The 228943-nt window shown below is 41.3% G+C and overlaps 1 protein-coding gene and 1 non-coding gene across 6 annotated transcripts; one reads left to right on the top strand and one right to left on the bottom strand.

The window, feature by feature from the left end:
• The first annotated feature begins 44002 nt into the window (after window positions 1-44002).
• CUL2 (cullin 2) lies at window positions 44003-204856 on the top strand. 5 transcript variants are annotated; one of them, XM_059655987.1, is made up of 21 exons: window positions 44003-44168; window positions 86340-86480; window positions 92174-92276; window positions 96617-96711; window positions 101852-101957; window positions 107737-107819; window positions 148911-149007; window positions 149105-149215; window positions 153326-153488; window positions 157000-157124; window positions 160579-160686; window positions 162067-162126; window positions 162962-163090; window positions 163198-163284; window positions 164923-165075; window positions 165553-165630; window positions 179211-179277; window positions 198796-198998; window positions 201311-201412; window positions 202821-202937; window positions 204267-204856. In XM_059655987.1, exons 2-21 carry the CDS (start codon window positions 86362-86364, stop codon window positions 204396-204398), a joined length of 2238 nt encoding a protein of 745 aa, XP_059511970.1. In that variant the 5' UTR covers window positions 44003-44168; window positions 86340-86361; the 3' UTR covers window positions 204399-204856. The 5 variants fall into 5 exon arrangements, with proteins under 5 accessions (XP_059511970.1, XP_059511963.1, XP_059511987.1 ...); XM_059655980.1 differs by lacking the exon at window positions 44003-44168 and adding an exon at window positions 44233-44419; XM_059655995.1 differs by lacking the exon at window positions 44003-44168 and adding an exon at window positions 44574-44707.
• LOC132224211 (U6 spliceosomal RNA) lies at window positions 162401-162503 on the bottom strand. The gene has a single exon (XR_009450625.1). It is a non-coding gene; the product is annotated as a U6 spliceosomal RNA (small nuclear RNA).
• Window positions 204857-228943: the final 24087 nt, after the last annotated feature.

Here is a 228943-nt window from a genome sequence, read left to right as displayed (position 1 = left end):
TTAGAAGCTGCCGATAAACTTAATGAGATCTACACGAAAACTAATAAGACCCTCGATGTTATATTGGGGAACCAACTAGAAATTAAGCACACACGGACTGAAATAACGAATATTATACAGACGCCCGACAGCAGACCAGAGGAGCGCAAGAATCAAGTCAATGATTTGAAATGTGAGGAAGCAAAAAACATCCAACCGGAAAAGCAAATTGAAAAAAGAATCCAAAAATGCGAGGATAGTGTAAGGAGCCTCTGGGACAGCTTCAAGCGTACCAACATCAGAATTATAGGGGTGCCAGAAGATGAGAGAGAGCAAGATATTGAAAACCTATTTGAAGAAATAATGACAGAAAACTTCCCCCACCTGGTGAAAGAAATGGACTTACAGGTCCAAGAAGCGCGGAGAACCCCAAACAAAAGGAATCCAAGGAGGACCACACCAAGACACATCATAATTAAAATGCCAAGAGCAAAAGATAAAGAGAGAATCTTAAAAACAGCAAGAGAAAGAAACTCAGTTACCTACAAGGGAATACCCATACGACTGTCAGCTGATTTCTCAACAGAAACTTTGCAGGCCAGAAGGGAGTGGCAAGAAATATTCAAAGTGATGAATACCAAGAACCTACAACCAAGATTACTTTATCCAGCAAAGCTATCATTCAGAATTGAAGGTCAGATAAAGAGCTTCACCGATAAGGAAAAGCTAAAGGAGTTCATCACCACCAAACCAGGATTATATGAAATGCTGAAAGGTATCCTTTAAGAAGAGGAAGAGGAAGAAAAAGGTAAAGATACAAATTATGAACAACAAATATGCATCTATCAACAAGTGAATCTAAGAATCAAGTGAATAAATAATCTGATGAACAGAATGAACTGTTGATTATAATAGAATCAGGGACATAGAAAGGGAATGGACTGACTATTCTTGGGGGGGAAAGGGGTGTGGGAGATGTGGGAAGAGACTGGACAAAAATCGTGCACCTATGGATGAGGACAGTGGGTGGGGAGTGAGGGCGGAGGGTGGGGCGGGAACTGGGAGGAGGGGAGTTATTGGGGGAAAAAAAAAGGAACAAATGTAATAATCTGAACAATAAAGATTTAATTAAAAAAATATATATATATATATATAATTTCAGCATATAAAGAACAAACAAAATGTAAGATTTTAAAATGTGTCACATGGCTTATTGCAAGGGGTATGTGTGTTGAGCATTGAAAATAATTCATCAACTCCCAAAATGTGAAACACAAATACCTAGAGTATCACTGGCAGATGCCCCCCAACAGGGAATCACTCTTGGCTTGCCTGGTGTCCCTGATTGGACACCTGCTACCCCTGAGAGTTTCCTGTTTGAATTTGGTTCTGAATCTTTGCAAGTTCCTTTTTGAAGCAGACTGAAATTTCTATAACATTCATTTTAACAAAATATGTGTATATAAATAGAACATAGTTGTTATTAATTTTTATTTGACAAAGCTTCTCACATAATTTCAAATATATTAAATCAGCCTAATTTAGTTTAAAAAGATTTCTTTTAAGAAGAGAGAATAAGCTCTAGCTGGTTTGGCTTGGTGGATTGAGCGTCAACTTGCGGATTGAGGGGTCCTGGGTTCGATTCCAGTCAAGAATACATGCCTGGATTGTAGGCTCCATCCCCGGTGGGGAGCGTGCAAGAGGCAGCTGATCAATGATTCTCTCATCATTGATGTTTCTATCTCTCTCTTCCTCTCCCTTCCTCTCTGAAATTAATAAAAAAAAAAAAAACAGGAGAGAGAATAAATCCTTGAGTTATCCGAGGGTCCATTGGGATGACTCAGAGTCATCTCTCGGTTAAAAAGTCTTAAAATTTAAACTTTGGAAATATTGTCAAATATACTTGACCAAAGATTATGTCAGAAGCTCTTTGCAAATCTAGGCAAAAACATATTTTATAGTAATAACTCTAAATTAATCAAATTTAAATCTGTTTAATATTAAAAATTTTATCAAGACCACAGAATTCTGCTTAATTTACATAAGTATTTAATCTTTTTTTTTTTTAGGCCAATAAGAGATTATATCCTAGTAATGCCATCTGGAGGCTGAAAATTTACCACACATAGTACACAGACAAAAACATACCATATAAAGACCATACACATAAAGACCATAGCATAATTTGAATTACTAATTTTGCAGAGAAAACGCATGAATTTTTTTCCTCAAAAATGAATTTCCATGCCTCATGTATTCTATTTTCACAACATATAATTTCTCCCAACTTAATTTGAACTTTTAACTCTTAGAAGCCTCAATTTCCAATAATAACCAAAATAAAATAAGTGACCAGTATTCCTTAGATTGACATTTATGAACACATTTTATTTTATTTATTTTTTTTAATATATTTTATTGATTTTTTTCAGAGAGCAAGGGAGAGGGATAGAGAGTTAGGAACATCAATGAGAGAGAAACATCGATGAGAGAGAAACATCGATCAGCTGCCTTCTGCACACCCCCTACTGGGGATGTGCCCACAACCAAGGTACATACCCTTGACCAGAATCCAACCTGGGAACCTTCAGTCCGCAGGCCAACTCTCTATCCACTGAGCCAAACCAGTTAGGGCTATGAACACATTTTAAACACACTCTCACTTTCAAGAAACACACCTTTAAGCACCAGACATTCTATCAAAAGCTCAAATCCATTTTACAGACTTTTGGCAATAAAGACAAAAGCAGGTGAATTTAAAGACTTATTTAAGCAAGCAATGTTTTAGTATTTCATTTTATTTTAAAATATCTAGAAATTCAAGAACCTTAATTAGAATTTACTAATTTATAAAAGAATACTGGAAATAAGTTAAAAGTGATTTGTTTAGGTGGCTATCTTCCAGAGATTTGCATTTTTAAAATGGCCCAGACCAGAGTACCTGGTATTCACATCTCAAAGGTCCTGAGACTTTGGTTTTGGAAAGCCAATTACAGCGTTTTGAGCTGAATAGGGGATTTCGGGGAATGTAAAAGGAGGATTCAGTGGGCTTTGATATTCTGAGTCACACACCTCTGACCCTGTAAAAACTGGACAGTACTTTTTAATTGTAAAACAAGGACAGTACTTTTTAATTCCTCAAAGATTGGCAGATGTTGGCAAAGGACTAACAAATTCACCCATTTTGAAATGTTTCTTTCTATTTGAGTATATTTTTCTCTGAGGCTTTGTAGCAATTACAGAGAGATCTAGTTTACAGGTAGCATATAACTGAATGCCATTTCTGACTCAGAACAGCTTGCCTGTATGGAAAAGACATACTGATCTAAGAAAGCCTTATTCTCCATTCACTTTCCTGGGAATGTGAAAATGAGGTTAGATACAGGGTAGCACCACACTTAATGGTGCCATTAATTAGCCAAAACTCTCCATTTTCCACTTTAGTGGGGCCAAGCTATCTTGTAAAAGATTAGCCTTTTTTCTTGAGGGACTCTGAGTCAAATTTCTCCCAGTTTAAGAGTTTGTACTCCAAAAGAAAAGAAGACTCTCAAGGCCCTGAGGCCTGGTTTCCCATCTACAGAGGCATATGTAGCAAGCCAAGAGTTAGGCATCTCTACAACTCTCTGGGATGTTTGGGCCATTCTGAATAGGGCAGGTCCTCCGTTAAGACTTCTCAGGCTCTCATGAAAGTTAATAATGAAGAAAAGATGGTTAGCAAACATTTGGTTAAGCTCAAGATTAGTTTCCTCTTGGGAGGTGCCTTTAAAATCATTTTCCTTATTTTGGTTTAGTATCTGGTTCATTTATTATTATTATTATTATTATTATTATTATTATTATTATTATTTTAAATCTTTATTGTTCATATTATTACAGTTGTTCCTCTTTTTTCCTCCCCATAGCTCCCCTCCACACAGTTCCCACCCCACCCTCTGCCCTTACCCCCACCCCCACTGTCCTAATCCATAGGTATATGATTTTTGTCCAGTCTCTTCCTGCACTCCCCTAACCTCTTTCGCCCCCGAGAATCAGTCCACTCCCTTTCTATGCCCCTGATTCTATTATACTCACCAGTTTATTCTGTTCATCAGATTATTTATTCACTTGATTTTTAGATTCACATGTTGATAGATATGTATTTGTTGTTCATAATTTTTATCTTTACCTTTCTCTTCTTCTTCCCCTTCTTAAAGGATACCTTTCAGCATTTCATATAATACTGGTTTGGTGGTGATGAACTCCTTTAGCTTTTTCTTATCTGTGAAGCTCTTTACCTTTATCTCCATACCTCTGCACCTTCAATTCTGAATGACAGCTTTGCTGGCTAAAGTAATCTTAGTTATAGGTTCTTGCTATTCATCACTTGGAATATTTCTTGTCACTCCCTTCTGGTCTGTAAAGTTTCTGTTGAGAAATCAGCTGACAGTTGTATGGGTACTCCCTTGTAGGTAACTGACTGTCTTTCTCTTGCTGCTTTTAAGATTCTCTCTTTGTCTTTTGTTCTTGGCATTTTAATTATGATGTGTCTTGGTGTGGTCCTCTTTGGATTCCTTTTGTTTGGGGTTCTCTGCACTTCCTGGACTTGTAAGTCTATTTCTTTCACCAGGTAGGGGAAGTTTTCTGTCATTATTTCTTCAAATAGGTTTTCAATATCTTGCTCTCTCTCTTCTTCTGGCACCCCCATAATTCGGATGTTGGTACACTTGAAGTTGTCCCAGAGGCTCCTTACACTGTCTTCATATTTTTGTATTCTTTTTTCTATTTGCTCTTCTGGTTGGGTGTTTTTTGCTTCTTCGTATTTCAAATCTTTGACTTGATTCTTGCAATCCTCTAGTCTGCTGTTGGAAATCTGTATAATATTCTTTATTTCAGTCAGTGTATGCTTAATTTTTAGTTGGTCCTTTTTCATATCCTCGAGGGTCTCACTAGATTTCTTGAGGGTCTCACTAAATTTATCGGCGGTCTCACTAGACTTATTGAGGGTCTTACTAAATTTATCGGCGGTTTCTAGAAAATTCTTGAAAAACCTTTAAAGTGTGGTTTGGAACTCTATATCCAGTAGTTTGCTTTCCTCCATTTCTGTCATTTCGGACCTGTTTCTTTGTCTCCGCATTTTTTATGCTTCCCTGTGTTGATAGAGTGGCTTTGTGTGCTAGGTGTCCTATAGGGCCCAGTGGCTCAGCCTCCCCAATTACCTGAGGTGGACACTCTTGGTGCACCCCTTTGTGGGCTTTGTGCACAGTCTTGTTGTAGTAAAGCCTTGATTGTTGTAGCTATCACTGGGAGGAATTGACCTCCAGGCCAATTGGCTGTGAGAATCAGCTATGTCTGCAGTGGGAGAACTTCTGTGCTGGAGACACCCTCTGGAGCATGACTTGCTTCAGTGGGGCTTTGGTGCTCACTGAGTCTGCCCCCTGAGTGTGTCCCTTATGGATCTGAGGAGTTGTAATCTGGAAGGTCCCACTCTGACCACTGGGTCCACTGGCTCTTGGATTTCTAAGGAGATGCTAATTTAGCCTCTGCCTGAGGCTACCCAGCAGGAGCCCAGCTGTGAAGCAATGCAAGCTGGTGTGGGGCCTTGGGCCTTCTTTTGGATGTTCTGGGCCTCTCTGACCCAGCTGCAGTTTGTCAGGTAATTTTCAGATTGCAAAGGGCCAGCTCTCTCATATGTAAAAGCCTCTGGGCACAGCTTGGGTGGGGTGAGGTCTCAGGGAATCAACAGGGCAGAGCAAACAGCTATGGCTGCTCCTCAGTCCTGTCCTAAGAGGCCCCACTTCTCAGTGTCCCGCAGTAATTGCTGCAAGCACCTCTGAGAGAAAGCTGCCCTCGAGTTCCAACCGATGCCAGACAGTCCAGTTTCTCCGTGTATGAGTCTGGGTCCCCAGAGATTTGTCCAGAACTAGAGTTCAGAGCAGTCAGGAGCTTAAGACTCCCTCCCGATTGAAAAAGCCAACCGTGTCCTCAGTTGCCAACCCTTTCCATGTGTGCCTCCATACCTCTGCACTTTACTTCTGCACCTCCTCTGAGTCTCAGTGTGCTTTTCTCTTTCCTTCTAGTTGTAGAATTTCCACTTAGCCAGCCTTCCTGTGGTTCTGGATGATGTCTGTTTTGTCTTTTAGTTGTATTTTTGAAGTGGTTGTGTGAGCAGCAACTTCAGGTGTTTACCTATGCCGCCATCTTGGTTTCTCCCCTGGTTCATTTAATTCTTAAATACGTATTACCCTTCTAGGAAAAAAAATGTGGGCGTCACTGATTGTAAAAAGCTCTCCCTATCAGGTGAATTGGGGCCGATTTGACCAGTAAAATATATGTTTCCCCTTAACATCCCCTAGTTGAAAGGGGACAGGTTCTGATTTTAAAACAGCCACTGGTTGCTTAGATACCCCTACCATTTGTATAGAAGCTTTACTCGGAGGGAGAGGGAAACTAAGATAGGTAAGGTTAATAACAAATAAAGTAGTCCCAGTATCTATAAGGGCCTTAGTAACTTCCTCTTTTATGATAATTTCAGTTTCTCCTAAAAATATTAGTAAGGAGAAGGGGAAATTCCCTTTCATAGTCTTGGAGCAGCCCTATGTTTGCTTCTGTTTTCTCTTTGTAAATCACACTTCAGGTTTTCTTTTTAAACAATCTTTCTTATGGTAACCTGTCTTTTTACAGCAAAAGACTCCTCTACAGTTTCACAGAAGACCTTATTTAGTAATTCTGTTGCCTTGCTCTCAGAAACCAGTAGGTGTATTAATTGGAATAGGTTAGAATAGCCAGGATTACATGTTCTAACAGTTAAATTTTTCTGAATCCATCAGGGTTCCAGATATAGTCGGGAACAATTGCTAGTCCCTCTCTAGCTGAGACTAGCTTTTCCCAAAGGGAGCTCTTAGAATTTCTATCCTCATTTTCCCTCTAGTCAGTGGTAGTAGAGGAAACAGAAGGGGAAGGAAGAAGGGAGAGGAAAGTGAGATGGTTAACTTGAAATGCAGGCAGATAGGACAGGGGTCCAGTGGGAAACAAAGACAGGTGGAACATAGGCAGGGGCAGACACGGAAGTTTGAGCCAGCCTTATCACAGGAACCAACCATGAAGAAATAATAGAATGTTTCTGGACTCAAGCGGGAGGCATGGGAAACCAAGGGAGGACCTGCAACAGTAAGTAAGGTGTACTGGCACACAGAAACAGAGAAAATTCAACATAGGAACAGAGAAAGAACACAGAAACAGGGAAAGTTCAGGTCTGTTGCTGGGCAAGAACAATTGAGGGAATCAAACAAGTGACGACGCAGATAGATGTAGAGTAGGCTTGTAGCAAATATATACCCCTAGACTACAAGGCTTTAACGGGAAGCCCATTATTAGATCCTCCTCCAGTGAGGGAAGTCTGAGTCTGCTGGTAATACATTTCCCACACTTTCGCCTAAATCATCTGGTCCCTGGAGCTCATTCTTCCTGTTGTCGCAAGACACAACCCCAGGAAAAACCCTCAGCTCACTATTCCAGTTATCAAAAGGGCAAGTCCAGACAACGAAGCTCAGAAAGGAAGGGAGAATGGGATGTAGGCATTTATTAGCTTCAGAATAGTTTCAACAGGAAATTAACATTTCTTATTAATTTCCCTTTTTTTTGGAAGAATTTTTTTTCTATGCTTCTTAGAAGGCTCTAATTTCCAAGTCAAGATATGTTTCCAATATAGTCATTCAGTTTAATTTTAGAGCCAGCATTTTCTAATTTTTGCATGCAAAATATTAATTTAGGTCCCAAAAATATTAATTTAGGTAACTGCATTTTGGCCATTCTTAAGTTTATATTTTCTGATTAAATCTTCCCATTTCTGTAAAACACTTGCAAGTAAAGGCATCCTATCAGGAGTATTAAATGAGGGCTGCGTTTTGGGAGTTTATGGCCTTAGAGCAGTGATAGCAAACCTATGACACGCGTGTCAGAGGTGACACGTGAACTCATTTTTTTGGTTGATTTTTCTTTGTTAAATGGCATTTAAATACATAAAATAAATATCAAAAATATAAGTCTTTGTGTTACTATGGTTGCAAGTATGAAAAAATTTCTATATGTGACACGGCACCAGAGTTAAGTTAGGGTTTTTCAAAATGCTAACACGCTGAACTCAAAAGGTTCACTATCACTGCCTTAGAGGCACAATTTTTCGTGTTAATTTTTAAATTTATTTTTGGATATCTGTAGTCTGAGCAAATTTTCTAGGGATGTTATGTAGTTGGTCAAGTGTGCTGCTTATGGATTGAGCTGCACGACGCTCTCACCCTTTGAGTCAAAATTCAATCCTGTTATGTGCCTCTTTTCTCTCATGGCTGTCTAAAACAACCAGAAGGGGTCCTGACTGATTTGGCTCAGCGGATAGAGCGTCGGCCTGCGGACTGAAGGGTCCCAGGTTCGATTCCTGGCAAGGGCATGTACATCCCCAGTAGGGGGTGTGCAGGAGGCAGCTGATTCATGTTTCTCTCTCATCGATGCTTCTCCCTTCCTCTCTATAAAAAATCAATAAAACATATTTTTAAATAAATAAATAATAAAACAACCAGAAGGGCTCAGGGCACTGATTTAATAGACCTTAAGGGCACTCCTCCAGATGAGCCAGTCCATTAATTACAGTTGAGTTGGAATTTCCCTATGGGCCTCCTACAGTTGTGAGGAATGATCTCGTGACACCTCCATAAAGATTCTTAGTCACCTAAGAACACCTGGGAATTGGGCTGGATGTTGTCCCCCCTTATTTTCAGAGCTGAATGAGTTCAGCTCTCATTTATACTGTGAAGTATTTTTGCTCAGACTCTCAGAAAGCAATTCCAATTGAAAAGCCAAAATCAAAACCAGCCACCCATTTTTTTTCTCCAGTCTCACCTTATAGCCTAGGTTCTGTCAACCCTTAACCTTAGTTCCACCTCAAGGATCTTAAAGTACGGCTCACATAAAGTCAGACCCTCTACCAAAAGCAAGGAAGGATCTGGATCCAAGAGACAACTCACCCAAGTTCACCCAATAGGCAGGGTACCGGCGGGCTCAATGGGTTCCTTGCTGGATTCTAGCACCATGTCTGGGTCTGCAGGGTGGTTCTGGGTGAGCTTCTTTGGAATCCTGCCGACTACACCAAGTAATGTTAATGTAAAAACATTCAAATCTGTAAAGAATTTTTGTGAGTTTATTTGAGCCAAACTGACAATAATTGCTGGGAAGCAGAATCTCAATGGATTGGGATAATACTCCAGAGAATGTGGTTTTTCACCTATTTTTATACATTACAATCAAATAAGAAGATGTAAGTGGGTTACATGAAATCCATTGGTGATAGATTAGAGAGGTGGGAGAAAGCAAAGTGGTGGGGGCGGGGGGACCTCTGGAATTGGATAAAATGTAAAATGATAGAGAAGAGAACCAAGATGGCAGCATAGGTAAACAACTGTACTTGCTGCCTTTCACAACCACATCAAAATTATAACTAAAAGACAGAACAACTATCATCCAGAACCGTGGGAAAGCTGGCTGAGTGGAAGTACTATAATCAGAGAGGTAAAGAAGAAAGCTCATTGAGACTGGTAGGAGGTGCAGAGGCACGGAACGGGCTGGCGCCCAGGTGCACTGCTTTTTTAATTGGGACAGAGATACAAGCTCTCGCTTACTTTGAACTCCAGTTCCGGACAAGACTCTGGGAGACCCAGACATATATGGGAAGAAACTGGACTATCTGGCATTGGGGCAGGAACACAAGGGCAGCTTTCTTTCAGATGGAGGTGCTTGCAACAGTCATTGTTTCTGTGCTGGGACCTCTCTGGTGCAGGGCTGACTGGCAGCCATTGCTATTTGTCCCGCCCTGATGATTCCCTGAGACCCTGCGCCACCCAATTTACAACCCCACCCAAGCTGTGTGAAGTGGCTTTTGCATATGAATGGCCTATCCTTTCTCAGCCTAAAACCTGACAAACAGGCAGCAGCTGGGTCAGGGAGCCCCAAAGCTATCAAAAGAAGGCCCAAGGCCGACACCAGCAGCCTGCAATGCTTCCTAGCTGGGCCTCGTCTGGGCACTTGCAAAGCTGATACAAAGAGGAGAACTCTGCAGATCTCTCTGTAGCTTCTACTGGGTGGCCCCAGGTAGTGGCTGACTTTGCAACTCCTTGGAGATCCAAGAGCCAGTTTACCCAGTGGTCAATGTGAGACCATACCAGATTACAACTCTTCATATCCATAAGTGACTCACTCAAGGGGCAGACTCGGTGAGCACAAAAGCCCCACTGAAGCAAGTCCTTATCTATAAGGGTGTCTCCTGCACAGCAGCTCTTCCATTGTAGAAACAGCTGATCCTCACAGCCAATTGGCCTGGAGGTCAATTCCTCCCAGTGATACCAACAGCAATCAAGGCTTAACTACAAGACTGTACACACAGCCCATAAAGGGGTGCATCAGGAGTGTCCATCTCAGGTGACTGGAGAGGCGGACCCACTGGGCCCTTTAAGATACCTACCACACAAGGCCACTCTATCAACTCAAGGAGACTTAACAGCTACCCAATGCATAGAAACAAACACAGGGAAACAGCCAAAATGTGGAGAAAACAAAACATGTCACAAATAAAAGAAATGGAAGAAAGAAAAACACTGAATATAGAGTTCAAAACCACAGTTATAAGGTTATTCAAGAACCTTCTAGAAACTCCAAGGAACTTAGTGAGGGCTTCAAGGATCTTAGTGAGAATGCTAAAAAAATGGAAAAGGACCCATCAGAAATTAAGCATACATTGACTGAAATAAAGAATAATATACAGGGATTCAACAGTAGACTAGAGGATCCCAAGAATCAAGTCAAAGGTTTGAAATACAGAGAAGCAAAAAATACCCAACCAGAAGAGCAAAAAGAAAAAAAGATAACAAAAATATGAATATAGTGTAAGGAGCCTCTGGGACAACTTCAAGTGTACCAACATTCAAATTATGGGGGTGCCAGAAGAAAAGAGAGAGCAAGATATTGAAAACCTATTTGAAGAAATAATGACAGAAAACTTCCCCCACCTGGTGAAAAAAATAGACTTACAAGTCCAGGAAGTGCAGAGAACCCCAAACAAGAGGAATCCAAAGAGGACCACACCAAGACACATCATAATTAAAATGCCAAGAGCAAAAGACAAAGAGAGAATCTTAAAAGCAGCAAGAGAAAAAAACTTAGTTACCTACAAGGGAGTACCCATACAACTGTCAGCTGATTTCTCAACAGAAACTATGCAGGCCAGAAGGGAGTGACAAGAAATATTTCAAGTGATGAATAGCAAGAACCTACAACCAAGATTACTTCATCCAGAAAAGCTATCATTCAGAATTGAAGGTCAGATAAAGAGCTTCACAGATAAGAAAAAGCTAAAGGAGTTCATCACCACCAAACCAGTATTATATGAAATGCTGAAGGGTATTCTTTAAGAAGAGGAAGAAGAAGAAAAAGGTAAAGATAAAAATTATGAACAACAAAGTGACAACAAATACATATCTATCAACAAGTGAATCTAAAAATCAAGTGAATAAAAAATCTGACAAACAGAATAAACTGGTGAATAGAATAGAATCAGGGTCATGGAGAGGGAGTGGACTGACAATTCTTGGGGGGAAGGGGTTTTGGGGGGCATGGGAAGAGATAGGACAAAGATCTTACACATATGGAAGAGGACAGTGGCGGGGGGGTGAGGGATAAGGGCAGGAGGTGGGGTGGGAACCAGGTGGAGGGGAGCTATGGGGAGGAAGGGGTGAAAGAAACATCCATAATAATCTGAACAATAAAGATTTTTTTAAAAAATGTAACATGATAGACACACATTTCCTTTACTTAAGTTGGTGCAGGATACTCAACAGTCAACAATTAACATGATAACCATAACAATGAAGGAAGTCCTGGTACCCAGTTGCATTTGGTTGTGCCTGGAGGTGTCTGGAAAAAAGGGAAGTTATTAGTTACCCTGACATTTCACAAGGATGTTATTTTAGATGCAAAAAAACAATAGGCTCAGTTAAGGTAAAGATTGATCTTTTTCAGGGAAGATACTGGCCTAGGACATGACTACCCACTATAAACTGCTTTTAGTTAAAGTTTTAATTTTAGACCATTCTTGGTGGTAACTTTAGGTCAGTGATGGCGGACCTATGACATGAACTCATTTTGGGTGACACGCATGGACAGAGACAAAAAATTGCATAATTCAAGTATTTGTCGCTCGCATCGGCCAGAGTTGGGCATCACTCGAGTAATATTATTACTCATGTTACTCATGATCAATAATGCAATTCTAAAACCGGATGTAAACATATACATCGGTGTTGCGTAGCAAAGATACATAGTGAAAACATCCAATATACATTGTTCCAATATTGACATTAATATAAAAAGGTTAAGAATTGCACTATAAAGAGATTAATCTTTACTCATGACATTTTATTTTTACTCGAGTGACAAAATGCCCAATTCTGGAAACGGCCTCGTTATTGTCAACATGTTCCTCGGGTAAGCTTCCCGTGTGTTCGGGTGCATTCGGCAAACGGACGCATTTGATCGCCATGTTCATAGGAGACAGGAGTGGGAGGGTTAGAAGAAAAAGATATACAGTGCAACAGTGCTCGGTGAGACATTCTGCGTGTCGGATAATTGATTACAGCACCATATATTTGTTGGTTATACATACTATCTTTGAATTGTTTTGCACCAGGAGTCAGTGCAACAACACTGCAAAAAGTTAATAGGTAAGAAACCTATCAACCTTTTATAAAAAAAACGCCGTGATTTATATTTATTTATTTTCGCAGCCTTGTGATGGAGAATCAAAAAAATAACAAAGCAAGGTTGAATGATAAAGGAAGTGGAAGTAGCAGTAGCCAACCCTTTCAAGACATATGGACCGAGATGTACAGGATTGTCAACAGAAACAACAGATCGTTGTGCATACTGTGTAATGAAACGGCAGTAAGCAGAATGTGGAATGTAAAGAGACATTTTGAAACTAATCATTGTCAGCTCTTGAAAAGAAGTATCGATGAAAGGAAGGAATACATTTCTAGGCAGCTACACCTCTATAAAAGTCAATCAAATTCCATCACTAAATTTGTAAGATGCTCTACAAATTTAACATCAGCAAGTTACTGTATTGCTCACTCCATAGCTTAGCATGGAAAAGCCCTCAGTGACGGAGAATTTATTAAGGAAACATTTCTAAGATGTGCACCAGCTCTATTTCACGATATGAAAAATAAAGATGATATTATTAAAAGAATTTCTGAGTTACCACTCAGTAGAAATACTATCAAAGACAGAATAACAGATCTTAACAAAAACGTACAACATCAATTAAAAAAAGACTTATATGGTTGTAAATATTTTTTGATTTCTCTTGATGAAACTACTGATGTCACATCAAATGCTCGGTTGGCCATTATTGCTAGATATTCTGGTGGTCTCACAATGAGAGAAGAGTTGATAAAGTTAGAATCAGTGCCAATAAGTACATCAGGAAACGAAATATGTAAGGTTGTTATAAAAACATTCAGTGACCTAAACATTGATATCTCTAAAATTGTGTCAGTCACGACAGTTGGGGCACCAAATATGGTGGGAAAAAATGTGGGATTCCTGAAATTGTTTATGGAAGCTATTAGACATCCACTTGTACCTTTTCATTGCATTATTCATCAGGAGGTGTTGTGTGCCAAATCGGGATTCTCAGAATTGAATGATTTAATGTCAGTTGTAACAAAAATTGTGAATTTTATAGCTTCTCGACCCCTTCACAAGCGAGAATTTTCTGCACTTTTACAGGAAGTTGATTCAACCTATAGTGGACTACTGATGTTCAATAATGTGAGATGGCTGAGTCGAGGTAAAGTACTTGAACGATTGGTGGAGTGCTTTGAAGAAATTACGGTATTTATTGAGAATAAGAATCTGGCAAACTTTTCTCAGATCAATGATCATAAGTGGTCAGCAATTTGATGTTTTTTACAGATCTCTCTGTTCATATGAATGAACTGAACTTAAAATTACAAGGTTTTGGCAAAAGTATTGACGTTATGTTTGGATACATCAAATCTTTTGAAAGTAAACTTAAAATTTTCAAGCGAGATATTGAAACTAAAACTTATAAGTATTTTCCTTGGATAAAAAAGTATTTTGAGAAGGCCACTACAACGAGTGTAATGGAGTCCATACTTATGTACCAGAATATAGTAAACTCATTATTTGAACAGCTCAGCGAAAGATTCGACCCATTTAGAAGCCTAGAACAGACCATTAAAATAATTAAGTATCCGGATGTAGTTGTTTACAGTACTTTGGAATTAAAGGATTTGCAATGGATGCAAATTGATGGTTTAGAGATGCAACTTGCAGATTTTCAAGGTAGCATTTGGACTCATGTGTTTGTCGACTTAAGGTTGAAACTTGAAAATCTGGAACGAAATCGTTTGAATAATGAAGAAGAGTGCAACTACAAACAAGACATTTTGAGTGCTTGGAACAGAGTACCTGACACGTTTAGCGACATAAAAAATCTAGCGATGGCTTTGCTAACAATTTTTTCATCAACATATTTTTGTGAGACTTTGTTCTCAGCATTAAATAATATTAAAATGAACAAAAGAAACCGGCTAACAGATGAAATTAATGGTGCCTGCTTGGCCTTGAAGTGCACCAAGTATGAACCTGCAATCGAAGAATTAGCAGACAAACTTCAGCACCAAAAAGTCACTAATTTCTAGTTTTTGTACCATTTGATTATCATTGTTTTTATTATTATATTTTCCTAATGTACATTGTTTTTCTGTTTTTGTTCATTTTATACATAATTTTTGGTTGATTTTTCTTTCTTAAATGGCATTTAAATATATAAAATAAATATCAAAAATATAAATCTTGTTTTTACTATGGTTGCAAATATATATATATAAAAAAAAACTATGAATATTTCTATCTGTGACACGGCACCAGAGTTAAGTTAGGGTTTTTCAAAATTTTGACACGCCGAGCTCAAAAGGTTCGCCATCACTGCTTTAGGTCTTTGAGTTTGCAAAACCACCATGCATGCCTTCCCTGAACTAATTAGGTTAAGATGTAGTCTCCCTCTCCTTCCACAATCTTCATAAATTGACCTCCTCTTTTTTTGTAGGTTATAGTGCCATCATGTGGTTACTCTTTTCCTGAAATAAAATGTAACATTTGTGTAATAGAGACTAGAACACTATGATTGAGAAACCCAACCATTCCATACACAGGCATGACAACTTCTAATTTAGTATTGGTTTCTAAGACTGGCTGTGTATAGCTTCACTTGGAGACTTCTGAATCTGAATTGTTAACATGCAAAATTTGGAACCATTCACTTATGCAATGTTTTGTTTTACTTATGTTTATTAGTTTATTATAAAGGATACAGAAGAAGAGATATATAAGTCTGGAAGGGTCCCAAGTGTAGGAGCTTTTGTCCCTTAGAGTTGTGATGTGCCATTTTCCCAGCACATGGATATGTTCACCTACCTGGAAGCTCTCATAGTTTACAGATTGTTATGGAGGCTGTATCATGTAGACAAACTCTAACCCCTTACCTCCCTGGAAGCTAAAAGTTCCAAGCTTCTAATCATGCTTTGGTGACCAGCCCTCATCATGAAGCTATACAAGAGGTCAATAAGAGATACCTTATTAGACCAAAAGATGCTCCTATCACTCAGGAAATTACAAGAGTCTAAGAAACTGTGTGTCAGGAACCAGAAGCAGAGACAAGATATGTATATACTAGTGGCCCGGTGCACGAAATTCATACACGGGGGGGGGGGGGAGTGATGTCCCTCAGCCCAACCTGCACCCTCTCCAATCTGGGACCCCTCGGGGGATGTCTGACTGCCGGTTTAGGCCTGATCTAGCCTAAACCGGCAGTCGGACATCCCTCTCACAATCCAGGACCGCTGGCTCCTAACCGCTTACCTGCCTGCCTGTGTGATCTCCCCTAACCACTCTGCCTGCTAGCCTACTTGCCCTACTCATCTTTATTTTTCATATCCTGAAATAGAGCTGGTGCACATCTTAGAAATGTTTCCTTAATAAATTCTTCGTCACTGAGGGCTTTTCCATGCTGAGCTATGGAGTGAGCAATACAGTAACTTGCTGATGTTAAATTTGTAGAGCATCTTACAAATTTAGTGATGGAATTTGATTGACTTTTATAGAGGTGTTGCTGCCTAGAAATGTATTTCTTCCTTTCATCGATACTTTTTTTCAAGAGCTGACAATGTTTAGTTTCAAAATGTCTCTATACATTCCACGTTCTGCTTACTGCCGTTTCATTACACAGTATGCACAACGATCTGTTGTTTCTGTTGACAATCCTGTACATCTCGGTCCATATGTCTTGAAAGGGTTGGCTACTGCTACTTCCACTTCCTTTATCATTCAACCTTGCTTTGTTATTTTTTTGATTCTCCATCACAAGGCTGCGAAAATAAATATAAATCACGGTGTTTTTTTTTATAAAAGGTTGATAGGTTTCTTACCTATTAACTTTTTGCAGTGTTGTTGCACTGACTCCTGGTGCAAAACAATTCAAAGATAGTATGTATAACCAACAAATATATGGTGCTGTAATCAATTATCCGACACGCAGAATGTCTCACCGAGCACTGTTGCACTGTATATCTTTTTCTTCTAACCCTCCCACTCCTGTCTCCTATGAACATGGCGATCAAGTGCATCCATTTGCCGAATGCACCCGAACACACGGGAAGCTTACCCGAGGAACATGTTGACAATAACGAGGCCGTTTCCAGAATTGGGCATTTTGTCACTCGAGTAAAAATAAAATGTCATGAGTAAAGATTAATCTCTTTATAGTGCAATTCTTAACCTTTTTATATTAACGTCAATATTGGAACAATGTATCTTGGATGTTTTCACTATGTATCTTTGCTATGCAACACCGATGTACATGTTTACATCCGGTTTTAGAATTGCATTATTGATCATGAGTAACATGAGTAATAATATTACTCGAGTGATGCCCAACTCTGGCCGATGCGAGCGACAAATATTTGAATTATGCAATTTTTTGTCTCTGTCCATGCGTGTCACCCAAAATGAGTTCATGTGTCACCTCAGACACGCGTGTCATAGGTTCACAATCACTGATCTAGGGATTAGAAAGTCCTGAAGAAAAACTGGTCAGATTCAAATGAAAAACATTTCCAATCAGAAAATCCATTTAATAATTGATTCCAAAGCTTACATCCAACATTATGAACATCAGCTGCTCAGTAAGAAAATGAAACTAGAGAGACAAACATGTCTATCATGGATATACACAAACCCACCTGGCCCAGTAATTTCTTATCTATTCAAATCATTCGTTCATGCAATTAGTATTCTTTGAATGTCCAATTAGAAATATTTCAGCCTTCTTATATTCTCTAGTGTTTTGTACACAGTAGTTGCTCAACAGTTTTTCAGTCAGTGTCAGCAAATAATTCCCTATGAGTCTCTCATATTTCTGCAAATTTTTCAGACAGGCACTGATTACTTTTGTTACAGAATATTTTTTCAATAATATTATATAAGGAGAAACCAAGATGGTGACATAGGTAAATACCTGAATTTGCTGTCTCACACAACCACTTCAAAAATACAACTAAAAGACAAAACAGACATCATCCAGAACCACAGGAAGGCTGGCTGAGTGGAAATTCTACAACTAGAAGGAAAGAGAAAAGCACACGGAGACTCAGAGGAGGTGCGGAAGTAAAGTGCAGAGGTACAGAGGTGCATGCGGAAAGGGCTGGCAACTGAGGACGCAGTTGTCTTTTTCAATCAGGAGGAAGACACAAGCTCCCGACAGCTCTGAACTCCAGTTCTGGATGAGTCTCTGGGAATCCAGACTCATATGGGTAGAAACTGGACTGTCTGGCATCGGTTGGAACTCGAGGGCAGCTTTCTCTCAGAGGTGCTTGCAGCAATTACCTCTGAGAGACACTGAGACCCGGGGCCTCTTAGGGCAGAGCTGAGGAGCAGCTATAGCTGTTTGCTCTGCCCTGTTGATTCCCTGAGACACCACCCCACCCAAGCTGTGCCCAGAGGCTTTTGCATATGAATGACTTGGCCCTTTGCAATCTAAAATTACCTAACAAACTGCAGCTGGGTCAGAGAGGCCCAGAACATCCAAAAGAAGGCCCAAGGCCCCACACCAGCTTGCATTCTTCACAGATGGGCCTCATCTGGGCATCTCCAAATCCCAAACAAAGAAGAGGAATCTGCTTATCTCTCCGTAGCTCTTGCTGGGTAGCCTCAGGCAGAGGCTAAATTAGCACCTCCTTAGAGATCCAAGTGCCAGAGTACCCAGTGGTCAGAGTGGGACCATCCAGATTACAACTCCTTAGATCCGTAAGAGACACACTCAGGGGGCAGACTCAGTGAGCACCAAAGCCCCACTGAAGCAAGTCTTGCCCCAGAAGGATGTTTTCAGCCCAGAAGTTCTCCCACTGTAGACACAGCTGATTCTCACAGCCAATTGGCCTGGAGATCAATTCCTACCAGTGATACCAACAACAATCAAGACTTAACTACAACAAGACTGTGCACACAGCCCACAAAGCGGTGCATCAAGAGTGTCCACCTCAGGTAATTGAGGTGGCTGAGCCACTGGGCCCTATAGGACACCTAGCACACAAAGCCACCCTATCAGCACAGGGAAGCATAAAAAAATGCAGAGACAAAGAAACAGGCCAGAAATGACAGAAATGGAGGAAAGAAAACTACTGGATATAGAGTTCAAAACCATAGTTATGAGGTTTTTCAAGAATTTTCTAGAAACCACCGAAAATTTACTAAGACCCTCAATAAGTCTAGTGAGACGCTCAAGGATATGAAAAAGGACCAACTAAAAATTAAGCATACACTGACTGAAATAAAGAACAATATACAGAGATCCAACAGCAGACTAGAGGATCGCAAGAATCAAGTCAAAGATTTGAAATACGAAGAAGTAAAAAACACCCAACAGGAAAAGGAAAAAGAAAAATGAATACAAAAATATGGAGATAGTGTAAGGAGCCTCTGGGACAACTTCAAGTGTACCAATATCCAAATTATGGGGGTGCCAGAAAAAGAGAGAGAGCAAGATATTGAAAACCTATTTGAAGAAATAATGACAGAAAACTTCACCTACCTGGTGAATGAAATAAACTTACAAGTCTATGAAATGCAGAGAACCCAAAACAAAAGGAATCCAAAGAGGACCACACCAAGACACATCATAATTAAAATGCCAAGAGCACCCAAACTGGTTTGGCTCAGTGGATAGAGCGTCGGCCTGCGGACTGGAGGGTCCCAGGTTCGATTCCGGTCAAGGGCATGTACCTTGGTTGCTGGCACATCTCCAGTAGGAGGTGTGCAGGAGGCAACTGATTGATGTTTCTCTCTCATCAATGTTTCTAACTCTCTGTCCCTCTCCCTTCCTCTCTGTAAAAAAAATCAATAAAATATATTTTTTAAAAAATGCCAAGAGCAAAAGACAAAGAATCTTAAAAGCAACAAGAGAAAAACAGTTAGTTACTTACAAGGGAGTACCCATACAACTGTCAGCTGATTTCTCAACAGAAACTATGCAGGCCAGAAGGGAGTGGCAAGAAATATTCCAAGTGATGAATAGCAAGAACCTACAACCAAGATTACTTTATCCTGCAAAGCTATCATTCAGAATTGAAGGTCAGAGAAAGAGCTCCACAGATAAGAAAAAGCTAAAGGAGTTCATCATCACCAAACCAGTATTATATGAAATGCTGAAAGGTATTCTTTAAGAAGAGGAAGAAGAAGAAGAAGGTAAAGATACAAATTATGAACAACAAAGTGACAACAAATACATATCTATCAACAAGTGAATCTAAAAATCAAGTGAATAAAAAATCTGACGAACAGAATAAACTGGTGAATATAATAGAATCAGGGGCATAGAAAGGGAGTGGACTGACAATTCTCGGGGGAAAGTGGTATGGGGGGTGCGGGAAGAGACTGGACAAAAATCGCCCACCTATGGATGAGGACAGTATAGAGGGGTAATGGCAGAGAGTGGTTTGGGAACCGGGTGGAGGGGAGCTATGGGAGGAAAAAAGAGGAACAACTGTAATAATCTGAACAATAAATATTTAAGAAAAAGAATATTATATAACAAGGAACTAATTGGAAGGCAGCTGATTATTAGAGTTGAGGTTCCTGAGCTCAGGGTTCTTCAGCTGCAACACAAACCCATAGCATGCTCAACAATCACCTTGGCTGTTCCATTTCACCCCTGTGACACTTGGGGGCTGTGGCAAGGGAAACCAGTGTGAGCATGAAGCTGGTGCTTCCTGCTGTGCAAAGTCTTTTGTCTCCAACCTGGAAGTTTCATGTTTTCTACCAGTATTTATGAAAGTGTGGCAACTTGTCTGCTTGCAAGTAGTGTCAATTCTCAAACCCTTCACAGTTTACATTTGTTAAGGTAAGTTACAGGTCAATAGGTAAGTTACAGTATGAAAAGAAAGTTGCTCATACAGAGTATGAGTATCAGTACTAGCTCGGCTTGGTGGTAGTGATTGGGAGAATAGAGTCTGTAGGATGAGTAGGACTTTTACTCATAGAGAAGAATAAAGATATTTCTAATAGAGGAACAGTGTACATGAAGGCAAAGAGTTATTAAGAGACCTGATTTGCCTAGAGACAGTAGAAAGTTTGGTGTAACAGAATGATTTTGTGAATACTGAGGATAATATTGGAAAGTATTAGCCCATTAAAGGAGAGAATGTTCAAAACTATAAAACATAGCTATAAATTGCAATTTTCTCACCTTATTTTCAAACAAATTAATTATCTCAGAAGTAAACATGTCTTTGAGCATACTTGACTATTGTGGACAAATTTCAAGTTCAAGTAGTATTATTATCCTATATAATAAAAGCCTAATATTCTAAGTGTCTTGTCATCTGGTCGGCTGTTCAACCAATCAAAGGGTAATATGCTAATGATATTCTAAGACTTCTCAACCTCTCACTATGAGGTGCACTGACCACCAGGGGGCAGACCCTGTGACCAGCAGGTTAGCTTGCTCCTGGGGTCTGGCCAATCAGGACTGAGCGAGACAGGCTAACACACCCTGGAGCCCTCCTTCAGTCCCTCCCTGGCTGGTCAACCTCCTGCATCCCTCCCTGGCCCGAATTGTGCACTGGTGGGGTCCCTCAGCTTGGCCTGCATCCTCTTGCAATCTGGGACCCCTCAGGGGATGTTGGAGAGCTGGTTTTGGCCTGATCCTGCAGGCCAGGCTGAGGGTCCCCACTGGTGCACAAATTCATGCACAAGGCCTCTAGTTTTTTAACAAAGGAAATTGTTTGAATGTATAAGTATGTTTACTTTTTTTTAAAACCTTGTAAGACATGCTAAAGAAGTTAATGGATTTGGGGATCACAAAATAATAGATTTTTGTCTGTATGTCTTTTTAAAAATTTTATTTTATTGCCCTAACCGGTTTGGCTCAGTGGATAGAGTGTCGGCCTGAGGACTGAAGGGTCCCAGGTTTGATTCCGGTCAAGGGCATGTACCTTGACTGCGGGCACATCCCCAGTGGGAGGTGTGCAGGAGGCAGCTGATTGATGTTTCTTTCTCATCGATGTTTCTAACTCTCTATCCCTCTCCCTTCCTCTCTGTAAAAAATCAATAAATTATTTCTAAAAATTTTTATTTTATTGATTTGAGAGGGAGAGAGAGATACATTGATTTGTTGTTTCACTTATTTATGCATTCATTAATTGATTCTTGTATGTGCCTGACTGGCAATTGAACCCACAACCTTAGCATATTAGGACAATGCTCTAACCAATTGAGCTACCCAGCTACGGCTGTATACCTCTTCTTAATACATATAAGTTATTGTTCATCATGTATACATATTTCTAATATGTTCCAAAAATGTCTGAAAAATGTCTATTCTAAGATCAAGTGCTGTAGCTTAAGTTGTTTTTCTTTTAAATATCAGTTTTCACCTTTTTATTTTATAGTATTCTTTACCAGCACAGATAGGTAAAGCCTATAAATAGAATTGTACATGTGGAATCTGGAAATAAACTTAAGATTCTTCTATACTATTATTCTTCTGCAAGCTTGATGTAATTGTTCTACCACTAAAGGTAAAAATTGTTGTCTTAATTAATAAAAACCATTAGGCTAATAGACATAAATTTTAATTTTCCATTTTGCTTCCTTAAAATTTTTGCATAATTTTTGCCTTATATTTTTCAAAAGAGAATCTACATAAGATAGCATCTGAATTAGAATTGAATTATTTATTAACTGTTAAAAGTATAGAAATAATCATTTTATAGTATTCCTTTAGAAATGTCTCAATTTCCAGGCACTCTTACCTGAGTTTAAGTTCTCTAAATCCTTAATTTCATAGAGGGACCCGAGACTTCCCTGAAGGTTATGAAATTTTTCCAGATGAAAGATTGGAAACCCTGTGTTATGAATATGTTTCCTGCTTTCCCACTGCCCTGGAGCCCTCTTCTGTTTTTCTTCCTCCTTCTTACTACCAGGTACCCACTCACAGATATAGTCATTTCTCTTTCTCCCAATCTTTAGTAGGGTTGATTGGTTAGAAATGGCCAGGAAAAAGGGTGAAAAACTTAAATGAGAATGAACATGGATGAGAGCCCATGATGACATGGAAAGAAAACAAAGTGATATGAACAATAGGAAAGACTGTTGGGTGCTGGAACTCTTCTTAATCCTAATCCTAATCGTGGTGGCCACAATTTTACTGTATGGTCATTTAAAATAAAAGTAAAGCCCTGACCGGTTTGGCTCGGTGGATAGAGTGTTGGCCTGTGGACTAAAGGGTCCCAGGTTCAATTCCGGTCAAGGACATGCACCTTGGTTGCGGGCATATCCCCAGTACAAGGTGTGCAGGAGGCAGCTGATCAATGTTTCTCTATCATCGATGTTTCTGACTCTCTATCCCTCTCTCTTCCTCTCTGTAAAAAATCAATAAAATATATTTTTTAAAAATAATAAATAAATAAATAAGTAAATACAGAAAACAAAGTGTAAACCAGTGCATGGGATCATGCCTCCAGTTTTTTCTATCTTCCACAACAGTTATATGGGAAAGTGATAAGGATCTAGGCCAGTGATAGGCAAACTCATTAGTCAACAGAGCCAAATATCAACAGTACAACTATTGAAATTTCTTTTGAGAGCCAAATTTTTTAAACTTAAACTATATATAGGTAGGTACATTGTTATTAACTTAATTAGGGTACTCCTAAGGCTTAGGAAGAGCCACACTCAAGGGGCCAAAGAGCCGCATGTGGCTCGCAAGCCGCAGTTTGCCGACCACGGATCTAGGCTATGAGTGAGTAACTTATTACAAATAGGGAAGGTTAAAGACCCACCAAATTTACACATATGCTGATTTCTAAGACTACATATTGTGAATGCTTCACTTTGTTTTTTCTTCTGTGTCCCCCCTGACTCCCCTCACTAGCAAAAGACACCTTTTTGAAAGCAAGAGGTTGGTAACAATTTTTTCAGTTTGGTGTGAAACATGAAAATTTATATTATTGACACACAGCCAGTTGGCCTGGAGGTCAAATCCCCCCCAGTAGTACCTACAACAATCAAGGCTTAACTACAACAAGACTGCGCACAAAGACCACAAGGGGGTGCACCAAGAAAGCATAAAAAATGCGGAGACAAAGAAACAGGGCACAAATGACAGAAATGGAGGATATAGAGTTCAAAACCACACTTTTTTTTTTTTAAATTAAATCTTTATTGTTCAGATTATTACATTTGTTCCTCTTTTTTTCCCCCCCATAACTCCCCTCCTCCCAGTTCCCGCCCCACCCTCCGCCCTCACTCCCCACCCACTGTCCTCATCCATAGGTGCACGATTTTTGTCCAGTCTCTTCCCACATCTCCCACACCCCTTTCCCCCCCAAGAATAGTCAGTCCATTCCCTTTCTATGACCCTGATTCTATTATAATCATCAGTTCATTCTGTTCATCAGATTATTTATTCACTTGATTCTTAGATTCACTTGTTGATAGATGCATATTTGTTGTTCATAATTTGTATCTTTACCTTTTTCTTCCTCTTCCTCTTCTTAAAGGATACCTTTCAGCATTTCATATAATCCTGGTTTGGTGGTGATGAACTCCTTTAGCTTTTCCTTATCTGTGAAGCTCTTTATCTGACCTTCAATTCTGAATGATAGCTTTTCTGGATAAAGTAATCTTGGTTGTAGGTTCTTGGTATTCATCACTTTGAATATTTCTTGCCACTCCCTTCTGGCCTGCAAAGTTTCTGTTGAGAAATCAGCTGACAGTCGTATAGGTATTCCCTTGTAGGTAACTGAGTTTCTTTCTCTTGCTGTTTTTAAGATTCTCTCTTTATCTTTTGCTCTTGGCATTTTAATTATGATGTGTCTTGGTGTGGTCCTCTTTGGATTCCTTTTGTTTGGGGTTCTCCGCGCTTCTTGGACCTGTAAGTCCATTTCTTTCACCAGGTGGGGGAAGTTTTCTGTCATTATTTCTTCAAATAGGTTTTCAATATCTTGCTCTCTCTCATCTTCTGGCACCCCTATAATTCTGATGTTGGTACGCTTGAAGCTGTCCCAGAGGCTCCTTACACTATCCTCGCATTTTTGGATTCTTTTTTCATTTTGCTTTTCCGGTTGGATGTTTTTTGCTTCCTCGCATTTCAAATCATTGACTTGATTCTTGCGCTCCTCTGGTCTGCTGTGGGGCGTCTGTATAATATTCGTTATTTCAGTCCGTGTATGCTTAATTTCTAGTTGGTTCCCCAATATAAGATCGAGGGTCTTATTAGTTTTCGTGTAGATCTCATTAAGTTTATCGGCAGCTTCTAAACAGTTCTTGAGAGACCTTAAAAGTGTGGTTCTGAACTCTATATCTTCCATTGACAATTTTGTCCTGTTTCTTTGTCTCCGCATTTTGTTATGCTTCCTTGGTGCACCCCCTAGTGGTCTTTGTTCGCAGTCTTATAGTTAAATCTTGATTGTTGTAGCTAATTCCAGGGAGGGTTTGACCTCCAGGCCAAGTGGCTATGAGAATCAGCTGTGTCAGCAGTGAGAGAACTTCTGTCCTCTAGGGAGGTGCTAATCTATCCTTTGCCTGAGGCTATCCGGCAAATGCCTCTGTGCAGGGCTTGGGCAGGGCGGGTCGAACAGGATCAACAGGGTGGGCCGGAGAGAGCAGTTATGGCGGCTCTCAGTCCTGTCCCCAGGGGCTCTGCCTCTCTGAGTCCTAGCACCCGCTGCAAAGCTGGGAGAGAAAGCTGCACTCGCTCTGACCGAAGCCAGACAGTCCCGCTTCTCCCGTTTGAATCTGGGTCCCTAAAGACTCGCCCGGATCTGGAGCTCAGAGTCTGTGACTCCCTCCCGATTGAAAACAACAACCGCGCCCTCCGCCGCCAGCCTGCTCCGCGCACTCCGCACCTCAGAATTTGACTTCAGCACTGCGCCTCCTCTGAGTGTCCGTGTGCGTTTCTCTTTCGTCCTAGTTGTAGGACTTCCACTCAGCCAGCGTTCCTGTGGTTCTGGGTGATGTCCCTTCCGTTTTTTGGTTTCACTTTTGAAGTAGTTGTTCAAAGCAGCAAACTCCGGCGTTAACCTATGCCGCCATCTTGGTTCTCCCAAAACCACACTTTTAAGGTCTCTCAAGAACTGTCTAGAAGCTGCCGATAAATTTAGTAAGGCCCTCGAAAAGACTGGTGAGACCACCGATAAATATAGTGAGATCCTCAAGAAATCTAATGAGGAGTTCATCACCACCAAACCAGGATTATATGAAATGCTGAAAGGTATCCTTTAAGAAGAGGAAGAGGAAGAAAAAGGTAAAGATACAAATTATGAACAACAAATATGCATCTATCAACAAGTGAATCTAAGAATCAAGTGAATAAATAATCTGATGAACAGAATGAACTGGTGATTATAATAGAATCAGGGACATAGAAAGGGAATGGACTGACTATTCTTGGGGGGGAAAGGGGTGTGGGAGATGTGGGAAGAGACTGGACAAAAATCGTGCACCTATGGATGAGGACAGTGGGTGGGGAGTGAGGGCGGAGGGTGGGGCGGGAACTGGGAGGAGGGGAGTTATGGGGGGGGGAAGAGGAACAAATGTAATAATCTGAACAATAAAGATTTAATTTAAAAAAAAAAAGAAATCTAATGAGACGCTCGATGTTGTGATAAAGAAGCAACTAGAAATTAAGCATACACTGACTGAAATAAAGAATATTATACAGACTCCCAACAGCAGACCAGAGAATCACAAGAATCAAGTCAAAGATTTGAAACACAAAGAAGCAAAAATCACCCAACCGGAAAAGCAAAATGAAAAAAAAATCCGAAAATACGAAGATAGTGTAAGGAGCCTCTGGGACAGCTTCAAGCGTACCAACATCAGAATTATAGGGGTGCCAGAAGATGAGAGAGAGCAAGATATTGAAAACCTATTTGAAGAAATAATGACAGAAAACTTCCCCTTTCTGGTGAAAAAAATAGACTTACAAGTCCAGGAAGCACAGAGAACCCCAAACAAAAGGAATCCAAAGAGGACCACACCAAAACACATCATAATTAAAATGCCAAAAGCAAAAGACAAAGAGAGAATCTTAAAAGCAGCAAGAGAAACAAAGTCAGTTACCTACAAGGGAGTACCCATACAACTGTCAGCTGATTTCTCAACAGAAACTATGCAGGCCAGAAGGGAGTGGCAAGAAATATTCCAACTGATGAATAGCAAGAACCTACAACCAAGATTACTTTATCCAGCAAAGCTATCATTCAGAATTGAAGGTCAGAGAAAGAGCTTCACAGATAAGAAAAAGCTAAAGGAGTTCATCACCACCAAACCAGTATTATATGAAATGCTGAAAGGTATCCTTTAAGAAGAGGAAGAAGAAGAAAAAGGTAAAGATACAAATTATGAACAACAAATACGCATCTATCAACAAGTGAATCTAAGAATCAAGTGAATAAATAATCTGATGAGGGAGAACCAAGATGGCGGCATAGGTTAACGCCGGAGTTTGCTGCTTTGAACAACTACTTCAAAAGTGAAACCAAAAAACGGAAGGGACATCACCCAGAACCACAGGAACGCTGGCTGAGTGGAAGTCCTACAACTAGGAGGAAAGAGAAACGCATACGGACACTCAGAGGAGGCACAGTGCTGAAGTCAAATTCTGAGGTGCGGAGTGGTCGGAGCAGGCTGGCGGCGGAGGGCGCGGTTGTTGTTTTCAATCGGGAGGGAGTCGCAGACTCTGAGCACCAGATCCGGGCGAGTCTTTAGGGACCCAGACTCAAACGGGAGAAGCGGGACTGTCTGGCTTCGGTCAGAGCGAGTGCAGCTTTCTCTCCCAGCTTTGCAGCGGGTGCTGGGACTCAGAGAGGCAGAGCCCCTTGGGACAGGACTGAGAGCCGCCATAACTGCTCTCTCCGGCCCACCCTGTTGATCCTGTGCGACCCGCCCCGCCCAAGCCCTGCACAGAGGCATTTGCCGGATAGCCTCAGGCAAAGGCTAGATTAGCACCTCCCTAGAGGACAGAAGTTCTCTCACTGCTGACACAGCTGATTCTCATAGCCACTTGGCCTGGAGGTCAAACCCTCCCTGGAATTAGCTACAACAATCAAGATTTATCTATAAGACTGCGAACAAAGACCACTAGGGGGTGCACCAAGGAAGCATAACAAAATGCGGAGACAAAGAAACAGGACAAAATTGTCAATGGAAGATATAGAGTTCAGAACCACACTTTTAAGGTCTCTCAAGAACTGTTTAGAAGCTGCCGATAAACTTAATGAGATCTACACGAAAACTAATAAGACCCTCGATCTTATATTGGGGAACCAACTAGAAATTAAGCACACACAGACTGAAATAACGAATATTATACAGACGCCCCACAGCAGACCAGAGGAGCGCAAGAATCAAGTCAATGATTTGAAATGCGAGGAAGCAAAAAACATCCAACCGGAAAAGCAAAATGAAAAAAGAATCCAAAAATGCGAGGATAGTGTAAGGAGCCTCTGGGACAGCTTCAAGCGTACCAACATCAGAATTATAGGGGTGCCAGAAGATGAGAGAGAGCAAGATATTGAAAACCTATTTGAAGAAATAATGACAGAAAACTTCCCCCACCTGGTGAAAGAAATGGACTTACAGGTCCAAGAAGCTCGGAGAACCCCAAACAAAAGGAATCCAAAGAGGACCACACCAAGACACATCATAATTAAAATGCCAAGAGCAAAAGACAAAGAGAGAATCTTAAAAGCAGCAAGAGAAAGAAACTCAGTTACCTACAAGGGAATACCCATACGACTGTCAGCTGATTTCTCAACAGAAACTTTGCAGGCCAGAAGGGAGTGGCAAGAAATATTCAAAGTGATGAATACCAAGAACCTACAACCAAGATTACTTTATCCAGCAAAGCTATCATTCAGAATTGAAGGTCAGATAAAGAGCTTCACAGATAAGGAAAAGCTAAAGGAGTTCATCACCACCAAACCAGTATTATATGAAATGCTGAAAGGTATCCTTTAAGAAGAGGAAGAGGAAGAAAAAGGTAAAGATACAAATTATGAACAACAAATATGCATCTATCAACAAGTGAATCTAAGAATCAAGTGAATAAATAATCTGATGAACAGAATGAACTGTTGATTATAATAGAATCAGGGACATAGAAAGGGAATGGACTGACTATTCTTGGGGGGGAAAGGGGTGTGGGAGATGTGGGAAGAGACTGGACAAAAATCGTGCACCTATGGATGAGGACAGTGGGTGGGGAGTGAGGGCGGAGGGTGGGGCGGGAACTGGGAGGAGGGGAGTTACGGGGGGAAAAAAAAGGAACAAATGTAATAATCTGAACAATAAAGATTTAATTAAAAAAAATAATAATCTGATGAACAAAAACATTTATTTTATTAAGAATTAAACCATTGTACAATTCTTACTATATTATTAGTCTTATTTGCTCTCCCACAGATATCTGAGTAAACCCTAAGGCATTGATACCCAATTAATCTCTTAACCTTGCATATGGAAATATGCTATTTTAGAAATTTATTTGCATAATCTTGCATATTCCTATTTCCAACATTGATGTTGAGCATACTTAAACACTTAAGACCCATTTGGCACTTTTGGTCAACTACCTTCCTTTGCCCAGAGACTATGTTTTTTAGCCCATTTATCCTTGTTCTAAATTAGCTTCCTTCCAGACTTGTTACATTTGATTTGCTCTGCTTTCTTTGTCTCTTTCTTCTTAAATGGGATGACCTACATTACTTATTTTTATTAAGTTACAAGTTCTTCATCTCTATCATCACATTTACCAGGGTGGATCATGATTCATGTTCTAACCCCAGTGACACACATACTTTTAATATGACGTAACAGTTAAAATATCTTCTCTCCTTCTTTCCTTGTCACGTATTATTTACTGCATTCCTTTTCTCAGATTCACTCTCTAGTCCCAGTTCTGAGAAATCACCTTCTAAATGAACTCTCAAATGATATAAGTATTGGTATTTCTTTAAGATCAGCTCTCAATACAGCCTTAATCTTATTAAATTACCTGTCTGAATGTGACTGCAAAGAAACGTAAAGGATTCATAGATAATATTTTTTTATGTAAAAGAGAATATATTTTCTTTTCTTTCTTATTGCCCAAGTCCACACTTCATTGCCATTTCCTTAACTTTTTTCTGATGTTCTCTTCCTGACCCATTTGCCACCCAGGATTCCACATTGTTTCTTCCTCAAGTCTGCTCAGGCTCCTTTGGGCTATGACAGTTTCTCAGAGGACCCTGGCTTTGATGACCTCGACTTTTTTTCAGGATGCGGCAAGGCCTGTTTAGAAAATCTCTCTCTTGGATTGCCTGCTGTTTCTCTCTGAACACCCTGGTTACTGCCTCTCTACCCTCACAGTCCAGTGCCATCAGCCTCCTGGGCCCTAGGCTCAGCAAGTCACATTTTCAGCATCTGGGTTTCTGCTTAGAAAGTTACAGTTCTATTCCTGACCTGAAGTGACAGCCACAGTGAAAAAAGAAAAGGACAGTGTCCTGAGAGAACACATATGTGGAGCGCTTCCGAGGAGCGGGCACCCGCGTGGCTGCATGCCCGCTGTGCCCACCTTCTCACTAGGCTGACCTCTGTGGAGGAGATCCTGTGGGAAACAGGCCACAGCCAAGCAGGTGAGCGAGGAAAGGCTTTCTCAGGATAGGGGATATGGGGTTGAGGGAGGACGGGGGAGACAGCCTGCTCAGCCTTGGCACCAGGGGCGGCTCCGGCCAGCCCTGCTCACACGTCGTGCTGGCTCCACCTTGGCCCTGAGTGGAGCTGTTCTAAGCGTGTGCCCACTGTCCCCTGGAGCACACTGCGTCGCCTCGCGGGCCGGGGGTGCTCTGCGTGGGGCGGACGGACAGCGGTGGTGCGGAGGCCTGCTGGCTGCGCCAGCTGTCTTGGCACTGGCTTCCTCTTAGCCTCTGCTCCATGGCCCTCAAAAGCAGCTGTTCGCTTGGCTGAAACTCTATAAATAGTAAGCTGCAAGGGATTTTAACCAGCCGTTTCCATGGCAATCTGGCTTCTTGACGGCTTGTCTTCTTCTGGGCAAGGCTTGCCAGGATGTTCGGATGCTCGGGAAAACGTGAGTGACGAGCTCGTTGTCCCTGCGCTGACAGTTCAGACAGAAGGCCTCCCCAGTTCCATCTGCGAGGGCACAGTGCAGGGGTCACCTTCACTGTCCACCCACTGTGAGCAGCTGATCCTGATGGAAGCTGCACATCTCACTTCCCCACGGAGCTCCTCAAAAATGGGCGTCCTGTCCAGGCTGGTGATCTGGATGTCTGGGCCAGTGGGATTTGAATATGTGAGCGCTGATCTTGGTGGGCCCTTTCCAGAGCAGCGTCACAGTCGAGCTCTGAGGACTAGGTGTCCCAACTCAGTCCCCAGAGAGAGGCAGGAGCAAGGCAGGAAAAGCAGGAAGGAAAAGGAGGAGGATCTGGACCTGGGAAGGAACCGAGGGTGCAGCCCAGGGCAGAAAAAGGGTGTGGGAAGGAGGGGAGAAGTGGAAGAGGAGGGAGAGGAAGGGGGAAGGGCAAAGAAATGCGGAGAGGAGAGGAAAAGAGGGGATGGGGAAGGGGAGGAAGGAGTAGAGGTCTGGAAGGGAATGAAAGCCGTTTTCTTTTTAAATAGTTTTGAACCAGAATTTTCTAGGAGAGTAAATGTGGGAAGAGCTCAGGAGATTTATCTCAGTGCAGTGGGGGATGCAATGGTGTGAGCACACTCCGCCTATACAAGCTTCCTCGGCACACCGGGAAGTGGCAGCGCCCTCCTGCGTAAGCCCCTTAGAGCCCCCTACATAGTACCCTAACTTTCCTACCATTGGTTGCCCTAAGGATGTTGTAAACTTCTGATTGGTCTGGAATGTTATATATGTCCCTGTACTTAAACAATAAACTTGAGCCTGCGTCTTGAACCTGTCTCGGGAGTCGGGCATGCTTCTATAGGACTCCGTCTGCCTCACCCCCGCGGGACCCCCTGCCTCAAGTAAAGACTGTTCATTTGGTTCCACCTTCCCATACAGAAAATCTTAGGGGCTCCTTGCTTTTCTGATTAGAGACCTTGTACTTTTGTTTTTCTTTAAGTGTACAGTTGGGTGATTAAAAAAAAAATTACTGACTATTTTTTAGAATAGCTTAGGATTTACACAGAAATTGAACAGTTAATAAGGAGTTCCCATATACCTTCTTTCACTGTACCCCCCTGTTTTCCATATTACATCTCACATTAATATGGAAATTTGTTACAATTAATGAATCTATTTTGATATTGTTAATTAAAATCTAAAGGTTCAGATTTCCTTGTGTTTTGTTTTGTTTTACCTAACGTCCTTTTTCTCTTCTAGGATCCTATCCAGTATATCACATTACATTCACTACTCATGTCTCTTCTTGTGACCATTTCTCAGACATGTTTTTTATAACCTTGATAGTTTGAGAAGTACTGGTCAGGTATTTTGTACAATGCCCCTCTATTGGAATTTGTATGATGTTTTTCTCATTATTAAATTAGAATATATGGGTTTGAAGTAGGAAGATCACAGAGGTAAAGTGCCATTCTCATCGCATCACATCAAGGGACCTGATTATCAACAATGAGTTATCATTGTTAATGCTGATCATAATCATCTAGCTGAGGTAGTATTTGTCAGGTTTCAGCATGGTAAAGTTACCCTTTTATTTATTTATTTATTATTAATTTTTTAAATAATTCTTTATTGTTGAAAGTATTACATATTTCCCCTTTTTAGCCCCATTAACCCTCTCCAGTTCACCCCTGTTCCCTGCCCCCAGGCCCTCACCGCTCCATTGTCTGTGGGCCATGCATATATGCATGCAAGATTCTTGGTTGATTACTTCCCACCCACCCATCCTCTCCCACCTTATTTATGAGATTCCACATTCTGTTCCATGCTTCCATGTCTCTGGATCCATTCCATTCATCAGTTTATTTTGTTAATTAGATTCTACATATGAGTGAGATCATGTGATACTTGTCCTTCTCTGACTGACTTCTTTCACTTAGCATGATTCCCTCCAGGTCCTTCCATGCTTTTTTACTGCTGCATAGTATTCCATGGTATAAATGTGCCGCAGCTTTTTTATCCACTCATCTACTGATGGGCACTTGGGCTGTTTCCAGATCTTAGCCATTGTAAATTGTGCTGCTATGAACATAGGGGTGCATTTATTCTTTCTGATTGGTGTTTTGGTTTTCTTAGGATATATTCCTAGAAGTGAGATCACTGGGTCAAATGGAAGTTCCATATTTAATTTTTTGAGGAAACTTCATACTATTTTCCATAATGGCTGCAGCAGTCTGCCTTGCCATTAGCAGGCTTCCCTTTATTCCACATCCTCTCCAACACTTGCCATTTGTTGATTTGTTGATGGTAGCCATTTTGCCAGGTTAGAGGTGATACCTCATTGTCATTTTAATTTGTATCTCTCTGATAATCAGTGACTGAGCATTTTTTCATATGTCTCTTGGCCATCTATATGTCCTCTTTGGAGAAGTGTCTATTTAGGTCCGTTGCCCATTTGTTAATTGGGTTGTTTGTCTTCCTTTGTTAAATTGTATGAGTTCCTTATATATTTTAGATATTAACCCTTCATCAGATGTATCATTGCCAAATATGTTCTCCTATACATTGGGTTCCCTTTTTGTTTTGTTGATGGTTTCTTTTGATGTGCAGAAGCATTTTGTTTTGATGTAGTTTCATTTGTTTATTTTCTCCTTAGTTTCCTTTGCCTTAGGAGATGTATCCATAAACATATTGCTACAAGAGATGTCTAAGATTTTGCTGCCTATGGTTTCTTCTAGGATTTTTATGGTTCCAAGACTTACATTTAAGTCTTTTACCCATTTTTTAGTTTATTCTTGTGTATGGTATAAGTTGGTGGTCTAGTTTCATTTTTTTGCATGTATCTGTCTAAATTTCCCAACACCATTTATTGAAGAGATTGTCTTGACTCCATTGTCAAATATTAATTGAGTGTAATGACTTGGGTCAATTTCTGGGATCTCTGTTCTGTTCCTTTGATCTGTATGCCTGTTCTTGTGCTAGTACTAGGCTGTTTTGATTACAGTGGCTTTGTAGTATAACTTGAAATCTGGTATTATGATTCCTCCAACTTTGTTTTTCTTTTTCAAGATTGCTACAGCTATTTGGGGTCTTTTTTGAGTCCATATAAATTTTGGTGTATTTGTTCTAGATCTGTGAAATATGTTGTTGGTATTTTAATAGGAATTGCAATGAATCTATAGATTGCCTTGGGTAGTATGGACATTTTAGTGATTTTGATTCAACCAATCCATGAGCACGGTATATTTTTCCACTTGTTTATATCTTTTTTCAACATTCTGTAGTTTTCCAAATACAGGTCTTTTGCCTCCTTTGTTAAGTTTATTTCTAAGTATCTTAAATTTTTTGTTGCAACGGTAAATGGGATTGTTTAGTTTCTCTTTCTGAGAATTCATTATTGATTATAAAAAAAAGTCACTGATTTTTGGGTGTTGATTTTGTATCCTGCTACATTGCTAAATTTATTTATTAAATCTAGTAGTTTTTTGGTGGTCTTTAGGGTTTTCTATGTACCATATCATGTCACCTGTGATAAGTAAAAGATTTACTTCCTCCTCTCCAATTTAGATGCCGTTTATTTCTTCTTCTTGTTTGATCGCTGTGGCTAGGACTTCCAGTACTATGTTTAATAAGAGTGATGAAAGTCGACATCCCTGTCTTGTTCCTGTTCTTAGGGTAAATGGTTTTAGTGTTTGCCGGTTGTATATGATGTTCGCTGTGTGTTTGTCATATATGGACTTTATTATATTGAGTTATTGTGAAGTTACCCTTTTAAAATTCCTTTTTGCCCTGGCCACATAGCTCAGTTTATTAGAGCATCGTCCCAGTATGCCCACATTTTGGGTTTGCCCTCGCATCAGGACACCTACAAGAAGCAACCAATGAATGCATAAAGAAGTGGAACAGCAAGTCGATGTCTTCCTCTCTCTCTCTCTCTCTCTCTCTCTCTCTCTCTCTCTCGCTCTCTGTCTGTCTCTCTCCTCTCCCAAATCAATAAAACAAAATTCCCACCTTGTCCAGTGTGGCTCAGTTGGTTGGGCATCATTCCATGCACCAAAAGGTTGCTATGTCAGGTCACATGCCAGGGTTGCAGGCTCAATCCTCAGTGTGGAAAGTACAGGAGGCAGCCAATCGATATTATACTGCCACATTGATGTCTCTCTCTCGCTCTCTCTCTCGCTCCCCTCTCCCTTGCTCTCTTTCTAAAAATCAATAAACTATTTTTTAAAAATTCCCTCTCCATATTATATTCTTTGGAAGGAAGTCACTCTTCCTGGTCTGCACTTGAGGGAAGAGTTATGCCACCCTCCTCCTTTGGGGTGAAGTATCTACATAATTTATTTGGAATTCTCCTGCATATGACTGTTCTCCCCCATTTATTAGTTTATTCAATCATCTATATTAGTGAGTGTCCATGCATATTTATTTTATTTTTGGGGTTATAATCCTCAACTACATTATTTTCTTGCTCAAATTTTCTAGCGTTGGCCATTGGGAGTTCTTTCAGTTGATTCCTGTGCCCTTAGATGTTTTTATTATTGAACATTTCCTTACTTTCTTACATTGCAACATGCTCCAGGATCATCATGTGTATTCCTGCTGCAATCCTACAGTCAGTTGTTCTTCCAAAGAGGAGCCTTTCACTTTTATAAGCATGAAACTGCCACCTCAAAGATGAAAACTGTTCTTCAATCTCTCTCTCTTTTTTTTTTAGTTCACTAGGAACAAAAGGTGGAACAATGTTTATTAAATGGCATAACCAGGAAATGCAAAGTCCCAGTAAAAATTTAAGAAATGATGATTCTGGAGAGAGAAACCAAGATGGTGGCATAGGTAAACACCTGAAATTGCTGCCTTGCACAACCACTTCAAAAATACAACTAAAAGACAAAACAGACATCATCCAGAACCACAGGAAGGCTGGCTGAGTGGAAATTCTACAACTAGAAGGAAATAGAAAAGCACACTGAGACTCAGAGGAGGTGCGGAAGTAAAGAGCAGAGGTACGGAGGCGTGCACGGAAAGAGCTGGCAACTGAGGACGTGGTTGTCTTTTTCAATCAGGAGAAAGACACACACTCCAGCTCTGAACTCCAGTTCCGGGTGAGTCTCTGGGGACCCAGACTCATATGGGGAGAAACTGGACTGTCTGGTATTGGTTGGAACTCGAGGGTGGCTTTCTCTCAGAGGTGCTTGCAGCAATTACCTCTGAGAGACACTGAGACCCGGGGCCTCTTAGGGCAGAGCTGAGGAGCAGCTATAGCTGTTTGCTCTGCCCTGTTGATTCCCTGAGACACCACCCCACCCAAGCTGTGCCCAGAGGCTTTTGCATATGAATGACCTGGCCCTTTGCAATCTAAAATTACCTAACAAACTGCAGCTGGGTCTGAGAGACCCAGAACATCCAAAAGAAGGCCCAAGCCTCACAGCTGCTTGCACTCTTCACAGCTGGGCCTCATCTGGGCATCTCCAAATCCCAAACAAAGAAGAGGAATCTGCATATCTCTCCATAGCTCCTGCTGGGTAGCCTCAGGCAGAGGCTAAATTAGCACCTCCTTAGAGTTCCAAGTGTGGGGGGTGGGGGGACGACAACTGTAATAACCTGAACAATAAAGATTTAATTAAAAAAAGAAATCAATGGAATAATAACCAGGATATCAATAAAGAAAACAAAAAAGCAAAAAAAAAAAAAAAAAAGAAATGATGATTCTGATTTACTGTATAGAATATAAAAATGTGATAAATTATTTAAAATCGTAACTGTTCCAGAAAAAGTAGGGCTCTTTGGGTTTCATGTCTATAAAGAAAGTGTATGAAGACATAAAATTATTCTGCTTGGGCTCCTCAAATAGTAGGTTCAGGTAGATTATAAAATGAACTTGGAAAATTTTGAAAGAGAAAACTATATACACTCACAAGTAGAAAATGAATAGAAATGGACATACTTTGCTTACTGATTTATGTAATGGTGTTTAGAGATATTCTACCTAAAATAGTTTTCATTAATTTTCCTTCTTAAACATTAATATATAAATTATTTGCCTAAGAGTTATTTAATTGTGCTGATAAAGATCAAGAACTGGCTAAAAAATAGCATATCTATTTTAAAAACAGCATATCTACAATAGGATCTAACTTGTATATTTAATCATATTCATAGTAAACTAGGGGCCCAGTGCAAGAATGTGTGCACCTTGAAAGGAACTGTGGGCAGCGAGGCTGCGGTGGACACAGGGGTGGGTCTCGGCCCATCCTCAGCATCCCTGCCCAGCCCCACTTTCCTGTCTGCCAGCAGCCCCGCTCCCGCCGCTGCAGCTCCCATAAGCTGATGGCACCAGCCCCGCTCGCACCTGCTGATATCGCTGAGCAATTGGGACCAGAGCCAGGCACCAGCAGTGGGTGCAAGCAGCGACTCTGGCCCCATCTGCGGGTGTGAGTGGAGCCAGTGCCAGCAGTGGGTGCAAGTGGTGGGCAGGACTGTGCTGCGCAGAAGCAAAGAATTTTCAGTAACCACCAGAGGCTTACCCCGATGACAGCAACCGGCACCCCGCCTTGGTCTTGTGCCCCTGCTCACCTGCTCCACCATCCCGCGTGGCCGACATCCACCATGTTCTGCACTCTGCCACCTGCTGCTGATGCCCGCCATGTTTCGCATGTGCCCCCTGGTGGTTAGCGCATGTCATGCGACCGGTTGTTCGGTTGGTCCACTGTTCGGTCTATTTGCATATTAGTCTTTTATTATATAGGCTATCTTAAGGAATAGTTATCAACCTTAACATGGCTGCCTATTTCTGTAATATTGGCAGTTTTTCACAAAAAAAAACTTTTATTACTATTGAAATTAAAAAAATAAAGGAATTTGCCCTAGCCAGTTTACTCAGTGGTTGGAACTTTGGCCCACGGACTGAAGGGTCCTGGGTTCAATTCCAGTCAAGGGCACATACCTCATACCTCCTTTATAGGCTTGATCCCCCACCCTGGTCCAGGGGCCTGTGGGAGGCAACCAATCCATGTGTCTCTCAAATCAATATTTCTGTCTGTCTGTCCCTCTCCCTTCTATTCTGTGTAAAAATCAATGGGTGGTGGACACAGACAATAGGGTGCTGAAGGCCTGGGGGGAAGAAGGCGTGCTAGAGGGGGTTAATGGGGTAAATAAGGGGACATAGTAATACTTTCAACAGTAAAGAATTATTTTAAAAAAACAATCAATGGAAGGGCCTGGCCCTAATGGCTCAGTGGTTGAGTGATGACCTATGAACCAGAAGGTCATGGGTTTGATTCCCGATCGGGGCACACGCCCAGGTTACAGGCTCAATCCCAGTGAGAGATGTGCAAGAGGCACTGGATCAGTGATTCTCTCTCATCATTGTTGTTTCTATCTCTCTCTCCCTCCCCCTTCTCTGAAATCAATAAAAATACATTTAAAAAATCAATGGAAAAAATATCCTCAGGTGATGATTAACAACAACAACAAAGGAATTCAATAAACATTATACAAAGCTCAAGCATGCCCTAACCGGTTTGGCTCAGTGGATAGAGCGTCAGCCTGTGGACTGAAGAGTCCGGGTTCGATTCTGGTCAAGGGCACATGCCCAGGTTGTGGGCTCGATCCCCAGTAAGGGGCATGCAGGAGGCAGCTGATCAATGATTCGCTCTCATCATTGATGTTTCTATCTCTCCCTCTCCCTTCCTCTTTGAAATCAATAAAAATATATTAAAACAAAAAAGAATATAACATGCACAAAAAATAAAAAGCCTCAACATATCTAGTCTTTGTTCAAAAGTAAAACAAGGAAAGAATTTATAGATGAACTAGGATTTGAGGTTTAGTTTGGAGGTGAAGACCACCCATTGTTTGAAGTGGTGGCTTGAAAGGTTGGCTAAAGGATACCTTTTTTATTTCTCCAGAAGGAAAAATTAAACTCAATTTAATATTAGGGGCTTGGATGCTGTAACTTTCTTTTTTAAAAATATATTTTTATTGATTTCAGAGAGGAAGGGAGAGGGAGGGAGAGAGAAACATCATCAATGAGGGAGAATCATGGATTGGCCGCCTCCTGCACTCCCCCTAGTGGGGATAAAGCCTGTGACCCAGGCATGTGTCCTTGACTGGAATCAAACCTGGGACCCTTTGATCCACAGGCCCATGCTTTATGCACTGAGCCAAACCGGCCAGGGCACTTTTTTTGAAATGTAATTTTCCTATCGTCTTGGTTGAATAAGCTATGAGAGGATGAGAGAGATCTCTGAAATTTAGAAATAGAAGGATGTTGTAGTGATTCATGTTTCACACTCTTTATGCTAGTTCATATCTCTCGCTAGAGTTTATTTATTTATTTTTAAAAGTGTATTTATTGATTTGAGAGAGAGAGAGAAACATTGATGTGTTGTTCCACCCATCCATGGACTTATTATGGGTTGCTTCTTGTGTGTACCCTGATGGGATGGAACCAGCAACCTTGATGTATTGGAGGATTCTCTAACCAATTGAGCTACCCGACCAGGGCTCTAGCTAGAGTTTAAAAGGAAGTGGTGAGTGCAGAGGCGGTTTATGAGTCACAGCAATGGTTCTCAGACTTTTTGGTCTCTGGAACATTTTATACTCTTGAAAATTATTAAGGTACTCAAAGTGCTTGTGTTTATGTGGGTTATATCTATCAATAGTTACCAATTTAGAATTAAAAAGAAATTTAAAAATTATTTATTTAAAAATAATAAACCTAAGCACATGTTAACATAAATTGAATGTTTCTATGAAAAGTAACTGTATTTTCCAAAATAAAAATTTTAGTGAGAAGAATGACATTGTTTTCCATTTTTTATATCTCTTTCATACCTGGCTTAATAGAAGACAGCTAGGTTCTCTACAGTTGAAATATATGAAGAAAATAGGAGTTCTTAGGAAGATAATTTGATAGTCTTTTTGGATAAATGTGAATATTCCTTTCTGACACTACAGAAAACTTGACAAGTGGTAATTTCTTACAGGTTAATTGTAATGAGGAATCTAAAACCACATCAAAGAACCTTTGTATTCTGCTTTTTATGTGTGAAAGATTAAAGTTGGTGATGCTACAGTGGCAGGCTAAATAGCCATCTCAGTCAGTGATTTTCAAAAAATAGAATTTATTTAGGGAAAATGGGACAGGGCCTGGGATATCCAAAGGGAAGGGCTACACCGAGAAAAGGGGGCCTTGGAGACAGGTTCAGGGGGTTAGCCATGGATGAGCTGCCATTGCCCATTGGTCCTCTAGCTGCAAGTCTCATGGAGTCCCTCAGAGGTTATAGGATATGTGCTTGTGGGGGAAATAAAGAGAAAAGAAAATGGCAGGGGCGTGCTCCTTGGAGGAGAGTGGCACTGGGTCCTTTGTCCTGAGTATATTTATATTTCTCTTGCAGGTGAAAATCTTAGGGAAGGTCTCAGGAGAGTGGCTCAGTAGAATACTCATCAGCTTTCCAGGTGTGCTCTTTCAGGGTCATGGTCTCCACTGATTGGTGGGTGTCAGAACAGGGGCTTATTAGTCAATGTAGCTGCTCCTTAGGCAGCCACTGCATCTCTTGTCTGGTTTTGCTGCTTTTCTGGGCCTGGAGCTGAGATAAACTGAGGCCTAGATCTTTAGGGAAGAAAAGGTCAGGGGGTTAAAACTGTCTGACCAGCGATTTGAAAGATCCAGGGTCCAAACCGCATGACCAGTGATATGCTGGGGAGGTTAGGTTACTCTGGGGGTGAGGTTCTTGTTTTCCCAGATTTGCCAGCTGGGCATCGGGAGCTTTCTGCCTTGCTGAGTCTTTACCTGGCCCATTGTCCTTGCTCTGCTCATGTCTAACAATGTGTGCACACACAAATACACATGTATGTGCACACATACCTATGTACCCATTGGTCTATCTTGCAAGTTGGGTGAATCTTTTATCCACACATGATTTTGTAATATCCTGCATTGGTCATTTGGAAAACGTTGGTTCATTGTGTCATGTAGATGATCCATATGTTGACATACCTCATAAAATATCAAAATGCCATATTCATTAATTCCACTGCAGTTTCCTTAGAAAAGTCTTTAAGCTGTCAAATTCATGGTGGTGAGCACAACTTTTGCAAATTTGCAAATTTCACTTGAACGCTAAATTATATCACTGGTAACAAATACTGTCAGGTGTTCTTGAAGTGTTAGGCTCATTTTGGAGAAATGTTGCTTAATTCCTAAGTCAAAGTAACATTAGTTTGTCAATTGTTCTTTCAAGGAAAAATGATGTTCCATGAAAAAAGCAGATAGTTCAGCTTACAACTCAGTCACACAGGTGTCTTTCTTCCTGTCATCTTAGCATATGTATTTCCCATTACTTCTCACAGACTATTAGAAAGATGTGTACACAGGGTTGACACCTATAAAATTAATACTTTTTACTACCTCATCAAGGATATTCCTAAATTAATTTTTTAAAACTGTCTTTGGCAAAGTTGTATAAATGGCATGCCTATCTCTAGTTTTCTCTTTCCTCCTTTCCTGTTAAGTAATAACCTGGTTATCACAATGACCAATAGGACAGTTTTGTGTCACACTCTTGATTCCTGATAATGCATTGTCAGCAATATTACTATTGTTTTGTACATCATGAGTACAAATGTGACCCCCCCCAAAAAAATAAGACAAAAGACACATATTATTATGAATATTATTTTTAGCCTCTGGACCCCGTAAGGCTTGCAGATTTCCAGAGGCCTGGGAACCACCCTTTAATTGAAGAATTAATAGAAGGAGAACATGTGAGAAAAAGGTCATGTAATGGAAATGTGGGTTAGATGAACAGAGCAAGGACGATGGGCCAGGTACAGAAGGTCACCAGGATAGAAAGCCCCAGGTGCCTACCAACGAACAATTGTAATTTAGGACCTCACCCCCAGGGTGACCTTTCTTCCCCTAGCACAGGGGTCCTCAAACTATGGCCCGCGGGCCACATGCAAATACAAATATTGTATTTGTTCTCGTTTTGTTTTTTTACTTCAAAATAAGATATGTGCAGTGTGCACAGGAATTTGTTCATAGTGTTTTTTTAAACTATAGTCCTGCCCTCCAACGGTCTGAGGGACAGTGAACTGGCCCCCTGTTTAAAAAGTTTGAGGACCCCTGTCCAGCATATCCATGGTCATGCGGCTGGACCCCTTGAGCTTTTCTCCCTAGAGATAACATCTAGGCCTCAGTTGTATTTCAGCTTTAGATCCACAAAAGCAGCAAAACAAGACTAGTGACCCCATGGCTGACCTCAGGACCAGTTGCATTGAGTAATGACTCCCTGCCTTGGAGCCCACCAATCAATCAGTGGAGACCTAGAACCTGGAAGAATACACCTGGAAAGCTGCTGAATATTCTATTAAGATCTTCCCCTGAGCGCTCCCCTAAGATCTCCGTCCTCAAAACACTTAGGATGGAGGACTCATTCAGCTCTCCCTCTCAGAAGCATGCCTGTGCCTTTCCCGCCCCCCCCCCCCCCCCACTTCCTCCAGGCTTGTTACTCACTCCCAAGCTCCAAGGGCCCTTCCTTTGCCTCTAAAACTTGTTTTCTCAGCCCATCTCTTCTACGAATTACCTTTTCCACCTCTGTGCTTTTATAAATAGAGGCCTAGTGCATGAAATTCATGCACTGGGGGTAGGGGGAGCATCCCTCAGCCTGGCCTTCATGCACCCTCTTGCAGGCTGGGACCCCTTGCTCCTTACTGCCTGCCTGCTCACTGCTCCTTACTGCTCAGCTTGCTGCTCTTTAGTGCTGCTGCGGAGGCGGGAGAGGCTCCCGACACTGCCGCTGTGCTCTCCAGCCATGAGCCCTGCATTGAGTGTCTGCCTCCTGGTGGTCAGTGAGCGTCATAGCGACTGGTTGTTCCGCCGGTCGTTCCGCTGTTCGGTCGATTTGCATATTAGGCTTTTATTATATAGGATGTTCTTTTACTGTTGGAGTCTTGGCTCTGAATTCTTCCCTAACCAAGGTTACCAAAATTGCTGAACCCAGGTCCAGTCTGATCCCATGGGTAACACTCAGTGCTGTTCCAGCTGCCTACAACAGAACAAACAGTTGAATTGACTTCAGTATACAATAATTTTATTAAAACAAAGGATACAGATTTCAAGTGCCAGGAGAAGCAGATACGGAGAAAGACCAGTGGGGTTTATCGGGTCAAGAGACAGGATTTTAAATGGGCCTTGAAGGATTGGTACAAATTGTTTGAAGAAAGGGTTGGAAAGGAAAGGTTTGCTCAAAACATGCAAATGAAGAACTAACCAAGGCTCTGACAAGACTGACCACTGAGATCTTGTGGATATGAAAGGCAAGTAAAGAATAACACCAGGCTTTTGTTCCATTGTGGTCCTCTATATAGGAGGTGATCAGTAAATCTATGTTGTCAGTATTACCCTTTAAAATTGTGACGGAGCCCTGCCGGTGTGGCTCAGTGGTTGAGTGTTGATCTATGAACCAGGAGGGCATGGTTCAATTCCCCAGGTTGCACGCTCAATCACTGGTGTGGGGTGTGCAGAAGGCAGCGATCAATAATTCTCTCTCATCATTGATGTTTCTATTTCTCTCTCCCTCTCCCTACCTCTCTGAAATAAATAAAAATATATTAAAGTAAAATAAAGTTGTGAGGGAGGCCTGGCCAGGTAGCTCAGTTGGTTACAGCCTCTTCCCAATACACAGAGGCTGTGGTTTGACCAGCATCAGGGCACATACCAAATCGCCTAAGGAATGCATGAGTGGGTGGAACAACAAGTCAATGTTTCTCTCTCCTTCCCTCCTTTCTTCTGCCTCTAAAATCAATGAATTAAAAAAATTGTGAGGGAGGAAAGTCCTTTACATTGATAGGATGGTAATGATGGAGAGGTCAAGACTCAGAATTTGTCTGTAAATGAAAATCCACTAGAAATGGAGTATGTCAGAGAGAAAAGTAGTTTTGCTAATGTATTCCTGATTATTTGAAGAGCCCAGGAGAGCACTTCTCCAGCCTTTTGGCTGAAATCAAGTGAAAAGCCCGTGGAAACGTGTAGCAAGAAAATGGGGGTGTCCGAGAATATTTACACAGGTCTGAAAGAACTCAAAAGAAAACACTTGTGTTGAAAACACCTTTCCAACATATTATTAACATGTCAGACCCAAACTCGGTGGGTTCTGAGTCTCTTGAGCTCAGTGAACGGAACGTCTCAGTCCCTTCAGACTGGGACTGCCAGGCCTTTCGCGATTGCACTAAAACGGGCTCCCTGCGCTTGCCGTAACGCGGACTCTACCATTGCGCTCCGAGGGGGGATTTGGCGGCAGCGGAAGAGGGCGACCAGAGGGTGTGTATGGGAAAAGCCGGGCCCTCGGGAGGACAGTCGTTTCACGGATCCCTAACCAGCCCTTCCTTCTCCCCTTCACCCCTCCCTTACGCCCCAGTCCGGCCCGGGCTTCTCTGTCTCTCCGCGCGGTGACAGGTGAGCGTGGGGCGCGCGGGTTCCCAGGTTTCGCAGCGCACCCCCTACGTCTCCGGGGCGGGTGGCGGCGGCCGGCCGGGGAGGCGGCCTCGCACAGTAATGGCAGCTCTGTGAGCTGGGGAACGCGAGTGACAGCCGCCGCCGCCGCCGCCGCCGCCGCCGCCCACTCTCCTCGCCGGGGCTTCGTCCTTCATTTCTTCGGGCTGCCTCCCTTCCCCTTGCCCCTGCCTCTTGTCCCGCTTCTGCAGAAGGTAACCCCGCTGAGGGCCCGGAAGCCGGCTGCAGACGCCGGGAAACTTCCCTTCCTGGCTTATGGGTGGCGGGGATGGGGCGGAGGAAAGGAGTTGGGGGCAAGAAGGGGGGAGGGGAGGGGAGGGGGCGGGAAGCGGGTAGCCTGGGAAGATGGTGTCTTGTAAGTGTTTCCGGCTTCCCCGAGTGCTGTCCCCTATTCCGGCCACCCCCTGGACTGGGTCCCTGGCCTCCACAACCTGGCCTTGGCCGCCCCTCCCTTGGCCCCATTTTCCTCGGAAGGAAGGAAGGTGAGAGTGCGTGTACTCATGTGCTTATTTGCATGCTCACAGGGATACACAATTCTGTGTTTGGGGGTGGGGGACGGCGTCAGCCTCTGGCATCCTTACCACGAGTATTTTCACTTTTGTTTCCGCAGACAACGAGGATTGATAGCTATGGGGAGGAGTAGCCTACGTTAGCCTGCGTACATGCTAGCCTGTCTTAACAATTAGGGTCTGGTGAAATAAGCTCCTCAGGCTCTCTGCAGAGCACTTACACACTAGGAGGTGTGGACCTTCCCTACACTCCACAAATACTGCACGTGCATGTAAACAAAACATCTGTGAATTGCACACTGATTATTGTTAAATCTTCTCCTTTCCCCCACGGATTACTATTACCATTGAAGGACCGTACTTTGGAAGTTTAAAATTTGAAGATAATAAGATATAAACTGTTAACATTAGCTGTAGAATCTTTATCCTCTCTACCCTGTGATTTTCCGTTTTATAAGTGTGAAGTTAGTTTACCCATGTCTTTTATGCTCACCAGCCTATCACTAAATTAAATGTTGTGGATCTTCTCTAAAATCAATTTTGCCTTATTTATCAGTTAAATATTTATTAAGCTCCTGGTTCTTTTGCCAAGCATAAGACTCTGAAATTTCTGCTCTCCTGGAGTTTCAGTTTTGGTGGTGGGATGGGAGAGGTAGCCAATGAATGAGACAGGAATAATTTCAGAAAATCATGTGTTATAAAGGAAATAAAATAGGGAGTTGTGGTAGTGACTGGGAGACTATTTCCGATGCTGTGGTCAGGAAAGCCCTATCTGAGATGGCATTTGGCCCGATACCAGAAAAGTGAGAGGGATTTAGCCTTTGGAAATATGACTGAAGTGTTCCTGTCTGAGGGAACAACAAATGGAAATGCCCAGATGTAGTATCAAGCTTGGGTTAAGCAACCTGAAAGAAGCTCAGGTAAGGCTTGTGTGAAAGGTAAGAAGTAAGGTGAAAGCCTAGGGTCAGATCTTGTGGGGTCTTATTGCCCAAAGGCCTTTGGCTTTTATGTTTAAAGGACATTGAAAAACTATTGGAATTTTTGCAAAGCTGGGAGTGATAGGGCTTGATTTACAATCTGACTGGAGGAGATGGGATGAGAGGAAAAAGGAAGCAGGAAAACAGTGAAAAGACTGTGGCAGACTGAGTAGAGTAGTGTTAGAGACAAGTAAAAGAGGTTTTGAGGTACATTTTGGAGTTAAAGGTATTGAATTTGTGGTTTGGATGGAAGTGCATTTGGTTGGGAGTGGTGCTTTCTGGGTTTTGGGCTTTAACTGGAGGGTGGCAATGCCATGTATAGAGATGGGGAAGAGGTGAGGGAAGCAGGTTATATGGGGATAAGGTAGGATTGGACATGCTAAATAGAAACTATTATATGTTCAAGTAGAGATTAGAAGCAGGCGTTTAGATAGACAAATCTGGAATTTAGTGGAGAGGTTAAGGAGTTGTTTATTCAACAAATATTTTCCAAGCACCAGCTATGGACCAAGCAGTGGGGATATAGTAGTGAGAAAGTAGATAAAAATCTCTGTCTTCATGGGACTTAAATTTTGATGAGGAGAGAAAGAGATGGGGAGTCATCAGCATTTATCTGTTGGGTTATTTATGCTTTGAATAAAAACTACATGAGTCAAAATTTAAAATGTTTAATGGAAAAAAATGTTTAATGGAGTATAGAATGAAAATCTCTATTTTTTTTGTCTTCCATTACCAGTTTTGCTTGGAGCCAAACAATATAAATGTTTTCTTTTTTTAAAAATATATTTTATTGATTTTTTACAGAGAGGAAGGGAGAGAGATAGAGAGTTAGAAACATCGATGAGAGAGAAACATCGATCAGCTGCCTCCTGCACATCTCCCACTGGGGATGTGCCCGCAACCCAGGTACATGCCCTTGACCAGAATCGAACCTGGGACCTTTCAGTCCGCAGGCCGACGCTCTATCCACTGAGCCAAACCGGTTTCGGCTATAAATGTTTTCTTACATGTGCTTCCAAAGATGTATTTTATGCACATATAAGCAAATGTGTACATATTCTCCCTACTTTGCAAAATTGGTAGCATACTTCACCTGCTTTGACACCTTGCATTTTTTTAGAGTATTAAATAGTATTAAAGTTATGAAACAGGATGGGACCACCCAAGGAAACATGTAGAAAGCAGAGGAGAAAGTCATGCGGCATGGCAACATTTTCCAAGTTGGTCTTTGCCCTCTGAGTTTTGGACCTACAGTGTGGAGTTGTTTAAAGAGCTTTTTGTGACATGTTTTATAAAAGTTCGCATTGTTTCTTTTGTGCCCCTTTCTTATCTGCCTGTTTTCTTAAAAAAATTTTTTTTTTTAAAATTGATTTCAGAGAGAGGAAGGGGGAGGGAGAGAAAAATAGAAACATCAATGATGAGAAGGAATCACTGATCTGCTGTCTCCAGCACACCCCCTACTGGGGATGGAGCCCACAACCCAGTACTGTCCTGATGGGAAATCAAACCATGACCTCCTGGTTTATGGGTTGACACTCAGCCACTGAGCCATACCACAGAGCTGCCTGTCCTCTTTATATGCTGGAAAAGTATTTCAGTATTATTGAAAGCACTTTTCATGTATGTATTATCAAAGTAAATTGATGAGAGGATCAGGCCTTGAATCTTAATATTTTGAAGACTTTTTACTGGCTAATGTTAAATCTTGGAAAAACAAGCAGAAATTTGGAATGTTACTATGAGATTTATAATAGGTTATTGATCTTTGAGATATATGACTAAATTCTCTCTCAGTAATAAGTTAATCACAGTATCTGTTCATAGTGATCTGGCTCCTTGCCTGGGTTTGAATCGTAACAGTCATGGTTTTATTACATTGCAGATGTTGGCATAATCTTTGTATTACTATCTTCAATATATAGATTCATCATATGTTACTACTTTGAATTGTAAAGGCCTATTGGAGATACTGGACCCATGCAGTTCTTTTGATTCTTAAAAGTTTTTTTTTTTTTTTTTTTGAAGTACAGACTAAGTTTTTAATCCATATTCTTAATACCAGTTTGGGTAACAGCAAAATGAGAAGCCTACATACTCAACAATTTTTTTTTTAATTCTTAAAAGTTTTGAAATGTGTAGTGTTAAGAGCATGATGTTAGCATCTGCAAGAATATTTGGGGTGTAGTTGAACCCTGTTAATTGAGTCATCTGGAGGAGGGGAGATGGAATATTTTCTGTAAGTTGCTTTAAGCATTATTACTTCGAAGAATTAAAAATCTGGACTCATATTGGGTTTTCTATTGAATTTATAATGCTTTCTATATTGGATGGCATTTTGATTTTCAGTTAGCTGTATTTAGCCAGATGCTTTCTATATAAATTGACATACCTATTTATTTTCTGAGATTGTTCTTGGTTTAAGAACTGTTAGTTTGATTTTTGTGGTTAATTTTATTGTTACCTCTCTTTAATTCTTTTTTGCCTGAGATTAAAGTAAGCAGCAGGTTTCTACGTTGGAGAAATATAATCTTTGATAGGAAAGATTTAATAGTACTTTCTGAAGCATTAGACATTAATTATTACATATAAGACCACTGTGTGAAATATGTGAGGAGTTTGTTAAGCTTATTTAAACTCTGTAAATGTATAGGGTTAATGTCCTATTTGAAGATTTAGTTATCCAAAGGATTTTCATTTATATACTTCAACATTATAAATGATGTTACTGTTGCTATTTAATCATTAGATTATAGTCTCTGTGTGTCTCAGAATTTTTCATCAATCAAGTTGATAGTTTATCATTTTAGAGGTCTGGAATATAGGAAATAGTGTCTATTAACTCAGTGACTTAAATCTTGTTTTAATGTAGGTTGCTTTTCAAATAATGAAATGTTGGGTTTACTCTGTATAAATAATTCTTGGATTTCTCAACTTTGTTTTAATTCAGTTGAAGGGGGAAAAGTACTGGATACTTAAAAACATTAATACTTTTTTTTGGAAATAATTTTGGACTTACAGAGAAGTTGCAAAAAATGGTATAGAGAGCTCAGGTATACCCTTCACCCAGCTTTCCCTAATGTTAATTTATATAACCAGAACACAATGATCAAAACCAGGAAATTAACATTGGTACAATACTATTAACTAAATTACAGACCTTATTTGAATCTCACCAGTTTTTCCACTAATGTCCTTTTTCTGTTTCAGGATTCGATCTGAGGTCAGACATGGCATTTAGTTGTGTCTCCCTAGTCTCTTCTGATCGTGACACTCTTTTCTTACCATTCATGACCTTCACACTTGTAATGAGTGTAATTGGTTATTTTTCAGAATATCTCTCAATTTGAGTTTGTCTGATATTTTCTCATTATTAGGTTGAGGGTATACATTTTTGGGAAAATGCTACAGAAGTGATGTTGTGTCCTGATCAGTGCATCATTATCACAGGATATAAGATGTCAGTAAACCAGTTTAGAGATGATGTTAGCTCTCATTTGGTTAAGGTTGTGTCTGTTAAATTTCCCTACTTGTAAAGTTACTATCTTTCTCTTTATAAATACTATCTTGGGGAGATTCTTTGAAACTGCAGATATCTTGTTCTCAAAACTTTTGCATTTTCTCCGCTGCAACCCTGGAATCAATCATTCCTCCAAGGGTCTTAAGTATTTTCCTTATTTTCTGTACTTAGAATATAACTTGTTCTAAACCTGTTCATTAAAAAACTAATTATAGTATATTATCTTACCTGAAATTTAGGCTCCGGTATTACATTTTATTGGTAATTTTTTGAATGGCCACATATATATTTAAATATATTTTTATTGATTTCAGAGAGGAAGGGAGAGGAGAGAGAGATAGAAACATCAGTGATGAGAGAGAATCATCAATCGGCTGCCTTGATTTTCTTAATTGCTTCTTTATTCTCATCTTTACATTAGGTTACCTAGCTGTTCTCTTAGAACTGCTAACTGATTTTAAAACTGTTGATGTCAAATTATTAGTATTTATTACCTTTTATGGGCATGGTAAGGCTGAGCTATTATTATTATTACTAGAGGCCCGGTGCACGAAATTTGTGCACTCGGGGCGGGGGTCCTCAACCCAGTCTGTGCCCTCTAGCAGTCCAGGAGCCCTCGGTGGATGTCCAACTGATGGCTTAGGCCTGCTCCCCGCGGGAGAGGCTCCTGCCACCACTGCTGCACTTGCCAGCAGTGAGGCTGGCTCAGGGCTTCTGGCTGAGCGACGTTCCCCACTGTGGGAGTGCACTGACCACCAGGGGCAGCTCCTGTGTTGAGCATCTACCCCCTGGTGGTCACTGTGTGTCATAGTGACCAATCATTTTGCTGCCTGATTGGTCAATTTGCATATTAGCCTTTTATTATATAGGATTACATATTACTTTAATGTCTTATTTCCCAATATATGACAGTCACTTTTTAAAGTATGTTTAGGCTGCTTGGCTGGTGTTTCTCAGAGGTTGAGCATCAACCTATGAACCAGGAAGTCACGGTTCGATTCCTTGTTAGGGCACATGCCCAAGTTGCAGGCTAGATCCCCAGTGTAGAGTATGCAGGAGAAAGTCAGTCAGTGATTCTCATCATTGATGTTTCTATCTTTCTCTCCCTCTCCCTTCCTCTCTAAAATTAACAATAAAAATATATTAAAGTATGTTTAGGCTAAAAATTTACAGTCTTTTGATATTACCCAAACAATTTAAATATTCGTAGAAAAAGTAAACACCTACTTTTTCAATAGTTTATCAGTATTACTACTGAGTCCACAAACTATGAGAATAACAAAGACCTACTCTTTTAATTCCTCTTAAATTCCAATTATTGAATCATAAATGGTACTCCATTTGAGATGATATTTTTTGCAGAATATTTGGTGAATTATATTGAATTGTTTGTATGATTTCTTCAGAGTTCTTAATCAGGATAAATTCTCTTTCATTTTTCAGGGTTACTGAGCTGTAGAATTAGATCTTGATGGCAGTATTTATCTTCAGATGGTAATATGACATAATGGAGATTAGCATGGACTCTGAAAGTTGAGGAACACAAGCTCAAATAATAAGCAACGTTCAGTGCTAGAAAACAATTATATTTAACTCCACCTGTGCATGAAACGTATAGAGATCAAACTTGTTTACATATGTAACACCCAATATAAAATGTAGAATCTTTTTCAAGATTTTAGAAGTTTCTTTCATCCCCCTTTCTGACTACTACCCTCAGAATTTCTTAATTTTCTGTTCTTTATAATCATTGATAGTACCATCAGTTCATGAAATTCATATCAGTGGATTTATATGATGTATTCTCATTTGTGTCTCACTTCTTTTGCTCAACATGAAATCTATGAAATTAACCCATATTATTCTTCATATCAGGATTTTATTCCTTTTTTGTAGGTGTGTAGTATTCTATTACTTGAATTTACTACCAGTCTTCCATTTTCCTGTAGGCAGATTTGTAAGTTGTTACTAATTTAAAAATATTATGAATAAAGGTACGCTAAACATCCTTTCACATATGATTTTGAGGACCTATATGCTCATGCCTTTTGGATATATAAAAGCAGTAAATTTAATCAATCATGCTGTAGGCATATGTTTAGTTTTAGTAGATACAGTTCAGCATCCTTTTTTCTAAGTTATACAACCACCTGCAGTGAATGAGAGTTCCAGATCCTGCAGATACTTGCCACTAATTAATATTATAAACCTATTTAATTTTAGCTATCCTAGTAAGTAACGGAGGAATAAATTTGAGTTTACCTGGATAGATGATATTGAATATATTTCATCTATTTTTTGAGATTTGGATATTATTCTTTATCAATTCTTGTTTACATTTGTGTTTTCTCTTTCCTGAGGTGCCTTGATTTTCCCTATATTGATGAAGGATATTTTCATTGGAAATAGGACTCCGTTGACAGTTCTTTTATTTTTACATTTTATGGTTTCTAATGGAAAACCTATTGTCATGAGAATTACTTTTTTCTTATAGATAAAGTGTTATTTGTCATTCAGAACTTTCAAGATTTTTTTCTTTGTTTTTATTTTTCAGAAGTTTGACTATGATGTGGGTGTTGATATCTTTGGGTTTCTCTCATTTTGTATTTGATCACCTTAAAATTGAGGATTTCTGTCTTTTGACCAATTGGAAGAATTTTCAGCCATTATTTCTTCAAGTACTCTTTCAGCTCCATCTCCTTTAATTTCTTCCTGGACTCCAAATGTTACAGTTTTATTTATTTATTTTTGTTGTTGTTATGACTCCACTGGTTTCTGTGGTTCTGATCTTTTTCTGTTGTTGTTTTCAAGCCCATGTTCTCCCTATTCTCCCTATTCTCATTGGATATTTTTATTGTTATATTTTCTAGTTCCCTGAGTGTTTCCTCTGTTCCATCCATTCTGCTTTGAGCCTATTCATTGAGTTATTATATTCTTCTGTACTATAATTTTCATTTGCTTCTTTATAGCTTCATTTTCTTTGCTGAGACTTTCTGTTTACTTGCCATAACTTTCTTTTTTTCCCATTTAAGGATGTTCAGAATCAGTCATGTAAAGATTGTTTTGATGGCTGCTTTAAACTTATTATCAATTAAATCTGTCATCTCTACTATCTCAGTGTTAGTATCTGTTATCTTTTTTATTCAGTTTTAGATCTTTCTGCTTCTTTGTATGAATAATTTGATAATTGAAACCTAGAAATTTTGAGCATTATGAAACTCTGGAACTTTTTCAACCCTGTTTCATCTGGGTTTGCTTTGATACAGTTCTGGTAAGGGAAGGGTGAGATGCCACCTCATTATTTCAAGGAGAGAGTAGAAATCCAGGTTCCCCAGTTGGCTCAAGGTTTGTAGGTGTGTGTGTCGGGGGAGGGGATGGGTATTCATTATTGTTATGAGATGGTGGGAATTCTGGCTCCCTGCTATTCTTCTGCCAATATCTCCCCATGTGGAGGGAGAGGTCTGCCTTGTTTCTATTTCTTACAGTTTCCACTTACATGATCCGGGACTGACTCCTGCCTGGGACTGGCTCCCACCTGGGACTGACTCTCGCCTGGCACGGCTGGGACTGGGACAGACTCCCCCCGGACTGCTGCCCGTACTAACTCCCACCTGGCGCAGCCGGGACTAGGACTGATTCCCGCCCGGGACTGACTCCTGCCCGGGGACTGACTCCTGCCCAGGACTGAGACTGGCTCCCGCCCAGGACTGGTTCCCACCCAGCGCAGCTGGGACCCGGGACTGACTCCTGCCTGGGACTGGCTCCTGCCCGGACCTGGACTGAGTCTCGCCTGGCTCGGCTGACCTATAGCCACGACAACCCAGCACTGACTTCCAGTCTGGTCGAGCTTTGGTGGTAACAGTTGTTACACCCTGGCTCTTTATTATAGAGACTAGGGGCCCGGTGCACGAAATTCGTGCACTGTGTGTGTGTGTGTGTGTGTGTGTGTGTGTGTGTGTGAGGGGGGGTGTCCCTCAGCCCAGCCTGCCCCCTCTCACATACTGGGAGCCCTCAGGCGTTGACCCCCATCACCCTCCAATCACAGGATCGGCCCCTTGCCCAGGCCTGACGCCTCTGGCCTAGGCGTCCGGCCCGGGAAGCGGGGACCTGCAGTGGCAGCGGGGGCGGAGGGGCCGCGATCCGGTAGGCTCCACCCCTGCCTCTGCAGGATGCCTCTGGCTCCACCCCTACTTCCTGCTGTCACTGGCCAGGGCGGAAAAGGCACCTGATTCTCCGCCTTTGCCCTGCCCCCCAGCTCTTAGCTCCCCCCTGGGTTTCCGATCACTGTCAGTGGCAGGGGGCTTCTTCCTGCTTTCCCTTTCGCCTCCCTGCATTGTGCCTACATATGCAAATTAACCGCCATCTTGTTGGCAGTTAACTGCCAATCTTAGTTGGCAGTTAATTTGCATATAGCCCTGATTAGCCAATGAAAAGGGTATCGTCGTATGCCAATTACCATTTTTCTCTTTTATTAGTGTAGATTAGAGGCCCGGTGCATGAAAATTCATGCATTGGAGGGGGGCGTCCCTCAGCCTGGCCTGCCCTCTCTCACAGTCTGGGAGCCCTCAGGGACGGGAGGCAACTGGGCAATCAGGGGAAGGCGATGCCCCGTCACACCTCTGCTGCTGCCACTGCTGGTAGCTCAAGCCTTGGCCAGCCCTGGTTACCTGAGCCTCAGGCAGCCCTAGGTGGCTGGGGTCTGAGGGGACTGGGGACTCTGGAGGCAGCCGCGTGTCTGCCACCCTGGGGGCGCTGAGGGGACTGGGTGCTGCCATCTTTGAAGGCAGGGCAGTCAATTAGCATTTTCCCTCCTTATTGGCAGTGAGTGTTGCCATCTTTGAGGGCGGGGCAGCAATTAGCATATTCCCTCCTTACTGGCTGTGGGTGCTGCCATCTTTGAGGGTGGGACGGTCAATTAGCATATTCCCTTCATCTTTGAGGGTGGGACGGTCAATTAGCATATTCCCGCCTCATTGTCTGTGGGCGCCACCATCTTTGCAATGGGGTGAGGGTCAGTTAGCATATTTCTCTTTATTAGATAGGATTATTTTGTTAATCCTTAACCAAGGATATTTTTTCCATTGATTTTTAGAGAGAGTAAGAGGGAGGGGGAGAGAGGGGGGGAACATTAATATGAGAGGAACACATCAATTAGTTGCCTCCACATGCATGTCGAGTGGGACTAGGGATCGAATCTGCAGTCCAAGTATGTGCCCTTGACTGGGAATCGAACCCGAGACCCTTCGATGTGCAGGCTGACGCTCTAACCATTGAGTCATGCTAGCCAAGACAAGTTTTATTTTTATTTTAAAATATGTTTTTATTGATTTCAGAGAGTAAGGGAGAGGGAGAGATAGGTAGAAACATCAGTGATGAGAGAGAATCATCAATTGGCTGCTTTCTACATGCCACTGACTGGTGATCGAGCTCGCAAACTTGGCATGCGCCCTGACAAGGAATTGAACCTTGACCTCGTGGTTCATAATTCGATGTTCAACCACACAGCCACACTGGCTGGGCAAGTTTTATTTTTTTATTAAACAAAATATTCGATACATACTAGATTGTAAGTTAAAGTGTTTGAAGAATTTTAAGGTCATGATATAATTAGATTTGTATTTGGAAAACTTACATTGGCCATAGGATATGGAATGTACCAAGGGGGCAAAAAGGGATACAGGCAGATCATTTAGGAGGTTATTGGGTGGTAGTTGGGTCAGAGGTTGTGGTTTGGATTAGGGTGATGTCAGTGGGAATGGGAAGAAATGGATGTGTTCAAGAAATGGTTAGGCCAGGGGTGGGCAAACTTTTTGACTCAAGGGCCACAATGGGTTCTTAAACTGGACCGGAGGGCCGGAACAAAAGCATGGATGGAGTGTTTGTGTGAACTAATATAAATTCAAAGTAAACATCATTACATAAAGGGTACGGTCTTTTTTTTTTTTTAGTTTTATTCATTTCACATGGGCCGGATCCGGCCCACGGGCCGTAGTTTGCCCACGGCTGGGTTAGGCCCTGGCCCGTGTAGTTTCGTTGATTGGAGCGTTGTCCCATACACTAAAAGGCTGGTTGGATTCCCAGTCAGGGCATATACCTAGGTTGTGAATTTGGTACCTGGTTGGGCTGCCTATGAGAGCCAACCAATTAATGTTTCTCACGTCAATATGTCTCCTTTCCTCTCTCTAAAAATCAATAAACATATCCTTAGGTGAGGTTAAAAAAAGAAGAAATGGTTTGAACATAGAGTTGGCAGAAATTGATTGATTGGATTAATTTGTAGAGGAGAGTAGGAAATCCAGAATAATTATAAAATTAAATTTCTAGCTTGAGTGAGGTGGATGACAATGTCATTACTGATATGTGGCATACTGGAAAAGGATGGACATATTGCATTTTGAGGGGTTACGTTTGTTGAGGTATCACATAGAGTGAAATTCACCCTAAAAAAGATACAGTTCTTTGAATTTTGACAAAAAAGTTTTTTAAAAACATCTTCAACTGAGGATATGTTTTTTAAAAATTGATTTTAGGGAAAGAGGAAGGGAGAGGAAGATTGAGAGAGAAACATCATTGTGAGAAAGAAACATCAAGCGGTTACCTCCTATATGCACCCAGACTGGGATTGAACCTGCGACCTTTAGATATAAAGAATGACCCTCCAACTGAGCTACCTGTCCAGGGCTTGTCAAAAGTCTCTGATGGCTTGTAGACCATTCTGAGCCTCTGACAACCAATGATCTGATGTATATTCCTATATTTTTGCCTTTTACAAAGTCAGATAAGTTGAATAATACAACATGTAGCCTAATGAGTCTGTTTTCTTTCACTTAGCATAATGATTTTGAGACTCATCTATTGTTGTCTATGCATAGGTAATTTGTTCCATTTTATTGCTGAATAATAGTATACCATTGTGTGAATACACTACATTTTGATTTTCTAGTCACTAGTTGATGGACATTTGGATTGTTTCCACTTTTTGGCAGCTATGAGTAAAGGTGCTCTAAAGATTTGTGTTTAGGTTTTTTTGTAAGTATATGTTATTTTTCATGTATAAATACACAAATGGGATTGCTGGGTCACATGGAAAGTGTATGTTTAACTGTAATAGAAACTGCCTAGGTGGTTATTTTAAATTTCTACCTGCAGCAAAGGAGAGTTTCAGCTGTTCATGTCCTCATCAGCATTTGATACTGTTAGTTTTTTTGAGCCTTTCTAACAACTGTGTAGTGGTATTTTGTTGAGGTTTTAATATTCATTTCCCTAATGATTAATGATATTGGGCATCTTTTATGTGCTTAATTTTCCATCAGTATATCTGAACTCTTGTCTTTTGGCCATTTGTTAGTTTGGTTGTGTGTTTTCTTATTATTGAGCTTTGAGAGTTTTTTATATATTTTGAGTAACTTTTCTCCCAGCCTGTGGCTTATGTTTCATTTTCTTTTTTATTGAGATACTAGAGGCCTGGGGCATGGATTCGTGCATATTGCCATGAATCCATGCACTGGATTCGTGTTTGTGTATATTGCCAGATGATCACCACAATATGTCTACTTAATATCCATCACCATATATAGTTATACATTTTTTCTTATAATGAAAAACTTAAAATTTATTTTCTTAACAACTTCCAGATGTGCAATATAGTACCATTGATTATAGTTACCATACTGTACATTACATCCCTATGACTTATTTTATAACTGGAAGTTTATACTTTTTATCATCCTTCACTCATTTTGCCAACCCACCAATCTTTATCTGTGAGTTTGGTCTTTGTTTTATTTTCTATTTTAGCATTGTTTTTTCTGTTTGTGAAAAATGCCTTTGGAGTTTTGATAGGGAGTGTATTGAATCTTTAGATTGCTTTGGCTAGTATGGACATTTAAAAATAATAATTTTAATGCATGAACATGGCATATCTTTCCATTTGTGTCTTCAATTTTTTATTAGTGTTTTATAATTTTATGTGCTGATCTCTCACTTTCTTGCTTAAATATATTGCTAGGTTTTTTGTTTTGTTTGTTTTTTAAATACACTTTTATTGATTTCAGAGAGGAAGGAAGAGAGAGAGAGAGAGATAGAAACATCAATAATGAGAGAGAATCATTGATTGGCTGTCTCCTGCTCACCCCCCACTGGGAATCGAGCCCGCAATCTGGGCATGTGCCCTGGACTGGAATTGAACCCGGGACCCTTCTGCCTGCAGGCTGATGCTCTATCCACTGAGCAAAACCAGCTAGGGCTATTCCTAAGTTAAAAAATTTTTTTTGATGTAATTGTAAATGGGATTGTTTTCTTAATTTCTCTTTCTGATAGTTCATTATTAATGTATAAAAACATGACTATTTTTTGCATATTGATTTTGTATTGTGCAACTTTAATTTGATTCTAACAGTTTTTTGGTCGAGTTTTTAGGATTTTTTTTGGTATGTAATATGTCATCTATAAAGTGACAATTTTACTTTTCTCTCTTCTGATTTTGATACCTTTTATTTATTTACTAGTAGCCCTGTGCATGAATCTGTGCGCCAGGAGATCTCTACAGGATCTGGCTGCTCCGCGCCTGCTGCCCGGTGGCTCTCCATGGCCCAGAGGCCCATCCGTCGCCGGGGCTACAATGCAAGCGTTCCGTGCCTCATCCTGGCCAGAGTCCCATCCGCGGCCAGGCGCGGAATGCTTGCCTCATCTCTAGGGCGACGATGCAGGCGTCTCCTCTCCCCGCCCATTCCGTCCCCCCCACCCCCCCTGCGCTGTTCCATACCTGCTTCGCAGAGGCCCTCTGCAGCCAGGGTGGAATGCTTGCCTTGTCGCCACGGCGACGAAGCAAGCATTCCGTCAGGCTGCTCATGCTGCCCGCTCTCAGTGGCTGCCCCCGCAGGACTGGGGGACTCCAATGGGGCTGAAGGACTGGGCGCCACCATCTTGTGGCTATGGGCGCCACCATCTTTGTGATGGAGTGATGGTTATTTTGCATATTACCCTTTTATTAGATAGATAGGATTTTTCTTGTCTAATTGCTCTGGCTAGGGATTCCAATATTATGTTGAATAGTAGTGACAAGAGTATAGGATATTAATTTGATTTATCACATATGGCCTTATTATGTAGAGTTTATTCCCTCTATATCCACTTTGTTCAGCGTTTTTACAGTAAAAGAAAATTGAGTTTGTCATGCTTGTTCTGCATCTATTGAGATGATCATTTGATTGTTATCCTTCCTTTTGTTAATGGTATATTATATTGATTGATTTGTGCATGTTGAACCATTATACCCCTGGAATAAATCCCACTTGATGATGGTTAATGATCCTTTTAATGTATTGTATCTGGTTTGCTAATATTTTGTTGAAGATTTTTGGGTCTGTCCTCATTGGGGATATTGGCCTATCATTGTCTGTTCTTGTGGCATGCTTCCATGGTTTTGGCATCAGGGTAGTGCTGGCCTTATAAAAGGAATATGGAAGTATTCCTGCCTCTTCTGTTTTCTGGAAGAGTTTGACGAGGATTGGTATTAATTCTTATTTGAATGGTTGGCAGAATTCACCAGTGAAGCCATCTGGTCCTGAACTTATTTGTTGGGAGATTTTTGATGTAATCTCTTTAGTAATCAGTCTGTTCATATTTTCTGTTTTGTGGTTGTTGTTTTTTTTTTTTATGAGTCAGTCTTGGTTGGTTGTTTCTAAGAATTTATTCATTTCTTCTATGTTGTTAAAATTGTTGCATATAATTATTCATGGTAGCCTTCTATGATCCTTTGTATTTCTGTGCTGTCAGTTATAATGTCTCCTTCATTTCTGATTTTATTGTTTGAGTTCTTGCTTTTTTGTTCATGGTAAGTCTAACAAAAGGTTTGTCAATTTTATTTTTTTCAAAAAGCCAGCTCTTAGTTTCACTGATCTTTTCTATTGTCTTTTTTTAAAAATAAATCTTTATTGTTCAGATTATTACAGTTGTTCCTCTTTTTTCCCCCCATAACTACCCTCCACCCAGTTCCCACCCCACCCTCTGCCCTTACCCGCCCCCACTGTCCTCATCCATAGGTGTAAGATTTTTGTCCACTCTCTTCCCCCACCCACCAAACCCCTTTCCCCCCTTGAGAATTGTCAGTCCACTCCCTTTCTATGCCCCTGATTCTATTATATTCACCAGTTCACTCTGTTCATCAGATTTTTTATTCACTTGATTTTTAGATTCACTTGTTGATAGATATGTATTTGTTGTCACTTTGTTGTTCATAATTTGTATCTTTACCTTTTTCTTCTTCTTCCTCTTCTTAAAGGATACCTTTCAGCATTTCATATAATACTGGTTTGGTGGTGATGAACTCCTTTAGCTTTTTCTTATCTGTGAAGCTCTTTATCTGACCTTCAATTCTGAATGATAGCTTTGCTGGATAAAGTAATCTTGGTTGTAGGTTCTTGCTATTCATCACTTGGAATATTTCTTGCCACTCGCTTCTGGCCTGCATAGTTTCTGTTGAGAAATCAGCTGACAGTCGTCTGTGTACTCCCTTGTAGGTAACTGACTTTTTTTCTCTTGCTGCTTTTAAGATTCTCCCTTTGTCTTTGCCCCTGGCATTTTAATTATGATGTGTCTTGGTGTGGTCCTCTTTGGATTCCTTTTGTTTGGGGTTCTCTGTGCTTCCTGGACTTGTAAGTCTATTTCTTTCACCAGGTAGGGGAAGTTTTTGTCATAATTTCTTCAAATAGGTTTTCAATATCTTGCTCTCTCTCTTCTTCTGGCACCCCTATAATTCAGATGTTGGTATGCTTGAAGTTGTCCCAGAGGCTACTTACACTGTCTTGATATTTTTGGATTTTTTTTTCTTTTTGCTTTTCCAGTTGGGTATTTTTTGCTTCTTCATATTTCAGATCTTTGACTTGATTCTTGTGATCCTCTTGTCTGCTGTTGGATCTCTGAATAATATTCTTTATTTCAGTCAGTGTATGCTTAATTTCTGGTTGGTCCTTTTTCATATCCCTGAGGGTCTCACTAAATTTATCGGCGGATTCTAGAAGATTCTTGAGTAACCTTATAACCGTGGTTTTGAACTCTATATCCAGTAGTTTGCTTTCCTCCATTTCTTTCATTTGTGACTTGTTTTTTTGTCTCCGCATTTTGGCTGCTTCCCTGTGTTGATAGAGTGGCTTTGTGTGCTAGGTGTCCTATAGGGCCCAGTGGCTCAGCCTCCCCAATTATCTGAGGTGGACACTCTTGGTGCACCCCTTTGTGGGCTTTGTGCACAGTCTTGTTGTAGTCTTCTTGTAGTTAAGCCTTGATTTTTGTAGTTATCACTGGGAGGAATTGACCTCCAGGCCAATTGGCTGTGAGAATCAGCTGTGTCTACCGTGGGAGAACTTCTGTGCTAAAGACACCCTTCTGGGGCAAGACTTACTTTGGTGGGGCTTTGGTGCTCACTGAGTCTGCCCCCTGAGTGTGTCCCTTATGGATCTGAGGAGTTGTAATCTGGATGGTCCCACTCTGACCACTAGGTACACGGGCTCTTGGATCTCTAAGGAGGTGCTAATTTAGCCTCTTCCTGAGGCTACCCAGCAGGAGCTACAGAGAGATCTGCAGATTCCTCTTCCTTGTTTGGGGTTTGGAGGTGCTCAGATGAGGCCCAGCTGTGAAGAATGCAAGCTGCTGTGGTCCTTGAGCCTTCTTTTGGATGTTCTGGTTCTCTCTGACCCAGCTGCAGTTTGTTAGGTAATTTTAGATTGCAAAAGGCCATGTCATTCATATGCAAAAGCCTCTGCACACAGCTTCGGTGGGGTGGGGTCTCAGAGAATCAACAGGGCAGAGCAAACAGCTATGGCTGGTCCTCAGTCCTGCCCTAAGAGGCCCCCGGGTCTCAGTGTCCCTCTGTAATCCCTGCAAACACCTCTGAGAAAGCTGCCCTTGAGTTCTGCCTGCTGCCAGACAGTCCAGTTTCTCCCCGTATGAGTCTGGGTCCCCAGAGACTCGCTCGGAACTGGAACCAGGGCTGTCGGGAGCTTGAGACTCCCTCCCGATTAAAAAGACACCAGCGCCCTCAGTTGCCAGCCCTTTCCACGCACCTCCGTACCTCTGCTCTTTACTTCCGCACCTCCTGAGTCTCAGTGTGCTTTTCTTTTTCCTTCTAGTTGTAGAATTTCCACTCAACCAGCCAGCCTTCCTGTGGTTCTGGGTGATGTCTGTTTTGTCTTTAGTTGTATTTTTGAAGTGGTTGTGTGAGGCAGCAATTTCAGGTGTTTACCTATGCCGCCATCTTGGTTTCTTTTCCTCTATTGTCTTTTAAGTCTATTTCATTTATTTCTACTCTGGTCTTTGTTATTTCATTTTTTGTATTAACTTTGGATTTATAGTTGTTTGAGGTTTGAAGTTAGGTTGTTTATTTGAAATTTTTTGTTTCTTGATGTGGACATTTCTTCCCTCTTAGCACTGATCTTGCTGCAACCCATAAGTTTTGGTATGTTGGATTTCTATTTTCATTTGTCACAAGGTAGTTGAACATTTTTTCATTTCTTTTTTAACCCATTGGTCGCTTAGTAGCTTAATGTTTAACTTCCACTTACGTGGGTGTGAAAAAGTAGGTTTACAGTTGTTCCTATGGAAAAAGAAATGCAGGTTGGGATTATTACAATAGCTTTATTTTATTTTTAAAATATGCTTTTATTGATTTTTAGAGAAAGAGGAAGGGAGAAGGAGAGAGAGATAGAAACATTGATCGGCCGCCTCCTGCACGCCCCCCTGCTGGGGATCGAGCCTGCAACCCAGGCATGTGCCCTGACCTGGAATCAAATCAGTCATCTCTTGGTTCGTGGGTTGATGCTCATCCACTGAGCCACACTGGCCAGGACTACAATAGCTTTATTAACGCAAAAGAATAAACTTGGTTTCACATGCTCAAAACTGTAAACCTACTTTTGCCAGCCCTGTATTTGTGACTGAGTTTTCTTCTTGTAATTCATTTCTCGTTTATACTAATGGTTAGAGAAGATGCTTGATATGATTTCAATTTTCTCAAGTTTTATTAAGACTTGTTTTGTGGCCTAATATATATTCTATCCTGGAGAATGCTCTGTGTGCATTTGAGAAGAATATGTATTTTGTCGCTTTTGGGTGGAATTTCCCATGTATATCTGTTAAGTTTATCTGATCTAACCTGTTGTTTAAGGCTGATGCTTCCTTATGATTTTCTGTCTGGATGATCTATCCATTGATGCATAGGGTGTATTAGAGTCCCTTCCTATTATTGTATTGCTCTTTATTTCTTCTTTTAGATCTGTTAATAATTGGTTTTATATATTTAGACATTTCTATGCTGGATGAATAAATAATTACAAATATGATATTCTCTTCTTGGAGTGACCCTTTTATCAAGTTCCTTTCTTTGTCTCTTATTACAATCTTTGTTTTAAGTTTACTTTTTTTCTGGTACAGGTATCGCTGCCACAATTTTCTTTTGGTTTCTATTTGCATGGAATATCTTTTTCTTCCCTTCACTTTCAGTCTGTATGTGTCTTTAGATTTGAACTGAGTCTCTCGTAGGCCGTGTATAGATGAGTCTTGTTGGTTTGTTTAATCCATTCAGCCATTCTATATCTTTTTTAAGATACGTTTTTATTGATTTTTAGAGAGAGAAAGGGAGAGAGAAATATCGATTGGCTGCTTTCTGTATGCCCCCCACCAGGGATGTGCACTAACTGGAGATTGAATCGGTGACCTTTAGGTTCATGGATGGATGCTCAACCATTGAGCCACGTCAGCTGGGTCCATGCTATATCTTTTGATTGGAGAATTTAGTTAATTTACATTGAAAGAATTATTGATAGGTATGTAGTTACTGCAATTTTGTTTATTGTTTTCTGGCTGTTTTATAGTTCTTGTTTGTTTCTTCTTTTCCTTTGTGGTTTGGTGATTTTCTTTAGTGGTATGCTTAGAGTACTTTCTCTTTATCTCTTGTGTATTGCATGTTTTTGCTTTGTGGTTACCTTAAGGCAGTGATGGCGAACCTTTTGAGCTTGGCGTGTCAGCATTTTGAAAAACCCTAACTTAACTCTGGTGCTGTGTCACATATAGAAATTTTTTGATATTTGCAACCATAGTAAAGCAAAGATTTATATTTTTGATATTTATTTTATATATTTAAATGCCATTTAACAAAGAAAAATCAACCCAAAAAATGAGTTCGCATGTCACCTCTGACACGCATGTCATAGGTTCGCCATCACTGCCTTAAGGCTTACATATAACAACTTGTATTTATAATAGTCTATTTTAAGTTGATAACAATTTAAGACTGAATGCATTCTAATGCTCTACATTTTAACCTTCCCTCCCTATGTGTTATGCTTTTGATGTCACATTTTATGTATCCTTTAACAAATTATTATAGCTATAGTTTTACTACTTTTGCCTTTTAGTCTTCATACTAGTTAGCTTTATGATAACCCAGTACTTTTACTATATATTTATTATTTCTTCTCAGTATTATTCCAATATCAGAGTTTTTAATTTTGATGAAGTCCAATTTTTTTATCATTCTATTTTATGGGTCAGGCTTTTTATGCTTTAGCTAGAAAATCATTGCTTAATTCTTTGTTTAGACTGTAATGTAATCTACCTAAATTATCCCCAAATTTTTCACCAGAGCTGCTACTATCGTTGGCCAAACGTACCAAGTAGTGGCGAGGTGAGGTGCGAAGAGTTCAGACAAATTATGGCCCATGGGGCCAAATCCTCTTTGTAAATAAAGTTTCATTGGAATACAACCATGCTTATTGTCTTTGGCTGCTTTGGTGCTACAGTGGCAGAATTGAGTAGTTATAACTGAGACTGAATGGCTTTCAAAGCTTAAAATATTTACTATCTAGGGCAGGGGTGGGCAAACTTTTTGACTCGAGGGCCACAGTGGGTTCTTAAACTGGACCGGAGGGCCGGAACAAAAGCATGGATGGAGAGTTTGTGTGAACTAATATAAATTCAAAGTAAACATCATTACATAAAAGGGTATGGTCTTTTTTTTTTTTTAGTTTTACTCATTTCAAACGGGCTGGATCCGGCCCCGGGCTGTAGTTTGCCCAAGGCTAATCTAGGGGGAAGTAGGAGAGGATATGGGGGGATAAATGGTGATAGAAGGAAACTTGACTTGGGGTGGTGAACACACAATACAATATACAGATTATGTATTATAGAATAGTACACCTAAAACCTATATGATTTTGTTAACCAGTGCTCCCCTCCCCCCAGTAAATTATTAAAATTGTTTTTAAAAACTTACTATCTAGCCCAGCTGGCGTGGGTCAGTGGTTGAGCCTCGAACCAGGAAGTCATAGTTTGATTCCCCATCAGGGCACATCCCCAGGTTGCAGGCTTGATCCCCAGTAGGAGGCGAAGAGGAGGCAGCTGATCAATGATTCTCTCTCATTGATGTTTCTATCTCACTCTCACTCTCCCTCTCCCTTTCTCTCTGAAATCAATAAAAATATATTTTTATAAAGAACTTACTAAATTTATAGGAAAAGTTTTTTGACCTCTGAAACAGTCTGTTAGTTCCCTTCTCCCCCTTCCTTTACTTGGAGATAACCCTCCTGTGAGTCCTTTGTTCTGTGTTTATCTGGACAGGTTGTCTTAAAAATCTGCATAGCTGCTGTTCTGGAAAAATTCCTGTGGCTCTCCCTGTTTCTGGGGTTCCAAATCTTTCTTGGTTTGTTCCATTCCCATATGATAGACAAATATATTCTGTTCTGTTTTCTGGAGAGTAAAAAAGGCTGCATTGGAAAATTATTTGCTGTCACTCTTGGTAGAGAATCTAGGTGATTAGTTATTTTCCCTGAGAATTTTATTTTTTTATTTTTTGAAAATATATTTTATTGATTTTTTACAGAGAGGAAGGGAGAGGGATAGAGAGTTTGAAACATGGATCAGCTGCCTCCCGCACACCCTCCTCTGGGGTTGTGCCCGCAACCAAGGCACATGCCCCCAACCGGAATCGAACCTGGGACCCTTCAGTCCCCAGGCCGACGCTCTATCCATTGAGCCAAACTGGTCAGAGCATCCCTGAGAATTTTAAAGGAATTGCTTTATATTACCTTCCAGCTTCCAGTGTTGCTATTGCGAAATCAAAATACTTGATAATTTCTAGTCTGTTGTAACCTGTTTTTCTTTTCTGGAAACTTTTGGAAATTTGTATCCCGAGTGTTTTAATATGTCAAAGAGAAGTGCCTTGTTATTTATTTTTAAAATAATAACTTTTGGGTATTGAATAGGCTTTTCCCGCCTTACTGCTGGTGGGAATGCAGACTGGTCCAGCCACTATGGAAGACAGTATGGAGTTTCCTCAAAAAACTACAAATGGAACTCCCATTTGACCCTGTGATCCCACTTCGAGGAATATATCCCAGGATACCAAAAACACCAATCAGAAAGGATATATGCACCCCTATGTTCATAGCAGCACAATTCACCATAGCTAAGATCTGGAAACAGCCTAAGTGCCCATCTGTAGATGAATGGATTAGAAAACTGTGGTACATCTACATGATGGAATACTATGCTGCTATAAAAAAGAAGGAACTCTTACCATTTGCAACAGCATGGATGGAACTGGAGAGCATTATGCTAAGTGAAATAAGCCAGTCAATGAAGGAAAAATACCACATGATGTCACTCATTTCTGGATAATAAAGACCATTATAAACTTATGAACAAAAATAGATACAGAGGCAGAGCTGCCTCGAACAGACTGTCAAACTACAGCAGGAAGGCCGGGGAGGGTGGGAGGGCAGGAGCGGGGTGGGTAAGAGATCAAGCAAAGGACTTGTATGCATGCATATAAGCATAACCAATGGACATAAGACACTGGGGGGTAGGGGAGGCCAGGGGATTGTCAAGGGCGGGGGGGAAAAAAAAGGAGACATATGTAATACTTTTTGTAATACTTTAAGCAATAAAAAAAAAAAGCCTCAAAAAAAATAAAAATAAAAATAAAAATTTTTTATTAAAAGTATTACATAGCCCTAGCCGGTTTGGCTCAGTGGATAGAGCATCAGACTGCGGATCAAAGGGTCCTGGGTTCGATTCCATTTAAGGGCAGGTACCTTGGTTGTGGGATCCTCCCCAGCCTGGGCCCTGGTTGGGGCTCGTGCAGGAGGTAACCAATCGATATGCTTCTCTCACATTAATGGTTCTCTTTGTCTTTCCGTCTCTTCTACTCTCCTTAAAAATCAATGGAAAAATATCCTTGGGTGAGACCCACTCCACCCTGTGCTCATCCCATCCCCAGGCCTTGCCTGCACTATTGTCTGCCCATGGGCTATGCATATATGTGCATAAGTTAATTGGGTAACCTTTTCTCACCTCCCTGCCTTCCCTCTGAAATATGTCAATCTGTTGCATGCTTGAATGTCTGGATCATTTTTGTTTATCAGTTTATTTTGTTCGTTAGATTCCACATATAAGTAAGATCATGTGGTACTTGTCTTTCTCTGACTGGCTTATTTCACTCGGCATAATACTCTCCAGGCCCCTCCATGCTGTATCAAATGGTAAGAGATCCTTCTTTTTCTTTTTTTTTTTTAACAAAAAATATGTTTTTATTTGATTTCAAAAAGGAAGGGAGAGGGAGGGAGAGATAGAAAATAGAAACATCAATGATGAGAGACAATCATTGATCTACTGCGTCCCTGTAGCGAGTGAGCTTTGACCGGGCATCAAACCATGACCTCCTGGTAAAGAGTTAATGCTCAACCACTGAGCAACACTGGCTGGGTGTTCCTTCTTTTTCACAGCTGCTTAAGTATTCCATTTGTAAGTGTACTATAGTTTTTTTTTTAAAAAATCTTTATTGTTCAGATTATTACAGTTGTTCCTCTTTTTTCCCCCCATTGCTCCCCTCCACCCGGTTCCCACCCCACCACATGTACTTACCCCTGATCCCCATTGTCCTCATCCATAGGTGTAAGATTTTTGTCCACTCTCTTCGCGTATTCCCCATGCTCCCTTTCCCCTGAGAATTGTCAGTCCACTCCCTTTCTATGCCCCTAATTCTATTATATTCACCAGTTTATTCTGTTTTTCAGATTTTTTATTCACTTGATTTTTAGATTCACTTGTTGATAGATATGTATTTGTTGCTACTTTGTTGTTCATAATTTTTATCTTTAACTTTTTTCTTCCTCTTCTTAGAGAATACCCGTCAGCATTTCATATAATACTGGTTTGGTGGTGATGAACTCCTTTAGTTTTTACTTGTCTGTGAAGCTCTTTATCTGACCTTCAATTCTGAATGATAGCTTTGCTTGGTAGAGTAATCTTGGTTGTAGGTTCTTGCTATTCATCACTTGGAATATTTCTTGCCACTCCCTTCTGGCCTGCATAGTTTCTGTTGAGAAATCAGCTGACAGCCGTATGGGTACTCCCTTATAGGTAACTGTTTTTCTCTTGCTGCTTTTAAGATTCTCTCTTTGTCTTTTGATGTGGTCCGTTTTGGATTCCTTTTGTTTGGGGTTCTCTGTGCTTCCTGGACTTGTAAGTCTATTTCTTTCACCAGGTAGGGGAAGTTTTTATCATAATTTCTTCAAATAGGTTTTCAATATCTTGCTCTCTTCTCCTGGCACCCCCATAATTCGGATGTTGGTACCCTTGAAGTTGTCCCAGAGGCTTCTTACACTGTCTTGATATTTTTGGATTCTTTTTGCTTTTCCAGTTGGGTGTTTTTTGCTTCTTCATATTTCAAATCTTTGACTTGATTCTTGGGATACTCTCCTCTGCTGTTGGATCTCTGTATATTATTCTTTATTTCTGTCAGTGTATACTTAATTTCTGATTGGTCCTTTTTCATGTTTTTGAGGGTCTCACTACATTTCTCGGAGATTTCTAGAAGATTCTTGAGTAACCTTATAACCGTGGTTTTGAACTCTATATCCAGTAGTTTGCTTTTCTCCATTTCTTTCATTTGTGACTTGTTTCTTTGTCTCCACATTTTGGCTGCTTCCCTGTTTTTGTTTCTATGTACTGGGTAGCTATTAAGTCTCTTTGAATTGATAGAGTGGCCTTGTGTGGTTGATGTCCTGTAGGGCCCAGTGGCTCAGCCTCCCCAGTCACCTAAGGTGGACGCTCTTGGTGCACCCATTTGTGGGCTGTTTGCACAGTCTTGTAGTTAAGCCTTGATTGCTGTTGGTATCACTGGGAGGAATTGACCTCCAGTCCAGTTGGCTGTGATGAGCAGCTGTTTCTACACTGGAAGATCCGTTGTGCAGGAGACAGACTTATGGGGCAGGACTTGCTTCGATGGGGCTTTGGTGCTCACTGAGTCTGCCCCTTGAGTGTGTCTCTTATGGATATGCAGAGTTGTAATCCGTTATGATCTCATCTTGACCACTGGGTACACTGGCTGTTGGATCTCCAAGGAAGTGCAAGGTTAGCTACTGCCTGGGGCCTCCCAGCAAGAGCTACAGAGACATCTGCAGATTCCTTCTCTTTGTATGGGGTTTGGAAGTGCCCAGACGAGGCCTAGCTGTGAAGCAAGGCCTCTGCTGCTGCCAGGTAGTGGGCCTTCTTTTGGAATCTCTGGGGCTCTCTGACCCAGCTGCAGTTTGTTTTAGGGGAAAGGACAGGCCATTCATATGCAAAAGCCGATGTGCACAGCTTGGGTGGGGTTGTAAATTGGGTGGGCGGTGTCTCTGGGAATCACCAGGGTGGAGCAAACAGCAGTGGCTGCCCTGGTTCTCTGTGTCCCGCGCACCTGTGCAGGAACAATGGTCGCTGTGAGCACCTCCAAGAGTAAGCCACCCTCGCATTCCTGTCCCAATGCCAGACAATCCAGTTTTTCCCTGTATGTGTCTGGGTCCCCCAGAGTCTCGCCCGGAACTGGAGTTCAGAGCAAGCAGGAGCTTGTATCTCCTTCCAGGTTTAAAGAACAGCACATCCAGGTGCCAGCACTTTCCGCACCTCCGCACCTCTTACTAGTCTCAATGTGCCTTCTTCACCCCTCTAGTTGTGGAATTTCCACTCAGCCAGCTTTCCCGTGGTTCTGGGTGGTAGTTGTTCTGCCGTTTAGTTGTAATTTTGATGTGGTTGTGAGAGGCAGCAAGTATAAGTGATTACCTATGCCGCCATCTTGATTTCTCTCTGTACTATAGTTTTTTAACCCATTCATCTACTGATGGGCACTTGGGCTGTTTCCAGATCTTACCTATTCAAAATCAGCAGTCACCAACTGGTGGTCCTTGAGGTCCAAAAGGTTGGCGACCGCTGTTCTAAATAACTTTTTTTTTAAAAAAAATATTTTTATTGATTTCAGAGAGCAAGGGAGAGAGATAGAGAGACAGAAACACCAGTGATGAGAGAGAATCACCAATCAGCCATATTCTGCACACTCCCTACTGAGAATCGAGCCCGCAACCCAGGCATGTGCCCTTGGCCGGGATCGAACCTGGGACCCTTCAGTCCACTGGCCAATGCTTTATCCACTGAGCCAAACCAGTCATGCTCATTTTTATTTAATTGGGTCCTCTCTCTTTTTTCTTGATGAGTCTGGCTAAAGATTCATTAGTTTTGTTTATCTTTTCAAAGAACCAGCTCTTGGTTTCATTGATCGTATACATATTTTTTAGTTTCTGTGTCATTTATTTCCACTCTGATCTTTATTATTTCTCTTCTTTTTCTTACTCTGGGCTTTTCTTGTCCTGTTTCTAATTGTTTTAGTTATAGGATTAGATTGTTAAATTGTGCTTTTTCTTGAGGTAGGCTTGTTGTGGTATGAACCTCTGTCTCGGGACTGCTTTCACTGTGTTCCAAATATTTTGGGTTGTTGTGTATTCATTTGCATTTGTTTCCAGGAAGTTTTTTATTTCTTCTTTAATCTCATTGTAACCCATTCATTGTTTAATAACATGCTATTTGACTTCCACGTGTTCGAATATTTTGAAGTATTTTTATTGTAGTTATTTCTAATTTCACATCATTGTGATCTGAGAAGATGCTTGATGTGATTTCAGTCTTCTTGAATTTGTAGACTTAGACTTATGTGTGGTCTGTCTTTGATACTGTCCCATGTGTTCTTGAGAAAAATTGATATTCTCCAGCTTTGTTGGACAATGTATCTGTAAATGTCAATTAAATCCATTTTATCTAGTGTGTCATTTAGGGTCTTGTTTCCTTGTTGATTTTTTTTGTCTAGAAATTTATCCATTGATGTCAGTGGGGTGTTAAAATCCCCTACTATGACTGTATTGCAGTTGATCTCTCCCTTAAAATCCTCCTGAAGCCTCTTTATATATTTGGTTGCTCCTGTATTGGGTACATATATGTTTACCAGGTTTATATCTTCTTGTTGTATTGGTCCCTTTAGTATTATGAAGTAGCCTTCATTGTCTCTTGTTATGGCTGTCTATTTTTCAGGTATGAGTATTCCTACCCCAGGTTTTTTTTTTGTTTTTTTTTTTTTATTCCATTTCCATTTGCAATGAAATATTGTTTTCTATCCCTTTACTTTCAGTCTGTGAATGTTCTGTTTTGAGCTGGATCTCTTGTAGACAGCATATATACTAGTATGTGGGTTATGTTTTCTTATCCATTTAGCTATCCTATATGTTTTGGTGGTAGCTTTTAAGCCATTTACAATTAGGACTATCTACATATATAAAAGCCTAAGCAACCAGCTGGCTGACCAGCTGGTAGCTATGATGCGCACAGACCACCAGGGGGCAGATGCTCAACATAGGAGCGGAAACCAGACATGGAAACATGGAACAGACTGATGAATCTCAGAGTGAAAGGGGGAGAGGGTAGGGCAGGAAGAGAATAACCAAAGATCTTATATGCATACTAGCGGCCGATGCACGGATTTGTGTACTGGTGGGGTCCCTTGGCCAGGTGTGTGGGGATCAGACTGAAACCAGCAGTCTGACAATCCCCTGAAGGGCCCTGGATTGTGAGAGGGTGCAGGCCAGGCCTCTAGTCTTACCTAATAATAGACAAACATGCAAATTGACCATACCTTCGCTACGTCCACCAGCCAATTGGATGAGTATGCAAATTAACCAAACAAAGATGGCGGTTAATTTGCATACATAGGCACCCAGTGGCAATTGGAGCCTGCAATCAGAGCTGAGGGATTCCCTGCCCAGGCCTAATGCCTTGAGGAGTTAGGCCTGGGCAGGGGCAGAGTGGGCGATTGTGGGAACTGGGGGTCCCCTGCCCAGGTCTAATGACTCAGCCAGAGGCGTTAGGCCTGGGCAGGCACCGAGCTGGCAATTGGTGTGAACTACTGAGGAAACACCTTTTCTGACTGCTCATTGGCTAAGCTCCCTGTATGCCACTGGTAATATTCTTAGTAACTTGGGTAATAAGAATCCAATAAGGTGATCTTGGGTTTTTCCACCTCACTCCTGGAGAAAAAAAAGGTCCACTGCTGGAGGGCTAAGAAATGTCATATCCTGCCCTAGCTGGTTTTGCTCAGTGGATAATGCCTCAGCTTGTGGACCACAGGGTCTGGGTTCAATTCTGACCAAGGGCATGTACCTAGGTTGCAGGCTTCTCCCTGGCCCGGTCCCAGGTCAGGGCTCATGCAGGAGGCAACCAATCAAAGTGTTCCTCTCACTTTGATGTTTCTCTCTGTCTTTCCCTTTCTCTTCCACATTCTCTAAAAATCAATGGAAACATATCCTTAGGTGAGGATAAAAAAAGAAAGAAAGAAATGTCATATCCTATGAAAAACACATCTTGAAAATGCCTAAAGAAAGTTGTCATTTTTTCATGATGAAGGGACTGGAGTCCGTGTTGATGAAAACACCTGCGTGGCTGCGGTTACTGGCAGTGGCTGCAACAGCGGGGTGATGGGGCTGGTGCCTTCCCCTGATCAGCCTGGTCACCTCCCACAAAGGGAGGCCAGACTGCGGCTTAGGCCCGCTCCCAAGGGGAGCAGGGAGCGGGCTTAAGCTGTCAGTAGGACATCCCTGAGGGCTTCCAGTATGTGATAGGGGGCAGGCTGGGCTGTGGGACCCCCCCCCTCCAGTGCACAAATTTTTGTGCACCAGGCCTCTAGTTTATATATATATAAAAGGCTAAGCAACCGGCTGACCAGCTGACTGTGCACCGGGCCTCTAGTCTATAAATATAAAAGGTTAAGCCTGGCTGACTAGCCGACTGGCTTGTAGGTATGATATGCACTGATCACCAGGGGCAGATGCTCAGCGCAGGAGCTGCCAAGCGACAGCAACTTTGCAGATTGCCTCTTGCACTTTGGGACCCCTCAGGGGATGTCAGACTGCGGTTTTGGCCTGATCCCCGCAGGCCAGGCTAAGGGACCCCACCTCCTGGAGGGAACCCGCTCACTCCGCAGATGCCTTTCAAGCCCCGGTGCCACCCTAGGTGGGGCTGGCCAGGGAGGAACCACAGGAGGTTGGCTCGAGGGTGTGTCCAGCCCGTCTTGCCCAGTCCTGCCCTGCCGGCCACCTTCTAATTTCCTTTCACTGTGCACGAATACATGCACCAGGCCTCTAGTTTTTAATAGATACTTATATGTTGCCATTTTTATTCTTTGTGCCTGTGTTCCCCGCCTTCTCTCTCCGTTTCTTCTTACAACAGTCCCTTTAGCATTTCTTACAGTGCTGGTTTGGTGGTGATAATCTCTTTTAGCCCTTTTTTTTTCTTCTCCATAGCTTCTTATTTCACTGCTGGATAGAGTGGTCTTGGATTCAATCCCTTTGTTTTCATTACCTTGTATACTTCATGCCAGTCCTTTCTGGCCTGAAGTGTTTCTATTGATAAATAAGCTGACAGTCAGATGTGAGTTCCCTTGTAGGTAAGTTTCTGTTTCTCTCTTCCAGTCTTTAAGATTCTTTCTTTGTCTCTTCTGTTTATCATTTAAATTATAATGTGTTTTGGTGTGGGTCTTTTTGAATTCATTTTGATTGGGACTCTGTGTTTCCTGAATTTGAGTGACTTTTTCCTTCACATGTTTAGGAAAGTTTTTTGTTGTTATTTTTTCAAACAGGTTCTCTATTCTTTGCTCAGATTTTTCTTCTTCTGGAACCCCTATTATTCAGATGTTGTTACCTTCCATGGTTTCTCAAAGATCTCTTAAACTCCCCTCCTGCTTTTTAATTGTTTTTCCAGGTGCTGTTCTGAATGGGTTTATTTTTCTAACTGTTTTCTATTTGCTGATTCAGTTTTCTGCTTCTTCTAGCCTACTATTGATTCCTTCCAGGGTATTTTTATTTTAGCTATATCATTCTTCATTTCTGCTTGATTCTTATTCATGGTTTCTACCTCCCCCCCCTTTTTTTTATGCTGATATAGTTCTCATTAAGTTGCCTAATATTCTCATTAAATTGCTTCTATTTTTCATTAAGTTGTTTGAGTACCCTTATAACCATTACTTTGAATTCTTTATCTGACAAAATGCTTCCTTCCATTTCATTTAGTTCCTTTTCTGGTGATTTCTCCTTTTCTTTCATTTGGGGGTTGTTTCTGTGTCTCCTCATTTTCACTGTCCCTTCATATTTGTTTCTATGTATTAGATCAGCTGTTAATACCCCTCAGTCTTCGTACAGTGGTCTTATGTTCTGTTGTACCCAGTGGTGCAGTCTCTTAGATCTAATGAACTTGGTGCTCTAGGAATGACCCTTGTTTGAGTTATTTGGGTTCTCAGGTTGTAACTGGGTCATGATGTTGTTGTCCCATTTTTTGATGAAATCTGTTCTCAGCTTGGCTGACTGTGAGGCTCACCTCTTACCACTTAGTGCAAGCTCTTGTGGAGATGCTTGCAGAACAAAACTAAATACAACAAAACAAAACACGAAACAAAATAGAAATGTTCACATAACCCCTACAACAGCATCAAAAGCAACTACAAAATAATAATTAGGAAAGAGGAGAGCAAGAATGATAGAAAAAAAAGAAAATGAGAAAAAAGAAACGGAAGAAAAAGGATTATGAAAGGGCAGAGGTGTAATAAAGTAAATAAGACTAGCCCTAGCTGGTTTGGCTCAGTGGATAGAGCGTCGGCCTGTGGACTGAAGGGTCCCAGGTTCGATTCTGGTCAAGGGCATGTACATTGGTTGCGGGCACATCCCCAGTGGGAGGTGTGCAGGAGGCAGCTGATAGGTGTTTCTAACTCTATCCCTCTCCCTTCCTCTCTGTAAAAAATCATTAAAAAATATATAAAAAAAATAAATAAGACTAAAGAATAGAGGAAGGAAGACTATAAAAGAAATAAGGAAGAAAAAGTTTTAAAAAGGAATACAGAGGAGAAATAAGATTGACACAAAATAAGAAAATGAAAAAAACATGAGAAAGCAGGAGGAAAAGTAAAAAAATTGAGTAGGAAAAGGGAAGAGAAAAATTAGATATATGAAAGAAACAATAGAGACTAAAGTAATAAATAATTAGACGCAGAAGATAAAAGACAAAAAAGGAAAGAAAAGGGGCAAAAAAATAGTGAAGTGACGTTTGTCTCAGTAGAGTTTAGTGCCTACTCCTCTTCTGATGACTGTGGGTGGCTGTTCTGTTTACCAGTTCTGGGCTTCCTGCAAGGTACTTAGGTTTTAACCACTGTCAGAAACTGTCCTTCTTTGGCTTTCAGCAACCTTTGTAAAGCTCCAAGCAATCCAGTTTTGGTCTGTGTCCACAACTTGACTGCGCACGGGAGGGGCCAAGCTGCCCTTAAAGCAGGTTTGTTAGCAGCATGGGACACAGGGCTGGGTCAGCAAACTTCCCTAGGTCCTCCAGGCTCTGCCTTCTGCCTTTGTCTGCTAGCCAGCTGCCAATATTAATCACTCACAAGTCTGTTTCAGAAAGGGCTTTAGGGGGAATTGGGAGTACAGACTTCTGGGTCTCCTGTGTGAGGGAGGTACTGTTCAGATTTCAGGGAAACTGGTACGTGTATTTCCCTGTCCTAGAGCTACTCCTTTCAGAGTGTCTCAGAGTATTATTACTCTGCCCTTGGCTAGTGGAGATCCCTGTCAGCAGTCCAATGGAATCAGCTGGAAACCTGGAGTTCTTATCAGTTCTCCTGTGAGGGGGAAGCACCAATCAGGTTCCCAAAAAGGGGTGGATGGCCCCAACCCAAGTCCAGTTACTGATGCTTCCTTAGACTCTTCAAACCTGTAGACTTGGCCTCTGTTGCCATCTCCTCTGCAAAAGTGGTGATGCAGGGTGTGGCAGTCAGGGCTTCTGAGGTTGTGGTGGGCTGTATCACCTAGGGTGGTTTTTTTCCCCCTGAGCTGTGACTTCTGGAAGGGGCTAGCATCTCTCAAGAAAAATGGCCGTTTTGGTTTTGGGGGTATGTGACTGAATGCAGGACTCCCAGCTGCCTCTTTTCCATATCTCCCCCTAATGCTTCCCACCCCAGCACCTTGAGTCTGCACCACTATCCCTCAAGCAAAGGCCAGGATGAGTAGCTGTTAATGAAACTCCTGCTGTGCTCAGGGTTTAAGAAAAATAAAACACAAACAAACAGAAAAACCACGAAGGCTTTCTCTCAAATGAGCTCTGGTCTACTAAGCCCAGCCTGGTTTCTGGGCCTCCATCTTCTCAGAAATAACCCTCTCAATAGCGGAGCAATCCCTCCTTACTCTCGACCTGCTGCCCTGTGAAAGCTTGTCAGCCCCTCTCATGACCTCTCCCTTCCTACCAAGTCTCCAGGTATTTTCTGTCCTTCCTTGATATAAATCTCCTCAACTGGACCTCAGTAAGTAATTTCAGGTGAATGCTCCCCAATTTAGTTTTATTTCCAGTCTGGCCCTGGGAGGAGGTGCAAGAAAGACCTGTCTATTCAGCTGCCATTTTCTCTCCCCACCTCAAATAGGCCTTTTTAAAGAACATGTCTTTATTGATTTTTTTTTTCTTTTAGAGAGAGAGGAAAGGAGAGGGAGAGAGAGAAACATCAGTTGACTACCTCCTGCATGCCCCCTACTAGGGATTGAGCCTGCAAGTGGAGCCTGATTTAGAATCGAACCCGTGACCTTCTGGTGTACAGGAGACGCTCAACCAACTGAGGCACCCTATCCAGGGCTGAGTAGGTCCTTTTTAATTGGCAAAGTCAAGTTCTTCAGTTCTGGGATATGTGGATGAAAAAGGAGTTCTGTGGGAAGTAATCTCACAGGGTAATCTGATCACAAATTCCTAACTGGAGGTCATGATGGGTATACATGCCCCAGGAATATTATTTCTTTAGTAAAAAGCTTTATCTTTACCTTAAGCAAGCCCTAACCATTGTTTCTGTGCATTTAGACTCACACATGTTTAACATACCCTTTCTTATAACACAGGCAGGGTGAAGGTGGGGAATGTTGGTCAGCAGGCAGTGTAAGGTCATCAAAATAATTTGGTTTATCCCTGCCAAGGCATAGGGTGAGTTAATTAAATGGTTGACCAAATATAGCAGGCTAATTTTTAAGTTGGTAATTTTGTATGGCCTTTGAATGAAACAAATATCCAAATGGCCCTTGGTAGAAAAAAGGTTCCTCACCCCTGTTCTAAAGCATGTCCACCCTCAAAAGAACACTTAATTTTTTTTTTATATATTATTGATTTTTTACAGAGAGGAAGGGAGAGGGATAGGGAGTTAGAAACATCGATGAGAGAGAAACATTGATCAGCTGCCTCCTGCACACTCCCCACTGGGGATGTGCCCGCAACCAAGGTACATGCCCTTGAATGGAGTCGAACCCGGGACACTTGAGTCCGCAGGCCAATGCTCTATCCACTGAGCTAAACCAGTCAGGGCAACACTTAATTTTTTTAATAATTAAAAAATGTCAATTACAGTTGACATACAATGTTATATTAGTTTCAGGTATACAACATTGTGATTAGACATTTATAGAACTTATGTGGGATCACCCCAATAAGTCTAGCACCCATCTGACACAATACATAGTTATTACAGTATTATTTTTATTACAGTACTAGAGGCCCGGTGCACAAAAATTTGTGGACTCGGGGGGGAAGGGGGGTTCCTCAGCCCGGCCTGTGCTCTCTCGCAGTCTGGGACCCCTCAGGAGATAACGACCTGCTGGCTTAGGCCTGCTCCCGGGTGGCAGAGGGCAGGCCCAATCCCTAGGTGCAGGCCCTGGTCAGGCTCAGAGCAGGGCTGATTGGGGAGTTGGGGTGCCGCCCCTGTCATGCACAGAGCAGGGCGGATTGGGAGGTTTTTTTTTTTTTTTAATTAAATCTTTATTGTTCAGATTATTACATTTGTTCCTCTTCCCCTCCCCCCCCCCATAACTCCCCTCCTCCCAGTTCCCGCCCCACCCTCCGCCCTCACTCCCCACCCACTGTCCTCATCCATAGGTGCACTATTTTTGTCCAGTCCCTTCCCGCATCTCCCACACCCCTTTCCCCCCCAAGAATAGTCAGTCCATTCCCTGTCTATGTCCCTGATTCTATTATAATCACCAGTTCATTCTGTTCATCAGATTATTTATTCACTTGATTCTTAGATTCACTTGTTGATAGATGCATATTTGTTGTTTATAATTTGTATCTTTACCTTTTTCTTCCTCTTCCTCTTCTTAAAGGATACCTTTCAGCATTTCATATAATCCTGGTTTGGTGGTGATGAACTCCTTTAGCTTTTCCTTATCTGTGAAGCTCTTTATCTGACCTTCAATTCTGAATGATAGCTTTTCTGGATAAAGTAATCTTGGTTGTAGGTTCTTGGTATTCATCACTTTGAATATTTCTTGCCACTCCCTTCTGGCCTGCAAAGTTTCTGTTGAGAAATCAGCTGACAGTCGTATGGGTATTCCCTTGTAGGTAACTGGGTTTCTTTCTCTTGCTGCTTTTAAGATTCTCTCTTTGTCTTTTGCTCTTGGCATTTTAATTATGATGTGTCTTGGTGTGGTCCTCTTTGGATTCCTTTTGTTTGGGGTTCTCTGCGCTTCCTGGACTTGTAAGTCTATTTCTTTCACCAGGTGGGGGATGTTTTCCGTCATTATTTCTTCAAATAGGTTTTCAATATCTTGCTCTCTCTCTTCTTCTGGCACCCCTATAATTCTGATGTTGGTACGCTTGAAGTTGTCCCAGAGGCTCCTTACACTATCTTTGTATTTTCGGATTCTTTTTTCATTTTGCTTTTGGGTGGGTGTTTTTTGCTTCTGGTTGGGTGTTTTTTGCTTCTTCGCATTTCAGATCTTTGACTTGATTCTTAAGCTCCTCTGGTGTTCTGTTGGGTGTCTGTATAATATTCTTTATTTCAGTCAGTGTATGCTTAATTTCTAGTTGGTTCTTTATCACAACATTGAGGGTCTCATTAGATTTCTTGTAGATCTCATTAAGTTTATCGGGAGTTTCTAGAAAATTATTGAAAGACCTTAAAAGTGTGGTTTTGAGCTCTATATCCTCCATTTCTGTCATGTTTCTTTGTCTCCGCATTTTTTATGCTTTCTTGGTGCACCCCCTTGTGGTCTTTGTGCGCAGTCTTGTTGTAGTTAAGCCTTGATTGTTGTCGGTAATACTGGGGGTGATTTGACCTCCAGGCCAACTGGCTATGAGAATCAGCTGTGTCTGCAGTGGATCTCCAGGGTGGTGCTAATTTTGCCTTTGCCTGAGACTATCCCGCAAATGCCTCTGTGCAGGGCTTGGGCGGGGCGGTTCCCAGGGGATCAACAGGGCAGGCTGAGCGAGCAGTTATGGGTGCTCTCAGTCCCGTCCCCAGGGGCTCTGCCTCTCAGAGTCCCAGCAACTGCTGCAAACCTCGGAGAGAAAGCTGCCTTTGAGTTCCAACTGAAGCCAGACAGTCCCGCTTCTCCCGTTTGAGTCTGGGTCCCTAGAGACTCGCCCGGATCTGGAGTTCAGAATCTGAGACTCCCTCCCGATTGAAACAGACAACCGCGCCCTCAGCCGCCAGCCTGCTCCGCATGCACTCTGCACCTTAGTATTTGATTTCAGCACTGCGCCTCCGCTTTGTCTCGGTGTGCTATTCTCTTTCCTCCTAGTTGTAGAACTTCCACTTATCCAGCCTTCCTGTGGTTCTGGATGATGTCCGTTCCATCTTTTAGTTGTGTTTTTGAAGTGGTTGTTGGAGGCAGCAAACTGTGGCTTTAACCTATGCCGCCATCTTGGTTTCCTCTCCTATACAAATTCTTTAAAGTCAAATATCCCACCAGTATTTTTTTATTTGTTTTAATCCTACCAGCATTTTAAAAATGTTAAATCTGCCCAGCCAACATGGCTAAGTGGTTGAGCGTTGGTCTATGAACCAGGAGGTCACACACAGTTCAACTCCCAATCAGGCACATACCTGGGTTGTGGGCTCTATACCATGTGGGGCTGTGTAGGAGGCATCCGATCGATGATTGTCTCTCATCATTGATGTTTCTATCTCTCTCTTGCTCTCCCTTCCTCTCTGAAATCAATAAAAATATATTTTAAAAATAAAAGTGTTAAATCTAGATCCAAATAAGATCAATCACAGTGTGGTTCATTCATGTCCCTTTTAGTCTATTTTAGGACAGTTCCCCTTTCATATGTCTTTCCTCTCTACTTTTCTCCTCTCTCTGTCTCTTATGTGTGTGCATAGTTTATTGAAGGAATTTGATAATCCAGGAGTTTCCTACAGACTGGATTTTGTTGACTTGCAGGTTGAGCATTAGTAATACTTGTATATATACACACACATATGGACATATATTGTGTATATATACATATATATGTAATGAAAGGTATACAGAAGGAATTTAATAAATGGTATTTAACAATGCATTTTCCTCTCAGCAGCAAATATGTATAGCAAATGTAACTTTGTCAAAATCTTTACAAGAAAACCTTGTGAAAAGAGCTTACTAATCCATTTTTTAAAACCACTTAACTCAAAATTACTGATATTAAATGAGAAATTTTAATTGTGGGGAAGTCATCATTTGTCATGTTAAACATAGTAGAATGGATCCAGACACAGGCAAATGAAATACTACTAAGATTAAAGAAATCCTATGTATTAATATGGAATACTTCAACCAGGGTACTGTTAAGTGACTATACTATTGAGTAGTATAATACCATTTATGTAAAACAGATGAAAAATATCATGTGTATGTGATTTGTATAAAAGGGGGGAATAACAAATCATATATGTGTAAATTATACCCAGAGACATCTATATTACCTCTGGGGGGAGCTGGTGACTAGATCATAGGAGTCAAAGGGACACTGAAATTTCAGAATTTGCAATTATGTAAATGTACCTATTCTTCTCTCCCTTATTAAATTGCACTAAAGTTTTTGATAGAATTTTGATTTCACTTTTTATGTGTACCCATCTTTATTGAGATCTACTTCACATACCATCAGGTGTACCCATTTGAAGTGTACAGTTCAGTAGTTTTTAGTACATTTACAGAATTGTGCAACCATCATGACAATCAATTTTAGAATATTTTTATCACCTAATTTAGCAGTTACTTTCTATGTCTTCCCAAGTCTCCTAGCTCTTGGCAACCACTAAAACCCTTTCTATCTCTACAGATTGATCTATTCTGCATATTTCATATAAATTTAATCAAACAGTATGTGTTCTTTTGTGACCAACTTTATTCTCCAAGTATAATGTTTTTGAGGTTCATCCATGTCGTAGATGTCACCTTGTATTGTGGAATAGTAATCATTTGTATGGGTATACTACATTTTATTTATTTATTTTTATTATTTTAAATATATATATTTTATCGATTTTTTACAGAGAGGAAGAGAGTGGGATTAAGAGTTAGAAACATCAATGAGAAACATTGATCAGCTGTCTCCTGCACACCCCCTACTGGGGATGTGGCCGCAACTAAGGTACATGCCCATGACCAGAATCGAACCTGGGACCCTTCAATCTGCAGGCTGATGCTGTATCCACTGAGCCAAACCAGTTAGGGCTATACTACATTTTATTTATCCATTTATCAATTGATAGACATTTGAGTTATTTCTACTTTCTGGCCTTTACGAGTAATGATGGTTTGAATATTTGTTTATAAGTTTTTGTGTGGACATGTTTTCTCTTGAGTATATACCTAGGAGCTGAATTATTGGGTCACATGGTAACTCTTTATATAAATCACTTTTGTAATTATTTAATTTACTACTATTGACAGTTTAGAAATGGCGCTCTAGTGAGAAAATCTAATCTACAAATTGTTTTCCAATAAAGGAAAAAGTTTAAAATATTATAGTTAATATTGGCATGTTATCTGAAAACGTAATTAAACATGAATTTTTATTTTGCCTTTTAAAAATATTTAGAGCCTGTGATTTATTTTTAGGACCCATAACATTCATGATCCCTAGGCAGAGTACCTATGTGTCAAAGAGTTAAAAATCCCAACCTTGCACTAGTGGAAGACTCAGAAGAAAGCTAGAGGAGATTGTGGTAATGCGAGATTTGAACTTTGCCAGATACTCAATGGGGCATAATTTAACTAAAAATGGATGGAAGTGGTCCTGGCAAGACATCAGGAATAGGACCATGATGTCCCTAGTTAGGTACAGGAATGAACAAACATATATATATATATATATATATATATATATATATATATATATATATATATATATATATATATATGAGGCCCAATGCATAAAGATTCGTGCAAGAATGGGCCTTCCTTCCCCTGCCTGCCAGCACTGCCTTTGCTCCGGCCCAGAGCCGCCTTTCTGCCTTCGTTCAGGCACGGAGCCACCTTTCTGTCTTCCCACACTGCCCAGAGGCCCGGAGTGGCTGGGGTGTCCTGCCCCACCCCCGCCACTCAGTGCCTGCGTATGCAAATTAACCCACCATATTTGTTGGGTTAATTTGCATATGCACTCCTGATTGGCTGGTGGGCGTTGTGAAGGTATGGTCAATTTGCATCTTTCTCTTTTATTAGTGTAGATGAATTGTCTGATAGCTTAAGAGGCAGAGAAGAATAGTGCAGTGTCATGGTCCTTTTTTTTAGCTTTTCTCTTGCACATCCTTACATAAATTCTCCATGAATAAATTATCACTTAAACAATTTAAATAAAATGAACTTACATTTTTTTGTTATTTGTGCTTTCTTATTGGGCAAGCAGGCAATTTCAGCATACTTTTTGTCACTGGTTTATTATTTTTTTAATTTTTTAAAATATATTTTTATTGATTTCAGAGTGGAAGGGAGGGATATAAACATCAGTGATGAGAGAGTATCATTGATCAGCTGCTTCTTGCATGCCCCCTACTGGGGATGAGCCTGCAACTTGACTGGAATTGAACCAGGACCCTTCAATCTGCAGGCAACGCTCTATCCGCTGAGCCAAACCGTCTAGGGTGGTTTGTTAGTTTTTAATGTGCTTCACTAGGCTTATGCTTCTCTCATCTTGGCTTTCATATAGTTTCATTCATTTAAGAATGGATTATCACTATACTTGTATCCATTCTACCATAAATCTGTTGGTCTCTGTAGAGAAGTCTGTGATAATGATTCTGTCAAAACTTCATAAGGCTAAAAGACAATCTCTGCAACCATTAAAATAATTTTAAGCAGTGTGTATAATATCTCATATTTATAAGGTGAGAAAAGTAATGTGAAGGGGACATTGCCAACTTTTTGGTATACAGTTATAAAATAGTCCCTACCCTTAAGAAACATTCAGATAATTACAGTAGAGGTAAGCATGGAGTTCTCATGTAATGTGTAAAATACGGTACCTTACCTAGATTGAGTGGACTCAGTTTAGGTTTCAAAGCAGATACACTGGACCAAGGCTTTAATGTCAGTAAGAGTTAGTTGAATGGGTGGAAGGTGGAAGTAGGAAATAAAATAATTTTAGGTGTAGAAAACAGGTAAAGGCAGGGTGTGTGAATCAGTTCATTGACCTCTAAGCAGAAGTTACTGGACTATGTTGTTGAGAAGTGTCCCATAAGAAGAAGCTGGAGAAGTGCTTTAGTCTAAGTTCAAATCATGGAAGTTTGGTGTGCCATGTTGACATTAAACTGAATGCTGTACATAGTGGAAAGTATTAAAAAAAAGGTCACATGCTCAACTTTTTGGTTTAGGTAGGTTATTTTTGTCTTTAAGTGCCTGATTTGGTATTTTAATCTTTTTGAAGGTCAAAAACTTTGTTTATTGACTACTATATCCTCAGAACCTAGAATAGTGCCTGGCAAATATTTAAGTATTCCCTAAAAATGTTAGTAAGGCTGTATAGTTGCATATAGCAGTTTGAGAGCTTGGGCTCCAGCACAGGTCTGAATCTTGATGCCACCATTAAGTAGCTCTGTGACCTTGAGCATGTTTCTTAACCACTCTGACTTAGTCTCCTTTTTTTTAAAAAAAAATATTTTATTGATTTTTTACAGAGAGGAAGGGAGAGAGATAGAAACATCGATGAGAGAGAAACATCGATCAGCTGCCTCCTGCACACTTCCCACTGGGGATGTGCCCGCAACCCAGATACATGCCCTTGACTGGAATTGAACCCGGGGCCCTTGAGTCCGCAGGCTGATGCTCTATCCACTGAGCCAAACCGGTTTCGGCATGACTTAGTCGTCTTATCTAGGAAATGTAAAGAGTAGGATCTACCTAATCAGATTAAATGAGTTTATATAAAGCACTTAGAATAGTGCTTGGCTCATAGTAAGCACTATATAAATATTAACAGTTATTATTTCTTTTATGAATGAACTAGAGGCCTGGTGCACAAAAATTTGTGCACTCAGGAGGGTCCCTCAGCCCGGTCTGTGCCCTTTCGCAGTCTAGGAATCCTCGGGGAATGACCACCTGCTGGCTTAGGCCCGCTCCCTGGGGGATTGGGCCCAAGCTGGCAGTCAGACATTCCTCTGGCAGCCCGGGAGCCGTCAGGGGATGTCCACTTGCCAGCGGCGAGCAGGCCTAGCTGCAGTCGGACATCCTTAGGGCTGCTGAGGAGGCAGGAGAGGCTCCCACCACCACCGCTGTACTGGCAGCCGTCAGCCTGGCTTGTGTCTGAGCAGAGCTTCCCCTATGGGAGCAAATTGACCACCAGGAGGCAGCTCCTGCATTGAGCATCTGCCTCCTGGTGCTCAGTGTGTGTTATAGTGACCAGTGATTCCCAGTCCCTCTGCTTTTAGGGTCAATTTGCATACTACCCTTTTATTACATAGGATAGAGGCCTGGTGCATGGGTGGGGACCGGCTGGTTTGCCCTGAAGGGTGTCCCAGATCAGGGTGGGGGTCTCGCTGGGGTGCCTGGCCAGCCTGGGTGAGGGGCTGATGGCTGTTTTCAGGCTGGCCAAGCCCCCCAGCAGGGACCCTCACCCCATGAGGGTGTGGCCATCCTGGGTGAGGGGCTGATGGCTGTTTGCAGGCTGGCCACAGCCCCCAGCCACCCAAGCTCCCGGTGGAGGCTGGCTGGAAGGAGGTATCTGGGATTTATTTGTCTTCTATAATTGAAACTTTTTGCCTCTGTGGAGGCCACAGTTGGCCAGAGCAGGCAGGAAGCTTGGCTTCCTCCATTGCCAGGGCAACCAAGCCTCCTGCTTGCTCCAGCTCCGTGGCTGCCAGCCGCCATCTTGGTTGGGTTAATTTGCATATAGCCGCTCTGATTGGCTGGTGGGCGTGGCTTGGGCGTAGCGAAGATACGGTCAGTTAGCATCTTTGTCTTTTATTAGTGTAGAAGATTCATACAAACTAGAGCTGCTAAGAGCTTGATCCCAGAGCATATGTAGAGTTACATAGTGAGGAATGGAGCTAAGAAATATTCAGGAGCACAGTTGAATAGGATGTGGTAAATAAGGATGAGAAGGAGTTATGGTTAATTCCCTGATGTAAAGCTAGAGCTTTAGGTTTTCTCTTCTCTCCAGGGTTCCTGTCTTCTCTACAACCCCCAGCACACACACAAAGAGTTAAATGATGACTGATTTATTCTAGTTAGTACAGGAAATTTAAGGCCAGGAGGTGAAGTCTCTGGTATGTTGAGGAAAGCATTGATCAATTGTGACACACCCTTTTTGGGGTTTTTGTTTGGCTTTTCTCTGATTCCTTTTCTTTCTCTTTCTTGAAGTCTATTTCTTGGGCTTCTTTTGAGTTCTTTTCTTCACAGGACAGAAACATAAGAAGGTCCTAGGACCACCTTCAGCTATTTGACTTTCTTGTCTCCTTTTTCTCTTTATGCCCCCTTGCAAACCCCATTATTTTCCTATCCTCTTTTTGCCACAGTGGGAAACCAGAGAACAGATGTTGTGTTCCTTGTTTGACCTGGCTACAGACTAACTTGGTGTTTCAAAATCCCCAGTATTAAGGGAAAACTAAGTAAGTTTTCCTTAGTACCAGAAATTATTCTCTTGTGCACTTAAATTTAACTTTAAAAGGTTTCTCTTTTAATTCTGTTCTCTGGTGTGATAGTGAGAAGGATTTGAATCTAGCTTTTGAAGCAAGTTCCTGTAACCTTGGGACCTTTTTGTTTCAGAAACCAGCTAACTCATAGAATACAGTTTGTCTGCTAGGCAAAAGAAGTCTTTTAGTTCACTATTAGGCTGGTCAAGTTCACCTGAGCCAAGGGTTCCAAGCTAGAGTTGTGCTGTTCATTGGAGTAGTGGGGCTGGAATATCCTGAGAATCTGAGAAGGAGCAACCCTGCTCTTCCTTTGAAGTCTTTACCTTAATGGCTCATGTAAATTGTGCATTCTACTCTAGAATTCATCTTTCTTTGTTTTACTAGACATTTTCATTTCCTTCCTAATATTTTACCTAAACTGATGCTCCGAGAAGATAATTCCTTCCATTTTCTTATGTGTTCTCCTGGCCCCCTGCACACCACCTCATTTTTTCAGCTTAAGGATTTGGAGCCAAAACCTTTTTATTAAGTGTCTCTTGCATATTTCTCGTGGTGGCATATGGCCTTTGGCTAACTGGGTTACAGCTTCTTTGCCTTAACACATTAAATGATGCTTCTAAATCCTGATTATAAATAATTTGTACTAAAAGCTTTTCCATTGTAAAGAATGCAAATATTCTGTGTAATTCCTTGTCTGGATAGTCATAAGAAGGTAGTAGCCAATGTTTATTGAGTTCTTCGTATGTGCCAGTTTCTGTTCTCACCCCTTTAATCTATCATGCTATTTAATTATGCAGTGCTTTAAAAGTAAATAACTGATCTTGTAGAACTCATGCTAGCATTACTATTGTTTATAATTAACAGATTTCAACACTAAACTTGCACAATGTCTTTGAAACCAAGAGTTGTAGATTTTGATGAAACATGGAACAAACTTTTAACGACAATCAAAGCTGTTGTCATGTTGGAATACGTCGAAAGAGCAACATGGAATGATCGCTTCTCGTATCCTTTCAGCGGCATTGATACATGGTCTTCTATTGATAAGGATATTGTATTGATATATGTCAATGAACATGATAAATGTTCTAAAATTGATGCACTTATTCAAAAGTGAGAACAGGTTGAAACTTATATAAATGGAAGAACATTCCAGTGTTTTTGTATTATTGTATACATTTCCAAGTTCATCACCTATATGTGGCAGTCATTAATCTTTGATAACCTTTCATTCAGGTATTACTTTAGGGAATCCATTTGTGAATAAAATAAACTACTTTCTGTTCATTCTGCTAAGGGAAAGAAACAATAAACATTAAAAAACTAATGTCAGTGCTTCTAATAACAGGGAGTGATAAATACTGTGGAGAAAGTAAAGCAGGATAAGGGCCATCAATTCCAATGGAGACTGCAGCCAAGAAATGAAGAGAAAGCTGAGACTCAGAAGGGCAGCAATGAAAGAATTAGGAAAGATCACCAAGAGCAAAAATGTGTCATTAGAGACAAGGCTAAGATCATCCACCCTCGTATTTCCAATTACTGTGTACTAATGCAAAAGCTGGGCAATGAAGAAGGCTGATGGGAAAAAAATGGATTCACATGAAATATGGTGTTGGAGGATAGCTATATGGATATCCTGAATTAGAAGAAAGACAAGAGGGTCCTAGAGCAAATTAAGCCTGAAATATCTCTGGAGTAAAAATGACAAAAATGAAAATGTCCTACTTCAGGCATTTCATGAAAAGTCAGGGTTCTTTGGGAAAGCTAATAATGTTGGGAAAAGTGAAAGCCAGCAGGAAAAGGGAAAGACGAAATGTGAGATGGATTGACTCCATAAAAGAAGCCACAGGCATGAGTCTACAGGAGCTGGGTGGGGGATATCACTCATTCATGGGGTGGTAGGAGTCAAAGCCGACTCAACAACACAACAGGGGTGTGGAGAATGGTTGAAGTACCTATGTGAGTGGCTCTTTTGGAAGGGATGTCAAGGAAGGCCTCTTTGAGGAGGATGATAATGGACTAGAGACTGGAACAAAGTGAGGGAGCAAGTCCTATAGATATCTGAGGGGAGGGAGTGAATGGTAAGTTCAATGACTGAGACAGAAACATGTTTTTTTATTGCATTGTCTATATCTGAATTAGGAGTTGCATATGAAGAAACAAATATGAGGTTTCCCAGTCTAAAACCTGGTGTCCTGCATTTCTACATGATGGCAATCCTTAAAAAAAAAAAAATATATATATATATATATATATATAAGTATATTTATTTGTATAATGTAATTTAAAAAATATCACGTATATAAGAACAACACTGCAAACCTCGGGTGTAAACTCTGGCACCAAGAAAAAGCCCCAAATATTAAAATATTTTAGCTTCTTGCTATTTGGGAGGTTAAGGGATCTCTGGGAATCCTTTGCCATAGGTAACGGACAGAGTTGTGGACAGCCATCTTAGCAACACTGCCTAGTGTCTGCCAGGGTCCATGGTGGTGTGAGCATGGGGACATTGAAACATGTATACTGTCAGACTCCTGAGCCACCTCAGTCTTTTACCACAGGAAATACCACATGTGTCACATCTCAGGGTGAAAAAGGGGTCAGGGTAAGAGGCCTGGATCTTGGGTCCAAATAGTTTGGCAGTATCCTAGGTCCCTCAAGGAGGACTTGAGGACTGGATGGACATTGTAGGATTAGAGATTCTTTCCGAAAAAAAAACAAGGTGAGATGTATTTAGAATGTGTGTGGAGGTTCAGAGTTTTTTCAGACTCTGTGCTGCCATCTTCTGGGGCAAAAGAATGGGTACTTTTTTTTTAAAATATTTTATTGATTTTTTACAGAGAGGAAGGGAGAGGGATAGAGAGTTAGAAACATTGATGAGAGAGAAACATCAATCAGCTGCCTTCTGCACACCCCCAACTGGGGATGTGCCCGCCAACCAAGGTACATGCCCTTGACCGGAATTGAACCTGGGACCTTTCAGATTGCAGGCCGACGCTCTATCCACGGAGCCAAACCGGTTAGGGCAGGATGGGTACTTTTAAGGCTATTTTAACTAAAATAATGAGCAGAGAGAGAAGAGAAGAAATTGGTGATTACAAGAAAAGAGAAAATGAGTAAAAGATAGAAAAGAATAGATGTGTTCTTTATTATTGTACAAAATATACAATTTAATTAGTTTGTTTGTAAATGGCTTTGAAATGGCTGACTTACCTGGAAAGTACTCTTTTAGTCAGTTATTATTTCTAAGATGTTAATTGTTTGATACATCTAAGATGGTCCAGTTATTCATGACCTGATCATGGATCTTCTCTTCTTCCCCTTAAAATAAAAAAATCTGCAAAAATAGTAAATTTAAAAGTGTAATTTCTCACTTTAATTTGTAATTAAGAAAATAAAGGGCTGTGTTACTAATTGTTCCAAAGTAGAATTCCCTCCACTTCCCTGTTATTTTGCCAAAAAATATGTGGTTGACTTTAGGTAGAATTTTAAAGGCCATAAAACCTTACTATATTTTGAAAGTGAAAAATGCTCCTTGAATATTGTGTACTACCATATGTATTAGTACTTGGGGGAGTGTGAAATATAATACATATGTGGCAAAGTTTGTAAGATATACATGTAGAGTTCAATAAATAATTATAACATCTGTATAATCACCACACAGGTTGGTTAAGAACTAGAACACTGTCAGCATCCATCAACCCCACATCACCACATGTCCCTCTCAGTTCATGAGCCCTTCCTTTCTCTTGGAGGTACTAGTATCCAACTTTTGCATCTAATGTTTCCTGTTTTTCTAAAAACAGTATAACTATTTATATACACAACCTTAAACAATATTGGTTAATTCTGTTTTTGAACTTTTTATAAATAGAATCGTACTATATACATTTGTCTTTTTTTTCAACATTTGTGTGTAATTAATTTTTTACAAATGATCTTATAAAATATGCATTATTAGTTCAATTTTGCAGTTAAGAATATTGTGGCCCAAGATGGGTCAGATGATTTGCTGATATTGTATGATAGAATGCTGGGGTAAAAATGCCAAAGTCTTCTGTACTCTTGCAGTAGGCATTAAGGAAGCTTGACTGCCAGTCGAAGTTAGGAAAGGTTTTCTCCGTAGTCATCTCTGGTTGGTGCACCAGCAACACTTTTATTCATGCTTCTAAATTAAGTCAGACCAATATCTGATGTTGATTCTAATTCATGATTTTACATATTCATTTTTACATGTGGCATTTTTATTCTTCAGAAATGTCAATAAACATCTCTTTTATTATAAATAAATTCTTTTTTGTTCATTGTCTTACCATTTTCAATTTTAAGATAATTTTTACTTTTATTGCCATTTCAAAACTCATTGTGATTCACTGCACAGTAGAATTAATAGAGTTAAAACTCAAAATTAAGCCAAGTATAGGAAGCACCTTTTAATGGAGAAAATGAATTAAAATAAATAATTTTGCTCCTGGCCAACACTATCTTGGTTGTAACAGTTCAGAGCTTTTGCTCTGGAACAGTTTTGTTTCTGAATGAGAATTTTTAAGTGAAAATTTAATAAACAGGAATTTTTACATTTCTGAAGAGATTTAAGGAAAAGATGACTTTGGGGAAGAGAGTGTTAAAATCTGGCCTCCAGATATTTCCCATTTTTTGTCTTTTAAAATATGCTTTTATTGATTTTTTTTTTCTTTTTTAGAAAAAGAGGAAGGGAGAGGAAGGGAGAAACATCCATGAGAGAGAAACATCAGTGTGGATTGGCAGCCTCAAAGTGTCTTGAAAAATGCTCTTCTTGGGTGTTCTTCCTAAGGCCTACACATTTCCATGGTGATTGGATATTTGAATAAGTTAGAGAAAAAGAACATATTTAGGAATATCTTTTAGGCAGTTGTATAAAATTATAAAGTGGTTAACTGAGACCCCAAACTGTGGTGAGTGAAATACTAATTTAAAAAGTTTATAAAGAAGGTGAGTCCATTAAAAAATCTGGCATAGTGATACTACATTATATGGATATTCTTGCTTCACTATGTTTGTTTTTTTAATATAAAGAAAATTTTAGCCCTAGCCAGGAAGGTCAGTTGCTTAGAGCAGCAGTTGCCAACAGGTGGTCCGCGGACCACTGGTGGTCCGTGAGGTCCAAAAGGTTGACGACCACTGGCTTAGAGCATTCTCCTGATATGCCAAGGTTGCAGGTTCGATCACTGGTCTGGTCAGGGCACAATAAGAATCAACTAATGAATGCATAAATAAATGGAACAACAAATCAATGTCTCTCCCTCCGTCTCTGAAATCAATAAAACATTTAAAAAAGAAAAATTTTATTTTTTATTTAATAGAATAATATATTGAAGAAATGTATACATATACACATAAAGATAGCTTATTTGTTACTAATATTAAAAACAAAAGGATTTAGAAGGACCATGGGAAAGTCTGACTGATATCTACTAGACTTCCATGTGAAGAGGGCTCATGTGAGGAGGGCTGCTTGCTCTTTCCAGAGTAATGAGACTAGTTAATGGCTGACCATGTGTGACTTGATCCCTATTTTCTTTGCATCACCAAGAGTTGACTAAGTGCCTGTTACATGCCACGAACTATGCCCGGGGGCTGGGAATATAGAGATGATTAAGAATAGACTAGTGTGGATAACAAAGGTATAAATTTTATTGTATAAAAATAAGTTTTCTAGAAGAAGAATATATAAAATGTTATGGGGATTATAGATGGGAAGAACCTACATTCTATCTCTGATATATTTTTAAAGTACATATTTTTATTTTGTCATATTTCCTGATTCTATGTTTAATAGAAATATTTGACTCCATCCCAAATAACCTTATTTTCAGATATTATCTGCATCTCTAATTAGGCTGGTCTCAGATTGCTTCATGTGTGTTTTTTCCACATTTGGTGCTTTAACATACATGAGCTTACTTGGGTCTTACAAGGATCCTATAGAGATGTCAGGATGTTATCTTTATCTTAGAGATGAGGAAATAGCCTAGAGAGGTTGAGAGACTTGGTCAAGATCACTGGCTAGTAAATGCCTCAAGCAGATACCATTTTCTCTGACTCCTGATAAAAACCTCTACAGCATACCACCTGTGATACCTAGCAAGGTACTTAGTGTGTTCAAAAACTTAATTGATATTACTGTTCATACTATAATTCTTCTAATAGATTAAATGTTAAAGGACAGTGGATAGGTTGAAGAATATTCTGATGAGTACTGTGATGTGGGAAAATATGTCAAGTGAGTCATTTTTGTAACTTGTTTTTCAGAATTGCTTAGAGTCCATATCTGTCTCTTATGATATTCTGTAGCCCTTTGTTGGTATTATGTTTATGTCCTTTTTTACATAAACCCTATTTTGTAGGTGTCTGGGTAACTTGACTTCCCAGAATTCCCCTCTGAATTTTAATGTCTCTGAGAGGAACAGTTTTCTTTACAATACCATCAAATAATCCTCCATAAATATTTGTTGAATGAGTAAGTGAACATATCTGCTAATGCTTTTAAAGTAAGCATGGTTATATATTATACCTTTATTCTATATCTATGTCTATATAACCTTAAACCACAAAAATGAAATGACTTTTCATTTTTTAATGTGAAGCTTGAGTTAAAGCTCATTTGTTGTAAAGAATATTTCCAATGAATGTGAAAACCTTAACAGTTTAACTAGAGATATCTATGCTTTATGTGTGGCCTATCCTGAACCCCTTGGAGAAAGACTTTATACAGAAACTAAGATTTTTTTGGAAAATCACGTACGGCATTTGCACAAGGTAAGGAATGATACATACATGATATAAATATGTTTGTAGCTGCATAGTTACTTGCTTAGTTCACTGTTTTGCAGTGCAGAACTAATATCAAATTAAGGTTTATTTGTTTTGTTTCCTAAATAGCATTTTTCTAATTATATATATTTAAGATCTATTTGTCAAGAACTGTGCATTTCCCACAAGGGAAATTAGTGTAGTTGCTCAAGATCATGTAAGTAGTAAGTGAAAGAGCAGGGTTTGTTCACCTTTAAAATGTGCTCCTATGTTCTCTGGATAGAACCAAATTTTCTCTTACTGTTGCTTCCCACCTCTTGGTAAATCTGTCTTTATTATTATCTGTCAACTTGTTAGCTGCCGCTTCATATCCTGTTTAAAATCTTACAAAAACCTAAAATTAAAAAGGGAAATGGTCAATTTAAAAGCATCATAGAAATTTTTTTTGACCAATTTATTTGGTTAGTATGTCAGGTATATAAGGGTAACATCACAGACTTGGTCTGTGCAAAAATGAATTTGCAGTATCTGACTTACCTACTGATCTTGTCAGGAGCTGAGTGAGGTCATTTATTACCTGAGCTAGCTATTTGACTCTTACCTTTTAGTAGCTGTGTGACCATGGGCAACTCACATAACCTACTTCAAGTTTCTTTATAAAATGGAGATAAAATAACACAGTCTAAAGTCTAACCCTGCACAAGGCTTGGAGCAGATCGTTTTTAAAGTGTACATAACTCATAAGTAGAGTCCAGTTGATCATATGATAGTTTCCTTTAAAACATTCAGAGGAAATGCTCTATTTTCTTTTGTGTATGACAGATAACAGTTTTCTTAATATGTACATCTACTAGTTCATAAAAGCGATGTTGATAACAAGTACTTCAAATCAGTCTTAAAATGTTTCCTATGTTAAGTTAGTTTTAAAATTAAAGTTCTGCTAGGGTGAGCATAATTAAGAACTGTTTAAGGCAGTTATAAATTTTGTAATTTTATATTTTAGCATAGGTTGTAAGTGATTTTCTTTAAACTATGAAGTAATTTTATTATTTTTTTAAAATATATTTTTATTGATTTCAGACAGGAAGGGAGAGGGAGAGACAGAAACATCAATGATGAGAGAGAATCATCGATCTGCTGCTTCCTGCATGCCCCCCCACTGGGGATCGAGCCCACAACCCTGGCATGTGCCCTTGATCGGAATCGAACCTGGGACCCGTCAGTCCGCAGGCCAATGCTCTATCCACTGAGCCAAACCAGCCAGGGCAAACTATGAAGTAATTTTAAATTTTTGGAAAAGTTGCAAAAATAATAGAGCTTATTCTCATATACTTTTTATCCAGCTTCTTAATGATAATGTCGTGCATAATAGTGGTATGGTATTAAAACTAAGAAGTGAACATTGGTATAGTTGTGTGATTAAAAATTGTATTTTGAAGTAGTTTTATGAAAGTTTATAATACTTATATTAATTATACACTATATGTTCTCAGATCCAGTGACAAAAAAAGAAGTTGGCTAATGTGTAGATGATAAAATAAATTGTTAATATAGCCAACAAAATCAGTTTCACCTCTGAGAAAAAAATTTGATTTGATTCGGGGGAGGGAACTTTTTAAATTAATAAAGTCTTACCATTACAAATAATTTAGGACATACAGATAAGCAATCAAGAAGAAAGTAAAACCCTAGCCGGCTTGGCTCAGTGGATAAAGCGTCAGCTTGTGGACCAATGGGTCCCAGGTTCGATTCCGGCCAAGGGCACATGCCTGGTTTGCGGGCTCGATTCCCAGTAGGGAGCGTGCAGGAGGCAGCTGATCAATGATTCTCTCTCATCATTGATATTTCTATCTCTCTCCTCCCTTCCTCTCTGAAATCAATAAAGAAATATATTTAAAAAAAAAAAAGAAGAAAGTAAATACCACCATAACATACCTCCAGAATTAATCATTGTTAATAGTTTCCATATATCTTTATTAAAATATATCTCTTTTGGTACATACTAATATACATGTAATTTGATTTAATAATTACTGTAATGCATATTTTTGCTTTGTGTAGACTTCTGTTTTTTATTAGAAAGTGGAGTCATGTTATACATTTTATAATCTGCTTTTTGTTTTTAATATTGTAAGTTCCTCTTTATTTGTCATTAAATAGACTTTGTAATCCTGGCAATGATGATAAAATTTTTCATGGTATGGAGATACTATGATTTGTTTCAGTATTTCCATATTGCTGGCCATATAGATTATTTCCAACTAGTAGCCTGGTGCATGAAATCCATGCACATTAAAAGGGAATTAATTGCCCTAACCAGTTTGGCTTAGTGGGTAGAGCATCAGCCTGCAGACTCAAGGGTCCTAGGTTCGATTCCGGTCAAGGGCATGTACCTTGGTTGCGGGCACATCCCCAGTGGGTAGTGTGTAGGAGGCGGCTGATCGATGTTTCTCTCTCATCGATGTTTCTCTCTATTCCTCTCCCTTCCTCTCTGTAAAAAATCAATAAAATATATTTTTTTTAAAAAGGGAATTAATTAGCAAACTGGCCACCTGTCGATTTCCGTGAGGAAAGGGGCTCCCTCCTCCCTCCTGTCAGGGTCTGGGGTGCAGGAGAATGGGGTTCCTGGCTGGCAGGCCACTGACAGCAAGCTATCCAACAGCAGATTCTGTGAAGAATGAGGCTCCCTCCTTTCTACTGTCAGGGTCTGGTTTGAAGGTCGGCCACGCCCCCTGTTGGGCCAGACCCAGAGTTCTACCACACCGTGGCCTCCACCTCAGCAACCCAGGACTGACTGCTGCTGGGTGCTCCTGGTGCTCTGAGGGTGGGTTCTTCCCTCAGGCCACATGGGAAACAGCTAGGGAGAGTGCAGCCCTTAGCAAAGTGACCCTGGATTCAGTGGGTCCACGCTCCGATGGTGGGTTCCTGCCTCAAACCCCGCCCTCACCGGAAACAGCTCAGGGGAGGGTGCAGCCGTTGCCAAGACAACACCTGCAGGACTGACTTCCTTCTGCTTGGTTGCGGTGGTTCAGGTCGTGATGAACACCACCCATGGTTTTTATATAAGTAGATTATATAATTTGTTGTTATCCACAATACTTCTGTGAACATTGTTGTGGCTAAATAATTTTTGTGTAACTAAGTTTCTTGTGGGATAAATTCTAGACCTTGAATTACTAAGTCGTGAGTCATGAAAATTTTTTAGTGTTTAGACATATTAGTAACAGATGGTTCTTGGATTTATATTCCATCAAACCAGTAATAGCATTATCAAACCAGCAATACCTATTCACCACGATGATTAATAGTTGCTATTTTTAATTTATTAACCAATATGATAAGCAAAAGAGTACAATTTATAGGTTATTTCTATTGTTCTGAGCCTTGTGTTAAAATTTCAAGTATAAAGTCATTTCATTAGATAATTAAATGAAAGTTGAGGTCATGATTTGTTAAGGTCATATGGACAGTTAATGAAAGAACTATAAAAGAAGAACCTAAGACCCCCTGAATATCAGTCCAATGTATTTTTTTAAAAGTATGTTTTTACTGATTTCAGAGAGGAAGGTAGAGGGAGGGAGAGAGAGGAAAACATTAATAATGAGAGGGAATCATTGTTCGGCTGCATCCCGAATGCCTCCACCTGCACCCTGGGCATGTGCCCTGACCAGGAATTAAATCATGACTTCATAGGTCAGTGCACAACCATTGAGCAACACTGGCCAAGCAGTCCAATGTATTTTTATTGTTAGACTAGATTTTCTTTAAAAATAACTTTAAAATATTGGACCTCAGATTCAAGTTTGATTTTCATTTTTCCAAAAAATAATATGTTTCTCTGAAGTAAATGAAATAAAAAAAAAACTTTCTTGGGGAATGTGGAAAAGTGTCAATTTTCATAAATAGTCTTATTCACAAAAGTGAATAATTTGAAGTGATATAATTATATCAGTCTGATTTACTTATATACTAACAGGTTGGTCACATGTTACGGATTTGAGGAAATACATAGAGACATGACAATAGAATTATATTCTATATGAACTGATCTTAATATATTCTAGTTCAAAGAAAATATCAAATCATTACATCTTGTCCTTTGATCTTAGAGAATGAAACAGTTACTCTCCAGTATGAAGCTTCACTTTCATATCTAAGACTCACATGTTTTTCTAGTTGTTTCATTGATACTAAAGGTAGTTAAATCAGAATGGAACTTATAAGTGTAATTTATAATGCTTAAACTATGTCCGTTATTTTAAAATATTTACTTTTGACAAATTTTATAGCTTACAAATGAAAATGGTAAGTGCTTTCCAAGTGAAAAATTTTTCTTCTTTATATAGAGAGTTCTGGAGTCTGAAGAACAAGTACTTGTTATGTATCATAGGTATTGGGAGGAATATAGCAAGGGTGCAGACTATATGGACTGCTTGTATAGGTAAGTATTCTTTTAAACTCTGACAGTCTCAACAGTATTGCTTGCATTTATAATTGAAGAGTTTTTAAAGATATTTTTTAACTTTATTTTTATTGTTGACAGATACACCATTTTCCTTCCCTTTGCCTACCTCCACAATTCTCATCCCTCTTCCCTCTCTCTCTTACCACTGTTGTCTGTGTCTATAGGTTATGCACATAATGCTTTTTGGCTATTCCCTTCACCTTCTTTCATCCAGTACACACCTCCCCTGTCCCCTCTGACAGCTGTCAGACTATTCCATGTATCCTTGTCTCTGCTTCTACTTTGTTCATTAAATTCCACATATTATTGAGATCATATGGTATTTGTCTTTCTCTGACTGGCTTATTTCACTTAGCATAATACTCTCCAGGTCCATTCATGCTGTTACAAAAGGTAAGAAAGATTTCCTTTTTTAAAATGGTGATGTAGTAGTATTCATTTGTGTAAATGTACCACAACTACTTATTTGTTTACTTATTTATGTATTTTTATTGCTCTTGGAGGGAGAGAGGGACGGAGGTAGGGACGGAGGGAAAAAGAGAGAGAGAGAAAGAAAATAATGATCAGACACCACCTATATGTACCCTGATTGAGGATCAAACCTGCAACCTGGGTATGTGCCCTGACTAGGAATCAAACTCGCCACTTTGTGGTGTACGGGATGATGCTCTATTCAACTGAGCCTCATTGGCCAGGGCATACCACAGCTTTAAAAAAAAAAAATTTATATATATATCTCGATCGATTTCAGCAAAGAGGGGAGAGGGAAAGATAGAAACATCAATGATGAGAGAGAATCATTGATCAGCTGCCTCCTGCATGCCCCCTACTGGGATTGAGTAACCCAGGCATGTACCCTGACTGAGAATTGAACCGTGGTCTCCTGGTTCACAGGTCGATGCTCAACCACCCAGCCATGCTGGCCAGGCACCATAGCTTTTTTTTTTTTTTTTTAAATATATTTTATTGATTTTTTTACAGAGAGGAAGGGAGAGAGGTAGAGAGCTAGAAACATCGATCAGCTGCCTCCTGCACACCCCCTACTGGGGATGTGCCCGCAACCAAGGTACATGCCCTTGACCGGAATTGAACCTGGGACCTTTCAGTCCGCAGGCCGACGCTCTATCCACTGAGCCAAACCGGTTATGGCCTTAGCTTTTTTATATACTCATCTACTGATGTGCACTTGGGCTCTTTCCAGATTTTGGCTATCCTATATAATAAAAGGCTAATATGCAAATTGTCCCCTTGGGAGTTTGACCAACTGGGAGTTGGACTGCTTCCTGTGACGTGTGCTGACCACCAGGGGGTGGTACGGAATGAAGGCCCCAGCTGGCAGCCTGGGGAAGGAAGGCCCTGACCAGCCCTTATGGTTGGCCAGGCCTAAGGACCCTACTAATGCACGAATTTCATGCACCGGGCCTCTAGTTGTAAATAATGCTGCTGTGAACATAGAGGTGAACATATTCTTTTGAATTGATATTTCGGGATCTGTAGGATACATTCCTAGAAGTGGGATTGCTGGGTCAAAACACAGTTGCATTTTTTATTTTTTGAGAAAACTCCAAGCTGTTTTCCACAGTGGCGTCACCAATCTGCATTCCCACCAGCAATATAATAGGGTTCCCTTTTTTCCACATCCTCTCCAACATTGTCATTTGTTGATTTGTTGATGGTAGCCATTCTGACACGTGTGAGGTGATACCCCATTGTTGTTTTAATTTGCATCTCTCTGATGATCAGTGACTTGGAGCATTTTTTCATCTGTCTCTTGGCCATCTGTATGTCCACTTTGGAGAAGTGCCTATTTAGGTCGTCCTTTGTCCATTTTTTAATTGGATTGCTTCCTTTTGTTCAGTTGTATGAGTTCCTGCCCTAGCTGGTTTGGGTCAGTGGATAGAGCATGGGTCTGTGGACTAAGGGGTTCTGGGTTCAATTCTGATCAGGGGTACATGCCCAGGTGGCCAGCTCAATCCCCAGTAGGAGGAGTGAAGGAGGCAGCCGATCAATGGTTCTCTCTCATCATTGATGTTTCTACCTCTCTCTCCGTCTCTGAAATAAATAAAAATATATTTAGAAAAAAGTTGCATGAGTTTCTTATATATTTTGGATATTAACCCTTCATCAGATGTATCATTGCCAAATATGTTCTCCCATACAGTGGGCCTCCCTTTTCATTCTCTTGATGGTTTCTTTTGCTGTGCAGAAGCTTTTTAGTTTGATGTAGTCTCTTTTGTTTGTTTTCTCCTTAGTTTCCTTTGCCCTAGGAGATGTATCCATAAACATAATGCTACGAGAGATGCCTGAGATTTTGCTGCCTATAGTTTCTTCTAGGATTTTTATGGTTTCCCGACTTAGAATTTAAGTCTTTTATCCATTTTGAGTTTATTCTTGTGTTTGGTGTAAGTTGGTTGTCTAGTTTTATTTTTTTGCATATATCTCTCCAATTTTCCCAACACCATTTAATAGACTGTCTTGAGTCCATTGTATGTTCTTGCCTCCTTTGTCAAATATTAATTGAATGTAATGGCTTGGGTTGATTTCTGTCTTCTCTGTTCTGTTCCATAGATATATATGCCTGTTCTTGTGCCAGTATCAGGCTGTTTTGATTATGGTGCTATAATTTGATATCTGGTATTGTGATTCTTCCAACATTTTTCTTATTTTTCAAGATTGCTATGGATATTTGGGATCTTCTTTGGTTCCATATAAATTTTTGAGTATTTGTTCTAGGTCTGTGAAATATGCTGTTTAATAGGGATTATATTAGATCTGTATATTGCCTTGGGTACTGTGGACATTTTACTGATGTTGATTCTACCAATCCATGGCATATTCTTCCACTTGTTTATATCTTCCTCCATCTCTTTTTTCAACGTCCTGTAGTTTTTCGAATACAAATCTTTTGCCTCTTTGGTTAAGTCTATTCCTAAGTATCTTCATTTCTTTGTTGCAGTGGTAAATGGGATTGTTTGTTTAGTTTCCTTTTCTGAGAATTCATTATTGGTGTAAAAAAAAGCCAGGGGGGAGGGGCGGGAGGGAAGTCATCGATATTTGGGTATTGATTTTTGTATCCTGCTACATTTCCAAATTCTTTTATTAACTCTAGTAGTTTTTGTGGTGGAGTCTTTAGGGTTTTCTGTGTACAATATCATGTCGTCTGAGAATAATGAGAGTTTTACTTGCTCCTTTCCAATTTGGGATGCTTTTTATTTCTTCTTGTCTGAATGCTGTGGCTAGGACTTCCAGTTCTATGTTGAATAAGGGTGGTGAAAGGGGACATCCCTGTCTTGTTCCTGTTCTTAGGGGAAATGGTTTTAGTTTTTGCCATTGAGTAAGATGTTGGCTGTACGTTTTACTATATATGGCCTATATTATATACCGATATGCTCCCTCTGTTCCCATTTTGCTGAGAGTTTTTATCAAAAATGGCCATTTAATTTTGTAGAATGCTCTTTGTGCGTCTTTTGATATGATCCTGTGATTTTTGTCTTTCAATTTGTTTATGTGATGTATTCTTGATCTCTTTGGTAACTCATTCATTGTTTAATAACATGTTATTTAGCCTCCATGTGTTTAAATGTTTTTTGGTGTTTATACTGTAGTTGACTTCTAATTTCATTCCACTGTGATCTGAGAAGATGCTTGATATTTCAATCTTCCTGAACATGTAGAGACTTGTTTTGTGTTCTAACATGTGTTCTATCTTTGTGAATGATCCATGTACACTTGAGAAGAATGTATATTATGCAGCTTGGCATAAAATATTCTATAAATGTCAGTTAAATCCATCTGGTACAGCATGTCATTTAGATTCACTGTTTTCTTATTAAATTTTTGTCTGGAAGATCTATCTAGTGAGGTCAGCGGGGTGTTAAAGTCCCCTACAATGACTGTATTGTTGTTGATCTCTCCCTTCAAGTCCTATAGAAGTGTTATATATGTGTGTGTGTGTGTGTGTGTGTGTGTGTATGTGTATATATATATATATATATATATATATATATATATATATATATATATATATATATATATACGCTCCTATATTGGGTGCATATATGTTTACCAGAGTTATATTCTCATGTTGCATCTATGCTTTTAGTGTTATTAGAGACCTTTGTTGTCTCTTGTGATGGCCTTCTTTTTGAAATCTTATCTTGACTTACTGAGAAGAATCTTGAAATGATCTAATGAGATTGTTGAAGGGTTGTCTGTTGGATAGACCTATTTGGCTATAAGGCTTTTGGTGTTTTTATAAACACTTGATTATTTTTCCTTCCTTCCTTCCTTCCTTCCTTCCTTCCTTCCTTCCTTCCTTCCTTCCTTCCTTCCTTCCTCCCTCCCTCCCTCCCTCCCTCCCTCCCTCCCTCCCTCCCTCCCTCCCTCCCTTCCTCCCTCCCTCCCTCCTCTCCTTTCCTTCTTTCCTTTGTTTATTGATTTTAGAGATAAGAAGAGAGAGATGTGAGAGAGGAAGAAACATCGATGCCTCCCATATGTTCCCCGATCAGGGATTGAACCTATAACTAGGTATAGGCCCTAACCAGAAATTGAAACTATAACCTTTTGGTGTACAGGATGATGCTCCAACCAACTGAGTCACCTGGCAAGGGCCCCTTGAATTTTTAAATTGAAACTGTGATTTTAGGTGTCTTTTTTTTTATTCTGCTCTAAAGGTCTTATTCTTTGTCTCTTAAGTCCTTACATAGAAAGTTGGGTAATAATTTTTATTTATTTTTATTTATTTATTTATTTTTAAAATATATTTTATTGATTTTTTTACAGAGAAGAAGGGAGAGGGATAGAGAGTTAGAAACATCGATGAGAGAGATCGATCAGCTGCCTCCTGCACGCCCCCGACTGGGGATGTGCCCGCAACCAGGGTACATGCCCTTGACCGGAATCGAACCCTGGACCCTTGAGTCCGCAGGCCGATGCTCTATCCACTGAGCCAAACCGGTTCGGCTAATTTTTAATTTTTATTTAATTTCTTTTGGGCATATTACTCAACTATTCTGTAGTTGATTTATAACCCTAAAATTATTGTTCCAAAGTTGCAAATTATTTGTTTTCCTACCTATTTGACATACTTTTCAATGATATTACATTTGTTTTTCAGGTATCTCAACACCCAGTTTATTAAAAAAAATAAATTGACAGAAGCTGACCTTCAGTATGGCTATGGTGGTGTAGATATGAATGAACCTCTTATGGAAATAGGAGAGGTAGGAAATTCTTTAAATTATTGTCAAGCATAAGAATGTTTTTATTTATTTAAAAACATTTGGTTCACTGTCCTTTTTTAAAGGACACTGAGTTAACGAGGTCAAAATTTAAAACATCCTAAATTTTAAGTAAATAAAATACTGTAATGATTTTCTAAGAAACTTCAAATAGATGAGAAGAACAGAAAAGACATGATAAGTATTTTAATAATTACATTGATGATAGGTTTGTAGTTCCATTATGTGACAAAGTTCATGAAAAGTGTTTCGAAAATGTTGAGATTCCTGTAGTAAAAAGTACAAAGGACGTGGATTTAAAAGGGATCCTAAAGGAGAATAAATACAAATTTATGCATATAACAAATTTATTTTAAATTTTAAAAGTAATTAAATTCGAAGTAAAACAGTTATATATGCAGCTCAAGTAGTTTACTCAAATTTAAATGTGGAGAATTATATAATGCATGTGCTGATTGTGAAAGAAACACTCTAGTATAATGTTTGCTTTTCCAAGTAATACGTATTTGTTGAGTAGCCAGACATTGCAGATGCAGTGGTGAACAGACAGAAGGTCCCTGTCCTCATGGGAAGCAGATGCCAAAGAAGTAAAGAAATTAATGTTAAATTGTGATGAGTGTTAATGAAGGAAGTAAACATAAGATGTAGCATTATTAGAGATTTAAATTAGAATCATCCTTTTAAGAAATTTCTTGGAAATTAGTTTGAAAGTATTCCTTGCACTCATGCTAATAAGGGTAACTAATGGATAGACAGTGTAAATTTCCAATGTGGAAGAATATATCCAGTATGATTTTGTTATAAAATTAGGCAAATGAATAAAATAATAGTAGAAAATTGTTCATAGGACCTTTAATAAGGGTAACATGGTGTATTTAATAGGAATAAAACTGAAGGGGAAAAAAGGATATTGTGAAGCACATCAGTGAGAAATACCAAAATCTTAACAATGGTTGCTTTAATTAGTAGTTTTATAAGTGAATATTTTACTTAATGATTATTTCTTATTAACACCATCAAGCCTGCTCCTTTTCCAAGAAGAAATCACTATACACAGTTTGATTTATATCTTTTCTGAATTTTACCTGTGTATTTGCATATAAATTTCATGCATGCATGCATAATAGTTTTTATTTTATTTTTTAAACAATGTCATACCTTATCTAAAGTCCTCCAACTTTTTTAACATGTCTAGGAGTTCTTTTCACATAAGTTAATTTTTGTGTGAGAGCTTAATATTCTACATTAGGCAAATAATAATTTATTAATTATTAAATAATTTATCGTTTCAGTTTTTTGTTATTACAAACAATACTATAGCGAACATCGTTGTTTATTTATTAAATATTTTTTGAATCCCTCTGTGTGACAGGCACTGTTCTGTATTTTAGGAATACACTAGTGAACAAAGTGACAAAAACATTACACTCATGGAATTACAGTTATGTATGTATCTCTTTATATAGAAGCAGAAAATTTCATAGAGTGGGTACCTGGAACTTGATTTTCTGGGTTAAAGCTTGCTCTGCCAATTTTCCTTTCAAAGGGCTTTACCAATTTGCCCTTCCACCACAGCTCAGATTTAAGTGTGGAGAATTGTATAATGCTTATGCTGATTGTGAAAGAAATACTCTAGTACAATGTTTGCTTTAAAACATTTGCTATAAAAATCTCATTTTCTTATGTATTATCTTCTATTTTTACTTTTTCATGCTATTTAAAAAGGAAAAAAAAAGAAGGCAAAACTTAAAGGATGTTCCTTGTAAGAAGACAGATGCTTTTATTTATTTGAAATGGAATTACCAATGGATCTGAGTAGAGTTACTCCAGAGAAACAGAATATAGAGGCAAAAAACAGACATATCTCTGTGGGTGCAGTTCAGTTAGAAATGAGCAATTAGTTTTGATTCTGGAATAATTTTTACTATGTATGGAAAAATTATCTGGAGTTTAAAGGCTTAAATGTGAAAGGGAAAACTTGAAAACTTTTGGGAGACAATATAGAAGACCTTATGATCTTAAGACCATACCTTTATGACCTTAGGGTAGGGAAGGAGTCCTTAAAAGACACAAAAAATACAAATGATAAAGGAAAAGATTGATAACTTGAGTACATTATAATATACTAGAGGCCCAGTGCACGAAATTTGTGCATGGGGGTGGGTCCCTCAGCTGGGCCTGCACCCTCTTCAATCCGGGACCCCTTGGGGAATGTCCGACTGCCTCTTGCAATCCATGACCACTGGCTCCTAACCGCTCGCCTGCCTGCCTGCCTGCCTGCCTGCCTGATCGCTCCTAACCACCTCTGCCTGCCTGACCACCCCTAACTACTTCTCTGCTGGCCTGATTGCCCCTAACTGCCTCTGCCTCACCCCGCACCCGGGACCCAGGATCCTATCCTCTGGCTGGTTGCAGGCATCCGGGACCCAGCTTCCCTCCCTCTGGCGGGCGGCAGGCACCCAGGACCTGGACTGGCTTTGCCCGGGCCAGCTGCAGCCTCAGGGGACCATGGGTGGGCAGTTTCGCCTGGGCTGCAGCTGCAGATGCCTGGGACTGTGGGGCGGGCGGCTTGACCTTCTCCTGGTCCGCAGGTGCAGGTGCTGGCGCCCAGGACCGTGGGGCGGGCAGTTTGTCCCTCTCCCGGGCCGCAGGTGCAGACACAGCCGCTGGCGCCTGGGACCACGGGGCAGGCAGCTTGTCCTTTTCCTGAGCCACAGGCGCAGGTGCTGGCGCCTGGGACCGTGGGGCGTGTGGATTGTCCCTCTCCTGGGCCTCAGGCTCAGGTGCAGCTGCTGATACCCGGGACCACTGGGCGGGTGGCTTGTCCCTCTCCCAGGCCGCAGCCTGGCTGGTCCCCATTCCTCTCTCTGGAGCTCATTTGTGCCTGACTGGTCCCCATTCCTCTCTCCCTAGTGTTGAGTGTCTGAGCCATTATGGTGTGAGGGTGTGATGGCCATTTGCATATTAGCTCCTTATTATATAGGGTTTTTACTAAAAAACTAAAGAAATTAAAAAGTCAAGTCACAAACTATGACAAACTACAATATGTAAAACTGTCAAGGGATTAACTTCTATAATATATAAAGAACTCATAGGTTTCATTAAGAGTGAGATAAACATTAATGAGATAATGGGCAACAGGCTGGCAGGGGTGTTAGTGAGGAACGACCAAATGACTGAACAGGAGGCTGCGTGGGGCGACTGGGCTGGCCCAGGGGTTAGTGAGGGACAACCAAACAACTGAACAGCAGGCTGCATGGGGTGACCACGCCAGCAGGGGGGCAGTTGGGGGAGACCAGGCCAGCGGGGGGGGGGGGGTCAGTAAAGGGCAACCAGGCTGGCAGAGGGGGGAAGTTGGGGGCAACCAGATCGGCAAGGGGGCCAGTAAGGGGTGATCAGGCAGGAAGGCAGAGGTGGTTAGGGGTGACCAGGCTGGCAGAGGGGGACAGTAAGGGGCAACCAGGCTGTCGGGGGAGGCAGTTGGGGGCGACCAGGCCTGCAGAGGGGGAAGTTAGGGGCTATCAGGCCGGCAGGCAGAGGCAGTTTGGGGTGATCAGGCTGGCAGAGGGGCAGGTAAGGGTGATCAGGCAGGCAGGCAGAGGTGGTTAGGGGTGATCAGGCTGGCAGGGGGGACAGTTAAGGGTGATCAGGCAGGCAGGTAGGTGAGCAGTTAGGAGCCATCACAATCCCAGATTGTGAGAGGGGTGTCCAACTGCCGGTTTACGCTTGATCCCTGGGATTGGCCCTAAACCGGCAGTCAGACATCCCCCGAGCGGTCCCAGATTGGAGAGGGTGTAGGCTGGGCTCAGGGGACCCCCGGCCTGTGCACGAATTTCATGCACCAGGCCGCTAGTCTACAATAATAAAAGCAAAATATGCTAATTATATTGGATGTCCTTCTGGACGACCTTTTGGATGAAGCCGGTGCTATGAGGGAAGCCTGGGTCCCGGGTGCCTGCTGGCAGCTGGAGGGAAGCCCAGGTCCTGGGTGCCAGAGGGAAGCCCGAGCTCCAGGTACCAGAGGGAAGCAGGTGCCAGCAGCCAGGGGAAGGAAGGCCTACTCTTGCGTGAATTTTGTGCATCAGGCCTCTAGTGTGAGTATTGGAAAACCATTTGGCTTGACTGAGTAAAGCTGTATATGTCCCTAACCCTATAGTGCAGCATCTCCAATCATAGGTGTATATCCGAGAACTTTTTGCTTATGTTCACCAGAAAATATCCTATATAATAAAGAGGGAATATGCAAATTTACCATCACTCTGCCACAAAGATGGTGGCACCCACAGTGGAGGTGGGGGTTTCCGTAACACAAGATGGCTTCATCCACAGAGAAGGCGGGGTTTTCGTAACAAGATGGTTGCATCCACAACGGAGGCTGAGTTCCTGTAACGAGCCTTGATGAGCAATCTGCAGGGACCTGAGGCTGCACCCCCAACCCCATGGAGCTTGACAGGGGACTTCAGGCTGTGTCCCCCACCTGGCAGGGCTTGACGGGGACCTCAGGCCGTGCCCCCAGCCCTGGCGCCAGGCCGGGGGACCTCAGGCCATGTTCCCCACCCTGGCACTGGGCCAGGGCACCTGAGGCTGCGCTCCCCGCCCAGCGGGGCTTGATAAGGGTGGAACTGGCTGGGTCTGGGTCTAGCTCAATTTGGGCGGGGGGGGGGGGGCGGCCGGGGCTGGGTCTTGCGCGATTTTGAGGCACATGTGGGTGGGCGGGGACTTGATTCTGGGTCCCATGGTGTGTCCCAGACTCTTGACAGGAGGAAGATTTTTATATACACTTTACTAATTTTCTTTCATCTCTGACACTTCTATTATAGAGAAAGGGCAAATAATATTAAAATATTTCTTCTTATTAATCCCCTTTTAATGTGAATGAGTTTCGTGCACCGTGCCACTAGTATACAAGAATAGCAGCATTTTTCTCAAATAGCAAAACTGGAATCACAAACATATGTCATGAGCAATAAAAAGGAAAAATATACCATGGTGTATTTATGCAATAGGATACTATGTAGCAATGTCAATGATTGAACTATATAGCTGTGTCTTTCAATTTAGATGGATTTCAGTAATAGTTAAAAATTTTAAAAACCATACATAGAAAGTATACAGTGTGATTTCGTTAGCAAGGTCAGAAATGGTCAACTTCAAAAATACTATATAGGGCTACTTACACATTTGGTCCAATTGTAATCAAGGGAATGATTTAACACAAGATTCAGTTTTAGTATATGTGCTGCCGAAGCGAGCACAACACAAGATTCAGGATAGGAAAAACGTCTGCGGGGGAAGTAGGAGTACATTTGGGGCAATGGTAATGGTGAAGTCGTATTTCATAACCTGGGTGGTAAATACAGGTTTATTTTATTTTATTATCCTTTAAGTTGACTTATCCTTTTATGTTTGGGAAATTACATTATTTTATTCAGTGTAACTCCTTTGGTTGTTACAATCTTGGCATCTATAGCCCCTTTATAATACTGAGCATTTAATAATCAAATAAGCTTTTATAAACATCAATTATTTCTGTAAAATTTCCAGCTAATCAAAAAAACCTTTATTCTGTTCTTTGTACAAGTCTGATATGTCATTTAAAATTAGACATTAATTTTCCTTATGTTTATTAAATTTTCATTTGAATTTTGAAATATTAATTATAAATACTTCTTTTGCTAGATATTTTTTATAAGTCTTACACAAATGTTACAAAGAAATACTAAGTAATTCAGCCTTTGATGGTTTTTATTTTTTCTGGCAGCTAGCATTGGATATGTGGAGGAAATTAATGGTTGAACCGCTTCAGACCATCCTTATCCGAATGCTGCTCCGAGAAATCAAAAAGTGAGTTCTGACATTTACCTTCTTGAGTCAGTTCTAATTTGCTGTTTGATATTTTTTAAAAGTTGCTTGGCTCTTGACAAGACATAGGTCTCATTTTATTGTAATGAGCCTCACTTTTCATCTTAATGCCAATGCTTAAAATTGTTGTTAATTTTTGGGGCAAGTCTTTGGTCTTTACTTATAGCGTAAACATGCTTAGTAAAATAAATAAGTCCCTGAGGGAAGTAAATCCCTTACTGCTTTTCAGTTCTGAAACCTCTTGGGCTTTACAGGGAGTGCTGAGTTGTTTGAATGTATTATTTCAGTTTAAAGCCTGATGAGGATAACCTATTCAAGAAAGCAGATTATTCTAGTTAGTTGCTTATCTCTTAGCCTCAGTGTTAAACCTGTAACTTGCCTGTTACTGTCTGGCAGATTTATGGGAAAAATAGCTTCCCATTCTTCTCATGGCCCAGAGTGATTGACTCTTTACCTAACTGCTATGTGAATTGAGTTTGGGACAAAGTTTTTCTATGGAGTTCAGAATTGCATATCCTTGGGTCAGCTCTGGCTTAAAATATTCTTACTAATCTTTGGAAAATCAGAAAAACTAAATCCACTTTGGAGAAGCAAAAGCACTAAAAGTCAGTTATGCAGATGTGTATATAATACATTTCAGGTTACTGGAACTAATGTTTATAGGAATTACTTAGACCAGTGAATTGCAGTGTGATAATGACCACTCTATTGGAATCTTCTTTCTTTTTTGTTTCTCTCTTTTTTTAAAAATTTAATTTTTAAATTTTTTTAATTAAATTATAGTTTATAGTCTATTATTTTGTATTAGTTTCAGGTCTATGCATAATGGTTAGGCAATCATATATTTTTTACAGAGTTCCCCTGATATTTCCAGTACTCACCTGGCACCATACATAGTTATTACAATATTATTGACTATACTAGAAGCCCGTTGCACAAAAGTCGTGCCTGAGTAGGGTCCCTAGGCCTGGCTGGCGATCAGGGCCGATCTGTGGGGCCACCAGTGATCGGAGTACCCCTGCTGGCACCTGCCCCCTTCCCCCACCACCAACAGTCACCTCCCTCTGTGGGAGGCGACTGGGGGGGTGACTGGGGGGCAGTGCCGGCCCTCTCGCCAGCTGGCCCCTCCTGCCTGCCTGCTTGCCGGCTGCCGCCAGTCCCCTCTTGGCTGGCTTGGGGCCTGCGGGCTGGGGGCAGTTCCTGTGTAGAGCGTCTGCCCCCTGGTGGTCAGTGTGTGTCATAGCAACCAGTCATTCCGCTGTTCGGTCAATTTGCCTATTAGGCTTTTATTATATAGGACTAGAGGCCTGGTGCACGAATTCATGCACCAGTGGGATCCCTCGGCCTTGCCTGCGTGATCAGGCCAAAACTGGCTCTCCGACATCCCCCGAGAGGTCCCAGATTGCGAGAGGGCACAGGCCAGGCCAAGGCACCCCAACAGTGCACGATCAGGGCTAGAGAGGGACATGGGAGTTTGGCCAGCCAGGGAGGGACTGTGGGAAGGCTCCAGGGCATGTCCGGCCTGTCTTGCTCGGTCCCAATCAGCCAGACCACAGCAGCAAGCTAACCTACCGGTCAGAGTGTCTCCCCCCTGGTGGTCAGTGCATGTCAGAGCCACTGGTTGACCAGTTGACTGCTCCTTGATGGTCAGTGCATGTTATAGCTACTGGTCGACTGCCCCCTGTTAGTCAGTGCACGTCATAGCGAGCGGCTGAGCAGCCTTAGCATATCAGCGTATTACGCTTTGAGTGGTTGAACGGACGATTGGACATTAGCATATTACTTTTATTATATAGGATTCCCTATGCTGTACTTTACATGCCTGTGACTATTTTTTAACAGCCAATCTGTACTTGTTAATCCCTTCATCTTTTTTATCCATCCCCCAAACCCCTCTCCTTCTGGCAACCATCAGTCTGCTCTTTGTATCTGTGAGTCTGTTTCTATTTTTTTGTTGTTTATATTGTTTTCTAGTGAATCTGCTTTCTTTAAGAGGAACCAAATGTAGAGTTTTTCATGTGAGAGGCTCCTAGTAAGAAATAAGGGATTAATAAAAAGCAAGCCACAAAAAGAATAAGACAATATTTTAAAATTTAATGTTAATAACAAATACTAAGTAAATGGCAGCAATTAGTAAATTGGTTTTCAAAAATTGTTACTTAACCTTTTAGTGATTCCATTGTTTCCGAACACAGCGAGAATCAGAAAAAGGCAGCAGTGAAGCAATGGAGTGGAACATCTTTACTTCTCTTTTCACTGCTAAACTATGATTAAAAGAACACTCCCAACAAGATTTGTAGGTTCTAATATTTCTTTTGCTAAGAAATGACTAATGCTTTTCTGGACTTGGAATTCAGCTATTTTACATAAAAAGTATAATGAAAAGATTGTTATTTTCTAAATGTACTTTTATGAAATGTCTCTTTTAATATAATAGTATTTCACTCTAGTAAATTTTTCATAGTTGTGATTGTTAGCCTGTTAGAAATTAATTTTTTTTTCATTAACCCCCAGGTATGTCTAAAGCTTTTTTAAAAATACTTCTTTATTGTTGAAAGTATTACATATGTTGCCTTATTCTCCGCATTCACCCCTCCAGCCTGCCTCCGCCCCAGGCCCTCGCCACCCCATTGTCTGTGGCATGGTCCATGCCTATATGCATGCAAGATTCTTGGTTGATTACTTCCCACCCATCCACCCTCCCCCGATTCCACACTCTGTTTCATGCTTCCATGTCTCTGGATCCACTCCATTCATCACTTTATTTTGCTACTTAGATTCCACATAAGAGCGAGATCATGTGATATTTGTCTTTCTCTGACTGACTTATATCACCTAGCATGATATCTCCAGGTCCCTCCATGTTGTCTCAAAGGGTAAGAGATTCTTCTTTCTTATTGCTGCATAGTATTCCATGATATAAATGTACCACAGCTTATTTATCCACTCATCTACTGATGGGCACTTGGGCTCTTTGCAGATCTTAGCTATTGTAAATTGTGCTGCTATGAACATAGGGTGCATACATTCTTTCTGATTAGTATTTCAGGTTTCCATTTTTAAATTAGATTGTTTGTCTTCCTTTTGTTAAGTTGCATGAGTTCCTTATATATTTTGGATATTAACCTTTATCAGATGTATCATTGCCAAATATGTCCTCCCATGCAGAGGGTTCCCTTTTTGTTTTGTGGATGGTTTCTTTTGCTATGCAGAAGCTTTTTATTTTGATGTAGTTCCATTTGTTTATTTTCTCCTTAGTTTCCTCCCCCCCCCCTCTTTATTTATTAAGGCATTAAAAGCGTGTCCTTACCATCTCCTTGTGCCCCCACTCCCCTGCTCATACCCTCACCCCCCTGGTGTTTGTGTCCATTGGTTATGCTTATGTGCATGCATACAAGTCCTTTTGTTGCTCTCCCCCCTTACCCCCACCCTCCCCTACCATCCCTCTGAGGTTTGATGGTCTGATCAGTGCTTCTCTGTCTCTGTTTTTGCTCATCAGTTTATGTTGTTCATTATATTCCACAAATGAGTGAGATCATGTGATACTTAACTTTCTCTGACTGGCTTATTTCGCTTAGCATAATGCTCTGCAGGTTCATCCATGCTATTGCAAATGGTGAGTTCTTTGTTTTTTACAGCAGCATAGTATTCCGCTCTATAGATGTACCACATTTTTTAAATCCACTCATCTGCTGATGGGCACTTAGGCTGTTTCCAAATCTTAGCTATTATAAATTGTGTTGCTATGAACATAGTGGTGCATATATCCTTTCTGATTGGTGTTTCTGATTTCTTGGGATATAGTCCTAGAAGTGGGATTACTGGGTCAAATGGGAGTTTATTTTTAATTTTTTGAGGAAACTCCATACTGTTCTCCACAGTGGCTGCACCAGTCTACATTCCCACCAACAGTGCAGGAGGGTTCATTTTTCTCCACATCCTCTCCAGCACTTGTCATTTGTTTGCTTTGCTGATGATAGCCATTCTGACAGGTGTGAGATGATACCTCATTGTATACATGCCCTTGACTGGAATAAAACCTGGGACCCTTCAATCCTCAGGCCGACACTCTATCCATTGAGCCAAATGTATGTTGTCTTTCAAGTCTGCCGTTGATTATTCAGGAAGTTTTTCTGTATTTTAGTAGTAATTTCAGTTGTTTCTGGGAGCTTGTCTATGCATCATCCACTTATTCTGCTGCCATTTTTTTCATTTAGAAATTAATTTGATGAAAAATTAAAGAAAATCTAGCTCGGCCGGTGTGGGTCAATGGTTGAGTATTGACCTATTAACCAGGAGGTCATAGGTTGATTGCTGGTCAGGGTACATGTCTGGGTTGCTGGCTCAATCCCCAGTAGGGAACATGCATCTGGCAGCCCATTGATGATTCTCTCTTATCATTGACTAGAGGCACAGCACACAAAATCGTGCGGGTAGGGTCCCTAGTGCCTAGCCTCTTGCAATCAGGGCCATCTTCTGTCCGTTCGCCAGTCCCCAGGCCAAACGCCTCATCTGCTGCCAGGCTGTCAGGCCGTTGGGGTCACTAGCTCATCTCCGGCTGCTCAGGAGCTCAGGCCTAAGGGAAAGCAGGCACCGGCGACTTCACCTCCAATGCGTGTGCACCAGGCTGGCCGCTGATGGAATGCGCTGCTCACTCGGGGCCGCCGCTGCTGCCGTCACCACTGCTGCTGGGGCTTGAAGCGCTGACAGAAGCTGTGGGGTGTGCCCGTGACCCACTCACCCCGGCGTGAGCAGCTCCAAGTGGCTCCGAGCGGGCAGCGTGTTCCATCAGTGGCCGGCTCGGCGCACACGCATAGAGGTGAATTCACCAGTGCCTGCTTTCCCACAGACCTGAATCCCTGAGCAGCCGAGAATGAGCTGGTGATCCCAATGACCTGACAGCCAGCTCGGTCCTCCCGCCACCCTCCCCGATTCCCCCGTTCAGCATCACTGATCCATTGGAGCTTGCGGGCCAGGGGCAGAGACCAATAGGTCAGCTATTCTGCCCGCTTGCCAGTCCCCAGTCTCACCCTACCCTGCTTGCAGGCTGGGGAGTGGGACCGAAAGGTGCTCAATGCACCTCATGGTGACTGGTTGTTTGGTCATCACGATCATCACAGACACTGGTTTTTTATATATATACTAGGGGCCCGGTGCATGAAATTCATGCACTGGGTGTGTGTGTGGGGGGGGAGTGTCCCTCAGCCCAGCCTGCCCCCTCTCACATACTGGGAGCCCTCAGGCGTTGACCCCCATCACCCTCCAATCGCAGGATCAGCCCCTTGCCCAGGCCTGACGCCTCTGGCCTAGGCGTCCGGCCCAGGCAGCGGGGACCCACAGCTGCAGCGGCCCCATGATCGTGGGCTTCGCTTTAGGCCCAGGCAAGGGACCCCTAGCTCCCGGGACTGCCAGCTTCGACCCGTGCTCAGCTCCCATCGCTGGCTCCACCCCTACTTCCTGCTATCACTGGCCAGGGCGGAAAAGGCACCTGATTCTCCGATCATGGCTGGGGGTCAGGGCAAAGGCGGCCCTGCCCCCCAGCTCTTAGCTCCCCCCTGGGTTTCCAATCACTGTCAGTGGCAGGGGGCTTCTTCCTGTTTTCCCTTTCGCCTCCCTGCATTGTGCCTACATATGCAAATTAACCGCCATCTTGTTGGCAGTTAACTGCCAATCTTAGTTGGCAGTTAATTTGCATATAGCCCTGATTAGACAATGAAAAGTGTAACTCGTACGCCAATTACCATTTTTCTCTTTTATTAGTGTTGATAGATGTTTCTATCTCTCTCCTGACCTGTCTGAATTAAGAAAAAAATGTGTAAGAAAAATAATAGAACTATATACTACACTAGAGGCCTGGTGCACAAAAATATGTGCACTCGGGGGGAAGGGGGAGTCCCTCAGCCCAGCCTGTGCTCTTTCGCAGTCTGGGACCCCTCGGGAGATAACGACCTGCTGGCTTAGGCCTGCTCCCGGGTGGCAGAGGGCAGACCCAATCCCTAGGTGCAGCCCCTGGTCGGGCTCAGAGCAGGGGCGATTGGGGAGTTGGGGCGCCGCCCCGTCATGCACAGAGCAGGGCGGATCGGGAGGTTGCGATGCCACCCCCAGTCACACTCAGGGTAGGGCTGATTGGGGGGTTGGGGCACCGACTCCGTCACACTCAAGGCAGGGTTGATGGGGAGGTTGCGGCACCACCCCCTGTCACGCACAGAGCAGGGCCAATCGGGGTTGGGGCGCTGCCCCCGTCACTCACAGAGCAGGGCCCATCAGGAGGGTTGGGGCTCCGTACCCTGTCACTCACAGAGTTGGGCCGATAGGGGAGTTGGGCACCGCCCCCTGTCACACACAGAGCAGGGGGTTGGGGCACCGCACCCTGTCACACTCAGGGTAGGGCCGATGGGGAGGTTATGGCTCTACCCCGTCACACACAGAGCAGGGCCCGTGGCGGGGGGGGTGGGTTGGGGCGCTGCACCCTGTCACACACAGAGCAGGGGCCGAACAGGGGGTTGGGGCACCGCAGCCTGTCACACACAGAGCTGCAGGGCAATCGGGGTTGGGGAGCTTCCCCCTATCAGGCACAGAGCAGGGCTGATCAGGGGGTTGGGGCGCATTCCCCTGTCACGAACAGAGCAGGGCCGATAGGGAGGTTGTGGCCCCGCCCCCTGTCACACACAGAGCTGCAGGGCAATCATGGAGTTTGGGCGCTGCCCCCTGTCACGCTGATCCCGGTGCTGGGAGGCCTCGCGGCTCTACTGATCCTGGTGCTGGGAGGCATATTACCCTTTTACTATATAGGATAGAGGCCTGGTGCATGGGTGGGGGCTGGCTGGTTTGCCCTGAAGGGTGTCCTGGATCAGGGTGGGGGTCCTCACTGGGGCACCTGGCCAGTCTGGTTGAGGGGCTGAGGGCTGTTTTCAGGCTGGCGGGTGACTGAAGCTCCCAACCGCTCCTTTTTTTTTTTTTTTTTTTTTATTCTGGGCCAGCTTTAGCTCTGAGGCTCCAGCTCTTAGGCCTCCACTGCTGAAAGCAGGTTTCTGGCCTTTGTTTACCTTCTGTATTTGAAACAATGTTGCTATCCTGCTGTCTGAAGCCCGGCGACTAAAGCAGGTTTCTGGGGTTTTGTCTAGCTTCCATATTTGTAACATAGTTGCTTAGAGTTGCAGCTCAGAGGCCGGCAGTGGCAGTCGGGGAACATTGGAGTCCTCCGTCACTGAAGCAAGCAAGCCTTATGTTCGCTTCCAGCTGCCTGGCTGCCAGCCGCCATCTTGGCTGGCAGTTAATTTGCATATCGCCCTGATTAGCCAATGGGAAGGGTAGCGGTTGTACGCTAATTACCATGTTTCTCTTTTATTAGATAGGATTAATTCTGGAAAAGACAGAGATAATATGGTAAGAGATGTCAGACCAAGCTGACTTAGTTGTGTTGTTATAATCGACTTCCATTAAAGTATTGTTTGACATGCTTTACTAATATTCTATTTCTCATTCTGTTAGTGTAGTCTAGTAGATTGACATTATTACACATTTTACAGCTAAGGAAACTTAAGGCTTAATAATAATAAAAATTACACCAGGGAACTATGTTTCGAGCATTTTTCTAAGAGCTTTACATGCATTATCCCATATAATCCTCACAAATAGCAATATTAAAATATTTCCTCTTATTAATCCCCTTTTAATGTGCATGAATTTTGTGCACCTGGCCACTAGTTTAAGATAAATCAGATCTAGCTGTTGATAGTGCTATTATTTCAGCCTGAGGGACCCCCCCTCCCCGCCCTGTGCACAAATTTCGTGCACCGGTCTACTAGTATTTTATTATTGCTATTTGCCCTTTCTCTATAATAGAAGTGTCAGAGATGAAAGGAAATTAGTAAAATATATATGAAAATCTCCCTCCTGTCAGAGTCTGGGACGCACCGCGGGACCCAGTGCACCTTGAAATCACGTGATACCCAGACCTGGCCAGCCCCACCCCTGTCAAGCCCTGCCAGGCAGGTGGTGCAGCCTCAGGTCTCCTGGCCTGGTGTTGGGGCGGAGGCTGCAGCCTCAGGTACCCTGGCCTGGCCACAGGTCCCCCAGTGCTGGGGCGGAAGGTGTGGCCTCAGGTACCCCAGCCCAGCCTCAGGTCCCCCGGCCCCGGCACGACGGCGTGAAGGTGTGACTACCATTTTCATATTAGCTCTTTTTTATATAGGATTATTAAAAATAGTTTGCTTAAGTTTATCTCATGATGCTGCTTCTAACAAGGATTTTTTTTTAATTGTACCTATAACTTCTTTGTGGAAAAAGCTCCACCAGACTTAGAGAATAAAGTCTTTTCCGATCTATCAGAGGGAATTTATTGCAAATTTTATTTCCTGTTAACTTATTTATAATTCATTTACCCATACTCATTCCTGAGTTCCTAAATATTTTGTATAAGTGTCTAAATAACATTACTATGCACTAGTGGTTTCTCAGATCTGGCCGCTGTTACTCAAGCTTGCATGGGGAATATTTCAAAGCATTATATTTCTATAAATCATATATGCTGGTTGCAGAAAAGTAAAAATATACAGAAATTTTAAAAAAATAACTAAAAGGTCTTTTACTTTTCTCCCAGTACCTTCACGTCTGTTGTTCAAAGGAAATCACTATTAAAGATTTTAAGTGTTTATTCCAACAAATTTTCTATGTATTTAATACATTGTTTGCGGGTAGTTTTTATCGCGCGCTAACAGGTGGCGCGGGCCATTTTTGCTAATTTTTTGCGCAAATGGCAACGTTCAGTAAAATTAAGATAACTTCAGTTTACGTATTTATACGTTACCCGCATTCTACCGCTAGTCTATAAAGAACGTATTAATACGTGTCCCGCGCTCTACTACACTGTTAGAACGTATAAATACGTAAAACGTGTAAACACGTTTCCCGCATACAATGTGTTAAGATTGTATGTTTGCACATACATGTATGTACATACACATATCTGTATACATATACTAGAGGCCTAGTGTACGAAATTCGTGCTTGGGCAGGGTCCCTAAGCCTGGCTGGCGAACAGGGCCGATCAGGTTCCCCACCTCTTGCCTCCCTGCCTCCTCCTTCCCTCACCGCCCACGTGCTATCACCTCGAAGTTCCCTGCCTCCCACTTCCTCCTTCCCTTGCCGCCTTTGCGCTGCCACCGCATGGTTCTTTGCCTCCCTGCCTCTTCCTTCCCTTACTGCCCACGCACTGCCACCATGCAGTTTCCCACCTACCCGCTTCCCCCCTCCTCCTTCTCTTGCCACCCGTGTCCGTCACCACCCACCCCCAGTTCCCTGTCCCAGCCTAGGGCCCAGCCCTGATCAGGTGGTCAGGACCTGCTGATCGGGATGGAGGGAATGGGAGTTTGGCTGGCAGGCCCTGATCAGGCGATTGGGGCCTGCTGGCTGGGGGGTGGGACACGGGGAGGACCCCAAGAGGTTGGCTGCCGGCCCCCCTGGGAAAGGGGCTGTGTCCGCCATCACCCACCCCCAGTTCCCTGTGCCAGCCCAGGGGCCTGGCCCCGATCTGGCGATCTGCCGGCCATTGGGAAACACTGGGAGGTAGGTTGGCCGGCAGGCCCCATGGTGATCGGGGCCTCCGGGATGGAGACAGCTCCTGCATCGAGCATCTGCTCCCTGGTGGTCAGTGTGCGACATAGTGACCAGTCTTTCTGGTCATTCCGTTGTAACAGTTGCTTAGGCTTTTATGTATATAGCTATTACGTACACTCTTACAGATACATATATATGTAGATTTTATGTCTATAGAGATATTATGTACACTCTTACACATACATGCATACATACATACATACATTTGGGGATCTTTTTGAAAGCCTAGATGTCTAGGTTACTAGGGGAACCTCTATATTCACATAGCTCCTAGATTATATTTATGCCTGTAGTCCAGATCACCAATTATGAAGTACTGTTCTACACTTGCTAAGCAGTTTTCCCTGCACTTATTCTATCAAGCTTTTATTGGAGTGTTTCCTGTTTTACATTTAGATTTTTTGATTACATAAATATTAAGAAGACTTAAAAATATATTCTTGTCCTTGCAAGGTGGCTCGGTTGGTTGGAGTGTCATCCCATATACCAAAAGGTTGTGGATTCAATTCCCAGTCAGGGTACATCCCTAGGTTATGGTTGGTATGCATGTGGGTTTCTCTTTCTCTCTCTACCTCTCCCCCTCTTTCCCTCTCTCTGTCCCCCTTTCTCTCTAAAAATCAATAAAAACATATCCTCAAGTGAGGACTAAAACATACTTAGTCTTAAAAGTTACAGTTCAGTGGTTGATGTGAGACGACAAAGTGGTAGTTCCTTTATGGTGGTAAAACAGTGTTATATCTTGGTGGTGTTGACATGAATCTAGACCTGTGATAAAATTGCATAGAACTACGCACACTCAAATGAACACAAGTGATTGTATATAAAAATTGGTGAGCCCTGACTGATGTTGTGAAATGGTTAAAGCGTTGGCCCATCCACAAACGGGTTGAGAGTTCCACTCCCGGTTAAGGGCATGCACCTGGGTTGCAGGTTCATACCTGCCCGGTCAGGGTGCGTGGGGGAGGCAACCAATCAATGTGTCTCTCTCCCATTGATATTTCTTTCTCTACCTCCCTCTCCCCTTCTTTCTTTCCTCTATCCATTCCTCCCTTCCACTCTCTAAAAATAAGTGGAAAAAATATTCTGTGTTGAGGATTAACAAAAAAACCCAAACAAACCAAAAAACTGGAAAAATCTGAATAAGTCTATATATTGTACCAATGTTCATTTCTTGGGGTTTTTTTTTCTTTCTTTCTTTTTGGTCTTGGTCTTACATTGTACCACACTTACGTAAAATGTTACCATTGCACTGGAGCCCGGCCTACATGTCTCAGTGGTTGAGAATCAACCTATGAACCAGAAGGCCACGGCGTGATTCCTGGTTAGGGCACATGCCCGTATTGCAGGCTTCATCCCCAGTGTGGGGCATGCAGGAGGCAGCTGATCAACGATTCTCTCATCATTGATGTTTCTTTCTATCTCTCCCTCTTCCTTTCTCTCTGAAATAAATAAATGTATTTTTAAAATGTTACTATTGAAGAAACTGGGTGAAGCATACACAGGGTTGCTCTAGATTTTTGCAATTTTACTGTGAGTCTGTAATTATTTCAAAGTATAAAAATGATTTTTAAAAGTTTAAACAACTCATAAAATGTGGCTATTTCAATATTCTTTTACCTAAACTTCCTTTTCTCTCCTTATAACTACTGATAATAGTTTGGTTGTACTTTAATATTTGTTTATTTAAGTATAGTGGCTTTCATCCTTTGGGGCGGGGGGATCTCTATGTTCCTTTAGGAAGATGATAGAGCATAAAAATACTTGTTAAAGTTTTTATTCATTCTTAAACTATAACTCAGTAGCAAGACACTCATGACTTAAGCACACTCTTTTTGTTTGCATGTGAACATCATAAACAATGGCAAGAGTTAAATGACAAATGAAAAAAATATTTGTAACTTCACAGAGCCATATTTTAAATTCTTTACTTTCCCCGCTTATCTAATATCATACAGATACCAAAGTTCCCTAGAAGTATGGCTCCATTTCAGGCTCTTTTCTGTTCAGTTTGTTAGTTTATCAATCATCACTATGTTTATTATTATCCTATATAATAAAAGCCCTGTGACCAAAACGGTAGAACGACCAGAACGACCAGAGACCAGAACGACCAGAGACCAGAACGATCGCGGCTCCTCACCCCAGCCTGTCCCGCCCCCCAGCGGGTACCCCCACCACGATCGGGGGTGGGGTTGGCCGGCAAACTGCACCTCATCCCGGCTGGCCCTGCCCCCAGCGGGGACCCCCATCCCAATGATGGGACGTGGCCAGCTGGCAAACTGCCCGTGGCCCCTCACCCCAGCTGGCCCTGCCCCCCAGCAGGGAACCCCACCCTGATCCAGGGTCCCAATCAGGACAGGCTGACCGGCCCCCACCTGTGCAGCAGGCCTCTATCTAATCTAATAAAAGAGAAACATGCAAATTGACTGCACCTCTGCCATGCCCCAAGTCATGCCCACCAGCCAATTAGAGTGACTGTATGCAAATTACCCCAACCAAGATGGCGCCGGCAGCCACGGAGCTGGAGCAAGCAGGAGGCTTGGTTGTCCCGGTGATGGCGGAAGCCAAGCTTCCTGCCTGCCCTGGCCAGCTGTGGCCTCCGCTCAAGGCAACAAAGTTTCAATTCTAGAAGATAAATAAATCCCAGATGGCTGATGGCTCACCCCTCACCCAGACTGGCCAGTCACCCCACCAGGACCCTCCTCCCTGAAGGGGGTATGGCCAGCCTGAAAATGGACCTCAGCCCCTCACCCAGGTTGGCCAGGCACTCCAGAGGGGACCCCCACCCTGAAGGGGGTGTGGCTAGGCTGAAAACGGCCCTCAGCCCCTTACCCAGGCTGGCGAGGCACCCCAGCAGGTCCCCTAACCTGATCCGGGGCACCCTTCAGGGCAAACCAGCTGGCCCCCACCCATGCACCAGGCCTCTATCCTATATAATAAAAAAGTAATATGCAAATTGACCCTAACAGCAGAGCGACTGGGAATCACTGGTCACTATGACACACACTGACCACCAGGGGGCAGATGCTCAATGCAGGAGCTGCCCCCTGGTGGTCAGTGCACTCCCATAGGGGGAGCTCTGCTCAGCCACAAGCCAGGCTGACGGCTGCCAGTACAGTGGTGGTGGTGGAAGCCTCTCCCGCCTCCTCAGCAGCGCTAAGGTTGTCCGACTGCAGCTTAGGCCTGGCAACTGGACATCCCCCGAGGGCTCCCGGGCTGCCAGAGGGATGTCTGACTGCCACCTTAGGCCCAGTCTCCCGGTGAGCGGGCCTAAGCCAGCAGGTGGTCCCAGAGGGGTCCCAGACTGAGAGAGGGTACAGGCCTGGCTGAGTGACCCCCCCGAGTGCACAAATTTTTGTGCACGGGGCCTCTAGTCCTATATAATGAAAGGGTAATATGAAAATTTACCCTAATGGCGGAATGACCAGAACGACCGCTCGACCAGTCACTATGAAGTGCACTGACTACCTCTTGGTCTTTTCCCCAGCCGGCAGGCTCCAATTGCCCAGTGGCTAATGGGGAACCAGGAGTGGGTGGTGGGGAACGTAGGTGGCACCAGGCCAAGGCCCCTGCTCCACCAGTCGCCTCATGCACAGAAGGCAACCCATGGTGGGGGTGGGGCTGGCAAGCGGGTGGGAATGGCTGACCTCTCACTCCCTTTCCCTGGCTGTCAGGCTCCAATCGCCCGATGGTGGACAGGGAACCGGGGTTCGGGGCCAGTGAATGGGCGGAATGGCTAACCTCTCAGTTCCTTTCCCCGCCCGGCAGGCTGCAATCACCTGAATGCGAATTGGGAAACGGGGATGGGTGGCGGTGGGGAGCAGGGCCAGCTGCAGGCAGCCAGGGAAGATGGCCCTGATTGCAGGCCAGGCCTAGGGACTGTACCCACCCACAAATTTCGTGTGTTGAGCCTCTAGTACAGTGATGGCAAACCTATGACACCCGTATCAGAGGTGACACCCGAACTCATTGTTTTGGTTGATTTTTCTCTGTTAAATGGCATTTAAATATATAAAATAAATATAAGTCTTTGTTTTACTATGATTGTAAATATCAAAAAATTTCTATATGTGACACGGCACCAGAGTTAAGTTAGGGTTTTTCAAAATGCTGACACGCCAAGCTCAAAGGTTCGCCATCACTGCTCTAGTACCTTACTAGTAATAAGCCTTGCTATCTGGTAAGACAAGATTGCCCTCCATAAGCCAAAAGTGTTCTGAGTGTTCTTTTGCACTTTTTACATATATAGTCACCTTTTTAGAGGTGATTGTAAATTACCTTAAAAATTTTTTTTTCCTGTGGGTTTGAAATGGAATTGAATCTTTAAATTAGTTTGGAGAGAATTTATATCTTCACAGTATTAAATCTTTCTATCCAGGAACCTAGTATATCTATCTGTTTATTGTGCCTTCTTTAATTTCTCAGAAAGTTTTTATAACTTTATCTATAAAGGTCCTGAAGGCTTTTGTTAGATTTGTTTAGAGATACTTGGTATTCTTTGATGTTATTCCAAAAGTTTTATCTCTTTTATTTGTTTTCTGCTAGTTTTAGAACTACAACTGACTCGTGTATAAATCTGGTATTCAGCAACCTTGTGATATTCTATAATTTCTAATAATTTATGCACATTTTTGTGCTTTCTGTGTAAGCTTGAATAATCTGTGTGTGTGCACGTGCACATCTGTACACACATCTCATTTTCTAAGACCCCAAAGCAATATTGAAGAGAAGTGTTGGGTAATGAGAATCTTTGTCTCATTCTGATTTTATTTTATTTTTATTTTGTTCAAATTATAAGAGAAAGTTTATTTAGAACATTACAGAGATAGTTGAAGTGAGCCAGCTGGGTTGCATAGGCTCAGGAAACAAGGTACAGAGGCAAATGAAAAGCCCTTGGTTCTTAGGAGAGAGAAAGCCAAAGGCAACATTTCTTAGAGAGAGAAGAGGAGAAAGGAAAAGGCACAGGAGTACTGAGACGAAGAGCATGGTCATTTTTTATTTTAAAGTTTACATGTATAACATTTTTCCATTTAAGGTGATGATTTTGCTAGTTTTTAAATAGATATTCTTTATCAGAATGATGAAATTAATTAGAATTGGTGTTGAATTTTTATTTTATATCTTTTAATAAATCTTCATTGTTCAGATTATTACAGTTCCTCTTTTTTCTCCCCATAGCTCCCCTCCCCCTGGTTCCCACCCCACACCCTTAAACCCCCCCACCACTGTCCTCGTCCATAGGTGTAAGATTTTTGTCCAGTCTCTTCTTGCAACCCTCACACCCCTTTCCCCCGAGAATTGTCAGTCCACTCCCTTTCTATGCCCCTGATTCTGTTGTATTCACCAGTTTATTCTGTTCATCAGATTTTTTATTCACTTGATTTTTAGATTCACTTATTGATAGATATGTATTTATTGTCACTTTGTTGTTCATAATTTTTATCTTTACCTTTTTCTTCTTCTTCCTCTTCTTAAAGGATACCCTTCAGCATTTCATATAATACTGGTTTGGTGGTGATGAACTCCTTTAGCTTTTTCTTGTCTGTGAAACTCTTTATCTGATCTTCAATTCTGAATGATAGCTTTGCTTGGTAGAGTAATTTTGGTTGTAGGTAATGCTATTCATCACTTTGAATATTTCTTGCCACACCCTTCTGGCTTCCATAGTTTCTGTTGAGAAATCAGCTGACAGTTTTATGGGTACTCCTTTGTAGGTAACTGTTTTTCTCTTGCTGCTTTTAAGATTCTCTCTTTGTCTTTTGCTCTTGGCATTTTAATTATGATATGTCTTGGTGTGGTCCTCTTTGGATTCCTTTTGTTTGGGGTTCTCTGCACTTCCTGGACTTGTAAGTCTATTTTTTTCACCAGGTAGGGGAAGTTTTCTGTCATTATTTCTTCAAATAGGTTTTCAGTATCTTGCTCTCTCTTCTTCTTCTGGCACCCTCATAATTCAGATGTTGAAGTTGTCCCAGAGGGTCCTTACACTATCTTCATATTTTTGGATTCTTTTTTCTTTTTGCTTTTCTGGTTGGGTGTTTTTTGCTTCTTTGTATTTCAAATCTTTGACTTGATTCTTGGGATTCTCTAGTCTGCTGTTGTATCTCTGTATATTATTCTTTATTTCAGTCAGTGTATGCTTAATTTCTAGTTGGTCCTTTTTCATATCCTTGAGGGTCTCATTATATTTCTCAGAGATTTCTAGAAGATTCTTGAGTAATCTTAAAACCGTGGTTTTGAACTCTATATCCAGTAGTTTGCTTTCCTCCATTTCTGTCATTTGTGACCTGTTTCTTTGTCTCTGCATTTTGGTTGCTTTCCTTTGTTGATAGAGTGGCCTTGTGTGCTAGGTGTCCTATAGGGCCCAGTGGCTCAGCCTCCCCAATTACCTGAGGTGGACACTCTTGGTGCACCCCTTTGTGGGCTGTGTGCACAGTCTTGTTGTAGTTAAGCTTTGATTGCTGTTGGTATCACTGGGAGGAATTGACCTCTAGGCCAATTGGCTGTGAGGACCAGCTGTGTCTACAATGGGAGAACTGCTGTGCTAGAGATACCCTTATGGGGCGGGACTTGCTTTAGTGGGGCTTTGGTGCTCACTGAGTATTCCCTTTGAGTGTGTCTCTTATGGATGTGAGGAGTTGCAATTTATATCGTCTCACACTGACCACTGGGTATACTGTCTCTTGGATCCCCAAGGATGTGCAAAGCCAGCCACTGCCTGAGACCACCCAGCAGGAGCTACAGAGAGATCTGCAGATTTATCCTCTTTGTTTGGAGTTTGGAAGTGCCCAGATGAGGCCCGGCTGTGAAGCAATATAGGCTGCTATTGCAGGGTCTTAGGCCTTTTGGAAGCTTTGTAGTCCTCTGACCCAGGTGCAGTTTGTTAGGTTTTAGGTTGCAAAAGGCCAGGCCATTCATATGCAAAGTCCTCTGTGCACAGCTTGGGTGGGGTTGTAAATTGGGTGGTGCGGGGTCTCAGTGAATCACCAGGGCAGAACAAACAGCAATGGTTGCTAGTCAGCCCTTCCCTGGAGAGGTCCCAGGGTCTCTGTGTCCCGCAGCCCTGTGCAGGAACGATGATCACTGCGAACACCTCTGAGAGAAAGCTTCCCTTGCATTCCAGCCAGATGCCAGACAGTCCACTTTCTCCTCATATGAATCTGGGTCCCCAGAGTCTCGCCTGGAACTGGAGTTCAGAGCAATCGGGAGCTTGTATCTCCCTCCACAGTGCACCCAGTTGCCAGCCTGTCATGCGCGCGACTCTGTACCTCCGTACTTCTGTACCTCCTCACCGCCTACCAGTTTCAGTGCACTTTTTTCTTTCCTTCTAGTTGTATAACTTCCACTCAACCAGCTTTCCTGTGGTTCTGTATGATATTTGTTCTGTATTTTAGTTGGAGTTTTGATGTGGTTGTGAGAGGCAGCAAGTACAGGTGCTTACCTATGCTGCCATCTTGGTTCTGGTGTTGAATATTTAGAAAATGACTTATATTGCTATTGAGTGATTGTTTTTTCCCCTCTTAGTCAATATGGTCAATTATGTTTGCAGGTATTGTAATATTAGATTATCTTTTTTTTAAATTACATTTCATTGATTTTTTACAGAGAGGAAGAGAGAGGAATAGGGAGTTAGAAACATCGATCAGCTGCCTCCCGCACACTCCCCACTGGGGACATGCCCGCAACCAAGGCACATGCCCTTGGCCAGAATCGAACCTGGGACCCTTGAGTACGCAGGCCGACTCTCTATCCACTGAGCCAAACCGGTTAGGGTTATATTAGATTATCTTTACATACTTGAGATAAAACCCAGTTTGGTTTCTATTTTTTAATTTATTTACGCGGTTTCTTATAAGAAATTCAGAACACCAGTTTGTGAGGATAAAGCCCATTGGTGAGAGAAAACAGAGTGGTGGTAGCCCTGGAGCTGAGGAACAGCTTTTATTTTTGGCAGAATTTATGAGTCCACAGCCTTCTGGTTAACCTTGTGCTGTTCTGTCACCTCATATTTCTCTTTCTCTGTGTCAAAGATCTCGCCCTCCTGGTGTCTGGGCTTGCACAGCTTCTTCTTGAATTAAGCATCAGTGAGATGTTTGGGGATTTTCACATCACTGATATCAATTTTGGTGGAGGTGATGATGACACATTTCTGGTGTGTTTTACGCAGAGGAACTCAATTAAGGGACAGAGGTCCAGTCACAAGTAGCAAGCCACTGCTAAGCTGCTTCAGGAAAACCACCCTCTTGCCTCTGTGGTGCCTGGTGAGAATGATCACAATCATCCCAGGAGTGATGCTGGCCCACAATTTCCTCACATGCTGACTGAAGGGTTTCTTGCCATGGCTCAACAGCTTTCGAGGCACATCTTCAGTAGGATTATATTTAGGAATTTTGCGTAGTGTAACCACTCGTGTACCACTATTCTTGTCGCCACCAACTGGTTTTGTGACAGTAGCAAGAACTTTCTTCTTTTTTTTTCAATCCTGGGTTTAGCTGCCGAGTACTTCCTCTTATACATGGCCTTTCGGGGATACATAGCCAACCGGGAATATCTGCCAATTCCTCTGATGAGGATGAGGTTTCAGCGGCAGTGGGGCTTCCCCTTCTTAGGCGCCTTAACCTTGCTGCCAGCATCAGTCTTCTTGGCTTCAGGTTTCTTCAGCTTAGTATCAGGTTTCTTCTCCTTAGTATCAGGCTTCTTCTCTTAGCCAGGTTGGTGTTTGTCTATTATAATTTTTACCCACTGTTGCATTTTATTGGCAAATATCATATATAATAAAAGGGTAATATGCAAATAGACCAACGGTAGAACAACCGAACAACCAATCAAAGCATAATATGCTAATGATATGCTAAGGCTGCTCAACCGCTCGTTATGACGTGCACTGACCACCAGGGGGCAGATGCTCCGACCAGTAGGTTAGCCTGCTGCTCGGGTCCGGCCGATCAGGATTGAGCGAGATGGGCTGGACATGCCCTGGAGCCCTCCCGCAGTCCCTCCCCAGCCCGATTGTGCACCGGTGGTGTCCCTCAGCCTGGCCTGCACCCTCTCACAATCCGGGAAGCCTTGAGGGATGTTGGAGAACCGGTTTCAGCCCGATCCCGCAGGCCACTCCCCTTGGGAAGGTGCCAGACGCAGGGCTCATAGCTGGAGAGCACTGCTGCGACAGTGCGAGCCTCTCCTGATCGGGATTGATTGGGCACAAGCCTGCAGCAGGCACAGTGGGGCAGGGATGAGTGGGAGTGGCAGGTAGTAGCTGCAGGCGGTGTTGGACTGTGGATTTTGGCCCACTCCCTGCAGGCCACCCAGAGATATCCCACCCATGCACGAATTCGTGCACCAGGCTTCTGGTTTTATTTACAGTTATGCACCTCTATTTATGAATAGGAGAGCCTGTAATATTCTTTTTCATAATGTCTTTGAGTTTGGTATCAGGCTTATAATTATAGGCCAGTGGTTGGCAAACCGCGGCTCGCGAGCCACATGTGGCTCTTTGGCCCCATGGCATGGGCCATGAAGTTTCAATCACACTGTACGTGCTTGCTCACATGTGGTATTTTGTGGAAGAGCCACACTCAAGGGGCCAGTTTGCCGACCACTGTTATAGGCTGTATTAGGGCCTGTTTTCTCTTTTTCTTTTAAATAAAAGACTTTGTATGAAATTTGAATGATCAATTTTTTTATGTTTAGTAAAATCCCCTTCCAAACCACCTGGACCTAGGGGTTCTTTGTAAGAAGGTTAAAAAAAAATTAGTATCTTTAACACTGCTGCAGGTTTTTCAATAGTGTTAAGACTAGTCAAATTTATATTTCTTCTTAAATCTGTTGTGAATTATTTTTTCAAAATTGTTGGAAAGTCATTTTCTACTTGAAGTAACTTTAGATTTATAGAAGAATTGCAAAACTAGTACAGAGGGTCTCTGCACTCCTTCACTCTGCTTCTCTACTATCACCATCTTATAACCCAAGGTATGTTTGTGAACATTAGTGTAATACAATGAACTAAATGACAGACTTGCATTTTCCCAGATTTTTCTCTGATGTAATTATTTTGTCCCAGGAATCAGTCCAAGTCACTACATTGCATTTAACTGTCCTGTGTGTCTTGTCTCTTCTACTCTGTGAGAATTTATTTTTTTCTTCTTTTTTTAAGTTATAGTTGATATTCAATATTATTTTATACTAGAGGCCTAGTGCATGAAAATCATGCACTTGTGGGGGGCGTATCTCAGCCCAGCCTGCACCCTCTAGTAGTTCAGGAGCCCTCAGGGGATGTCTGACTGATGGAAGGCCATCAGTCGGACATCCTTAGTATTGCTGTGGAGGTGGGAGAGGCTCTTGCCACCACTGCTGCACTCACCAGCTGTGAGCCTGGCTCAGGGCTTCTGGTTGAGTGGCACTCCCCCCGTGGGAGTGCACTGACCACCAGGGGACAGCTCCTGGGTTGAGCGTCTGTCCCTGGTGGTCAGTGTGTGTCATAATGACCAGTCATTCCGCCGTCGGATTTGCATATTAGGCTTTTATTATATAGGATTAGTTTAGGTATATAGCATAGTAGTTAGACATTTCATATACTTTACAAAGTGATCCTCTGATAAGTCTAATACCTACCTGGCATCATACATAGTTATTACAATATTATTGACTATTTTCCTTTAACTGTACTTTACATACCTATGACTGCTTTGTAATTGTCAATTTGTAGTACTTAATACCTTCCTCCCCTGTTTTTCCTTTTTATTGAATTTATTATTGGGGTGACACAGGTTAACAAAATTATATAGGTTTCAGGTGCACAATTCTACCATGTACCATCTGTACACTGTATTTTATTGTGTGTTCACCACCTCAAGTCAAGTCTCTGAATCCCTGCCCTTTTTCACTTACGCCCTAACCCCCTTCCATCTGGCAATGATCAGTTTGTTCTCTGTGTCTATGATTCTGTTTCTGTTCTGTTAGTTTATTTTGTTCTTTAAATTCCACATATATGTGGAATCACATGGTATTTTTCTTTTTTTGTCTGACTTATCTCACTTAGTATAAATACCCTCTAGGTCCATCCATATTGTTTCAAATGTTAAGATTTCCTTTTTTTATGGCCAAGTAGTATTTCCTACCACAACTTCTTTTTTAAAAAAATATATTTTGATTTTTTACAGAGAGGAAGGGAGAGGGATAGAGAGTTAGAAACATTGATGAGAGAGAAACATCGATCAGCTGCCTCCCGCACACCCCCTACTCAGGATGTGCCCGCAACCAAGGTACATGCCTTTGACCGGAATAGAACCTGGGACCCTTCAGTTCGCAGGCTGATGCTCTATCCACTGAGCCAAACTGGTCAGGGCCTACCACAACTTCTTATTCAGTCATCCATTGATGGGCAGTTAGGTTGCTTCCATATCTTGGCTATCTACACTAATAAAAGAGAAAAATGGTAATTGGCGTACGACGATACCCTTTTCATTGGCTAATCAGGGCTATATGCAAATTAACTGCCAACTAAGATTGGCAGTTAACTACCAACTAAGATTGGCAGTTAACTGCCAACAAGATGGCGGTTAATTTGCATATGTAGGCACAATGCAGGGAGGCGAAAGGGAAAGCAGGAAGAAGCCCCCTGACACTGACAGTGATCCGAAACCCAGCGGGGACCTAAGAGCTGGGGGGCAGGGCAAAGGCGGCCCTGGTGCCGCCTTTGCCCTGCCCCCCAGCCATGATCGGAGAATCAGGTGCCTTTTCCGCCCTGGCCAGTGATAGCAGGAAGTAGGGGTGGAGCCAGCGATGGGAGCTGGGCACGGTCGAAGCTGGCAGTCCCAGGAGCTAGGGGCTCCTTGCCTGGGCCTAAAGCGGAGCCCACGATCGCGGGGCCGCTGCAGCTGTGGGTCCCCGCTGCCCAGGCCGACTCCTCAGTCAGAGGCATCCTGCAGGAGCAGGGGCGGAGCCCGTGCGATCGCGGCGCCCCCCGCTGCCACTGCAGGTTCCCGCTGCTCGGGCCGGACGCCTAGGCCAGAGGCGTCAGGCCTGGGCAAGGGGCCGATCCTGCGATTGGAGGGTGATGGGGGTCAACGCCTGAGGGCTCCCAGTATGTGAGAGGGGGCAGGCTGGGCTGAGGGACACTCCCCCCCACACACACACCCAGTGCACGAATTTCGTGCACCGGGCCCCTAGTTGTAAATAATCTGATTCCATGTGTACTTGAAAAGAATGTATATTCTACCCTGGCCAGGTAGCTCAGTTGGTTAGAGCATTGTCTTGATACACCAAGGTTCTGTGTTTGATCCCCGTCAGGGCACTTAAAGAATCAACCAATGCATGCATAAATAAGTGGAATAACAAATCACTTTTTCTCTGCCTTCCTCTCTCTCTCTCTCTAAAAATCAATAAATACAATTAAAAAAATTTTTTTTTAATTTTAAAAAATAGACTTTAAAACAATGGCTATTACAAAAAAAATCATTAAAAATTTTTAAAAATAGACTTTAAAACAATGGCTATATCTTGTGCTGCTTTGGCATGAAGTACTTTAAAAATATCAATTAAATTAATCTTGTCTAATGTCATTTAAGGACACTCTTTCCTTGTTGATTTCATGTCTGAAAATTCTATCCAGTCATGACAATAGGGTGTTAAAGTCCCCTATTATGACTGTAGTACTGTCAATCCCTCCCTTTATGTACTTCAATATTTGCTTTATATATTTAGGTGCTCCTATGTTGGGTACATAAATGTTTATCCTATCTAATAAAAGAGAAACATGGTAATTAGCATACGTCCGCTACCCTTCCCACTGACTAATCAGGGCGATATGCAAATTAACTGCCAGCCAAGATGGCGGCCGGCAGCCAGGCAGCTTGAAGGGAACATGAGGCTTGCTTGCTTCAGTGATGGAGGAAACCAACGTTCCCTGCCTGCCTTGCCGGCCTCTGAGCTTGCAGTTTGAAACATTGTTACAAATATAGAAGCTAAACAAAACCCCAGAAACCTACTTTCAGCCCACCGGGATCTCAGAGCTGGAGTTGATACAGTGTTTCGATTATAGAACCCAAACAAACCAGATACCTGCTTTCAGCAGGAGAGGCCTAAGAGCTGGAGACAAGCCTCAGAGCTAAAGCTGGCCCAGAATAAAAAAAAAAGAAAAAAAGGAGCGGTTGGGAGCTTCAGTCACCCGCCAGCCTGAAAACAGCCTTCAGCCCCTCACCCAGACTGGCCAGGCACCCCAGTGGGGACCCCTACCCTGAAGGGTGTGTGACCAGCTGCAAACAGCCATCATCCCCTCACCCTGGCTGGCCAGGCACCCCAGTGGGGACCCCCACCCTGATCCAGGACACCCTTCAGGGCAAAACAGCCGGCCCCCACCCGTGCACCAGGCCTCAATCCTATATAGTAAAAGGGTAATATGCCTCCCAGCACCAGGATCAGCATGACAGGGGGCAGCGCCCAAACCCCTTGATCGCCCTGTGGCTCTGTGTGTGACAGGGGGCGGGGCCACAACCTCCCTATCGGCCCTGCTCTGTTCGTGACAGGGGAAGGCGCCCCAACCCATGATCAGCCCTGCTCTGTGCCTGATAGGGGGGAGCTCCCCAACCCCCTGATCGCCCTGCGGCTCTGTGTGTGACAGGGTGTGGTGCCCAACCCCCTGATCGGCCCTGCTCTGTGTGTGACAGGGTGCGGCACCCCAACACCCACCCCCCCATGGGCCCTGCTCTGTGTGTGAGGGGGTAGAGCCATAACCTCCCCATCGGCCCTGCCCTGAGAGTGAGAGTGGCGGCGCCCCAAACCCCTGATCGGCCCTGCTCTGTGGGTGATAGAGGGTGGCGCCCCAACCCCCCCTCCACGGGCTCTGCTCTGTGTGTGATGGGGTAGAGCCATAACCTCCCCATTGGCCCTGCCCTGAGTGTGACAGTGGCGACACCCCAACCCCCTGATCGGCCCTGCTCTGTGGGTGATAGAGGGCGGCGCCCCAACCCCCTGATCCTCCCTGCTCTGTGCATGACAGGGGGGAGCTCCCCAACCCCCTGATGGGCCCTGCCTTGAATGTGGCAGGGGGCGGTTCCCCAACTCCCCAATCGGCCCTACCCTGAACATGACTGAGGGTGGCATCACAACCTCCCGATCTGCTCTGCTCTGTGCATGACAGGGGGCGGCGCCCCAAATCCCCAATCAGCCCTGCTCTGAGCCTGACCAGGGGCTGCACCTAGGGATTGGGCCTGCCCTCTGCCACCCGGGAGCAGGCCTAAGCCAGCAGGTCGTTATCTCCTGAGGGGTTCCAGACTGCGAGAGGGCACAGGCCGGGCTGAGGGACCCCCCTCCACCCTGAGTGCACAAATTTTTGTGCACTGGGCCTCTAGTAAGTTCCATAATATCCATTATGAACTGTCCTTTTTTTAACTCTTGTTATAGCCATTGTTTTAAAGTTTGTTTTGTCTGATATAAGTATTGCCACCCCATCCTTTTTGCTTCCATTTGCATGAAATATCTTTTCCATCCATTTACTTTGTCTGTGTATGTCTTTAGATCTGAAGTTGAATCTCTTATAGACAGCATATGTAAGCATCTTGTTTTCTTAACCATTCCGCCACTTGTGTCTTTGGTTGGAGGTACATAGTTATTGCCAGTTTATTATTGATATTTATGTGTTTATTCTCCTCTCCCCCACCCCCCTATTTCTTAAAGACATCCTTAACATTTCCTGTAATACTGGTTGGTAGTGATAAACATCTTTAGCTTTTTATTTTTCTTCTGGGAAGTTCTTTGTCTCCTCTTTCATTTTAAATTATAGTCTTGCTGGGTAGAATAGTCTTGGTTGTAGTTCCTTTCCTTTCATTACTTTGAATATTTCCTGCCAGTTCCTTCTGGCTTAAAGTTTCCGTTTAGAAATCAGCTGACAGACAATCTTATGGTAGCTCCCTTGTAGACAAGTAACTGCTTTTTTCTTGCTGCTTTGAAAATTCTCTCTGTCTTTAAGTTTTGGCATTTTAATTGTGATGTGTCTTGGTGTGGGCCTCTTTGGGTTCATCTTGTTTGGGACTCTCTGTGCTTTCTGGACTTGCATATCTATTTCCTTCATCAGGTTAGGAAAGTTTTTGGTCATTATTTATTCAAATATTTTTCTCCCTGACCTCTGCCCCCAAATTAATTTTTAGAGAGAGTAGAAAGAAGGTATGGAGGGAGTGAGGCAAGAGAGAGAGAGAGAGAGAGAGAGAGAGAGAGAGAGAGAGAGAGAGAAACAGAAACATTGACATGAGAGAAACACATTAATTGGTTGCCTCTGGGGAATGGAACCTGCAACCTAGGTACATACCCTTGACTGGAAATCAAACCCATGACTCTTTGGTATATGGGCTAACACTTTAACCACTGAGCCACTCCAGCCAGGGCTCACATATTTTTCATCCCCTTGCTTTCTCTTCACCTTCTGGTACCCCTCTGATGTGGATATTCTTATGCTGGATGTTGTCCCAGAAGTCCCTTAAACTATTCTCATTTATTTGGATACTTTTTCTTTTTGCTCTTCTGATTGGATGTTTTCTGCTACCTCGTCTTCCAAATATGGATTCAGTCCTTCGCTTCATCTAATCTGCTGTTGATACCTTCTAATATATTCATTTCAGTAATTGTGTTCTTTAAGTTTCCATGTTTTTTTATGCTTATTACCTATTTGTTAAATTTAACACCAAGTGCCCTGACCATCCTTTATAACCACAGTTTTGAACTCTTATCTGTTAGATTGCTTGCCTCTGTTTCATTTTTTTGTTTCTGGAGTTTTCTCCTATTCTTTCATTTAGGACATGTTTTTTTGTCTTTTCATTTTGGCTGCCTCTCTGTGTTTGTTTTGTAATTAAGTAGATCTGCTATATTTCCTGGTCTTGGTAGTGGCCTTATTTAGTAGGTGTCCTGAGGGGCCCAGTGGCACAGTCCACCTGGTGCTTTATGAGTGTCCCTTATGTGGGTTGTGTGTGCCTTCCTATTGTAGTGGAGCCTTATCAGCATGTCAGTGAGTGGGATTTACCCTCAGGCTGACTGACTGGCTGTGAATACTGGCAGTGCATGACCACAACCTAGGACAGTGATGGCGAACCTATGACACGCATGTCAGAGGTGACATGCGAACTCATTTTTTTGGTTGATTTTTCTTTGTTAAATGGCATTTAAATATATAAAATAAATACCAAAAATATAAATCTTTGTTTTACTATGGTTGCAAATATCAAAAAATTTCTATATGTGACACGGCACCAGAGTTAAGTTAGGGTTTTTCAAAATGCTGACACTCCGAGCTCAAAAGGTTTGCCATCACTGACCTAGGAGCTGTTATTAAGGGGATTACTCAATAGAGTGGGATTTGTTCCAGCAGGCTCTGGTGCCTTTCAAGACCCTTCTTTGCGTGTGTTGCTTGTGGAGTTATTCAGATGGTGCTCTGTTGTGGTATGAAGTCAACCACTGGATGTGTTGGTTCTGGCTCCTCTGGTGCAGGCCAAGGTCACCACTGCCTATGATTGCCCCTGCACTACCTGGTAGAAGCTATAAAGTTATCTGTGGTTGATAGCTGCCTGTGCTACAAAACCAAGGCCGGGTGCCACTTGTACTGGAGTTGAGACTATTCAGTAAAGGACACCCGAGGCCTGCCACTGCCTGCAGGTTGTCTACTAGGTGTACCGGTTAATAATGGTGGATTTTGTTATCAAAGAAAACATGATAATTTCAAGAGAAAGATAAAAAATGCTTTATTCAAAGTAATGTCCATCACTAGCTACATACACATTTCCCCCATATTTCAGGTAATTTGTGGAAACCCTCCCAATAGAACTTTTCTTGTTTTGAGGCAAACCATTCAGGGACCCGATTTTCCACTTCTTCGTATGTTTTGAAGTGCTGCACATAAAGTGCGTGTGCCATAGATTGGAACAAGTGGTAATTTGACAAGGTCTGGTGAAGATGGCGGGCGGGTTAATACTTCCCAGGCAATATCTTTTAATGTGTCTTTAACTGGTTTTGAAGTGTGTGATGGTGCATTATCATGAAGCAAAATTACTTTGCCGTGTCTTCTGGCCCATTCTGGTTGTTTCACAATCAAAGTGTGGTTCAAATTGATTATTTGTTGTTGGTAGAGATCAGTATTAACGGATTCACCTGGTTTTAGAAGCTCATAATACAACACACCTTCCTGGTCCCACCAAACACAGAGCATTGTCTTCTTTCCAAAGTGATTTGGCCTTGCAGTCGATGTTAATGGTTGACCTGGATCAACCCATGATTTTGTGCATTTCGGATTATCAAAATAAATCCACTTTTCATCGCCAGTCACAATTCGATGCAAAAAAGACTTCCTTTTTTGCTGTTGAAGCAATATTTTACTGCTGACTTTTCGGTTTTCCATTTGTCTTTCCTTCAGTGGATGTGGTACCCATTTTCCTTCCTTTAAAATCTTTCCCATTGCTTGTAAAAAATTGGAAGTTGTTTGCTGAGCAACGTTTAATCTTTCTGCAAGTTGTTTTTGAGTTTGATACGCATCTTTATCCAATCATGCTTGTAATTGTTGGTCTTCAAATTTTTTTGGTTGACCTGGACATTCTTTGTCTTTCACATCAAATTCATCACTTTTAAAGCATTTAAACCAGCGTTCACAAGTATCTTGAGATGGAGAATGTTCACCATAAGCTTCCTGAAGTATACGATAACTTTTTCTGCAAAATAAAGTAATGAATTAAAAATTCCCACAAATGCTCTTTTTTTGGGCACGAAATTCGACATTTTTAAGCATAAAAATATCTATGATGTTAATACCTTCAGCAAATTTGACATATGAAGTTTTGAAGCTTGCTGCCAATACAACAAAATAGCATACATATCAAATTGCATATTATCCACATATGTGTAACTCCATCTATTGAAAGAAATCCGCATTATTAACTGGTACACCTAGTAGCCTCAGGTTGTGAGTTAGATGAGGCTGGTCTCAGAATCACCAGGATGGGCCGAATGGTGTTCATCAGACTAATATGGATTCTGATTTGGCCATGTGGCAGGAGGGCTCAATACAGAAATGACATGTTTGTCCCTATAGCTATCACCCTGAAGCCACACAATTTAGTCTTCCTCTTTATCTGGCACCTCCTGAGCCCCATCCTCCTTTTGCCACAGCCCCGGGTAAGTGCCTGTGAGGGAGTGAGCTCTTTAAGAGGATGCCTGGTTTTCCAGTAGCCTTCCATCTCACCTGGATGAACAGAATCCCTGCTGATTTTCTTAGCCTGATATTGTGGGGGCTCCTGACACTGTCGCTCTGGGCTGGAGAGCTTGGTGTGGGGCTGGCTCTCCAGGAGGGACCTCTGCAGCTGAGATACCCTCTGGATTCTCAACCACCATATTCTCAACTACCATATGTGGATGTGGGACCAGCCCATTTTGCATATCTGTGCTTATGACCAGTTTGAAGATAGCCTTTTTCTTTTTTAGTCTTTCCTTGGTCTTATGACCTTGACACTTCTTTTTTTTGGAGAAAAGAAAGTAATAATTTATTGATTGCAGCAAAAACACACTTAGGGCATTGAAATAAGAAAGGGCATAGAAGAATCAACAGGAGAGCCTAGGCTGGGATGGTTTGGCTCACAAGAAAAAGGGCCTTGGAGACAGGTTTAGGGGGTTATCCTGGGACAAACTGCTGCTGCCCATTGTTCCCCTGGTTGTATGTCTCATGGGATCCCTTAGAGGTTAGGGGACATGTACCAGTGGGAGAAGGAAAGGGGGAAGGGAATGACATGGGCATGCTCCCTGAGGGAGAGCGCTGACCGTGACACTTTTTGAAAAGAGTAGTGGCCAGGTATTTTTTATAATGTTTCTCAATTTTGGTTTGTCTGATATTTTCTTATGATTAGACATAGATAATGGATTTTTGGGAAGAATACCACAGATTATGTGCCCTTCTCATATATCAAGGACTAAAGCTTATCAACATGTCTTTTTACTCATAATGTTAAGATTGATTACTTAATGTATTGTGTGTTTTTTTAACCCCCATCTGGAATAATGTCTTTATTCTTAATATGGCTTATTTTCATCTTTCTTTTCTAGATCACTTTTTTTTTTTTAGAGGTTTATGTATTTTGGTGGATTTTTGCAAAGAACCAACTTTGTCTTAGTTGACTTTCCCCATTATATCTTTCATTATTTGGCTCTTGTTTTTCTTTTCATTCCTTGTTCTGGGAGACAAGAATGTTTTTTGATTGGGCTGGAATGGGTGCAGAATCTTTGGGGAGGGAAAAACTTTAAAATTTTTAACCAAGTTACTCTTTTTTGCTGACATATTTATTCTCAGACTTAAGGTATGATTATATAGTGTGGAGGTTGAGACAGCATTTTGAAGGTGATTCTGTATCTTTCTTTCTCTTACAATGACTAGAAATCCTGATATTTAAAAAAATATTTCCTATGTGATAATTTCAGTTAAAGGAAATAAAGAAATTAGCAATTAGTACATTGTAGGGCTGTGAGAGCTCCATTAATAATTTTTAAAAACATTTAAGAGCCCTGGCCGGTTTGGCTCAGTGGATAGAACGTTGGCCTGCGGACTGAAGGGTCCCAGGTTCGATTCCAGTCAAGGGCATGTACCTTGGTTGCAGGCACATCCCCAGTAGGGGGTGTGCAGGAGGCAGCTTATCAATGTTTTTCTCTCATCCAATGTTTCTAACTCTCTATCCCTCTCCCTTCCTCTCTGTAAAAAATCAATAAAATATATTTTAAAAAAACAAAAGAAAAAAAACAAAAAACATTTAAGAATAACAATAAGGGCTTTAGCTGGATAGCTCAGTTAGTTAGAGCATCATCCCAATAATTAAGGTTGCATGCAGTTTTGATCCCCAGTCAGGGCACATACAAGAATCAACCAATGAATGCATAAATAAAGTAGAACAACAAATCAGTGTTTCTCTCTCTCCCTTCCTTGCTCTCTGTAAAAGTCAAACAAAAATTAAATAAAGAAAAAGAATAGCAATAAGAAACAATAGTTGAATAACTCTGCCAGTATTTCCCACTCCAAGTAATGAAGTTTTTTTTTTTTAATCCTTACCCAGGATATTTTTTCCATTGATTTTTTTTCTTTTCTTTCTTTCTTTTTGTTAGAGAGCGTGGGGGTAGGGGGCAGGGAGGAGATGGGGAGAGAGAGAGAGAAACATCGATGGGAGAGGTATATTGATTGGTTGCCTCCTGCAGGTGCCCCGACTGGGGCTAGAGATCCAGCCTGCAACCAAGGTATGTCCCCTTGACCCACCACCCTAAGGTCCACGGGCCCACGGTCTAACCACTTCCAAACCGCCAGGGCACAACATTTTTTTAAAAAGAGAGCAATTAGGAGTAAGAAGCAAAATACTATAGTGGGATAATTTGTTCCTCAGGGAATATCATTACACACTCCTGTGATATGGCTGCTAGCTATTTTTCATTTGATGCCAAAAGGATTTTGTCCCCATTGTAAATCAGGTTACTAAATGAGAATGTTAAAAAGCTTGTCAACTCAACCTTTTGACAGTTGCTAATGGATACAGTCAACATAACTATTCTTCAAATCTGCAATATATTTGACAGGTTTTTTGGTAGGAACAAGTTTTTTATACCCTTAAGGGTTATGCAATTTTACTTTCCCAGGACTGATTGCAGACTCTTGACACAGTATTCATAGATGTATTCTGTTTTCTCTGACATGTTTATATATTTATTACTATTTATTAATTATTAAGACATTAGGTTTCATTGGGGAAAATATAATCTTAGGTAATAATAAAATCTAACTTAATAGTCTTTATTTTTTTGTATTTCTCAGCTTCTGATAGTTATGTTTTGAAATCTCCTAGCTTTTCTAGCTTATATTTAGATTTTTTGATTTTCTTTAAGAAATTCTTAGTTTTTGTTTTATACTTTTGAGCCTCTGTTGCTAGTTGAATAAGTATTATGATTATTTTGGTCATGGTTAATTATTTTTCTCATTTTATATATAACTATCCATCTTGTTCTCTCTTTCCTTATTCTGTCACGTATTAATATTGTTGTACAAATTTTCCGTTGGACGTTTGGGGATTTTTTTGGTGTATGTTATTTAACTTTACTAGTGTAAAATAAAATACAGATATAGAAAACCTTACAACAAGTTGTGTAGCTTAATGAATTTATTATAAAGTGAATACTGTTGTTACTAGCACCCAAATCAAGAAATAGAATTATGCCAGCCACTCCTAAAACACATGTGTCCCACACCCTCTCTCCAAAAATTGCCAATATTCTGACTTTTAGGGTAATTACTTTCCTCTATTTCTGTATGGTTTTATCACTGTTGTGTGCATTTATAGACTCTATAGTTTAGTCTTCTTCATTCTAAAATAACTTATCCCTGGCCAGGTGGCTCAGTTGGTTGGAACTTCATCCCATACATCAACATGTTGTGGGTTCAATTCCCAGTCAGGGTACATACCTAGGTTGTGGGTTTAATCCCCTGTTGGGAGGCAGCCGATCAATATTTCTCTCTCACATCAATGGTTTTTCCTTCCCTGTTTCTCTCTCTCCCTTCCTCTTTATAAAAATTAATAACACCATAACCTTGGGTGAGAAATAAAAAAACACACAAAACTTTACATGTACGTCTTTTAAATCTTTTAATCAAAGTTTCCCTCTCCATTTTTTCCCCTCGTAATTTATTTGTTGATGAAACCTGGCCATTGGATCTTTAGATTTTCCCATGGTCTGGGTTTTACTGATTGCACACATGAGGTACAATTTTAAATATGTTTTATTGTCCTCTATATTTATTGCAGATTGGCAGTCCAGAGCTTACTCAGACTCAGGTTGGTTTCCTCTGGCAAAAGTATAGATTTTTTAAAAATAATGACTGTTTTTTTCGAATTATAGTAGCCACTAATGGTAAATACTAATATTTTTTAGCTTACTGAGATTGAAAACATTTTTTAATTGATTTTAGAGAGAAGAAGGTGGAGAGAGAGGAAGGGAGGGAAGGAGGGAGAAAGGAGAGAGAGAAAGAGATTTGTTTTTCCACTTATTTATGCATGCATTGGTTGATTCTTTTATGTGCCCTGAATGTGGCTCTAACCCATGGAAGATCTATCCATTGAAGTTACTGGGGTGTTAAAGTCCCCTAGTATGACTGTATTGTTGTTCTCTAGAAGTTTTTTTTATATATATTTAGGTGTTCCTGTATTGGGTGTATATATGTTTACCAGTGTTATATCCTCTTGTTGGATGGATCTCTTTAGAATTATGTAGTGACCTTTGTGGTCTCTTGTTTTGGCCTTTATGTTGAAATCTATTTTGTCAGATATGGGTATCGCTACCCCAGCTTTGTTTTTCATTTCCATTTGCATGGAAATTTTTTTTCCATCCCTTCACTCTCATCCTATGTGAATCTTTTGTTTTCAGGTGAGTCTCTTGTAAGACAGCATATAGTTGAGTATGTTTTTGTATCCATTTAGCTACCTTATGTCTTTGATTGGAGGATTTAATGCATTTCCATTAAAGGTTATTATTGATAGATTCTTACTTATTGCCATTTTTATTCTGTATGCCTATGTTTCTTTCTATATTTCTTCTCATTACAGCAGTTCCTTTAGCATTTATTGTAGTGCTGGTTTGGTGGTAATAAAATCCTTTAGCCTTTTTTTGTCTGGGAAGCTTTTTATTTGACCATCTATTTTGAATGATAGTCTTGCTGGATATAGTAATCTTGGTTTTAGATCCTTGCTTTCCATTACCTTGAGTACTTCATGCCATTGCCTTCTGGCCTGTAGAGTTTCTGATGAGAAATCAGCCTACAGCCTTATGGGAGCTCCTTTGTAGGTAACAAATTGCTTTTCTCTTGCTGCCTCTAAGATTCTCTCTGTCTTTAATTTGGGGCATTTTAATTTTGATGTGTCTGGGTGTGGACTTACTTGGGTTCTTCATGCTTGGGACTCTCTGTACTTTCTGGACTCATGTGACTTTTTCCTTCACCAGGTTAGGGAAATTTTCTGCCATTGTTTCTGTAAACATGTTTTCTATCCCTTACTCATGTTCTCCTTTTGGCACACCTATTCGAATATTGTTATGTTTCATGATGTCCCACAGCTCCCTTAAGCTGTCCTCCTGTTTTTCAATTTCTTTTTCTTTTTGAGTGATTGTTTTCTACCCTATCTTCTAATTCAGTGGTCGGCAAACTGTGGCCCCTTGAGTGTGGCTCTTCCACAAAATACCACATGCGGGCACGCACGTACAGTGCGATTGAAACTTCGTGGCCGCACTCAAGTGGTCAGCCGCAGTTTGCTGACCACTGTTCTAATTCACTGATCCAGTCCTTGGCTTTCCTGCATCAGCTTTGTATTCCTTCCAATGTGTTCTTTTTTTTTTTTTAATTAAATCTTTATTGTTCAGATTATTACATTTGCTCCTCTTTTTTCCCCCCATAACTCCCCTCCTCCCTGTTCCCGCCCCACCCTCTGCCCTCACTCCCCACCCACTGTCCTCATCCATAGGTGCACGATTTTTGTCCAGTCTCTTCGCGAATCTCCCACACCCCTTTCCCCCCCCAAGAATAGTCAGTCCATTCCCTTTCTATGTCCCTGATTCTATTATGATCACCAGATTATTTATTCACTTGATTCTTAGATTCACTTGTTGATAGATGCATGTTTGTTGTTCATAATTTGTATCTTTACCTTTTTCTTCTTCTTCCTCTTCTTAAAGGATACCTTTCAGCATTTCATATAATACTGGTTTGTTGGTGATGAACTCCTTTAGCTTTTCCTTATCTGTGAAGCTCTATATCTGACCTTCAGTTCTGAATGATAGCTTTGCTGGATAAAGTAATCTTGGTTGTAGGTTCTTGGTATTCATCACTTTGAATATTTCTTGCCATTCCCTTCTGGCCTGCAAAGTTTCTATTGAGAAATCAGCTGACAGTCCTATGGGTATTCCCTTGTAGGTAACTGAGTTTCTTTCTCTTGCTGCTTTTAAGATTCTCTCTTTGTCTTTTGCTCTTGGCATTTTAATTATGATGTGTCTTGGTGTGGTCCTCTTTGGATTCCTTTTGTTTGGAGTTCTCTGCGCTTCCTGGACCTGTAAGTCTATTTCTTTCACCAGGTAGGGGAAGTTTTCTGTCATTATTTCTTCAAATAGGTTTTCAATATCTTGCTCTCTCTCATCTTCTGGCACCCCTGTAATTCTGATGTTGGTACGCTTGAAGCTGTGCCAGAGGCTCCTTACACTATCTTCGTATTTTCGGATTCTTTTTTCATTTTGCTTTTCCAGTTGGGTGTTTTTTGCTTCTTCGCGTTTTGAATCTTTGACTTGATTCTTGCGCTCCTCTGGTCTGCTGTTGGGAGTCTGTATAGTATTCGTTATTTCAGTCCGTGTATGCTTAATTTCTAGTTGGTTCTTTATCATAACATCGAGGGTCTCATTAGATTTCTTGAGGATCTCACTACATTTATCGGCGGCTTCTAGACAGTTCTTAGGAGACCTTAAAAGTGTGGTTCTGAACTCAACATCCTCCATTGACAGTTTCGTCCTGTTTCTTTGCGGAGGCATTTTTTATGCTTTCTTGGTGCACCCCCCAGTGGTCTTTGTGCGCAGTCTTGTTGTAGTTAAGCCTTGATTGTTGTCGGCAATACCAGGGGTGATTTGACCTCCAGGCTAACTGGCTATGAGAGTCCGCTGTGTCTGCAGTGGGAGAGCTTCTGTGCTAGATCACTAGGGCGGTGCTAATCTAGCGTTTGCCTGAGGCTATCTGGCAAATGGCTCTGCGCAGGGCTTGGGCGGGGCGGGTCCCCGGGGATCTACAGGGCAGGCCGGAGCGAGCAGTTATGGCTGCTCTCAGTTCCGTCCCTAGGGGCTCTGCCTCACAGAGTCCCAGCAACCGCTGCAAACCTCGGAGAGAAAGCTGCCTTCGAGTTCTGACCTAAGCCAGACAGTCCCGCTTCTCCCGTTTGAGTCTGGGTCCCTAGAGCCTCACCCGGATCTGGAGCTCAGAGTCTAAAACTCCCTCCCGATTGATATCAACAACTGTGCCCTCTGCCTCCAGCCTGCTCCGCATGCACTCCGCACCTTAGTATTTCACTTCAGCATTGCGCCTCCTCTGAGTCTGGGTATGATATTCTCTTTCCTCCTAGTTGTAGAATTTCCACTCAGCCAGCCTTCCTGTGGTTCTGGATGATGTCCGTTCCGTCTTTTAGTTGTTTTTTTGAAGTGGTTGTTCGAGGCAGCAATCTCCAGCGTTAACCTATGCCGCCATCTTGGTTTTCTCCCCAATGTGTTCTTTATTAGTGCTATGTCATTGTTCATAGTTACTATATCTTTTCTCATGTTGTTGAGCCTCTTTGCCATTCTTATTCTGAACTCTTTATCTGATAAATTTCTTATCTCCATTTCATTTATCTCTGTTTCTGGAAAATTCTCTTGTTCTTTTGTTTGGGGATTTTTTTCTCTCTCCCCATTTTGGCTACCTGTTTGGGTTTGTACTTATGTGTTAGGTAGATCTGCTATGTCTCCCAGTCTAGTGCAGGACAGTGTCAAATGTTGTTTCTGACTAATTATATTAGACAAAGATACAAAGCCTCCAGAGACTCACCTCTGTCTGTAGATTGATCGGATTCAGTCTTGAGTAGCCTCGGGCAATTGTCCACAGGTGGGGGGAGTGATTTTTCAACTGGGTGGGGCAGTTGCTTCTGCCTGAAAGTGAATTGTTATTCTCAGTCTCTTAAAGGCCCACAGAAACCCCAGATGGTAGGCCAGGAGTTTTCCAATAGTGTGGGTCAATTGCCCCCCCCCCCCCCAGGCCTAAATAGCAAAGGTGTGCCTGAGAAAGATGTCTTCTGCAGTGTGAGGGAACGACTGACTAAGCAATGGAAAATGTTGTGACAGTTCTGCAAGGACTAACCTTAGAGCCCCTAACCCTGGCGTCTGCTCACACAGCTCCAGTCCACTCTTCCCTTTCTCACAAGGTGAGTGGCTACACATGAAATTTTGTGCATTGGCCCTTTATGAGGGTGCATGCATTTTCAGCCATCTTTCCCTGGCAGACAGTAACCCTGCTGCCTTTCACAGCCATATGTTATGTGGACACTTCTGATGCTCTGTGCTGGGGGCCCAGCTTGGGGTTTAGATCCCAGAGTTCTTAGTGGTCATCCCCAACAACTGAGATATCTCTCTGGCACTTCAGCTGCTGTCTGTGGGAGCTTGGCCAGCCCTTTTGCACCTCTGCCCTTCCAACCAGTCTGTATGTGGTCTCCACTTTCCATCCTTGGTTATCAGGGTTATCTCTAGGTAGTCTTCAGTTGATTATTTAGGATGGCTTTTTTTGTATTTTAGTTGTAAATCCAGTTTGGTCCTGGGAGCGTGTCTATTGTACATAATTCTTTTTAAACTACTATATACTATTTGGTATGGTTCTACCTCATGTTATTAAATGCTCCTAGTTATATATATTTGGTTGTTTCCAGTTTTTTCACTAATGCAACTCTTGTTTCTATTGTGCACATATACAATTGTTTGTCTAAAATCATAGAGTTTGTGTATTTAGACTTTTCCCAGTTTGCCCTGTAAAGTACCTGTTTTTCCAAAAGTAGAGTCTGAGAAGATCTGTTTCCTCTACCACTCACCAATGCTTGATATTTTTAAACTAGAGGCCTGGTGCATGAAATTCGTGCAAGTGGGGGTTGTCCCTCAGCCAGGCCTGTACTCTCTCCAATCCAGAACATCCCTCTTGAATTCGGGACCTCTGGCTCCTAACTGCTCACCTGCCTGCCTGCCTGATCGCCCCTAACTGCCTCTGCTTGCCAGTCTGATCACCTTCTAACTGGTCCCCTGCCGGCCTGGTTGCCTCCTAACTGCTGCTCTGCCAGCCTGGTCACCCCTTAACTGCTGCTCTGCCGGCCTGATCATCCCCTAACTGCCTCTGCTTGCTAGTCTGATCACCCCCTAACTGGTCCCCTGCAGGCCTGGTTGCCTCCTAACTGCCCCCCTGCTGGCCTGGTCGCCTCTTAACTGCCGCTCTGCTGGCCTGGTTGCCCCCTAACTGCAGCTCTGCTGGCCTGGTCACCCCCTAACTGCCCCCCTGCTGGCCTGGTCGCCCCCTAACTGCCCCCCTGCTGGCCTGGCCACCCCTAACCGCCTCTGCCTCGGCCCCTGCCACCGTGGCTTTGTCTGGAAGGACATCCAGAAGGATGACCGGGATATGTCTGGTCTAATTAGCATATTACCCTTTTATTATTATAGATCTTGTTAATCTGAGGGTAAAATGTGTCCTTGATTTTCTAGTGCCTTTTTGAGGTGGCAGTGGGGAGAACCTAGGTGGTGTTCTCAGGTGAGTGCTGCAGCAGTCATCTGGGTATAGAGGTTTCCCTTGCTCACCTCCTCAGGCAGGACATTTACTGCTCCAGTGGGACAGACACAGAGTTGCTCTTGTTGCCTGGCTCCAGAGACTGGTTTGTTCTCCCGATGACCTTGTTGGTTTTGTCTGCCTCTGTGCTGCATCCAGCATTCAGTGTATGCCACTTTTTGCCTGTCTTCCTTCACTTTCTCTCTCCTTATAGAAATTCTTTGTCTTTTGCATTTCGTTCTGTAGTTTTATTTTTCTATGCTACCCAGTCTTCTTGCTATCTTTTTTCACTTTCTACAGGTCCAAGGACTACTGGCCAACAATGGAATACTTTAAAAGTGCAACTCCTGTCATTTCTCTGATATAGGTGGGAGCAGGAGGCTGCACTTAGTTTGCTGGAACTCTATTCTCATTTTAAACATGGTGTAAATGAAGGTTTTACTAAAAGATTAATTTGCCCCTTGTCACATATTGATATTGGGACTTTTGAGAATTCCAGTTTACTAGTAACTTTTAATGGCACTCACAAATCTGGCCAGCTATCTTGAGTTAAATGCTCAATTAGTTGGTTTTAAAAGCCTTGATTTAGAAAAAAAGAATAAACAAAGAAAGAAAGAAAAAAAAGATTTAAAAATGACAATCATCCCTGGCCAGTGTGGTTCAGTTGGTTAGGTGTCATTCCATGCTCTGAGAGGCCACCAGTTTGATTCCTGGTCATGGCACATGCCCAGGTTGTGAGCTAGATTCTCTAGTAGGGGGCGTGCAGGAGGCAGCCAATGTTTCTCTTCCTCTTCTTTCCTCTTCCTTCCCCTCTCTCTCTAAAATCAATAAAAACATTTTAAAAATCACAATCAGTGCTTTATTGAACTCTTAGCTTTATTATCTTCTCTAATATATTGAAAATGCTTTTAGTTTGCTCTTGTCAGTATTTACAGCACTCACTAATGTTTATTGATTGTTTACTCATGTATCAGGTACTTTGCTATGTGCTTTCTTGGCTTATACTTAGTCTTTACCACATCCTCATGAAGTAGGGAATTATATTATCCACACTTTGCAAACAGGAAATCTGAGTACTAAGAGTTTAAGTATCTGCCCAAAGTGTATATATTATCACAGCCAGAACTCAAACCCAGGAAGTCTGATTCCAAAATTCTGATCTTAAGGTCTAAATTTGCTACTAGTCCCCATTATCCCAGATGGGTTGTTTTATTCTCTTGGGAATTTCATTATGATTATTGTGGGCATTTTCCACATACTAGGTGTACTGTTTGATAATGTGGATTTTTTTCAATAGATGGAGTTACACATATGTTGATATATATGCGATTTGATATGTATGCTATTTTGTTGTATTGACAACAAGCTTCAAAATTTCATGTCAAATTTTCTGAAGGTGTTAACATCATAGATATTTTTATGCTTAAAAGTGTCGAATTTCATGCAAAAAAAAGAGCATTTGTGGGAAGTTTTAATTTTTTATTTTGAAGAAAAGTGCTGCTGAAAGTTATCGTCTACTTCGGGAAGCTTATGGTGAACGTGCTCCATCTCAAGATACTTGTGAACACTAGTTTAAACACTTTAAAAGTGATGATTTCAATGTGAAATTGAAAGATAAAGACTGTCCAGGTCAATTTGAACCACACTTTGATCGTACAACGACCAGAATGGGCCAGAAGCAACGGCAAAGTTGCTTCATGATAGTGCACTATCACACACTTCAAAACCAGTTAAAGACACATTAAAAGATCTTGCCTGTGAAGTATTAACCCACCCGCCGTATTCACCAGACCTTGCTCCTTCAGATTACCACTTGTTCCGATCTATGGCACACGCACTTTCTGAGCAGCACTTCAAAATGTATGAAGAAGTGGAAAATTAGTCCCTGAATGGTTTGAGGCAAAGTTCTTTTGGGGCGGTATCCACGATTACCTGAAAGATGGGGGAAATGTGTAGCTAGCGATGGACATTACTTTGAATAAAGCACTTTTGATGTTTCTCTTGAAATTATCCTATTTTCTTTGATTATAAAGTCCGCATTATTAACCGGTACACCTAGTAGTCCTTTTAAGATCAAATAATACGTTTCATTTCTAAAAATTCCTTTTTAAAAAAAATTGATTTCAGAGAGAGAAACAGCAATTTGTTATTCACTTATCTTTGCATTCATTGGTTGATTCTTGTATGTCCCCTGACCGGGGATTGAACTCACAACCTTGGTGTATCCGGATGATGCTCTTAACTGAGCTATCTAGCCAGGGTTAAGGTTTGGGGATGAAAGGACATTGGGGAGATAAGGGCACATTTGTATTATCTTAATCAATAAAGGGGGGAAAAATTCTTCATTTTCTTTTTTCAAGGCTCATCTCTTGGGACCACTGTTCTTAGATGAGACCGGATTTTATTTAGATGACCAATTTAGTCACCATGATTTCACTGTTTGTTTTCATTATCTGTCAGCCTAATAGAAATGAAGTATACACTATTTATAATGATTGAGTTCAGATATTATTCTTATAGGGAGGACAACTTAGTTATTAAGCACTAGGAATATCAATGTTTTTTCTAGGCATTACCTTATCTGAATCCAGCTTATCTGGGCCTTTTGGGATCAGAATCAAATGTCAAGAGTGCTGAGAATAGCAGCAGTGGAAGTTTTCCTGGTGCTGAACAGGGACAATAGGATTTGGTCATGAAAAGAATTTTAGGTAACCTGATTTTCCAAATATTCAGATATTTCTCATTCTTGGCTGATTTTCATTTTGGTCCTAGGCAAAGTTAAAAGGAAAATAAAGGTGATGTGTTCTAAATAGTGAGATAGGTTCGTTAGATCATATTTCACCAGGTTTTTCATTTGGCCTTAAGAGGGAACTAACAAAGGTGAGCAGAGGAAATAAGCTCATTGTATCACCTTATTGTTCTTATTAGTAATAAAAAAATGTAGACTTTGTATCTAAGATTCTATGACTGACAGAATTACTGTAGCCATTAATTCATGTACAAAAACTTTCCCCAGAATATCCAGATAATTAGAGGAAGGGTAAAAGAGGATTAGAGGGATGCAGAGGCAGGGAGGGACACTAATATATAAAGGTAATTGCCTTAATACTTTTCTTAAATGTTAGAAAATCTTTATATACTAGTACAAAGAACAAAAAGCGTTTACTAGGGAATTATAGTAATATATTTTCTGCAGCTCTCTTTGTAAACTAATTATTAATAAAAAAAAATTTTAAAGCAAGGTGGAAGATTGCCAGGAGAAAGGTAAACCTTTGACTTAAACTGAGCATTAGTACTAGAATTAGAAACTCCTCTCTTAGGGCCAGACTATTTTACTGTGGCTTTAGGCAAACATTTTTCCTATTTCATTTCCCTATTTCAGTATTAGAAAGGCTAATATTCACCTACATTTTTAAAATCATGATTAAGACTTCCATCGCAATACTGCCTTAAGTAGGAACCCATCAAATGTCAGAGGAGTAATTGAGATGATTTTAGATCTCTATGCAAATGTAAAGGAATATAGAACTACTAAATATCTCATTGAACTTCTACATCGATAAATTCCTTTGTGCTTGAATGGGAATCAACTCAGCAACTCTTGCAGATCTCTTAGAGAGAAAATAATTATTAGCCATTTCAGTTAGTGAGTAATATATTCTATAGAGTGTACCTCTGAGGGATGCACCATCAAATTACTATAGGCATACTTGATGGTTCAAAGACTTAATTTCTCAGACCAAATCTTATAATTGTGTTTATGGCGAGTGACGTTCAAATTTCTTGACCACCAATATTAAAGTCTTGAATTGATGGGCTCATGTCTACTCTAAAATTAGAGTATAATTTTAGTATCAACAGAATATGCTTAATTTTACAAACAAGGCTTTTATTTATTGAAATGACATCTAATATGTTCACTAAATATCAAATATTAATTCAGCTGTTAAATGAAAAAATTAAAATTTTAAGAATTATGCATACATTGACCATTAAAATGCTTTACAATTTGATTCAACTAATAGAATAAGCAGTCATGTTTTGTCATACTTTGGTATTTCCATAGATAACTTGTGTTCTCATAATATTTTGTGTTATACACCTTCTTTTAGTGACCGTGGTGGAGAAGACCCAAACCAGAAAGTAATCCATGGGGTTATTAACTCCTTTGTTCATGTTGAACAGTATAAGAAAAAATTCCCCTTAAAGGTAAAAAGTCTCCTTTAAAAACTTGAGTAATCAGACCTTTAATTTCTTAAATTGCTTATTTTCGTTTTTTCAATATGATTTTAATTGATTTATTTAGTTTTATCAGGAAATCTTTGAGTCCCCCTTTCTGACTGAAACAGGAGAGTATTACAAACAAGAAGCTTCAAATTTATTACAAGAATCAAACTGCTCACAATATATGGAAAAGGTAAGAAAGAAATGTATGTTAAATACATAATTTCTTATATATCAGGCATGGTTTTATTTAACAGTTTTTTTGTTAATATATTTTTTGGGTTAAAAAGTTTCTGTTTGGCCTTTGCTCTGAGTTATAGTCAATGTACAATACCTATGATGAGTCATTTTTCTTGCTGTAGTGTATTCCCTGAGGAAAAGTGCTATTCTGATTTTTGTCATGATTGATACTTTTTGATAAATCCTGATTGCTTGATTTGCTTGTCTTTAAAATTAACATGTATTTACGTTCTTGGCAAAATCTATATTTTATGCTTAGTGGATATGTTTAGGGAATAATATAGACACTAGGTATTTAGGTCTTTATCTTCTTCATTTAAAATAGAAGGAAAAATATAATTCTGTAGATACTTGGATAGATCACTCTTCTGTTCTGTTAAGTTTTTAATGAAAAAATTTTAATTTTTCCACAAGAAATATTTATTTTTTAAATTGATTTCAGAAAGGAAGGGAGAGGAAGAGAGAGATAGAATTATCATTGATGAGAGAGAATCACTAATCAGCTGCCTCTTGCATGTCCCCCATTGGGAATCGAGCCCACACCCTGGTATGTGCCCTAACCGGGAATCAAACCATGACCTCTTGGTTCATGGGTTGACACTCAACCACTGAGCCACACTCCACAAGAAATTTTAATCATTAAACCAACACACACTGATGACCATATTTAAAATTCTATGTGTACTTTCTCAGTAAAAGAATTAGTCATAGTATAAATTCAGTCATCACACAAGATATATTTAGAAATTTTAATGAGGGTTTTTTTTTCATCTGCAGTGTTGGATTTCAAGCATTTCATTATAGGATGATTTTTTGTTTAAGCAAGAAAGATAAATATAAGTAGAATAGCTATAGTATGTACATACGTCATAGTATAGAACATAGGTCAAGAAATATCATTACTTACTGATAATCTGCTATGTATTTCACAAAGCCCAGGGCTAGAAGTCTGAGCTGTTTAGTCTCTTCCTGCTTTTGTCACTCATTAGTTCTGGGACCTTGATTAAGTAATCCGGAACCTTGAGTAGTCATCTGGGACATTTTCCTCCATCTGTTACATGCAGGTTACACAGTGGTCCTCAGCTCTTAGCCTTCTTTGCATCTGAGACTCTTGTTTAAGGATCTAGATCCAATCTTGAAAAGTGCTCACAGGTTTAAGTGGTGCATACACCTCATTATATCTGGCTCTCAAAAAAGAGGCAATTGGCAAAAATATTGTATGGTTCCACTTAGATGAAATATCTAGACTAGGCAAATTCTTAGAGACAGAAAGTAGATTAGAAGTTTTTAGAAGATGAGGCTAGGGAGTTATTGCTTAATGTTTATAGAGTTTGTTTGGTGTGATGAAAGAGTTTTGGAAATTGTACATTGTGAATATAATTAATGCCACTGAATTATATATTTAAAAATGGTTAAAATGGCAAATTTTATGTTATATACATTTTATCACAATTATAAATACACTAATAATGTAATATAACGAAAACTATTGAATTCACCCTTGCATGGATGAATCATATGATATGTAAATTATATCTCAAACTGTTAAAAGGAAGGCCATTGGAAACTGTGTTGGGAAAATAGCATTTATAAGAGTAATTCACTTAACAGACTAAATAATGTAGCCTTCCTACTTCCCTTTCTGTGTCTTTCCTTTTAATTTTGGCCTTTCCCTCCAGCTGTAGTGGTTTTATAGCTATTGAAGCCCTGAATCCAGACACTCCAACCTTGTCTGTTTTCTCTTGATATGCACCTCAGCCCTAGCCCCACCCAGTTATCATGGTTTTTCTTTTTCTCCTCCTTCCTCACCTCCCTCAGACCCACACTCTAATTACTGTTGCATTTAGTTAGACCATAAACATATCAAAGTCACTTATAGTATAGTATAAATGACTACTACACATAATACTTTTAAGAAATTTTTATTTTAATTTAACTTATTGGGTGTGTTTGCCTGTCTTCACATGGCCATCTTCCCTCTGTGTAAGAACTTATTTTTTAACTTTTTAAAATATACTTTTATTAGAGAGAAAGGGAGAAGGAGAGAGAGATAGAAACATCAATGATGAGAGAGAATCATTGATCAGCTGCCTCCTGCATACCCCCTACTGGGGATCAAGCTGGCAACCTGGGCATATACCCTGAATGGGAATCATAGGTTGATGCTCAACCACTGAGCCATGCCGGTCGGGCAGAACTATTTTTATTTTAAAAGAAAAACACGATGACCAAAATGACTTTCTTAGTTGATGAAATACTCTAGACCCCACCTTTGGTTTCTACAACTTTGCCCTGAACTCCTGTCTCCACACAACATGGTAGCACAGTAGGAAAGATAGGACTGTGTCTCTCAGTCTTGAGCCTCACTTTCATCGAAAGATATCTGAGAGGTATCCAGGAATGTGTTATTTCCCCTCTCAACATAATTTTTTCTCTCAACATCACCTTCTTATGCCCAGGTAAACTCAAGCAGTACTTCCCAAAGGCTTAAATGCACATAGTTCCCTGGGACCAGTTCAGAAACTCTAGTTCCATAGCTTTACATTACAGAATACTTTACTTTTTTCTGTTTTGTTAATCCTCACGTGAAGATATTTTTTCCATTGATTTTTATTTTTTTTATTTATTTTATATATATATATATATATATATATATATATATATATATATATATTATTGATTTTTTACAGAGAGGAAGGGAGAGAGATAGAGAGTTAGAAACATCGATGAGAGAGAAACATCGATCAGCTGCCTCCTGCACATCTCCTACTGGGGATGTGCCCGCAATCCAGGTACATGCCCTTGACCGGAATCGAACCTGGGACCCTTCAATCCACAGGCCGATGCTCTATCCACTGAGCCAAACCGGTTTCGGCATTTTCCATTGATTTTTAGAGAGAGTATAAGAGAGGGAGAGATGGAGAGAGAGAGAGAGAGAGAGAGAGAGGGAAACATCAATGTGAGAAAGACACATCAGTTGGTTGCCTCCCATACAGGGGTAGAACCTGAAACCCAGGTAATATGTCCATGACTGAGAATCAAACCCAAGATCCTTCAGTGCATGGGCTGACACACTAACCCAGTGATGGCGAACCTTTTGAGCTCGGCATGTCAGCATTTTGAAAAACCCTAACTTAACTCTGGTGCCGTGTCACATACAGAAATTTTTTGATATTTGCAACCATAGTAAAACAAAGACTTATATTTTTGATATTTATTTTATATATTTAAATGCCATTTAACAAAGAAAAATCAACCAAAAAAAATGAGTTCGCATGTCACCTCTGACACGTGTCATAGGTTCGCCATCAATGCTCTAACCATTGAACAGTGCCAGTCAGGGCCAGAATAGTTTCAAATTTAAACATTTGCGTATGCATATTCTGTGCTGGCATGATTTTCATTGCAAATGTAGTTTTGTTTTGAGGTCGAAATTAGCCCAATTCTCTGGCTGTTATCTTTATTAGTTCTTGTTAATGTTAACCAGTGTATTGTTTGTAGCTCAGTGCTTTTTATGTAGGAAAAACTTTAATAAAAGTCTTGATTGACATGTTTAACTATGCCTAAATATATTTTGACTTTCAAAAATTTTAATGAAATCTTTACTGTGCTAGTTAACTATGATATTCATACCATTTATGAGGAACCAACATAAAATAATTAATCTACTTGATCCAGTTAATGTGACTTATTTTTAGATTAATAATTAGATATTTATAAAGTGGCCACCTGTTTGGGTTTTTAATAATCTTTACTCCCTTTTCCTGTTGCATGTTAGGTTGTCAATATAATAGGATGATCGGGATCAGTAAATGAAGACAAAATGTAGACTACATAACTTTAGTTCTTTTTCATAAGACTGTGGTGAAATATAGGTGACAGCTAGTAGCTTAAATAAAATTTGAAATGATTTATGTAATGTGGGTTTAAATTGGTTATGTAATCCTTATTCATTACTTGACCATGTTTAGCTGAGCCATTAAATTAGGCTACCTAAGCTACTTACTGATATTACAATTTTTTTCTCCTGGTAGTTTATGACTATAACAATATATTTCTAAAGGTTCTAGGTAGATTAAAAGATGAAGAAATTCGATGTCGAAAATACTTGCACCCAAGTTCATATACTAAAGTGATTCATGAATGTCAGCAACGAATGGTAGCAGACCACTTACAGTTCTTACATGCCGAATGTCATAATATCATTCGACAAGAGAAAAAAAATGGTAAGTGACACGAAATATAAATGTAAGTTAAAATAGAATTATAAACCACTTTTTACATAGTCAAGTTAACTTAGATTTCAAGTATATTATAGTTATAATCTCTAAAATATTTGGTATGCCTTATTAATAATTTATTTTAAAGGACTATTTTGGAAAAGTATATTCACAAAGGGCATTCTAAACTAAAAGAAAAACCTGAGAAAATAGGTTTGCACATTTTTATGTATCATAAGGGCTAATTTCCTTAATACATTAAGAATTTTAATAACAGTAGGAAAAAGGCAAAGAATATAAAAGGGAATTATAAATGAATTTTAAATATATAGAGGTGCACAATCTCACCCAAAATAGGTGGTAGACAAAATAAAAATATAGCAGTTCTCTCTATGGAGCATGCCAGCACCTTTTCCCAGGTGCGTTTTCCTCACCTCTCTCTTTCTCCTTAAGCTCCAAGGGCCCTTTTTTGCTTCTGTAACTTGTTTTGTAAGCCCATTTCTTCTACCTCTCTAACTTTCTGAATGAACTTTCTCTTGTGGTTTCTATTAAATAAATAATTAAAAATGAAAATACTTGATTTAAGACAAAAGGGGCACTGCAGACTATTGGGTGAAAGATAATAGTCTTTTCAACCCGTAATGCTGAGTCCACTGGATATTTATTTAGAAAAATGTGAAATTTGATCTTTACCCCAGACACCATGTACAAAATCAAGTTATTGTAAGCTTTTTTTAATCCTCACCCAACGAGTGAGGATATTTTTTCCATAGATAACTAGAAAGAGTAGAAGGAAGGAGGGAAGTGGAGAAAGAGAGAGAGAAACATCGATATGTAAGAGAGACACATTGATTGGTTGCCTCTCACACGAGTCAGGAATTGAACCTGGAGCCCAGGTACATGCTCTTGACCTGGAATGGAACCCTTGAAACTCCGGAGTGCAGGCCGACACTTTAACCACTGATCTACACTGGCCAGGGTCATTGTAGGCTTTTGATCTAAATGTAAAACAGTAATAATTTTAGAAGATAACATAGGAGAATAACTTCATGACCTTGAAATAGGGAAAGATATTTTAAGTAAAATACAAAAAGCACTAACCACAAGGAAAGATTGATCAAGTGGACTGCCTTAAAATTAAGAACTCTGGATCATCAAAAGATAGTCATAGGGCAAATATATATAATATAAATTATATAATAAATATAATTCCATTGTATATATGTACTACATCTTCTTATTTGAAACTACAAAAGGTTTATGTCCAAATATAAAATGGCCAACAAATTTGAACAGGCACAGGAGAGTAGAGGATATCCAAATGGCCAATAAACATAAAAAGGCACTTAATTTCATTAAAATAGGAGAATGCAAATTAAAACCACACTAAGCTATCAATACTTACATTTTGATAGAAAATTTAAAAATTACAAATAATAAGTGTTGGACCCTGGTCCGTGTGGCTCAGTTTGTTGGGCATCATCCTATGCACTGAAAGGTTGTCAGTTGGATTCCCAGTCAGGGCACATGCAGGGGTTTTGGGCTTGATCCCCAGTAGGGGCTGTGCAGGAGCAGGCAGTTGGTGTTCACTCTAACATCGATGTTTCTCTCTTTCCCTATCCCTTCCTCTCTTTCTAAAAATCTAAAATAGTAATAAGTGTTGGGAAGCATGTGGAATAGTGGGAACTTGTTATACACTGGGCTGATAATATAAATTGATGCAACCACTTTGAAACTGGCATTAACTGCTAAAGTTGAATATATGAAAGCCATCCCTTTCCTATACATATAATTCCCCGGCAAAAGAGTATGCACATATATACAAAAACTAGGGGCCCGGTGCACGAAATTCGTGCACTGGGTGTGTGTGTGGGGGGGGGGTGAGTGTCCCTCAGCCCAGCCTGCCCCCTCTCACATACTGGGAGCCCTCAGGCGTTGACCCCCATCACCCTCCAATCGCAGGATCGGCCCCTTGCCCAGGCCTGACGCCTCTGGCTGAGGCGTCCGGCCCGGGCAGCGGGGACCCGCAGCTGCAGCGGCCCCACGATCATGGGCTCTGCTTTAGGCCCAGGCAAGGGACCCCTAGCTCCTGGGACTGCCAGCTTCGACCATGCCCAGCTCCCATCGCTGGCTCCACCCCTACTTCCTGCTATCACTGGCCAGGGCGGCAAAGGCACCTGATTCTCCGATCATGCCCCCCAGCTCTTAGCTCCCCCCTGGGTTTCTGATCACTGTCAGTGTCAGGGGGCTTCTTCCTGCTTTCCCTTTCGCCTCCCTGCATTGTGCCTACATATGCAAATTAACCGCCATCTTGTTGGCAGTTAACTGCCAATCTTAGTTGGCAGTTAATTTGCATATAGCCCTGATTAGCCAATGAAAAGGGTAGCTCGTACGCCAATTACCATTTTTCTCTTTTATTAGTGTTGATGTTCATAGGAGCATTTTTTGTAATAGCCAAATGGAACAACTCAAATGTCCAATAATAATAGAATGGATGAAGTACAGTATATTCATACAATGGGATATAACAGAAGAGTGAAAATGAACAAATTACATTTACATAAAGCAATATACATATAAACATGTTGAACAAAAGAAGTAAACATGAAAGAATTGTATTGATTCCATTTTTATAGATAGTTCAAAACAGGCAAAAGTAATCTTTGGTTTAGTACTTATGATAGTGATTACCTTTGCAGAAGAGCAAGAAGAGTAATGATTGGGAAGAGGTGTGAAGGGGACTTCTAGGTGTAGGTAATGTCTGTTTTTTACCCTGGGTAGTGATTACTTGAAGGGGTGTGTTTGTGTTCACTTGTGATAATTTATTGAGATACGCACTTTTGGTTTATACGCTTTTCTGTATGTATATTACATACTTGAATAAAAAAGTTTAAAATAAAGCCTTTACACTGAGACATTATTTTTCACTTCTCATTGGCAAAGATCAAAATGCTTGATAATACATTGTTGGCAAGGGAGCTTCCTGCTGTTGGGAGCTCTGTTTAGAAGGATCCTTCTAGAAGATAAAGCTTTGACACAGCAATACCACTTCTAGGGATTTATACCATAGATGTTATTGTCCATATACAGGACTATTATTTGTAACATTGTAGTATGAAGAGATTGGAAACAACCAAATTTCCATCAATTGTTAAGTAATTTGATATATAATGGAGTGCTGTACAGTTGTAAAATATGAAGAAATGCTCAGTGTACTGATACAAAAAAGATCTCTGAGTGAAAATGTGTTCTGCAATTGCAAATAATACACAAAATACACTACACTCTTTTATAAAAGGGGCAGAGGGAAGAATATATGTATTTGCCTGAATGTGCATGCAAGAGCTTTGAAAGAACACAATATTGTTTTCCCATGGGAAGGAGGACTGGGTGGTTGGGAGACAGGAGTGGGGGACTTTCTCTGCATACTCTTTTTATAATTCTGCATTTTGGGCCATATATTACCTAATATTTAAAAAATATGTGGAAATCTAATACAAATTTTTTTCCCCCTCAGACATGGCAAATATGTATGTCTTACTCCGTGCTGTGTCCACTGGTTTACCTCATATGATACAGGAGCTGCAAAATCATGTCCATGATGAGGGCCTTAGAGCGACCAGTAATCTTACTCAGGAAAATGTGAGTTATATAAGGAAATGGAAAATTTTCTGTTAATCAGATTATCACGCATTTAGGTTTTTTGTTTTTACTTTACTGTCTTAAACAATGAAAGAAAAGTTTTACCATGCCAATAGATTAAACATCTTTATTAAAATGTTTCAAGCGTAAAGCTTATTGGACACATTTTGGAGTAATCAAATTATTAGAAAATCATTGAATGAGATAAGCTTTTTCTTAGTTATACTGATATGTTCACTTAGCAATCTTAAATAATTGTATTTCTATATAACTGGCACTAATAGTTGTAGTGGTAATGGAATTAATCAATGGTAATATGGAGAACTCACAATTTGCTTTCTTTATATATACTCTGAGTTTGGTAGCCCAGGAAGCAAATTTAGATTAAAATGATCTTCCCTAAATATATGCTTCCTACCCAACGGTAACCATCATGTCCCTAATACCCACTTTTCTTAAGAGTTCTCTGACAATCAAATGACTATTTACAAAAAGGCATCTTTCCTATCATTGTATTCCTATCATCAAATCTTTGTTGGACCATCTTGTTTTTACTAGTGATGTTTGATGATTAGATAGATATGACATGAAATATTCTTTTTCCTAAGTAGAGCTATTTACTTGTCATCTATAATGCAGTAATCTATAATAGACAACATTATTCAGATGCTCATCACTTTAGTTGTAGATTTATTTGTCTTTGGCAAATCTTAGATTTTATGTCCTACCACAATAATACATAAGTTTTCTATTTTTTAAAAAAACTATTAATTGCCCTATCTGGTTTGACTCAGTGGATAGAGCATTGGCCTGCGGACTGAGGGGTCCCAGGTTCGATTCCGGTCAAGGGCACATGCCCAGGTTGCGGGCTCGATCCCCAGTAGGGGGCATGCAGGAGGCAGCCGATCAATGATTCTCTCTCATCATTGATGTTTCTAGCTCTCTCTCCCACTCCCTTTCTCTCTGAAATAAATAAAAATATATTTTAAAAAATAAAAATAAACTCTTAGTTGTTATATTTTTATGTTTGTTAATCTGTGTTTTTTTATTGGGTTTATTAATTTATTTTATTAGTTTTACAGATTCAGGGTATCAACACTAATAAAAGAGAAAAATGGTAATTGGCGTACGAGCTACCCTTTTCATTGGCTAATCAGGGCTATATGCAAATTAACTGCCAACTAAGATTGGCAGTTAACTGCCAACAAGATGGCGGTTAATTTGCATATGTAGGCACAATGCAGGGAGGTGAAAGGGAAAGCAGGAAGAAGCCCCCTGCCACTGACAGTGATCGGAAACCCAGGGGGGAGCTAAGAGCTGGGGGGCAGGGCAAAGGCGGCCCTGGGGCCGCCTTTGCCCTGCCCCCCAGCCATGATCCGAGAATCAGGTGCCTTTGCCGCCCTGGCCAGTGATAGCAGGAAGTAGGGGTGGAGCCAGCGATGGGAGCTGGGCATGGTCGAAGCTGGCAGTCCCGGGAGCTAGGGGTCCCTTGCCTGGGCCTAAAGCGGAGCCCACGATCGCGGGTCCGCTGCAGCTGCGGGTCCCCGCTACCCGGGGTGGAGCCTGCAACCGCGGGGAGCGGGGGATCCCCTGCCCAGGCCTGACACCTCTGCCGGAGGCCTCAGGCCTGGTCAAGGGGCCGATCCGGTGATTGGTGATCGGAGGGTGATGAGGGTCAACTCCTCTGCCGAGGCATCAGGCCTGAGTGGGGGGCGGAGCCGGGGATTGGGGGGATATGATGGTCCCCTTGCCCAGGCCTGAAGCCTGGGTCAGAGGCGTCAGGCTTGGGCGGGGGGTGGAGCAAGCGATCAGAGGGAGATGGGGCTCCCCTGCCCAGGCATGATTCCTGGGCCAGAAGCCTCAGGCCTGGGCAGGGGCCAGAGCCAGTGATCGGGGGGGAGATGGGGGTCCCCTGTCCAAGCCTGACACCTCTGGCGGAGGCGTCAGGCCTGGGCAAGGGGCCGATCCTGCGATTGGAGGGTGATGGGGGTCAACGCCTGAGGGCTCCCAGTATGTGAGAGGGGGCAGGCTGGGCTGAGGGACACTCCCCCCCACACTCACCCAGTGCACGAATTTCGTGCACGGGGCCCCTAGTTAAATAATATTAGACATAGAGGCATAGAGTTTACTGTCAAGGACTGGGAGATAGAAATAAAAGAGAATGAATTTGTAATAGACACATAATTTAGCTGACTTAGTTAAGTCTTAAGTACTATATAATTATCCCCATTAAGAGTGAAATCTCGCCGAAACCGGTTTGGCTCAGTGGATAGAGCATCGGCCTGCGGACTGAAAGGTCCCAGGTTCGATTCCGGTCAGGGCATGTACCTGGGTTGCGGGCATATCCCCAGTAGGAGATGTGCAGGAGGCAGCTGATCGATGTTTCTCTCTCATCGATGTTTCTAACTCTCTATCTCTCTCCCTTCCTCTCTGTAAAAAATCAATAAAATATATTTAAAGAAGAAAAAAAAAAGAGTGAAATCTCACACTCTAACCAGTTGCTTAGTGGTTAGAGCATTGACCCAGGGACTGAAGGGTTATGGGTTCGATTCTAGTCAAGGGCACGTATCCTGGTTGCAGGCTCGATCACCACCCTAGGCAGGGCACAGGTAGGAGGCAACCAATCAATGTGTCTCTCTCACTTCGATGTTTCTCTCTCTGTGTCTCTACCTCTCCCTTCCACTCTCTCTAAAAATCAATGGAAAAATATCCTTGGGTAAGGATTAACAAAAGGAAAAATAAAAAGAGTGAAAGCTAAGTATGTCTTCATGCTGAGATGTGGGGGATTGCCCAACTTCAGGGGTCTCAATTTTCACAGATACTTGCTTTTGAGCTCTGCTCTCTCTTTCAGCCTTCAGTGGCTTTGAAGGCAGTTTTTGTTTATATAATCCTCTTTGAAAGTGATAGGCTTAGTGGTTCAGAGACTGTATCTTGTTACCCTTAAGAAACAGTATTCCAACATCGGAGAGAAGTGTGTTTTCAGTGAGTTCTTCTGGCAGAGGAATTATAGTCCTGCATTGCTGGTGTTGAATGACAGCTAATTTCAACATTAAAGTTTTAGATTTTTAAGACAGTTTCCAAAAAATATTTTTTTAAAATTTATTTTAGAGAGGAAGGGATAAGGGAGGGAGAGAGAAACATTAATGATGAGAGAGACTCATCAGCTGCCTACTACACGCCCCACACTGGGGATTGAGCCTGCAGCCCAGGCATGTGTCGTGACCAGGAATCGAACTGTGACCTTCTGGTCCATAGGTTAGTACTCAACCACTGAACCACACTGACTAGGCAAGACAGTTTTAGCTAAAAATACTTTTTTGAGAAAGTGTGTGCTTGCATAACATGAATTTTCTTGGGAAAAACTTTACTCTTAATTAAATGACTATTTAATAACTCTAATTATATCTTTGAACTTCTTAAAATGTATTTTGAACTTTGTATTTTATATTTCTAGATGCCAACACTATTTGTGGAGTCAGTTTTGGAAGTACATGGTAAATTTGTTCAGCTTATCAACACAGTTTTGAATGGTGATCAGCACTTCATGAGTGCATTGGATAAGGTAACTTTAATAATAACTATATCTACAGATACTTCTCAACTTATGTTGGTGTTATGTCCTGGTAAACCCATCATAAGTTAGAAATATTTTAAATCAAAATTCATTTAATACACCTAACCTACTGAACATCTTACCTTAGCTGAACCTACCTTAAACATTCTCAGGACACTCTCATTAGTTATAGTTGGGCAAAGTCATGTAACACATTAAATACATAGTAGAGTATCATTATTTATCCTTGTGATGACACACCTAACTGGAAACTGTGGCTCACTGCCACTCCCCAGCATTAGGAGAGAATATTGTACCACATATCACCAATCTTGGAAAAGATCAAAATTCAAAATACAGTTTATTGAATACATATCGCTTTCTCACATATTAAAGTAAAAAAAATCGTAAAATCATATTAAGTCAGGGAATGTCTGTATAAATACAGTTGACCCTGGGATAATTCAGAAGATAGGGCCCTGATACCCCTCCCCTTTAGTTGAAAATCCACATACAACTTTTGACTTCCCCAAAACTTCACTACTAATGGCCTACTGATATTACCAGAAGCCTTACTGATAGCATAAACAGTCATTTAATGCATATTTTGTATATTTAGTATAACTACATTATCACAATAAAGTAAGTTAGAGAATAAAGAAATGTTATTAAGAAAATCTTATGGAAGAGAAAATACATTTACAGTATTTGTATCAAAAATCTGGGTGTAAGTGGACTCGTGTTTTTTAACGGTTAATTGGAATTCTATTTCTATATTCATTCTTTAGGGCGGTTTCAGGATTGAGGCTTCTAATTACAAGCTTTCTAATCTTGATATGGAGATTAATTAATTTAAATGTGAAAATCAAAATTATAACATAACTTTCAAATTAACAACAAATGGTTTAATTGAATATTCAAATTATATGGAGATTGAATTTCTCATGATTATGAGAACAATGATTCTAAGGGGAATTGTTAGTAAACATTATAACATGTTCTGAAAAAACATGTATAATTTTAGTGCTGATTTTTATTTGAATAAATAATATTTCAAAGAAATAAGTATATTTTACAAATTTTTGAATACTTTAAAGGAAAATTGCTGATATGGTTATTTTAAGATCTTTTAAAAAAAATGTAGTCTTATTTTATCTGTGTTCAGATATCAGTAATGAGTTATAAAGAATAGCTTTCAGTAGGAATGGGATATATAATTGGTCTATAACTACCATGAGGCATACAGTTAGAGGAGTTTACCCTGTGTTCAAAATGAAAACAAAATTAACAGTTTATGACCAAAATGCTGTGTTTTGTGTGGGGTAATAATTTATGGATGTGCAGATTATACCCTATTACTAGTTAATTACTGGCTTGTTTTCTATTTAGGCTCTTACGTCAGTTGTAAATTACAGAGAACCCAAGTCTGTTTGCAAAGCTCCTGAATTGGTAAGTTTGATGATTACTTAAAAAAAATCTTATGGACATCAATATTAGAAAATGAAAACTGAGAAGAATGTTAAATTAATTTGTATTTGTAGCATGTTTCAGAAAAAGGTCCATGAAACTAAATTATTAAAAGTAAACATTATCTACATCATATATAATTTGGCATTTATTTAAGGAATACAGTTGGACCTATGTACTATAGCCTTTTCTTGAGAAATAACTGAAGGAAAAAAAATACTTTATTTAATAAAGTTTGGTGTTTTTTGTTTATTTTTTTAATATGAAACGCTTCGCTAATTTGTGTGCATCTTTATGCAGAGTCCATGCTAATCTTCTCTGTCGTTCCAATTTTTGTAAGGCTTCTAAAACCCAAGCAGTACAGTTTGGGTTTTAAAGTATGTCTTCTGTGAAATAATTTGCATTACTTCTAATAGAGATTTTATTTTATCTGAAATTGAAAGGAAATTTGATGATAACTAAAGAAAACTTAATTATAAAGTTGTGGTAAGAATAAAAAAAGTAATTGTTTAATGTCGAAAATTATAGAACTACTCAAAATGCACCTAGGTGTTCTTTTGAAACTTCTGTTGTTTATGTCAGTGTTTTATTGTTCACTGTGTTGATTAGATTTTTGAATTATTTATAGTTTTTTAAAAAATTTGCCTTATGACATAGTTTAAATTCTTTAGTGCATGTTCATAATTTTAAAAACATAAGCTTTAGGATGGCAGAGACCTTATCCATTGATATTTTGTACTATTGTCCTTTGCCTTTTTTGAGGCATATGTATGTATAGAAGGGCCTTTATAAGATATACTGTCAATTTCTATTTGAGCTTGCTAAGTACTGTGACAACTTACTAAAGAAATCAGCAAAGGGGATGACTGAGAATGAAGTGGAAGACAAACTTACCAGCTTCATTACTGTTTTCAAATATATCGATGATAAGGACGTTTTTCAAAAGGTAAGTTGTGAATAGAAAAGTTTTATTTGGTTTAGTCAGATTTTATTTATTTTTGAAATTTAAGTCATCAGAAAGGAATTAACCTTTAGAAATATATCTTAATATAGTTCTACGCAAGAATGCTGGCGAAACGTTTAATTCACGGGTTATCTATGTCTATGGATTCTGAAGAAGCCATGATCAATAAATTAAAGGTAATGTGAGCCTTTGATCTGAGAATGTCATAGAAATTATTCTGCTAGCACAAAAAGATGTTCATTGTAGCAATTAGATATAACAACAGGAAATAATCAGCCAGTGACTGGTTAAATGTATAATGGTATATCTATATGATGGGATATGCAAATACTGTATTAAAGGACAGATCTCTCTATATACAAGGTATCCCCTAAAAATGTATACACACTTAGAATATAATTATAAAGGCAGTGTTTATGAAAATATATTTTACTAGAGGCCCAGTGCACAAAATTTTGTGCACTCGGGGTGGGGGCCCTCAGCCCGACCTGTGCCCTCTCGCAGTCTGGGACCCCTCAGGGGATGACCACCTGCTGGCTTAGGCCCACTCCCCGGGGGTTTGGCCTAAGCTGGCAGTCAGACATCCCTCTGGCAACCCTGGAGCCCTCAGGGGATGTCCACTTGCCAGCGGGGAGCAGGCCTAAGCTGCAGTTGGACATCCTTAGCGCTGCTGAGGAGGCAGGAGAGGCTCCCACCACCACCGCTGACTGGCAGCCGTCAGCCTGGCTTGTTGCTAAGCAGAGCTCCCCCTGTGGGAGCACACTGACCACCAGGGGGCAGCTCCTGCATTGAGCGTCTGCCCCCTGGTGGTCAGTGTGTGTCATAGTGACTAGTGATTCCCAGTCATTCTGCTGTTAGGGTCAATTTGCATATTACCTTTTTATTATATAGGAGTGCCTGGCCAGCCTGGGTGAGGGGCTGATGGCTGTTTGCAGGCTGGCCACAGCCCCTTCAATGTGGGGGTCCCCACTGGGGTGCCTAGCCATTCTGGGTGAGGGGCTGAGGGCCATTTGTAGGCTGGCCACAGCCCCTTCAGGGTTGGGGGTTCTGCTGGGGTGCCTGACCAGTCTGGGTGAGGGTCTGAGGGCCATTTTCAGGCTGGCCACGTCCCCCAGCCACCCAAGCTCCCAGTGGAGGTTGGCTGGAAGCAGGTATCTGGGATTTATTTATCTTCTATAATTGAAACTTTGTTGCCATGAGCGGAGGCCACAGCCGGCTCAGGGCAGGCGGGAAGCTTGGCTTCCTCCATCGCCTGGGCAACCAAGCCTCCTGCTTGCTCCAGCTCTTTGGCTGCTGGCCACCATCTTGGTTGGGTTAATTTGCATATAGTCACTCTGATTGGCTGGTGGGCGTGGCTTGGGGTGTAGCAAAGGTACAGTCAATGAGCATCTTTGTCTTTTATTAGTGTAGATTTTCATTTAACAGCTGTCAGCTATTAAAGTGTGTATACATTTTTTGGGACACTCTGTATATTGATATAGACTTATCCACAAGATAAACAGTATTAACTTAACAAAAGATTTGTATTATTTATAAATGAATGCACCTGAAATATTTATTTAAGTACAAGTTTTGTAGTGCAGTTGAATTTTAGTTTATTTTTGCATAATTTTAGCTTACACCTTGATGGAGTAAGTAGTAGCTCAGACATATTTATGCTAAAATATTCAGCTGTTGATAATTTTCCTGAAGAGTAGACTTGAATATAATATGCAGACCCTTGACCATAGAACTAGCAATAGTAACATGTTCTCATTAATTAATATGGTTTATTATTATTCTTTTTAAATCATTTTTTAAAACTGTTTTTACAGCAAGCATGTGGTTATGAGTTTACCAGCAAGCTACATCGGATGTATACAGATATGAGTGTCAGTGCTGATCTCAACAATAAGTTCAACAATTTTATCAAAAATCAAGACACAGTAATAGATTTGGGAATTAGTTTTCAAATATATGTTCTACAGGTATGAATATGTGTTTTATTATAGGCATTTACTACTCTTTTCAAATAGCCTGATCTACCTTTCCAGGGGAGTTCTGCTCTTCCCGGCTGCAAAGCCTCTCACCAGCTGAGCAATTTCGCCAATTCGGTGTGGGTGTTACTAGTTTCAGCTGTTCATTCCATTTGCTCCGGGACACGACCTGGGACGCGTCTGCCTATATCGCCGCCATCTTGGTTCCAGTCCCTCAAATAGCCTGATCTAAACAATTAACAAATAGAGGCCTCATTGCATTTTCTTTAATCAATGGATTGTATCTTCTAACGTTATATGTTATATTGATTTGGAATGAAATATGCCAAGATAGTAATGCTAATGGGTTTTATCAACATTTTGAGAAAGGAAAAAAGAGGTGCTTTAGTTTAAATCATTTTATAAATATTTATTAACAAGTTAGATGCTTGTCTGTTTAACTTTTTTATTTTACTTATTTTCTTCTAGGCTGGCGCATGGCCTCTTACTCAGGCTCCTTCATCTACATTTGCGATTCCCCAGGAATTGGAAAAAAGTGTACAGATGGTAAGTTTGCAGGATATATATTAGAAGACCTAAAGAATTTTAATAATTGTCTCCATGTTATATCACTTTGAATATTTTCCAAACTCTTATTTGCTTGTGATATAAAAATATATTCAGAAATCATAGTTATGTACTTTGTAGGAAGAATGTAAATTATTATAGTTACTAATATTAAAACTCAAATGCTAAGGTTGTCATAGAGTTCTTTGTCAAAACATGACTCTTACTCATAGTTAAACCTATTATCAGCTCTTAAGCAGTTTTAAATTACAAAAACTTTTGATATTAGAAGAAAGTATAGAATTTAATACTTAAAACACTCATTTTCTAATTTTTATTTGAATTTAGAGCCATTTTTATACTTCATTTATCCCTTGTAGTAGTTATTTTTATATCTGGGAAAAAATTTTTTCTAACTAAATTTATTGGGGTGACATTGGTCAGCATGAACATACAGGTTTCAGGTGTGAGTTTCTATGTTACAAGATGTGTATATTGCACCTGGTGCCCATGGTCAGATCTTCTCCTGTCACCATATATTAGGACTCTCTTCTACCCACAATCCCTTCCCTCTGGCAACCACCACATTGCTGTTTTTGTTCATGAGTTTCAGTTTTATATCCTACATATGAATGAAATCATATGGTTTGTAGCCTTTTTTTTTGAAACATATTTTATTGATTTTTTACAGAGAGGAAGGGAGAGGGATAGAGAGTTAGAAACATCAATGAGAGAGAAACATCGATCAGCTGCCTCCTGCACACCCCCTACTGGGGATGTGCCTGCAACCAAGTACATGCCCTTTACCGCAATCAGACCTGGGACCCTTTAGTCCGCAGGCCGACGCTCTATCCACTGAGCCAAACTGGTTAGGGCAGTTCGTAGCTTTTTTTGACTGACTTATTTCACTTAGCATAATGTTCTCAAGGCCCATCCACATTATTGCCAATGGCACTATTTCATCTTTTCTTATGGCTTAATAGAATTCCATTGTATATTTGTACTACATCTTCTTTATCCAGTCCTCTGTCGCAGGACAATATGGTTGTTTCCATGTCTTGGCCACCGTGAATAATGCTGCAATGAGCATAGGGGTGCATATATCTTTGCGAACACATGATTTTGAGGTTTTCAGGTATATACTCAGGAGAAGGATTGCTGGGTCATATGGTAGCTCTACTCTTAATTTTTTTTTAATATATATATTTTTTTATTTCAGAGAGGAATGGAGAGGGAGAGAGAGATAGAAACATCAATGATGAGAGAGAATCACCGATTGGCTGCCTCCTGCACGCCCCCTACTGGGGACCGAGCCCACAACCCGGGCATGTGCCCCCGACCGTAATCGAACCTGAGACCCTTCAGTCCATAGGCCAACTATCCACTGAGCCAAACCGGCCAGGGCTCTACTCTTAATTCTTTGAGGAATCGCCAGACTGTTTCCCATAGTAGTTGTACCAGTCTACATTCCCACCAGCAGTGGATGAGGGTTCCCTTTTTTCCACAACCTCTCAAACACTTGTTATTGCTTGTATTGTTGATAATGGCCACTCTAACAGGTGTGAGGTGGTGTCTGTCTCATAGTTTTGATTTGCATTTCCCTAATTGCCAGTGAGATTGAACATCTTTTCATTTATCTATTGGCTGTTCCTGTGTCTTCTTGGGAAAGGTGTATTTTCAGGTCCTCTGCCCACTCTTTGATTGGGTTGTTTGTTTGGGGTTGAGTTTTATGAGTTCTTTATATATTTTGGGAATTAAACCTTTCTTGGGGCTACTGTTTGCAAATATTATCTCCCATCTGGTTGGCTGCCTCTTTGTTTTGCTGTGTAGAGCTTTTTAGTTTGATATAGTCCCATTCATTTATTTTTGCCTTTACTCCCTTTCCTTTGGGGTCAGGTTCATAAAATATTCTCTATGAACAAGGTCCATAAGTTTGTTACCTATATTTTCTTTTATATAACTTATTGTTTTGGGTCTTATATTTAAGTCTTTGATCCATTTTGAATTAATGTTTGTACAAGGGACAAACTGTAATCCAGCTTCATTCATTTGCATGTGGCTTTTCAGTTTTTCTGGCACCATTTATTGAAGAGACTGTCTTTACTCCATTGTGTGTTTCTGGTTCTTTTGTCAAAATAGCTGGGCTCTCTACTCTGTTCCATTGATCTGTGTGTCTCTTTCTCTGCCAATACCATGCTGTTTTGATTATCGTAGCTCTGTAGTATAATTTGAAGTCAGTTAGCATGATACCTCCAGCTTCATTCTTTTTTCTCAGGATTGCTTTGGCTATTCAGGGTCTTTTGTGGTTTCATACAGATCTGACTTCTTGTTCTGTTTCTTTGAAAAATTATATTGGGGATCTTGATGGGGATTGCATTAAATCTGTATGTTGCTCTGGGTAATATGGCCATTTTAACTATGTTGATTCTTCCAAATCCATGAACACGGGATATTTTTTCATTTTATTGTGTCTTTTTCAATCTCTTTTAATAATGCTTTGTAATTTTCAGCATATAGGTCTTTCACATTCTTTGTTAAGTTTATTGCTGGTATTTTATTCTTTTCGTCGCAATTGCAAAAGGAATTTTTTTGTGTGTTTTTTTTTCTTCACTTTTTCTGAAGTTTTATGTTTAGTATACAGGAAGACAATGGATTTTTGCATATTGAATTTGTATCCTGCAACGTGACTGTATTTGCTTATTGTTTCTAATAGTTTTTTGGTGGGATCTTTAGAGTTTTCTATATACTGAATCATATCATCCACAAAAACTGATAGTTTTACATCTTTCTTCCCTGTTTGGATGCCATTTTTTTCTTTCTCTTGCCTTGTTGCTCTGGCTAGGACTGCCAGCACTGTGTTGAATAAGAGTGGTGAGAGTGAACATCCTTGTCTTGTTCCTGATCTTAAGAAGCAAAGCTTTCAATTTTTCACCAGTAACTATGATATTAGCTGAGGGTTTATCATATATGACCTTTATTCTGTTGAGGTACATTCTTTCTATTCCTTTTTTATTGAGTGTTTTAATCATAAATGGTGTTATATTTTATCAAATGCTTTTCCTGCATCAGTTGATAAGATCATATGATTTTTATCCTTTCTTTTGTTGATGTAGTGTATTACATTGATTGATTTGCATATGTTGAACCATCCTGTGCCCTTGGAATGAGCCCCACTTGGTCATGATGTATTATTTTTTATGTACTACTAGAGGCTCGGTGCATGAAAAATCATGCACTGGAGGGGGAGTCCCTGAGCCCAGCCCCCCCCCCCTCACAGTCCAGAAGCCCTCAGGGGCGGGAGGCGACCCGACGATCAGGGGAAGGCTATGCCCCATCACATCTCTGCTGCTGCCACTGCTGGCAGTGCAAGCCTTGGCTGGCCCTGGTTACCTGAGCCTCGGGTGGCCCTGAGAGGCTGGGCAGCCGCCATCCGAAGCTTGCCTGTGCCTCGGGCTGGTGCTGGGTGGCGGAGGGGTCTCCGGAGGCAGGCACATGGGGGCAGGCCTTGCCATGCGCCTGCCACCCTGGCAGAGCTGAGAGGACTGAGCACTGCCATCTTTGAGGATGGGACTGTCAATTAGCATATTCCCTCCTTATTGGCTGTGGGCACCATCATCTTTGTGATGGTGTGAGGGTCAATTAGCATATCCCCTTTTTATTAGATAGGATTATATTTGATTTGCTAGTATTATGTTTAGGAGTTTTGCATCTGTATTTATCAGAGATATTGGACTGTAGTTTTCTTTATTTGCAATTTCTTTGCTAGGTTTTGATATCAGGATTATATTGCTCTCATAGAATATGTTAGGAAGTATTGCCTCTTGATCAATTTTTGGAAGAGTTCAAGAAGGAGAGGTTTTAAGTGTTCTTTGAACATTTGGTAGAATTTACTGGTAAAGCCATCTGGTCCTTGACTTTTATTTTTGGGGAGGTTTTTGATGGTTATTTCAATTTCCTCAATACTGATTGGTCCATTTAGATTTTTCAGTTCTTCATGATTTAGTCCAGAATGGTTATATATTTCTAGAAACTTATACATTTCTTCTAGATTATTGAATTTGGAGGCATACAGTGTTTCATAATATTCTAGTACAGTGATGGCGAACCTATGACACGCATGTCAGAGGTGACACGCGAACTCATTTTTTTGGTTGATGTTTCTTTGTTAAATGGCATATAAATATATAAAATAAATATCAAAAATATAAGTCTTTGTTTTACTATGGTTGCAGATATCAAAAAATTTCTATATGTGACACGGCACCAGAGTTAAGTTAGGGTTTTTCAAAATGCTGACACACCGAGCTCAAAAGGTTCAAGAACTAGGTGTTTGTTGTATCAAATTTTTGTGTAGTCTTTTTTTCTCTATTTCATTCAATTCTGCTCTAATTTTTATTATTGTCTTTCTTCTACTGACTTTGGGTTGCTTTTGTTCTTTTTTTCCTAGTTCTTTAAGATGTGATGTTAGATTTTTTACTTGGGATTTCTTTTGTTTCTTGAGTTAGGCCTGTAATGATATAAGCTTCCTTCTTATTACTGCTTCTGCTGCATCCCAGAAGTTTTGATCTGTTGTATTGTGATTTTCATTTGTCTCTATATATCTTTTGATCTCATCTTTTATTTCCTCTTTGACACAGAGATTTTTTAGTAGTATATTGTTTGATCTCCAAGTATTTGTGAGTTTCTTTACTATCTTTTTGCAATTGATTTCTAATTTCAAGGCATCGTGGGTGGAGAATATGCTTGGTATAATTTCAGTCTTTCTGAATTTGTTAATGTTAGTTTGGTGACCCAACATATGGTCTATCCTTGAGAATGTTCCATGTGCACTGGAAAAGAATGTGTAATCTGATGTTCTGGGATAAAAGGTTCTGCAAATGTCAATTATGTCCATTTGGTCTAGTGTTTCATTTAAGGCTGATATTTCTTTATTGATTTTCAGTTTGGTTCATCTGTCTAGAACTGTCAGTCGAGTATTAAGGTCTCCAACTATGATTGTGTTTGGATCTGTTTTTCTCTTTAGTTCTGTGAATAGTAGTTTTATATATCTGAGTGCTCCCTGATTTTGTGCATATATATTAATAAGTGTTATATTTTCTTGATGTAGTGTTCCCTTTATCATTATAAAGTGTCCATCTTTGTTTCTTCTTATCTTTGTTATCTTCAAATATATTTTTTCAGATAAAAGTATGCCTACACCTGCTTTTCTGTGGATGTTATTTGCGTGGAGAATCATTTTCCACTTTTTACTTTGAATCTACCTTTGCCTTTGCAGCTTAGTTGTATCTCTTGTAGGCAACATATTGTTGGGTTTTGTTTCTTTGATCCACTCTGCTATTCAGTGCCTCTTTATTGGTGAACTTGACCATTTACATTTATGATAATTATTGATGTGTGAGCACTTCCTACAGCCATTTTATCTTTTGTTTTCTGGTAGCTCTGGGTCTCCATTGGTTCTTTTCCTTTGTGTTTCTGTCTGTTGTTTTTGTTTGGTGGTATTCCAGACTTCTTCCCTGTTTCCTCTTTTTTTAAGCTATTTGTCCTGATTTGGGAGTTTGTGTGTGTGGTTACCATTAGGTTTATAAAAGACTAGAGGCCCAGTGCATGAATTTGTGCATGGGTGGGGTCCCGCCAGCCTGGCCTCAATCGGGGTGGATCGGGGCTGGGTCTGTTCGGAGGAGGAGATGAGGGGACATTGGCTGGCCAGCCCCGATTGGGGCCCAATCAGGGCCAGGTCGGCTTGGGGGCAGGGCCGTGGGTGATTTGGCGGCAGGGCTGGCCATGGGGAGGGGCTGTGGGTGGTGGACTGCCCCCAAATGGGGAGGGGGTGCCAATTGGGGGCCAGCTGCCTGGGGGAGGGGCCATGGGTGATTAGCCAGCCAGCCCTGCCACCTATTGGGGTGGGGAAGGCAATCAGGGGCTGGGTCAGCCAGGGGGAGGGGCTGCGGGCCGATCAGGGTTGTGGAGGTCTGCCGCGGGAAGGGGCTGCAGAAGGTTGGCTCGCCAGCCCTAGCCCTATTGGGGTGGGGGATGCGATAAGGGGCAGGGCTGCATGAGGGAAGGGCTGCAGAAGTTTGGCAGGCCCTCCCCATATTTGGGTTGGGGGGGCAATCAGGGTCGGAGCCAGCTTGGTGGAGGGCCTACGGCCCAATCAGGGTGGTGGGGGCTCATAGGGGTTGGGGCCTGCTGGGGAAAGAGACTGCAGGAGGTTGGCTGGCCGGCCCTGCCCCCTATTGGGGTGGTGGATGTGATTAGGGGCGGAGCAGGCCTAGGGTGAGAGAATCCATCAGGGCCGGCCAGCTGGGGGGAGGGGCTGTGGGTGATTGGTTGGCGGGCCCGCCCCCATTGAGGTTGGGGAGCCAATTCTGGGTGGGGCCAGCCGTGGGAATAAATCCCACGTGGTCATGGTGTATGATCTTTTTTTTTTTTTTTTTTTTTTTAAATATATTTTATTGATTTTTTACAGAGAGGAAGGGAGAGAGATAGATAGTTAGAAACATCGATGGGAGAGAAACATCGATCAGCTGCCTCCTGCACATCTCCTACTGGGGATGTGCCCGCAACCCAGGTACATGCCCTTGACCGGAATCGAACCTGGGACCTTTCAGTCCGCAGGCCGACGCTCTATCCACTGAGCCAAACCGGTTTCGGCTGATCTTTCTAATGTAATGCTGGATCCAACTTGCTAGAATCTTGTTGAGGATTTTAGCATCTATGTTCATCAAGGATATTGGCCTGTAGATCTCTTTTTTTGTGGTGTCTTTATCTGGTTTTGGAATTAGGGTAATGCTGGCTTCATAGAAAGAGCTTGGAAGTATGCGTTCCTCTTGAATTTTTTGGAATAGTCTGAGGAGGATAGGTTTTAGTTCTTCTTTGAATGCTTGGTAGAACTCCCCTGTGAAGCCATCTGGAAGATTTATGATTACTCCTTCAATTTCTTTGGTGGTTATCAGCCTATTCAGGTTTTTTTTTTTATCCTGATCAAGTTTTGGAAGCTTGTATTTTTCTAAAAATATGCCCATTTTGTCTATTTTGTCCATTTTGTTGGAATAAGAATTGTTCATAGTATTTTTTCATAGTCGTTTGTATTTCTGTGGGATCGGTTGTTACTTCACATCTTTCTGATTTTGTTTATTTGGGTCTTCTCTCTTTGCTTCTTGGTGAACCTGACTAGAGGTTCATCAATCTTGTTTATCTTTTCAAAGAACCAGCTCTTGGTTTTGTTGATCTTTTGTATTTTTTTTGGTCTCTATGTCATTTATTTCTGCTCTGATCTTTTTTATTTCCTTCCTTCTACTTACGCTGGGCTTTTCCTGTTGCTCTCTTTTTAACTCTTTGAGTTGTAGGGTTAGATAATTTATTACCATTTTTTTCCTTGTTTTTTGAGGTAGGCCTGCAGAGCTATGAACTTCCCTCTCAAGTCTGTCATGGGAAAACACAATACACAGGGCACCAAACACAAATGTATTCACGATACCAATAACCCCAAATAAAGGTGACCACCAGAAAAAGAGTTTTAGGGGAGAGAAAAGAGTGCAAAAATGATACTGAGAAAAGGAAAAAAATGTAAGAGAGAAAAGAAAGAGAAGAAAAAAGAAGGGGGAAATATATATGTCTATGGGGAGAAAACTCCAAAAAAACGAACAACTAATCCAAAAAATGCAAACAACAAACAGAGTAGAATGCAAACAACAAACACCCAAATAACAAATACCCAGATGAATCTGAAGAGGCAGAGCTTATTTCCAGAAGGTAAGGTCAAGGAATTGAATGAATGGGGAAATGGCCACGATTCAGTATAGAGGAGGTAGAAAGAGAATGAGTGTATAAGAAGAAAAGTAATAAAACATTTTTTTAAAACAGAAAAATATATATATTAAAATGTATATATATTTTAAAAAATGTATATAAAAGAAAAATTTCCCTTTATTTTATCTATCTGTGTATTCATCTATTTTTGGAAAAGAAGAATAGAGAGTAAATAGGCCTGAGTTGGTGATTGAAACTTATTAAGATATTAGTAGAAGAAGAGAACAAGCGAGGAGAGGAAAAACAGAAGAAAGAAAATAAAAAGAAAAAAAGAAACTAACAAGCAATCAAACAAACAACAACCACAAGACAAAATAAGAAAAAGGAAAAAAAAAAGTAAGAAAAAAATTTGGCTAGTAAAGAAAGAGAAGAGAGAAGTGTGCATGGACATGGAGCAGGGGAGAGGAAATTAGATATATGAGTAAGATCAATTTTTAACAGGGAGTCAAAAGAAAGGCTAGAGAAAAACTAAAGCAGGAACAGGATAAGAGAAACAGGGCAAAAAGGGAAAAGTGAGGAAGAGAGTGTAGGCATAAAAGAAAAATTGAGATAGAGTAAAATAATGCCAGAAGAAGAAAAAAAAAAAGAATGTAGAACACTGTCCTAGCTGGTTTGACTCAGTGGGTAGAGTGTCATCCTGGGACTGAAGGCTCCCAGGTTTGATTCTGGTCAAGGGCACATGCCCAGGTTGTGGGCTCGATCCTCAGTGGGGGACATGCAGGAGGCAGTCTATCAATGATTCTCTTTCATCGTTGATGTTTCTATTTCTTTCTCCGTCTCCCTTCCTTTCTGAAATCAATAAAAATATATATTTTTTAAAAAATCTAGAACACTAATCCAAATATAAAATAAATGAAATGAAACTTTAAAAGGTAAAATAATAGTAATAATAAAATCTACACTAATAAAAGAGAAAAATGGTAATTGGTGTACGACGATACCCTTTTCATTGGTTAATCAGGGCTATATGCAAATTAACTGCCAACTAAGATTGGCAGTTAACTGCCAACAAGATGGCGGTTAATTTGCATATGTAGGCACAATGCAGGGAGGCGAAAGGGAAAGCAGGAAGAAGGCCCCTGCCACTGACAGTGATCCGAAACCCAGGGGGGAGCTAAGAGCTGGGGGGCAGGCGCCTTTTCCGCCCTGGCCAGTGATAGCAGGAAGTAGGGGTGGAGCCAGCGATGGGAGCTGGGCACGGTTGAAGCTGGCAGGCCCAGGAGCTAGGGGCCCCTTGCCTGGGCCTAAAGCGGGTCCCCGCTGCCCGAGCCAGACGCCTAGGCCAGAGGCATCCTGCGGGGCAGGGGCGGAGCCCGCGTGATCGCGGCGCCCCCCCGCTGCCACTGCAGGTCCCCGCTGCCCGGGCCAGACGCCTAGGCCAGAGGCATCATGCCTGGGCTGGGGGCAGAACCAGTGATGGGGGGAAATGAGGGTCCCCTGCCCAGGCCTGACGCCTCTGTCAGAGGCCGATCCTGTGATTGGAGGGTGATGGGGGAACGCCTGAGGGTTCCCAGTATGTGAGAGGGGGCAGGCTGGGCTAAGGGACACTCCCCCCCGCCCCACACCCAGTGCACGAATTTCGTGCACCGGGCCCCTAGTAAGAATATAACAATACAAAAAGTAAAAGTGAGAAGAAAGAAAAAAATTGTAGTTAAATTAAGTAAAAGATAAAAGCCTGGCACGTCTGTTTCCTGTCATTTAGTCAGCACAGCGTTGAAGTTCCCTGCAGTCCACCGCTCCTCTGTGTCATAAGCCACAACCTTGTGTTCAGGCAAGCAGGGTCTCTCTGCTTACTTTGTTTCTCTGCCTGCCTTCAGTTGTATTTACACAAGAGTCAATTTCTGACACATCCCCTGGGTGGCGGTGTTTCTGGATTAGTTTCCAGGACCAAATGGCTCCTTGACCCAGTGGTTAGAGTTAGAGTCCAGGGGTGGGCAAACTTTTTGACTCGAGGGCCACAATGGGTTCTTAAACTGGACCAGAGGGCCAGAACAAAAGCATGGATGGAGTGTTTGTGTGAGCTAATATAAATTCAAAGTAAACATCATTACATAAAAGGGTACGGTCTTTTTTTCTTTAGTTTTATTCATTTCAAACGGGCCGGATCCGGCCCGCGGTCCGTAGTTTGCCCACGGCTGAGTTAGACTCTTCTTTTCCTGTTGCAATTAATACTGGGTTGAAGGGACGGACAGATCCAGAGGTGCTTTCCTGCTCATCTCTCCTTATTCTGATCCCCAGTTTCCTCAAAAACAACCTTCCCCTGCAGTCTCAGTGAGTGTTTTTAATCGGAAGATCCTATGTACTGGGCTTAGCAAGCAAGGAAGTAAAAAAGACAAAGCAACTACACCGCCTCGCGTTCGCCCACCCCCCCACCCCCCCCCCCCCGGCACCGCGCAGCCGTTATAGAACTTCAGGCTGCCTTTCTGGGCACAGTCTCCCACAGCTGTGGGCTTAGATCTAGAGATCCCCTCTGCCAGCAGCCCTGTGGACCCCTTTCCACATTCGAGGGCTACACTGACCCTAAGGGGTGCGGATTTGTTGGGGCGCAGTCTCCCTCTGAGACTAGTCCCTGCTGTGCATATTTCTCCCTCCAGCCTGGATCCCACATCTCACCTCTCTCCAGGCGATCTCTGATCTTTTCATCCACAGATTGCCTCACCAGCTGTTTAATTCGCCAATTCCAAGTGGGTGTTATTCAATTCAGCTGTTCCATCTCAGCGGTTCTCAACCTGTGGGTCGCACACAATGAAAATACATCCTGCATATCAGATATTTACATTACAATTCATAACAATAGCAAAATTACAGTTATGAAGTAGCAACGAAAATAATCTGCTCTGTGAGAAGGCGCAGGACCCGACCGTGTATTCAGCCGCCACCTTGTCTCCTCTGGACAAACTTTAGATGCCCATGGCCAGAGAGGCCAGAGTCTCAGTGTTTGTCACTTCACAGCTAAGGCAGCTGGTCCCTGGGCATTGTGGCTGTAGGTCCCAGGATGTATCTGAGGTCTCCCTGGTTGAAGCTAAGGCTGGGCTTCCAATCACAGCTGCTCTCCCCTTCAAGATCACGCTGTCTGTGCAGCAGAGCTGGCTGCTCCAGGAGAGATTTCAGTAGTAGTAGATGCTGCCCGGCCAGGGATCCTGATCCGCCAGTCCCCAACAGTTATATAGAATATAACTGTTCGTCACTCACAAATACAGACACTCCCTGCACATCCACGCACCCTCCTTTTGCTCTCTCACACACTATCTTGCAGCCTGCCATCCCGTCAGCTGCCATTTGGATCTCAGCTTTTGTCTTTTAATACCAAATAAATTCATAATATTCTCATTTGGAGCTGAATCTTTTTGTTATGATTAGCTATTCAGATATTTAAGTATAAAGAAATGGGTTTTTTTGGGCATAACGATATCATCAATAAAACTTTACTGGTAGTACCAGTTGCTAGGAGTAAAAATAGGTAAAAGTAAAAAAAGGTAAAACGTGTCTTCAGAGCTTTGAATATATACACTTTGAATATATAAAGCTAGTTTGCAGTTAAATAATTTGTAAAGGGTATTTTAAACTTTTCTCAGTTTCAGAAATGTTTTCATTTGCTTTTGTCCACTAATTCATTATAAATGTTTAATAATCCTATATAACTCTAATATGCAAATCAACCAAACATCGGGATGACCGGTCGCTATGATGCGCACTGACCACCAGAGGGCAGACACTCAATGCAGGAGCTTCCCCCAGCCCACAGGCCCCGACCTGCAGTGGCGGCGGGGAGCAGGGCCAGCAAGTGGGCAGCACCAGGCCAGCCAAGGCGGGTGCCAGCGGGGGTCACCCCGCCAGTCACCCTGCAGATTGGCCCTGATCGCCGGCCAGGCATAGGGACCTTACCTGTGTATGAATTTTGTGCCCCAGGCCTCTAGTTAAATTATAAGCTGTATAACAGTAATTAAATTTTATCAACACCCTTGGAGATTATTAATTAGTTAAAGCATACTTCTGAGATCCTTTTGTGACATATTTTTATTTTCTCTTTATCTACATTAGAACCAGGAAGAAAATCTTAAGTATTCCAAGTGCTAGTCATTTCCTATTTATCATGCAAAGTGTTTGATGGATTTGCTTATAGAGGAGAATGATGCACTCTTGAAGGGAAAACATGCTTAACAAGTTTGAGTTTCCTAGGAATAAGCCAAGTTGGAATAAACTGCTGAAAGAATTTATTAATTTCCTTGGCTGAGAGTGATCAGTTTTGTTGTAATGAGTGGGCATAGTGCAGCTGACAGGTCAGATGTTATTAATTGCTTTATTTAAACTTCGTTTTGAAAGTACAAATGGTAAAGTTTGATATACAAATAAAAGCTTTAGATATCCTAGATAATAAAAGGCTAATATGCAAATTGTCTCCTCGACCGGGAGTTTGACCAAGGGGCAGGGCCGCTGGCCAACCTCCTGCGTTCCCTCCCCCCGGCTGGTGCAGCCTCAGTTGGCCCCTATTGGGGTGGGCCAGCTGGACCCCACCTGTGCACGAATTTGTGCACCAGGCCTCTAATATTACATATGACATAATGACACATCATTCTAAAATGTCTGTCCACACTCTGGCCAGTGTGGCTCAGTTGGTTGGGTGTTGTCCAGAGCACTGAAAGGTTACTGATTTGATTCTCAGTCAGGGCACATCCCCGAGTTGTGGGCTTGATCCCCGGTAGGGGGTTTGCAAGAGGCAGCCAATTGATGTTTCTCTCTCTCCTGCTCCCTCTCTCTGTTAAAATCAATAAAAAATCTTAGTAAAAGTCTGTCCACAATTCTGAATTGTGACATTTGTGTATTCAGTTTTGCAGTAAAGTTGACTTTTTATTTTTTTAATGTTTCAGTTTTCTCACTATATTATGTAATATCTCATTAAAAGATAATAACTGTGTCCTGGCTGGGTAGCTCAGTTGGTTAGATTGTTGACCTGTTATGCCAAGATGGCAGATTCATTCCCTGGTCAGATGAATGCATAAATAAATGGAACAACAAATTGATGTTTTTCTCTCTCTTTCCCTCATTCTCTCCCTCCCTTCCTCTCAAAAGAATATAAAATAATAATAAATAAATAAAAGATATGATCTGTTTTTTGGACTGGTGTCCCACTATTGCACATTCAGTCCAACAAATGAATTTTTTAAAAGTTACAATAATTTAAAAAAAAAAGTTACAATAATAGAGTATTAAAGTTAATTTTTTATAATAATATGAACAAGAGAAAATACAAAGACAAGTACTCTGAAATTTTGCTTGTATTAGTATTCAACTGGATGTGGAAGTTAAATATTGGATGTCACTTTATAGGTAACCTCTCCTTCAGCAAAGGTATATACATTGACAAATAGATGAGAAATAAAAGTATGACTTGTATTTTTATATTGAAATTTATGATAGTGTTTTCGGTTTGTAATTAATATTTATAAAGTCTGAATTGATAACTTTAAAAAATGATATTGAATCACCATGTTATTTCTGATTTTATAGAAAAAGTCAAATTTGCAGGGCTGCATTTTAGTAGAAAGTATCCTGGACAAGGTTGTAAGAGAAAAGAGCTGGAGTAATTTTCATATGTTGTTTAGAGACTTGCACAGATGTGTTTTTCTCATGTGTAAAACAAGTAGATATACCTGATGGGGTGTAATGTCTTTTTATAACACGAACTTTTTAAAAACTTTTTTTAATGTAGTAATAGCCAGGTAAGTTGTTACAGTAGCGGAAAATAATTTGACTTTTTTAATTTTTTACAGTTTGAATTATTTTACAGCCAGCATTTCAGTGGGAGGAAACTTACATGGTTACATTACCTCTGCACAGGTAAAATGAACTTAATTTTATCTAATTTAATGAAATTTATCTGCTCTGATTATGGTAATAATTTAGAAAGAGATTTTCTATAGCCTAATTGTCAATTGCTGTTTTTCCCTCCTAATAATGGTTTTTAACCTTTTCTTCTCTACCTTCCTTTCTGGTTACCATTAAAGCAACTAATAATGAAATTCAAGTGCAGCACTTTTTTCTTTTTTAATTGATTTCAGAGAGGAAGGGAGAGGGAAAGATAGAAACATTAATGATGAAAGTGAATCATTGATCGGCTGCCTCCTGCACACCCCACATTGGGGATTGAGCCCATAACCTGGGCATGTGCCCTGACTGTGAATGGAACTCCAACCTCCTGGTTCATAGGACAACGCTCAACACCAAGCCACACCAACCGGGCTGGTGCAGCACTTTTTAATAGTATTTTATAGTTATGCTACTTATAATAATACTGTTTATTTTTTAAATTTCTCAATTTTATTATGGTTTACTACATTTCTGTAATGAACCACTTTTTATAGACATTAGCATTTTATTTAGAAACCCAGATTTGATGAACCAGATACTTCAGAAAAACCTATTCTCCCTAAATATGCCAGACACAAACACATATTATATTAACCATTATATTAAATATCATATTAATTTTTATAGCATCATAAGGAAATGCAACCATTTGATTTTTATTTGTGGTACTATTAGTGAATTTCAATAGTAAATGCTTTTTCCAGAAAGTCCAGGTTATTTTCCAGTAGTTTCCAGTTTTAGAATGGTTTAATCAGAATCTAATCGTTTCCTTTGCTGCTTTCTGGAACATTGGGGGCAGGGGGATCACTGTTCATTTTTTATTCTTGTTATTTATTAACAGTTATAATTAATAGTGACTTATTATTTTAAGTAAGGGTAATAATATCTGAATGATTGTACACTGTGTGCAATTGCTCTAAGTTACCTGAAGATGTTAGCCTAAGCAAACACTGACATTTGCTTATGCTTTGAAAAATGCAGTATATCAGCTTTTCCTTTGTATAAGAAGGAAAGGGTGTGTATGTTAATATGTCTTAGAAATGGTACAAGAAAAAAAAAGAAGACACTGTACAAGAAAGTATCTCTTAGAAATGGTAGAAGAAAATCTGACCAGTCACCATAACCTTTATTAGGAAAGTCTTTCTGTTCATTCACCTAAGAATAATTACATGTAAGTAATTTCTCTTAAGTGCCATTTATTTGACTAATTGACATTTTTAGTATATGATATCTTTTTATGTTAGTAATAGTAGGTTATAATAATTAATACATGGTAATACATATTTATCAAGTTTATCTTTATGAAACAACTAGGGCATTTTAATTTTTCAATAGTTTGTGAAATAGAGATATTTATTGATATTTTAAATAAGTGGTAACAGTCATTAGCCTTTAATTTTACATCTGTTGTGAATATTTTCTATTCTCATTTAGTAACTATAATTGGTTTTAAGGGAAAAATGGTGGTTTAGATAATTTAAAAAGCAAATATATCTTAATGTATTTAAATTTAATTTATTTTTAATTCTCCTTCATATCTATCTTGGGGAATTTAAACTCTTAATTATTCTCATTACCTTAGCAATATCAAACTGTCTCCTAAAGTAATTTTAATGAGAAGTGCACTGTTTTGGTGTTAGGCAACTTGTTGTATACAAAAAGAAAGAAAAACCCATGTACATAGTTTTTTGTGTTTAGAATTTGGACTGACAACGGTTATCAAGTAATTAACTATAGTACAATGTTTTGAATGTTGTAATGGAGAGACAGACCCAGGGTATTACATATCGCACAGAATGATGATAGTAAACACCTACTGGGTAGATAAGATCTAAACTTGGTTTTCAACAATGAATATGACTTAGCCAAAATTGAGGCATAGAGGAGTATTGAGTGTATTACCAACAGAGGTAAAAAATTTTAAAAATTAAGCAATCTATTGCCCTGGCCGGATAGCTCAGTTGGTTGGAGCATTGTTCTGTTACACCAAGATTGCGGGTTTGATCCCTGGTCAGGGCACATTCAGGAATCAACCAATGAGTGCTTGGATAGGTGGAACAACAAATCAGTGTTTCTCCCTTCTTCTCTCTCTCTAAGACCAATAATTTTTTAAAAAGTAATTTACAACAGTGATTTTCAGTCTTGTTTGTCTTATGGCACACATAAGTTAATTTAAAATTCTGCAGTACACCAAAAATACAGTTTTAGCCAGTCAGGCAAAAAAAAAAATAGGTGTAATTTTGATTCATTCGCTCTGGATGGCTACTGTGTTGGCTATTGTCATTATTTTTCATTTGACAATCTAAGGGAAAAGAGGTTCATGCCCATGACTAAAAAATCAGCTATTTCATGTTTTAAAACTATGCACATAGTGAAATCAGAGGAATGGCAGTGTGAGACAGATCCTTATCCTCTCCCTCTGAAATTTCAACAAGTTAACCAATTAGAACTCAACAAAGTAATCCTGCTCAACACAGCCGCATGCCTGAGAGACCTATGCATTGAAATACCTAAAGGAGGACAACCAGGAATAAATGAGGGGATGAGAAGGAAAGTGCAGATGCAGCTCTGCAGCTGGGAACTGGCAACTGGTGCATCTGGGAGGGGGTAGAAAGCCAGTGGTAGCAGGTACCTCCTTCAGCATGGAGGAACAGAGAGCTCTAGGGGAGGGGGCGAGGGACAGTCTAGCAAGGTGAGTGGTGAGAGAGCAGACAGTGTCTGACAAAGCACAGTGTTCTGTGCTGCAGCTTTCCACTGTCAGGCCTGGCGTGGTATTTCAGACAAAGAAATGGAACCACAGAGCCCTTTGGCCGCTAGGACTCCCAAAACTCACCACCCATTGTCATTTGAGTTGGGTTCCTGAGCATATCTGTAAATCAAGAGCTGTTGCAGTAGAACCACTGCAGTAGGTCCTCGGGTTACGTCAGAGATCCGTTTCTACAGCGCAGCCTAACGCGATTTTCGCCGTAAGTTGGAACCCACCTACATAAGGACCTATGTTACTCACGAGTACATACACAGCAGTAATGAAGTGAAACAGTAAAAAAAATTTAAAAGAAAGATAACAATTCCTGATCTTTACTTGTAAATAAATAATAAAAAACATAAAGCACATGTACATACGCCGAAAGGACAGAACTTTTTTTTTTTATAAATGGGAAATGGCGACGTAACCACGAAATGATGTACGTCGTAACCCAAGGAATGTCTGTATTTCCCTTTGACTGATCCCCAAGAGCAGGGGTTCTCAAACTTTTTAAACAGGGGGCCAGTTTACTGTCCCTCAGACTGTTGGAGGGCCGGACTATAGTTTAAAAAAAACTATAAACAAATTCCTATGCACACTACACATCTTATTTTGGAAGGCAGCTATGCTCACCACTATACCACCAAAGCAACCTCACATATCTTATTTTGAAGTAAAAAAACAAAATGGGAACAAATACAATATTTGTATTTGCATGTGGCCCGGGGGCCGTAGTTTGAGGACCCCTGCCCAAGAAGGACCTTAGGGTGGAACCCCTTGGAGGTCAAAAATTGCCATTATGGTGATGAATACCAAGAACCTACAACCAAGATTGCTTTACCCAGCAAAGCTATCATTCAGAATTGAAGGTCAGATAAAGAGCTTCACAGATAAGAAAAAGCTAAAGGTGTTTATCACTACCAAACCAGTATTATACGAAATGCCGAAAGGTTTCCTTTAAGAAGAGGAAGAAGAAGAAAAAGGTAAAGATACAAATTATGAACAACAAATACACATCTATCAACAAGTGAATCTAAAAATCAAGTGAATAAATAATCTGATGAACAGAATAAACTGGTGAATATAATAGAATCAGGGGCATAGAAAGGGAGTGGACTGACAATTTTCAGGGGGAAAGGGGTGTGGGGGGTTCAGGAAGAGACTGGACAAAAATCGTACACCTATGGATGAGGACAGTGGCGGGGGGGGGGACCGTGTGGAGGGGAGCTATGGGGGGGAAAAAGAGGAACAACTGTAATAATCGGAACAATAAAGATTTAATTTTAAAAAAATTGCCATTATGGTGGGGAGCAAAACAAACTCTACCCCCAAGAAGCGCTACTGTACTCTTATGGAAGCCAGGGAGGTTCAAGACAGGGAGATTACAGAGGTAAAAAAAAATCTTGCAAATCAGTGCCATCCACTGGAAAATAGTAGAAAGACCTCTTCAGAGATAAATGCACAGGCAAAGGAGGACAGCAAATAACATGGATAAGCACAGTAATGAGGATGACCAGAATGAAAATGAAAAATCACCAGAAGGCAAGCTGGAACACATGGAAATACATGACATAAATGACATTTCAAGATTGCATATCTGAAAATACTCAAAAGAGGTGTGAGAAAATACAGATAGGCAATACAATGCACTCAGAAAACAAATGTACCAAATGAGTACTTTACAGAAGAAATTGAAACTTTAAAAAAGAACAAATCAGAAATCCTAGAAATGAAATGTGAAATTAAGGATATTAAGAGTGAACTACTGGCCTGATGTGTGTGTGTTTCAGTGTTTGAGTATTGACCTATGAACCAGGAGGTCACAGTTCGATTCCCAGATGAGGCACATGTGCTCAGTCCTCAGTGTGGGTGGTACAGGAGGCAGCTGATTGATGATTCATATTCTCTCTCTCTCTCTCTCTCTCTCTCTCTCTCTCTCTCTCTCTCTCTCTGTATTTAAGAGTGAACTATTGAGCATAGAAAACAGAGACAACCAGATAAAGGAAAGAATGAGTGATATCAAAGATAGGAATCTAGAAATGATGCAGAAGGAAGAAGAGAGAGACCTGAGTATAAAGAAAAATAATAAAAGAGCTCTAAAAGAACTACCTGACTCCATCAGAAAAAGCAATATTTGAATTATAGATATTGCGGAAGAGAAGGAGAGGGAGCATGGAATGGAGAGTCTATTCGAACAAATAGTGGATGAGAACTTCCCAAACATATGGAAAGAATGATACACAACACCTACTTACCTCAATCCAAAGAGGCCCTCTCCAAGGCACTTGGTATTAAAGCTGTCAAAAATTAATGGCAAAGAAAAAATTCTCAAAGCAGCCAGGGAAAAGAAGGAAGTGACCTACAGAGGAAAACCCATCAGAATTTCATCCAACTTCTCAGCAGGACCTCTACAAGCGAGAAGAGAGTGGAACCAAATATTCATACATCTGAAAGAGAGACATTACCAGCCATCCTATCTAATAAAAGAGAAAATGGTAATTGGCGTACGACGATACCCTTTTCATTGGCTAATCAGGGCTATATGCAAATTAACTGCCAACTAAGATTGGCAGTTAACTGCCAACAAGATGGTGGCTAATTTGCATATGTAGGCACAATGCAGGGAGGCGAAAGGGAAAGCAGGAAGAAGCCCCCTGCCACTGACAGTGATCGGAAACCCAGGGGGGAGCTAAGAGCTGGGGGGCAGGGCAAAGGCGGCCCTGGGGCCGCCTTTGCCCTGCCCCCCAGTAATGATCGGAGAATCAGGTGCCTTTGCCGCCCTGGCCAGTGATAGCAGGAAGTAGGGGTGGAGCCAGCGATGGGAGCTGGGCACGGTCGAAGCTGGCAGTCCCAGGAGCTAGGGGTCCCTTGCCTGGGCCTAAAGCGGAGCCCACGATCGCGGGGCCGCTGCAGCTGCGGGTCCCCGCTGCCCGGGCCAGACGCCTAGGCCAGAGGCGTTAGGCCTGGGCAGGGGCGGAGCCTGCAACCACGGGGAGCTGGGGGTCCCCTGCCCAGGCCTCACACCTCTGCCAGAGGCCTCAGGCCTGGTCAAGGGGCCGATCCGGTGATTGGTGATCGGAGGGTGATGAGGGTCAACTCCTCTGGCCGAGGCATCAGGCCTGGGTGGGGGGCGGAGCCGGGGATTGGGGGGATATGATGGTCCCCTTGCCCAGGCCTGAAGCCTGGGTCAGAGGCGTCAGGCTTGGGCGGGGGGTGGAGCAAGCGATCAGAGGGAGATGGGGGTCCCCTGCCCAGGCATGATTCCTGGGCCAGAGGCCTCAGGCCTGGGCAGGGGCCAGAGCCAGTGATCAGGGGATGATGGGGGTCCCCTGTCCAAGCCTGACACCTCTGGCGGAGGCGTCAGGCCTGGGCAAGGGGCCGATCCTGCGATTGGAGGGTGTTGGGGGTCAATGCCTGAGGGCTCCCAGTATGTGAGAGGGGGCAGGCTGGGCTGAGGGACACTCCCCCCCACACACACACACCCAGTGCACGAATTTCGTGCACCGGGCCCCTAGTGAATACTATATCCAGCAAAATTATTCACTAAATATGAAGGAGAAATAAAAACATTCCCAGACATACAGGAGCTGAGAGAGTTTATCACCAGGAAACCTCCATTGCAGGAAATACACAAGGGAGTTATTCTACCAGAAACAAAGAACATAAGGTCACAACACTATGAGTAAGATCATCAAAAAACTTACAGCATAAGCAGGGATAATTTGCAACAATAAATTGGAGGGGCTGTGTTGGTAAAAGAGAATGAAGATCAGATGCACTCAAAAGAAAAAGAAAAACTATGGTATATATGCAAGTCTATCTTTTTTAAACCTAATGGTAGCCACACACACAAATTCCCAAACCAGGACACATAGCTTACAAAAAGAGGAAACAGAGGAAAGAAGTCTGGAATACCACCAAACAAAAACAACAGACATAAACACAATGGAAAAGAACCAATGGAGGCCCAGAGCTACCAGAAAACAAAAGATAAAATGGCTGTAGGAAGTGCTTATCCTCCTATCTAATAAAAGAGAAACATGGTAATTAGCTGTAACTTCGCTACCCTTCTCATTGGCTAATCAGGGAGATATGCAAATTAACTGCCAGCCAAGATGGTGGCCGGCAGCCAGGCAGCTTAAAGCGAACATGCGCCTTGCTTGCTTCAGTGTCAGTGACGGAGGACTCCATTGTTCCCCGCCTGCCGCTGCCGGCCTCTGAGCTTGCAGTTTGAAACATTGTTACAAATATAGAAGCTAAACAAAACCCCAGAAACCTTTCAACCGGCCAGGATCTCAGACCTGGAGTTGAAACAGTGTTTCGATTATAGAACCCAAACAAACCAGAAACGTGCTTTCAGCAGTGGAGGCCTAAGAGCTGGAGCCAAGCCTCAGAGCTAAAGCTGGCCCAGAATTAAAAAGAAAAAGAAAAAAAGGAGTGGTTGTGAGCTTCAGTCACCCACTAGCCTGAAAACAGCCCTCAGCCCCTCACCCAGACAGGCTAGGCACCCCAGTGGAGACCCCCATCCTGAAGGGTGTGTGACCAGCTGCAAACACCCATCATCCCTGCATCCAGGCTGGCCAGGCACCCCAGTGGGGACCCCCACCCTGATCCAGGACACCCCTCAGGGCAAACCAGCCAGCCCCCACCCGTGCGCCAGGCCTCTATCCTATATAGTAAAAGGGTAATATGCCTCCTAGCACTGGGATCAGCATGAAAGGGGACAGCGCCCAAACCCCCTGATCGCCCTGCGGCTCTGTGTGTGACAGGGGGCGGGGCCACCACCTCCCTATCCACCCTGCTCTGTTCGTGACAGGGGAAGGCGCCCCAACCCCCTGATCAGCCCTGCTGTGTGCCTGATGGGGGGAGCTCCCCAACCCCTTGATTGCCCTGCGGCTCTGTGTGTGACAGGATGCGGCTCCCCAACCCCCTGATCCACCCTGCTCTGTGTGTGACAGGGTGCAGTGCCCCAATCCCCCCCTCCCCCCCGTGGGCCCTGCTCTGTGTGTGACAGGGTAGAGCCATATCCTCCCCATCAGCCCTGCCCTGAGTGTGACAGTGGCGGCGCACCAAACCCCTGATCGGCCCTGCTCTGTGGGTGATAGAGGCCGGTGCCCCAACTCCCCTATCGGCCCTACTCTGTGAGTGACAGGGGGGAGCTCCTTAACCCCCTGATCAGCCCTGCTCTGTGCATGACAGGGTACGGAGCCCCAACCCCCTGATTGGCCCTGCTCTGTGCGTGATGGGGTGGCGCCGCAACCTCCCCATTGACCCTGCCTTGAGTGTGACAGGGGCGGTGCCCCAACCCCCCAATTGGCCCTACCCTGAGCGTGACTGAGGGTGCATCGCAACCTCCCGATCCACCCTGCTCTTTGCATGACAGGGGGCGGCGCCCCAACTCCCCAATCGGCCCTGCTCTGAGCCTGACCAGGGGCTGCACCTAGGGATTGGGCCTGCCCTCTGCCACCCAGGAGCATGCTTAAGCCAGCAGGTCGTTATCTCCCGAGGGGTCCCAGACTGCGAGAGGGCACAGGCCGGGCTGAGGGACCCTCCCCCCCCCCCGAGTGCACAAATTTTTGTGCACCGGGCCTCTAGTCCTATATAATAAAGATGTAATATGCAGATTGACCCTCACGTCACAAGATGGCTGTGCCCACAGTGGAGGCGGGGTTCCCATAATGAGCTGTAACGAGCAATCAGCAGGACCTGAAGCTGCATGGCGCCAGCCCAGGGTGGGTAACCTCAGGCCCCACCCCCACCCCGCCACCGATCCAGGGGTCCTGAGGTCATGTCCTCAGCCCAGCAGGGCTTGATGGGGGATCTCAGGCCACGCCCCATGCCCTGATGCCGGGCCAGGGGACCTCAGGCCGCGCTCCCCAGCGCCAGGCTGGGGGACCTGAGGCTGCGCCCTCCCCCCATCCGGCACTGGGCCGAGGCACCTGAGGCTGCATACCCCCGCCCAGCAGGGCTTGATGGGGGTGGGGCCGGCCGGGTCTGGATCTCGCCCAATGGGGGTGGGGCCAGCCGGGTCTGGGTCTTGCACGATTTTGAGATGCACGCGGGTGGGCAGGGACTTGACTCTGGGTCCCGTGGGGTGCCCCAGACTCTGACAGGAGGGAGATTTTTATATACATTTTATTAATTTTCTTTCATCTCTTACACTTCTATTATAAAGAAAGGACAAATAGCAATATTAAAATATTTTCTCTAATTAATTCCCTTTTAATGTGCATCAATTTCGTGCACCGGGCCACTAGTTCATGTGATTAAAAAAATCACTAATTGCATTTGGTTTTTCTGTCTTCCCTTTTGTTACTAAACTCAAGGTATTTGACACTTGGGATGCTCTATTCAAGAATGAGATGTTTTTGTTGCAAGGTAGTTTGATTTATTTGCAGCAAGTAGTGGAGAATGGGATTCATATTCAAAGCTCTGCGTCTTGGAAGGAAGGTTCAGTCATTGCTTATGTACACTATTTGATCAATTACATGTTAATTTCTTGTTTGCGGTTGGCTACTGTCATCCAGTTGTGTTCCCCTCAAGCTCATCCTGTTTACAACTGGTTTACAAAATACTGTGCTACATTCTAACATTTAGTAAGGATAACATTTAGTAAGAACATTTAGAACTACCTAGACCTTGAGACCCTTTTCCTGTTTTAACAATTCCCTTGAGATTTTTCACTCCTCATTCTTGCAGGAATAGGCATGAAGGTCATACTTGTGTATCTACTTCCTGCTGAACATGGACAAATTCTCTGGCTGCCTGACTTATGACAGTCATGGAGTCCCCTAGGTCCTGGGATTCCTAAGAACAAGAGTACATAATAATCATCACTTCTTTTGAAGAGCACCTTGAAGGTCAGACAGGTTCATAAGAGTACTGTGGATCTGGATCCTTGTTCTCACTGGGTGGTAGAACTTGCTTCAGTCCAGAGTGATCTATCCAGCAAAAATGAGTTGTTAGTAACACAAAATGAGGACCTGTCCATATTGGGTTCAGTTGATCTTGCAGGGATCTTGATTTCCATGTTTTTAACACGTTAAGCGCCATGTCAATCACCAGTGACTCACACTATACTTTCCCATTTGGACCTCCTCAGTCTCCGGCCACCAGCATATTTAAGTTTTAAGTTACCTTTCCTAAGTGGATTATATGTTTAACGGCCTATTTTATAAGTGGGTCTTGGCACCCTAAAGTTTTAGAGGAGCCTATTAGGGCCTACCATACATAAGTTCAGAAGTAGTCAACTTAAGTATTCCTTTAGGTGCTGCTCTGGTCTGGGTTAGGACAGTCGGTAATTAAGCCAGGTCTTATGGGTTTCTTGGTACATTTTGGCTAGGGTCTTTTTGAGCAGTTGATTGCATTATTCTGTTTTAACTGAGGACTGTGGTCTCCATGAAGAATGTAAGCTCCACCTAAAATGGAGAGCCCAATGCTACAGCCACTGTAAAAGCCAGCCCATTGTCACTCTGAAAGATCCAGGGGAGTCCTAACGTAGGTATTATTTCCTTAAGCAGACCTTTACAACTTCATTGCTCCTTTCACTTTATCATGGGAATGATCTACCCATCCATGAAAGTTGTTTACTAACACTAATAAGTACTTGAATCTTCCAGGACCAAGGAACATTACTGTAATGCCCACATTCCAGTCTTTTCCAGGTAACATTCCCCAGGCCTGGACTGCCTTAAAAGTGGTATACCACAGGTCTAATATATGCATTGTACACAGCTAGCCATAACACTATTAATGATTCTTCTCATGCCTGGGATCACTATTACCTGAACTAACTGTTCATATAGTGCTTCCTTCCCAGGGGTTCTTTTCTTTTTTTTCTTTCTTTAAATTAAATCTTTATTGATCAGATTATTACAGTTCCTCATTTTTTCCCCCATAGCTCCCCTCCACCGGGATCCCACCCCACCCTCTGCCCTTACCCCACGCCCCCACTGACCTCATCCATAGGTGTACGATTTTTGTCCAGTCTCTTCCTGCACCCCCCACACCCCTTTCCCCCCGAGAATTGTCAGTCCACTCCCTTTCTATGCCCCTGATTCTATTATATTCACCAGTTTATTCTGTTCATCAGATTTTTTATTCACTTGATTTTTAGATTCACTTGTTGATAGATATGTACTTGTTGTTCATAATTTTTATCTTTACCTTTTTCTTCTTCCTCCTCCCCTTAAAGAATACCTTTCAGCATTTCATATAATACTGGTTTGGTGGTGATGGACTCATTTAGTTTTTTCTTATCTATGGAGCTCTTTATCTGACCTTCAATTCTGAATGATAGCTTTGCTGGGTAGAGTAATCTTGGTTGTAGGTTCTTGCTATTCATCACTTTGAATATTTCTTGCCATTCCCTTCTGGCCTGCATAGTTCCTGTTGAGAAATCAGCTGACAATCTTATGGGTCTCCCTTGTAGGTAGCTAACTGTTTTTCTCTTGCTGCTTTTAAGATTCTCTCTTTGTCTTTTGCTCTTGGCATTTTAATTATGATGGGTCTTGGTGTGGTCCTCTTTGGATTCCTTTTGTTTGGGGTTCTCTGCGCTTCCTGGACTTGTAAGTCTATTTTACCAGGTAGGGGAAGTTTTCTGTCATTATTTCTTCAAATAGGTTTTCAATATCTTGCTCTCTCTCATCTTCTGGCACCCCTATAATTCAGATGTTGGTTCGCTTGAAGTTGTCCCAGAGGCTCCTTATACTGTCTTCATATTTTTGGATTCTTTTGGCTTTTTGCTTTTCCGGTTGGGTGTTTTTACTTCTTCGTATTTCAAATCTTTGACTTGATTCTTGCGATCCTCTAGTCTGCTGGTGGATCTCTGAAAAATATTCTTTATTTCAGTCCGTGTTTGCTTAATTTCTAGTTGGTCCTTTTTCATATCCTCTAAGGTCTCACTAGATTTATTGAGGGTCCCACTAAATTTATCGGCACTTTCTAGAAAATTCTTGAAAAACCTTAAAAGTGTGGTTTTAAACTCTGTACCCAGTAGTTTGCTTTCCTCCATTTCTGTCATTTGTGACCTGTTTCTTTTTCTCCACATTTTGGCTGCTTCCCTGTGTTGATAGAGTGACTTTCTGTGTTAGGTGTCCAGTAGGGCCCAGTAGCTCAGCCTCCCCAATTACCTGAGGTGGACACTCTTGGTGCACCCCTTTGTGGGCTGTGTGCACAGTCCTGTTGTAGTTAAGCCTTGATTGTAGTTGGAATCACTGGGAGGAATTGACCTCCAGGCCAATTGGCTGTGAGAATCAGCTGTGTCTATGGTGGGATAACTTCTGTGCTGGAGACACCCTTATGGGGCAAGACTTGCTTCAGTGGGGCTTTGGTGCTCACTGAGTCTTCCCCCTGAGTGTGTCCCTTATGGATCTGAGGAGTTGTAATCTGGATGGTCCCACTCTGACCACTGTGTACACTGGCTCTTGGATCTCTAAGGAGGTGCTAATTTAGCCTCTGCCTGAGGCTACACAGCAGGAGCTATGGAGGGATCTGCAGATTCCTCTTCTTTGTTTGGGATTTGGAGGTGCCCAGATGAGGCCCAGCTGTGAAGCAATGCAAGCTGCTGTGGGGCCTTGGGCCTTCTTTTGGATGTTCTGGGTCTCTCTGACCTAGCTGCAGTTTGTTAGGTAATTTTACATTGCATAGGGCCAGGTCATTCATTTGCAAAAACCTCTGCACACAGCTTGGGTGGGGCGGTGTCTCAGGGAATCAACAGAGCAGAGCAAACAGCTATGGCTGATCCTCAGTCCTACCCTAAGAGGCCCCACGTATCAGTGTCCTGGTAATCGCTGCAAGCCCCTCTGAGAGAAAGCCACCCTCGAGTTCCGCCCTATGCCAGACAATCCAGTTTCTCCCCGTATGAGTCTGGGCCCCCAGAGACTGGCCCGGAACTAGGGTTCAGAGCGGGATCGTGTGTCTCCCTCCCAATTGAAAAAGACAACCGCGTCCTCAGTTGCCAGCCCTTTCCATGTGCACCTCCCTACCTCTGCACTTTACTTCTGTACCTCCTCTGAGTCTCAGTGTGCTTTTCTCTTTCCTTCTAGTTGTAGAATTTCCACTCAGCCAGCCTTCCTGTGGTTCTGGATGATATCCGTTTTGTCTTTTAGTTGTATTTTTGCAGTGGTTATGCGAGGCAGCAATTTCAGGTGTTTACCTATGCCGCATCTTGGTTTCTCCCCCAAGGGTTCTTTTACTATTTTCCAAGGTAGTCTTGAGGAACAAGGGATCCAGAGCCTACAGAATCCTGTCATTCCAAGAAAACATCTCAATTGCCTCTAGTTCCATGGTGGAGCTAGACTGGCTATTACTGCCTTTTACTCTCTGGCTTACTGCCTTTCACTCTGCAGTAAGTTTCTCTGTCCTTGGGAATTAAGAAAATCCAGGTACTTCTAATTTAGGTATCTGGACCTTTTTTTGGCATACTTTGTGTCCTTTTTCTGCTGAATAGTGTTTCTCTCTGCAGTTTCTTTATCAAAGCTGTGGTAGTTAAAATGTCATCTACATATTGTGGTAGAGTCATATTTTTAATCTTTTACAAGAGCCTCTCCAAAGAGGGCTGGGGAGTTTTTGAAACATGGTGGTAACACAGTCCAGCAATGCTAGGACTTGGATGGGTGTCAGGATCTTACCATTCAAATGCAAAAAAATCTTCTGGGAGTCATGGTCCAAGAGAATGCAAAAGAAAGCATCCTTTAAATCTAGAACTGTATAGTGTTTGCTAGGTCCTGGGGGATTGGCCAACAGGGTAGAGGGGTTAGGAACAGTGGTAGGGTGTATATACTTCATTCATGGCCCTTAAGCCTTATACAAATCTATATTCTCCTGGGTTCCATTTCTTAAGGGGAAGGATGGGGGTGTTACAGGGTGACTGACAAGGCTGAATGAATCCCTATTCTAGAAATACTTTTAGGATAGGGGCAATTCCTATTTTTGCCTCAGGTTTCAAGGGTTATTGTTTAACGCAGGGCCAGTGGTCTACTGTTTGATTACTACTTTCAAAGGTAGGGCATTCTTTGCCCTTCAAATTCTCCTTGTGCCTGAATAGCTGGATTAACCTGGTCAAGAATCTCTGTGGGTATAGGTCTTTGGCCTTTTGAGACCCAATGGAGTAGGACCATGAAATCTTTTACGCTATCATTTGGAATCAGGTGCTTTAACTTCATCTTGGTTAAGTGTATGGTAGCCCCCAATTTACTTAGTAGGTTCCTTCCTTAGAGGGGAACTGGACACTCACGTACATAGAGAAAAGAATGGGACCCTATTTCACATGTCAGAGTCTCAAAGAATTTCTTTGTGTCTGGGTTTCTCAACACCCCTTTAATATTACATTCCCTCTTGGAGAGGGGGGCCTTCCTGGCTAGTAAGAACAAAGTAACCCAGGTATCCTCATGGGAGATTGGAATGTTATCCTTTGGGGCCTAAAGGGGAGCCCCCTGACCTCGAGTCAGTCTTCATCTGGGTTAACTGCAAAGAATTAGGAGCTTCCTTTTCTTCTCTGAGGACGATTAGGGCATTATTTCTTCAAGTGACCCTTTTGTTTGCAATATACACATTGATTAGACTCTAGCTTTGCTGGACAACTTTGGTTGGTCCCACGGTGGGGCCTGGGGTTACTCACACAAGGTGGTCTTCTGCCTTTTGTCCCCTGACTACCCAAAGCCTAGAGGGTGACAGCCAGAAAAGCAGCTTGTTTTTTTTTTCATCTTTCCTTCTTCCTTTTTTTTTTCCTGTCACATCTCTGTTGTTGAAAATCCTAAAGGCTGCTTCTATTAATTGGGAGGTGGGAATGGTAGATCCCACCGCTATCTTTTATAACTTTCTATAGGTATCGGAGCACTCTGAGATAGGAGGTGGGTGTTCAGGATAGCTTCACTTCCTGGGTGGTGTATTATTACCTTAAGCATTTTTTAACATTTTCTAAGAATTATCTCTTAGCTTTTGTTGGATGTTTCTAACTTTGCCCCAGTTTGCATGACAGCAACCAGTGTCCTTCATACCCTTCAGCAATAGGTTCCTGTAATACTCAAGGTGAGCCCAGTTTATTCTGTCATTGGGGTCGCACTGAAGATTAGTATTGGGAATTAACTCATCTGCTGGCTGCCAGATTTGATTATTAGACTGAGAAGTATGTTTATCAGCCTCTTCCTTGGCTTTTAACAGTACAGTCATTTTTTCCTTAATAGTGAGGAAGATGGTTAGGAGGGATTAAATATCTCCCCAAGTGGAATTATAGGTCATGAATATACCACTAATCAAGCTAATAAACCTCTCTGGATCAGCTTGAAGTCCCTTAGTATTTCCCTTCCAATATACAGATCTGATGTTGAGAAAGGAACATGTACAGTGACCATTCATTCCCTCTTCCCTGTCTGAGGGGGCACAATTTAGCCTCTCGGTGAAAACTAATACCTTGACAGGTAGTGGACTTAGGGATACAGGGTGAGAGTATTAATTTCATGTTCTGGAAACGTTTTCAATGGCGTTCCTAACAGATTAGGGGGACCAAAAGAATTGGGAGGCTGATAGCAGGGAGGGAGAGCAAAAGGGAGCCTAAAAGAAACAGGCCTCCCTGAGAGGGAGGCAGGGTTCTCCTAGTTTGAGGACACCTGGGGGCAAGCATTCAAGGAGGTCTTCTCTGAGAGGCCCTCGAGAACTGGCAATATCTTGCCTGATGGCTCAGTTTCCAGTCCTTGGGTTCTTTTAAATATATTTCCCATTTTTCTTAAGAGGTATTTTCAAACAACCTGGCACTGACCAGTAACAGTATAACTGACTCCCAGCTTGCCAAGAAGGCCAGTAACAGAATTCCAGGGTGACTACCATAAAAATACTGGCACATTTACATATCAGACAAATAAGGCAAATGCAAATATATACATAAAGAATAAAATCCATTTCCTGCTTGCCAGGCAACCAGACCAGAGATTGTCACCGAGGATGTCTTGGATATGCCCCTCAGGCATTCCTCAACCCTCCATTGTTAGATTAAGTTGGGCCCTGAATCAGGCATCCCAAAGATCGTTCCTGTCCAACCAACCAGAAGCGAAGTGTACACTAGAACTGAAACTACATTTCTGACAACCCTATACCCAAAATGGGAATAGAAACACTAATTAACACATCTAACGGGGCTGACATTTAGTAATAACATTTAGAACTGCCCAGACCTTGATACCCTTTTCTTATCTAACACTTTCTCCACCACCTTCTGAAGTGCTGAACAAAACATGTTTAGGTGGTTACTATGCTTTGCTGTCAAGACAGGCCAGGCAGCTTTTCCAGTGGTCAGCAGTAAGTGGGAGTCTCATATAGAACAGACCCCTCATATAGTTTTATTCTCTTTAAACCTTTCAGTTACATTTATACCATTGAGATCCTGTGAAGTTTGTCCTGTTTATATTTTAACATTCAGCAAGAAAAACATTTAGTAATAACATTTAGAACAGCCCAGTCCTTGATACCCTTTTCTTATCTAACACTTTCTCCATCATCTTACCCCCACCACCACTCTAACCCTCTGGACATATTTTTTTTAAGACCCGCATTCTGGATTTGTCACATTACTTAATTGTGATGTATTTTATTTGTTTTCTGACTCCCTATATTTTCTGTGAAGTGGAAATTAGGTCTAAAAGTTTCATTATATTCAGATTAAATATTGTTGGCAAGAATACTAAGGATTTTCTGATCTTAATATTACATTACAACAGAGGACATGTAATATCAGATTGTCCCACTATTAGTGACACTAAAGTGGCTCACTTGGTTAAGGTGGTGACCAACAGATAGCTCCATTATAAAGATATATTCCCCTTTTCATTTAGCAGGTAATTTGAAGGGCAATATTTAGGTCCCAGTCTTTTCAGCCATGAGCTGACCAGTAAGAGCATGATGCTGGAAAAATGGGAAGAGGTCCATGTTCCCCTGATCTTGATAATTTATTGAGAAAAAAAAATAGCAAGAAAAAAGTATAATACAAAGCTTACTAGTTGAACCCTTTTTAAGTTGCAGACTGTACTTGATAATAAGTGACACTTTGACTCCTTATTTGCACTGTCTCCTCATGCTGTTTTGTTTCTAGTGATAATAAAAGACTGTTTATGTCACAGAAGACTCGTTCTGTTTCCAAGCCCATGGCAGCATATTACAACATCAAGGACATGTTGGCTGATGGTCTCATTTAGTCATTGAAGTGCTTGTTGCATCCTATATAATAAAAAGCTAATATGCAAATTGTCCCCTCGACCAGGAGTTTGACCAGAGGGTGGGGCCAGCTGGCCTACTGCCTGCGGCCCCTCCCCCCAGCCAGCCTGGCCCAATTGACCCAGATCGAAGCAGGCTGGCCGGACCCCACCTGTGCACAAAATCATGCACCAGGCCACTAGTTGTTTTATATTGGTTTCTGGTATATGACTAAACAGTCATCACGCAAATGATAGAATGTAGTTTATGTGATGTTTTGCTCCTTGCCACATTTTCCAAACTTAAATGTTGACATGAAAGCCCTTAATGTATTCTTTTTTTTTTAATTTTTATTTTTTAACTAGGGGCCCGGTGCACGAAATTCGTGCACTGGGTGTGTGTGTGTGGGGGTGTGTCCCTCAGCCCAGCCTGCCCCCTCTCACATACTGGGAGCCCTCAGGCGTTGACCCCCATCACCCTCCAATCGCAGGATCGGCCCCTTGCCCAGGCCTGATGCCTCTGGCTGAGGCGTCCGGCCCGGGCAGCGGGGACCCTCAGCTGCAGCGGCCCCACGATTGTGGGCTTCGCTTTAGGCCAAGGCAAGGGACCCCTAGCTCCTAGGACTGCCAGCTTTGACTGGCAGTCAATTGGATAAAAGATAGGCATTGCTGGCTCCACCCCTACTTCCTGCTATCACTGGCCTGGGCGGAAAAGGCACCTGATTCTCTGATCATGGCTGGGGGGCAGGGCAAAGGCGGCCCCAGGGCCGCCTTTGCCCTGCCCCCCAGCTCTTAGCTCCCCCCTGGGTTTCCGATCACTGTCAGTGGCAGGGGGCTTCTTCCTGCTTTCCCTTTCGCCTCCCTGCATTGTGCCTACATATGCAAATTAACCGCCATCTTGTTGGCAGTTAACTGCCAATCTTAGTTGGCAGTTAACTGCCAATCTTAGTTGGCGGTTAATTTGCATATAGCCCTGATTAGCCAATGAAAAAGGTAGCTCGTACGCCAATTACCATTTTTCTCTTTTATTAGTGTTGATATATTTTATTGACTTTTTTACAGAGAGGAAGGGAGGGGGATAGAGAGTTAGAAACATCGATCAGCTGCCTCTTGCACACCCCCTACTGGGGATGTGCCCGCAACCAAGGTACATGCCCTTGACCGGAATCGAACCCGGGACCCTTGAGTCTACAGGCCGACGCTCTATCCACTAAGCCAAGCCGGTTAGGGCCCTTAATGTACTCTTTATACTAATTGTTAGTAGTACACACCTGGTGATAATTTCTTAAACTCTTTGTGTGAATAGAATATTCTAATTAATATATTAAACTTTCTTTCATGAAAATTCAGAGATTAGGGATTTTTTTCCTCCCAAATCATTTTGAAGAATATTTCTGAATATCAGTTTGTTTGTTTTTTAAATAAGTAAAGGTATAATAAAAGTTAAAATAGGCATGTGTGTTCTGATAATAAGTTGGAGAATAAAATTTTATTCTTTAAAATCTTTAATTAAATAGTGAATAAAGAATCACAAAGTCTTGATCAGAGTTACTAATATGGGGAATGCAGCTTCTAGGGTTCAGTTATGTGAAATATAGCTTCCTTGAGTTAAAATATAGGGTTCTGAAACCAGTTTTCATGCTGGGTTAGTTTATAATCCATTGACAGTCAAATAATGCAAGGGGTGTGTGTGTGTGTGTGTGTGAGAGAGAGAGAGAGAGAGAGAGAGAGAGAGAGAGAGAGAGAGAGAGAGAGAGAGAACATGCAATCACTGTACCACAACTTTATGATTTAGGAAGTAGTTCTTTGACTTACCTTAGCTTTTTTGACTGTTACTGAATTTTACAAATGCATACATGTTGGTCATACAGTTTGTTGCAAGCTTTTCAGTGTTCTCTCTCCCTGGGATATTGCAGAACTGCAGTAAAACTAAACTTGCTGTATATTTAATAGCTCTTAGGGGGTAAGGTAGAGTCTAGCACACTCTTATTCTATCAACTGTTTAAATAAAATTAGGGTCTGTCTATCTCTCCCATTCTTGTTTTCCCCTAGAAAATTGCTGGGAAGAAATGCAATTTTAAAAATGTTGGCAGAAGTTATAGTTTAATCAAAGCTGTAGGATAAGCATTTCCTGTGTGCTCATAGACCTCCCTGCAGGCTTGACCCTTCCCTGGAATAGAGCAGATGGAGACAGCACATGAAGCCATTGCTAATAGCAAGCCGACATTCTCTCCCCTTTGTCTGTTTTGTTTTGGGTTTTTTTTTCCTATCCCCACCTCCTCTTACTGTTTTTTTTTCTAAGTTTTAGTTAGCCTTCCATTGACTAAAGACATTGTTTAAACCCTGCTGGTAAAGTTATGATAGCTTAACCATGATTTATACTCAAAACTAAGAGCCCTACCCCCAATCCCTCAAACAAACAAAATAATTACATTGCCAGCAAAAATGGCTTTACAATTAATAAAGGAGAATAATATCCAAAATAAACAGTTATTCAAGTAATTTCAAAATGTTTCTTTGAATGACCAGTTTATTGTCACAATTTTGTTTTAATTGTAGGTGAAGTTAAAATGAACTATTTGGGCAAACCATATGTAGCCATGGTTACAACATACCAAATGGCAGTTCTTCTAGCCTTCAACAACAGTGAAACTGTCAGCTATAAAGAGCTTCAAGACAGCACACAGATGAATGAAAAGGAACTGACAAAAACAATCAAATCATTACTTGATGTGAAAATGATTAACCATGATTCAGAAAAGGTATGGGAATTTAAAGGTCAAGGAATTTAAGCGTTGTAAACATTAAAGCATTTTCATGGGATGTTCACAGTATTGAAAGTAGGTTATAATTGTTAATGCCCTTGGTACTTTGGAAAGCACTTGAATCAGCTACATTACTGCCGGTTCCTTACAACTGTGAATTTGAGGAGTCACAGAGAAGGCTCTGTAAATTGGTGCCTATGTGCCCTTTACAGTTTGATTTTCTTTGTCCTATACTATGACAATGTACTAAAAAATTGGAAAAAAATTGCCATTGAGAATTTTTGATTGAGTTTGAAAACTGTAGCTTATCTTAAAACTTTCCAAGATTTTTTCCCCCATGTATTTTTGGTTAATGTTTAACTGTATGGTTCTGTAGTAGGAAATAATAGCCTATTGATGTCATTTGTATGATATTTAACATGTGTAACTAGAACCCAAACACACTCACTTTCATATCCTTTAATTTCAGAACTCAAATAACCTCCATATTTTTAAAATACCTATCATGAGACTAGCAAGCCAATAGTATATTCCTCTTTCTTTATAACTTTTCTTTACAGTAGTAAGTTTTTGTTATTATAATACTAGAGGCCCGATACACGAAAATTCATGCAAGAGTAGGCCTTCCTTCCCCCAGCGGCCAGCGCCGGCTTCACTCCGGCTGGCTGCCAGCAGGAACCCGGGACCCAGGTTGCTTCCCTCCGGCCACTGGCAGGCACCCAGGACCCAGGCTTCACTCTGGCCCCAGCTTCTTCTGGAAGGATGTCTGGAGTGATGTCCGGGAGGACATCTAGTCTAATTAGCATATTGCCCTTTTATTATTATAGATATCTTGGATAATTAAATGGTTTTTAAAAAGCAACTGATGTGGGTTAAATCTCCTACTTCAAATTATTGTACCTATAAGAAAAAAATTCTTATAGATGGTATTTCATTTTTATTTTGGTAAAGTTAATAGCCTACAACTTACTTCTCTCATTAATTCATTTTGCCGACATCTCTAAGATTATGATAACATTTTATATCCTATAGTTGAACAGTTCTAAATTACATATATTCTGAAATTCAAATCTTTCAAAGGCTTTTCTTAATTTTGAGAAGTGATTAAATTTTTTTACTTCAGAATCTTTAAATGTTAAAATTCTTAATATTAAGATTTTAAATACAGAAATTAATTATGACTTAAAACAATGAACTTATTTTAAGTTAAAAAATTTTAATCTTAATTGCTGAAGTTAGAAGTTATATATATATTTTAAATGTGTTATTTTCACTGCCCAAAAATATACAAAATAAATATAGATTGCACATTAAATTTTAATTATGAATCTGCTGGTTTCTTAGAATTTCTTAATTTATTATTGAAACTGAGTCTATCTACCATACCAAGTGCTTCTTTTTGTTGTTGTTGTTTGTCCACATCCAAGGATATCTTCTCCATTGATTTTCAGAGAGAGTGGAAAGAAGGGAAGGCAGGAGGAGAGAAAGAGACATCAACATCACTTGGTTGCCTCCACATGTACCCCGACCAGGGATAGAACCTGCACCCCAAGCACATGCCTTTGACAGGAATTGAACCCTCCACCCTTCAGTGTGAAGGTCAAAGCTCTAACCACTGACCCACACCGGCCAGGGCCTACTTAAGTGCTTCTTGATCCTGCTGATAGAGAAATTTCAGTATATGATATGAGTGGCTTTCTTAAGCCTGATAGAAAAGTTGTGATTCTAAAAGTTGCCTTAAAAACTTTCACTTGAGGAAAGGCCACTTGCTTCTGGCAGAGTGAATAAAACATGAATTGAAGAGCAGACTCTTGGCAGAATCACACCAGGGTCATGGAGAAATGATACTTGTGTGCCACTGGAAACAGCTTGCTTTTATAGTCAGGTAACTTATAATTGGTTTTGTTATTGCAGCACTTACAAAAACATTTGGTTGTTCAGTTTTTCAAAATGGGGTGATGGGAAAATTATGAGTCGACATTTCATAAAAATTAAAATGTCAAGTTCTGTTTAAGCCTGTGAGCTTGACTCTTTTGTCCTATCCAAAGGTAATATATGTAATAGGCCAGAAATTTGCTTACTTATTTAATCTAAATTGATTAAAATTCCATCAAGTGTAAAATTAGAAAAGAATTGTTTTTTACTTTGTTTGAAAGAAGACAATCATTTTTCTCTCAATCTTTATAATGTAAAAGATTATGAGTATTTAGGATGTTTTTTCTTGGTTATTTCATAGCATATTGTTTGCAGCAACTCTTATGTAATGGTTTTATGTTTTATAAATATAAGTGAATTGTTTGTAATTGTAGGAAGATATTGATGCAGAATCTTCATTTTCATTAAATATGAACTTCAGCAGTAAAAGAACAAAATTTAAAATTACTACATCAATGCAGAAAGACACACCACAGGTAAGAGCTTATCTATGTCATTTCTTTTGGAAATATTAAAGCATTGTACTTTGCAAGTAGGTAACAATGAGAAATGATGCAAAACTCTGCACATCAAAATTAATAATATGATATATCTTTTCTGGCATATTCTTTGCATTTACTAACCTTATAAACAAAATCTCTGCTAGTAGTTTAGATTTTAAAAACAGTGGTATAATGAGTACCTAAGGAAAAGGGTGCTGCATTGCTCTTAAACTAAATGTATTGCTCTGCTTTGCATCTTTCTAAAAATTCCTTTCTTGAATAGTAATATAATCTCTCAGATTTTTCATTTGTAAAATAAGGGAAAGTTTCACAACTAATTTCTTTCAAAGGAAAATTGTTAAAAATGCTTCTCAAAGTTTCATGTGTAAATGAACCACCTGGGAATCTTGTCAGAACTCAAATTGTGATCTATGAGGTGTGGAGTGGAGTCCAGACTACCAGATAAGCCAGTTTGCATGTGTACTGTTGATTTCTTTAACTCAACAGTGATTATTGCTTATTTCTGGGATGGCCTGTTCACATCACTTACGCTTCCTAATTGCTACCTATATCGTTGGGCTTGGGGCAGGATGTGAAGGTATATAAGATGTCAGGCCCACTTCAGGAACTTCCCCATGGGGAAACAAATGTTAATGAATTGCTATTAAATTTGAACCCTAAAATGTTCAATGTTCTATTTTCCTTCAGACTAATGAATAATAATTTATAAGATATGGGTTATATTTTTATCTGTTAAAAGCCGTTATGAGATCCCTATTAATGTGGCATTGCCTACTTCTATGCCTTGCTTCTACTGTTACCTTGAGCTGTATGATTTATGCCCTTTTTAGCCCATCCTTTCTGGCTTCTCTGCTTGAGCCAAATAGAACCCTCCACAGTTCTTCCCCTTGAAGCCCAATCCAGTATGCACTTGGAGCCATTTACTGAAGCATCTAAAAGCATTGTGGTATAGTGTCTGTACTCACTGAAAGGACAGCATTCTTGAAAATTACTGTTCTGTGTCATTTAAGTTCTAAGTCAAGTTTCTGTTCATCATTATTTATTCTCCTATACCAGTGGTCGGCAAACTGCAGCTCGCAAGCCACATGCAGCCCTTTGGCCCCTTGGGTGTGGCTCTTCCACAAAATACCATGTGCGGGCGCGCACGTACAGTGCGATTGAAACTTCGTGGCCCATGCATAGAAGTCGGTATTTTGTGGAAGAGCCACACTCAAGGGGCAAAGAGCCGCATGTGACTCGCGAGCCGCAGTTTGCCGACCACTGTTACCCTCCTCTACCCAATGCTCGGTATTGATTAGAAATTTATTTAAATTCACTGATAAAATGAATTCAGAACAATTATGATTTACTGTCTCATTTACTTTTTCCCACCTGTAAACAGGAAATGGAACAAACTAGAAGTGCTGTAGATGAGGACCGGAAAATGTATCTCCAAGCTGCTATAGTTCGTATCATGAAAGCACGAAAAGTACTTCGGCATAATGCCCTTATTCAAGAGGTAAAAGAGGGAAAAGTCTTCAAAACTTCTTGGGGTAGAGAGTATTACCAATGTACAGATGAATGTTTCTTTGTAAAGATGATTACAGAAATCCAGTGATTTGCAAATAGCATAAAGATATGCTTCATTACATAATGGGAACAGTACCCACTTTTAATTTCAGAATTAAGTTCAGATTTGCTTTGGCTTGAGTTCAGAGGTATAAACTTCACCAGTTTATTGAGTCTTTTCTCCAGTTATTGGAGGAAGTTGACCACATCAAAGACTCATTCCATAAGTATATTGAGTGTCTATGATGCGATAGCACTGTGTTTGCTGTTGGGAGTTTAATGCAGAGCAAAGCAAAATGTGGTTCCTGCCCTTTTGTAGTTCACAGGATAATAGGGAAGAAATACATTATTGAAATAATCTATATATATAAAAGCCTAAGCGACCACCCGACCACTCAACTGGTAGCTATGTCGTGCACTGACCACCAGGGGGCAGATGCTCAACGCACAGGCATGGAAACATGGAACAGACTGATGAATCTCAGAGGAAAGTGGGGAGAGGAGAGGGTGGGAAGAGATTAACCAAAGATCTTATATGCATACTAGAGGCCTCGTGCACAGATTTGTGCACCAGTGGGGTCCCTCGGCCTGGCGTGCGGAGATCAGGCAGAAACTGGCAGTCTGACATCCCCCAAGGGGTCCTGGATTGCGAGAGGGCACAGGCCAGCCTGAGGGACTCCACCAGTGCACGAATCCATGCACTGGGCCTCTAGTATGCAATATAAAATTACAGTAACATGCACTGAAAAAAGTTATACAATACTGTGAGAATGTACATAAAAATCTTGAAGTGTTACTTCAGCTAAGAGCTGAAAGTTGAATAAGGGAAGCTTAAGGGTATGGGTATTTAGATAGATTAATTAGTTGATAGTTTAATTTATTTATGTATGAATATTAGAATTTGCTATATATATGTTTTGCATTTTAATTTCTTCACAACATAAACATTAGGCTTTTTCCTTACTTTGCATAAATTATTATTTTTGGACATGTCAGAATTGATCTAATTCTCCGTCTCCTTATGCACTGCTTTCTAAGTTTAAAATTTTTAATATTGTTATGGCACTCGCTTACTTGATATATCATGTGTATCCATTTAAGATGATTTTATTCTGTTTAATATAATTTCATAATTATTTTAAGTATATTTTTCTATATGGCTTAGATATCCTTGATGGAACCTCAATAAAATTGAGAAACTTTTATAGCTGATTGGTTAAAAGTAATTATTTATGACTGATTAATTGGCAGTAGTTTGACACCCATGTCTCTCTTACAGGTGATTAGCCAGTCAAGAGCTAGGTTTAACCCTAGTATCAGCATGATTAAGAAGTGTATTGAAGTGCTGATAGACAAACAGTACATTGAACGCAGCCAGGCTTCAGCAGATGAATACAGTTACGTAGCATGATGTTGCTCTCCTCTGTGTGAGTGTGAGAAGATCATTGCCATCACCATTTGGTGTGTTCCTGTGGGGAAAAGAGCAGGCCTATGCCTCCATAATTGGTCATTTGGCAGCCCCTGTTTTTCTGCTGTTTACAACATCACCAGTGCCACATCATGAGCGTCAGAGAAAATGCCTAGAGATATTTCAAGCTCATGTCATTATGACATTTCTTAAACCTTTATTAAAGAATGAGTGAAGTATTGCTGAAATGTGGAAATTTGGTTGGGTACCATGCTTTTTCTCCCCTTCACGTTTGCAGTTGATGTGTGTTTTTTTTTTAAATGTATCTTAAAGGACATAAAATAAAAAACTTAAATATCGTAATATGACAGATAACCTAATAATTGTATCTACATTAAAATGACAAACATGATATTGCTGCTTGTCAAATAAAAAAATAAAGAAATAGAATGCCTTTTTTATGTGGATGGAGTATTACACTAAATCATTATAAATGTTCCTGAGTCATCAAAGCAGCGAATGAAGCTTTAGTTGCATTTTTATCTGAATGGTTTAATTCACTTGTACTCCTACTTAAATCTTACTGAAATATGTCGATTTTTCTAGAGTGCATAAAAATGCATTCAGCATAAAGAATATTTTCTTTTTAAGGATTGGAACTACAGTGGATATGAGCATTTTGAATATTGAGAATTTAATTCCATCAAGAGTTTCTGGTGATGTGCCATACCACAGAAATGGAGTATGAGGGGAATATGTGGTGACTTCAGGTCTGGCATAGGAAGAGTCTTTGATTAAAAAGTCATCTCCTGTTTTCATAATATATTATTTCTAACATAGAATAATGCTACCACTCTATCGCCTTCCCCTCTACCTTTCTCTGAGTTGCAAGAGATCCTGTCATACCAAAAGATCCTTATACCCCTCTAACATTTCCATGCTAGATTCATAAGTCACAGCTATGATTAGCAATGGATAGCCTAAACACCTTTAAAAAATCTGTATATTGGTACGTGCTGCCAGACTCTGTTGGTTAAGAAGGCGTCCTGGCCCAAGGCCCTCCTCTTGAGTTACCAGCTCATCATCATGGAGCAGGAGACTACGTTTATTTTAATCAAGAATTGGAAGGGAAACAAGTTGGAACCATCCTGGGAAGGACCCTACCTCATCTTGCTTACCACTGAGACTGCTGTTCGGACTGCAGAATGAGGTTGGACCCATCACACATGAGTTAAGGGCGGACCACCAGCTTCTCCAGGTGGAAACACCTCAACGTGGACGGCCATACCAGGACATAGCCCCTTGAAATTAATGCTAAAGAAACTGTTAAGCTGTCTATTTGCTTTAGGCTCTGGCAAATTGCAGGGCTTACAATGTGGGCTGGGGAAATGTGTACAGTCCGGATCATGCTTACCCAGTTAAGTTATTGATTATAGATAACTTGAATGACTTGGATATTTCAGCCTTTAGACCAAAAGATTGGCTAGGACTAGATTTAGGAGTAGATGTCACAGGACAAGATCCCTAGGCCAATGCCACCACCATGCAAATAGAAGTAGGACATAAGGAAATGAATGCCTGGATGGAGTGCATTAAATATTCTGTACACTCCCTAAATAAAAGTGACTGTTTACGCTTGCGCGGCAGGAAGGCTAGAGGCCCAAGTGGATAGACCTGAGACAGTAACAGGATGGAATGTATGCTTGCCTTGTATCAGGAGAAAATCACCTGGGGGAAACACTTCCTGTAAGACTCTCTCCCTGTTGCTCCCATCCAACAGAGGTAAAGAGAAACCACCCCTCCCCCCGCCCCCACACCCAACACGATCTGGCCCCTGTCCTGTGACATAAACTATACCTCCTGCCTCTCAAGGTGGGAGAACAGTACTTGGAGTTTATGGGAAACTTATCCAGATGTATAAATGGCCGAGTATCCTCAGAAGCCAATCATTCTGCACTGCGATACCCTGTGTTGATATCTGGTGGTGGTATGGGGGACCATTACTTGTGACCTTTCCCAGCACTTGGAGTGGAACTTGTGATCTGATACAATTGGCTATCCCTTTCACTTTGGCATATTGTAAAGTTTTTTCAATAGACTAGGAAGAAGAGAGAGAGAGTCCAGGGGTCTCCTTTGATCTCCATATTTACATAGATTCCATAGGGTTCCAAAATGAGTTTAAAGCTAAAAATCATATTGCGGCAGGGTTTGAATCAGGACAGGACTGGTCCACAGTAAACAAGAATGTGGAATGGATTAATTACATTTACTATAACCAGCAAAGGATTGTTAACTATACTCGAGATGTAGTTAAAGTTACAGCTGAACAACTAGATGCTACCAGCAGGATGACCTCGAATATGATTCTGGCAGAAAAAGGAGTATGTGTAATGTTGGGGGGCAGTGTTGTACATTCAACCCTGACAGCACAGCTCCAGATGGAACCATTACTAAGGCCCTACAGGGATGAACAACTTTAGCTGATGAGTGAGCTGAGAATTCTGGAATTGAGGATCCTTTCTCCGATTTACTAGAGCAATGGTTCAGAAAGTGGGAGGGAATGATGGTATCCATATTCACTTCTTTGATAATTGTGTTAGGAGTCACAGTCATGGGATGTTATATCATCCCATGTATGAGAGGTCATATCCAGAGGTTAATTGAAACCGCATTGACCAAACAGCAAAATAATCTCCTCCTGACACTGCAAAACATTAAAGTCAGCAAGTGTTAGCCGAGTTTGAAGAAGAGTTAAATAAGAAAAGGGGGGAATTGTAAGAATAAACAATCTTTTCTGTCAAAGAGGGGAGTTTGGCAGCTCCCCATTTTGAAACAGCAAAGGTCAACTCCTCCCTTTTTCCTTTAAATTAGCCAATTGTGCAAGAATGTGAGCCTAGTTCTGACCAATCAAGAGTGAGGAACAGATGATGTTCATCAGGCATAAAACCTTGAGCAGACTGCCTGCTCAGTGTACACGCTGCCAGACTCTGTCTTAGTACGTACCTTTCTGCAGAAGATATTTTCCTTGCAAAAAAATTTGTATATTGTATTACACCAGGTGCCACTTATATAGAGACATGAAATTCCATTATTTTGTTTATTATATATATCAATAGCCAGTATTAGAATACTCTGGTCTGTTATATTATCTATTTACCCTATTTTCCCCACCACTACAACACACACACACACACACACACACACAACTTTTTAAAGCTAGAATCTTTTAAAGTATTTTCCACACAAACCATTTCACTTATAATACTTTAGTGTATATTCTAACAAATAAGGCCTTTTATAAAAAATAAAAACAATTGACTTTTACAGTTGGTTTGATTGTACTTTTTCTAACTCATGTCTCTTAAGTGTTTAAAAAAAATCTCCTGAGCTTATAATAACTTATATACTGTGTACCTCATTTTACCTTTCTTCCTAGAGAGAAAATAATGGCAAACCATATAATATACATTCCACTGTCAAAAAAACAAACGTTTGTTTTAATAACTTTTTGATAAAGTTCCAAATTGATTCCTTTTTTCTTAAATTTTATAAATCTTAAATCAAGTCTTATCCCATTATCTGTCAAGAAAATACAGGGTGGGGCAAAAGTAGTTTTACAGCTTCCACATATGTTCTTTTATTTGACCTTCAGATAATCTTGTTGATTAGAATAATTCATTAATAATACAAAAGTAAATTCTGTGTTTTGTGTACTCACAACTATAAACTACTTTTGCCCAAGCCTGTGTATTATATTGGAAAATGGGCAAAATAATTGGGCTGAAGTCTACACAAATGACTGGCAAGAGTTTTCTTCACATCTTTTTCCATTTTATCTGAAAGGAAATAAAGTTATGTTTATGCATGAGTAAGAAAGAGGCCAGATACATCAGCTCCAAAAGAAGCAGTGTTTAGGATGAATTTTAGGCCATATCTTCCCCTCAGGAGAATGAGAAAAGGATTACAGTCTCCTGAAATCCTTACTGCAAGAGATCTGAGCACATAGCCCAGAGTAGGTTGTATGCTTCCTGCTTGTGGGCAGAAAGGGTTAGAGCTTAAAAAAGGAAAGAAGAGGAAGAACATGGCTATACATATATTGCCTGTGTAGAAGATGTGCTTTATTTCAGAAACCAAAAATAATGTGAGAAAAACTTTCAGAGGTTTAAAAAAAACAATACTGAGGTAGTTAACATGCATGAGTCTGATACATTTAACAGCTAGTGCAGTTCTTGTCAACAATCCATTCTTTCCCTTTGAAACCATTTTAATTGCTACAGTAGATGCAGATTCATCATAGGATTTAGTTAAATATTTTATGATAATTTGATTTAATACAAACAAAAGAGTAGGCAGGCTGAGATTTGTGTTTTACTTTATGTATAATGTATATCTATAGCATTTTGTAACCTGTAAATCCTGCAGTGCTGTAAAATTTGATATATTTTTAACTTTTATTAACTGCAGACTGGGACAGGTGCTTCCACATATGTTCTTTTATTTGACCTTCAGATAATCTTGTTGATTAGGCAGTGTTCCTCTTGTTACTGAAACAGGTCAGGCCGCTTGGTAGGTGTTAACCAAAAGAACACTCCAAGTTGATTGTGTTAGTAGGAACTTTATTGCAAGCCAGTGAACAAGGAGTGCACTGAGGATTATTCCCTGAGCAGTGCCTCCCCAGAACAAAAAACCACATGGTATTACAGGGAAAGTTGCTTACATCTTCACATTTTAAGGTATATTTTGGGTGAACATGAGCAGAAGTAGACATGGCTATACATATATTGCCTGTGTAGAAGACGGTATGTAAGCTCCACCTTGGTCAGAAATTTTAGTATTCTAATCCTATATAATAAAGAGGTAATATGCAAATTGACTGTCACACCACCCCCCACAAGATGGCCGGCATGGGAGGGCAGTTGTGGGAGATCAGGCCAGCAGGGGAGGGCAGTTGGGAGGGACCAGGCCTGAAGGGGAGAGCAGTTGGGGGCGACCAGGCCAGCAGGTGAGGGCAGTTGGGGGAGACCAGGCCTGCAGGGGAAGGCAGTTGGGGGTAACCAAGCCTGCAGGGGAAGGCAGTTAGGGGCAGGCAGGCGAGTGGTTGGGAGCCAGCAGTCCTGGATTGTGAGAGATGTCTGACTGCCATCCCAGATTGGAGAGGGTGCAGGCTGGGCTGAGGGACACCCCACCCCCCCCCCAGTGCACTAATTTTGTGCACTGGTCCTTTAGTGAGGGTATAATTTTAAAAGTTCATGCTGTCAAAGAGTCCTCTGGTCTGGGGTGGTTTTCTTATCTTTACCTTCTAGCCCTGAAGGAAAACATCCCTGGCAAGCTTTGTTAGTAGTCAAGCAATGACCAAGTTTAGCAAATGTTAGGTCATTACATAGGTTTTCTCCTGTACCTTCTGTACCTCCATAGATGAGGAAACTAATAAAGAGTGTTTTCCAGGAGTCATTGCCAGAAACTGCAGAACCTGAATTTAATCCCATTCAAAGCTGTGATCTTAATAAATATAGCACAGCCTATAGATAGAAATGGCTTCATTTTATACATTAAGAATAGTTTTTCCTGAATTTTAAAGAAAAATTTATTTCTAGTTAATTTGTGATAATAAACACTTCATATTTTGGTTCTTAAAATACTTATTTAAGACTAAAAGCCCAGTGCACAAAAATTTGTGTATTTTGCGGGGGGGGGGGGGGGTCTCTCAGCCCGGCCTATGCCCTCTTGCAGTCTGGGACCCCTGGGGATTGGGCCCAAGCTGGCAGTCAGACATCCCTCTGGCAGCCCGGCAGCCCTCGGGGGATGTCCATTTGCCAGCAGGGAGCAGACCTATGCTTCAGTCAAACATTCTTAGTGCTGCTGAGGAGGCGAGAAAGGCTCCCACCACCACCGCTGTGCTGGCAGCCATCAGCCTGGTTTGTGGCTGAGCAGAGCTCTCCCTGTGGGAGTGCACTGACCACCAGGGGGCAGCTCCTGCATTGAGCATCTGCCCCTTGGTGGTCAGTGTGTGTCATAGTGACCAGTCATTCCCGGTTGTTCTGCTGTTAGGGTCAATTTGCTTATTACCCTTTTATTATACAGAATAGAGGCCTGGTGCATGGGTGGGGGCTGACTGGTTTTCCATGAAAGGTTTCCTGGATCAGGGTGGGGTCCCCACTGGGGTGCCTGGCCAGCCTGGGTGAGGGGCTGATGGCTGTTTCAGACTGACCAAGCCCCCCGGTGACCAAAGCTCCCAGCCTTTCCTTTTTTTGTTTGTTTTTTTTATTTGCTCCAGCTCTGTGGCCATGGTGACTGGAAGCAGGTATCTGGGGTTTATTTACCTTCTATAATTGAAACTTTGTTGCCTTGAGAAGAGGCAGCAGCCGGCCGGGAAGCTTGGCTTCTTCCATCGCCAGGGGCAACCCACCCTCCTGCTCACTCCAGCTCCGTGGCCTCGGCCAGCTGAAAGCAGGTATCTGGGGTTTATTTATCTTCTATAATTGAAACTTTGTTGCTTTGAGTGGAGCTCAGAGCCAGCCGCGGCAGCTTGGCATCCTCCATCATTAGGGCAACCAGTCCTCCTGTCTGCTCCAGCCCTGTGGCTGCCGGCCGCCATTCTTGGTTGGGTTAATTTGCATATAGTCACTCTGATTGGCTGGCAGGCGTGGCTTAGGGCGTAGCAAAGGTACAGTCAATTTGCATGTTTGTCTTTTATTAGTGTGGATGTAAATATAATGGTTAGGCAAAGGGTACTTGTGAATATAATGTTTTATATTCACATGTACAACTATAGAACATTTATCTCAGATGTATTTACTTAATGCAAACCTGTTTTTAGTTAAAATGGATAATTTATTGAGCTCTTCAGTTTTGGTTCCTAGGACAAATTCTTGGTTGAGCAAGGTCAGAGTAAAGATGTTAACTTTTAATATTCTAATCCTAATCCTTGGGGCAGTTAAATATGGGTTTTAGCTAAATGAATGGCAGTTAATATGAATAGGCCCACTGGTTGAAGGTTGATAGTTTATGAAGCATTTTTAAGGCTGAAGCAATTAAATTAGGCAGTCCTTACATGAAACAAACAACTTCTAGGCTAGAATTCATTAAAGGTAGGATTATTTTCATATGCAGTGACTGCACTTCATAGGGAATTCTAAGGTATTTTCCTTCCCCAGCCCTCCATCTATAACTCAGGAAGTCACCTTCCTTTCATCATCTAGCAAACATTTACTAGTGTCAGGGTATAGTGGATACAGTTGCTGCAATGATTAGCCAAAAAGATAAGGTTTGTGCCCATATGGAACTTTTAGACATATCATAGTCATAAATATGTTATTCCAAATGTCAATACTTGTGAAGGGAAATCCTGGGTACTCTGAGGAGAGTTGCATGAGAGAAGTTAAAGGGTCAATGAAGGCAGGAGAGCATATTCTAACAGGAGTGACAGCAAAGAACCTGAGGTAAGAAGCAGCAGCCAGAACCTAAGAATCGAAAGACCTGTATGACTGAATTATGTGGATTTTAAACAGGGGAGTTATATTTGCATGAAAAAATACTATGTTTTCTTAACTTGGGTGATGGGTGAATATTCATTTTATTATGCTTTATAGGGTACATATTTTCCTTTGGTGTTTGTGAACTATTTCATAATATTTTCAGAGTTTAGTGGGAAATGGATAATCTGAATTAGGGTGAAGAATGAACTCTACAGGCTAATAACAGGGTTAAACCTCAGTAGAAGCAGTGGCTATCTCTAGAAGGATAAAGTAGATAAAATTGACAGTTTAATGATGGGTTGGAATGAGGAAATGGGTGAGTGAGGAAATGGATGAATCAAAGAAGACACCTAGATTTTTGGCTTTCACAACTAATGCCACTTGGTGAGTGAGGAACCCTGGACAGGACGAGGATGGAGAAGGCATATATGGTTTTGGTTGTAGACACCTTGCATTTGATGTGCTTTTGAGATAAGTGAGTGGAGCAGGCCCATCTGATCTCTACTGCATGGAAGCTCTGATCCTGAGCTTAGAAACCAATCCATAGAGACATTTTAGTCCATCTCATTTCTCTGACTCTAGCCCATGGATTAATATCCAGATTAAATGTGACTAGAGAGTAACTAACATTTGCCACATGAATATATTACATACATTTTAAGTGTTAAACACAAGAATGAAAGGGTTGAGTGTTGTTTATAAAAGTTCTAGAATTTTCCTTCCTAGGACTTGAGTGGGTGTCTTTGTCACCTCACCTTGAGGCAAGGAAACATTTATAAAAGTTGTATAATTGAACCAAAAGGAAATCTGTCATCTCCCTTGTTTTTAAAGGTGTAAATCATTTTATTCCTATGAGTCAATGGGCTATAAATCACTTGGCATAGATTTACAATTATTATCTCTTATAGTCACAAATCTTTGTCAACTTACTGGTTAAGCAATACCCTTGAGGTAGAAATAGGTCAGTGTTTTGCATTTTCCTGACAAGTTTAACAATACCATTTTTCAGCAAAAGGAGGGAGCCTTTGGGAATCAATTTATGGAAAAGAACTTCAGTAAGAAAGGAAGGGTTTTTAAGATTTTGTTTATTATTGTTTCCTTTTCCCCTGTTGTTAGTAGCTTACTATTTATAGTTGCAGTAGTTGAGAATTTCAGCCAGTGTTAAAGTTAGCACTGCAGGGGAAAGGGGAAAGTTAGTGGGTTGCTAATTTATTCCTTGCCAGATTGGTATTTTCCTTGACAGAGTTTTGGTGTTGCAGAAAAAGATGTAAATTTTCTGTGACTTTTATAACCAGCTTTATTTAGGTATCAGCGTAGCACGCAATCCTATGCTGAGAGCCTCAACTCCTTAAAGTGGGTGGTTTTCTAGGGAAGAAAGGACAGACATGATAAGCAAAGATCTACTTTTAGTCGAAATAAACTGGGTTAGCATAAGTTGTTTAGCATAACATCTACTCCAAGGAGGTCAGTGATACAACATAAGTACTCTGACATTAAAGGAAAAGTTGATTGCTGACTAGAAAAGAACAAAAAAGCTGTTTTATCATTTTAGCTTATATACAGCTGAAGTGACTAAATTCAAATCAATGCTATGCTTTGAAGTAAATACCTGAGATTCCTGGTTTAAATGACACATTTTAAAATAACCACCTCTAAACATTGACAGCCAAAAAGGATGAGGACCTCCAGCCATTTGGTAAGTAGAATATGGAATGGAACCACAAGGTGTAAGAAATCCGGAAGTTGCCTGCTTTCTCTACTTGTCACCTATGTGCTTGATCCTGGTTGGGGCCACCCACTCCACTGCTCCATAATGCAAGGAAGAGAGGCACTCAGAGTAAGGATGAGGTGTCCACTTTGCTGCTGTCTTCCCACAAACGTTGGCCTGCATCTAAACAAAGGGCTCCAGTTTGCATTCCTTAGCGGGCTTCATGTTTAGGAGGTCAACTGTGTAACCTACCAAATATACAGCTTAGCAGGTAGCCTAGCAGAGACTTTTATTTTGAATTCATAACTTTGTTTAGCTTAACCTGTAAACACTTAGATCACCCTAGATGTTATGAGATTTGTGTAACCACAACCTATAATTTGCTGATTTTAACAGAGGGCTGAGACTTAATTGGTTAAACCTTTTATATCTACACCATCCCTGACATTGACAATGGCCAGACTGTCTTTTCAAGGACAAGCCCAGGATGATTTACAAGACCAGGGGCTAAACTGGCTCAAACTGCCTGAGGCTGACCAAAATGGCCTGGAGAACCCTTTAGTGACCTCCCCTTGAACCATTCTCACTGTAACTTCATTTTAATACAAAAATCTCCCAGAGGCAGAGATTTTCCACCATTTTTTAACATGCAAGCCATGTTTTCTAACTGAAGGCACAGAAATGCCCCTACCTATACATTCAATGATAAAGCTCACCTTGTTGTTTATGCATGATTTCCCTAAATAAACACAAATCCAGTCCTTTGTTCAGAGACACATACTTTGGGGAAGTAGCTTTCTCAACCTCCTCACCCCCATTTCCTTGCCTGACAGCTGACAATAATGTATATTCCTTCTCATGAAATCTTGGAATTGTCATTTGGCTGGCAACTACTGAGTAATTGGACCCAGTTTGGTCTGGTAATGACCTTTGTTCTAAAAAAGTCCTTCATGCTCACTGCCAAATCTCAATCCAATCTGATTAGATCTGAAAGCTCTGAGACCAATTTAAAGTCCTTGAAGCAAGCAATCTGGAATTCTCTGAGATGTAGATAAAGGAAGAGAAGGATCAGACAACTAGCTAATTCATTTTTGTCCCTACTACACCATCAGGGATGACTGATAAAAGAGCAAATATGTGGCAAACTGAAAAATCTCATGGGACACAGTGGAACACAGTGTTAGAGTGCTGTCGTTTCTGAAGATAATCCAGAAATACAGTGAAGTGTGATGTGAACTCACTTAGGTTAAGTCCTTTTCTGCCTTGAAGTGTTTGTTAACTTATTTGTTTTGCAGTTGGTGGGTATGTTCATTTTTATGGGAATCATCTAATACCTTAGATCAGTGGTTCTCAACCTTGGCTGCACATTAGAATCATGTGGGAATCTTTTTAAAATCCTGATTTCTGGGCCTCATCCTCCAGAAATTCTGTTTCTTTGTTATGGGGTGGGCCACAACATTAGTAACAAAGAAACAGAATTTCCAGAGGATGAGGCCCAGAAATCAGGATTTTAAAAAGATTCCCATGTGATTCTAATGTGCAGCCAAGATTGAGAACCACTGCCTTAGATGATTGTACCCTGGTTGGGGCCATCCTATTCACTGCTCCATAAAGCAAAGAAGTTAGTTACTGCATTGGGTTGGATAATGCCGCCTCTCCCCCAAATCATGTCCTCTCAGAACCTGGAAGTGTGACCTTATTTGGAAATAGGGTTTTTGCTGATATAATCAAGGTCATAGTGGATTAGGGTGGACCCTAATACAATCATGTTCTTAGAAGAAAAGGAAAATTTGGGCGCAGACACACGGGAGAAGACCATGTGAAGACAGAGGCAGAGATTGGAGTGATACAGCAACAAGCCAAGGAATGCCAGGGCTTTCTGAGAACCTCTAGGAACTGAAGAGATGAGAAGGGATCCTCCTCTAGAGCTCTCAGGAGAGTACAGCCCTACCAACACCTTGGTTTTCAACTTCTAGCCTGCAGCTCTGTGAGAGAATAAATTGTGTTGTTTTGAGCCACCAAATTGATGGTACTTCGTAATGACAGTCTTAGAAAACTAATACATTTCCCTTAATAAAGTTTTTAAATGGGATTGCTTAAAAATTTTGTGGGCTTTTATATTTTAAATATTTTATATTTTATTTAGGACATTACACTTTGGTATAAAAGCCAGCTAAACAAAATCTTCTGGCTTTTCCTTAACAAAACATAGAGAAAATAATTCCCAAAGAATCACCACTTACCAGATGAAGAATGAATAAAAAGCCAAACTCCCACCCACAGGTATGATTGGTTAGTGTATTTGCAGAGAGAAGGTTTTTCTTCAACTTTGCATTTGCTGAGGTTGGAAAACAGACTCTTCCACAGGAACCTGAGGAAAGAATTCCAGGGAACTACACATGGGAGATTGTGGTATGCTGGCATGGTTTATTTGTGATGTAATATCAAGAGTTCACCTCCTGGCTTCCAATGTCCCATCTCCCTCTCTCCCACCATGGAAAAATACAACTGTGTTTCCAAACAAAGCCAAGGCAAAGGCCAGTGCCCAGAGTTTCTGCTCCATAGTCCTTGGAAGCCCATGCAGTCTGAGATGGCCACTAGACCTGTCGCGTGCTCCCCAGTGGGAGAGAACGTGAACAAACAAGGTGAGTGCAGGTCAGAGAGAGAAAGAGAGAGAGAGAGAGATTCTTTGTTCACCTGGAATTATGGAATTATGTATTCTGAGGCTTAGGAGGAGCCAGAAAGTTTTTGGAAATAACCATTAGCTTTCCTGGGCTTGCATTGACTCCACCACTCTAGCCAATTTTCTTTTTCCCAGGTTTGACTGACAGGCCTCTATAGTCCAGCACCTCCTCTACGCCATTTTGACTTCATTGCACATGTGCTTACCTCCCCTTTGTTCTATCCCTTCCCTCAGTGACCTTAATGGAGAGAACAGACTGGTGGTTTCCTGAGGAGAGTGTGAAGCTATAGCTTCCTGGTGAAGCAAACAGGCCTCTGCTTCCCAAATGAATATGCTCAACAATGTCTGATTTACCTTTGCTCTCTTTTCTTTTTTTAAATATACATATTTTATTGATTTCAGAGAGGAAGAGAGAGAGAGAGAGAGAGAGAGAGAAATATCAATGATGAGAGAGAATCATCGATCAGCTGCCTCCTGCACGCCCCCTATTGGGGGTCGATACTCAACCACTAAGTCATACCGGCCAGGCTCTTTTCCTTATTAATAACCAGCTACCTACAGTAGCACACTCAGGGCAATGTGTGCATATGATCTTCACTGCTCACCGGACAGTCTGCTCTGCCTCTGCAAATGTACAAAACTAGGAGAAAATGAGGGAGATTTGAAGCAAACCCAACCCTGCAGTAAAAACTTCAAAAAAGTTATTGCTAATAGTGAGTGTGTAGCATCCTCTGCATATACAGAAAGGCACACTAAAGAAACCCAGTTAGATCCTAGCATGTGGCTGTGGTCATGGCTTCTAATTATTTGCTGAAGAAAGCAAGCAGTTTTGCCCTGACTGGTTTGACTCAGTGGATAGAGCGTTGGCCTGTGGACTGAAAGGTCCCGGGTTCGATTCCGGTCAAGGGCATGTACCTTGGTTGCAGGCACATCCCCAGTGGGAGGTGTGCAGGAGGCAGCCGATTGATGTTTCTCTCCCATTGATGTTTCTAACTCTCTATTCCTCTTTCTTCCTCTTTGTAAAAAATCAATAAAATATATTTTTTAAAAAAAACAGCAAGCAGTTTTCCAATAAGCAGTCTTTTCTGCTGGTTCTTCCTCTTGTTTCAGATTTCAATGTAGGAGTCTCTTGGTTCAGTCCATGAACTTTTTCTTTTTTCTCTTTTCATCAACCCTTTGGTGACTTCATCTAATTTAAAGGCTTTACTACTGTCTGTGTCCCAACAACATCCAAAATGATAACATCCAGTCCACACCTCTCTTCCATATTCCAGAAGTGTCCAATAATCATCAATCTCCATACTTAGATGGTTTATTTTTATTTTTTAATATATTTTTTATTGATTAAGATATTACATATGTGTCCTTATCCCCACATTACCCCCTACCCCCCCCCCCCCGCTCATGCCCTCACCCCCCCCCCCTTGTCCGTGTCCATTGGTTAGGCCTATATGCTTGCATATAAGTCCTTTGGTTGATCTTTCCCCCTTACCCCCACCCTCCCCTACCTTCCCTCCAAGGCCCGACAGTCCAATCAATGCCACTCCGTTTCTGGATCGGTCCTTGTTCATCAGTTTATGTTGTTCATTATATTCAACAAATGAGTGAGATCATGTGGTATTTATCCGCTCTCCAGTTCCATCCATGCTGTGGCAAATGGTAAGAGTTCCTTTTTCTTCTTCTTCCTCTTCTTAAAGAATACCTTTCAGAATTTCATATAATGCTGGTTTGGTGGTAATGAACTCCTTTAGCTTTTGCTTATCTTTGAAGCTCTTTATCTGACCTTCTATTCTGAATGATAGCTTTGCTGGATAAAGTAATCTTGGTTGTAGGTTCTTGCTATTCATCCCTTTGAATATTTCTTGCCACTTTCTTCTGGCCTGCATGGTTTCTGTTGAGAAATCAGCTGACAGTCGTATGGGTACTCCCTTGTACGTAACTGACTTTCTTTCTCTTGCTGCTTTTAAGATTCTCTCTTTGTCTTTTGCTCTTGGCATTTTAATTATGATGTGTCTTGGTGTGGTCCTCTTTGGGTTCCTTTTGTTTGGGGTTCTCTGTGCTTCCTGGACTTGTAAGTCTATTTCTTTCACCAGGTAGGGGAAGTTTTCTGTCATTATTTCTTCAAATAGGTTTTCAATATCTTGCCCTCTCTCTTCTTCTGGTACCCCTATAATTCTGATGTTGGTACGCTTGAAGTTGTCCCAGAGGCTCCTTACACTATCTTTATATTTTTGGAATCTTTTTTCTTTTTTCTTTTTCGGTTGGGTATTTTTTGTTTCTTTGTATTTCAAATCTTTGACTTGATTCTTGGGATCCTCTTGTCTGCTGTTGGATCTCTGTATATTATTCTTTATTTCAGTCAGTGTATGCTTAATTTCTAGTTGGTCCTTTTTCATATCCTTGAGGGTCTCACTAGATTTCTTGAGGGTCTCATTAAATTTATCTGCGGTTTCCATAAAATTCTTGAAAAAGCTTATAAACGTAGTTTTGAACTCTATATCCAGTCGTTTGCTTGCCTCCATTTCTGTCATTTGTGACCTGTTTCTTTGTCTCCGCATTTTTTATGCTTCCCTGTGTTGGTAGAGTGGTTTTGTGTGCTAGGTGTCCTGTAGGGCCCAGTGGCTCAGCCTCCCCAATTACCTGAGGTGGACACTCTTGGTGCACCCCCTTGTGGGCTTTGTGCACAGTCTTGTTGTAGTTATGGCTTGATTGTTGTAGGATCACTGGGAGGAATTGATCTCCAAGCCAATTGGCAGTGAGAATCGGCTGTGTCTGCAGTGGGAGAACTTCTGTGCTGAAGACACCCTTCTGGGGCAAGACTTGCTTCAGTGGGGCTTTGGTGCTCACTGAGTCTGCCCCCTGGGTGTGTCCCTTATGGATCTGAGGAGTTGTAATCTGGATGGTCCCACTCTGACCACTGGGTACACTGGCTCTTGGAGGTTACCCAGCAGGAGCTATGAAGAGAACTGCAGATTCCCCTTCCTTTTTTGAGTTTGGAGGTGCCCTGATGTGGCCCAGCTGTGAAGCAATGCAAGCTGCTGTGGGGCCTTGGGCCTTCTCTTGGAAGTTCTAGGTCTGTGGCCCAGCTGCAGTTTGTTAGGTAATTTTCAGGTTGCAAAGGGCCCGGGCATTCATATGCAAAGGCCTCTGGGGAAGCCTGGGTGGGGCGGGGTCTCAGGGAATCAAAGGGCGGAGCAAGGAACTATGGCGGATTCTCAGCCCTGCCCTAAGGGGCCGAGGGAGCGTCTCAGTGTCCTGATAATTTAATTGCTGCAAGCACCTCTGAGGGAAAGCCGCCCTCAAGTTCCTAGTTCTGCCTGCTGTCAGACAGTCCAGTTTCTCCCCGTATGAGTCCTGGGTCCCCAGAGACTTCCCGGAACCGGAGTTCAGAGCAGTCAGGAGCTTGTGACTCCCTCCCGATTCAAAAAGACAGCCGCGTCCTCAGGTACCAGCCCCTTCCCGCGCACTCTCGAGCCTCCGTACCTTTGCACTTTACTTCCGCAGCTCCTGACCCTCAATGTGCTTTTCTCTTTCCTTCTAGTTGTAGATTTTCCACTCCGCCAGCCTTCCTGTAAGTTCTGGATGATGTCCGTTTTGTCTTTTTATTTTGTTTTGAAGTTGTTGTAGGAGGCAGCAATTTCGGTGTTTCCCTATGCTGCCATCTTAGTTTCCTCCATACTTAGATGGTTAATAAACATCTCTGACTTAGCATATCCAAAGCTGAACCCCTAATCTTTCCCCAACCCTATGTGTTCCTCTTACAACCTTGCCCATTGCAGTTGATGGCAATTTCTTCCTTCCAGTTTCTCAGGCCAAAACCCTTGGATTTTTTTTCTTCTCATCTCTTTCTTTCACATCTCATAGCTCTACTTTCAGAACATATTCAGATCTGGCAAATGGGTCACCCCAGAGATAGTTGACACTAGTCCAGCAGCATAGCAGAAACGTATCAAGGCATAGGCTGCAGGTAAGCATACCAGGATTACCTGAGGCAAGGGCACTCAGCAGTATGGACAAATAGGAGCTGCCATCAGGGAAGGAGTCAGCAGATGTCAGGGCCCAGCACCTGAGTAAGGAATTTTCAAGCAAAAGCCCAAGGCTTAGGGAACAGAGATCCATGTATGAGAAGCAAGATTAATCCCCAGTTAACCCTAGTGGAGCCTTGAGTGCCTCAGAAATAGGAAGACACTCATCAGAATTCAGACACCAGACAAGCCTGAGTTAGCACTGCTAGACTATAAACCTCTTCTATTGCACAGATTGGGTCTAGAGGACAAAATGGGGCTACACCCACAAGGGGGTTTGGAAATATGTGAGATACTGGATTGGAAGTCACACTGGCCTGAAAACATTCTAACACGATTACCAAGTAAACTTGTTTCTGAAATACTCCATTTCCAAACAAGAAGAATGTCAGACAGTTATGCATATATAGTGAGGACCTGAGATGTAGTTCCCAGGCCTTGTGTTTTATCAGACCCGGTAGGATCAATGCATTCAAGTTGGATGGGCCTTAAAGAGCAAATAACTTAAAACTCTAACATTGAAAGATCCCCTTCTCAGAGCCTGACAGACTGGTCTCTGAATAAGCTTTTATGATATTTAAGTCATCTTAAGCCTACTGAAAGGGCTCCCAGTAGGTCCTGCTTTGCTGTCTCTACCCCAGCTTCCCTAATCTTCCCTAATGCTACAATGGCGTTTCATTCACTAGGCCCACATGCACATCCAGCACACCATGGTCTTGTGCATCCTGGGCCCCATAAAGTGACCTTAAACTATAGTGCTCCTTGTGCTTTATCCTACCTACCCTCTCTTCTCATTCCACTGGCCAAGTGCATTGGGCTGGCTTTAAACCACGGGTCTCTTCCCTTAATTTCTGTGCAGTTACCCAGCTTTATCCAAAGACAGCTTTTTCAGAACTCAGGTGATTATGAGGTACTTTGTCCTGTTGTCTCTCGCCCCCATACTCCCTGCCATTAGTGTTATGGTCCTTTGAAGAAAGACCTAGGAACTGTTGCCTAGAATCCCTTGCTGTTGTTCAACCTACTGCATTGGAGCACCTGGTTTCAGTGACTGTTCACCTGGTGCTGAATTTACCACATTATCTGACACTAGGTTTTGAGATAGCATGAAGTTCTTGCAGAAGCCACTCTAGCTATGTGATTTTTTCCATTCCTTGGTTCTACCACTTCTCCACAGATCTCTTCCCTACCTAGTTTCCCTTATGCCTCATGCCCAAGACAACCTATTGGTTCAAGGAGGTTCTCTGGAGCAGCAGAAAATACATGCAATCTCCTGCTGCATGGTAAATTTTCACAACTTATTTCCTGCAAACTAAGCATTCTTAATTTAACATGGTTTCCAAACCATTTTCTATAACAGTGCACACTCTTTCGCTCTCTAACTGGGAAGTGTTTGTTAGATCAATTGTTCAAGTGTTCACTGCTGAAGAGGCTCATGACTTGCCTCGAATGACTGGGCAAAGGAGGAGTTGGGTTTTGTTTTGTTTTGTTTTTTTTATCTCCTTCTGAGCATATACATATTGATTTGAGAGTGAAAGAAAGGGGGTGGGGAAAACATCAATGCAAGATAGAAACATTAATCGGTTGCCTCCTGTATGTGCCCCAACCGAGGAATGAATGTGCAATGGGGATCAATCTTACCACCTTTTGGTGTATGGGATGGTGCTCCAATCAACTGAGCCACCCAGTCAGGAGCAAAGGGGACATTTTTGGTGTGTTTTTTTAAAGAGAAAGTTTCTGGCGGTACTAGCCTCCTTTCACAACCACGTCAATATTTCAACTAAACTACAGAACAACCACCATTCAGAACCACCTGAAATCTAGCTGAGCAGAAGTCCTGCAATTAGGGAATTAAAAATGAAGCCACTGAGACTGGTAGGAGGGGAATAGGCTCTGCAAAATTGTGGAACTGGCTGGTCACACACCCATGTGTGACAGTTTAAAACCAGGAGGGATATCTTGGCTGTGGAAGTTTCCCTGAGGAGCAAGGGGTCCCAGTCCCACACCAGGCTCCCCAGTCCAGTGTTCCAGTGCCAGGAAGAGAACTCCCCATAACTTTGGGCTGTAGAAACCAGTGGGGATTGTGGCTCAGTGACATGGAGGCTGATGAAGCCCCAGGCAATTCTTCTTAAAGGGCCCTCACATGGACTTACTCAGACTCACTCCCTCTGAGCTCCAGTATTGGGGCAGTAGCTTGAAAGGAACCAGGGACATTTGGGGATGAATTAACTTACCTGGTGTCAGGGTGAGAGTTGGAGGAATGGCTTTCTCCCAGACAGAAATGCTGGCAGAGGCCATTATTCCTTTGCTGAGTCCTCCCTACCATGGATCAGCAGGCAGGAGCCATATCTGAGTCTCCAACAACCTGGCTCACACTTTTCCCTTTGCCCAGGTGATTCCCTGAGACCCTGCCCCTCCCTACTCGCAGGTTCACTCAAGCCATTTCCAGTGGCTTTTCCATATAACTGGCCTCTCTTGCCTCATGCTTCCTAAAATATCTCAAACAAGCAGCAGTTGGCCTGAACATTCCCCATACCTCTCAATAAGTGGGCCTAGCTAGGCATGACAATAGCAGCAGCCCACCTTGGTTCACAGCTTGGCCTGTCCTGGGTACCTCTAAGCCGAAGACAAGTAGCAGCCATATTCAGATTGCTTTGTAGCTCATGCTAGGTGGCTCTGGGCAGGGCACAGGCAGTGACTATTGTTGCACCTCCCAGGAGGCCCCAGAGTGAGTGCACCTGGTAGTCAGCTTCAACCACATCGAATTACTACCCTCCACCCTCCACAAGTGACACACTCAAGGGGCAAACTCAGTGAGCACCAAAGCCCCACTGAAGCAAGTCCTGCTCCATAGGGTTGGCTTCTCCATCACAGTTCTTTTGATGTAGTCACAGCTGATCCCTGAAAACTTTGACCTGGAGGTCAATCTCTCTCAGTGACACCAATATCAATCAAGGCTCAACACCAGTAGGATAGTGCACACTGCTCATATAAGGGTGCACCTGGAGTGCCCATCTCAGGTGATTGGGGAGACTGAGCCAGTGAACCTATGGGGCACCTATTACACAAGGCCACCCTACCAAGTCTGGGAGACATAACAAATCTACTTAATACATAGGAACAGTCAAAATGTGGAGACAAAGAAACATTTCCCAAATGAAAGAACAGGAGAAATCTCCAGAAAAAGAATTAAATGAAAAAGAAAACTACCAGGTACAGAGTTCAAAACAACGGTTATAAGGATGCTCAAGGAAGTTACTGAGAACTTCAAGGAACTTAGTGAGAACATCAACAACATTAAAAAGGACCAGTCAGAAATGAAAGATACACTAACTGAAATAAAGAATAGTGCACAGGGAATAAATAGTAGAGTAGAGGATGCTGAGAATCAAATCAAGAATTTGGAATGTAAGGAACCAAAAAACACCCAATCAGAAGAGCAAAAAAGAAAACAAAGAATAAAAAAATATGAAGATAGTATTAGGAGCCTCTGGGACAACTTCAAGCATACACATATTTGCATCATGGGGGTGCCAGAAGGAGAAGAGAGGGAGCAAGATATTCAAAACCTATCTGAAGAAATAATGACAGAAAACTTCCTTTTCCTGGTGGAAGAAATAAATATACAAGTCCAGAATGCATAGAGTTCTAAACAAGAGGAACCCAAAGAGGCACACACCAAGACAAATCATAATTAAAATGCCAAAGATTAAAGACAAAGAGGGAATTTTAAAAGCAGCAATAGAAAATCAGTTAGTGGAGAAACCAAGAAGGTGGCATAGGTAAACACCTGAAATTGCTGCCTCGCACAACCACTTCAAAATACAACTAAAAGACAAAATGGATATCATCCAGAACCACAGGAAGGCTGGCTGAGTGGAAATTCTACAACTAGAAGGAAAGAGAAAAGCACACTGAGACTCAGAGGAGGTGCAGAAGTAAAGTGCAGAGGTATGGAGGTGCACGTGGAAAGGGCTGGCAACTGAGAAGGCGGTTGTCTTTTTCAATCAGGAGGGAGACACAAGCTCCCAACTACCCTGAACTCCAGTTGCAGGCAAGTCTCTGGGGACCCAGACTCATACAAGGAGAAACTGGACTGTCTGGCAGTTGGCGGAACTCGAGGGTGGCTTTCTCTCAGAGGTGCTTGCAGCAATTACCAACGGACACTGAGACCTGGGACCTCTTAGGGCAGGGCTGAGGATCAGCCATAGCTGTTTGCTCTGCCCTGTTGATTCCCTGAGACCCCGCCCCACCCAAGCAGAGGCTTTTGTATATGAATTGCCTGGCCCTTTGCAATCTAAAATTACCTCACAAACTGCAGCTGGGTCAGAGAGACCCAGAACATCCAAAAGAAGGCCCAAGGCCTCACAACAGCTTGCATTGCTTCACAGCTGGGCCTTATCTGGGCACCTTCAAATCCCAAACAAAGAAGAGGAATCTGCAGTTCCCTCCATAGCTCCTGCTGTGTAGCCTCAGGCAGAGGCTAAATTAGCACCTCCTTAGAGATCCAAGAGCCAGTGTACACAGTGGTCAGAGTGGGACCATCCAGATTACAACTCCTCAGATCCATAAGGGACACACTCAGGGGGAAGACTCAGTGAGCACCAAAGCCCCACTGAAGCAAGTCTTGCCCCATAAGCGTGTCTCCAGCACAGAAGTTCTCCCACTGTAGACACAGCTGATTCTCACAACCGATTGACCTGGAGGTCAATTCCTCACAGTGACCCAACAACAGTCAAGGCTTAACTACAACAAGACTGTGCACAAATCCCACAAAGGGGTGCACCAAGAGTGTCCACCTCAGGTAATTGGGGAGGCTGAGCTACTGGGCCCTATAGGACACCTAGCACAGAAAGCCACCCTATCAACACAGGGAAGCATAAAAATGCAGAGACAAAGAAACAGGTCACAAATGACAGAAATGGAGGAAAGCAAACTACTGGATATAGAGTTCAAAACCACGGTTATAAGGTTTTTCAAGAATTTTCTAGAAACCGCTGATAAATTTAGTGAGACCCTCAATAAATCTATGTGAGACCCTAGAGGATATGAAAAAGGACAAACTAGAAATTAAGCATACACTGACTGAAATAAAGAATATTATTCAGAGATCCAACAGCAGAATAGAGAATTCCAATAATCAAGTCAAATATTTCAAATATAAAAAACCAAAAAATACCCAACTGGAAAAGCAAAAAGCAAAAAGAATCCAAAAATATAAAGATAGTGTAAGGAGCTTCTGGGACAACTTCAAGCGAACCAACATCCGAGTTATAGGAGTGCCAGAAGAAGAGAGAGAGCAAGATATTGAAAACCTATTTGAAGAAATAATGACAGAAAACTTCCCCTACCTGGTGAAAGAAATAGACTTACAAGTCCAGGAAGTGCAGAGAACCCCAAACAAGAAGAATCCAAAGAGGACCACACCAAGACACATCATAATTAAAATGCCAAGGGCAAAAGACAAAGAGAATATTAAAAGCAGCAAGAGAAAAACAGTTAGTTACTTACAAGGGAGTACTCATACGACTGTCAGCTGATTTCTCAACAAAAAAACGATGCAGGCCAGAAGGGAGTGGCAAGAAATATTCCAAGTGATGAAAAGCAAGAACCTACAACCAAGATTACTCTACCCAGCAAAGCTATCATTCAGAATTGAAGGTCAGATAATGAGCTTCACAGATAAGAAAAAACTAAATGAGTCCATCACCACCAAACCAGTATTATATGAAATGCTGAAAGGTATTCTTTAAGAAGAGGAAGAAGAAGAAAAAGGTAAAGATAAAAATATGGACAACAAGTACTATCTATCAACAAGTGAATCTAAAAATCAAGTGAATAAAAAATCTGATGAACAGAATAAACTGGTGAATAGAATCGAATCAGGGGCATAGAAAGGGAGTGGACTGACAATTCTTGGGGGGAAGGGAATGTGGGGGGTGGGGGAAGAGACTGGACAAAGATCGTACACCTATGGATGAGGACAGTGGCGTTGGGCGGGGGGCGGGGGGTGGGGGAAGGGCAGAGGGTGGGGTGCGAACCAGGTGGAGGGGAGCATGAGGGGGGGGGGAAAGAGGAACAACTGTAATAATCTGAACAATAAAGATTTTTTTAAAAAGTTTTAAAAAAAGGCCCTGACTGGTTTGGCTCAGTGGATAGAGTGTTGGCCTGTGGACTCAAGGTTTGATTCTGGTTTGATTCTGGTCAAGGGCATGTACCTTGGTTGTGGGTACATCCCCAGTTGGGAGTGTGCAGGAGGCAGCTGATCGATGCTTCTCTCTCATCGATGTTTCTAACTCTCTGTCCTTCTCCCTTCCTCTCTGTAAAAAGTCAATAAAATATTTTTTTTTATTGCTTAAAGTATTACAAAGGGTATTACATATGTGTCCTTTTTTCCCCCTGCCCATGACAGTCCCCTAGCCTCCCCTATCCCCCAGTGTCTTATGTCCATTGGTTATGCTTATATGCATGCATGCAAGTCCTTAGGTTTATCTCTTACCCCGCCCCCCTCCCTCCTGCCCCTCAGCCCTCCCTGGCCTTCCCGCTGCAGTTTGACAATCTGTTTGAGGCAGCTCTGCCTCTGTATCTATTATTGTTCAAAAGTTTATAATGGTCTCTATTGTCCATGAATGAGTGAGATCATGTGGTATTTTTCCTTCATTCACTGGCTTATTTCACTTAGCATAATGCTCTCCAGTTCCATCCATGCTGTTGCAAATGGTAAAATTTCCTTCTTTTTTATAGCAGCATAGTATTCCATCGTGTAGATGTACCACAGTTTTCTAATCCATTCATCTACTGATGGGCACTTAGGCTGTTTCCAGATCTTAGCTATGGTGAATTGTGCTGCTATGAACATAGGGGTGCATATATCCTTTCTGATTGGTGTTTCTGGTTTCTTGGGATATATTCCTAGAAGTGGGATCACAGGGTCAAATGGGAGTTCCATTTTCAGTTTTTTGAGGAAACTCCATACTGTCTTCCATAGTGGCTGCACCAGTCTGCATTCCCACCAGCAGTGCACAAGTGTTCCTTTTTCTCCACATCCTCTCCAGCACTTGTCGTTTGTTGATTTGTTGATGATAGCCAGTCTGACAGGTGTGAGATGGTACCTCATTGTTGTTTTGATTTGCATCTCTCAGATGATTAGTGACTTTGAGCATGTTTTCATATGTCTCTTGGCTTTCTGAATGTCGTCTTTTGAAAGGTGTCTATTTAGATCCTTTGCCCATTTTTTGATTGGATTGTTTATCTTCCTTTTGTTAAGTTGTATGAGTTCCCTATAAATTTTGGAGATTAGGCCCTTATCAGATATGTCATTGGCAAATATGTTTTCGCACACAGTGGGTTTTCTCGTTGTTTTGTTGATGGTTTCTTTTGCTGTGCAGAAGCTTTTTATTTTGATGTAGTCCCATTTGTTCATTTTCTCTTTAGTTTCAAGTGCCCTAGGAGCTGTATCAGTGAAGAAATTGCTTCGGCATATGTCTGAGATTTTCTTGCCTTTGGATTCTTCTAGAATTTTTATGGTTTCCTGTCGTATATTTAAGTCCTTTATCCATTTTGAGTTTATTTTTGTGTATGGTGTAAGTTGGTGGCCTAGTTTCATTTTCTTGCATGTATCTGTCCAATTTTCCCAACACCATTTATTGAAGAGACTATCTTGGCTCCATTGTATGTTCTTGCCTCCTTTGTCAAATATTAATTGAGCATATTGGTTCGGGCCGATTTCTGGGCTCTCTATTCTATTCCATTGATCTATATGCCTGTTCTTGTGCCAGTACCAGGCAGTTTTGAGAACAGTGGCTTTGTAATACATCTTGATATCTGGTATTGAGATCCCACCTACTTTGTTCTTTTTCAGGATCGCTGCAGCTATTTGGGGTCTTTTTTTATTCCAGATGAATTTTTGGAGAGTTTGTTCTAGATCTGTGAAGTATGCCGTTGGTATTTTAATGGGAAGTGCGTTGAATTTATAGATTGCTTTGGGTAGTATGGACGTTTTAATGATGTTGATTCTACCAATCCATGAACATGGTATGTTCTTCCATCTGTTTATGTCTTCCTCTATCTCTTTTTTCAACGTCCTGTAGTTTTCTGAGTAGAGGTCTTTTACCTCTTTAGTTTAGTTTATTCCTAGGTAGCTTAATTTTTTTGGTGTGATGGTGAATGGGATTGTTTTTATAATCTCTCTTTCTGAAAGTTCACTATTGGTGTATAGAAATGCCTCAGATTTCTTGGGGTTAATTTTGTATCCTGCTACATTGCCAAATTCATGTATTAAGTCTAGTAGCTTTTTGATGGAGTCTCTAGGGTTTTGTATGTATAATATCATGTCGTCTGCAAATAAGGACAGTTTTACTTCCTCTTTTCCAATTTGGATGCCTTTTATTTCTTCTTCTTGCCTAATTGCAATGGCTAACACTTCCAGTACTATGTTGAACAGGAGTGGTGAGAGGGGACATCCCTGTCTTGTTCCTGTTCTTAGGGGAAATGGTGTTAGTTTTTGTCCATTGAGTATGATGTTGGCTGTGGGCCTGTCATATATGGCTTTTATTATGTTGAGGTATGATCCTTCTACTCCCACCTTACTGAGAGTTTTTATCAAAAATGGGTGTTGAATTTTGTCAAATGCTTTTTCTGCATCAATTAATATGACCATG

Source organism: Myotis daubentonii, chromosome 1 (assembly GCF_963259705.1).
Source record: "Myotis daubentonii chromosome 1, mMyoDau2.1, whole genome shotgun sequence".
NCBI classification, from domain to species: Eukaryota; Metazoa; Chordata; class Mammalia; order Chiroptera; family Vespertilionidae; genus Myotis; species Myotis daubentonii.
This window is presented reverse-complemented; position numbering and strand designations above follow the sequence as displayed.

Coding starts and splice junctions, on each gene's coding strand:
- CUL2 (XM_059655987.1), top strand. CDS start 86,362: ATGTCTTTGAAACCAAGAGTTGTAGATTTTGATGAAACATGGAACAAA. Junction 157,125..160,578: donor GTAATCTTACTCAGGAAAAT/GTGAGTTATATA, acceptor TTATATTTCTAG/ATGCCAACACTATTTGTGGA. Junction 165,631..179,210: donor TGGAAAAAAGTGTACAGATG/GTAAGTTTGCAG, acceptor AATTTTTTACAG/TTTGAATTATTTTACAGCCA.